The 288,358-nt window shown below is 34.4% G+C and overlaps 12 protein-coding genes and 1 non-coding gene across 15 annotated transcripts in view; 8 read left to right on the plus strand and 5 right to left on the minus strand.

Moving 5' to 3' along the window:
* The first annotated feature begins 16,703 nt into the window (after positions 1-16,703).
* On the plus strand, positions 16,704-19,988 carry LOC123695597. Its single transcript, XM_045641497.1, has 5 exons — positions 16,704-16,950; positions 17,583-17,759; positions 18,787-18,906; positions 19,144-19,290; positions 19,448-19,988. Exons 1-5 carry the CDS (start codon positions 16,903-16,905, stop codon positions 19,892-19,894), a joined length of 939 nt encoding a protein of 312 aa, XP_045497453.1. The 5' UTR covers positions 16,704-16,902; the 3' UTR covers positions 19,895-19,988.
* A 13,696-nt stretch (positions 19,989-33,684) lies between these two features.
* LOC123695465 lies at positions 33,685-61,929 on the plus strand. 2 transcript variants are annotated; one of them, XM_045641322.1, is made up of 4 exons: positions 33,685-33,861; positions 50,086-50,238; positions 60,932-61,043; positions 61,386-61,929. In XM_045641322.1, the coding sequence occupies exons 2-3, from the start codon at positions 50,095-50,097 to the stop codon at positions 61,025-61,027; spliced, it is 240 nt and encodes a 79-aa protein (XP_045497278.1). In that variant the 5' UTR covers positions 33,685-33,861; positions 50,086-50,094; the 3' UTR covers positions 61,028-61,043; positions 61,386-61,929. The 2 variants fall into 2 exon arrangements, with proteins under 2 accessions (XP_045497278.1, XP_045497279.1); XM_045641323.1 differs by lacking the exon at positions 33,685-33,861 and adding an exon at positions 40,694-40,801.
* Positions 61,930-65,680: 3,751 nt separating this feature from the next.
* On the plus strand, positions 65,681-103,704 carry LOC123695298. Its single transcript, XM_045641095.1, has 13 exons — positions 65,681-65,709; positions 68,258-69,222; positions 69,514-69,643; positions 94,786-94,911; positions 95,126-95,465; positions 95,738-95,957; positions 96,819-96,996; positions 97,782-97,909; positions 98,361-98,543; positions 99,628-99,955; positions 100,025-100,156; positions 100,229-101,683; positions 102,113-103,704. Exons 1-13 carry the CDS (start codon positions 65,696-65,698, stop codon positions 102,261-102,263), a joined length of 4,350 nt encoding a protein of 1,449 aa, XP_045497051.1. The 5' UTR covers positions 65,681-65,695; the 3' UTR covers positions 102,264-103,704.
* A 301-nt stretch (positions 103,705-104,005) lies between these two features.
* On the minus strand, positions 104,006-105,205 carry LOC123695299 (inositol monophosphatase 1). Its single transcript, XM_045641097.1, has one exon. The coding sequence runs from the start codon at positions 105,035-105,037 to the stop codon at positions 104,216-104,218; it is 822 nt and encodes a 273-aa protein (XP_045497053.1). The 5' UTR covers positions 105,038-105,205; the 3' UTR covers positions 104,006-104,215.
* Positions 105,206-106,899: 1,694 nt separating this feature from the next.
* LOC123695792 (myosin heavy chain, non-muscle) lies at positions 106,900-168,095 on the minus strand. Its single transcript, XM_045641719.1, has 28 exons — positions 167,564-168,095; positions 131,982-132,138; positions 128,524-128,645; positions 127,190-127,213; positions 126,025-126,117; positions 125,510-125,939; positions 124,083-125,422; positions 123,546-123,716; positions 123,079-123,246; positions 122,385-122,531; positions 121,920-122,048; positions 121,578-121,698; positions 121,011-121,244; positions 120,668-120,838; positions 117,713-117,875; positions 117,186-117,324; positions 116,688-116,819; positions 116,228-116,393; positions 115,615-115,718; positions 114,881-115,009; positions 114,290-114,538; positions 113,875-114,045; positions 113,184-113,438; positions 112,596-112,715; positions 112,132-112,281; positions 111,607-111,789; positions 111,135-111,298; positions 106,900-109,076 (listed from the first exon to the last, which is right to left on the minus strand). Exons 1-28 carry the CDS (start codon positions 167,906-167,908, stop codon positions 108,938-108,940), a joined length of 5,916 nt encoding a protein of 1,971 aa, XP_045497675.1. The 5' UTR covers positions 167,909-168,095; the 3' UTR covers positions 106,900-108,937.
* A 2,351-nt stretch (positions 168,096-170,446) lies between these two features.
* On the plus strand, positions 170,447-176,794 carry LOC123695733 (probable low-specificity L-threonine aldolase 2). The gene is made up of 7 exons (XM_045641643.1): positions 170,447-170,828; positions 172,253-172,327; positions 173,745-173,911; positions 174,397-174,617; positions 175,219-175,355; positions 175,715-175,863; positions 176,536-176,794. Exons 1-7 carry the CDS (start codon positions 170,624-170,626, stop codon positions 176,713-176,715), a joined length of 1,134 nt encoding a protein of 377 aa, XP_045497599.1. The 5' UTR covers positions 170,447-170,623; the 3' UTR covers positions 176,716-176,794.
* A 13,732-nt stretch (positions 176,795-190,526) lies between these two features.
* Positions 190,527-192,683, minus strand: LOC123695538 (beta-1,3-galactosyltransferase brn). The gene has a single exon (XM_045641414.1). The coding sequence runs from the start codon at positions 192,681-192,683 to the stop codon at positions 191,676-191,678; it is 1,008 nt and encodes a 335-aa protein (XP_045497370.1). The 3' UTR covers positions 190,527-191,675.
* Positions 192,567-194,638, minus strand: LOC123695539 (protein C10). The gene is made up of 3 exons (XM_045641416.1): positions 194,159-194,638; positions 193,446-193,585; positions 192,567-192,701 (listed from the first exon to the last, which is right to left on the minus strand). The coding sequence occupies exons 1-2, from the start codon at positions 194,373-194,375 to the stop codon at positions 193,452-193,454; spliced, it is 351 nt and encodes a 116-aa protein (XP_045497372.1). The 5' UTR covers positions 194,376-194,638; the 3' UTR covers positions 192,567-192,701; positions 193,446-193,451.
* An 8,407-nt stretch (positions 194,639-203,045) lies between these two features.
* Positions 203,046-213,104, plus strand: LOC123695605 (transmembrane channel-like protein 5). Its single transcript, XM_045641506.1, has 15 exons — positions 203,046-203,227; positions 204,304-204,436; positions 206,047-206,206; positions 206,460-206,607; positions 207,068-207,310; positions 207,618-207,766; positions 208,160-208,310; positions 208,995-209,233; positions 209,587-209,701; positions 210,086-210,195; positions 210,532-210,724; positions 210,979-211,073; positions 211,542-211,700; positions 212,015-212,148; positions 212,490-213,104. The coding sequence occupies exons 2-15, from the start codon at positions 204,313-204,315 to the stop codon at positions 212,729-212,731; spliced, it is 2,262 nt and encodes a 753-aa protein (XP_045497462.1). The 5' UTR covers positions 203,046-203,227; positions 204,304-204,312; the 3' UTR covers positions 212,732-213,104.
* A 2,491-nt stretch (positions 213,105-215,595) lies between these two features.
* Positions 215,596-273,025, plus strand: LOC123695697 (dynein axonemal heavy chain 3). The gene is made up of 71 exons (XM_045641604.1): positions 215,596-215,773; positions 216,199-216,312; positions 216,613-216,810; positions 217,102-217,243; positions 217,449-217,587; positions 218,069-218,244; positions 218,593-218,796; positions 219,125-219,361; positions 219,764-219,851; positions 220,282-220,489; positions 220,787-221,001; positions 221,354-221,544; positions 221,869-222,053; positions 222,525-222,787; positions 223,012-223,169; positions 226,038-226,230; positions 226,698-226,924; positions 227,455-227,632; positions 228,485-228,747; positions 229,147-229,348; positions 229,830-230,000; positions 230,630-230,777; positions 231,914-232,112; positions 232,490-232,658; positions 233,089-233,282; positions 233,364-233,492; positions 234,064-234,265; positions 234,989-235,141; positions 235,474-235,697; positions 236,543-236,711; positions 236,916-237,021; positions 237,320-237,489; positions 237,809-237,923; positions 238,143-238,357; positions 238,622-238,828; positions 238,978-239,049; positions 239,728-239,871; positions 240,248-240,433; positions 240,741-240,967; positions 241,590-241,770; positions 242,168-242,315; positions 242,617-242,705; positions 242,862-242,975; positions 243,272-243,397; positions 243,826-243,986; positions 244,289-244,432; positions 244,758-244,877; positions 245,447-245,612; positions 251,006-251,258; positions 251,539-251,665; positions 251,882-251,993; positions 252,455-252,568; positions 253,192-253,369; positions 253,851-253,955; positions 254,181-254,342; positions 255,177-255,363; positions 255,636-255,756; positions 256,135-256,302; positions 256,694-256,929; positions 257,180-257,363; positions 261,123-261,259; positions 266,667-266,804; positions 267,166-267,403; positions 267,732-267,939; positions 268,798-269,048; positions 269,493-269,650; positions 269,978-270,137; positions 270,376-270,570; positions 270,938-271,146; positions 271,808-272,018; positions 272,698-273,025. The coding sequence occupies exons 1-71, from the start codon at positions 215,596-215,598 to the stop codon at positions 272,992-272,994; spliced, it is 12,357 nt and encodes a 4,118-aa protein (XP_045497560.1). The 3' UTR covers positions 272,995-273,025.
* Trnal-aag lies at positions 266,288-266,369 on the plus strand. Its single transcript has one exon. It is a non-coding gene; the product is annotated as a tRNA-Leu (tRNA).
* A 1,803-nt stretch (positions 273,026-274,828) lies between the features above and the next one.
* LOC123695717 (GSK3B-interacting protein-like) lies at positions 274,829-280,784 on the minus strand. Of its 2 annotated transcripts, none has more exons than XM_045641626.1 (2): positions 280,741-280,784; positions 274,829-276,298 (listed from the first exon to the last, which is right to left on the minus strand). In XM_045641626.1, exons 1-2 carry the CDS (start codon positions 280,745-280,747, stop codon positions 275,928-275,930), a joined length of 378 nt encoding a protein of 125 aa, XP_045497582.1. In that variant the 5' UTR covers positions 280,748-280,784; the 3' UTR covers positions 274,829-275,927. The 2 variants fall into 2 exon arrangements, with proteins under 2 accessions (XP_045497582.1, XP_045497583.1); XM_045641627.1 differs by having other exon boundaries at positions 280,597-280,781.
* A 2,740-nt stretch (positions 280,785-283,524) lies between these two features.
* LOC123695874 (forkhead box protein K1) overlaps positions 283,525-288,358 on the plus strand; it is a 61,669-nt gene continuing 56,835 nt past the window's right edge. Inside the window, exon 1 of the mRNA XM_045641822.1 lies at positions 283,525-284,335. Within this exon, the coding sequence (XP_045497778.1) occupies positions 283,971-284,335 (365 nt within the window). The 5' untranslated portion in view covers positions 283,525-283,970. The remainder of the gene's footprint in view (positions 284,336-288,358) is intronic.

A 288,358-nucleotide genomic window follows, 5' to 3' on the forward strand; every position in this document is an offset into this window, starting at 1 on the left:
AATAATTCAAAAAGTAATATAAAGATATTGAAGCAGTCTTAAATAATACATCGTTTATTTTGATAAGGGTTAATACCAAGGTACAAATAAAGAGCTTTTTGTAGCGGTGGTATTTTAATTTCTTTTTTTCAATAAAAAAACGCTTATTGTGACATGACTGTAATAGTTAGAGATATGCTGCCGCTGATTTTTTGTAGATAATGGTGTGTTCTAAAAAAATGTAGTATATCATTTTGTTCTATCATCAATAGTTTTCGCAGCGCACGCGATGTAAGGTAGTTTTTTGATATTTTTTTCACACCTTGGATTACGTTATCGTAATTTTAGTAAGGATGCCTATTTTTTTTGAAAATGAAATATAGCCTATGTCACTCAGAAATGATGTAGCTTTCCAACAGTGAAAGAATTTTTCAAATCTGCCAAGTAGTTTCGGAGCCTATTCAATTCATACAAACAAACAAACAAAAAATCAAACCTTTCCTCTTTATAATATTAGTATAGATTATATAAGTATATTAGCGGTTTGCCCCGGCTTCGTCCGTAGTAAATATTATGTAGCATATACCATGCAGAGATAAAGCACATATTCAAAGGTGAAACGAATATCGAAATCGGGCCAGTATAGTTCCTGATATAAGAGCATTCAACAAACAAATTCTACGCCTAATCGACCAGATTTAAGCCTCTTTTTATTCTAATGGTAAATCAATGCCAGTATCATTATAAACCATTCATTTTAAGCATCGACAATTGTATAACCTCACATATTGAACTAAAGAATAAAACATCGAACATCCTCCTTGATAGAAGTCGGTTAAAAAGATAACAATTACAAGATGCATTGATCACAGAATACTCTTATCTCTTCCAAGACTGAAGCAAGAGTTCCAGCCCGGAACATTTCTAAAATTCCAATATTGTTCCAAATAGAAGCTTTATTTCGGAACTAACAGGCAATAAGCAGCCGCATTACAGAGCAACTGAAATTCGGTACGGTGCGCAAAAAAGGTGAATTTAAAAATTCATGTAAAAAATAAGTTAATTTAAAAAATACCTATTATTAATTTTTCTGCAGTTTTGCGACACTTAATTTATAATTTTATGTGCATACTTTGTCCGTACCATATCCTAAAATATGTTATGTCATGTAAACTAACTTAGTATGGATTTAATCAATTTTAATATAAAAAGTATTGCTAAACAATTGAGTATTACAGTATCATTCGTTTTCTCATTTAAATGTGTATAACTAAAACATTGTTAATATACTGCACAATTTTACTAAACTCCTCTAATTAATAATATAATGCAAGTAAATAAATATTGCTTAGAAAGTCTCTGAGCGTAGCTATAATTAAATTGATTAACGAATTCAATAGCCAATAAGCAGCGAGTTATGTAACGGTGAAGTACGGTCAGAAAAATAAAGTACTATCAATATGTGTTTTTCTACCAAACAGATTTTTTATATTTATCATATAAAAAGTACTTTATAGTTAAATCTCAATTATATATTCAAATTCCTTCAACATGCAATACAATAAACAATACCAAATCCATCCACAGTACCGGAATACAATATATTTAATAACGAAAACACGCTCGTACCTATATCACATTCGCTATAAATTTATGCCGCGGCACGTACTGCATTTGCTTGCTGTTACCACGCTGTTACTTCGTGTGTGTGACGTTGTGTCATTGGATTTTTACCCACCTAGACAATAAGGTAACTGTTTGTATGCAGAATATTACTTGTAGATTGGTTCAAAACTTTTACAGTATTTGTTAATGTGTTCAATACAGATTTAACAATAAAATTAATATAAAAAGATAAATCTTCAGTAGCGTGTCAATATAAAATAATGACCATAAACATAATTAGTGTAAAATATTTCTCTCTATCAAGTCTATAAAAGATTCTAGTCATATTTCTTGTCATGTTGTCATCACATTTATTGTGAACAATTAACTGACTAAAAAAAAACTCTTGAAGTAGGATACATGTATATAGAAAAATTGGCGTTTAGTCAACACATAAAATAGTTTATTATGCGATAGCTATGGATATGTATTGTTATTTTTTTGTATTATGAAAATTAATTTAAATCATATCAATATTTTTTTTATGTTTATGTTTTTCTGCGGACTCTACATTACGGACAATTGAACGGCGAATGAATCGTTTCCGAATAGTTTTCAAAATACCGATTCATTGCAGAATCGTTGCGACACTGAAGTAGGGGAACCAATTATTGTGATTAACTGGGACTTTATAAAATATAAATAAATGCCATTAATATAGCTCTGGAGCCATAAAATAGCCATAACCTGTGAAATTATAACGCTTTTTAGTACCCATTTGTCAGAATAAACTGGAATAGGTTGAAATGCTAATAGTGTTTTATAGCTTATGCAATTTTAACTCTACTTCCTATAATAATGCTGTTTATAACCATAAATGACTTTAATTTTCTTTTATATTCCTCTAATACAATAATATTATAGTATTGACTACGATAGCACAACTTTAAAGCTTATTAGATACTAGCTGCGCTTCACGGTTTCACCCGCGTGGCTCCGCTCCTATTGGTCTTAGCGTAATGATATAATATATTCTATTCCCTATACCTATAGCCTTCCTCGATTAATTGGCTATCTAACACATAAAGAATTTTTCAAATGGGACCAGTACCTAGTTCCTGAGGTTAACGCGTTCAAACAAACTCTTCAGCTTTATAATGTTAAAGTAATAGTATAAATAATATATTATGTTTTCATGAACTTTATTTTTATATCTGCCAATAGAAGCTAAGATCTTTATTAAAACCAAAATTAGAGCTAATCGGTTCATTTCTTGTTTAAAGTATCTCGTCACACTTCAGTTTTCAGCTTTCTGTTGAAGCTGCTGGTTACAGGCCGATTTTAAAACTAGTTCAGGATATTTTTTATTATGAATAGACAAACAGGCAAAACACATAGAGACGTATCCACCCTACAATCAACACGGGACTAACGAAAATTCCGAATTATATACGATGAGTCTCAAAATCCCTCCGTCATACGCAGAAACGTTGTTTTTTAATAAAGTGCGTTTAATGAAGTTAATGCTATTATTTCTCTTATATATAGGTTAATTTATCTTATGAAATAAGACTTAATATTAGTTAACGTCCAGATTTTTCATATTAAAGCATTAAAAAATAATTTATAAGACGTTATTATTTCTAGTTCCTAGCAAAATATAATTAGACTGGTTAATTGTAAGGAATTTAATATTGTTATGTAGAAGTTCTTTTGGTGAAGTAAATAAATTATTATTTTAAAAACGCTTCACTTCGCTTTGAAGCACTATAAAAGCTAACGCTTCACTTCGCTTTGAAGCACTATAAAAGCTAACGCTTCACTTCGCTTTGAAGCACTATAAAAGCTTTACTATGCAAACTAAGAATATGGGAATCGAACCCACTATAACCAAACTTTTGGTTGTACTAAAGAACCTTTTAAGATTGTTTCTTTGTAATAATTTAAGCTTTTTATGTAATTATTTTATTGGAATTTAAATATGAACCATATTATATTTACTGTACAATAAAATTACGTCATATTAATGAGTATTCTTATTTCTATATAAGGTCCCAAATTTGCACAAGCGTAAGCGTAAGCTCCTTAATATTGAAACAGTGTATTTATTTTCCTTAGACTTTGATTGTCCCCCAAAAAAAAATTGTCAGAAAGATAATTGGCAAATATTGTAAAATGTACTTATTATTCGAGGCTGTACCTATGACTTGAATATTCAGATATTCAAAATGTTACCTATACCATTATATTTTAAATTAATTTTAGTTATAAGAAATTAAGAAAACTAAAGTCTACTACTAAAGTTTTTTTTTTTTTAACTGTAACGTGGATCCTCCGAAACTACTTATGAAGGCGTAGTTTGAGAAGAGGCCGCAATCTATTTTTTATGGACGTAATTAATAAGAGTTTTTGTCGAAAAGCGTTTGGGTGAGCTAGCAAACATACAATTTAGTAATGTCCAAATAATAAAGAATTCGCATCTTATGAGGTCCCTAATAGACTATTCAGCACTTTTGTATATGTTATTTTATAACCATACAAAAAAGAAATTATATTTTCATATGTTTCCCGCTATTTTATCAGACTGAAAATATGAAACCAGCACTAAATGAACCTTAAACATCATAAAGCAAACAAAACATGTAATATTAGCATAAATAACATAAGCGAAAGGCTAAAACTACGGAGTGTTCAAATTAAGTTCTTTCCCGTGAACATTTACAAAGGTACTTCTACTTTGTGATTCACATTCTCAGAAGTTCCGTGAGTGTAAATTTTCCTTTTGCAATTGTTCATTTCATTCTTTGATCAAATTCAAGTCGTCTTGTTTGTTTTTATAGTTTTATGTTCTGTAGAGTAAGTATCTACTATTTGTGTAGTGCTTATTATCGTAGTACTAAATAGTTACTACCTAATTTATATTGTTTAGAATATTAGAGCCTTGAATTTTATTAAAGACAACCTTCGATTTTTGGTACTTGGGTAATTGAAACTATTAGGTATTATGTGTTAAGTTTTCGGTTAAATATTTAAAAGTCATAGAGGTATTTATTCATGGGAGACAAATCCACAAGCCCAAATATCGTAATCACTACATAGTATAAAACAAAGTCGCTTTCTCTGTCCCTTTGTACGCTTAAATCATTAAAACTACGCACCGAATTTTGATGAGAGAGATTCAAGAGTTGTGTGAATGTTTTAGTATATAATTTATTAGGTTTTAGATAAAGCGGGCGAAGCCGCGGGCGGAAAGCTAGTGTTATATAAATCCTTCCGGACATTTTTCAGTTACAAGTGGTGTGTGGGTATTTCAATAATATGTCATAATTTCGTCAGAAATATTATAAAATAAGTAAATAATATAATGTCTATTGAATCTAATAAAAGGTCCTTAAATCGTTTCTAAACGATGGTCGTTTATGAAAAAGTTATTTAATTTTCATATCGCCCCCGATGGACGAACGTCGCTCGTTAGTGACCGTCAATCTTGAGTTATCAATGTTTGGACAATTTTTTGGGGACTCCTACCATTTGCTTCCGAGTTCTAAATGCTTTTTTTAACATACCTTTAGTAAAGTATTTTTTTAAATGAATAATAACAAAGAAAGAGTAGAAATGTTTGCAGTGGCGGTGTATTCGAGTATTAACTCTACATTTGATTCCTTCTTATTCAATTATTTATTAAACCAAATATTTCGACAAATCGTTAAAGAAATTTTGTAGCTACTGTAGGGTACATACAACTATGTGAAACAAAGCTTTTTAGCTATTTTAAAATGAAACATTACACGGCACACACCCAAACGCGTCAGTCACAAAATTACTTAAACTAACATGAGTTGGTTTTAATTAAAACTTCTGTTTGTGTTGTTACCCTCCCGTGTTCATTTCCTCATCGCTAAATGAGATAAAAATGTTTTGAACAAAGCTGAGTGATTTTATATACGTATATTCCAATATTTTATTCGTTTTATTTCAAGGTTCCAGTAAAAAGTTGACTGAAAAGCACTTTTGCTGGTAGTGGAGATAGAAAATGATTTTACTATCAGGTCCTATACAAAAATTATATTATCTATAACTAGCGGTCCGCCCCGGTTCGGTCAGCTGTTCTAAAGTTATGCGCTTACCAACACATTTTGGGATTCATTTTTATATTCTAGCCTAGATAAAAACAAATGAATTAAAAATTATACTATACTTATTGCTATTCGATTGTAATCTTATATTCAACTAGCTGTGCCCGCGACTTCGTCCGCGTGGAAAATTGACTTTGGATAGTTTTCCCACGATAAAAAGTACCCTATTAGACCAGGGTAGATAATTTTTGAAACAAAAAAAAATCGCAGTAGGATGAAAAGGAGGGGAATATGATAAAAATAAAAGGAAAAATAAATTACGGTCAATCCGAGTTCGGGAAGTGGGAGGGGGGAGCTTTTAAGAGAAAAAATGGTTTCTCGCGATTTCCGACAAAACTACAAGTCCTACGGAAAAAAGTTCAATGGCAAAGTTGTAATAAAAAGATCTACAACCTTTGTATTTACAATTTTTTCACATAACCCCAAAATTTAGGTCAAAAATTAAAAAAAACCTAGTTTTTGGTTTTTTATTAAATTTTTTATTTTAAAATTTGGTGGAAACTTACTTTATTATGTCCCAAATACACTGTAATTTATGACAAAATAACCAGGAAATGCCTGGGGAATTCCCGGAAAACATCCGGGTGAAAATGTCCGGAAAAAGCGTGGAAAATGCCACTTCAAATTTGCGAAGTAATTAAAGCAGAAAACCAAAAAAACCATATTAAATGTATATGGGATATTCATATTTCATACAGTAATGTTTAAGGGTTTAAAGATAATTTTTTTGATATTTCTCGATTAATTTTTAAAAATTTATTACGGCCATTTTACTCATTAGGTTAACTGATAAGTACTTTCGATATCAGTTTAAAGTTTTTTGTTATCTGTTATACTTACGGAAAAATCGCCTGTGCACACTGAACGATTACACCCTGTATATTTTCTCTTGTATCGGCTTTTCGGTAATATTTCAAAAGAAAAAAAATCATCTGTTGTAAGCAACGATACAACAAATATTTTACAGCATATTCAAAAGCAAAATGAGGTCCCAGACTAACGCCATCTAGTTAGGTAAAAGGAAACATTTTTGTATGGTGATAAAATATTATTATGATTTATAATAGAATATATTATTATCTGTGGGTGTGTAAAAAGAAATCCAGCTAGTTTCACACTTATGTTTATAATTAATTTTGCAACATGAAAATATATTAATTACCAAGCAATAATCATACAGATAATAAATACTGAACAAAAGTCAATGTTTATTTCGTACTAACGACATGTAATTAATGAAGAAATGATAACTATCAAAAACTTACCTTTTCTATGATACAATATACATGGCATATTTTTTAAATTATCTTGCTCAAATCTGTTCAAAATTATGATTTATGAGGGTTTTGTTGGAACTTGCAATAATTGTCAAAACTGAGTATTACATTAAAACTTTTATGCAAAAAAATGCACATTACAATTAATAAGATTACAAAATTAACTAACAACAAACAATTTAATTTTATCGAGCTGATTTTTTGCTATAATATAATAATATAATTGCCTAGAAGAAATTATTGCTTAGTAATAGGTGGCCTAATAAACATACTGTATTTTTGTATAAAATCGCAATATAATATTTTATTTTTTGTATAGTTTGATTAAAATTAAAGAGTTAAATAAATAAATAAAAAAAAATTAAATTATCATTTTCCAATAAGTGATTTTAATAAAATCTCATGGATGGCGCTGTTACAAAATTAACATTAGACAACTTCCTTTTTAAAACTATGTTTCTCTTCCCAAGTTACTTAAATAGCATAATTTTTATAGTGTCAATCTGGATATTGTCAAACAACATTTTTATATGCGTCATTTGATTATTAATTTCCAATAGTTAACGTGTAAATTGATTTGATTTTTATAACATTTCATAGATGGCGCTGTTTCAAATTTGTCTTTATACTACTAAATTCATTAAACTGTTTCTCTGCCTAAATTACGTAAATGACATAGTTTTTATTTTGTAAAGCTAGATAATAGCATGGCTTACTCGAAACCAACATTTAAACATGAGTCTTTAGATTGTACGCTGTCGTAGTACACGGAATATGTAAGAAAAATAAAGGTTCACAGCTCCACCCCCGAATGTGATATCATGATAATATGTATAAACTATCCTCACCCGACCTCTTAGGAATATTCATGCAAAATTTGAAGTAAATCTATGCAGTACTTTTCGAGATTAGCTCGGTCAAACATACAGACAAACAGACAAACAGACAAACAGACAAACAGACAAACAGACAAAAATTCTAAAAACTGTATTTTTGGCTTCTATATCGATTATAGATCATGGATTATGTATTCTTTTAAAAAAATATTCAATGTACAGTTTTGACTTTCCTACGATTTTATTATATGTATAGATATAGATGAAAACCTTAAAAATATAAAAAAATTACAAACTACATTTTGATCCAATAAAAAATTTCATAAAGATAAAGTCGTACGTACCTAGTACAAATTAGTATAAACTTAAACAATTTACTCCTCCAAATACAAATGTTTAAAATAAACGCAAATCAATAGTAATTCTTTAGGTTGTCGTGGTGTCGTGTCGGGAGGCAATAAGCGGGAACCGTCAACGACTTTCTGATGGAACCTTCGAGACTTTGACTCAGAACATTAGCACGGTTATGATAAGATTTAAAGAGACCCCAAAGGTTTTTTATTTGGCATCTATTTATTATAGATACTTTTGTGTCAGACTGTGCAAAAATATGGTTTTGTTTTTTTGTTTAACTGTAAACGAATATTACACCTCAATTAAAATTACCTTATACCTATATTAAGAACTGAAATTCGTTTTAAGAATTACCTCAGTTCTTTGTGTTGTAAATAATTACGTATTACGGCATTATCCTAAAAAGTATTTCGCATTTGGGCAAGTACGTTTCTCCTCAGTCACATTGATCGATCTTTTTTCACGAAAAAGTCTGTTGTTATTAGCTTTCAGAAATTCTAACCACCAGCCAAGCACCTCAGTGCAAAACTTTTGGTGAAAAGCGTAATAAATTACCTCAATCTTTACCTTTTTCTAAAACAAAACATCTCGAATCAGCCAAACAAATGCAGACAGAGCAAGACAAACTTGGACGCACGTAGAAAATTGAAAACTGACTTTTCCATTCAATTTGCACAAACATAAATTTCAATATGTACGGTAATATACATTCTACGAATGACACCATAATTCACTACTCTATGTTCAGAGCCACAAAGTTTTAAGGTCGAGTCGCGTTTATGCGGCGACACGGATGCGACGCGATTTTATAATTCACAAGTTTGGCTTGCATTTTACTGTATCAGTTTACCATGTATTTAATTTTAAGCTCATTTAAAATAATAAAGACTGTATCCTCTGACGGAAATTCATAAATAAATAAATAACGCACGATAGCAGTTTTTCATACAAATTCAGACTCTCGAGTTGTTACTTGTTGGTACGGCATTATGTTGTTTATAATTGTATAAAATAGATCCAAATCTGTTTAACGATAAAGGCAATTAAGAAGCAACGAATAGAGTAATCTGTATGTTTGTTCAAACCATTAAAATGTGCTCTATCAAAGCCACATCAATATAAATCAATAAAAAGACCTTTAATGAGATTACTTCATTTTTTGAATTTTCCCAAATATTTACTCATTCTTATTAATTTTCCCATGTACTTAACCTAACTTTAGATAATGTTATGTTGTTTAGGCAGTTACATCTTGAAAGCATGACAAAATAGAAAAACTTCTATCTTATCGTTTATTGTAAAAAGGTCTCTTTAAAATATAGAATATTAAGTCCCGCAAGGTTTCTTCAGCTCGTGAATCAAACGTCGCGGCCCATTGCGTATTCTTGGTTAAAACAACTGTTTTCATACAACTAAATGAAATGTGGTTACTCAAGCTTTTAATAGGATTATTATTTCGGGAATACAATAAATTATCAAATGAATATGCTTGGAAGAAGTTGAGAATTGTTTTCGACTCGGAACTTATTTTCGTAAATCTAAGACTTTAGACTACGTAAAATGGTTTTTTTGTTCAATATTTATTGTATATTGGATGTTAACTTGGATAATTAATACAACTATCAAATAAAATTATTGAATGTATTGATCAATTTCCATTTATAAGGTACTATAGGTTCCCGCCCGCGGCTTCGCCCGCGTAGTCAAAGAAAAACCCGCATAGTTCCCGTTCAATTTCCCGGGATAAAAAGCCTATGTCCTTTCTCGGGTATCACAATATCTCCATACCAAATTTCATGAAAATTGGTTCAGTAGTTTAGGCGTGATTGAGTAACAGACAGACAGAGTTACTTTCGCATTTACAATATTAGTCCATACTAATCCATATTTTAGCTCACTTCTGAAAACTACGTCGAATCTGTTAGCATTATTTCTATCATGAATTCCTTAATTTCTTAGTTATAAACACCCGAATACAAATAATAATAAGTAAAGAAATAACTAATATTACTATATTAATAGTGGAGATACCTGCATTCTGATATAACCGAGTTAATATCGATAATATAACTTGGGAATTTCATTAATTAGTTGATATCAAATTTATAGGTCTACGTATAGCGCAGATACAACCGCTAGACTTGGGTCTTGGGTCTTATTAGCGTTATTAGTAGTTCCTTCCATAACCTAGAAACTTAACACCTAGCAATATAAAGTATCCTATAAAGTAACCTACTATATTATTGGTAGATTTAAAGGCAAGTAGATGTTATAAATTATATGTTATAATTATGTCGGCCGACCTCGTCACCGGTGTAGAGACGAAGTCCAAAAAGATCTGGACATCCTTCAAGTAGAAGACCTCAACACCAGGGCGCTAAGGCGCGAAACCTGGAAACTTTTGGTGTCGGAGGCCACGATCCTCTTTGGGTCGTTGCGCCGTTGAAGTAAGTAAGTAAGATGTTATAAAAGTTATGTGCTATTTCGATTTATTTCTATGGGGCTTTACCTCCTAAATTATTGAAATGATGAACCATTCTGAAAAGTTAATACGATGTATGTAAATGATGTTTGAAAACGTGGTAAGTCAATAAGAATGCTATAAAATTGAGAATTTCATTCCTTTTCCTCAGCCTATGTAGTTAAAGGACTAACCAAATTGCGAGGGTTTTATAGTACCGAGTATAAAGCCTAAAAACCAAGAGCACAATATTCATTTCACGTAATCTTAAAGAACAGATATAAAAATTATTGAGGTCTCCGAGACTAGCTGATACTATTCTTACATTACAATCATTCTTACATTGAAAATGACCTGCAAACCAACTATTGACCTAAAACGCATACAAAAATTGCCAGAAATGTAATCCAGCCCATCGTGCTCGGGAATCAATTTGAAAAACAAAATAGCTTTGGCAACAACCGTGGGTCATGTTGCCAAGCGCGGTCACTGCAGTGCAGAGCTTGCAAGAGATAGCTCTCAGACTTATTTGGGGGTACTAGGGCACTACGGGATGAAATTTAGTTGAGTAATTATGTTTTGTGAAAAGATGCGGGTTCAAGTCCCGCCTCGTGATCGAATTTTTTCTATCTATACTAATATTATAAAGAGGAAAGGTTGGTAATTATGTATGTATGTATGGTCGCATAAACTACTGGACCGATTAGGTTTTATCCAGGAAATCCCACGGGAACGGGAACTATGCGGGTTTTTCTTTGAAAACGCGGGCGAAGCCGCAGGCGGAAAGCTAGGTTCTTTATAAATTTGTAATTATATATTGGTCAGTTTATCGTTGTTAGTGTGCAATTGGTGGTAATAATTATTACTTAAATGAAACTGAAGAGGCAATTCAATGGAAATTGGTGAAAGCTTTAAAATAATGAATACTATATCATTTTATTTTTATTTTTATTTTTTATTTCTTTATTTGTATCAGGCAACATTGCCCATATATTGTTAGTAGTACTTATTCTAGTGTTAGTAAAACTACATATACTTATTTTTAGATTTAAGAGTTACAAGCCATTTTTTCAATAACATGCTTTTGAATAAATTATAGTCAATGCGGGATTCTACGTATAAACTATAAATAATTTAATTTATCTAGTAATTTAGTTTATACGGTTATTAATAAATTTAATTAGTACACGTACTGAATAGTGCATTGAAAACTTATTACAAACCGAAGTGTAAACTGTTAAAACAATAAACAATGGTATTTATCATTCATTCTTCAGTAGGTAGGTACTCTTAATTAATAAGGCTTAATAATAACATAATAACCAGTTTGATCTGAATATTTGCAAGATGTATTTAAATATACTTCCTTCTTTAAAATAAGCCTTTATCAAGTATATCAGCTGTGCTCCGCGGTTTCACCCGCATTGCTCCGCTCCTGCTGGTCTTCGCGTGATGATATAGAGCTTATAGCCTTCTTCGATAAATGGGCTATCTAACACCGAAATAATTTTTCAAATCGGATCAATAGTTCCTGAGATTAGCGCGTTCAAACAAACAAACAAACTCTTCAGCTTTATAATATTAGTATAGATAATGTAGATATTAAATCGCTTTAACTGCTGCAGTGCGCATTGACCCTAAGAGTTTTTGTAGTCGATTTTCGGGTTAACAGCATTCGGATGGATGTTTTGTATGCGGGCGTTTGTTTAGAGATCGCTTTGGTCCTCGGTAATAGATGGATGTGTTCCTAGCCTATATATCTGATTGTAATTGGATTGAAGCGAAGGATCTATTGGTATAGATGTAGTGAGGTTTTGTTAGAGCAATTGTTGATACAAAGAAAATTTTGAACGAAATTGCATATTTGGGTTGAAATGTTATACTGTATTATGTTGGTATTTTTGCTCTACCAGTGGTTTCTTTACTAAAGATAAATCCATGATCCTTTGTGCATACTGTCTGATAGGTGAAACACTACACTAACGATGCGATTGTGTGAATGCAAAACGTTTCTCTAACCCATAGATTTCCCTGATAAAGAATATTATAAGAGCGCATCAAAGAGAGAAATTAACCAGCTTTATGGACTACCTTCAAAGCACTAATTTAAGTAAAGCCCTTTCATTAGTATCCCTCTAAACCGAAAACAGAAAAACTAGTTCAACCCTACTTTTTTAAACTGGTAAACATCCAAATGTCAAGTGATTTTCATTAAAAAAACGTCAGCAACCGCAAGCGATGGCGACAGATTGTCGAGTTCCAGTTTATTATTTATGGCACCGCTTTTCCCGGAGCAGCAGAATTTGAAATATTTACAAAACAGCATAAACTTTTTCATGCGCTTATTTAATATTAATCATTGCGATATGAATGGCTTTGTCTCTTCTTTGTTTTGACGTGGAAATAATAGGTATGAGTTAGTCAGCATTAACATGAGATTTTTGCAAACAACTTTGTGTTTTTCCTACGGGGAAAGGTTTGTATGTATGACATTTATCATGCATGGTTTTCACGCTTAAACTACTGGACCGATTTTGATGAAATTTGGCACAGATAATCTTTAGACCCTGAGAAAGAACATACCTTTTATTGCGAAATATGCACCACGGGCGAAGCCGGGGCGGACCACTAGTGCTTATATAATATCAGTTTGCTTAGGAAAATGTGATAAAATTGGATATGGTAAAAATTATAGTGACTGAAATACAAATGCATATTCTTTTTTCATTCAAAGAGTTTATCCAAATCTGTTGTTGTTCATTATATTTTAAACTGCTATTTATTTCATTTTCACTAATAACTAGTTTCAGGAAAGTGCATTTACAACTGCCAAAGTCAATTTTAAATCGATTTTTCTTTACAAACAAGCTAAGTAATTAGTCTTCTGTGCCAGACGGAACCTTTCTTTTTCTCTCCACCAAGCATCGAATTCCAGACCGCTTGCTTTAAGCTATGTATACTTACTGTTTATATTTAATGTATACTCACTAGTTTTTCCCGTAGCTTCGCCCGCATATTCAAAGGAAAACCCGCATAGTTCCCGTTCATATGTGTTAATACAAGTTACTCTCTATGCGTACGCCCAATTTCATGAAAATCGGTACAGCAGTTTTTGCATGAAGCAATAACAAACAAACATACAAACTTTCGCGTTTATAATATTATAGTAGGACTAGCGATCTGCATCGGCTTCGCACATATAAGTCTAGCACTCAAGGATTACGTACATATCCAATAGTGAATTAATAATCTTTGAATTACATACCTAATTCCAAAGATAAGCGCTTTTAAATAAACAACAGCTTATTACAGGGTTACTTGTAAAACACCAGCAACCTCGCAGGACAAGATAGCTAACATAACATTTGTTCTACGACTTTTGGCATAACGCAATAAATGATTTTAAATGATTTTTTGTACTCTCCTAACAGTTGTAAGTCTATGTTCTATTCGTTATCGAATGGACGACGCGACGCCCCCTCCCCCTCTCCTTCGCTTCTTGTTTACGTAATTTTTTGATGCGCGTAGAGTTTATAATATTCAAACGGAAAATTAAATTAATATTTATTTTTGTATGAAAATAAAATCTAACAAATTATCAAAAGTCGTAGAACCAAATGTTGTTCCTTATGATGTATCCTTCCTATCTTGTCCTGCGAGGTTGCTGGTGTTTTACAAGTAACCCTGTATAATTACTAGCTTACCGCCCGCGGCTTCGCTCGCTTTGTCTAAAACCTAATAAATTATAATATACTAAAACCTTCCTCTTGAATCAATCTACCTATTAAAAAAACCCGCATAAAAATCCGTTGCGTTGTTTTAAAGATTTAAGCATACAAAGGGACGGACATAGGGACAGAGAAAGCGACTTTGCTTTATACTAGGTATGTAGTGATAGTGAAGCAGATATTTATTTAACATACTATAGACTAAGAGTATAGACCTTTACTACGCTACAGATAACGCATATAAGTATTCCGTTAATATCCCATTCAGTTCATACATTTTGACTTGCTTTTATTCATCATTAATACATACGAGAACACAAAAGCTACGTAAAATGGATTTCGGTTTTATAAAAACGAATTTCGCACAATTCATGACGAATTACATATAAAATGGATCAACCCTTTTCGTGTGGTTTAAGGCATGAGATAGCTACGTTTGAATTAAATTTCAAGGAATCGTTAAATATAAAAAACTGCTTGAGGTTTTTATGTACGGTCGATGGTAGGTACCTGTATCGGTATAATTGATCTAAGTATTACAAAGTAAATATAAGATTTGAAATAAACAGGTCGCATAGAAAATTTCACAAATTGACAGAGTACATTTTTATAGAATTCTTAGTCCTATTTATCATGGTATTTCGAATCAAAATCTTGAACTTGTTCGCAGATCTTTTCTTAGATAAAATAAAATAATTAAAAAATAGCTACATTTTATCACTTGTACCAAACGCAAAGTGATCATCCATCAGCCAATCGTTACATACCTACACTCTGTACAGGATAAGCGAAGTAAGTCACTTTGTACAGGTTATGAATTGGCTAGCTGTAACCCGCGACTTCTCTTATAATTTTTGAAGTGAAACTTCTTTATCGTGGTTGGAAAAAAAATTTGTGTAACATTTTTTCGTTACGCGTGACATTTTTCCGTTACGCGCCATCTTTTTCTTATCCCTACCACGCGTGATTCGGCGTATTTCTGTAAAGTTGCATAAATAATAGTAAATTATTTTTTGAAAAATAAGGTCAAAAAGAAGTTTCACTTCTTACGTGTGTACACGCACACATTTTTTTATTATAATATTCATAACATGCAAAGACACATTTTAATAAAAATAAAATATAATAAACACAACTCTATACCACTGCATTTAACATAAGTTTTATGCTTGAAGGGCAAGGCTAGATACAATTTAAACTATTCAACCTTTTCAATCCAGAATGTTTAGTAAAATGTTAAAATACTTATTACATGAAATATTTAATTTGTCTGTTATTTGCTGACAACGCCGATCCGCCATCACATGCTGAAGGTGCAGATTGCGTAAGATGGAGTTCATATTATAAGTACATTGTTTTAAATATCGCTAACTAATCAGTGTTGTTTTTATAACAATGGTTTGTACCTTGCTTAAAACAAATAATACAATTACACAAAAACTACCTAATTAACTTCGTGGGCAAGTTTTGAAATACAAAATTAATAAATACATTGTCCTACCTATTTTAGGGCAGCACTCCATCCTCTATTAACTTCTAGCTAACCACATAAACAATTTTTTTATCATAATTTCCAACAGATATTATTACTAAGTACTACTTCAACCATGAAATATCTCTTAAAATAATATCACCATTTTTCTCGGTGGCTTTTTGCTTCCAGTGATTAACTTGTGCGGATTCACGCCTCATATATCAACGATATTATCTCAAGATCTTGTATGGACCATTGGCTGCGTTGCGGAATTTGATGAACACGAAAAATGTGGGAAATTTCGTTGATTTTTCACGCCTGCGGAAATTACTTCATTTAATTTCCATCAGCGTATTTGCTTTCATTTTTCGTGAGGCGTTAAAAATTTAAGTTATTGCAAAATATGTTCCATTTCCAATGCTATTATTATGATGTACTAGCGGTCCGCCCCGGCTTCGCCAGTGGTACATATTCACGTTTTCTCTACATAAGAACCATCCTCGAACTTCAAGTAATATTATAAAAAAAGAATTAACGAAATCGGTTAAGCCGTTTTCAAGTTATGCGCTTACCAACACATTTTGGGATTCATTTTTATATTATAAGATATCGGATTAACTGGATCGAACAGCTGATATAAGAGGAAAAGACATGAGCTATTATACCTTAATCATTTAATCCTTACTGAACAACGCTATACAGATATTTATCACCAGATTTTTAACTAATTATTATATTTATCATGTAACATGACCAAACAATTATTCCATGCATAAATATTATAATATTTCTTTTGAAAAAAAATAAATAAGTTTTGGAGTTTGATTTTAATCATTGTAAACTACGATGGAACAAGTAAGAGTCATTTAGTTTTATCAAAAATGAATCTAAGGGAACTTTTTATTTCTACATTAATGACTACGGAAGATATTTTTATTTTCATTTTATACTGCGCAATCGAATAAGATAAGAGGTCAAAGATTACCGGCCTTCCAAAATTTACTACTCAAACGTGTTACGAACTTTATCTGGAGCGACCGAATTTGTCCAAAATGTGGCTTAAAATATTATTTCTTTCGATTTTTGTGATTGGCAGTATGGTAAGTGTATATTAAGTTATATATCCTGGGTTCAATAGACGCCTGAATGTAAAATCTCCATTAATTTTACTCCACTTTGAAGAAAAATCACTTCCAAGCCTTTCATCATAATATCACGTAAAATTAATTGTAATATTAGAACCTGCATATTACATGTACAATAATAATAATAGTTTAAAAAAACTAAAAAACACGCTTTTTATAGAAAACCGAACTAAAAAATAGAAAATTTTATCAAATTAGTGTATTGTCATCGGTCCTCAATAAATCTACAAAGTTTGAACGAAATCGCGCCCAAAGAAGTCGGTTACAAACATAAAAACATACAGGTGAAGCTAATATAAAGCGTGTAAAAAAGCTATACCTTCATAAAGCATCGAAATAAATAATAGGACAACAATCTGTTATATTTTCTGTTTTAACCACTTCAACAACTAACATTATGTTATATTTTAATTCTTAAACAGCTTTCTTTTCTAGGAAATGTTCCATCTATGTCACTCCTAACTATCCATTTTATTTTTCTATTCTATGAAAAACAAATATTTATTATTTATTCACTTCAATTACGCTTTCATTATTGTTTTAACCTAATATTGCTCATCAGCACAACTAATTCTCTATAATTTCAGTCTGCCATCGATCTAGGGGGAGTTATATCAGGCAACAGAATGGCTGGTGTACCTCTCGGCAGGTCGTTGGGTAACGGAGAGGTGGACGTGGAAGGTATATGCCGGGAGTCTGGCATGACTTGCCAGAACTGCACCCATGCTATCACGTGTGTCGCTCTGCCAGTGGGATGGCTTAAGGTATTTTCTTGTTAATGCCAAAATGAGTTAATGGAAAAACTCGCGGTTTCACCCGCTTTGTCTAAAACCTAATAAATTATATACTAAAACCTTCTTCTCTATCTGTTAAAAAACATCAAAATCTGTTGCGTAATTATAAAGATCTATACATACAAACACACAGACGGCGGAAAGCGACTCTGTTTTACATAGTGATTGTACAGAGAACACAATGTGATCCTCATAACCGTGTTTTGCTCTCGTATTTCATTTCTTCCTAACAAGAGTTATAATATGTAATTCTTTCAAAGGAAAATCTTCTGAGATATTCAATTTTCTTCTAATCTTGTAGTAAGTTCAGATATGGTATTTCTCTAGAGGCGAGGAAATCTAAGAATAATCTGCTTCTTCCTTTTTAAATCTTATTTATACGTTGGTCTATGCAATGTAAAAATTCATATGACTGAATCATAAAACAACATAAACAACTTATTCCCATATTAATTAATAGTTCATTCAATCCAAAATAGGTCACGTTATGGCATTAGATATGATTGAATGTAAACAATATCTTTATTTGAGTCATAACTTCTAAGTATATAGGTTTGCCAGATACTGTTTAAAGAAACATCTAGAACATTATGTATTAAAACAAGTACGGATGTGATAATCAAATCGATGTACTTACTAAGGATATTTTATTTAAATAAACGCGAATAAATCCTATAAGCGAACTTTTACAAATACGAAAGTATCTGATGATGAATGGATGTTTGCTATTAGTTAGATGGATGAAATTTGGAACAAAGATAGATCATATTAGTGTTATTGTGATCTTTGTTTCTAATTGCATAGACTAACCAATGGTAGAAATCAAATCGCGAGCTGAAGCTACTTTTATTACAATTTACAATACGTTTGTTGAATTGAGAGCCGAGAGATTAGCTATCACCACGATACAACAAAAAGCGTATGTTTTTATATCGTCTCGTGATTTTTTGTATCCTTAAAAAATATTTATAATTCAGTTGTATGCATTAATTTTTAGGTGCCACTACACCAATGCCCTGGAGATCAGACTTGCAACGCTCATTTGAAGAAGTGTAGCTCGGAAGCCGTGCCAGAGTGTGATGTCGTCACACAGAAGTATCAGCATACTTGTGAACAGGTAAGATTATAGAAATGTCTACTGTACCATAATGTAGCTATAGTATAGAAGTGATTTAACTACTGGCAAAACTGAAAAAAAAATGTAAAAAATATTTTTTATTCAATTATTCATTATTTTAAGTTTATTTTTGTGAAAAATATAGACAGTATTCGATTCATCATTCAATTGACGTATAATATCTTGATACACTTCACTAAATAAAGGTTCAGAAGTGATTAAGTTACTTGCTTTTAGGTGGGAATCTTCCCTGACGCATTCGACTGTAGGAAGTTCCACCTCTGTTCTCCACCAGAAGGTTTGCCAGACGGTAGACCAGCAGACCACAGAGTCGCCTTGTGTCCCAGACATTATGCTTACGATCCACAAACTGCACAGTGTTCGGTAAGTTTATTATTCTTTGTATTTCACTCCTGTATGCATATAATTCAGTTTTAAATGTTTTAAAGACAACATCTATGAATTGGATTTAAAAAATGATAGGTACTTATTGTTTTGAAGGTATGATTATTTTGTTTAATGTCAATATATTGTTTTCCAGGTCCTTCTTCCCAACGGTCAATGCACCAGCAAACCCGTCCCACCTTGTTCTAAAGTCGGCCAAGCAGGTTCTCTATCAACCAGCCCTAATCACTATTACGTCTGTCTTTCGAAGCAAGGGTCTCTCACCCCGCAAATCTTCATCTGTCCTCACGGTTGGGTGTTCAATGAAGGCTTCTGTCGTCCTAAACCTGAAAAAGATGAGGCAATCGTCAAATTTGATGACATGATTAAAGACGATGAAACAACTACCGTCGCTGTTGACACAACACAAAAATCAACAATGAGCAGAATGGAAGCGTTCTTTTCTACGGATAAACCGGTCACGTATCCAGCTGATACTTTCTTAGCTGATAAATTCGATTTATCCAATTACGAAACAATTGATGAGACGCCCACTGCGAATGATCTGCCCAATTCGTTTGAAACTGATAGTGATTTTTGGTAAAGTTTCTAATAAATATATTTGTATGGAATTAAGAGTTGTATAGCATTAAAGAGCATTAAATTAGGTTATAAATAAAGTTAAGCATTTATGTTAATTTTGAATTTGTTTTATTGTTTTAACCCGCAAAACATAAATGAAAAGAATAATATTTTATTTACAGATTAGTACTGAAAAATTGATAATTTTAATCTGACAAAAAGATGTTGCTAGCAAATATTAAAAATTAAATATAAAAAAAATCTCCTAAAGAGACAATCCGTTGATAATAAAACCATCCAAATATGACATAAACCTATAACAAAGTCCTTCCATACATTTTACATCCATGACACATCTCTATTCTCTAACAAATTGATATTTTGACTCCAAACGACAACGCCTTTCAAAAGATGCATAGCAACGTTCCACAAAAGGATGCTTGCTATAAGTTAAATGAAAGGTGAGCAGAATCGATAGCTGACTCCAATTGAAAGTGACTTTGACGAATAATTCACTTTTCGTACATCCTTTCTACATTTGTCGGTTCAATGGCGCCCATTTGTATGAACTTCTAAATTGGTTCCCAGCTCTGTTTTGCACCTTTTGATGCATAGTCATCAACCTACAGCAATAACATACTTTTTGACTGTTTTTGAGCGCTTCGAGGGTCTTTCCAGACGAGGTCTATTGGAGCCAAACGATTAGAATTTTTTGAATTCAAAATTCGGCAAAACGATGGATGCAAATATTTTCTTACAGTTTTAAAAAATAAAAAGAATTCCTGAAATACGTTAGTTAATTACTACTTCATTTGTGTGGAAAAATTCATCTTTTTAATGGTTATTACAGGATATTGTGTGATTCATTTTTCAAACTAATTCCTTACTCAAATATTTCTGAACTATCGTTATAGTATTTAGCCGCTGCACCATCACGACTTCAAACCAAAACAGAACCTTTAACCGAGTTAAAAATAGACAAGAACAAAACAATAAGCCGTTGTTATTTAACATTACCGTTATATCCGAATCTCAGTATCTAAATATCACGCTAGCTTGACCTTTACATGTTAAATAGGTGTTAAATATCCCGGCGTTTGTAACGCGGCGTTTTTGTGTTCCAAATCATGTTCGTAATAAAAAACGTAGATATAGAATGTTATTTGAAAGCATGCATGTAAGTAACATTCGATATAGTGGACAGTTGCAAGATGGAAGAGAGAAAATACAAAAAATGAATATTGTAATTTTTTTTATTAATTTACTGTTTCATTAATATTTTTCTTAATTAACTGATGCATCAATTAAATAAGAGTATTGTTGAAGAGAAAAGGTATAGCACTGTACAGACGAAAACTAATTATTAGCTCAATAACTTTTTTTTATTTAACCGTTACCGTTAACGTTAACGTGCTACATTGTGCTCCGTACATTTAATTCAACTATAGTGAATATGTCGAACTCCAAGTTGGAAAAATTAGTCCAGGGTTTGCAAAAATCAATTCTGGAGCTTACTAAAAAAGTGGATTCGCTGGAGGTTATTGTAATTAAACAAAATAACTTGATTCAATCTCAAGTGGATACAATATCAAAATTGTCAAAGCAACGGGCAGCATCTTCAAATACCCCCGAGCTAGAAGATAGCAATGCGCTGCTGTTAGTGAATCGACCAATCCGTGCGGCTCGGCAGCGCGTTCCATTGGTTACCAGCGTCAACGTGAATCGTAAGAAACACGAAGATACGCAACGGAAGGCAGCACCTCGCACGGTTGCGAGTGCGAGTGAGGACGAATGCGTGTCAGCGGATAATAACTCGCTCGCACCTATGTCGAACATTACCACGGGCGATGACGCGACGGGTTCGATGCAACCAGCTGATCACTGGATTCAAGTTAAAAACAAACGTAAGAATGTAATACGCGGAAGCGCGGCGCCCGGTAATTCACTTATTGAGGCTTCAGAACGATGGATATATTATCACTTATACTATGTGAAGGAAGGTACGCTAGCTGATAAAATTACTGAGCATATAAACAACGCTTGTAGCATCGATAACTGTACCGTGGAAGCGTTAAAATCGAGAGGTAACTACGCTTCATTTAAAGTTGGTGTTCTCGCTAAACAATCCCGTTTGTTCATTGATGTTAGCAAATGGCCTGAAGATGTATGCATAAAGCCGTGGCGTAATAATTTTCGTAAGCCAAGCAGTGACTCATAAATATAATAACATAGTGATTATATATCAAAACTGTAGGGGATTACGTAGTAAATCGGCTGAATTTAAAAAATCTGTGTGTGGTGCATCTTGTGATATTTTCGCGGTAACTGAAACTTTTCTAATTAAATCCTTCTACGATTCCGAACTATTTCCATCTAATTTTGTAGTTTTAAGGAAGGATCGTGTGAACGATGTAGGATACGGCGGTGTATTACTGGCTATTCGTAGTGAGTATAAAGTTAAACGTATTTATGATGTAACGGGACTTTCGAACGACAAAGAAATAATATTAGCACTAATCTCATACAAAAACTTTAAATTTCTGTGTATTGTTACGTATATTCCTCCAAGCTATAGTGACGAACAATTTATAAATGTGTTAAATGTCATAGAAAATGTAATCTATAAATATTCGTCATTAGATGTATTACTTTTAGGCGATTTTAATTTATACTCTTTAAGTAATAACTCTAATGAGCACTTTAATAATTTTATATCATTTTGTAAACTTAGTCAACGTAATAACGTGTTAAATAAATCTGGCCGAATGTTGGACTTAGTACTAAGCAGTATGCCCGTACAGAGCGTGTCAGTATCTGGTGATGTCTTACCGTTAGTTCCCATTGACAACCACCATCCCCCGCTAGAAATTACAGTAAAGTGGCGCCGGAGTAATGTGCTAGTTCGCTCTCAGAAGGAATCGCAACCACTTAATTGTTCCGCATTACAATTCGTTCAAAATTGGAACTTCCGTAAAGCTGATATGAACGTGTTATACTCCATGCTTGAAAATATTGATTGGAGCGCTCTTTATCTTATTTCAGACGTGAATAAAGCAGTCGAATATTTTTATACAAAGCTAAGTGAATGTCTAAATTTCTGTGTACCGCTTAAAAATTATAATAAGCCGCTGAGCCGTTATATATATATCCAGTATGGTTTACATCTGACTTAATATCTAATATAAAAAATAAGCACTTCCAACACAAGCAATATAAAATTAGTGGTGATTTGACTAGCTTTGAATTATTTAAATATTACCGAACTTTGGTTAAAAAACAGATAGATGAGGCGTACAAAAACTATACTCATAGGGTTAGTTCTAGTATTCGTAAAAATCCGGCGTATTTTTGGAAATTTGTAAAGGAACTTCGACAAAATAGACACGGTACTGCTGCATATAGTTATAACGGACAATCTCTCATAGGGCAAAATGCTGTTGATTCATTTGCAGATTACTTTAGTTCAGTATTTTTAAAAGACACTCCGAGGTTAAATGCTGAGGAAGCTGGGAAACATTTCCATTCAGAAAGTAATAGTTCTTTACATGTGAGTATAGATGAATTCATATCTAAAGATTTATACAAAGCAGCTAGACGGTTAAAGCCACATTCATCTACCGGTCCAGATGGTGTTCCACCTTTTTTGATAAAGGATTGTATATCTATATTTGTAAAACCGTTGTTGTATTTATTTAATTTGTCTATGCAAAATAATGTCTATCCTACCGCATGGAAAGTTTCTCGCGTCACGCCCGTAGCAAAAGATAGCAATAATTGTGATGTAACAAATCATAGACCAATTGCTGTTCTCTCAACATTTGGAAAATTATTTGAGATGCTGGTAGATAATCGCATCAAAAATCAGATCGGTACTTACTTAAGTGATTGTCAGCATGGGTTTAGGTCTAAGCGGTCAACTGTAACTAATCATTTAAATTTTGTTACTTATGTCAATACATGCCTGGATGAAAACCAGCAGGTAGACGTCGCTTATTTTGATTTCCAAAAAGCTTTCGACAAAATAGATAACGATATCCTTTTAAACAAACTTGCCTCATTCGGGTTCTGTCCTAAACTTTTGCAATTTTTTGCGAATTATTTAAAAGATCGTTTGCAATATGTTCAAATTGGTAATCATAAGTCACATATTTATTCCACTAAATCAGGAATAAGTCAAGGATCGACACTGGGACCGACCCAGTTTTTAATTTTAATTAATGATTTACCGAATGTTGTTAGCAGCGCTCAGTGCTTAATGTTCGCAGATGACCTCAAAATTTATATGGGAGTAAATAATCATACCCAATACCAGGCTTTGCAGCGTGACATTGAGTCTGTTTTGGAATGGGGTGTAGAAAACCGCTTATATTTTAATATTGGTAAATGCAAAATAATGAGCTACTCGAGGTCTCGAACGCCAATCGATTACACATATTATTTAGGTGGACAGTGTCTACAGCGCGTTACAACAATTAAAGATCTAGGAGTTACTTTTTCTTCTCGGTTACAATTTAAGGAGCATATCGTTAATATATGCAATAAGTCTTTTAAAACGCTCGGTTTTATAATTCGAACTGGCAATAATTTTTCTGACATAAAATGTACTATTTCTCTTTACCAGGCATACGTTCGAAGTTGCTTAGAATATAATTGTATTATCTGGGATTCACATGAAAAAAAATATATCCTTATGTTAGAAAAAATCCAAAAGAAGTTTTGTAGATATGTATTTAGACAGATGTATGGATACTATCCATACATGTACCCATCTCTGTATGTGTACGGTATGACAGGCTTTTTCAGTCTGGAATCGAGGCGAAAATACATTTTACTAGTACACGTTTATCAGGTGCTAAATGGTGGTATAGATAACCCATTTAGTCTTGAACGAATTTCTTTTAAAATTCCTCCAAAGTTCATTTATAGTGTAGCGGCTCCTTCTAGGTTGGGACTACGTCGGGGTCGTGATTTCCTTGCCGTCCAGCAAGGTGTAAGAACTGTGTCTGGCCGTAACGCCCCCTTAGTGCGCTCGGTAAAATTGGTAAACGACTTGCTCGCTCTGCTACCCGAGACAGATTTATTTAATACGTCCTTAAATACGTATAAATCGAATGTTTTTAAATTCTTAAGTCGATAATTAATGAAAATTGTAAACTTATCCTATTTTAATATTTTATTTTAAACTAAACATGTAATGCTTTGGGTTTTACACCTGTTAATTACTTGTTGTTATGAAATAAATAAATAAATAACTAATAATTAGTTTATAATATGCTATAGCATATAATACAATTGTTAGCATGTGTTTTTCCCACAATCATTAGTTAATGCCTCGTTTAACCACATTAAATATCATCCTAAACTATACTGTTAAAAATGTCAATTATCGTATGATATCATGCATCACAATTCCTAAAACGGTACTTTTCCCCGTCCGTTGATAACCTGCCTTATTCAAAGTACACGAACATCCGTGACGACACTATCGCACCATCCGAACGGGTCCGAAACATCGACCCCAGGACCTTACGATCTATCGGATCCTATTGTACCTTAAGCCAAGGTAAGGAAATATATATTATATGGCAAATTGTTGCTATACTAAAATCTATGAGGAAAAATTTGGTACTCTAACTTACGTCTATTTATTAATCTGTCTAAAAAAGGATTAAATCTATTTTAGGGACTTAATTGGCACTTGATTAATTCCGTAATCCGCTTTTCTTAGCTTATCCGAATTAAAAAGTTTTGCTTATTTCATTTATTGAAGGCTATATAAAATCAAGCTGCAACATGAGTGGAGCATCAAAGAAAAGTTTCATATAATGGTAAAATATCCTTTTGGGAACATGAAGTTGCGTAGGAATAGTAGGTAGGTACCTATACAGTATACATATTTATTTGCAGTCAGACACTAGAAAAAATTCACTTTTCACTGAACATTTTCATAAGTCCCTCTGGAAGTAACTATCACGATAATATTCGCTATAGATCGTGAAGAAAAATTTTCTTTCATTCCAGATAATGGATTAACATAAGAATGTGCTGATTAAGACCTATCTAGGATCTAGCCAGACACAAATGATGCAGTTTACCTTTGTCTCATAGAAAGGCAAACGTGCAGACGTTTCTTGATGGTCATGCACCATACATCCATACATCTATACCCACGAGGTATCAATATCAATGGGGATTAACATTAATAGTGTCTCCATAGCGTAGTCTACTTACATTCGAAATGTACTTAGGTACATAAAATCTTAAAGAATAAAAGGATGAGTTATTTTATAATTCAATATATATAATAAAATATAATAAAATATATATGTGGGTGGATTTGATAATTATACAAAAACTTATCAAAATGCACAGGTAACACTTTTTTTCCAGCCTCCAAAATATAATGTCCTCTATTAAATCTAATAGATACTTATCACCATTTTACTTCCCCGTCCATAGTCCATTTTGCGAATTTTAATAAATAAAGTATGAATCATAATCTGAATCTTTATAACACTATAAAATAAGACTAAGTTCAATAATTAATTTAAGTAAGACATATGGGCAAATATTCACTTATTGCTCAGCAGTTTATTCAGATTAACATATAAGGTAAAAGCACCTAATACGGAGGTATTTCGCAACATTTGAAAGTAAGTATCAAAAATAAGCATTTGTAAGTCTTTCTAAAGGTGCCAAACCACTTTATCGTTAAAAGTGGAACTTAAATTTTGTATTGCTGTTGAGTCTATGTTTATTTTCATGATATTTCTTATTTTAAAAAAATATTTAAATAGTCAGGTCGATTTTCCCTAATACGGAGGTATGATTTTGGTCAGAGCCTAATACTGCGGTAGGCGGCTCCTAATACGGAGGGTCAGAAATTATATTCATTGAAGTTCCGTACAAATAATATTTGTTAAATAATAGGAATGTGTTAGTAAAGTAAATTGTAAGTTTTTTATTCATTGACCATTGGTTTGATTACGTTGATTCACTTTTAATGTGTTTCATTTATGCTTTTAGTTTTATCGAAAAAAAAACACGCATATCTATTCTTATTTTAAGAATCTACAAAAAAAGACACAACACTTCTTATTTATTTACGCAACCCTAAATCTGGTAATTTTAAGTTATATTATATTAGGGCCGTAATAGGAGATCATATAACCTAATACAGAGTTACCTGGAAATATCTACCACCGTAATAGGAAAACTACTCGTGTTTTTAATAATCCTAATTCTGACCCATCAAAAATTCGATAAACAAGAGAATGTAAATGCTTAATCAAATGATAACAGTTTTTTGGCTCAGATGTGTCAAACTCGAATCAACAGTTATACAAAATAAATGATTTGTGATACATTAAAATACACCTTCCTATTTTTACCCCTTCTAAGAAACAAACATTTTGTACTCAACCGTTTTCATATTTAACTGGATTTCTAATTAAGAACACATACCGCAGAATATGGTTTCTAATTTATCAGATTAATAAATATTTCAACTAATCTTGGAATTAATTCAATAAGTAAATAAAATGAAAGTTATAAACAATTAAACATGCCCAGTATTTTTCCTATTTCGGAGTTATGCCACCGTATTAGGATTAATCTATAAAATCTGTATCGTATTACGGCGGTATTTTATTTCTTATTTTTTGGGTGGAAAATGACTTACAAATATGAAACAAGCTATTTAAATAGTGAGTGTAATAGTAGGAAAATGTAATAAACAATACATACACAAACTTGAACGGTTTATTAATACGAAAAACTTAGTTTATAAATATTAGTGTACTTACTTTTGTTGTTTCGCGTTTGTATGGAAACACCTCTCATGTCGATGCCATTACACAGATTGATTGATCTTGTTGTGTTGTCTATGTGCTATACTTGCAAACGTTAGTTAAGTCATGGAGTAATAAATTTGGAATAAATAGCTTACGTTTTGGTGTACTTAAAATTTATAAAACAGGAATAAAACTCGAAAATAGAAATACCACCGTATTAGGAAGCGATTTTGACTACCGCCGTATTAGGAGCCTTTACCTTATTTTGTATGGAAAGAAACATTGATAAAATGGAAATAACTGCAGAAAGAAAGAAAAATAAATCTTCAAATAAACAATAATACATAAATCAGGTTTAAACGCATATAAAATTGACAATGCACAAAATTGTATGTAAAATACGATCAATTTTTGTTGGTTATTTATCAGAAAACACAGCATTGAATAGTAACAGTGACATTATAAATTTTTATAGCCGTGAGAATAGCATAAAGGTTAGGACCTTTAGACATAACCGCTTAAATGGATTTCATTATAGTACAAAGGTTTCGTGCCTAGGAAATTATGGCTGCGTTGCATCAAATTGTTTATTTGCTGGTTCTAATTTGTATGTTAATTCTGTTTTAGTGGTCATTTAGTAAATTATGAAAATATTAGGACCTAAGTACCTAAATACTACCTAATATTAAGCACAGCTGACAGCAAACACACTGCAAAAAAGGGCGGAAAAAATGTTATGGGAAGAATTCGAACTAGGTTAAAATAAATATTTAAAGTTGCAAGGATAAAAAATATTAAGATAAATGTACTCTCCACTAATTCTCTAATCCTATAGAATATTTAAAATCAGATAATTCTTTACTTTATAATGTGAAAATCTATTTTACAAACTCACAAACACTCAAATCCTACCTCGTTTACATATTATAGTAAATAATGTACAAACAAATAATTCAGCGCCTTTCAAAATAAATTTTAAGGTTTATGTTTATATAAATGTATACAGGTTATCCCTAGAAATGTAACATAAGGCACCAAAATATGTAAATTTTTGGGACGTGAGACCGACATTTGGCCCATTTATACACGAAAAATACAGAAAATATTATACTTTTCAAGCATAATATTATAGAACGTATGCCCTTTTATTGAGAGATAAGAAAGAGCAAATTTTCGCTATTTATAGGTCTGGATATTACAAGGAATTCGCTTTCTTATCAAACTGTTTTCAAGAAGGTAAATTAATAAAAAAATAATGGTAAAAACCTAAGTACCTAAGTATATAATATTCTTGTAACTTCATAATACCTATGTTACATGCAAATTTATATTTACGCATTTTCTGGTTTCTTTCATTTCATTTCTGGTTAACATCGAAAACACTACACAAAAAAAGCAAATTAAGTAATAGTTTCTCAAATTAGTAAAAACTAAAAACATTGTAATCTTTCTTGAAAAGCTAACTATACTATATATCTATTCTATAGTCTATAGTGCAGTGTTTATTGTAGAGCATACAAATAATTTTCGTTACGAACCTTGTTGTAATAAAAATACAAAGTATTTAAAAAAATTTATATGCTCGTTCGAAAGTAATTTTAATACTACATGTGAATTTTATTAAGATTTATGTAAACAAATGAATACTATAATAACATAATATATTTCCAGTATATTATCTGTTAAGATGAACATGTATTAAAAGCTCAATAAACATGTTCATTGATCACATAGATATTGATTTATTGTGAGAATCTCACAGTATTACATGTAACATTAGTTTGAAATGTACTAATAAATCATTTAATGTGAACTATAATTTAATTAATTACTTTTCGTTATAATTATTAATCTATTTTTTTTTAATCTTCTCACATAAAAGTAATCGTGAGGAAACCGACATGTGAATCAAAAGTTCGACGACATGTGACATCCGCCAACCCGCACTTGGCCAGCGTGGTGGATTATGGCCTGTACTCTCATAGGAAGCCCGTGTCCCACTAGTGGGAACGTGTTGGCTGATGATGATGATGATGATAAAAGTAAAACGAATTCGTAAAATATAAAACCTGACTCTATGCTAATATTTTTTAGAGTGAACATTAATAAACTTTGTGAATTTGTTTGTTTATAATTAGTAATTTACGAAAGAATATAAGATCAGTAAGTTGCAGATAGTCCAATAGAATTTACAAAACTGACTGAAAATACTATAATACGTAACCAGAAATATAAAAAAAACACAGAATATTCTAAAATTCCATTAACAGATATCTACTGATCTTTAATAATCAAATATATTAATTATTCACCTCTTTTGAAAGCGTTGGTAATTAGTAAATACAATGTACAAACAAATTTATAATGGCCTGTAGGTAACTCTTCGTATTGGATGGAATCCAAACTGAAATGCACACGATCGAAGATACGTGGAATCTTAACAGGGAAGATTAAAATTCCAAAGAAGTTTAGGTTTAAACTTTGATACTAGAAGATATATGCTCTATCGTTATATGTACTGTTCATGTGTATAGTGGGTTGTCGGTGTGTGTATCTTGAGTGTGTGTGTTAAAAAAATGGTCCTTTCTTTCTCTTTTTCTTTCTTTTCTCATTATAATCCTTGCTTGCATTGTTATTTTCGCCTTTATTTTAATAACGTTATTTGCATAAATCCCTTCATCCCTCCCGCTTTGTTTTTAAGCTACTGCATAGCTTCTATCGCGGGCCTTGAGCGCGGGGACCGAATCGAGAAATTCGGTAACGAAAAAACCTCACGCTCCCCACTCCGACGGGCACGGAGGTGTGGCTTGAAGGCATGCTATGCAATAGCTTTACCACGACAGTCCCCGAGTGCCACACGTCTTTTTTTTATATTTTTCATACCTAAGTTCCCATACATTAACTTTACAGGGCAAGCCGTGTAAAAAAACATGTACCTACCTCTGACATTACACTAGAATTGCATCGAGGAACGTGGGAACTTAGTCTAGACTTAGGTTTTATGGGTAAATAACATGGAGATGGACTTACAAAATAAATTAATAGACAAAATAAATCTTATTTAATTTGGATGCATGTGAATTATCTTTTTGAATATGTATCTAATAAATTTATCTATCTACTTCATCAGCATCTAATATGTAAAGATACTGGATGTAGATAATTTCCTTTAAATTAGTCCGTACCTTACACGCAAAAACGGCAGAAAGGGTATGTATAAAATTTGGCAGAACAATCTGTAAACTTTAATCATTCCAAACCAATGTAATACAATACCCATAGTAATGTCATAGATTATTTAGTTATAAAGCACTACCACACCCCGGACACTCCATACAAAATTATCGTTTTGACAGTCACACTGTAGAGACTGCAAATGTGTGTGTTAACGCTTTATGGTTGGCACATTTGTGACTAGCGTAAAAAAAATTCGCGTTTTTCTGATGAAATACATCCGCAAACAGCACAATATCTAACTATTTTCTACGAAAAACGATAATCACAAATCCAAAATAATAAAATTAATTTAAGTCAATTTGATTAATGTTGTCAATCTTCGTTGCGTATCGTCCCTGTAGAAAAATATGGACCATTTTATGTCTGATCGTGCGGGGTGAGGTAAGTGTTTAATTTTGGCGGGAGGCGGAGAGTGTCCGTTCTGTAGCGTTTAGCTACTATTATTTATTCTGTGGCACTACATTATTTAGTTTCAAATGTAACTAATAAGTCGCAGCAGATTTGTTACAAATGTCAGCTTGTTTCAGCGCGAATCTATGCACTGTTAAACATTTATAGAGCGAATTACATTATTTGATACTTATTATTTATTTATTTATTTTAAGTAATAGACAATAAATTGTGCAAATGTATATAAATTTCATTAAGCTGTACCAGTTTTGTTTCTTATTTGACAAGTCTTAAAAAACATTGCGAGACGTGAGAGCGTCATAATTATTTAAGGGCCGATTTTTCAATGCTTGGATAAAACTTATCCGTCCAATAAAGTATTACACGATAATATTAAAAGTCACGTAAACTGTCAAATACGTACTGTAAATTAGAATACGTTTTATTCGACGAATAAGTTTTATCCAAGCATTGAAAAATCGGCCCTAAATTGTCTTTTTTATTAATAAATACATTTTTCACTAACCAACAGGCATATGGAAAATCATTAGAAAATGGACATGTTAAATAATATTGGTGAACGCTAAAATAATGTAGTGAGTTAAAAAACCCTCATAAGATAATGAATAAATAGCTAATTCGACTGCAGTTATTCGACTTACTTTTGGAACGGAAACTTCCTTTATATTGGAAAGTCCCCATAGATTTGACCGTTACATATGAAAAACCCATGTTTTAAGGTAACTGTACATTTCTCCTCCTAATAATTAGTTTCGTTTGCAATCTACAAAAAGTGTCTATCAAATTTGATCATATCTATAATATGTATAAAAATGAATCGCAAAATGTGTTGGTAAGCGCATAACTCGAGAACGGCTGAACCGATTTCGATAATTCTTTTTTTATTATATTCCTTGAAGTACGAGGATGGTTTTTATGTAGAAAAAACGTAAATATGTACCACGGGCGAAGCCGGGGTAGACCGCTAGTAATATGAATAAAAATGAATCGCAAAATGTGTTGGTAAGCGCATAACTCGAGAACGGCTGAACCGATTTCGATAATTCTTTTTTTATTATATTCCTTGAAGTACGAGGATGGTTTTTATGTAGAGAAAACGTAAACATGTACCACGGGCGAAGCCAGGGCGGACCGCTAGTATAATATGAATTTGAATTAATAATTGTGAATCATCAAAGCTATAAATACACAATCAATATATTATTATTATGTTTTCTATTGCTCATTGATTAGGAACTAAGGATCATCTATAACTTCTATACTAATATTATAAAGAGGAAAGGTTTGTTATTATGTATTTATGTATGTATGTTTTTTACGCATAAACTACTGGACCGATTTCAAAAATTCTTTAACCGTTAGAAAGCTGAAAGCTGCATCTTCACTGAGCAACAAAGGCTATATTGCATTTTCAAAGAAAATTAGAGATCCTTACCAAAAATGCAATAATGTAAAAATTCCTTTATAAAAATTAAGTCATCGCGTGCGCTGCGGAATCTATTCCTTGAAGTACGAGGATGGTTCTTATGAAAAAAAACGTAAACATGTAGGTACCACGGGCGAAGCCGGGGCGGACCGCTAGTTTGATAATAAAGTAAATTGTAGAAGCCAAATACAAAATATGTAGATATCGCGGTGTACCACCAAGCAGTTTTAGGTATATAAAAACATAAACATAAACTCAAACTCAAACTCAAACATTTATTTATTCATTTAGAACACTACAGCTAGACTATTTTAACATTTACCACCGATTCGGAAAGCAGTATCTATCGAGAAGAACCGGCAAGAAACTGCATATTTGCTGTTTTAAAATCATGCCAGTATTACTACACATTCTGTAGCTTTTAAACATTATATTTATTACTTAAATACGATATTCCAATAAACACACTTACACTAATGAACACACCAAATAAAAACAAAAACAACGTATCGATATCATTCGACGAAATAATTACCAAATACCGTTAGCAACGCTCTACATTTTAATGTAATCCTTAACCAGGCTTCAGCCAATTCTGTATCAACTTTTAATTGTACTTTTGGAAAGTAAAAATAAAATCGCGCCGTAACATTAAGTATTCAAAACATTGATGTATTAACTACTGGATTTGCAATTCCAATTTTTATCCACACTTCGATGTAAAACAAGTCTTATTTTTTAGTATCTACGTCTTCCAGTTATGACGTTTTTATTAAAAAAAATATTCAACTGATATTTACCTCACAGCCACACAAGGTCAGCGTACATTTTTGTCCAAAAGTGCATCTAGATATTTATATCAGTGCACGACCATTAAAATTAAGTCGATCGAAAGCATCAACAAATATTACTCCCGCCATAGCCGACAAAGCCAACGCGCACCTCACTACCGGCCATTCATTACAAACATCCAACGCGAATCGCAATGCAGTCGCGGCACTAGCAATTCCAAATTCAAAATTATCAAAACCGCGCGCCCGCGTTTTTCAATTTTGACAACAGCTGTCAATTTGCGCGCGACCAGTTCTTGTGTTTTTTTTTTTCACTATTTAAACAGCCAAGGTGAGTGTTTTTTTTTTAATTATGTACTTATAAAAAGTATTGATTGTGATTACTGCAACCATTCTCTAAAAAAAAATTATAGAAGTAAGTTTTAAATTAATAATACAATTATTCAATGAATTAATTGACGAAATATATTAGTATGTTACATCAATCTTAGACTCTTGAGTGTGCAATAAATCGTAATATATTTACTACTCAATCGTGACATTTACACACATCTTGTCATAAAACCTTTTTCCCATGAAAGGTTTTGAAACTTTCCTTCCAAAGGGTACAATTCCGATTGTTAGTGAAATACAAAGTCGTGTGTTATAAATTACAAGTCCCTTATTTTGTTTAGATTTATGAAGGTTTGGGACGAACATTAAATATACTGATTTATTGTCATAGTTTTATTAGGAACCCGGCGAAAGGATATTAATATTTTCGAATTATTGTTTTCCGATATTTAATACGTGTACAATATTTACCTATTGGGGTTTTTATTGAAACTTTATCTCATATTACTATCACTTGATCACACATATTTATTAATAACTTACTTACATATTTATATACGGATATCTCAAAATGCGGAAACTTTTGAGGTTTTCCAACAAAAAATGAAAATAATGAAATTTTTTATATAAATACCACTAAACGATAAATTGGATAAAATACAAGAAATATAGTTTATAAACCTCATAATCTATTAATAATGTGTAGAAATGTACATAATATCTAAAAAAAAGAAACAATAGCCTGTTATTCAACGAATTCGTTGAGAGCAAGATAATACATATCTCGAGATGACAGCTAAGTACTAGAAAGCTGTGGCCTTTGACCCTAAGTCTAGAAAGTTAACTAACCATAAGAGAGGCTTGAATGTAAGGGGTTTTGTCTTTACATTTTTTTTTTGACACTAGCTTCCGCCCGCGACTCCGTCCGCGCGGAAAAGTTAAGAAAAATTAAGATTTTTTTTTCTACGTATTTTTTTGGGATAAAAAGTATCCTATTTTATGCCCAGGACAATAAGGTATTATTATACCAAGTTTCATCGAAATCAAACCGTTAGTTCTTACGTGATGCCTTCACATACAGACAGACAGACAGACAGACAGACAGACAAAAATTTTTTTTAAACACATATTTGGGTTTGGTATCGATCCAGTAACACCCCCTTTTATTTATTTTTTCAATATTTTCAATGTTCAGAATTGACCCTTCTACAGATTGATTATATCTATGTATATAGATAATGGCTGAAGAGGTTGTGTTTCCATGGAAATCGGGGTTCAATCTTAATATTTTCGCGACCGGAATAGGAGCGACATTCCATATTTTTAGAGAAAACAGTTTACCTTACTTACCTACCTTAAAATTAGAAAAAATAGGACACGTTTTTTGTTATACAAAATTAAACTTAGATGCATCGCACACGCATTATATATTTATATCTACATAGGAGCTAATGATTTATTCACAAGAAAAAACATAATTTATGAATATTATAATTATGTGTATTACCCAGTAGGTATTACCCAATTTTTCTTCACAGCACACGCCAATTTCTGATTGTTATCTATGCACAGATAAAAAAAGAATAAGTAATAAATTGTAAAGTTTGAGTAAAGTTTACGCCAAGAAATGTCAAACCATCTGAACACGTTTCAAGGTTATCTTGTTAAAATTAAAATTGTACTAAAATTGCATTTTCTTACACGATTTTAAAACAGTCGCTAGGCAGCACTTCCGTATGGAAATAAACCGAAGTTATTTTCTATATGTAAATATGTACATAATATTAAGTAAAGGATTAATTTTATTCAAGACCAACTTGCACCGGCCTTCTGAAGTTTATCACGACTACTGTATCCTACTTATTTATCCTCCTCATTAAAAAAAAGTTACATTAAAATGAGTAGAGCAAATTTCGACCACCAGACATACCAATGTCTCGCGTTTTCAATCCACAATATTACGATTAGTAACTTCCAACAAAGTTTCCAAGCCCTTTTTCACACTTTATTCGTTGATTTTTGAAAAAAACACCACGAATTTTAAATACAATTTTCTCTAGATTATTGCTGTGATTAAACCGAAAAATCGTAACAGAAAGTGTTTATTTTTTCTTAAGTTGTGAAAGGATCTACAATGAAAACTGATGTAAAATGCATACACACTGCCAAAGGGCTTTTCGATCTTTTGATCTTTGATCTATCGACTTTCAAAGATGTCGGTCAAAGTGAATTGTATTGGTGATGTGAGGTACTATAAGATAGTTTGTACGTTTCGAATTGTAACTATTGAGTTTCTTGTCGAAGAATCTCGAATCCATGAAAAACCTATTTAACTTAATGCATGAAAAATATAAACGTACGAGTTCAAAGTTTCTGCTCTTGGTTTAACTTGCAAAGCAAAAATTATCCATATACCACGGAAAAATTATCTTATGTACTTATTGAGATTTCAGACTACATTTTAAACATACATATTACATGTATATGCAAAATTTCATCGAAATCCTATCAACAGAAAGAGAAGAATTATGAGTAGGTAGTCATTTCAACACATCATATACCTACCTAGTTCAACTAATTTTATATTATACGTTTGCTTTATCAGAATAAAATTTAAAATTGACTATCCACTACCTAAAAGTGTACATAAATAAAAAAGTTAAAACTTTTGATGGAACCACTGAAACAAGAACCGATAAAATATGCTCCAATTTTCGCGCCCTGACGCAACACCGGTTCGAACCGGTTCCCACCGGTATCGGACCTGTCGTTGACATTCATGATAAATCACTCGCTCATTTTATTATATTTTCGTAAATACCTGAGTGACGTTATGAGTACAAGAATAGTAAAGAAACTACATCGGTTGGTGTTGGACAAAAATTTACCAAAGTCCAAATACCAAACATTATTGAAAGAAAAACAATCACCAAAGAGAACAATTTAATGAGCGCCCTTATCACATAATTACGTGGTTAATAAAAAAGACAGCTATTTTCTAAATTTAGGTAGTTAAAATACAAGCATTCATCTATTAAATATTCATCTATTAATAGAAATCGTCCCACGATATCAGCCAATATATTGATGATAATTTTGGATATAATATTAAATAGTTTCTCTCCCACTCACTTGTCTAGTTGCTATTTTAACTTCAGTATTATAAGAATTTTGTCATTTCTTTCACCAATACAGAAATCTACAAAATTCCATTCCAGACTTAGGCTAGCCCTAATCTTTGCTTAGGGTGCTTTTCCATCAATATATATTATGTGAGGGGTTGATAGCGAGTAATGTGTTTATGAATAACCAATACTATCGCTTAAATCGCTAAACGCTTCAAATTTCAAACTAAATGAAGCGATATAATTGGTTCTTTACAAAGTCATTCCTTACTACATTCGCACATTATTGGTGGAAAAGCATCCTTAGCCTCTACTTTTTACATCTTATCAACCCTGGAGAAGACGGGACAATCCGCTTGTATTGAACAATACTAATAATAAGGCATAAGGTAGTAAGAATACACAAGGCGATAGAATATAGTAACTTTTTATTACTCAAGAATCGACTCCCACTACAGAAGTTGCATTAGCTTACTCACTCAACATGATTCACTAAATGTCCTTCATGACAAAGAAAGTAATAATAATTATTATTACTCATAGCTATACATTGTTAAGTAAATACCATAGCTTTTAGCTTAACAATCGCGGTTCATTAGTAACGACTAACGATGCTAAAATCGTTGAGAGAAAGGTTGGAATACAAATCACTATTCACTGCTTTGTAATTTATTTATTGTTCTAATTATATCATAAACACGCAGGTATATGCAATAAAAATCACTTACTCATAAGTGTTATTTTATTAAATATTATAAATAATACGTTTTTCTTACGCATAATAGGAAACTTATGCAACAATCCTTAAAAAATTTGTTTTCTTAAGAAAAAAATTTCTTCGCTCCTATGTTCCTAATCCATATTCGAACCTCAGAATCTGCAATTTTTTCTCCACTAGACCATAATAGGCAGAACTATAAATAAACTATTGCTAAAACTATACATTTTCCATACAAAAATAATATTTTAGTAAAGTTGACCTTAATAACATAACGTCAAAGGTCTGATTTTCGTTTTAGATAAATCGTTGGAGTGTGGTTTAATTAATAGTGATTTAGGGGCCAATATTCACGACCCTTTTAAGATTTATACCTAAACCTAGAGACCCGTATAAACTCCGCTTGGCATAAAAATAAGCCTATAATCCAAATAATAGGTTAAGTTTTCTTAATAGCGAAAAGTAACAACCGTAATACCTATATAAATTACTGGCGGTAGGTACCTACATGTAGCATTAATTATTTTGCTTTTCCCTACAAGTATTTAAAGAAAATCTCATTTAAACTGAAGTGTATTTATATCCACTTTCTTGTATTGATTTTAATTCAGCCGAGCATTTAACTGTGTAGTGATCGATCTAATAAGATTTATTGGAGCTGGCATTTTAAAAGTGCTTCGAGCTTGTTCAATTAAGATCTAAAAGCAGACATTATTTATAAAGAGAAATGTATTAGGTTTTATTTACTGTGTGTTTTTAAACAGAGTATAATATTTGACCTAGATACTATTAATAAGGGTAGATAAATTTGTATAAATTAAATTATTATAATTTGAAGTATTGCAAAACAAAATGCTACTCAAAATCATCTCTATCTGTAATTTTTGTCATAAATATCTATGGGCATTACAGTTCAGTGATAAATATGTATAATGTTTGTTTGTTTGTTTGAACGCGCTAATCTCGGGAACTACTGGTCCGATTTGAAAAATTCTTTCGGTGTTAGATAGCTCATTTATCGAGAAAGGCTATAGACTATCACGCTACGACCAATAGGAGTGGAGCCACGCGAGTGAAACCGCGCGGAGCAGCTAGTTTCAATATAAAAAGAATACGAATAAAATACTTGTCTCTATCTCTCTTTTAAGAACAGTATCCTTAAGGAAGTATTCCTATTGTACTATTGATAGCGCAGTAACCCAAAAAGCTCTGAAAGAAATCACATTCATTTTATAAAAAACAACCTATCCAAAAGCACAAAGGAGGTCACAACAACAGACATACAGACAAACTATTTGATCACTTCTATTCGGCGGATGTAAGACAGCCTCGGGTCAATGCACTCAAATTACTATGAGGCTAGGAAAATGGCGATTTTCAGTATGTTAGATAACATCAAGCTTGTATTGAGGTAATTGAAAATGTAGTAAGTACTCCCTCAATTGACTGTAAGCGTAGGTTTAATTTGAAGATAACTCGTTTTATAACTGGCATATTTGGTTTTTATAAAGATTATTTTTGAGAATTAATCAAATTAAAGGCTTTTTTTAAACCCCCAAATAATAGGAAACACGTCAGATATGAGAACAAAGTAAGTCAACAAGATTATAATTGGGCAGAAAATTCTGTTAGAAATTACTGTAGAGTGTTAAGTGTGCGTGAATAAAAAAACTTTTAAGAGTAGAGTTTGCCTATTCTTCTCGGTATAAGCAGCATTCGGAATAAAGAAGATGAATAGTTTTTTGTCTGTAGCATTCACTTCCATAACATTCCGAATTCCAGGATCTTACAGAATAGTTTCACTTAGCATTGCATTTGCTTTTACAAAACGAAGAACTTTAGAATTTCTAATGAAAACACCGCTAATCTAATTGTTGACTACATGACATTAATTATTATTTACGAACGGGGGTTTCCCTGACATATAGCGACAAAGCAAATGTTATTGTCACGTCATGTTGTTGATTTACTACTGTTATGTTTTCAGTATCAACCAAGAGTATCAACAAAGTTGCGAATCGTGCGTGACATATTATAATTCCTAATTGATTTGTAAATGCACTCGAACATATAGGTTTTTATTTTTTTTTATATATTCCTGATTTGAGCTTTTGATAATTTACACATTGCCCTGAAATTGCAAAGGTTCACTCTATTCGTCATTCATAAATGAATGATATGCATTCATTTATAAAAAAAATATTGGTCGCCTCCGAGAGCAAAACAAATGACTGCTATCTTGCAATGATTTGTAGACTTCTCTACGATCACCCATCCATCAACTGATCGCGCTTAAGGTTGCTTAACCTACAAATTAAAGCTCGTTTCATAGCCTCAGCCGTCATTAAGAATTAGCACACAAGTTTAATGAAGCATAGTACTTGCAATACGTAAACGGAGACGAGAACAACTTGTACTTGTGGGTGTACTACTTTCTTTAATACTTATTAAAAAGGCACATTCTGATACGGTTTAGTAGATTTGACAAAATAAACAGACTTACATTTTGATATAAAGACCTTACCTGAAAGAAAATTGTATTTCTCTACTTTCCGAAGTTGTTCTTCTTCATAGCTAAATATAAACAAATATTACCTAAGGATTCTTCTTTTACATATTATGAACAATAGCTAGGAAGGCAGAGCCACTACAAAATTAGTATTACTTGTTAGTTACATAAAGCTTCATTTTATTTTTAAGTTTGACTAAAGATTCAGTACATCCCATAATATAAATGCCCATGTTTGTGAAGATAGACACATTACCAATCGAATCAAAACTGAGATATACAAAATTCTGGATTACCCCACCTATTGCCATGCTTTACTGTCCATTATACACAAAATTCCCGTTCCAAAATTCCCCATGACATATACAGTGACAGTAATTACCCCCCTTCCTCCTCCCCCCGTTGCACTACACCCGCGTCCGTTATTTCATAGATTTTGTCAATATGTCGATATATGTATAAAAACATTCATACTACATGCGGTTTTGAGACAGCCTGTGTATTACGTTGGATTGAGGACTGCTACAATTTCTTATTTAATGTTATTTTTGCTGTGAAGTGAACAGTGATTTTAAGGTTTAACTGAGTAAGTGATAATTATTGTAGCCTTTGTGGGGGTTGGATTTTTTTTTTTATAGATTAAAAGAATGAGATATGAGAGCTTTATAGTAGGTTCCGAAAAATAATATTTGTTTTACTTCCTTGTATAGATAACGTTACTCAGATTGATAAAAAATAAAAATAAAATTTCATGGTAAAAACTTTTATCCCCTATTTTAATCTCTTTGAGGGTAGTTTATCAAAATCTTTTTTAGCGGAAGCCCTTATCATGGTAGTAGCTATTTGCATGCCAAATTCTTGTAGGTTATCAGATCAGTTAGTCAGAAGTCAGTCCTAGAGAAGATTAGTGACCTCCTCATCTCATTGCTCTACTACCATCACTACATAGTATAAAACAAAGTCGCTTTCTCTGTCCCTATGTCCCTTTGTATGCTTAAATCTTTAAAACTACACAACGGATTTTGATGCGGTTTTTTTAATGGATAGAGTTATTCAAGAGGAAGGTTTTAGTATATAATTTATTAGGTTTTAGACAAAGCGGGCGACGCCGCGGGCGGTATGCTAGTAGATAATAGAAAAAAAGTTAGACCAAAAGCAAAACCACTATACATAGACAATAGATAACAATCAATAGACAGGTAGCGGGATCGATTCCGACTGACCCAATGATACAGTTAGAAACCGGATTGGTCAGATGCTATTTTAAGATGTTTCATTATTTACATTATATTTAGTAGATTATGTTATTTTAATGTTAGGAATTTTCCAAAAATGGTAATAGGTAGATAGTATATGTTTATTTATTTTAAATAGAAGGTAAAATAATAGCGCAATTAAGTTGGTTTCAGAATATATTATTATAATTTAGGATCATAGAAATCTAAATAACAAGACTTTAGGATATATTTATTTACATAAAATAATAATTTAGTTTAAATTTAACAATTCACAAACATCAATTTTATATGGTCTGATGCGTGCGAAATGTAAAAATGTAATTACATATTTACTGTCAGATTTACATTATTTATATTATCCAAAAAAATGTATAGTTCAGGATACATCGCCCATTTTTGCAAGTGACTACTATCAAGCTGATTTTCCGTTTGTAGCTTTATTTTGATGAGACACCGAATAATTTCGTGTACGAAACTCTCGATTGTGGTAATATTTAATAACAAGGATAAATTTTTTTGATTTGATGGTTCTCAAATATTTATTACGCAATTTATAGGACAATATGTCTGTTGAATTATATAAACATTAACTAAGTGAAAACAAAAAAATCAGCTTGTTAGTAATCATTTATGATGACCTCGTTATCGATACACTTTGGAAAGGGGGACTCTTTGAACAAACCATAGATTTTGTAGGACAAATATTTTTTCGAATAATTTAGGTAATTATCTTGAGATTGAAAAAAAAAAAATTCATTCAGTTAGTAATAAATATTTGAGAACCATCAAATCAAAAATTTTTATCCTTGTTATCTCTGTTAGCTACCACAATCGAGACTTTCGTACACGAAATTATTGGGCGTCTCATCAAAATAAAGCTACAAACGGAAAATTAGCTTGATAGTAGTCACTTGCAAAAATGGGCGATGTATCCTGAACTAGTATGCTTTTTCACTCAAAACTATTTCGCTAAAATGAAATAGGACTTTAAAAGTAAAACGACTTGGGAGTAGAATTTAGTTCATAGAATAATCTAAACTAATATTATAAAGCTGAAGAGTTTGTTTGTTTGTTTGAACGCGCTAATCTCAGGAACTAATGATCCGATTTGAAAAATAATATACCGGTGTTAGATTATAGATAGCATATTTGTCGAGGAAGGCTATAAGCTATATATCATCATGCTAAGATCAACAGGAGCGGAGCCACGCGGGTGAAACCGGGAGGCACAGCTAGTAATAAATAAGTCCTGCTTTTTATCCGGTTTACAAACAATACGGGTTTTTCACTTTTATTTATAGATATATCTTGTTCTAATGATATTCAATATTAATTTTGGGTTTAACCTGCCGGATCTAGATCTACAAATCTAATTTAGTATTTATATATAGACTTATATTAGGACGTCCGGGTTGACTGTTCTTAATAATAATTCTAAAGATACATATCTATGGAATGTCTCATGGTCTTTTGGCCGAGTGGTTAGCCTCTTCGTCTATTCGAATTATTCTAAAATATCTTTGGAAGTATATAAGTTAAAATTAGGTTTGAATATTTTAAATCATTTGCTGAAGTATTGACTTTACTCGCTTTGAAACAAAAATCCATGTGCTAATCCGGATCTATCCCTGTAGCAAATTTCATATAGATTCGCTCAGCTATTTTTGCATGAAAAAGTTACAAACATCCGTTCATCCTCGGAAACTTCACTGTTGTTAGGGTTGAAGTTTTATTATAAGGTACAATAGCCCTAATTTTGTCTGAAATGTTATTTTATTCCATTGTTAAAAGTATCATTATTATTAAAAATTAATAAGCAATTGGAGCAAAATATTTTAGGGTACTAACTACATACTAAGGGCTGATTTTTCAATCGTTGGTTAAAACTTATTCATCGAATAACGTATTAAACTACCATTTCAAAAATGTATACTTTTTGTCCGTATTTTACATTTTACAGGTGACATTTTAAAATGTTCGTGTAATACTATTTATTGGACGGATAAATTTTAACCAAGGATTGAAAAATCGGCCCTAAATCACTATATACTTTCAAGTTAAAAGTGTTATTTATAATTTTAAAATGACTATAATAAATTGGAGCTTTAGGTTACTAAGTCTCTACTTTTACTCTTACATAGTTTACATTATCTTTAAAATTAAATTACATTTAAGAAAAATTCCGATATAAAAACTGCGTCGCGCCAAATAAGGCAATTCGTAAATGTGAGCCGAAAGTGCTTTTATTGCATTAAACTTAATATAATGAAACTCATTACGTATGTAAATTAGTATTCTTATTCTACAATGTTGTTCAATATTTAGCGAAAAAATTCGAAGCATTTTTGCTTCAAAATAAAAAAAACTTTCCGTAACTGAGTGCTTTGAAATATAATTGCAAGATCATTGTGTAAGAATATTCAATATAAATTAAATACATACATAATAGTATTATAATTGTTTTACTACGGCCAGATTTTGGCGCGTATCCGTAGGTACTATTAAGTATTTATATAGCCTTCCTCGATAAATGAGCTAAACACCTAAAGTATTTTTCAAATCGGACCAGTAGTTCCTGAGATTAACGCGTTCAAACAAACAAACAAACTCTTCAGCTTTATAATATTAGTATAGATTTAATCTTTGCTATAACTCTTTCCTGTTCACTTAACCACAGGAAAACATCCACCATGCAATTAATTAACGAAGGTAATTAATTTCTCACACGCAAAATAACCACAAAACTTTTATAAAGACCTTTTACACTTTTATTACTCAAAAAGTGCTCCAAATTATATTTTCGAAGTATTTCAAGGTGTTATTCGCTAATAATAATTGACCATGGTTTTATTCATCCTGCTTGATTAAATTAATATATAGGTACTAATAATAATCTATACTAATACTATAAAACTGAAGAATTTGTTTGTTGAGTTGGTTGATTGAACGCGCTAATCTCTTATCTCAGGACCTCGGGTCCAATTTGAAAAGTTATTTCAGTGTTCGAATAGGCCATTATTGCTAAATTTATTACCTACACAAAAAGAAGCTAGTTGCGGTAAAAACTTTTTAATTCTATAGACTACCATGAAAATTAATTCGTAAATACATACTGTAATAAAAAAAATCCAAACCCAAGTTATGAGGGTTCAAAAAAACGTCGAAGCGCTTCGAGAAAAGGTAGGTAGTGCCCGTGCGCTTCGCTTGTTCGCTTGGCTCGTCTTGGCGGGGGCACTACCGTGCCCCCAGATTAGCGATATATTGTTAGATTCAATGCCTGAAATAGAAAACTAAGTACCTATCTACAATATTTGCTCTTCGCTATAGAGTGAAGACACCAAAATATATGTGACTTAATAGCCATAGTAAAAAAATATAGATAAATCCTTTTAGAATATAAAATTTAATCATTTCTTTGAGAAAATGAAAAGACGATAAATATAATAATATTATGTTCTAGTTTATCATAAAATTGGTATCTTCATAATATTTCATATCGCTACGTTCAATAAGGACTTTCTGAGCTTTTAAAGCTAACGTGATATAAGTTGTTTTATTAAAAATTGTTTCAAAATACATAGTTTTTAATTTTATATTCAATAGTACCCTTTATATGACGCAGTTGGGTAAACTCGTATATATACATATATATATGTATATTATGACATTGTAATTATATTCTTTAAAAAATCGTAAATCATACAAGTTTTATCTATAGATCCTGCTTCTGGCAATAATTTATGAAAACCGGTTGTAATTATAATTAGTTTATTGATGTTTTATTATTATTAATAAAGTAAATATTTAATTTATTGCATTATTTTCAAAATGTTTGCGAGCATTATGATTGATCAACATATACAACCTTCCTAACAGCATTCAACGCGCGGCTTCGCCCGCGTTTTTAAAGAAAAATCCGTTCCCGTAGGATTTCCGGGATAAAACCTATCCTATGTCCTTTCTCGGGTATCAAAATATCTCCATACCAAATTTCATGAAAATTGGTTCAGTAAATTAGGCGTGATTGAGTAACAGACAGACTTAACAGACAGGCTTTATTACACTATGTATTTTCAGTGTTTTATTTCAAGTAAAGTTTTCATAAAATTTTGTCACGAGCCGCCTCTGGTAATGATACGTTGTACTAAAATAAATTATGTAGTAAATAATTATATATATTATCTTTTTAATATTCCGTTCCTTTATTAAATGATTATTGTAGGCTTTTGAAATTTTATACAAAAAATGTCAAAAATCCAGTAAGGCAGTACGGATTGTTATCACAGTACAAACGAAACATTGAGAATAAAAATATAAATAGGTAGCATCCGCACCGTTCGCTTAATTTTCCTGTTTTCATCTCATTTACTTTATCAGTAACGAACATTATTTTCAGGGTAAAATATTCTACCATAACTATTCAATCATCATGATAATCTTTAGTTCTCAGTGGAAAGACATTTAGAAATATAAGGTTTTTGAAGTGAAACTTCTTCATCGGGGTTGGAAAAAATTTAGTGTTACATTTTTCCGTTACGCGTGACATTTTTTCGTTACGTGCCATCTTTTTCTTGTCCCTACCACGCGTGATTCGACGTATTTCTGTAAAGTTGCATATAGTAAATTCTTTTTTGAAAAATAAGTTTCACGTTTTACGTGTGTACACTAGTACACGCACACGTTTTATTATTTATGTTTACGTTAATAGACGGATTTAAAACACATTTTGAAATCATTATTTTATATTTCCAAAACCTTTCTCTACTAGAGTTAGATTAAACGTCTTTTCATTCGTTTCATTAAGCCCATAAAACTAGTTACACTTTGACTAACTTGCAATCATCCGCAAATAATTGTAATATCTATATTCGACACTTCATTAAAAAAAAACACGTTTCTTTTCCAATGAAATGAACACAAGATACTCGTATATAACTTTATATAGATCGCATCAAGTTGACAAACTTAAGTATTAATTTATTTTGGAGCACAAAATACATCAAAACAGGAAGGAGTCAAGTCACAGGCGTAAGCGGTTTATTAATTTTCGCTCTAAATTATTTTTTAGTCTTGAGAAAAAAATCTAAAATACCATAACAATTGTATTTGTTTTAAATCGAGAAAAGTGCAAACTTATACGAATCGTTAGGAGATACCTAAAAAAGATAAAATATAAGAAAACAAGTTCTGTTTTTTATCAGATAACTGTTATACGTTATAGTTTTTTAGGCTTTATACCTATGTATAGGTTAATATTTTTTAAGAAAGACTATGTTAAGACTTAACTTTCACATTTCCAATTTAAATAATTAATCAATATAATGTGCCAACATATTTAATGTCATTCCAATTAAATACTACGAAAACAAATCCAGAATTCCTATCATAATTAGACTGGTTTTTATAGAGTTGAACGACCAAAGTAATCGCATAATTTGTTGGCACGGTACTAATTTATTTTTAACTAATTTACTATTGACTAAGTTCGTATCATGTCATTTGGTTTGTGTAAGAAAGTTATAGTTTAGTAATTACTTGACCAACGTTAAATGTAAACATAAATAAATCTGTGTTCTTAGTTATTTATTGCCAGTTGAATTACAGAAATGAAAAACATAAATGATAGGCTTCAGTGGAAGTAGAGACTTGTATTGAGTAATTTATTATATAGTTGGTGTATCAAATTAAACAAAGAAAAATTATTTGCTAAAATAATCACATTGAATAAGATGTGCAATTCGCTTCTTACGCGCACTTAATTTATACACAATATATATTACTCTAATTCAAAAACATACACATAATATTACGCCTTGTATTATTCATACGAATAATTTAATATTAATAATTAGAGCCCAGTTATTGATAAGATAATAACGAGTTGATACAGCCTCAACGCGGAAGGCGAAGAAATTGAAGTGAATATGATTATTAAAATATATATGCTGTCGATCAAGTGATAAATAGGGGCATTTTGCATAATGATCATGTGTTATTTATATGAAGTTGCTAAACTAAGAGGAAATAAAGAATGATAACTAAATTTATCCCTTTTAATGAGTGTTGGTTCCGTACCATTTCAAATCACAGTTTCTCCACTTGTACCCTAAAACGATGGATTAATTGGGTTAGGTTCGACATAAGACACGCCACTAACCACCGTCCTACAGCCGAAACCCACCAATTAGATAGGCCAAGTTAGAAATTTGATATTACATGTCGACTTGTAACTTACAAAATTGATTGCATATGTCGAGTTCCATAATGGAAATCTCATAGGAACGTACCCTTAACCAAGCTTTATAAAAAGTCCTTATTTAAACTTAATCCATAACATATACACATAATATCAGTACTATGTCGTCTTATTAGACATGCAAATGCTATGCAATCTACGGGCCTGTTATCAATCAATGAATATATTTAATCATATAAGGTACTTCATTTTCCTTGACCGTTTGTTCATTGTTAGCTTTGTCAACAATTTTATTTATTTACTGAACTACCTATACGTAATGTTTTGTAACTAACTTACTTACACCTTATCTTAATCTTATCTGCTTATATATAGTTATCATCTTCGATCAAACTACTTTATTAATTCTGACTATGCCTACTGTAATTTTAAATGCCTACATTTTTTATGAATAGATGAAGATCAATAGCAAAGCCATGCCACCATAAAACTTTACATCAATAGAAACTTAATCAAACCCCACAAAATATAAGTAAGACCCGCGTGAAAAAGCTAGTTAATTAAACAGCCTACATTTAATCATATTTGATAACCGGTTGGATTATCCAACTTTGGTATCCGATGCCTTGGATATTGGAACCTGCTACGGGCGTTTCTTAAAGGAACTGGATATTGCAATATTGGCTGAATTTAATTATTGGTGACGTCATAGATGGGAAACTAGATCAATTACATAGCGTAGATGGAAGATAAAATAAATTAAATATATTGGATGTACTCGATATTTTCGTTACGCCGATACGTTTCTTTAAAAAGATACTTATTAAAATAATGTTAAGGACAACTTTTAATTTTTAACAATAATAATATTATGTAAATGGTGATAATATTATGATTGAAACCAAATATTTATCTTGACTAACAAAATATTGATTTTTAAACTGCACCCAATTTATTTTATAATTTTTTATCACGAATCACGATCACATGAAAAATTAAATTTTACGTTGACCTAGAGACATTTTTCAAACTCGTAATGAATCACAATTAATATAGCAATAATTGTTTATATATACACATTTAGAATTAAAATTACATAATCAATACATAATTACCGAACAAAAAAAATATTAAAAATTAATGCCCGCGACGTCCTATCCCTTGAACCGCACACAAATTTTCATCTCTTATTTCATTTACTGTTAATAACTGTATCTTGTAACTTGCTACACTTTTGGCAGGCCCGCTTTTATAATTGGCTTCTATGGATTTAATAAATAACTACTAACCAGTCGTCGTAAGGTTTGCGAATCAAAATATACCTAAGATCGAAAAAAGATAACAAAAGCTTTAAAAAAATATCGATATATAAAAATTCGAAGATTTTTGTTCCTTACAGACATTTTTTTTTTTTTCATTTTTAATATTTGAAAATTTTGATATCTAAATGAAACACAAAAAGAATCAAGATTCGTATAAAATTATGATGCATACATATACATTATACATATACAAATACAGGCTACAATACTATAAGTAGGTAATTACAAAAATTGCATAATATAAAGAAATTAAGAAATGCAATTTTATGAAGACTGTGTCTGAATTTCCGCGAACGGAAATTCCGACTTATACCTTGACCTTAAAATTCCACAAATCGAAGGCAAATAAAAGCTTTTAAACTGATACTTCTATATTATATTATATTCTTTCTTCATAAACATTTAAAATTGTTTTTACGAAACAATTATTTCTGGGTTTTTTCCTCACACGGAACCCTTTTTCTTTTGCGGTTAACTGTAATACGTAAATATATAAGATAAATAATGTGTTACGCGATATTTTATTTAATAACGATTTTTTAAGTAACTATTCCGGGTTTGAGTCCGGGATAAGTATGGCACTGGGCACACAATTTCCGTGTAATTTGATAATAAATAAATCTTATGTAATTTAAATAAATGAGTTAAACACACAGACGTAGGAATTACTTTAGCTATTTTAAATTAAACAGATATATGTTTGTTTGTAAGTGGGATGTTTTACGTAGAAAACTAAAAATATATTAAAATACTGAGCTAAACATAAACGTCACTGATCCCACTTATTTTTAACAAATGAAACCTGAAACTCCCGAATAAATAACGTTTATTCGTAGACTGAAACTAATGAAGCATTGAACCTCCATTTGCTTTCTTTAAATTGATTTAAAAACTAACAACAACAACAACAATTTCTCCAACTCTTAATTCTCTGTTCAATTCCCGGTCATGGCAAGTTAATTTACTAAAAAAAAAATAATGCAATTCTATTCCTTTTTTAAAAAAAGGAACGTTTCCTTTCAACAAAATTTGCTATTTCCAGTATTTTAAATACATTCCCTCCAAGACACAGAAAAATTCCACCCTGTATAATATTTTCAATCATATTTTCCAGCTATACAGCATGTCCCACAACTGCAAGTCAACATACGCCACCGCGACGACGCGTGACGCTAACAACAACACCCTGTATCATGGTGGACCCACCCCAGGCTTCGGCAGTCGGGGATACAACCCGCCAAACGTCAGCAGCAATGGAAACTATCAGGTAATTATTAAAAGTAAATCTGCATATATTTATCTTATATTATTATACAAAAGGACTAGCTGTGCCCCACGGTTTTACCCGCATTGTTCCGCTTTAATAGCCTGCCCTTTATACTGAAATAATTTTTCAAACGAGACCAGTCTCTGCTAGTTTACTATAGAAGTATACATTAATGATTAACGTGCAAACCTAAACGAAGTTTTACGGTTTTAGGCGTAGGTTTATGTAAGGGAGTTCTTGTACATCTTTATCCTTAGTAGAAAAGTTTTCAAACAATTGACAACATGGCTATCTGTTACATAATATGGAAATTACCTGGTTAAACTTTTCAACCTTTATACTAGAACCCTATGACGCTAGCAGGGATAATTTTATTGGTCGTGTATACATAATATTATGTATCAAAGTTTAGTATACATAATATGTATAAGTACTCATTAAAATGGCAATAGTATAAAGTAATTAACCACTCATTGAGACGATTGAAGTGTAGGCGCGACAATCCATATAAATTGGTCTGGCAATTTCTTTGCGTAGGAGTCACACAGTTACAGTTAAATATTCACATGAATAAATCTATAACAATAATATACCTATCTGATACCGAACTGTGTTTAGGTGCGTAGCCATCAGTTTCTGATAACATAGGATATTTAGGATAGTTTTCATCAAAGTCGATAAATAATTCATATTTAAATATTGCATCTATTTCTTTACCTATTCCATATCTACGACTTCTGAAGTATTTTGGAACACAGTGCAAAAACAGTTACAAAATTTATTACCAACGGTACCCCAAAAGCGACGATTTTTCTTTAATTACCGCTCAATGATCGAGAAGGAACCGGTCCGGTTGATCTCGATTTTGACATAATAGCCGACTGCGACTTCATGTTATAATTACAAAATGTGGAGCGACTCGCAGACGCCAGTGTTAAGGCCATTGTTAACATTGGACTTACAAGTAGAATATCTGCTAAATACTTCTATAGAAAAGCAGAACAAATTAAGACAAGAATATTTCTGAAAAGAAACTGGGCAGGAGACTATTTTCCGTTTAAATCATTAACTAGAATGTTATTGAACGAACAGTTTACGACAGGAAACTCCTTTTCGTTGAACATAACTTAATGTGGTAAGATTGACGATAAAACATATCCAAGAGGTGTGACAGGTATCTGTAAGAAAGTTATTAGAGGAAAACTCTTCTTTGGGAGTAAACAAAATTTAAGAAGGAAAAATATGTTACAGGAATTTTTGGTCATGTCATGCGATAAAGTGGGATGAACAAATGAAGCCCAAAGACACACCAAGCTGTTAAAACAAGGTGTATTTTGTTTTTTTTTACCAATCAAAAATGTATATTTTTAAATTTATGGTAAACAAGCCCTTATTTAAACCGTAAGTTAAATTTTAAAACTCTTCACGCATTAACGTAGATATAAAATCGAATCGAGGCTAACAAAAATCGATCCCTTCCCATTACCATACACAGTCGCCAATTTTGTCTCACATTTCGACACTTTGTTACAATTACGATCCGGTACGGCTGAATCACCTTTTTGAAGCGGAATTTTAATTGCATAATATTAAAGTTTTAGGGTTCTGTAGATGGAAATACCTTTTATAATACTTACATGATTCTATAATCTAAAATATACCCATGGTAACGCTTAGATTTTGAAGTTAATTTAATTAACAATAACAATAGTTCTGTAAATTTAATCCAACTTAATATTTTATATTATATGATTATTATACTATCCATACCAATATCCATACCAGTCGATTTTGCTTAAGCTTGCACTATTTTGGAATTGAATGTCGATAAAAATGACACTAATATTAATTCGATAAAGCTCCATCATAACTTCAACTGTAAGCCTGGAAAATTACTATAACTACCGTTACTAGGTACCTTTTTTTTATATAGTGGGGAAATCTTCCAAAGATACCCACGGCCCCCGGGGAAGGAGCCGTGGGTTATGTCGGATTCTTACCGACTAAAACCCCACTGTGTTCCGTCGAGCCGCTTTAATGATGGGGCCGCGGGTATTGGTGAATTCTTCCGCGACCACCGTTACTAGGTACCTACTTACAACTATATAAAAACGAAACACATACATTGATAACTTGACATAAACGCTTTGAAAGCGATGTTGTTTTGATGATAAAAATAAAAATTCCATGGCTAGGGTTATTAAGTTTTAGAATGCTTACAATATAAACGTCATTTAATTACAGACATTTTTCTAATAACGGTTGATATATAAAAATATTTGCGGTTGAATTGAAAATGTAGAGATTTCTTTGCACCCGTGTGTAAAAATTATACATTAGGGCCAGTTAAATTCAAAACTCAAAATTTTCCTCTTCTACGCTATTAACTAAATAATCAAATGCCCGTGCTCATAATTATCTCTCAAAAAATTAACTACTCTATTCACATGATCTGTAAAAACAAAACAACAACATTTGACGTAATCGAAACTTCCTGAACACCACTAAGTATTTGCACTTACTACTTACCCAGAACATTTTCGTTTCTTTTAAGGTTTACGACAAACCCATTGCAGCCCTAATGAGCTCACTGGCAACCCTGAACGTTTGCCAAGGGTATATGGGCCAATGAATTTTCTTTTATGTCACATGCAAGCGAAATATGTATTGTTTTCTTAAGCACTCTAGGCAATTGGCGCGTAATGGCTTCCTTCCGTGTGTCACAGTAAATCGGTTTTACGGCCCAGTTTTAATGTTTATCGACGCGAAATTGCTTTCGAGTCTATTCTATAATTAGACAGGATTAGGTCTCTGTTTTACATATCTGTAGGAACATTAGAAATATTTATAGTACCTAGGTAATAGATTATCTAATTCCCATTATTGCGATATACAATACATGCACACCTTGGAATTCCTATGTTTATTATTATATAATATTATGAGGGAGATAATATAATTATTAAAGCAGCTTCTATTTACGGCCCTACTTACATAGCATAATATATCCTGCTGAATTGACTATTAAACTCGCTAATATTAACTCAGGCGCATACCTACTTATGTATCTACTATATCTACGGTATTGTTTGTTATACTGGCCGCTGTCACTACAACTTTAAAAAAAATCACAATTTCATATTAAACATAATAACAATGTCTAAATAGCACTACTCTTATCTATCATATTATAATTTATAAATATATACGGCACTAACTCCATCTATCCGTTTTCCCAACCTACACAGATTATACCGGGTGTAATCGTTAAGTGTGCGCAGGCAATTATTCCATAACTCGTTTCATGTAATTTTTTTGGATATTACTCGTTTTATTTTTAAAAAGTTATTATTGTCATTTTACTCATTAGGTATAGTACTTTCAATATCAGTTTAAAGTTTTTTGATATATTATGTAATAGTTACGGAATAATCGTCTGTGCACACTTAACGATTACACCCTGTATAGACCAAGCCTTGGAACAGTACTAAAATTACTTTTTATACCTAAAACAATACGAAGCGAACAATACATAATATATAAGAAGTTGTTATCCTTAAACGAGTACTATTTTGATAATAACACAAATAAGGCTAAAGCTTCCGATAATCTAATAATAACAAAGTATGAAACAAGAATAACACGAGCGACTTCAAAAGCCTCAGCAAATAACTTCCTTTAAAGGGATCCTGTGCCAATTCATCATGGCTAAGGTTTAATCAATATTTATTGCTGTTTTAGATCACTCGTAATTCCTTTTCCCGCTGATGATATCAAATATAATATTGTACAGATATAACTTTCTAAGTATAGAGATTAAATTGGGTTTTTGAGATTAGAAACTTAGATCTTTAAGAAACCGAGTTAATACAGTTTGGAAATCTTGAGTAAATATAAAGATTTTCTAGTGATTTTACGCGAGGAATAAAATTAAAGATTTAAACGGATTTTAACGCGATTTATTCTTATCGTGACCACGCTCGCTGTAAAGTGTGCGAAACGACGGGATGAATGAATGAATGAATGAAAAATACTTTATTGTACACCTTATAGAATACATTTTATAAACTTAAAAATTTATATTATATATATATATATATATATATATATATATATATATATATATATATATATATATATATAAATACCAACTTGGGCACTAAGTTGATCCAGCCCGACTGCCGTGCATTCCTGACTCCACCTTTTCCCCGATATTACTCGACTCCGGTTGCATAGATCTTGCCCGGAGTGGCAAAGGCGCAAATATTTGGGCGATGTTGCCAAACGTATTCATAGAGAAATTGATATGCTCAACATTTTTATTGCTAAGATCTTGAACTGAATCGACTCCGTAACGGCCGAAATTCAGAAACCCATAAACACTTGTTGGCTCCGTTTTATATACCAAATCCAAAGTCGTATGTTGATCAGATCCATTTATATTATCAAAATTACAGCTTTATTTGATCTGACAAAACGAAACTGTATATTAAGTAACGTAGATTAATTTTTCGTAAACACTACAGTATTTGTTGGCTCCGTACACAAACATATTATAGTTAGGTATAATGTTCCATACTTTACTAAATCCGCCTAGACTAGACGAACTCGACTTCCGTAACGGTTCAAATTTTGAAATGCTCAAACACTTCTTGACTCCGTTTTATATACCAAATCATAAGTCGTATGTTGATCTGTTCCATTTATATGCACTTGCATGACATTGACATGGGGATATGAAATTAGGGCTAGCAAAAAAGAGTTTTATGGAAGTTGAAGAAGTCGACCGTAATTCAATTGAAACTTATAGAAAACGTTGTGGAACTAAAAATACGGAACCCTAAAAAGATAGATATTTGGACGAACCTTTCGTCATACAGTGACGGTGATAATTCTCAAGTAGTACGCATCCTACAAATAACAACCTACCTCTTGAATCATCAGTAAATATCAAGATAATTATCATAATATTTATTGACGTGTAGCGTTCGCCTTTGCCCTATTCTGATATCAATCTGATAAAATAATTAAAATGTTAGATTTAGGTCAAACAAATTTCGACTCATATTCCTGCACAAATTATCCATTACGGAGTAAATATGAGTGTACGCAGATCGCCAACACGTTCAACCAGCAGTGGTCTACGCCAACTGATACTCAAATTACTTACAGAAAACGGAAACAACCGCTAGAACAAGATTGCAGATGATATGAAGGATATTCGGTCGGAGTTGAGCCGTATTAGTACATTACTTGAAAAATATGTATGCTTAAAAAAAACATTTTTTTTTAATTAATTGCAGTATCAACATAATAAAAAAAAATTATAATAGACTTAAAGTATGAAACCTACAGAATGTGCAGTCATAGTCGTTTTCTAATATTTACCGGGACAAACGGCTAGGTTGGCAGGTATAAACAGGTATGTCGGTACCAGTTACTTTCACTTGATAGGATGATGAAAAAAAAATATGTCAGCGCTTTTTTATTACAAAATTGTTTTATTATCTCGAAACTGCAATTAATAAAAAATGAAAATAAAAGATTTTTTTATAATTAATAAAAAATATCCTGTCCAGGATTTTCCCAGTCAACCCATTTTTAATACATTTTTTAATACACTAAATTTATTATAAAATTGGTCTCATTCTATTATCAAGCCGTTGCATTTCGACTTATATTCGGATCTTTGACCAGTACTATTTCTCAATTAGAATCCCAGATCAACCAGGGTGAGAGTAAAATAAAATCACTGGAATTAAATCTTCAATCAATAAATCAGACAGCCAATCCATCGGGTTTTACGTCTAAAAATCAACTTCATATAAATGAACACTTAATCAAGGAACTACGGGACAGAAAGAGCCGCGAAAAAAATGTAATTTTTGCTGGTTTCCCAGAATCAACATCTTATAACTCAGAGGAGAGGATATCTAAATACAAATACGAAATTTTAAAAATTATCTCACTAATAAGTTCAGACCTACCGAAGCCAGTAAAAATATATAATTATAAATAACCTTAACTCAAACTGTAGTACAGGTCTTGATGGTATTACTACAACAGCAATTAAATAAATCAAAAAAAATTAAATCATACCTTAAGGCTTAAGCGACTGTTTTAACCAAGCCATAAGTCAAGGACGTTTTCCGGACTCGTTAACGACCGGACGTTTTAAAATAGCGAAGGTAACTCCTATCTATAAGAATGGCTCAAAATTTGAACCTGGTAACTATAGGCCAATATCGGTTTTGCCAGTATTGTCAAAAATATTGGAGAAGATTTTACACACGAGATTAGAAAAATATTTAAACTCATTTAATTTATTTCAGTACATCAATATGGACCTAATTATTAAAATAAAACAGAACATTGACGCAAAAAATATAGTTTTGGGAGTGTTTATTGACCTACAAAAGGCCTTCGATACCGTTTCTCACGAACTTTTAATGAAGAAATTAGCATCCATTAACATTAATTGTAAAGCACTAGATATGCTGAAATCATATTTAAAAAATCGATCAAAAATAGTTAAAATAGATAACCACGATAGCATTCACTTACCAATTACATGTGGCATACCACAAGGTACGATTCTAGGCCCATTGCTTTTTTTAATTTATATTAATAATTTACAAGATTTATGCGGATGACACCTGTCTGTTTTATTGTGGTCCCTCTATACATGACATGATAGCGCAAGCACAAAATGATTTAAATAAATTAAATAAATGGTTTCAATGCAATCTACTAAAAATAAATATATCTAAAACATGTTATATTAAATTCAAAGCTCATAACAAAATTATTCCACCACACGCTCCACTTAAAATTAACGGTGTTGTATTAGAACATAAGACCCACGAGAAATTGCGAATCGACAGTTCTCTAAAATGGAATTATCACATCGACCACCTAAAAAATAAATTATCAGCACTTCTTAGATCTCTGCGTAATATTACTTCTTGCATTCCTCATAAATTACGCCACACCATCTACAACACGTTAGTAAAGCCGCACCTAATAGAAGTATGGGGGAGTGCTTACAAAAATAAATTAGCGCCACTCCAAATTTTACAAAATAAAATCATTAAAACTATCTTTAACTATCCTTTTTTAACTTCTACAAATAAAATCTACGACGACACTAAAATAATGAATTTAAAACAATTATACTTTTATAATACGTGTATGTTCATCCGCAAAGCGCTACATAAAAACATAAATACAAATATCATAATCTCAACATAAAATCGCCACTATCCTAATAGACGAGCTAGCTATCTTGCCTTCCCGAAGATCCGAACAAATTATGTAAGGCGAACGGCAACATACGTTTCTATAACGGGAATAAATGTCTTTAAAGTTTAAACCTTCAAATGGCTAAGGCCGCAAGCGACCAATGGCTGAGCTCGGTGGGCTCTGATTGGCTCATTTGAATCGGATCAACAAGAGCTCAAACGCAAATAAGGTGGATTTGTATAAAAAGCACGTAATTATTATTATTACTGATGGTGACACTTGTGGCTCCGTTCGGATCCACATACGGACGGTGGTGTGGCAATGGATCCACAAATACCAACCGGATCAACAAGTGAAAACGGATCAAATAATTACTAACTATATGGCACGTTTGATCAACATAGTGCCCATGGAGATATCTATATATATATATATATTAGGGTTGTAACGGAACTCCGCCTCCGCCTCCGTTACTGCGGAACTTCCGCAAAGAATATAACCTCCGCCTCCGCATCCGCCTCCGCAAAATTTATGCGGAGTCATATCGGAAGTTCATTTACGATCACAAACAACGCGCAAGGAGCGACGCTAGGCGCGCGGCCGCTCGGCTGCGTGTTTTCAAATGAAGTTTTGAGATTTTGTCACCAATATAAAGTGTGCATTCCAACCTGGCTGATATGTTGAAGAATTGCAGTGATGAACAGGAATCGGAAAATGACAGCATGGATACCAACAGCAACCTCATGATATGGAAAACGAACGAACAGTTATTTAGTGCTGCTGGTTTAATTTACGAACCCTTGAGAAACCGCTTAGAAGGCGAAAATGCCGCAAAGCTTTTGTTCATAAAATATAATTTGCCTCTTGTCAATTTTGATTACTAAGATGAATCATGAACATGTATGTACAATTGTACACATTATCTATACATAGGTATAATAAATCTGTAGAAGGGTCAATTCTGTACATTGAAAATATTGAAAAAATAAATAGCAGGTGGTGTTACTGGATCGATACCAAACCCAAATATGTGATTAAAACAATTTTTGTCTGTCTGTCTGTCCGTCTGTCTATCTGTCTGTATGTTCAGGCATCACGTGAAAACTAACGGTTCGATTTCGATGAAACTTGGTATAATTATACTTTATTATCCTGGGCATAAAATAGGATACTTTTTTTTCCCGGAAAAATACGTAGAAAAAAAAAAATCTTAATTATTCCGCGCGGACGGAGTCGCGGGAGGAAGCTAGTATATAATATAAATAAATGTTGCTGACTCTATTAATCATAAATATTAAATTTATTTATATTTTCCCAACAAATTTCACCTCCGCCTCCGCCTCCGTTAACATCCGCATCCGCGGAGGTGAACCTCTTCACCTCCGCATCCGCCTCCGCCTCCGCTAAGTAGGCCTCCGTTACAACCCTAATATATATATATATATATATATATATATATATATATATATATATATATTATATTAATATAATGAATAAATCGCGTTTAAAATCCGTTAAAATCTTTAATTTCTAAATATAATGATATAAGTAATATCGTCAATGTAATCAATGTGACATGAATAAATAATATGCCTAAGGTATTAAGTGATCAGTACTACAGAACTACTGAATTGTAAATGAAGACCCGATGAGTCTAAATATAATCCAGATTAATCAGGATTAGTGGAACTTTTATTACATCGATTTGTATGAGATATATTAAGATAAGGCTTGTTTAAGTGGTATTTATTTCCTCTGTATATCGATTAATGGAATTATAAGCTATCCTATCCTATCCTACTATGATATTATAAATGCGAAAGTTTGTGAGGATGGATGTTTGTGTAGGTATGTATGTTTGTTAATACTGAACCGATTACAATGAAATTTAGTACACACATAGAGAGTAATTTGGATTAACACATAGGATAGGTTACATACCGGAAATTCCACGGGAACGCAAAATTGCGGGTTTTGCAATGAAAACGCAGGCGAAGCCGCGTGCGGAAACTATACTACGATAAACACTTTATATTTTGTACACTGACTCCTCAATACTTCAATAGTTCCTATCCAGATAATTCACCAATATAGAAATTAAATCAGTTTTTCTCTAATGAGAAAAAATGAAATTAATTCAAAAGGTTCCTTTTAAGTCACTAACTATTTCATAATGAAAATTCTAGATAGCCTGCCATTCATATGGGTCTATTTTACCTATATCCCACTATAATAAATTGTAAGTACAAGGTCACAAGAACTCATTACAGCCAATTAGCAAGGGAGAAGGAACAATAGATGCATTCAGAGAAAGTAGGCTTTACATGACGTCAGATTATTTGCGGTTTGCCGTCCAATTTATACGAGCTTTTATTTCAAATAGGTCGCTATTTTATTCACATTTAATGAGAACTTGCGTGAATGTACTGGAATGGATTTTTTAATATAATATTTTCATTAGATCGAATTGACCTGCTTCTCATAAATGGAATATAATTTTTGTTGTCTTTATTTTTAATATTTCGTGTTAGATTGTAGTCGTGTGTTTGTCTTTTTTATTTCGTTGTTTTCTATATTTGGATCGAAAAGCATGTATGATCAATGTAATAAACTTCATATTAACTATGTTTAATATAATGAGCTGATTAAATATTTAATATTTAATAAAAGCTATTGTGTAGATTCTTGAAAGATTAAATTATGTACAAACTAGATTTCCGCCCGCGGCTTCGCCCGCGTTTGCAAAGGAAAACCCGCATAGTTCCCGTTCCCGTGGGATTTCCGGGATAAAAACTATCCTATGTGTTAATCCAAGTTACCCTCTATATGTGTGCTAAATTTCATTGTAATCGGTTCAGTAGTTTTTACGTGAAAGAGTAACAAACATCCATACATCCATACATCCTTACAAACTTTCGCCTTTATATTATATATTAGATTCCCAGAGGCCTTTGCATGAGAATGTTTCCTCAATCCTCGGAATTCCTAAGGGACTCTAATATTATGATACTTATCTTAGGCGCTTGTAAGATCATTAGTAAGATATAATTAATTTCGGGTCTGACAATAACAATTTGCAAATAATGACACGCACTTCTATTAGGGCTCATACCTAATTAATGTCTATGTTTTCAAGATAATTGGTAACGATATTGACTCCACAGACATTGCTGTAAAAGATCATTTTGTATTGTTCTTGTTTATGAGATAAATAAAGTTCTTTAAACCGAAATAATATGATTGAACAATAACATTTTTCTATAGCACCCTATATATTATACGATATACTTAGTAGCTATACCTACCATCAATTTTAACACGAAATTGGACTTGTATCTCAAGCCGCTGCGTTCTATGATCGGAAAAACAATTCTCATTTCCATACAAATCACACTGTGCCGTGTTCTATCAATCTTGTATCATAGCTAACTTGTAATGCGTACATTTCCAGCAAGTGACGGCGAAAGTGCTTTTCGGCAGCGTGACGGCGATCAATGACCTCAAACGGCAGGAGAAGACCGGGCGGGATGAGCGGCGGAAGCACTAGCGACATCTGACAAAGGGTATGGACAACTGTCACTTTGATGCGACGTAGTTCGACGGGTTTTTGATAGATGGCGCTGATTTCAAAATGTTAAATATTTATAATTAAAAATTTATAATATTATAAAATTTATGTAATATAACATATTGTAAATAATTAATTTCATGTTAATTTATTTTTAATTACATTGAATATTAATGGTTAATGTTATTGGTCAAAAATAAATTAAGAATAAAACAGATAGTAGTTCTGCAATAATTTCATAGATGGTGCTATTATTGATTGTTTAGTTTACAAAGTTTTTGTAGATGGCGCTATTCTTAACACATGGTTTTAATATAAATTGTGTTTTTTTTTTCAGATTATGCACATGTGATACAAAGATACAAATGGAAGCTAAGGATATGATCTCGGAAAAGAGTTTTATTGACAATATAGATTGTTATAATTTACCTAGTTTAAAAATAATAGATATATATTATTTTTAATACATATAACGTTACGCTCCACTACAACGACAACAAAAACAAATAATTATTACTTAGAATTATTTTAAAGTACTTAACGATTTTCCAACGCAATATTATTAAAAAAAAAAATTCTCCAATTCCATTTTTAAAAATCATATAAATTTTATGAGCTCACTCATCTATGTTCAATAAAATACGCAAAAACCTCTGTTTGGGATGTTTTAATGTGAAACTTATTTTTTATACCTATCCTTTACCTAATCAAATTGTTGAAGGGTGACGAATTTATTCTCTTAATTAAATAAAATATATTTACGTTAAAAAGGTAGAGTTATAGATGTATTTTAGAATTATCGTAATGTAACTTGTAAGTCATATAGGTATTAGTTAAGTTTGTCATTTTTGTACTTTTTTAATAAAATTGAAATTATTTTGCTTCATTGTTTCAATTTCCTAATTATCCTACACTAGCTGCTCCCCGCGGTTGTACCCACATTGTACCCGCGTTGCTTCGGTCCTGTTGGTCTTAGCATAGCGTGACGATATAATATAGCCTATAGCCTTCCTCGATTAATAAGCTATCTAACATCGAATTTTTTTTTTCAAATCGGCCTAGTAGTTAAAAAGTCTCCCGGGAGTTACGTCGCTACGTGCGCGCACTTTCCATAGAGTTGATGGGAGAGACAAAATAGTTGCGGAGACAAAAGTTGCTCTTGCTCGCTAGCTCTATCTAATAAAAAAATCTATTCTTAAGAATTCTAGTGACAGACACACAAATCTATTGTGTAACAAACATACATTTTAGATTAGACCATCAGCTGTGGAATATAATATCTACGGAAAGCTAAGACGGAAAGGTTTGAATTATCCAAAAGAAAACAGTCATATCCTCAATGACCTCTTTTATATATCATAGCATATCCTTGATAATTTTACAAAATGGCGCGTTACCAAACAAACTGACATATTATATTCATTGAATGTTATGTAGGTTAATTCGACTTTGATAATGGTGTTATCAAGGTGATATTGCGCGATCTACGTGACTGCACTAGCAAAATACACACGGCCTATGTAATATGACGTAAGGCTTTCTTCAATTATTATCATCAATATTTTAGAGGCAATTAAAGAACCTTACATATTGTACTATTGTAGGCTTTGTAGGTTGCTAATTTGTAAAGGAAATTAGCTAATTTTTCTCAGATAATAAGTATAATACGTACCTATGTTTCATGTTATTTGTGCTGATGTTTATTTTTGATTCGTTAATCTTAAATCATCGTTTATTTAATCACAGAAAAAATTACCAAAAGCTAAAAAAAAAACAAATTACCTATTACCTATCAGTTGCAAATTGAAGAAATACTAGCTTTCCGCGCGCGGCTTCACCCGCGTTTTGAAAGAAAAACTCGCATAGTTCCCGTTCCCGTGGGATTTCCGGGATGAAACCTATCCTATGTGTTAATCCAAGTTACTCTCTATATATGTGTGCTTAATTTCATTGTAATCGGTTCAGCAGTATTTGCATGAAAGAGTAACAAACACACACACACACACATCCTCACATACTTTCGCGTTTATAATATTAGTAGGATAGGATTAAATATAGGTATTCGATATAAGTTGAACCTACAAAACATTTTTAACCGACTTCAAAAAAAGGAGGAGGTTATCAATTCGGCCGGTATGTTTTTTTTTTAATGTATGTACACCGATTACTCCGAGGTTTCTGAACCGATTTACGTGATTCTTTTTTTGTTCGATGCGGGATGGTGTCGAATTGGTCCCATAAAAATTTTATTCGGATAGGCCCAGTAGTTTTTATTTTATGGGCATTTTTGCAAGTGCAAGTTTGAAGTCGGTTGTTTTTGACGCAGTTATCACTTGTTATTTGTTTAGTATTTACAAATTTCAATAAAGGTCATTGTCGTTATAAGCTTATTTGTATAGCCTCATAATTCAGAAAATGTAATGAATTGAACACCTTTATAAGAGGTACACAACCTTTTAATCCTTAAGGGTACAATTTCAAACAAACATTTTACAATCCTATATTTCGATTACTAGGTATATTAGGTATATTCTTGACGAACTATTCAAACGTAATTTTTAAGAAACTTGCAAAATTATTTTTGAGCCTTGTTTAAAATAGATACTTACAGCGATAGAAATGGCGATATTAAAGTCCCATTATTAAGCTAATAATATAAAAGAAAAATACACAAAGCCACGTTTTACGGTTCTTTATTGGATAATATGAAAAGAATAAATTTAATATAGTAGCGGCTTTACAAAGAAGCCAAATAAATTAACGCTGTAAGAATTTTGGGTTCCGCAGATATGTGTGTGAAGTCCCGTGTCCCCGTAGTGGGGTAAGGGGCAGATGCATTATGCATACATCTGTTTCACTGATCGATTTTCTTTAGTTTAGGATAAGTAGGTGATCAGCCTTCTGTGTCCTACCAGACCGAGACATTTTTTTTTTCTTCGTCTCCACCAGGAATCGAACCCAGGACCCCTCGGTTCTACGCTCACGCGTCAACCACTGTACCAAGGAGGCGGTCGAACTTATACATTACATTATATTGTATAGGTAATGTATAATTAGTATAATGCAATAGTAAATCAAAACAAAATGCTAGGAGCTATAATAGGTAGGTAGTTAATAGTTTAAAAAAATAACTATTCAAATATGATAATAAAATTTTAAATGGATAAAAAAGTTTTTGAGTTCAAGGTACGGAAATTTTTAATAGGAATACATCTTTCATCATTTCATACATAGTGTTGACAATAACTACAGAATTTGCGGGTATTTGTATATTTTACGTTATCTAGCGTAGTGAATTATCAATTAATCCATATCATGTCGTATTTCTATTTTTGTAAGTATTCAAATTCAATAGGAATTGTCCTGTACAATGATATACGAATATGGAATGTACAATATATGTATATCAAATATCGTATTATTCTGTAGAAAATAACAAAAAAAGGTAAAGTTCATCAAAAGCTGTTTTATTTTAAAGGTTTGGACAGAAATCTTCTTTATCCATTTAGATTCGAAGCCTTAAAAAATATTATGTTCAGAGCACGAAGGCTAAGGAAGGCTTCCTCGCAAAGAAAAGTGCTCTTTTTGCCCTACAACGACTAAATAACTACGCTCCCTAGGTATGTCACAGTACAGCACATAACAGTCGAATTATGGAACCCCAATCTCATTTGATTCGACAAAAAACCTATTCCAAATAATTAAAAAGCATCACGTCACGCGTGTTATCACGACAATCCGAATGTAATTCGAATCCAGCCTCGATTCGAGTTCCCAACTTCGAGAAGAACAAAATGGAAATAATTGCGATTGTGTTTTTTTCATTATTTTTTCGTCAGAGGTCTTTAACCGGACATCGAATTATGTCCGACGATATCTAATGATTTAGGAGTGTGAGACTGACGCTCACACCGATGTGTAAGTATTGTTGTTTTTACGCAATGACACCGAAAGAAACAGAACTTTTTACCTTTGGCAGGAAGATGTCGCTGATTACCTATGAGTGAGAAGAAAATATTTTTCTTTTATTTTCTAATTTCATACAGTAGACTAAATTAGGTAAATTTGAATCACACTTGAAATAGGTTGCTGGTATATTATGATATCATTATATTATTTAAAAAAAAACAGCTATTACGAATAAAACTTCATTGTATTCCTAAACTATACAAAAACCACATTAAATCAGTAAATTCAATTTGATTCCCATTATAAATAGGCAGATTGTGTCATGACAGAGCATAACAAAAAAATAATCAGCATCCATGTATCGAAAATCGGTGTGCGGTGTAACACACGGCCAAGAGACCATTTCGCTACAAAACAAGCACGCAAACCCGAGATCATCGTTCTCACTGAGGTCTCATAACAGTACTTCTTCCATCCGACATTATGTAACCATTAGTCCTACTTCGTGCCTCTCCCGGTCAACCCGATATCGGGAACATTGATTTAAAAATCGAATAAATAACATCGATGCAATAAATACGAACCAGAAATCGATTTATTTCCACCGGGAACAGTTATTTTTTTAAACCAGTTCGATACGCGATCAGTGACATTCGAGCCAGATTTCAGAACGGCATTTGAAAATTGGTTCTTATTGTGTTCTCCAAGTTCATGTGATGTTATAGTTCGAATTTGAATATGGAACTGTTGAGGTTAGTTATAATATTATCTGTTATTGTCTAGATTGTCAGTTTGACAGCTAATTTGTAATACAAAAGAACAATGATATTTGTAATCAATCTTGAATTTATACACAAAACTGTTGTTATTGTTAACTTTAAAAATAACGAAGAAATTGTTGTTTAAAAATAAGATAATTACTTTTCATAATTAACAAGTTTGTACAAACAAAGTCAACTAAAATTGGCGCCAATTCTGGTTTGACAGCTGATATTAGTCTATGGAATTCAGCTAAACAGCCGTTGAATAAAGGTAATTAATTAAATTACCGGTATCGCGAGATTAAAAACTGGGTCTATAATTTCGTAATAAGCATACCTTTTACGTTTCTTCTATCTATGCTAACTTACAAATAAAGCTATATCTCATTATCCAATACTTTCTTTTTCTTTGCGTCAACATCTAAATAAGGACTTCCTAGGAGAAAACGTTTACGTTGTATGTATTTTAAATAAACAGACATAAAAATATGTATTATTATTTAAAATAATTAATTTAAATCTGTTATAAATGCTGGTAGTAATAATGATAATAAAAAAATATATATTAAAATGTTTTTTTTTCTTTTATTACGTCATTTTCTAAATTTAAAATTCTCGAAACCAATTTTGCAAATATTATCACTTACAAGAGGAACGAGGGCAAGACGAGGGCGATTAAAATACATATATTTTCTTGTGTTTTGATTGAATTTTCAAATAAGTATACCTATTTATATTATAACTTATTAGTAAATTGTACCTATTCTTTTTTAACATGTGTTAGTGCTAACTGTTACTTTGTTTTTCATGATTTGTAAAACTCCATCGTAACTATTTTGTTATTATCTCGTTATTATAATAAGTTCGATATAACGTAAATTAACAAATATAATATGAGTGGTTAATATTAATATTTAATAAACTTTTATTAAATTTTATGGTATTGGATTGTAATTGCAAAATTAGTACTGAAAACGTAGAATCATTTTGTTGGCTTCTATGATATATAAAGGAGCTAGATACGTCAGCCGCTCTCTATTTTGGCAAGAAAAAACTCAGGTAAGTGCCCGAGTTTCACTTAGTCACGCACCATTCAGCGTCGTGGCTGGACGTTCTTTTTGTATTTTAATCGGCAGTTGTTATTACGAAGACATGTATTATGTCTCGTGCGTGAGAGTGAAAGAGAGAACAACTGTATTGGTGATAATGCGTTAGTAAGTAGGTATGTATTAATTACGCTGTTTTTTAGTGCAATGATGTTGGCGTATGCCGCGTCTACTAGTATAATAGGTCATTGGTTGGCTTATGTTTAATACTCTTTCATACTCGGTTATGCCTAAAAAATACTTATCTATATAATATCACAGTATAACAATAATAATATTATATAATGAGGACTAGCTTTTTGCGGAGGCTTCGTTATCTTTAACTTTTTTTGCGATAAATAATACAACACAGTATTTAAATGTTCAAAATTTAAAAAAAATTTAGCCAAAATAGGTACTTACCTTAAGTAATAAAAGATTCACCTTCAAACAATTTTAAGTACACAATATTCTCACAAATCATCTTTATCGTATCGATTTAAAATAGAACCTGCATTACAAGTAAAACAAGCTATTTATTTAATAGCCACAATTTCCTCTCGAAACTCCGAAGAAAGTCCGTGATAGCCGGTGGCTGTAATCATTTGTAATGTTTGTAATACTGGTCTGTATCTAACAATGTTGCTACCTAGTTGATAGGATAGGCTTTTATGAGTATTTAAGATAAATTTAAATATAGTTCAGGATACATCGCCCATTTTTGCAAGTGACTACTATCAAGCTAATTTTCCGTTTGTAGCTTTATTTTGATGAGACACCGAATAATTTCGTGTACGAAAGTCTCGATTGTGGTAGCTAACAGAGATAACAAGGATAAAAATTTTTGATTTGATGGTTCTCAAATATTTATTACTAACTGAATTTTTTTTTTGATTCAATCTCAAGATAATTACCTAAATTATTCGAAAAAATATTTGTCCTACAAAATCTATGGTTGGTTCAAAGAGTCCCCCTTTCCATAGTGTATCGATAACGAGGTCATCATAAATGGTTACTAACAAGCTGATTTTTTTGTTTTCACTTAGTTAATGTTTATATAATTCAAAAGACATATTGCCCTACAAATTGCGTAATAAATATTTGAGAACCATCAAATCAAAAATTTTTATCCTTGTTATCTCTGTTAGCTGCCACAATCGAGAGTTTCATACACGAAATTATTCGGTGTCTCATCAAAATAAAGCTACAAACGGAAAATCAGCTTGATAGTAGTCACTTGCAAAAATGGGCGATGTATCCTGAGCTAATAACCATCTTTATGATACTACTATAATTATTATGTACCTTAGTATATACCTGATACCGCTACACGCGTTAATTACTTGAATTTAATAAAAAAATCGGTTTATATCATAAAACGAGTAAATAATATAGTTAGTAGTTACTTGTACGTTTTCACTGTCCAATTATCTATAAACTCCTTTTTGTTCCAGACGAATTATAATCACAGTGGTTATAGTAAATTTTATAAATGCTGGATTTGCACAAAATAGTGCACCCGTTGAAAACACTACTCATAACTGCCCCTTCACCAGATTTATAGAAGACATATTCAAAATACACAACAAAACAAGCCCTAATACCAACGCAAATGATGAAACAACAAAGCTCTTCCTTGATGTTATCGATAATTTAGAAAATAATGATTCAAATAAACAAATACAAGAAGAACTAGTTAATAGTATTATTGAGTCAATCAAACGGATAAAAGAAAATGTGTCTAAAGACATGGATGATGCTAAATTAAATGAAGCAATTATGCTCAATGAAACTGATAGAAACTACCACTTTGATAATGTTACAAGGACAGTGAGTGGTCTACAAATTCTTAATCAAGTAAGAAGCGGTATTGAAGAAAGAATAGATTCGCAAATTACAGAAAAAGTTAATAATTCGCTAAACAATGATGTACACAATGAAACGAATAAAGTAAGTGGTTCACAGTATGTTGAAATACTTACAATTGAACCAAATAACACAAATGTAGCTAATGCTTCTAACAACAACATTTTGGAAGTTTTAAAACACATTATGCCATTATTCAATTCGTCGTCTAATAAACAATTACATAGTATAACAATAATAGAGAGAAATGAAAACAAGAACCATTCTTTTAGTGAAACGAAAAATACATCTACTGTGGTAGTGAAATACTGTGATAAGGATAATTTAACACAGACTACAGAAGATGTAGAGAAAGTTAAAAATTTAAATGCAACAGTTGATGATGATGATGACTATTATTATTTACAAAATGATGATTATGATCTCGTAACGGAAGCAACTAATACTAATGTATCTTCGGAAGGATTTAAAGATATTCTCGAAGCTGCTGAATATGGGTTACAGAAATCAAATGAACTATACGACGTTTTGGAACCGAAATTGTATTCTATGGGTAAGTGCATTTTTTTTTAATATGAAAGGTTTTTAAAATTAAAGATCTTGGATATAAATTTTCAGATAGACTTTCTGTAAAATTGTTTTTTTATATCTTGAAAATTATTCAAGTTATGGCCTTATGAGTCATATTTACTGGGATCTAATTATTTGTCTTTTTTCAATTCCTATTCCTTCAAATAAAATTCCATTCAAAGATCACCCTGTAAATTCTGTGCCAATTAACTTATACATATTTACTGCTAATTCATCATACTTATTGACTTTTCTTTAACATTATTGTTTATAGGTTTATGGTTAGACGACAAAAGCCCAGCTCGTTATGTAGCTGCCTTCAATGCGCCTTCCGAAGACCTGGCCAAGTTCTCCCGGTACGGCTACGCGTCTGTTTTAGCTGCTGAGAAGCTAAAGGAGTTGAGGTAAGTTATTTTCCCAATAGCAAACATGAATAAGTGATTTCTTTATGTTTTGTTTTTCTTAGCAAAAACTGGCAAAACACGAAGGTCGAATTCCGCTTCATGAATGTTTTTTTTTCTTTACTTTAAAATTTTCAAATGTGAGCTTTATCATTTAAATTTTTAAAACGCTATTCGTACAAAAAAATGACGTGATAGTGATGAGCGTGTACAAAATAAGGTTTAAACCTTATAATTAGGATATTTAATATATAATTAAGGATAATGAATGTTCGTAATGATCGAAGTATGCTAAGAATAGCATACCTATAATGGTAAAAGACATTATGAAGACTCGTCTCCTGGGGGCTGGATTGTTCGTTGAGATTAAAAAAGTACCCATAGGGGATTGGAAATACAATAAAAACAATGCTTAAGAATGCCTTGTGCCTTGCAGTGTTAGGTAAATGTACTGCGTTTGTTTCTCTGATCGCCTTCTTTATGGAATAAAATAATAGGTAAAAACCAGCTTGAGACATTTTTATTTGAACTCGTGGACCCACGAGACATCGCGATAAATATCAAAATACGCTTAAAAACGGTAGATTTTATAAGATAATCGACTCTATAACATTATACACTCACATTAGAATTTAATAGCATATAGTAAAATTCTAAACACCCATCCAATCCTAACCTTACCTAACTTCATCTAACGGGTTGGTCCATCATAAGATTTAATGTCTTCATACATTCCCTTATAATTGATTCACTGGGCACCGGTTATGCCTTATCCGGTATTGCTCATAATCACACATAAAATATTTATTAATTACACTCGAGAAATACTAAGGACATCTTTTTATTGACCTTTGAAGAGTGTTTGCTTTGAAAATCTTAGATCTAATTTATAAGATTATTATAAGCTATACTATGTTTCCGTCCGTGGCTTCGCCCACGTTTTCGAAGAAAAGCCCGCATATTCTCTGTTCCTTTGGGATTTCCGGGATAAAAAGCCTTTGTCTTATACTGGGTCTTTAGCTACCTACATAACATATTTCATTGTAATCGGTTGAGTAGTATTAGCGTTAAAGAGTAACAAACATCCATATCCATCCAAAAATCCTAACAAACTTTCGCATTTATTATATTAGTAGGCTTTTTTTGTTAGCTGCAAATTTTCTAGGATAGATATGAAGTAATCCATTATTTTTAGTTCCCTAAAAAATTAAGATTAATTAGAAATTCCTCATTAAAATTAATAAATTGGCCAGATTATCACGTACCGGAAACTCATATTACCCATTACAGTTTATAAATGACTTTAATAATTTAATAAAATAATCCTCAACGCTACATCCTCTTGACCTTTTGTGATATTTATTAACCTCATTGCATATTTATTGGTAAAACAGTACCATCTGTAAGGTTTCAAGTCTAAAATCAATAAACCGTGTGAACATCCTGAACCTCTCGACCTTCGAAATTAAATGGAAACATCAAGTTTGAAAAACATAGGACCTTAGTTGAGAATATTTTTCAACTATTTGTTTCTGTGATCTGTGATTTGTACATTAAAAAAATGTATTTCAAAAGAGATTTCTTTTTTTTACCTTGCTCCATGCTTGCCTGACAGAGATCACTGCATAGTGATAAGGCCGCCGATTGAGCGCTTTTCTTTTTCTTTTCGTTCATTTATGTAGCATAATTATCCTACTATTATTAGAAACGCGAAAGTTTGTACTTTGTAAGTATGGATGGATGGATGTTAGTTCTTCTTTCACGTAACAACTACTGAGCCGATTACAATCAATTTTGTATGTAGGTAGCTGAAGACCCTTTTTAATGTCACCTAGCTCTTTAATATAATATTCCGAATCACAATAATCTATATATTATCATTTTAACGACATCTTGGTTGTTACTTTTCCCGGTACTATAGTATCCAGGGGCTTAATAATATCTCAAATTTGAATTAAGTTCATTTCCATATTACCTTGCTTTACGATATTTGCTTTAATTAATTAAGATTACGCATTTCAGGGTTTATCTCTTTTCTCAGACCAGTTTATATTTCCCACGCAAACGGGGGCTAAATTCTTATCAAATATAGACTTATTGTTATTTAACTGTAATCGTATTGACGTAATTAAGAACAAAGGGTATAACTCTCCCAGCGGTGACATTGACATCAAAATGGCCGACATTACACTTGTATCAATGGCGATTTTAGTTTAGGCTGAGGAACAACAAGCTTTGGCCGGTTGCAGAGCTTCACCGACCATCAGTGCGTACGTCAGTCGCGCTTGTCATATTATGTATGGAAATACGCGTGCGTATGGTCGGTCTAGCTATGAACGGTTTTATGAATTTCCATACATATGACAAGCGTGACTGACGTACGCACAAGGTACGCACTGATGGTCGGTGAAGCTCTGCAACCGGCCTTTCAAACGTGGTGTTACTGATGAAGATGAATTCGAAGGAAGTATGAATGTGTCGTGCCACAATTAATTTTTGTGAATTTTTTTAAAGTAAGATGAAGGGAAGATGCTGTTTGAGGAATATGATTATTTTCCACAGGACAGTTCTTTGGCATATTGTGATAATATACAACTGTATATATAGACATATTTTGTAAAATTAAATTGTAATACTGAAATGATTTAAAAGAGTTATATAAAATATGGAGTTTCTTGTCAGTTGCCGATTCTTCTCCATAGATACTGCTTTCAGAATCGGTGGTAAATGTTATAAATATATATTGACGTTTCAAAAGTGCTTCTCGAAGAAGTATAATTGAATAAATAAATGTTTGAGTTTGAGTTTATTGCGTCAAGTGTGTCAAGTGAAATGGAGGCAAAACAATATCTTTGCTCTCGATTAGCTGTTTTAATGCTGAATTAAGAGCTCTTCAGCTTTAGGATTAAGCTTGTAAAGTCTCTCTAAAAATTTATAACAATGTATACTCTGAATCATGCGTAGAGCATGAACTTAACGGTGTAGTTTTTCCTCTTTATTTTGCATAAAAAATACCCAACCATACGTTCAACGACGATATTTTAATATGTAGTTTTTTGTAACTGACCTCAAGCGTATAATAAGCGTACCTAGCGATTAGGCTACCGTTTGTACATACTTTCCTCCTACTGTTCTCTATGTGTCTCTGTTTCGTTTGTGTGTGCAATAAAGAATTAAATAAATAAATGGGTACTCGTAGTTGTACTTACGACCCATTTTAACTCAAATAACGTGCTTATCCTTAAAGCGGCGCGTCTTACCCGCTCGTGTGTACCAAGCCTAACACTTGCGAAACTTAACATTGCTGGAACGGACGATGACTACACATAACTTGATGGATAACCGTCCGCATACAAATACTTAGCCTTACTGTTGTGGTAATGAAGAGCTCGTAAATATGACGATACGTGTACCTTAAGGATTTTTAATGGCTACTATTTAACAGGATATCGATTGTTGAATAGATAGCATTTTTCTTATTACAATTATGATACAATTATATACAATCGAATAAGATCTGTCTATTTAGCTAAAATTAAATTTAGTTAGAACTTTAAATGCGTCTTTTATTTAGTCTTCATCTTATGTTTTCAATTTATACCTTTTAGCTGCAGTAGTATAGTCAGTAGACATTAATCTATATATGTCAAAAATCCGTTCAGAAACCTCGGTGAAATCGGTGTACATAAATAAAAAAACGGTTGAATTGAGAACCTCCTCCTTTTTTTGAAATAGGCTAAAAAGGCATATTCCTTTTAATATATAACCATATATCAATACGAACGAAGTTCTTATCAATTGTATACAATTACACATAGATGTCGATTCAGTAGATCATTACCGTAATAACAGCGCTGGCGCCAGTAACTAACCGCTTCCTGCACTTCCACTTTCCACTAGAAAGCTGCGGAAAGTGTACATGTCATTACTGCGTATTTATCATGTTTATTTTACTATAAAGGACACTGCTATTACCATAGGATAGTTTTTACCTCGGTTAACCAGGATGAATCATGAAACTCATAGTAAAATATTATGTCGAGGAAATTTATCAACTATAAATTTACGTATGGTTATTTTATCAATAAATAGTTTAATATCTAGGTAGTTTATGAAATAAAGTTAAAAAATAGCACAAATTAGCCTACCAATTCAATTATAAAATAAATAATACGTGTCCATATAAGCCAGCAATAGAGATTACATATCAAATCTCGATTCATCCGTTTCGTTTTTCTTCACCTCATAATCAATAGAAGAAAATATGGAAGCTGGTTATTACGAGAAAAGCGTTCTCCTTATTAGATAGTTGAAAGCTATAGAAAGCTTAACCCAGTCGACTGGTTGGACGACTAGTTGCCCGATAAGTTGCCCAACTAGTTGCCCGACTGGTTGGTAAACTCGTTTGATTAGAGGTATGTTCTATGCTCATATTGTATTGATTACATTTTTTATTGAGAACCATTTTTTATCGACACATCAATTAGTTTAATTAATAATGCATTTTCCTAGAGCTATAAGACCTTTAGATCTAGGTATTAATAAATGTAATGAAATTGAAGGCATTTTATCCGTTTGTTTTACTCAGGCATATATATTTATACAGGCAGTATATAAATAGGTAATCTTAGAGACATTGTGCGAGAATTCATCTAGATACAATCACCTGTTTCTTGAAATAGTACCTAATAAACCATCTTTGCAAACTTTCACGTTTATAATAGTAGTAATTTATTTGGCTTGTATTACCTACTAGCTTACCGCCCGCGGCTTCGCCCGCTTTGTCTAAACCCTAATAAATTATATACTAAAACCTTCCACTTGAATCACTCTATCTATTAAAAAAAATGTTGTGTGGTTTTATGAAACCACGGTAAAAGTGAAACTTTTTTTCACACTATAGACATTTAACTAAAAATTATCGTATTTGTACGATAATTATCGTACGTATCGTGCGTCACGCGACATGCGCTACACAGACCAAGAAGTCTGAGACGATGTAATAAAAGTTTCACTTTAAAAACCGCATCAAAATCCGTTGCGTAGTTTTAAAGATTTAAGCATACAAAGGGACATAGGGACAGAGAAAGCGACTTTGTTTTATACTACCTATGTAGTGAATATCTAGCGTTCGTTAAAAACCGGTCCAATCATGAATACACAGTACACGTAAAACTAAAATCTTGAAACAATATGGATATCTTTACAAAATAAGAAAATACATTTGAATAAAGCAACACCAATCACATCACTAATATCTACTAATATTCGTTATTTTTTAACGTTACTTCCGTTCTCACTCAATTATATTTATTTTAATAGAAATGAGTCGTACAATTTTTAGACATGTAATTAACCTATACAAATAATTAATAAACATCATTATTTGTAAATCAATTCCACAATATCATTCGTCATTTAGATCAATAAACATGAAAGATCTCCAAAAAGAGTCGGTCATTTGGATAGGTACGTCAAATTTTGGGAGGGATAAAACTTATATACAATATGTTGGCGTCATCGAATATTAAAGTGACTTATTGGGAGTAATTATAATATTATCTACCTTTCAATCTTGTAGCTATATAATGGGAAACTATAAGTATGAAAAACACACGAAGAAATTAAATTCTTAGGAGTTAGGAACCGTCAAATAACTATCCATTTTTGAGCAAGAAAAACTGCATTCATATATTTTAAGAAATTCTGTTTATTCATGGTACATAATATGCATTCTCTTGAGATAGTAATAAAAATTAATTAAGCTATATCTCATATACATATATTCTCTGTCCACACCGTTTCAAATATTTTTTTTAAATCGCAGCTATGACATAAAAAATAAATCTTATACCATAACAAAAATACTAGGAAATCATAACGTAACAGCAAGCGATATCCGGAAAGCGATATAAATATGTGTATAAATAAAGAAAGTGCAGTGAAAGTGGAACCTTGCACTTGAAAGTGAAACCGAAGTTGTTTCCGCTAATGGTGCGGCCACACAGTGCCAGATATATTTATAAGAGTATTTTTTGACCAGAACTGTGAAGAATTATGGAATTGGATTTAAAAGCTGTTTTGTGTTATATCCCTCTAACACCTTTCTATCTAATTATTATTATCTAATACTAAAAATTAAAACTTACGTAACTATCGACGTAATTTACTCTTATAAAGTCAAACTCAAACATTTAATTATCCATCTAGGTTTCGTTTAGAAGCACTTTCGAATCGTCAAGTAGGTACTGGAAAAAATATACCACCAATTCGGAAAGTAATTTGGTTCCACTGAAAATAATCGACAAGAAACTATGTACGTAAATTAATATGAACAATCCCGCATTTTATTAAATACTCGAGCCTTTTCAAACAAGAAGTGATAACATTATCTACAGGAATAACATTAAGCAGACAGAAAATTTTATTTCTTATGTTTAGTTATTTATTAAAGAAATATATTATATTCATCCGAGTCGTGTGTGGACATACCTTAATATTGTACTCATAAATAATATTAAATAACTTGCTTACAAAGAAAAGATAAATTACATTATATTACTTACTATAATAATAATGTTGAATAATTTAACAAATGTCATGTAATTAGATTTTATGCATGTATTTATCATAGTTATGTAATTTTAAATTTCTGAGCTAATCTTATTTTAGAGAAGATAGTTAAAAATTACCTTCTGTAATCCTGGATTAACCTAGACAGATTTTTTCTTAAATTTAACATAACAAACACACAGACTTGCATTGACATTTAACATAATATACTTTCTACGTGCAGTAAATGCTTTGAATTTGAGTTTTAACCAATGTATAATGTCATTTACAGAAATTTTAATACATGCTTAGTAGCAAGAAGGCTAAAAAAATTATATTTATTTTACTTATTTATTTATATAGCTGATAAATCACCTTACTGTGGCCAAAACTACCTGTACCTTACTGTACTACTACTGTGTGTGATTTGTAGGTTAAATAATATATCTAACTACAAAATCAAATTATGAATCAAAGTATATTCATTTAGAAAATCTAATAGATAGAGCCAGATTTTAAAATAAAATTGACATACATCATAACAACAAAATAATTTTCCAATTACGAACTTTCAAATCCGCATGATACCATACAATAAGTATTAAAATAAATAACGATATATCATTTGTATACTAAATAAAAACAGCCTACAATGAGCCAAAACAATAGAATTACCATAAGATTTGCCATCTCAAACATATCTAATGAATACACCTTTTTTCAAATCGGTTAGAGATAGCGCACTCTCGCCATTGTCTGCATAACAATGCAAGATATTTTCTATTGTAATTAATTTAACCCATTGAGAAAATTGTATACAATCTCCTCATATTTTATTATTGTTTTATTGGCGGAACTGTGAGATTTTAGAATTTTTATGAAAATCTTAGGCCTATTCAGATAAAGGAATATCTATTGCTAATTTCTATAATATGTTTATACGAGCCTGTATTCAAATAGATTTAATATTAAAACTTTTACAAAGAAAATAATATAATTTTTATAGGCATCGTAATTCATAACATACCTCTTGTTATCATGGAGCCATACTGTTGATATATTATATAATTTTTAGAAACAGTTCTACAGATTTGATATTATCCTCAACCTACTCCGATTCAAACCTCACACACTCCGTTAATAATCTGATGCACTTCCCAAATCATAAAACCTGTATGGATACAGATCAATACTATCGTAATCAAAGCAATAATCATGTGAACTACACTTTCCCTCGGTTTCACACACATATTCCCACTATTGTTCAGTTACCATTCATTTGCACGCATTTTTGCTGTGACATATTATGTAGAAATCTATAACCTGGAAATCGTTGATCGATATAAGAAATCATGTACAATGTTCTCATAGATTTGGTATTGGGTATTATGTAGTTTTTATTTAATCTAATGCAATACTGCGATTGTTACTTAGTTCAACAATAACTAGTGCATTGGGGGAGGTTTGGGATGTGGATTAATTACGGAATTATATGACATTGCCACCTCAGAGTATCGTTTGTTCATTTTTGTAAGTATGGTGAAGGTATTGTACGATAACATAGAGGTTTAATAATCACAGTATTCATATTTTTAATCAGTAAACGTATTCATGTAAAGGTTAGGTATATTACTTAATCCGTGGTAGAGAGACATGCAAAATTTCAGTAAAATCCCTTCAAACGTTTTTGTGCAAAAAAGCAACGACATTATTTTATAAATTTATCTAACTAATATTATTAATATTTTCCTGGTTTTGAGTTGGTAAATACACAGTAAAAACATGGAGTTCGACTTTGTACACAATCATTTAAATATTAAATTATAATATTATCATTTATAACATCATTATTCAACCCATTCACTATTTTTTAGCATAACCAGCGAAGATTATGGCATCATAATATTACTCATTATATGTGGAGTAATTTATTATTCAATAATGAAAGTAGGTAATGTAAAGTACAGTTTACATCAATCTTGACCACACAGATAGACTAGGATAGAAATAAAAAAAATCTATACATAATAATATGATGACTCCTGGAAGATTTCTATTAAATTTTTAGTGTTGTACATACATGGGCTATTGAAATCGTTTTGTAAATTTATATTTTTCTCAAATGACACGCTAATCTAGGGCAGAAATAGGTGTTATTTTTTAAAACATATACAATATACATATTGCTCTGAGCATTATACATGTTGATTTTTTGTTAGATTTTCTTTGAGCGGTGACTTTATGGGTGACAGTAGCTAACAACCAAAAGATGATTTTACTTTTAAATAAGTTTAGCTTTTATAACAGCTAGCTAGCATCTAGCTTATTCATATTGGCAAAAAGAAGAGGGGTTATTGTAGGTTATTAATCTCAATACAAGTAAAAGCGATATTGCGTCGTAAAGTGAAAATAGTTAATCAATCATAACGATGTCCTCAGCGCATGCGCATCACGTACTGTTATGACATATTGAGTAAGCTCAACTATGCAGTGTTTTGTATAGAGATGTACCTAATGGGACTTTTTGTAGTCTGTGGAAATGGTTTCTGTAATTCGCTTCTTGTAGAATGGAGTACTGTATTTAAAGAGGCTTGTACAGATAAGGATGGGAAAAAATATTTTCGATTGTCTATCGCTTATTATGTATGTGCTAAATGCTTATAATAATGTCGTTCTTTTTATTCTTCGATATTGAATATATTCCGCACGTTTTTCTTCACGGTTTCGAGCAGTGGCGATATTGTCCAAATGAAAAATATATCACGTCCTGCACGCGCGCTCTCTTTATCAAAGGTCCGAGGTCACCACAGCTCCAAATATATGTATAAAATAAAAATATAGTGTATTGAAGTCCTTTTGATCATTTTCATTGTACTTCCAATAAATATTATTTATAACTAATTTCTTTTTTTCAGTCACTAAAAATATAAATTAATGATTTATCGATAAACCCACTGTACCACACTATAAAATAATAGTGAAAGTGTCGTTACGCTAATTACCCACATCCGATTATGCTCACACATCATTTATTTTAATGATTTTTTGATTTAATCTCTTCCTCCTTTGCGCCATATGAGGATGGAAGAACTTATAGATAACGGTTAATCTTTTTTACAGTCTGGTTCTTTTTAATCGACTACGATGAAAATATAGTTTTTAGCCATGTAACATGGCACAATATGCTATTATGAATTCATATATGCGCAAGCTCAAACTCAAACATTTATTTATTCAATTAGACTTCTTTTAAAGAATTTCGAATCGTCATTACATATTTTTAACATTTACCACCGATCTGGAAAGAGTATCTATGGTGTATTACAACTATGTAATATATTTTTTCACTCTGACAGTCTGACTTTACCAATTCCGCTAAATTTGTAACATTTTTGTTTGGTTCTTATGGAGAGAAACACGAAAAAGTTTAATTGAGCAGAGAAACGTCTGCTGCCCAGCTAGAAATAAACAATAGTAAAATTACAATTTTTTACTTTATAACCTCGATTTAACTATACCAATCATCTTATTTAATGAGTAGCGAATACCTGCTGGCTGCTGCATAATTAAAACCAAAAAAAAAACAATTTTTTGCCCTAAATGTACCTATGACATTTTCAGAACATTGCTGACACTAAAATAAGTGAGTCTAAATAAAAATATGCCAATGCTCTCGAATTGAGCATATCTAGAAAGTGGTTTGTTAAATTGGGCATGGATACATTTGGGCATGCACTGTGCACATGCTAAACATGTATATGATCGTTATTTGCCTTTCATTGTAATTATACCAAAATAGGAGGCTATAAGACGCTGCCATTACTCAGCTAAAGAAAGCTTGACTTAGAATGATAATATTTTCTATCTCGTTAGAGACTAGATGCCGATTGCCGAAAAAATAATATATTCTACCATTAGAAAGTCTGTAAGTCTATATTATTTAGTAAAGAAAAAGTGTAGCTTTGTAATGGCAGAATAATTTTTAAATCGATCGAGTACCTAGGGTTTGCATTATGTCGTAGGAAAAATAAAATCTAATTTTTTTCCTATTAAATAAAGATATTAAGACCCGATTTCACCAATATTTTCTAAATCAGAGATTTATTAATCGAGCTTCAAAATAAACATGTATTTTAACATCGTTGTCAACTCTTCAGGTCCCAAGAAGGAAATCTAACAGCCGTTTATCAAATCGACCTTTAACTGAGCGACTCACGAATCATTCATTCGTATTTTAAACCGCCCGAAACAAAATGTCATAGTTGACAATGCCATAGTATCGCACATTAGGGCTATTTGTTCTAGTTGTATAATAACTGTCATGTTTGGTAATTCGACTAAATCGAGATGTTCTGATACAGTACAAAATTTAATAATCATGTAGTAACTTTTACGTTTACTGGTTTATATGTCAAACGATTTGGCCGTTACCATGGTTACAAATGTTTGATGTTATTTGGAGATTGTTTTGTTGTGATTTTTCTTGTGTTATTTTAATTTTATTTTGAGTTGAATAAATACAATAATGTTGAAGAAAAATCGCGGTTCAATTTCACTTGGTAGAAGGTAAACTGGATCTGGTTGAAATTACGAAAAAAAATTCGGAGTCCGAAGGAAAGTGGAGAGATATCTCATACTAGAAGAGCAATTAACAAGAAAAATAAAGACAAAGATAAAAGAAAGCAGTAAATTAATAGTAAATTCTTGTTCGTAATAACCTAGTATCTACTTGTTATAACCAATTTATTGAATGATGTTGATAGGTACAATCTAAGGGTACAATAAAAATGTTTTATAAAAACACAAGTTTTATTTATTTAGGTAACTAACATGAAAAATTACATATTTCTATAACAATGTCACATTTAAATTAAATTAGGATCATCATCATCGTCAGCCCATATACGTTCTCACTGCTGGGACATGGGATTGGTAGTGCTAACTTAAACTTAAACACGGTAAGGGATCAGGTCATTATCCACCACGCTATCTTATGATATGTCGGTTTCCTCACAATGTTTTTCACCACTGAGCCATCACTGCACTGCACTACAATAAGCAGTTGGTCTGTAGGTGAAACTGATTGATTCCTAAAACAGAATTTAAAATTAAGATAAGTAGGTACATTTCATAATCATGAGGAGGCCTGAGCCTTACCTGAGTAGTGGTGAAGTTTACATTTGAAGTACCTATATTGGTATTCAATACTAGATTTGACATGACTCACAGGATTATTATGGTTTAATTGAAAATAATACAGTATGTAGGAAGGAACCTTTTATGCACATAAATATAAATATTACCTCACGAGATAGTTTTACTTACAGATCCGACGGTTATTCGAGTTTATCTTCAATTAATTGCAATACTTCCAAAACCGATTGTTTTGATAAACGAAATCTTGTACTAAAATCAACATCATCATATTCTACGAAACAATGACGACCTCTTTATAAATTCTGGGCCGTCGCGTTCGCACTATATAATCCAAATTATACAAATCATCCAACACATCTTCATTTTCAAAAATAAAATAGTATGCAGAGTCCATCTTGACAGCAAGAAAACATCAAATCATTTTTTCTAATCGCTTGTTAAAAATTTAAAGAGCCTCTATGCCAGAAATTAAATATGATGCCGTGTTAAGGAAACTAAACCTCGATTAGGTCATGGTGGGACACTCTCTTACATTGATGTCCCGTTAAAAGAGTTAACAACGTGTTAAACTAACTAACAGAGCTTGGTGAAACTGGGCCTAAACATCTTATTTTCTTTAAAGCTTGTACTTTCCCTATTTATGTTATTTCTTTATTAATGCTCATCAAACGACAAACGAACATGTTTTGCAAGTTCAAAAACTAGTATTTACGGAAATCCTCTGGGCCTAGCAAGAAGCTTATATCTAATACACTGGAGATTTCGGTATGAACATTGACGTGTAACAAGAAAATATTGCCCAGTTCATGTTTTTTATCACTTTCACACCTAACTTGGTATTGCCACTGTTAATACGAAGTTTTCCCAAGGCTACTATGTATGCTGTAATATTCTGTGCAAAAGGTTAGTTTTTGTACATGAGTTTGTTGATAAATTGCCAACAACGTCATTCAGAAGCATTGTTGGATGAGACAATTATTATTTATGCTAAATAAACTAAGTATCTGAACCAATTATTAAAAAGCGATACTCCCTGATTATGGGTAGTCACCATAATAAAATTGTAGCAACTCTCACTTTGTCAATATGGCATGTGTGTCAAAAAATTGCGTCGCTTCGAATATTTAAGTTAATATTGTTGCTTATTTAATGAATATTTTCCGAATATAAAGAATGCATTGTATTGTGCAAAATTGCAGAAGTGTTTGGACACCAAATTCTGGCATAGAATTTCACAGGCAAGTGTATATTTACGTTATTTACAATATTCCTCAATACTCCTGCATTTACCTGTTTAGAATCATTTCTATGGCAAAAATTGTCTAATTTAGCATCATTTTAGTAAGCAGTCATGTTAAATTTGTTATTTCCCTAATAATTTATCATTTTTCAACAAGTTTTCAATAAACAGATTTAACAAGTAAGGTAACCATGATGACGAAATTTTATGGATAGCGAAGAGAATATATTGTAATAACAATATTATGATGAAAATTTAGAACACCATTTTAAAGATTGTTACTAGTAATGAAACAACACATGACATCGGTATTGCACTCACATGTAGTTATAAGATTGTTCGTTTTTACATTGAAATTTATACTTTTTTAACTTACCTCATATTTTTTTGTTTTACGTATTTCAGCTTTCCAAAAAGTAAAATAAAAAGAAATATATGTGCCCATCAAGGTTACTGAGGATTACGACCCAGAAAAAAATACCTTTTGAAAAATAAACTTTGTAAAGTTAGCTGAAATTTGTGCAAGGCTGCTATAAACAGTTTTTCTTTGATGATTCTGGCTTGAAATTGACCCGTCGAAGCAACGCGTTTAAAAAGAAGATCTGAGTAGCTAACAATTTGGTAAACAGCATCTGATGCAAAACACATCTTTCCTCTATTTACAAAGGATGTTAATGCTATATATCGGTTCATATCCAAGCTTTGTAGCCAAAAGTTATTTATAACTATCATTCTATACCAATTAAAATTGTATGTACCTACCTATAAAGTATGACCATAATATTATAATATAAATACTGTTAAAAATATATGTCGTTATTATTTATAGACCATGATTTTTAGTTTTTTCTATTTTGAAAAATCCTGAATTTACAAACCAGCGTGGTCACTCGACAGAAAGAGACAAATAACATGACTGACGTCATTGAATGTCATAGTTTCTTGTTTCAAGTTAATGGTCATAGTGCAATCTCCAGTGTATTAGAGGATATAAGCTTCTTGGGGCCTAGTAAAAGTTATGGAAAATGTTTTCTACTGTCTCTGTAAATCAATTTCCTGTCATAGACACTTGCTTTCCTGTACTCCGCATACCACAGATAATATAATTCTACTACTAAAGTAATAAGGACTTAATAGGTAAAACTTATAAAGGACACACTCGATAATTCATATTGTATTATTGGGTTTGAAATAACTCTAAACTAAAAATTATATGAAATAAATTATAGTATAAAGAGCTCAAATCTTTAAATAGTTGTTAAAAATCTTATAGTCCACACTAGGTCCTACCATATCTAAAATATATATTAGTACCTATATAATATATTTGACATAGCAACACCTGTGGCAACACCATTTTACAAATTAGTTATTCGTTAAAACGAGCTGTGAAAGCTCGAACGAAAATCTAGACGGAATAAACACTAAAAGAAAAGTACTTAAGATCTCTCTCATCATTGATGTGATGGTAGGGCTGTACAACCTTGATAGATTATTAAGATATTTTAAAAATAAAAATTATTTTTATTTTTATTGTTTTTGTTTATTTCAAAATAACGCACGTGAAAATTGAATGTAGAGTATTTTCGAATTATTATATGTAATACCGAATACGATTCCACACGGTTCATGGGATTTAGCCTACCCGCAAGTAAATATTCTAAATCACTTTAAACTATGACAAAGAAAAAGAAAAAAAACAGTAGATTAATAGATTTGCAAAAACTTGGAAATATATTTGTACTAAATATATTTTCATTTGAATAACTTTTGCTTGTTTGTTTCACATTATATTAAATCAAAAACGATATTACCGTTTTTACATCAAAATCTATTCAGAGAGCAAACATTTATCAACTAATAATTACTTCTTTATGAGGTTTTCCACTATACTAAAGTGAAAGGTTCACATTTCTTAAGACACCTGTGTGAGGAATCATCAAGAAAATATTCTTATTAAAGTATTACAGTAGCGCTAAGAATTTATTTGCAATTTTCCTTTCCCTTGTAAGTCATTAAAACAACGTTTAAAGATTATTGCAATCTTTATAGAAATAAGAAAAGACAGCAGGTATTTAATATTACGTGATATAATATTATGGATACATTTAAATTAGATTTTAGTTCAATTAATATATATGGATGTATCTAAACAAAAAACATCACAATAGGTTCAGCAGTTTTTACTTTCAACGTGCGATAAAAAATTTATAAATTATAGTGTATTGTGTGAAAATAAAACCAATTTATTGAATACGTAAGAACATAATTGAATTTATTATATCTCTTACGTGATTTTTGTGACAAAAAACTTAACTCTAGTGCCTCTGATGGACGTAGTCTTTTTAGATAATGCTTTCCGAATCGGTGGTAAATGTTACAATTAGAAATGACGAATGGAAAGTGCTTCTAAAAGAAGTCGCATTGAATAAATAAATGTTTGAGTTTGAGAGCAAAATAAATTTTCGTTCTTGACAAAATCGACGAAATAAATAATAGAATGGAATCAATAAAGCGAGTTTTTTGTAGTATTTTGTAAAAAAAAAGGGTAAATATATCTGTATTTCTACTAGGTATTCTGACTTTCTTTAGACCATACATCACAAGACATACATATATTAAATATCACTTAGAATTTATATATTTATTCATTCCTACTTATTGCTACCTTTCATAAACCTCTCTAATCGTAAATACAATGAGCAAAACGTTTTAGTCATCACAGAAACTATGGTTTTAGTACTTCTGATGAGTACTTATAATGAAATTATTATTATGTAACTATCATTGATATGTTTATTAGAAGTTTTAATTGTTATTAATGTTTGGTTGAAATTAAGTTTTTTTTCCCTATTTATTTTTTTCTCTGTTACACAGTCGAAAATAGAAATGTTGACGACAACTGCCGATTTATTCATTCACTTTCGCTCGAAACGAATTTTTGAATAATTACATAGCCATCAGCGCCGGGTCAGTGACCTTTAGCGTTTTTTAAACACATATTAGTAAAATAACTACTACCTATTTCATATTATTAGATACTCAGAACAATAATTTATATAATTTAAATAGCGTGTAATGGCGTGTAAATAGATGTAGTGTTAAAAAGAGTTTTTGAATTGATTATTATTCATCTATCTTTACAATGTTTTTTATCAAATTTAATTAACCTATTTGCATATTTTAAACAATTTTTATTTATCGTTACGTTGTTTTTATAACGAACTAGCTTTCCACCCGCAGCTTCGCCCGCGCAGTCAAAGAAAAACCCGTATAGTTCCCGTTCCCGTGGGATTTCCGGTATAAAACTTAGGCTACATTTCTCGGGTATCAAAATATTGTATCTATACCAAATTTCATGCAAATTGGTTCAGTAGTTAAGGCGTGATTGAGTAACAGACAGAGTTACTTTCGCATTTATAATATTAGTATGGATTGTTTATTTACATGTTTTTATGTATTTTACCGTCTGTCTACTCGCAAAATATGCTTATGTAAACTTTTAAATAACTATCTTTTTCATTTAATGATATAAGCATATTTTATTACTGTCTCTTCTTCATTTCGATTCAATAAATAAAAATTCGAAAGTTTATACGTAGGTGGATGCACCTTCGTGAATGTTTATTGCTCCTTCACACAAAAATTATTGCTGATTTGGTTGAAATATTGTATGCAGATTACAATATGACATGAAATAACTTTTTAGCAGGGTAAAAAAGAAGAAAGGAAGTAAGAGTAAAGGTGCTTGCTGAAACTAAATAAGACTTTTTTATGATAGCGCATGTTTTTTTATTGCGTTAGTTAATACGAACTTTACACAGAACTTAAACTAGGTACATAGTAATCTTTGGACTGACTTATTTATTTATTTATTTATAACTCTTTATTGTACAAAGCAATTTAAGACATGTGGTACAGACTAATAAGGTACAACAATTTTGCACAATAGGCGGCCTTATTGCTACACAGCAATCTCTTCCAGGCAACCTGGTACTTATTAATTCATATGTATAATAATAAATGAATCTTAGATTCAAAGTTTAGTTAACGAGCTGCATCATGGTATGTTTTGCGTCATAAGTAACTTGTACTACATTTTTAAGTCCATAACATATAGAATTCGTATACATATGTATATTCTTTAATAATGTAAAACCCAAATATTGAAGTGTTAAAGAACTTTAATTGAACACACGCACATTTGTATATGATAAAAATGCAGAAAGCTAACCCGACGAGCTTTCAAAAGACGAGTTTTCACCACGCGACGGATTTTATATAATCGGCTTTCAAAATATCACCATATTATATGTTTATATGTGTTTATATGAAATAAATCTTTCAATGTATCAATGCCCTTAAGGTCCCTGAATTAAAAATTGCTAATTTTATTCAGAGGTTATTTTTTAACAATGTGATTTAAAATGCTTTGGTTGTGTTTGTTATTTTTAATTTAATTTTAAATTATTATACGGGAAGACAATTAATTTGGTATGCAACATCGAGTTTTTAAATTATATATAAAAATACTTAGTCTTATGCTTATTAATTAACTTAATTTTAAAAATTATACTTATCTACTTAGTTACTTTTATAGAAGACTTCGATATCTAGCACGCACTACTAGATTTTTCCGTTTTGTTTATTTTTATATTTTTCTAAAACACCTATATTCTTGTTTATACTACAATTATTATTAATGGAATAGCTGATTATTTCTAGATAATTCGAGACGAAACTCCCGTGTTCACGCGAACTGAGTTGACTTTCAGTTTTATGTCTAGGAAATGCGTGTGCGCACGCAAACATGCATCTATCAGCTGATTGTTACAAGGTTATTGAACTTTATAACTTCAAATATGTATTACTTATTCAATAATATTTTTTTTACTATAATCTACTATAAAAATAAATATGAAAGGCAAATAAAATACATTTGAAATTTACAAAAGGAGTCTTATAGCTAGGTAGCGTTCTCTACCAGGCAACTCCTAAAGAAACCAATATTATCGCATTTTTATACTTACTCAAAAATCGTACACAATTTGAATATTTACCCCATAAACCTTGTTAATAATATTCCGATTATACAACAAATAATAATATTATAAGGCTGTAAACATATGTATATGTATGTATAGCATATACAACAGATAATTTAATAGGTACTATACTAGTAGTTACTATAGAAAGAGAAATAAGCCCTGTCGGTCATTATGAACAGTTTCTCTCGTATACTTACCTATAATCGGATGTCCGTTCCATAGGATTAAGTGAAAGTTTACCGGAATTTATTCACATACAGTTTGAGCCTCATTAATATCTCCTATTTAGTTACCTCGTCAGTGAGACTCTTTGAAACCTTTGAGACATAGTTAGTTTAATATAATAAGTAATTATTTTTTATAATGATTAATTTGATCATGAAAGTGTTGAACGATGTAGGTACTTTTGCTATTGCAAATTGTTTTTTTGTCGACAAAATTAGAAAGTATTGAATCGTCTAAAAAACAACGCAGTTGCAATTACACTCCGAAGTTATTTACTAGAAATTTCTCCCTATGTGTATTGATTATATCAATTACTAGCTGTGCCACGTGGTTTTACCCGCAGTGCTCCTATTAGTTTTAACGTGATGATGTAATATAATCCTCGATAAATGGGCTTTCTAACACCGAAAGAATTTTTCAAATCGGACCAGTAGTTCCTGATATTAGCGCGTTCAAACAAACAAACTCATCAACTTCATAATATTAGTGTAGACTTTTCAATTATTTAGTAAGGACAAAACCATCAGATTGAACAATACCAAACCATGGCGTCACCGAATTTTCGCGATTACAAAATAAAAAATATTATAATTATTACAGCACTTGGCTATTGCTTACGTAAAACAATAAAATCTATGTTTTATGGTGGATAGTCAGTGACCCGCGGATTTACTTCAGTATTTGTACATAAGGTAGAGTATTATTGCATTGCTATTGTTTTGTAAAACTTCCTCGTAACTAGTTAAATGTGATGGTTAATAATACATAAGTATATGTTTTGTGTAGTTATTATTATTAACTAGCTATTTACCGCAGGGTTTGCTCAGAGATATTAAATAAAGTAGTTTGTGGTAGTTTCATCAGCAATTCGCTTGAAGTTTTATGTCCTACTTCATTCTTACATTCAATAATTTTGAATGGAATTTATTTATTATTTAATATTTTGCTTTAAATACATGTATGTACATTAATTTAAGCACGTTTCGTTTTTAGTTACTCTAATGCTCTCTTTACCAAATCTAAATTTGAGAATCTTCGAAATAACATCAGAGCTCGTACTTATCAAAATATACACTCGGAGCATCAAAATTATAAACTATGTAACCTTTAGAAGAACCGTAACATGAGCTATACCTATTCGATTTGAGGATAGGGCGTGGTTCAAACACTCTTGTCAGTTGCTACTTGCCACCAAAAGTTTTTAATGATAAAATAATGTTTTATTGTATAAATATTACACCAATGAGAACAGTAGGTTTTACTCAGAATATTGTGGAAGTGCTTTGCTTACTTCGTACTTAATCGGAAATCGTATGGAAAAGATTTATAGAAAATAGTAAGAATAATGTTAATTGTCAATACTTTTCGGTTGAAGTGAAATTCTGTACTAGTGAAAGCTTTGAACAAAAACATTTGCAAATTCAAATAAAATTTCAAATAATCGAATCATAGCATTTCACTACATAAAACATTAAACTCGATTAACTTCTATATACGTTGTAAAAAGATAATAAGTACTTATAGTATTATAAGTACTATAATTTGCTTACAAATTAACAACAGCTATACCTTAAATTATACAATACAATATACCTAATACAGAAATAAGTGCATTATTTTATACGGAGTACAATTGTATAAGTTATAATGTTTATATTCTTTATCATATTTTGATATAATAATTAAATAACGATAACAATAATTCAATTATTTATAAAGCTTTTATATCTATCCTATCGTTAATTTTAATTTTGACAGCCCTATGGTGTGATTGAAACCGCAAGAAAATCCAACATTTAATGAGCAAGCCATCTCTTGCAATCCACAGATACAAAATAAACACTGAACCAATAATTTCACAAGTCAAACCTATCTGACTGTGACGGATTTTTTTCGTTTTGTAACCGCATCTATTTAAAAATTGTACGTGATCGACAAAAACAAAACTCAAAACGTAAAAAACAGGAAAATTACATTCGGATACGATTTCTATAGTTTATAATTCTAGCGGTAGATGATATACCTGAAGTTAACAGTATTATTATGTTTAATCTATGATCAACAATGAAATAAGTATCTAGGAATAGATATTAAATGGGAAAACTGTCTTAAGAAAATATCTATAAAACAAATAAATGCATTAAACATTGGTATGTCTACAAAATATATTATGCAACAAACAAAATCTACAATATATTCAATATGTATAACATTTTCAAAGATTCCGCTAATAAAATAAAAAATTATGAATCCCCATTTGTTGACAGAGAGTAAAACTTAATTAACATAAATATTCAATGAAAATGTCACCTCAGAACATCCATTCAAAGCAAATTAATTAGTTCCACAAATTGCAACGGAATTAATAGGCATAAGCTTGATGCTGATATTTGCAACGTTTACGAAATGGTTGTGTGGAAGTGGCAGTATTTTAGTGCTTGTCACATTTCCCGCCAACGCAGTATCGCGCGCGCATCATGGCGTCTTCACGTACGAAAGCGCGCGAAAACTCTATTTACTTTTAACTCTAGTCAATGAAGACTGATCGACTATGACTATGAATTGACTGACTAATATTATGTGACTGTGGTGTTTTTGACTGATTATGACTATTATTTGACCGTTTGACATTGTGACAGTGACTTGACTTGACTGGATTTTGACTGGACCGGATAACGGACTGGATAACTAAGGTCAGTATTTTATTTCATATTCATAACTTATTCTATAAATTTACTAACATTGTTTCTTTAAAAACGCAACTAAAAGCTTTTAAATAATAATCGTAAAATCTTCTAATTTTTAATTGAAAAATCAAGTAAAAAATGTTCCCATAGTCAATCTAGTTTTAACAAAATATTCCTCGAATATGAAGGACTTTAAGTATAAGTACACTAAATACGAACGTACGTATTCTAATTTCGGGTTTAAGTTTATAATAGTTAAATAAGTAATAAAAATAAAAACGAAAAATCGCAACAATGTTCAATTAAATTTTAATACGGACGAAAATCATTTTCTTTTTTTTCCAAGTGAAAATAACAGATCCTTAATCATTTTCAATGAAATTAAACAATGAAGAAAATGTCACTGAAGATTTTGTAAAGATATTCTTTGAGCACAGCAGTTCGTAAGTAATAAACAATTATAAGTTTATCCGAGGGCCATCAAAACTACTAGACCGTTACACAGATAATTTTTAATTTTCCTCTTGACTGACAATTTTCAGGTTTTTTTCGTACAGTTTAAATAAGAATAATCGTACTTATTTTAAATTAATACGCTTTCCTCTTTCGTGATTTATTGTGGTCTCCAATTTTTTTTCTCTTTTAAAAACGTAATTTATGCAATCGATTCTATAATAGTTATTTAGATATAAATAAAATGAACTATCTCTAGTAAAGCCTTAAAGGTTATCAAAACTTTTGAAAATAATTTCACAAAAGATTTTTATATTAAACTTTATTAGTTACGAATATTTTTAACAAGGTTAACATAAATGTTGTATAACTGTTAACATACTTACATAAATTTGAAGCTCAAAGTCAAGTTTACATAACAATAGAATACAAACAAAACAAATGTTTAACAATAACATTATGGTATTGTTGGTCTAAATAATTAATCGTTTTTATTATTTTATGAAATATTTTGTCTGTATGCGTGTTTATTAATTGAGACTTTGAAGTCATGATGTTATGAAAATTAAAATCAGTCTGCAATTGATGGAGATCTCGGTTAACAGTAAGCGTAGAATAAAATATATCCCACCAAAAACATTTTCATGTAAAATGTTGCCAAGACTAGCCCATATGACTCGCACTGTCAAAAATTTATCAGATCTCATGTAGAGCCAAGCTTCTAACACTACACGCCCTAACTCTACAAGGCCTAACTTCACAAACTCTACACCTTAGTCAAAATATGTGGCTTGGCCATTTCGCTACATTTACATCGGCGTAAGTTGAAAAATTAATTCACTGTTCATTACTTTTGTGTTATACAATAGTTCTTGTAGTAACGAACGGCCAAGCCACATTTTTTAACTAAGGTGTAGAGTTTGTGAAGTTAGGCCTTGTAGAGTTAGGGCGTGTAGTGTTAGAAGCTTGGCTCTACATGAGATCTGATAAATTTTTGACAGTGCGAGTCATATGGGCTAGTCTTGGCAACATTTTACATGAAAATGTTTTTGGTGGAATTTCATTTCTTTTTGTAAGTTGTTTGTAACAAAATTTTAAGTCGATTAAATTTTTTTTTTTAACAAGGAGTACCTATACACATATATATCTAGGGGAACCAAGTTTTAGATTATTAGATTAGACCTCTAGCGTCATCTAAATTTAATTTAAAATTACAGGTCTCATACAAACTCCCATCCCCTAGTTTAAGGGGTTGGGGGATGAAAGTTACAAGTTTTATAATTTTTTTGTTGTTTGTGTGCTAATACTAGCTTACATACAAAATTTCAGCTTTCTAGGACATTAGGAAATACCTTAAGAATTTTGATGATCATCAGTGAGTCAGTGACGAAATTAGCGTTTTTTAGATATAAATAAAATCTGAAGTATAAAAGCTAATGTAATTAAAACTTAATATGTTCAATAAGTCTGCTATTGACAATATACCTATCCCGAAAATTTTGTTGATCTAGCATAATCCAAACCCAAGTTATGAGGGTTCAAAAAAACGTCGAAGCGCTTCGAGAAAAGGTAGGTAGTGCCCGTGCGCTTCGCTTGTTCGCTTGGCTCGTCTTGGCGGGGGCACTACCGTGCCCCCAGATACAGGAGAACCAATAAAGTATTAATAAATAAATAAATAATGTAGGTACTCCTTTTTGGAAGTCGGTTAATAAAGAAAGCCACGGTTATTTCCACGTTACACCGCTGTCACCGGCTCCAGCTAAAAAATTTGATAGGATAATAAAGGACTAGATGTCATTCGGAAATTATATAAATTTCTACAGATTAAACAATTAAAGAACTTGCAAAATTAGTGTCCTTACTGTAATAACTATTGTAATAATGTTAGGTATATATCTTAGAGTAAACAATTCGCAAACTTCCTTAAAAATAATCTCATAAAAAAACAAGAAACGCCCACAACAATACATGCGAATTAAAACGTAATCTAATCTCAAAATATATAAACACAACGCAACGTGGTAAGAATCTAATCATGTGCACACACGACTCAACGAAAGTTTCACTTTCACATAGGTCAAACGGGCAGCTATACTGGCTATTGATTATGACGCCGCTAAAACCTGTGTTTGATTTTTAGATAAATTCAGAGAAATTTTGTAGAGGCGTAACTTGTGCTGTAAAATGGTTGAAGAATGTGTATAAATATAAAAAATAAGAAAGTTACACAAATGATGCTGTAGATTTGAAAGTGTATCGATGTCTATAAACATATTTTTGGTCGTATGTTACCATAAAGATTTATCGTGGATATGTAGATCGCATATTTTTAACTAGCTGTTCCCCGCGGTTTCACCCGCATTGCTCCGCTCCTGTTGGTCTTAGCGTGATGACTGATGATGATGCCTTCCTCGATAAATGGGCTATCTAACACCAAAATATTTTTTCAAATCAGACCAGTAGTTCCCGAGATTAGCACGTTCAAACAAACAAACTCTTCAGCTTTATAATATTAGTATAGATTTAAAAATGGTCAAACATAATTATTATATTTGAATTCATATTAATCAACAGATTTCAACACAGCTTTTTGTAAAAAAAGTTTATTTTAATTGTCTGTTTATTCACATTTTTCATAAACACATACAACATTTTTGCAATTCTTTATATTTTTTCCTAATTTATAAGCAAATAAAACTTATTTATACATATACTTAGGTATCTACTAAATAAAAAAATGAACAAATTATATTTAAAATTAACCGAAATCAAACCGAATAGTGATTCAATTTCAAACAAAATTTACTATAAAACCCCTTGATTGCATTTACAAAAAGAATACATAATATTGATAATAATATGTCATGTAAAAGAAATTGAAAGTCATGCGCTTTCTCCATTCAGTATTCACGTCATGTTGCGTAACTCATAATAATATTACAGTTAGCAATAAAACATTGCGTAATTAGAAAAGTTGTAAAAAATCATACTTCTCTATGCTAATTATGAAATGGTTACGTCATGCAAGAGATCTTGCACGTTGCGGCTCTGTTTGATTATTACTCATAGATTTTTAATTACCGAGAAGAACATGAGCCTTTTCTCTCTTCGATATACAAGGTGAAAGGTAAGACATTTGACAAATTTAGACAGGAGCTTCTACTCATGAAACTGAACAACTTTTGTTCTACAACTTTGCTGAATTCGTAGACAAAAATTTGGACTTTGTATGGAAATCTGTCAGCTGATTAGCGAAGTTTCCTTACAAAGTCCAATTTTTTTTACGAATTCAGAAAAGTTGTAGTACAAAAGTTGTTCAGTTTCATGAGTAGAAGCTGTCTAAATTTGTCAAACGTCTAACCTTTCACCTTGTATATAATTATCTATTATAATGCCACTGCCCTAAAACTGCCCAAAAAATGATGCATTGATGCATTTCAAGGACTTTCGCTGATAGGTGTATCTTTTGCCAGCAAGGTCACGTCTTTTGTTAAATCGAGACTGACGCCTTGCTTTCCAAAGATGAAATACATAAAACTGTAAATTTTTTTACGATTAAGAGTCTTCAAATCATTAAAGAAAACTTTCCCTCGTTTTTGTTTTTAATTAATTTTAAGATAATCATAATTTCTACTATCTTTAATCTTTTATAGAAAAGATTCATAAAATTTTTACTTTTCACTTGCCTAAAAGCGAAATAAATTGTAAAAGTAAATATGTAGTTATTTTTAGTGATTGTCACTTGAATATCTAATATAATTGACTGTATAACTTTTCTTATAGTGGAGATGCACTCGAGAGCCGTACAGAGGAGGGAAAGTTTCCCAAAGCGAGTGCGCTGCGGGAGTCACCTTTATTGGATCAGTGCCCTCTACGCGCCCCTCCCAAGTGCCCTCCTGCTTCTAAAAGGTTGGTTTTCTATTTTTATTCTTATATTATTCTCTCTATGCTGGATTTGGACAGCGGGATGCTTTGGTCTTAAATTTTAATTTTAATAAAACCTATCGATACATCTTGAAGAAATCCTAAACAATTGAAAATATGCGAAATAAAGATAAAATCTACATTCTTCTTTCATAATATATTCTTAATTCCATTACAATCAATTATTATAATTTTACAGATACCGCACACACGATGGCACATGCAACAACCTGAACCACCTCCGATGGGGGTCTACCATGACCCCAGTTCAACGCTTCCTCTCCCCAGTCTATTCTGACGGCATTCAAGCTCCCCGCCGTTCCATATTCGGTTCCCTCCTCCCTTCCGCTAGAGAAATCAGCGCGTCAATCCATGAAGACCAAAATGTTGAAAACCCTGGTATCACCCATTTGCTGATGCAGTGGGGACAGTTTTTAGACCACGATATCGTGTCGTCGTCCCAGTCGCGAGGGTTCAATGGATCTGTGCCACGCTGCTGCAAGGATGGTGGAAGGGATTTCATCCCTAAAGAGTTTTTGGTGAGAACATTCATGATTTTAGATGTTACTTTCATAAGTCTGTTTTTGTTCCAATTATCAATTACCTAAACTTATCGTCTACGATTTTTCAAAATTGTGTTTATTTAAGTAAGAAACTAGTTCGTTCATGTGGTATTAACTCGTATTCGATAATGATTACATTTTTACTCGTATTAAACTTTATCGTGTTTGTAAATTTTATATTTAACTACTTTTATTATTGTTAAAACTACTACTAGACACAATCATTAAAAAACTCGGTAATTCCGCAGCATCCGGAATGTATGCCAATCGCAGTACCACTATCAGACCCTTTCTACGGTCCGCGCGGCGTCAGGTGTCTGGACTTCATCAGGTCTTCACCAGCGCCACTAGAAGACTGCAGGATCGGCTGGAGAGAACAAATTAACCAAGTGTCTGCGTATATTGATGGGTCTCCATTGTATGCCAGTTCTGCAAGGCAGTCTGATAAACTTCGCCTGTTTAGGAATGGTAAGTAAAATCATGAAAGCGTTAGTCCTTTAAATTTTAATTGAAGAATTGCTAATAAATAAATAATAATCAAAAATTGGCCCTAGATGTGAAGAACCTTGGGGAACACCCAAAGAAACTACAAAAGTAATTCGTAATAACTAAAAATCTCTACATGAGAAACTGTTACTTTCAACGTTTACACGCCTAATTATATTGCAAACCATAGTAGCATTACTTCAAGAATGTTCTAAATGTTAACCTCTGACAACTTTTTATGTAGTAGGAAAAGATCCACCTTATCAAAAGCTTTACCAAAATCCAAACTAGATAATTGCATATTTTTCTTGGTATATATTATAAATTCACAGAAATCATCAGTGACACTGATTCAGTGTAATTGAGCAGATTTGGTTAAGGTAGACATCCTGCAACGGAAACAGTACTATTCATGTTTTAAGTGAGCCTTTAAATGTTATACATATACAGGGTTACTTGTAAAACACCAGCAACCTCGCAGGACAAGATAGCTAATATCATAAGTAACAACATTTGTTCTACGACTTTTGGCATAACGCAATAAATTATTTTTAAAAGATTTTTTAAGCTTTTATTGTACTCTGCCAACATTTGTAAGTCTATTTATTTTTGTATGAAAATAAAATATAACAAATTATCAAAAGTAGTAGAAAAAATGTTGTTACTTATGATGTTAGCTATCTTGTCCTGCGAGGTTGCTGGTGTTTTACAAGTAACCCTTTAGATCAACGATTCAAAGAAATTAATAATATAGGTATTTTTATGTGGTACGGCTAATATGGCAAATATGTTGCAATCTCGCTTCACACACCATGCTTCACTTAACTAATGACCCAATGACAGGCATGCTCCAATACGGTCGCGTCCAACAGCGCCGGCCCCTCCTCCCCCCGCAGCAGGAGGACGCGCTGTGCCGCGGGGGCGCGCTCTCCCCCTCCTGCTTCCGCTCGGGCGACGCGCGAGTTAACGAGCAGCCCGGCCTTGTGGCTGCGCATATTGTGTGGCTGAGGACGCATAACCGGTAAGTTGATAGGTGTAAATGGTCACTGATTTGAGTCAGGTCAGTCATGACTTAATAGTACCCGGTAACGCACATCATGTGGCTGCAGACGCATAACCGGTATGTAAATAGCTGGAGACTGATGAATGAAGAAATGACTGATATGAGTCAGCTGGTCATGACTTAATAGTAGCCAGTGGTCAGCAATAACGCCAGTAACGCACATCAAAGCGCACATCATATTGTGTCTGCGTACGCGCAACCTGTTAATAATAGGTGCAAATGGTCACTGATGTCAGACCATGTGACGTTATTGACGAATGAAATCACTCACATGGGTCAGTTACTCAGGTGGTCAGTCGTGACTATAAAGTCAGCAGTTATATGAATTGTCAGCTGAAAGTTTGCTATTCTAGAGTTGTATAATCATAACCATATTTGCACGCTCAACTATGAGCGTGCAAATACGAGCAGATAAAGATAATTTGAATCTGTTATTTAGAATATAATTTTCACTCGGAACATGTCTTTTTTAGTCAGCTAGTCCCTTGTTAATTGGTTTTAGTCAGTCATCTCTAGTGGCATGTGATTTGTTGTCAGTAATGACCCAATAATCGTTAATAATATGTACTTTTTGTCTGTAACGACTCACAACTTTTTTGTCGCTAATAATGCTTTGTTGTAAATATCAATGTCATTACAAATCCGCACAATATGTTTATTGTAATTAGTCGCAAATTCTCAATAATATTCATCAACATCTTCTTTGTGTGAAATATTCTTAATTAATATATTATTTATTTCAGAATGGCAACGGAGCTAGCCCATCTGAACCCACACTGGAGCGATGAAAAGATTTATCAAGAAACTCGCAAAATCGTTGGCGCTATGATACAGCATATTACTTACAGGGAGTTCCTGCCTATAGTACTAGGTATATAATTGTTTATACGATTGTTATTGGATTTTTTATATCAGAGCAAGCAAAGATGGGCCACCTGATGTTAAGTGGTTCCACTGTCCATAAACACTAAAAACTGGTGGTGTTACAAGGTGCTTTGCCGCTCTTTTAAGGACAAAGTTAAAGTAAATTAAAATTTTTAAGGCATTTTCATTTTGAAAAATATTATTTTGTCTGCTGCCTAGAAATTTCGTTAGTCACCTTACTCACTATACATTTTCATTTTTTAAGCTATTGCACAGCTTCTATCGCGGGCCTTGAGCGCGGGGACCGAATCGAGAAATTCCGTAACGAAAAAACCTCACGCTCCCCACTCCGACGGGCACGGAGGTGTGGCTTGAAGGCATGCTGTGCAATAGCTTTACCGCGGCAGTCCCCGCGTGCCACACGTCTTTTTTCAATAATTATTCTGTTGTTTCTCCAGGTTCAGAAGTGATGCAGCTATTCGAGCTAGAGCCAGCTCGTACAGGCTACTGGCACGGCTACAGCCCCCGCACGAGCTCCGCACCAGCCAGCGCCTTCGCATCTGCAGCCTTCCGCTTCGGGCACAGCCTCGTGCAGCGCTCGCTCGTGCGGTACGACCGGACCCACCGACCTGTGCCTAACAGTGAGTCTAACTAGTCCTACTAATATTATAAACTAGCTTTCCACCCCCGCGTCAAAGAAAAACCCGTATAATAATTTATTCATTTATTCAAGTAACTAGGACTCAATTTGTTAGTAACAATTAATAACTTAAAAATTATGTTAGTAAGCAGCAGTGGTTTACATACCAGCAGTCGAGCCGACTCGCTATACAGCGCATGATTACATTGGGGCTGTCCCGCACACGGCGCACCAGGGATGTGCATCTCTTTCGCATTGTAGCGTAAAAACAATCTATACGAGCTTCTGCAAACATCCCTGATGCGCTGCAATAACGGGGCAGCCCCATTAACACCCGGAACGCGTTATTATATTGAACACGGAGCGAGCTGTAAGAATGTCGAGTATGACTTGCCCATAGGCTGCACGTGTAGAAAGATGTACAATACGCACGAAATAGGGTTTTTTTAACTTCAATAGAACAACGTGCAAACCTACATAGTTTAGTAGTATAGTTCCCGTTCCCGTGGGATTTCCCTCAGGCCCCGGAATCACAGACACAATAGAAAATCTATATAGAAAATCTATTGTGTCGTGCACCGATCGAGCCGCTCGGGGCTCAATGGGTTTCATAGAAAAACCCGTTCCCGTGGGAATCCTATCCTATGTGTTAATCCAAGTTACCCTCTATCCTCCGCGGGCGGAAAGCTAGTATAGCATAATCTAGAGTGAACAGGTACCTAGAGAAGCGCGCTCCGTCTTAGGGCACATCTCAGCTTACCGTGCGAGATCGTGGCCAAGCAAATAACAATAACAATTTCCCCATACAACAAAAAAAGGAATGTGATTTCAAATAGTGTCCTTATTTGACTGATTGATTGAAGGATTTGTCTTGAAAAAACATACATACAATCGCTAGCGAACCAGCCAGAGCTATCCGATCGATTATCTCTGCTTGGATAGGAATAATAATTTTCAAAATAAAAATACAATAATAATTCTACTAGGGTGATCAACTAGTATTATATAAACATCAAGAATAATACTTGCTTACAATGTCATATTGAAAATTAGCAGTAACTAACAAAGCAATCATCCCATTCCAGATGTAACTCTCCACAACGAGCCCACAAACCCGTCAAACATCTGGAGTATGGGCGCTGTAGACCGGCTTCTTCTAGGAATGATCAACCAACCGATACAGAAACGGGATGAATTCATCACTGAAGAGCTCACAAACCACCTCTTCCAAACTCCCCACTTTGACTTCGGTATGGACTTGGCCGCTATTAATATACAAAGAGGACGCGATCATGGCGTCCCTCCTTATACCACCTGGAGGGAACCTTGTGGCCTCAGTACTATAGATGGATTCGAAGATCTATTACGAGTAATGCCAGCCAGGGTTGTCAGGAAATTAAAAGCTCTGTACAAGTAAGTTTATCATGTTTAAATAATAAAATAGGGACAGAGTGCATATTTTAATAATGTTTAACATTTCAGACACGTCGATGACATAGATCTCTTCACTGGCGGGATGGCAGAACGACCCGTTATTGGTGGTTTAGTTGGACCGACTTTCGCTTGTATTATTGCACAGCAATTCTCTAATTTGCGTAAAGGAGATAGATTCTGGTACGCCATTTTTGAAGAAATTGACTTTGTTATCTGATTAGTCAGTTATATTACATGGGTTCTAATTTTTAGGTACGAAAATGGAGGATTCGACTCATCATTCACACCAGCACAATTACAACAAATTAGACGAATCTCGTTAGCTCAAATCCTTTGCCGCACGCTTGACACGGTAGACAGCGTTCAACCCTTTGTTTTCCTTTCCCCTGACAATCCTGACAATGGAAGAATATCCTGCAATAACGGTCTACTAAACAACTTTGACCTTTCTCCTTGGATAGAAATAAACTCCAGCTCAAATAATGAAGTTAAGAAATCTGAAGAAACACCCACAAAAACCAAGAAAATAAAACCAACAACAACGACAGAAAAACCTACGACCACAACTAAAAGACTCAAACCAAGCCATAGTAATTTAGTGCCTAAAAAGCCAAATGCTGTCTTGACTGAAGAAAAGATTGCAAAGCTTAATTCCAAAATGAATTTGACTGATGACTTAGAAAACGTAACTGAATCTAATTCAAACTTAAACTTATTGGTCATTGACGATAAACTTGACTTTAAAAACAAAAGTAAACGACTAGATGACGGAGACATACAGACTCGACGCAACCCGATAAAACAATACGGTGACTACGATGACGTACATAGCGCACAGTCGGTGGTTGTAAATAACTTACCGCATGCAAGACCACATAACCGACCGTACCTATCTGTGACTGAAAACATTGACAAATATACTTACCTTATTAACTATGTACCAAGACCGACTCAATCTTGGCGACAGACGACTAGACGCAATTATGACAGGGATGTAGTTAAAGTGACATATCAGAATTACGAAGACACATATAGACGACCTAACAGACCATACTACAACAGAGATGACTTAGATAATGACTTTGAATCAAGAAGTGACGAACCTAGAAAACCTGAAATACACTCCTCAGCTAGATCCAACGATGACGTACTTACGACCAGACTGACAGAACGACCATATGATAAAGTGACTGACAAAACTACTAACGTTGACGCAACGACTGAAAACTTATACAAACTACTGACTTTTGGATACTTAGGTTCTTATAAAGGTGACTTGACTGACAGAATAACGAGAAAAGACTCAAAAGACGACAACATAAGCAAGGACTTTTCGACTGACGCAAAAAAAGAAAGCGCTGACACAAACAATGGAAAACTATCGACGTTTTTCCTTTACGAGACTGTGACTAGACCTTTTAACTCCCAACGACTGACTAAAGACGAAGTGACTACGAATACAAAAACAAAATACTTTTACGTTAACAATGTTTTAAAGAAATACCCAGATGACGAACCCAAACATGATGACGCACAGAATACTGACAATCTTCGCAAAAAAGAGGACATAGAAGAGCGATCCGTTCCAGACAAAATGGCAGCTTTAGAAGAGCCAAAGTCTGAAAAACCACGACTTAGGGGTAAAAAACCTGGAAACTCTGCGAAGACACCGTCCGTCACTTTTCAAATAATTCCTAGCGAAAACAGGTAAATTTTTCACCATTTTCTTAATGTACAATCTTACGACCTCGTAATTTATTGCAATCTTCAATTGTGTAATTATTGCAAAGTGACGAAAAACTATTTGCATGTTGATAAGTTATTGTTATCTTGAACAATGAAGTCACACATTTATGTATATTGTATAGCATTATTGGAAGGCTTCCTTATATCAATTCAATATTCAATAGAATTATCACATATTCATTATTGAATTTTAGATTTATAACTTGCTATAGTTGAAGTACATGTCTGTTTGTAATGTTTATAGAGGAGCATTTCAAAGATTGCAATTAATCCTATAAAACAACATTCTTTAATTATTTCCTATGAAAGTACCCATCGGAATTTGCCGTAATTTTTTGTTGTTTATTCAATATCTCTCATATTTTTTCTTAATTATTTATTTTTTTCTAGCCCTTCTCGATGGGCAGTTTACGACGAGAAAGAAGACCTCACAGACACGCCGCCTCCAACCATGCCCTCTATCAAGATAGACCCCCACGCGCTCAGAGAACTGCCTAGACCCATACACTTTACATCAAAACGACGCTTTGGAGGAAAATAATATCATACATTTTAAAATAATTCAATTAATAGACTAAGTACTGAGGATTCTATTGTGGATGTGAAATTTATAGGAAAATTATTGTGTAAATTGTGACGAATGTTGATGTTATTTTGTTATGTCGACTCTAAAATTAACTGACTACTTGCGATATGACTTATGACTGACTTAAAGTAATGACTGGCAACTGATCTGCTGTGACTATATTGACTAAATTATTTGACTAAATAAAGTGTCTTGACTGTGTTGACTAAAATGTTTAAGGAAATAAAATGACGTGACGTATAATTTAATGTTTTTCTCGTCATAAGAAAAAATAATACTTATATTAAAAATAATACTTCCTATATAATTGAGGAAATAACTAATACCTATCCAAACATAAATAACAGCTGAACTTAATAATTCAGACTGTAGAAAGTAAATTATTATCACCATACTAATTTTACGTACGATGCAACTATTCCTCAATAAACCTAACTGACTGACTTCCTTTTGTAAGCACAAGATTTGACTTTTTGACTTCAACTACGAAAAAGAAAACTAAAATACAAAGACTAATGACTGACTTTTACGATCTGAGGTACCGTATTTATAACATTAGTTACTGAGATGAACTCAGTTCACTTATTTACCATGACTATAATACGACTCATGACTAAACTCACGATCTCATACATTTGACTAATTTTTACTAACCTAACATTACGTAACATTTGATGCTAACCAGACTAAAATGACTTATAACTTAATGACTATGACAGTATGACTATGTAACATTTCGTATCAATATTATGATTGACACGATGACCCTATGACCTTTCTTGACGAATTCTCAACTGACCTACCACGGCTTTGATACCCATTAGAAAAAAAGATTACTCGATTTGACATAGGACAGAAACCTAATCACTACTCTTACTTCTACACTCTGAAAATCATTTAATGAAGCAGATTAGAAAAATTATTTGCTAAATATGTAGGTATTATATTGGTAAAATGACAGGACTTTTGACTATACTGACTATTGATTTCAAAGCGACATGTCGAACATAATATTACTGACTATTGACAAATAAACTCGCTGACTTACATTGATGATTGACTATACAGTATACAAAGACCTATTTTTGACTCAATTTATAAAGTTGACCATAATGACGTATAACTAATATTTGACTTGACTCTTATCCTGACTGAGGTATTATATTTACCATTTTGACTGATAGAACCTGTTATTATATTATACTGTGTCTTTAATATTTAAAATAATACTACTACTATTTTAATATGTTAAGTATTTCATAGTGCAAGTACAAAATATCACTATTTTGGAATTTTAAGCTTTTTGAAATATTTCAAATACATTCCAAACAGATAATGCATTTATAGAATAAAAACATTAATCTTAATTTTTCTACATTTGCAATTAATGTTGAATTTGAATTTTAATGTGTACATTCTTATTAGAATGTACACATTAAAATAAATGCAAAAATGAATAGCCTCCACCGACATAAGATATTTTTAACTTAAATTTAAAAATAAAATCCAATTAACTTGCTAACGTTTATTTCAACATCATTTAAAATAATAACACATTCATAATTGAAACTTATTTAATTACAATTTGTAAAATGTTACATTTCAGTGACTCTGAATAAAATTATTTAATAGAAACTGCATTTTTATTTAAACCCTTGCCTTGGTACAAACTTTATGTTTAAGAACTACTAATACACAATAAATACATTTATTTCATATCATAAATATAAAATTTATTATAAAATATTCAAGATACATAACAGAATAGGTGAAATGATATTAGGTAACAAATCAAGTTATTATCAATATATAATTTGTACACACTGGTAATAACATAAAATTAAACACAAATAACAGAACATTCAATTAAAACACAATAATTGAATAAAAAATACATTTTTATATCATTAATCTCTCTCTGGATAGTATTGATTTAGAACCTTGCTCATTTCATGGGCAAGTTCAATAGACGATGCACACAGCACTCTCCTAGAGAGGATGTCAAATGGTCCCCCAGCTGGGTCTATACAGACTCCACCAGCTTCCCGTACAATAATATCTCCTGCAGCAATATCCCACGCATGAATACCAAACTCAAAGTATGCATCGCTACCACCCAAAGCCACATTAACCATGTTCAATGCGGCAGACCCGACTGTCCTCACTCCATGTCCGTTCTCAACCATAAGCTTGAAATTCTCAAACATAACCCTCCGTTTCTCAGGGTCCCGTGAAGTTCCAGCTTCAAAAGACACCAATGCCTTACTCAACTCTTTAGTTTGGGATACATGAATCGGTTTATTGTTCAAAAAGGCACCCTTGCCTTTCTTTGCACTAAATAATAGTTGGAGAATTGGATTGTAGATAATTCCGGCGACGCATTCCTTGTTTATCGCGAGGCCCAAAGAAATACAACTTTGTGGGTATCCATGAATGAAGTTTAACGTGCCGTCTACAGGATCGATAATCCACGTCGGATCATCAGTCAAAATGCATTTAGCTCCGTCAGCGACGGATTCTTCGCCGATAAACTTATGTGATGGAAATTTCTTAGCAAGTCCATCCATTAACGTCTTTTCTACATTTTTGTCCACCTCAGTGACTAAATCGATATCACTAGACTTTTGTTCATATACATTGCAGCCATCTCTGAATTCTGTTATAAGGTTTCCCGCAGTTTTCACTAATTCAAGCGCAGCCTCAAAATATTCATCGATTTCGTCAGACATTGTTATGAGAATAAAATTGTAATTGAAATTTTTATATAAAACAACAACTTGATTTGATGAATACACCTAGGAAAGTTACAAAGTTCAATAAACCGCTAAATTTTCCCAGAACTTGCGAAAATGCGATTCACCGCAAATCGCAATTCGTAACCAACCTAAACAAACGGATACGGGATAGGACACAATGAAAATGACAAATGACAATTATTATGTGACAGGCGCGGGGAGCCAGCTTGCTTACAAAACACGCAGAATTATGCGCATAAAATATTTAAAATTTATGTAAAATAAACATGCTTCACCGTAGGTATATAATATAGTAAACTAAAAGCTGATAATTATTATTCTTAACTTGTATTGACTTAACATAGGGTAAGCTTTACTTTAAAAGGCCGTCATCGTATACTATAATACTCTAAGAGATAATACTAGTTCAGCACAAAGATATCATTAAGCTATTGCATAGCTTCTATCGCGGGCCTCTCGCGCGGGGACCGAATCCAGAAATTTAGTAACGAAAAACCTCACGCTCCCCACTCCGACGGGCGCGGAGGTGTGGCTTGAAGGCATAGCATGCTTAACCGCGGCAGTCCCCGAGTGCCACACGTCTTTTTCATAATGTATGCAGTACCTACCTTCATAGTTTTTATGGGTCAACAATCGCGCTGTTCGTATCTTTTGAGAGATGATCTATCTTTGAGACTAAGTTTGAGACATATAGAGAACTAGCTTTTCGCCCGTGCATTCAAAGAAGAACCAACCCGCATAGTTCCCGTCCCCGTAAGATTAATAAAGCCTATGATGATGCCAGCAGAGAAAATTTAAAATTCTATGTCCTTTCTCAAGTCTCCAGCTATCTCTGTACCAGATTTCATACAAATCGGTTCCGTGGTTGAGACTTGAAAAGACCGATAAACAGTTCTGTGACGTAAATAATTGGAGGGAGTTATTTCTCTGCACGTAGGTAGGTATTTATTCAAATTTTATTTGGCCCTACTGGAAAGTTAAAACTTTTGTTTTTCTTTTCTATTAACGATGCCTTCTAATAATTATTATAATCAATACATAAATCGAGAGGTACTTCGAGACAAGATAGTCAGTATTATTATTATTTATTCTGAACGGAATTCTACCGAAAATCTAGAATGAGGATGTGTGGATTAAGCGATTTAACGTAGTTTTTATCGAAATGGTTTCAATCAGCAAAGCATTGCCACTATTTCTGGCACTAAACACAATATTCCTTAAAACCTGGGTGGAGTTTAATGAGTGTTTTGTAAATCATTAATTATTCAAATAAGGTTATTTTGTGTATAATCAGCTCTCGGGTCTTAAAAAAAAAGTATTGCTTTTGGTGCATTTTATGAATACACCTTAAAATATTGCAGACTAGCTTTGCGCCCGCGTTTTCAAACAAAAACCCGGATAGTTCCCGTTCCCGTGCGGTTCCGGGATAAAACCAATAATCCAATCAGGGTGTTAATCCAAGTTACCCTCTATAATTGTGCTTAATTTCATTGTAATCGGTTCAGTAGTTTTTGCGTGAAAGAGTAACAAACACAAACACACACACATCCTCACAAACTTTCGCATTTATTTCTTTCGATTACAATTTTGACAAGCACATTAATTAAGGACACAATTTAAGTTTTAAAACAACCATTTCAAAAATATGATGCATTGCCTGTCTAATTACATTTTATGGGTGTCATTTTCATATTATTGTGTAATAATTTGTTGGATAGTATTCATTGAAACAATGTGAAACAATTCAAACATGGATTGAAAAATCACTCCTAAATAATAGGTAGTAGGTGTATTCTTATAGTAGAAGGAAGGGAATATAAATAAAACAATCAATATTAAAAATCATGAAAAATTGTTTAATTGGCATACCAACTGATAACTTGTTACAACCTATGGCCAATTTTACAATTATCAATATTGTTAATAATTAAATATAATATTTATGTAAAATATGTTTATGCTTCAATGGTTTACTTACATTTAAATTTATATTATTATTCAGAAAAAAACTTTATAAAAAAAAGAGGAAGTCATTAAAATTAAGACTCGGGGTACAATAACGTATAAAATGCGAAGATACAAGTTGTTTCGTATAAAATAGTGGTTAGAGTCCGTCCGTGACGGTCAGGCGCGTCCACGCGGAGAACCTAAGGCCACGATGTAAACTAAGTCTTATCTAAGTCTAAACAAAGCAAGCGGTCCTAGCGCACACTTGTAAGTGATAATACCACATGTATAAAATGTTCGCCGTTTCCTCGAGCGATGGCGGCTTTTTGGCCGTTACATTTTAAAATTCATCAAGTTTGCATAGACAATATATCAACCGCCATCGGTCGAGGAACTCGCACCATCGACTATACAAATACACGACCGATGATGCCAGCAGAGAAAATTTAAAAACCCGCCGACGACGCGCCAGCGACCGACACTTTGACGGTTATCCCCTAGTAAGTACAAATAAAAAACGATGCGGCCACTCGCTGACGCGTCCGTTGACTCCTTACTACTAGCTTTAAAAATTTTATGGCAACAAAGCGCTCAGTGGAACACTCCACACTTATATACACGAGGAGCCGAACCTCCGTCGGGATACGATCGAATCGAAACGTCAGATGAATAAAAAATATTGTCGCAACACCAGTCTTCACCTCAATTGCGATAAATGCAACACCGAAAAGCATTTGCCACATAATTAATACTTTTACAATCGAATTTTTATTACAAAAAAAAATTAAACGCGATGGCGCCACAAGTGATACATGATTTGCACAGATTATTAAAAAATTGTAAGCGCAGGCCGTTTATTTTAACTCTGTGCTGTTATTTTTAATATTATCTTTCGCAGTACCACCGCGCAATATCACGCATAGAATGATTTACCAATTAACATCGTCCGACCAAGTCGCGACGTGATAACTCGATACTTTAGGAATGTTTCGACACTAATACTGGTATGGGATGAACCAATTTGAACTGACTGAAACGTGTGTTTTCAAAAACCTTACCATTACAAAAATACCAGATTACAAAAAAAAAGATTGATAAACAATTTCATCTATGGCAACCCTGAATTGTCTATACCACAATGTATTGAGGTTTTTAGTGTTAAAAATTGAGCACCAGTCCACGATCAAATCAGTAAGAAATTCATTTTGAGGCGTACAAAATTTCAAATATCACGTATATACAATTGTTATTGCTTGTTACATTAAAATATAAATATATATCGATTATACATTTACTCCCGCTTGTCTCGAACTATTACATTTAATAGTTTACAAGCGACTGAGGTTAGTTAAGGGGCAATTTCAATCGTAAATAACGATTTTCCTCACACTATCGATATAATATTAACATTAAGTTTACAATACAACAAGACGAGCAACTGATTTAAATAAAATAAATAAATTTCACATAATTTTTTTGTCTGCGTTTGTAACACAACGAAGCTAATGTCAAAAGAGGGTCACCTCTTTATTATTCAGAAAAAAACTTTAAATTGTCAAATTTCAATCGGCTTAATTAATTTAATATCAATTTTAAATACAACAATAATAATGGCGTAACGAAACAAGTGAAATATTTCAGAACAATTTTACATGAAAATAATTACGCGACAACTATAAAAGAAACAACCGTTACGCCACTATACCGGAACTACTAAACAATATAATAAAAACGGTTTATCGCAATTAACATTATTTAATATTTCATGCTAAACAAATACAATTTGAAATTTCTCTTAGCGCAACCTTCAAGCTTTGAGAGGACAATTATTGTATAACAACGATCCCCGCTTAAAAATCGCCACCAAAAAAAAGTCGCAGCGCAGTCGTCGGTCAGTCGCAGCGCAGTCGCTCGTCAGTGGGGCGCTCACTCGAGGCTGTTGGCGGTGTCGTTGACGTCGTCGAACGACTCGTCGCCGGACGCGTGTCCGGGCGCCAGCGACGTGCGCTTGACGCGCGACGACGACGACGCGCCCGACAGCCCGATCGCACCGCCGCCTTGCCTTCTGGAACCAGACACGAGCGATTATAGTAAGCGAGTGAATAGCTCGCACATTTGGCCTTTGCCATACTAGACGGAACGCCAATACATGTTATTTCATACAAATTCAAATGCCATACTAGACGGATATTGGTTATTTCATACAAATTCCAAAAACCGATCTTTCGCGTAGTGTTATTTGTAATAATTTATATGAAACAACATGTTGCCGTTTGATCCGCGACAAAATTTCCGTCAAGTTTAGCGAAGGCCTTTGTGGTGCGTGAATAGCGCCCATTACATGGTGGTACACGTTGACAATACATGATAAACAATAAAAATGTATCAGTTTTAGATTATCCGTAAAATCTATTAAACTTTCAATAATATACCTTCTTATTGTAAGTTTTTCGTAATGTAACACAAAACATATTCCCTGAAGTTTTACGAAAATGAACTGCTCAATCAATAAAATAAAATATAAAAATACTTAATACAATCATTATTTCAAATATTCTTTAGTTCGAATAATAATAATTTGGCAAATAAAAGTCTGAACAACTCTTTCAACTACTAATTTGTTTTATAATAACTAATAGAGATAACATTATAAGTTAAAACTAGTGATTAATTCAGAAAAATATGTAAAATTATTTCACATGATAGAAAGTTAAGTTTTTTAATTCAAGTTACATGTCGGAATGTTAATAAACGTGTACTTCTAATATAACACGTTATAAAGATGTGATGATTCTCAAATAAACATAACATAAGCATTTTTCCTTCTACCCTCCAAACTGTTACAAAATTAACACACACATACATAAAAGCGGATCGCTTTCTGTTATTTTTTAAAGCTAAACCTTCATTCGCACTTATTTTACATAATCTGTGTGATGTTTTTGTGATTTATTTATTATAGTTATGTATTATTTATGTTACATACATAAATGAACGAAAACACGATATAATATATGTGTCTCCATTGACGTCCTATAATAAGAATTTCTTATTAAAGATTCATTGAAATTTACACCTTATTTTGTTGCAATAATGTTTAAAGTCCATTGTATAACTTTAGAAAACTCTGCCTAATATTTGAGCAGGCAGAGTTTTGCTTTGGACACTTGTTGGTTGTAAGTCTTGTGGTTTAATGTACGTCAATATGTTTCTTTGTGTATGGGTTACTTGCATGTTAAGAGTATACTGGTTCATTGCTCTGTGTGTTAAAATATACATGAGATTGTGAGTTGTTATTAGGTACATGTACCATGATATCCATGAGTTGACTCGGAACAACAAGATAAAGAATCCAAGATGAATATCTGACTTGAAATTTCATGTAAATGATTGCTTTTGAACTCATTCTTCTTTAGATGAATGTGAACAAAAGGTGCCATAATAGTGGACATATTATACGTTAAATTTACTTCACATTATTACAGACATTTTGATGAGAAAGCAGTGAAAATGATTCAAAACGAACATGAGTTTATTTAGCATAGAACGTTATTAATAATGAACATAACTTTGAATATTTTTTAATAACTTCAAACTGTAATATTAAATAGTTGCAGTGCGAATGTCAGTTTTGCATTCCGTAAAGCCCTGTTACCTCGTCATTTTGTTGTTCGCCCTCTAGTCACTATCGTCCGATACCGTCGGCCTATACAAGTAATATAGATAAGTTATCATTAATAATATTTTGTCTCAATATAAAATAAATTTATATTTCTCCTTATAAAATAAGACTTTGGTATTATTATGTTCATGTATGTAGTATGTAGCTTTTAACGAATTGTAAGAGTGAACCCACCAACTAAATATGAAGTAAGTAAGTAACCTTTGCAAGTCGTAACTTCCCTGGTCCCCCAACCTTGCTTACCCTGTGCCCAAGCACTACCCTATCGCTCGGCTTCTGAAACTTTTTGGCCCAGCGTCTTAGCAGTATGTCGCTCATCAGATATCTCTGGACGAGGCGAGGGACCAAGCGCAAACGCTTTCACGCAGCCGCACCTACTGCTCTCACTCCCTCACACTCGCTCCCACTCAGTCCCACTCACTCCCACTCAGTCCCACTCACCGCAGCTTGTTGCGCAGGTTGGAGCACTCGCGCGCGAGCGTCTCGTGCGTCTCGAGCAGGTCCTCGAGCTCGCGCTGCGCCTTCCGCTTGCCGACCTTCTCCCGCTGGACCTCCTCCTCCGACTCGTCCAGCTGCCGCTTCAGCGCCTTCACGCGGTTGTTCATCTGCACACACAAACACACACATACACACAATTAGTTTAGTAAACAATTACAGATGGCGCACAGGTCACCGACCACAGCCTCTGGTGGCAAGCGACAGCCGGTGGCGACCACTCGTTACAGAAGTGTCCGCAACAAAATATATGAAAAAATATAGTACCAATACCATTTATTCCCTTCCCTTATTGACCAGAAATACCCAGAAAAAGACATTTGTAGCCCAGAAATTCCACAAGAACGGGAACTGGGTGGCATTTTATTTGAGAACGCGGGCGGACATCTTGTTGTTTAATAATGTGAATATTGAATACCTTCTCGATCTGCTCCTTGTACTGGTCGGCATGCCTGCGCTCCTCATCCAGCTGCAGCGCGAGCTCCTTCATCTTCTTGTCGAGCTTGCGCGACGCCTTCTGCTGCGCGAGCCGCTCGCGGGACTCCGCCTCCAGCTGCTCCTCCAGGTTGGCCACCTTCAGCTCCAGCGACGTGATCACGCCCTAAGACACGCACAAACATACATGACATTAAGAAGTTGTTGCTGAGCATGCGTGTCAGAAGTGAAAAATGTAACATGAATTTTTGCGTATGGAATATTTTTTACTGAAACTTAGAAGTACGGTAAAATAAACTTAAAATATTGGTAATGGTTGTCCAAATGTTATAATGTGAGAACATAGTTTATATTTCTAGCTTTTAGCTACAAAAACTAAATTAAGCAATATCAACAGTAACTTTTTTTAAGCAGCTACGCATATAACATATCAACTAAAAACGAAAAATCACGTTTTCATTTTTTTTGTTGTAAAAACAAATATATTCTTTCTCTCTTTCTCTCTTACCTTGGTCTTGGCGCGTCCGGCCGTCTCCAGCTCGGCCAGCTTGGCTTTGAGCTCCTTGTTCTGCCGCTCCAGCACCAGCTTGCCGCTCTCCAGCTTCTGTGTCGCCGCCTTCTCCGTGCCCAGCTCCATTGTGAGCTGTTCGATTTGGTTCTGGAACAAGATAAATAATAACAAAGCTGTTACATATTACGCAAACTTGATTTTGAGACGAGCAAATGTCAGAAACGCAATAATCCTATTTTTCTTCTTTTGAGAGGATAAATTCATTCCTAGTTTCAAATAGAATTTGACTTGCGATCCCATGTCAAATTTATGAATTTAAAAATTTATTTGAAAGTATGATGCTTCTTGCTACACTTTCAAAAACAATTGATTAACAACCTTATATATATACCTACAGAATAGAGTTGAAATTTGCCTATACTAATATTTTTAACAAAGTAATAAGTACTAAGTACACATACCTGTGACTTTCTGAGCCTGTCGTTGAGTATCTCGTTGTTGGACTGCTCCTCATCCAAATCTTCTTCCAACGCCGCTATCCTCGCTTCGAGTCGCTTCTTTTCGTCCACCAGGAGGGTAACCTGAAACATAAACGAAAATATTAGTTGGGTACGAATGCTTTAAGAATTCTAAACGAATGCTTTTTTGAAGCATTTGTCGTAAATTGATGTTTCTTTGATACATATTTTGAAACAATTTTTGAAATTATTTTTCTAACCACGATGTTAATGACGTATTCACCATATACTCCTTTGCCTCCCCATCCATTTATTTGTTTGTGTCAACATGAACCACCACCCTTCTCCTAAATGTGCGCATGTGTGTGCGGATACCGGAGAAGGATCCCCGCGAAGCGGGGCTTCGTCGATTGGCAAACGCTTTTTTTTGTCAACGTTTGGAAAAAGTAAATTCTGTCGTCATCCAATCAACGCGCTATTCGTTCAATAATATAAATGCTCACTGTTACAATCCGCTAACTACTACTTTACTTCACTAAACTTATCGCTAAACCAACGTTCGGCCTAGTCATTCAGCCATCCCCCGCTCACCTTGGCGGCGGCGGCGGTGAGCTCGTCGTCGCGGTCGTCCCGCTCGCACTCGGCGTGCCTGCGCGCCCGCTCGGCCGCCGCCAGCTCCTCCGCGTGCTGCAGCGCCTCCGCCTCCAGCGCCTTGACGCGGCGCTCCGCCTCGCGCGCCGCGCCCGCGGCCTCCTCCCGCCCCGCGCGGGCCTCCTCCGCCTCGCGCACCGCCTCCTTCAGCTGCACCGTCAGCTTCTTCGCTTGTTTCACGGCGTCCTCTTTCACCTGGAGCGCGATACGGTTGAATTAAGTGCACGTTCAACATACAATGTCTAGTACTTTTTAGATAACAAAAAACAAAAAAATTACGCGTCAGAAGTGAAACTTCTTTACAAGATTTAGAAAATACTAAAATGTATATACATATAAATATTATTATATAATGCAGCATAATTAATTATTGAACGATAAAGGTACAAAAAACACAATTAACGGCCATACTAGTAAGAAGTTAAACAATGGATAAATTTCTACCATTTTCTACCATAGCTGTGTCCTGCTCTCGCTCACATGACACGTTAATCATAAAAACAAGACAGGTTATTACAATAACTAATGCATTGCAAAGCGAATGGGTAACATCTTTATAGTAAGACCGTTATAAGCATATAAGAACATTATAAACTGAGAAGTAAAGCCTTGATTTGACTTATTTACTCACTTTGTTGGCCAGATGCAGCGCCTGCTCCGCGTCCTTGAGGTCGCTCTCCAGCTTCTTGCGGTGCGCAAGAGCAGCCGCCCGCTGCTTGCGCTCCTCCTCCAGCTCGGCCTCCACGTCGCGCAGCTGCTTCACGATGCCGCGCCGCTTCTCCTCGCCCTGCTCCTCTTTGGCCTTGCAACACAAAAAAAAATCAATATAATTTGTACTAAAATAGATAAAAAATGTGGATAGTTTCGTAATTTTTATTCATAATACAATACCTCCCAGGTATTACACGATTCGTGGGTCCAAGCGATAGCCACGTAATTCGAATTCACGGGTGTATGTTTTTTAATATAAAAATTTTCTTTGTATTATCGTTCAAAATTACATATCCTCGATCTCCTGCGAGGATGTAACACAAGTCGCAACCCACCTGCAGGTCGCGCTCGAACTGCGCGCGCATGGCCTGCATGTTGACCTCGAGCCGCAGCTTGGCGTCCTCCGTCAGCTGCAGGTCGTCCTCGATCTCCTCGTTCTGCGCGCGCAGCTCGGCCAGCTGCGACTCGAGCGCGCGCTTGGCCTTCTCCAGCTCGTGCACGTTCTTGTCGGCCGTGCCTTGCGTGTTCGCCAGCTCGTCCAGCTCGGACTGCAGCAGCCGCTTGGAGCGTTCGAGCTCTTCGATCTGAAAGTAATGTGCACGTGATTTAATTACAATTTGTTCAATTGCGGGGTCACAAAAACATATCCTCAAATGGATCGACAGTCATTTCTAAACAGCTGTTTCAAAATTCATACGGTATAAACCAAATTTCAATATGTGAAATCCCCGACCCATCACTTTAACAACAATATTAAATTCATCATCACCCCATCATGCCATCTTTCATTCACCAACTTTCCCATCAAAAAATCTACTAATACCGGCCCAAAAAAACAAAAAATAATCTCATCCTTTCGTACTGCTTTGTATTGGTGCCAAAAAAAAGTTTTCTTGTCCTTTCCTCCCTTCATTCAAAGAACCCACCTTCTCGGCGGCATCGTCCAGCTCCCTTGTGAGGCTGAGCACGCGCGTCTCCTTGTCCCGCGCGTCCCGCTCGGCCGCGTCCCGCTCCGCCGCGTACCGCTCCGCCACGCTTCGCTCCTCCGCTACCACCTGGAATAAGACAAAATATTATTAAAATGCACGTATTTCATTAAATCAGTGAGAATTTTCAACGATAATAATATTGTGAATAACGTAAAATTCGTAAGAATTATCCATTATCAAATCAAAGGTATGATTAATTAAAAAATTCATGCAAATCTGCATGCTTCAAAACAGATTCCTAGTAACGCTACTGCCCTGCCTTCATACAAAACTGCTGAATACGCCGTTCGCACGGGAATAGAATGTGGGTGCGATTTCCCTTAGTTAGCATCCAAGCTTACGTCTTTATAATTATTATAATGTATAAATTCATTCTTTGACTCCGGTCTGCATCGTGCAGACATGGGTGTAAAAGTCTCACTTTAGTCATTAAATGTAGTTTCTAAGTAATATCTGAGTTTCTTTTGGGGCCTCCGGCTGCGGGACTTGTAATTCGCTAAAAAATATTAATTCTTATGTATCCACTCTTGTTCAGAGTAATTCAATATTGAGCCCAAAATTAATAAAAACTGGATGGTAAAAATTCCCTGTATACGAAGATTTAAATGAGTATAAAAAGCTATCAATACAATAAATACACTACAAAAATAAAACGGATAATAATTTCTCACCTTATCGAAACTCTTCTGTTTCTTCTCAAGCTCCATGACCTTGGCGCGCTGTGCTTCCAATTCAATGTTCGTGTCTTCCAGCTCTGCTTGTATCTTCTTTTTGCCTGTTTTTAATATTTATATTAGAAATATTATAAAAGGTAAGTGGAATAAGTTCTATAGTTTTTTACACTAATATTTTAATGAGGTAAGTTTGTAAGTTTTCAATGTTGTAGGAGGTAATCTCCAATTTTCCAATTTCTCCAATTTTTTTGAAAAATTGGAGAACCCGGGCAAAGGATCAAGATGTCTGGAAGAAAATACTAGACCAGGCCAAGGCCCACTCGCGGCTGTAGAGCCTCAGATGATGATGATGATGAGGGGGTAATCTAATTTATTTTGCTTTTATTATTGTTCAACTCGGACAAGTAGTCTGATATAGTTGAATCTTTTACAGACGTATTTTAGAATAACTTTATACAATCAAAATGAGAAAAAATTCTAAAGTAAAACTTATGAAAAGCCTGCCAAGGGTATGAAGGTGTGCGTTTGTGTGTGTATGCGTATGAGTGAGCGTGTGCGTATGTGCATGCACGTTTGTATGTATTACTTTTATAAACATATCGGCACTAACTCTTATCCAGCTTGTCGTTCGCCTGCCGCAGCTCATCCAGCTGGCGGTGCAGAGCCTCCGCGTCCTTGGCCAACTTCTTGCGCTGCTCCTCAAGCGCTGCAGCAACTTCTGCTTCTTCTTCCGCCTTCTTTTTGGCATCCGCCACTTGCTGGGTCAGCGCTGTCACCTGTGCAGCAAGATATGGTTGGTGACGTCACAAATTTAAAATGAGTAACAATCATAGCTGCATTGGGCCAGACGAGATGTAACGTATACGTAACGTAGCAAAATAAAGAACAAATAATACAGTGGAAAGCAATTAATTTGCGTCATATTTGAATTTGAATATCTATCATAGAAATTTATCAGCACACATTTTTTAACTCTACTCTGTATATTATAATATTAACATAGATAAAATTTGAGATTAAAATAATTTATCTATGAACCTAACTCAATCATATTATTAATGTTCCCGTACCTGCTTCTCCAAGTTCCTCTTGGCCTCCTCTTCCTCCTCGAGCTGGTCGCGCGCCTGCTCCAACTGTTGCTCAACGTTGCGCAACCGGGTCTGTAGAGCTAGCTTCTGTTTCGTTTCCTCCTCTAGCAATGCCTGTAAAATGTTTCGAGGTTATGACTAAAAACAACACATTTTTAATTCAATGCATTAAAGGCTATTTTGTACATAGTCTTGAACATAGTAAACACAATTTTATGAAAATAAAAATCTCAAATTAATCGAAATACCTTTCGTATCGATGCAAATTTAGTTACTTCTGTATAGATTACTTTCAAATTTTCAACTTTACAAAACAATTTGACATTAAATTTACCAAATAAACGTTTTTAGTTCAGATCGCAAAATGGTAACAACTTTCATCAAATTAAACCGCGTGGAATATATTTCGCTGGATTATCATTTACATTACCAAATATTCAACCTATATGAAGGGTATTAATTATTTAAAAAATTATTTACCTGCGCCTCAGCATGCTGCGCGGTGGCTGTGGCCGCGTGCTTCGCAGCCGCGGAAGCTTTCAGCTCAGCTTGCTCGAGCTGTGCCAACGCTTGTTCCGCCTCGCTTTGCAGCCGCACACACTTTTCTGATACTTCCGACCTGTGCCAAATATTGGTAAGTATAACGTGTGTAGATTGGATAAACACGTTTGAGAATGAGAAAAGTGCCTTAGAGAGCCAAAATTGAAGTAGATCCGGCTCGAAGGACCAAAAGGAATTTTAAAACAATTAAATCTCTGCACATTTTTATCATAAATTGGACCATATTAAATAGGATAGCCGATTTGTTCCGACTAAAACTGAATTTATATCAAATACAGTAATTAAATGAAAATGCTAAACAAATAAAGAACAATTAATTTCGTACTAATTATCTTTTAAAGTTATTTCCGTGCCTCACACATTACAAAACTTTTTCACCAAAAAGCGACACAAAAAAGAGATGATAAGATAAAACAAGAGTCGACAAGAGAATAAATCATATTCACCTAGCCCGCTCGACGTCTTGCAGCTTAGCAGCCAGGTCCTGAAGCTGTGCCTCCGCCTGCTTGCGGCGCCGCTCGCCGTCCGCGCGGGCCGCACTTGCGCTCTTTAGTTCTGTAGCTAGGTCTGCGTTTTCCGCTTCTAGCGTTGCTTTCGCTTTCTCAAGGGCTGTTAAAATAAAATTTAATTAAAATATCAGCAATAAAGTCACAAAAACCAATCGAAATAAAATAGATTGTCAAATAAAAGCGGTCAAACCGCAGCCTAATATTATGTGTAAGTAATAAACAAAAATAAATCAATAAGAATAAACAGAACGTTTAATAAAAAAAAAACACAAGACAATGAGAAAACAGTTAACAGTCAGTCATTACAAAATCTTAGATTATTTCACATGTACTGTGATGAACTCAAAACAGCTTCATTATTTACAGAAATGTATAGTTTTTGTTGTTAAATCTACAACACACAACCGCTTTGATTTCGATTCATACATATCCAATACAAAAACTAACATTTACACTGCATAGCCAAGTCCTGTTTCCTATCGGGAGACGAACCCTTGCACTTGTGCTGCCAATAGTCTCTGGTCGAATTAAACGCATTTCCCTCCTCATGGGGACACAAGTTCTCAATTTCATAATTATCGTCTTTCGACAAACCGAATTTAACATTCTTCTGCCTACGCTCCTTGTTCGCCATGATAAAAAAATAAATAAAAACACATTCAAAATTTACGAAAAAATACACCGCATAAAAGTTTTGTACAATCAAAGTTTGATTTGTCAATTGTGACGTGACAAACGTTCGAAAAAAGAAGTGTATACCGACCAGACATAATAAGTATAGCGTTTTTACTACCAAAAAGATTTTACTATCAAAGAAATCGATTGAATCACAGAACAGTAAGAACATAATAGAAGTGCGATGTGGGCGTGGCCCACGTGTCACTAGTAAGGTAAGATCACCTAACTCGCTCTCAGTTGTGCGCAGAAAAATATTCGAGTCGGTTGTCAGCTGTCAAACCTTATTTCCATATTTATTCATTATTGAGAGCGTGTTGTTCGGTATTAGAGTGGAAAAATGATAGCAGACGAAATAATATCAGCAATCGAGGCATTTCATACCATCGGTAAGTCTTATTTTAATTTATTTTAAATATATTTTACGTTACAACTTCGCTCGTCATAATTTGTCAAAAATTTATAAAAATATTAAGTCAAAATGAACCTTAATCCATAAGAAATAAGTACTAATATAGATTGAACAGCAAACAAGACTTTCTGGAATATTATTGCAATAAACAAACGAATGTTGGATTAGTGATGCATGTGGCGCATATCGACAGTATCGATACTTTAGAAAAGACAAACATTATAAATATTAAATTTTATTCTATTTTTCCTTAGCTTTCATTTGTCCTATTTATTTATAGATTTTCGAAAGAGCCTAATTTAAAAGAGAAATGGATAATAAATGCAACGTGACGAGTTAACTGGATGCCGAACAGCAATAAGCAGTCTAACAAAGGCCACCAATACATCAAACCTACGGCAGTTCCAAGATTTAAAATAATGCATATTTTCTGTTTGTTTTGTAAATATAGATTTATACTATTCTATTCCATTTTTTATTTAAATATAATAATATGAAAAGACGTACTTAGTAGTAATAAACATACTCCAAAATGTGACACATTATCCTATACTCATATAATAGAAAGAAAAAAAAATGCACAAAAATATATTTATTTGTGAATTATCGATAACAAGGCTGACATCCCTTAGAGCATAGCATCAGGTTAATGTCAAGTTAATGTCATTAATTTAGAGTGACACAAATTTCAACCTTATTTCTATGTGTTGAGGTTCAAAGTTATATCTATCGAAAATTAACGCCCTCTGTTGTGGAGTAGCTGAATGTTTTCGAATTTGGAATTTCTGAGCAAAGAGAAACAAAACAGCTAATATACCTAGGGATGTTATACTAAAATAAACCGTAACATAGTTATTTAGGGTACATATTGAAATGCTGAATTTATAACCTTAGTCGGTTTTTACTCAAATTAAGCTGTCCAATCAAAGGCATAGTTTACTTGTAGTGTACTGTATAACTATCGGTTTAAATGTGTGGGTTTGGCGACACTGGTTTTCATACTAATTATGACATTATAGCACTTCTATTATGTTCTTACTGTTCTGTGGATTGAATAATTAAATATCATATTGGTTCGTAAAAATGGGTTTGGGTGAGGACATAAAGAGGCAGGTTTTCCGGTACGGACTTGTCGGTGCGGATCGGTACGGATCGATGCAGGATACTCTACATAAAGAAACAGGTAAATCTGTCTTTATTGACCATCATGGCTTCAAGTTCGTCGGACGACGATTTTCTTCTGGAAAGTGTAGAAAAAGAAGAACGGTTGGTGTATCGAATATTAACAGTAAAAGAAATGAATATGGTACATATAACCATTTATTCCTGAAAGATTTAAGATTTAATAAAGACGACTTTTATGATTATACCAGAATGACACCAGAAACATTCGACTACGTGTTAAATAAAATAGAACATCTCTTATCAGTCACATTTCTGTTACTATAAAACTTATTTTTTTTATCCCACAAAGGTGTCTTTTCGAACACTAAGGCAATGAGAACTTCGTTGTCTATAATATCCATTTTAAACACATCCTACTCCGACAAACGTTCAAACCCGTATGTCCCTGTCCAGGTAGTCAGTTCCGACAAGTTGCAACCTGTTTCTTTATACGTAAACGCATATGATAACATAGAAATATTGTACCTGTGCGAATCGGTACCTACCTGTACTGGTTTGTCTACACCGGAAACCTGTCTCTTTATATCCTCACCCTTTGTCTGGATACTTTTCCGGTTCTTTTTGAAGCTTCGCTTTAGTACCTCAACTTTCGGGCCAATTTATTTGCCAGGGACACTCACCAGCTTTAGTCTTCTTGAGCTGTTCATGCTGTTCGTTGAGCAGCTGCAACTCCTGCGAGTGCTTGTGTCTCTGGTCAGCCAGTGATGCCTCGTGAGATGCCGCTTCTTCTTCCAAGCTTCGCTTCAGTACTGCCACCTCTTGTTCCCGCTTGGAGCGGAGTTCTTGTTGTGCTAAAATGAGAGGCAAGTTATATTAGAGTCTAGGTTCTCAGGTAGATATTTAGATGCTTTTGAAATTTCTGGAAAATATGGATGTTTACTTATTTGTGTAGCATCATTTTTATCGGACTTGCGGCCTCTGCCTCACATGCGGCCTTTTCTACCAACCATCCATATTACTTACCAGCTGTAGTATCAAGCGAGTCGAGCAGTTCGCTCTTCAGCGCCTCCAGCTCCTCATTAAGGTCTCTCCTGAGTTTCTCGGCTTTAGTTCTAGCATTCCTCTCCGCCTCGAGGTCATCATGTGCCTCGGCAAGTGCGGCTTCTGCCTCACGTGCGGCCTTTTGTGCGCTCGCTCGGAGAGCACTTTCTTCGTCAACACGGCTTATCGCGGCGGCTAGTTCTTCTTCGCGTTTCGCTGTAAGAGAGATAATAAATAATAGATGAATATTCAAAAATGTCCATTATTTAATCAAATATTATAAAGCTGAAGAGTTTGTTTGTTTCAACGCACTAATCTCGGGAACCAGTAGGTCCGATTTGAAAAATTCTTTCAGTGTTAGATAGTCCATTTATCGAGGAAGGCTATAGGCTATATATATCATCACGCTAAGACCAACAGCTAGCATTTAATATGATGACTAAAAATAAATTTGTACGGAATATCCAACAAAATTTTATGTTTCATGACTTTAACAGTAATCAACTTGTTAACATAGTTAAAATCTATAAAATACATAAAAGTACTCACCCAAAACAATCTGTATTTCTTCAATCTGCGCCTTCTTCTCGACGAGCTGTTCCTTGACATCTTGTAATTCCGTCTCCATCTTTCGCTTGGCTCTCTCCACCTCTTGCCTCATTTGATGGTCCTGAAAACATTATATGAAATTCATGTCATATCGAATAAAATATGTTAAATTCAGCTAGCTAAGAAGCTCCTTATCCTGGGAAAAATTCAATTAATACCTAAAAAATACCATAATCATCAAAACTGACTTGAGCAAAATATTGAGCAATGAATTTTAAAAACTTCTGTATAAATATTATTGTTTCCATGACATAATAAATCAGATATGAAAATATAATTTACCTTAAGCAATTTCTCTTCCAACTCCGCGATGGCGGACTCTTGTTTCGTCTTGAGTTTGCTCAAATGTTTCGCCTTTTCTTCCTCCTCGGCCAGCGCTTGCGAGAGATCATTTGCGCGCTCTTCGAGTATCTGTAATAACGATATATTATAAAATTTTAAATCAGAAAGAAATAAAAGCAGAAGAAGTTAAATTCTGCAATAGGATAAATAATGATGTGATTTCTAGTTTCAGATAAGTTTAATGACTATTTTTTTAGATTATAATTCAAGATAATCCTTAAATCCCATTAAAAATATTGAATTTATAAAACGTGAGGTTACTGTCTCAAAAAACAACCTTTTTCTTACATTATTTTAGAACTCAACAAACTCAACTTTCACGTATCTATAAACTTTTACTTTTACGAATGTGGGTAGTTGTTTCTTAATTTTTTTCATCTACCCTCATCTAAAACAAATACACACCTTCTTCTCCTTGCTCAACTTCTGATTGGTGTCCTCTGTGAGGGCGAGGTCCTCCTCCAGCTTCTTGAGCTTCGCGTCGCATTGCACACGCTCCAGCTGCAGCTTCTGCCGAGCTGCTTCTTCTTCTTCCAGCTGCTCTTCTAGATCCTGGGAGTGGAAAAGTGAATTATTTAGTTAAAGCTTTCATCACTACATAGTATAAAACAAAGTCGCTTTCTCTGTCCCTATGTCCCTTTGTATGCTTAAATCTTTAAAACTACGCAACGGATTTTGATGTGGTTTTTTTAATAGATAGAGTGATTCAAGAGGAAGGTTTTTGTATATAATTTATTAGGTTTTAGACAAAGCGGGCGGGCACGGGCGGTAAGCTAGTATTTAATAAATTGACATTGAACATGATTAACTATGATAATTTAAGATATTTTTGTAAGAAACGTATAAGAATTTTTTGATTGAGAAGCTTTGATTTCACAAGGCCGATTCAACCAAACACTAGAAGATATTCTAAACTAGCATTTACTTTCATCAACCCATCCAAATGCTGATTTTCTTTTTTCCAGTATATAAGGTTCATTGAGTCGTCTTTTCGAAAATAATCTAATATTTGCAGTGCATATTTTTAATGTTATGCATTTAACGCACAAAATCGTTATTGAACGACCGTCCTATTATCTTTTTACCTATCGCCACAAACCTGTATATTCAGCTGGAGCCGCTTCTTCTCCTGCTGCAGCGCGTTGCTCCGCTCCTCCTCCTCCTCGATGCGCCCCTCCAGGTCGTGCAGCAGCTCCTCCAGCTCCTGCTTACGAGCTGCTGCTCGAGCTCGACTCTCCTCTGCTTCCGCGCACAGCTCTAGTTCCGCCTGGAAGGTACAGGATAATATAATTTAAGGCAAGATGTTTAGACGAGAAAAGAAAAGTAGTTTTCTGTTGCGATATAAATGCAAGAGTAAAAACTAAGTTGTTAGTGCATGGGAAAAACACAGGCTCAAATATGATAAACTATATCATATTTGATACTCAAATATGATGATCAGATAAATTTTTTGACACATAATAATGATAACAGCCATTATACCACTACTATTTGTTTAAATAATAATAGTAACAGTTTAATTAAAAATCAATTTCCATACGACTAAAAACCAAACTAATCTCGTACCTGCAGCTGTTCTGCAAGTTGCGTCTTCTCAGCGCTGGCCTGCTGGTACTTGGCCTCGTACTCCTGGCACCGCTTCATCTGCGAGTCCAGCTTGTCGCGGATCTGACGTAACTCATCCTCCTTCTGGGTCAACTTCTCTTCTTGTTTGGTCACTTCCAGGAGAGGTTTCACCTGGAATACAGAATATTGTATAATTTATGGATTTTCACAGCTTAGGATGTAAAATGGTAATCAATAATACATATTAGTGAAGTAAATATATATTTAAATCTAAAAAAAATATGGCAGAAAATATAATGAAAGGATCAATATTGTATAACTGTAATAACAAACGATTCTATTGAGGAATTATTCACAGTTATAAAACAATGAAATGTTAACAAGAAGATCTATGACAGGTGTTATTCACTTGTGTGTTTATAATAAGGATTCAAATGTTTTCAAAACATATTTTACCGTGAGAAAATCTATATAAAAATAAACCTTTCTTCATATAAACAACAGCTTTCACTTGAATTAAGTAAATTAGGTACTGACCTTAATATACAATCTCCACCACTGCCAATTCCTCAACTTCAGATATGCGGCACAATTCCTCTGAATGATTCGGATAGCATTCAGCTGTTGCAATCTCTTCTGGTAATTTCTTCGCGCCAAATAACCTCTACAGAAAGCTTGGAAGTTCACTATCAAGTCTGTTATCTTGTAGTCCCTTTCTTCTTCAAGGTGAGCAAGCACTCCAGCTCTGAAGAATATCTTCGACTGACCGACGCGGTACAAATTGTGGTCAAGTTCTAAAGCCTCGATCATACGCTCGCACGCCTTCTTGCCATCCATGAAACCCTTTGGAATTATGTTTGGCGTCAATAACTCGTATCGCTGTCTGAACTCTTGGAATGGTATTCTGTTGGGGAAGCCCTGTCTGCAAATCCTGATACCTTCCAACACACCATTGCACCTGAGCTGGTCAAGAACTAATGGCGCTTCGATCTTACCAGCTTTCTTTTCGTGATTCGGAATGATACACCTGACAAAGTTAGGGTTCGTATTGCGGAGGGTGGCCATGAGTTTCGTCAGCTGTTCCTTGTACAGCTGTGAAACTGTTCTGAACATACCCTTCCTCGTTCTAGCACCAAATTGTGTGTCCGTCATCGCCTGTTGCGCCATGCCGACTATTTCTGCGTCCTTCCAGATGTGGCACACGAAAGGATCTTGAGATGACTGCAGAAGCGAGACGACGTTCTCGTTCAATGGATCCATGTTCTTCATCAGCCACTGAGCGGCGGAATAATCTACTTTACCGGCATAATGGATTATAGCAAAGTCAGCTATTCCACGGAAGTCTGTCTTCATGAATTTGGGATGTACTGAATGGGCAGAAACAAGTTTTTCCACGAATGTTTTGTCCGTTGCTTTCGGGAACCAACATTCTTCATCGAGCAAAGCCATAATTCCCATAGGCTTGTCAATTAAGTCGATTGTCGGTTGCAAATCGAGACCGAAGTCAATGAATTTCCATTCGATACCTTCTCTCTGATACTCTTCTTGTTCCAAAATGAACATAGTGTGATTGAAGAGCTGTTGAAGTTTTTCATTTGTGTAATTGATGCACAATTGTTCGAAGGAGTTCAATTCGAATATTTCAAAACCGGCCATATCGAGTATGCCGATGAAGGAAGCACCTTGTCTCTTAGTTCTGTCAAGTGACCTGTTAATTCTATTAACAAGCCATCTGAAAAGCCTTTCGTAGCAGGCTTTACTGATTGCTTCAACTGAAAACTCGACTTGCTCTTTCGTTTGTGCTTTCGTAACGAAATCGCGACCGACTTTGATCCTCGGCTTCAAGAAAGCTTTTGTCATATCCGTGACGGAAAGACCTGGAAAGAAAATGAAAAATGTTTTTGAGAAATGTAAAAAATACGAAAGTGATTTTATATTTATAATCACAGGGAAAAGTTATTTACCAAGCAAGTGTGCGATCTTTTGAGCGACTGTGTTGTCTGGAAGGGTGGCCTGGTCTGAATTTCTTTCTTGCTTAAATTGCATCGAACCGAACAAAAGTACGGCAGACACAATTTTGAATATCGAATTGAAGTCTTCCATGTTCATGCCCATGATGTTCATCGATTTGATCGTCGCCTGGAACTCTGCGGCATCATCAATTCCTGGTACGGGTAAGGCCCCATTTATCAGGAAGAAGTAGCTTTTGGGGTCTTCTAATATATATTCTGCTCTTTGTTGTGGTGTGGCACCAGCTAGGAGCTGGTAGAAGATATGGAATGTTCTCTCGTCCTTCGCTTGTCTTATAGCTCTTGACTTTTCTAATAAATAGGTTTCTATATTGGCACCTGCTATAAAACCTGACGCGTCAAAATTTATTCTTATGAATTTACCCTGAAAGGTGAAAAAAGTAGTGTAAAATAAGAAGATTATTTAAAGATGCAAAAAGAAGAACGTTAGTGCTATTACTATTACTTACAAAACGTGACGAGTTGTCGTTTTTGACTGTTTTGGCGTTACCAAAAGCTTCTAATATGGGGTTGGCTTGCAGCAACTGTTGTTCTAATTCACCCTGGAGATAGGAGATATAAATATTAATGACATATTCATAATAAGAAAAACTCCCATAACTGATACATGTCAGCGCGATATACTTCACAAAAAAGCTTAACTTCTGATTAAGAAAAACAATAAAACTGCAACAAATCGCGCTAACACGACACACACGTTAATAAGCCATAGGACAAAATTAACATATCAAGCTGTTAATAGACCGTACAAAATGAAAGTGACTTCCGTTGTATTTACCTCAAAGGTCGGTCCATTGCTCTGAGCAGCGTGAAAGGTACGATAGACCAAAGGTTAGATGACATGGAAGTTAGCGTTTACTTCACTATTCGGATAATTATAAATGATCTTATGCGGCGCGAAGCTGTTAATAAAATGACGACTGATACTAATGGTGATGTATTGATGTTAGTAATAGCTAATAACATACACGGTTAGTAAAAACGTACTGTCGAGTGTGAAAATATGAATCAAGTATGAGATGTTTTATTTATCTACATTTTAACTATATGACATACGTTTCAGCTACGAATATAAGTACTCTATAAATGTTTCTAGGTTTACGATGATGAGCTTAATAACTATCAAGAACCAGGTATCGTTATTGACGGAAACCATTCAAAACGGAGAGGTTGCGACATAAATCAAATTACTATAAAAAAATTCTACATTATTGAAACTACTGCCAACATATTAATTTTATCACTAGCAAAAATATGATATACAGACTAAATTCGATGTTGTTATAAATTAGAATAAATTATAACGCTACTTTTCTCAGAATCTATCGACTTCTATACACTTTCACGGCCATATCCATATATTATATTAATGACATTATAATCATGCAAATTAAACGGTCATTCATAAATCCGTCGTGCATATTAAAAGCTGGTAAAACAAGCATCTCCGACAACCGTGTAATGGCTACGACTTACAAGCAATAAATTACATATCATACACATAATCATTAAAACCCAACCCAATATCAACTAGACAGTATAGTCCTGCGTCAATCCGCAAAGCTTTCTGAATTGGTGTTCGCTAATTGGTAAGCAAATATCCATCAAACTTACTATAATCAACTGTGGCGTCGGCCCCTGTAGATCGATGGGCAGTCCGCGAAGTGAGTGGAAAAAGAAAAGTATATTACATAGGTGTGCTTGGTTCACGAACCATTATATTGTCGTGTGTGACTCAGTGGTTGTTGGCACTTTGTGAAATATGTTTTCAATATATATTAGGTATTGAATTCTTCGAGACATTTCAAAATCAAAGGCAAGATTCACAAAACGCCAACAATATTAAAGATTAAGATTATTAAAGTTGTTGTGTGTGCTACTGGTTATAATAATCATTCTATAAAAGACCATTTATGTATCTGATGATTGAGCCTACTATATCTAATAATATAATGAAGATTAATAACGTATATCATATATTGACTTATAACTAGTAGCCCACACAAACGTTCGTAGTAATTCACACTGCTATATAAGAGGATAAATGCCACCTCCGTCTCATGCACATGTGCACAATTTGCGGATAAACAATATTCTATAAATAATATACCTCCCAACTAACGTACAAGTAAGAACACTTATATCTTATGATCACAACAATCTTTCTGCTGTTAAATAATCATAAATACGAGTATAGTAAATTAAATATTAAATTATATGTTTACGTGAATAAAGTTCACCTAGCAACTACACAAGCGAAATATTGTCTGCTACAATAATCTATTACACAGTTTACTAAATCGGGAAATTACACGGTCCTTCTACGTGGAACAAATTTAGATTGATAGTAATTTAAATTTAGGCTCAATTCTAACAAAAACCTTTTAGTAAAAACAGATTAATACTATTTTATTACTTTACTGTATCATTTGAATTGCTTTCTTAATGATTTAATTAGCAATGCTGTACTTAAACAAAATATACTTTGTGACCAAGAATACTACCTTGGAACGCTCTATATGATGCTTACAATTTTTACGGATCGGATATGAATATTTATTAGCCAAAGTTTGTAAATTATCTAGCGTGGTAACAAAATGGCGTAATGAGTTTACGATAATAGAACACCATTAGCGTATTACAACGTTGAGGTAATTTCTTACCCGCATACGATAATCAAACCAATAACAATGTATGCGCTTCAACAGAAAGAAACTTATATTAGTGTTCGCAATGTTTGTTAATAAAATATGGTACAAATAACATAGAAGACAGAATCGGTATTAAAAAATCAAATGATAATATATTTGCAAAACAATAGGACAATAACGATGAAAAAACATCAGAACAACGTAAAATTTTAGTCTCTGTCACATAACTGACCACAGATACAACTAAAACATAGATAACATAATATAAACAGTATATAGACCTATGGATGAACTTACCGCTCCCGATCCTTTTGGTTTAGAAGCGGCCACATACGCGAGGTACTGGATGACCTTTTTTGTGTTTTCAGTCTTACCAGCACCTGACTCTCCTGTACATAAGATGGATTGGTCCTCGCGATCTGGAAAAGAGATAAATAACTTATTAAACACAAAAAGCTGATGATGTTAAAACAGTAAGAATATGGCAGGACAGAACCTGTAAAACACCTATTATTTTCTTGAAATTTTTCACACTCATAAATATTACCAAGGCAATAATTGTCATTAAACTTCGTAGAAATTTAATGAGGACATAATTGAAATTCTAAGCATTTTCGAGATAGTGTTTTAAAACAATATTTGTGTCATTGTGTTTATTATTAAACGTACTGTGGAGGACATTTTCCTTGTGCACGTTTTAATTAAAATTTTCCGCGCAAGCTATGTTAATAATGCCCATATTTAGTATAAAATGTCTACAATAACCTTAATTTAGGCTTTCATTCCAAGAATTTTTATAATTTAAATAATTATGAAGTATGTGTGCTATTTTTTGCAAATCTGCTACATATATGATTTTAATCTGTCTTAATCGTCCTATATATCTTGTACAAATTATATATTACTTTTCTATTTTTAAATGTGTTTTTCTTTATAACTGATAGAACTACAAAACAACAACTACCAATTCAGCATATCAAAAACTTCCATCCCATCATACCAGTGTATCAATAAAACATTCATTGAACATGGATTAAATACAAGCAAACGTCAATCAGTACAAATCCTTGAGTGTGGAACGTTGCGTCACTTTTAGCTAGAAGCTATCGAACATACGGTGCCGTGTAAAAAACATTTGTTATTGTAAAAGGGCGCGGTTCGGGTGGACCGCACCCCGTCCCCGTCGCCGGCGCCATTAGAGCGAACAATTAGACAAATGGCCACGGCACTTGCTTATCTGGGCGACAGCTAATGTTGCGCTTGATGTATTGAGTCTGTCGACATGATTGGAGCCTTCAAATTGTTCGGATAAGTCTTGTGTGACAGTCCAAACCTGTATTGGTTTCGACTCCAATATCCATTTGGTTCACAGATCTATATTGTTGACATATTAAACAAAATTTTAAACGATGCAAAATAGTCATAAAAACCATCTCCATATATTCCTATGAGCGCTATAAAAAATCGGCAGATAAACAAACAGATGACTTGATTAGTTTATGATTTCTTTACACAGGCCTATCCTCGAATGAGTAATTACTTCACACCTTTGGACATTCGGTTTGATCGAGCATTCACTACACCAAGGATACAATAATACAAAGATACTTCTGTACGTGTAATTTAATATGACCTGTTCAAAACTAATATTCGAGTTTGAAATTAATCTGATCCCTATCTGCTGGTTCATTACGGTTCAATCTCCAATACACCCACAAAATTCAAGGAACTCTGATCAAACTGCAGGTGCTCTATTAGTTAATACCATTAATGGTATTTGGTAAGAATCATTACGCACATTTGTCATTAGATGCACGATACGATGTAGGAAATAAACATCATCAATTCTAATGAATTTGTATGCTACTCATGAATATTCCGTGCGGCACTATTGAAGACCTTATTTGATAAAGTGGCATTTTGGACAGAGTTCTTTATCCAGCATCATCGATCATTGATTCTCATATATAAAAGAAAGATGTAAATGAAACAAGAAATAACTTATTGTGCGTAATGTTGACTCTATAATTGCATAATCTACAACTGTCCAACATTTCGTAACACAACAGCTGTTTTCAATCATAATGAGAACAATATATTCAATAACAACTGCCATTTATAGTGTTTTATTATGTAACACGAGTGTTATATTTTTTTTAACTTTGATCAAATAAATCGCATTGAATTATTATGCTTTTAATCTAACGACATAGTCAAAAAAATCTTAGACATTTACGTGTGCATTTAATTTCTCTAAATTGTCTCAATTTCAGGATAGGACTTGGAATACTACTAAGTACCTGGTGCATTCAATAAGTACCTAGCCTCATCACCAGGGGGCGCTATTGTTTCAAAATAGGTTTACCACAATGTAGCTCATTCTTTTTTAAGTATTTTTTTTTAATTTTCATTCCAATCCCTTCATTTGTTTTAATTTGACAACCTATGGAAGCGAACGTATCGATCGGTTTTACAAAAATGGAAAAAGAGCAATATATCGTTCGGTGATTTGATTCCTATTTTTGGACGGGAAAGAGCGTATCGAAATCAAAGGCCAATTGGATGCTGTGTACGGTGACTCATCTCCATCGATAGCCACCCTCAAGAATTGGTTCAACGAGTTTGCACGTGGGCGTACGTCGGTTTTTGATGAACCACCTCCAGGTGCACCAAAAACAGCTGCTACGGAGGAAAACATTAAAAAAATCCATGATCTCGTATTGACAAATCGCCGATTGAAGGTTCGGGAGCTAGCTGAGACTGTAGGCATTTCAGAAGGAACAGTCAATCATATTCTTCACGAGGAACTCAGCATGAGAAAGCTGTCGGCGCGATGGGTGCCGCATTTACTCACACCGGAAAACAAGCGCAACAGCGAGCCCACGTCGGAGACGTGTTTGGCGTTGTTTAAGCGGAATCCAGGGGAGTTTTTGCGTCGTTTTGTGACAGTCGATGAAACCTGGATTCACTGGTACACACCAGAGACCAAGGAACAATCAAAACAATGGATCCAGACCGGGGAACGTACTCCAAAGAAGGCGAAAACTGTAAAATCGGCCACAAAAGTTATGGCCACCATTTTCTAGGATTCATAAGGAGTTGTCTACATCGATTACCTCGAGAAGGGTAAACCAATTACAGGGCTTTACTATGCCAATTTATTGGACCGATTCGACGCCGAATTAAAGAAAAAACTACCCCATCTGGCTAAGAAAAAGGTGCTGTTACACCACGACAACGCACTGGTTCACACGTCTGCCGTTGCCATGGCCAAATTGGTCGAATTATGCTACGAATTGCTGCTTCATCCACCGTATTCTCCAGATTTAGCCCCTGGTGACTTCTTTCTGTTTCCTAATCTGAAAAAATCCCTCGCCGGGAATAGATATGGATCAAATGAGGAGTTTATAGCTGCCACGGAGGCCTAATTTACAGAGTTTGAAAAAACATATTTTTCGGACGGGTTAAAAAAGTTGGAGCATCGCTGGACTAAGTATATCGAACTAAAAGGAGACTATGTTGAAAAATAAATTGCTACTTTTCCAAAATTTTCGTATACTTTTTCTAGGCTAAGTATTTATTGAATCGCCCTCGTACATCTCTATACATAAAAATGCATCGCCAAATGTGTTGCTGAGCGTTAAACTCGAGAACAGCGGCAATTTGTTAAAGGGACAATAGGGCAGAACAAAGTCTGCCGGGGCAATTTAATCAAATGTATGACATCGTCAAACCATCAAACTACCCTCACTCACCTTGCAACATGGAACGGTACGCGGTATCCGTGATGGCGAACACATGGGGAGGTACTTCATGCCGCTTGATCCCTTTGTACCTCTCCATTATCTTCTCTGTGTAGATCGGCAGTTTCTTGTACGGGTTCACCACCACGCAGAAGAGCCCCGAGTACGTCTGTGGAACGCGGATAGTGATTAGTATTTTGGAGAAGTATTTTACAATGCAGACACATAGACATTAGCGAAAGATGAATTAAATAAGAATCAATTAGAGGAGGCTTTTACAGCATGTACACAAATAGCTGAGGAATTAAAAGTGAATTATGTTAATAATATGTTTTTGATGTATGAATAGAATAACTTAGGTGTTGTGATTAGTTGTTGTTGAGAACTGGAAGAAATCTATAAAAGCTTCTTTTGTTTTAAATAATTCTATAGTTCAGGATACATCGCCCATTTTTGCAAGTGACTACTATCAAGCTGATTTTCCGTTTGTAGCTTTATTTTGATGAGACACCGAATAATTTCATGTACGAAACTCTCGATTGTGGTAGCTAACAGAGATAACAAGGATAAAATTTTTTGATTTGATGGTTCTCAAATATTTATTACGCAATTTGTAGGACAATATGTCTGTTGAAATATAAACATTAATTAAGTGAAAACAAAAAAATCGGCTTGTTAGTAATCATTTATGATGACCTCGTTATCGATACACTTTGGAAAGGGGGACTCTTTGAACCAACCATAGGTTTTGTAGGACAAATATTTTTTCGAATAATTTAGGTAATTATCTTTAGATTGAACAAAAAAAAATTCAGTTAGTAATAAATATTTGAGAACCATCAAATCAAAAATTTTTATCCTTATTATCTCTGTTAGCTACCACAATCGAGACTTTCGTACACGAAATTATTGGGCGTCTCATCAAAATAAAGCTACAAACGGAAAATTAGCTTGATAGTAGTCACTTTCAAAAATGGGCGATGTATCCTGAACTACTATGGTGTGTAGCACGTTTGCGCATAACAATCTTTATCGATTTTTTCAAGAGAAATACCAAAAAAATAACATGCAAGGAAAATACGGATAATTTTATCGCAATTCTAGTAGGTACTCTGTAAAAATCGCTATAGCATTTCTTATCTCCTTCATCTTGAAATATCAATTACATAACAAGTCCAGACATTCATACCGTTATAAAAAACTAGATACGATTCCAGGTCTATATTCATTATTCATACAAAACATTGCCTTTAGATACTAAGCCGTTATCGGCCACTCAAATAAATGGATAATATCTAGCTTGTAGATATAATAACATTCCTGTCTATATTAAGATATTACCGCATTAATAATAATTGGATGTTTTTTTTCACATTGTCAGATATGTGTGTGTTTGTAACATTAAAATCAGGAGGCGAACCCGTGTCCTTAAGCATAACGTAGCGAAGGACACTGCTTATAATCCCTTACCATGATCGATCTTCATCTATTCTTTAAATAATTTGAAGCAAATGGACATTCAAAGGAACTGTGACCAAACGATCTAAAATAACCATTCATTATACAATACTGTTATCAAGTAATTCCTAGTAAAATTAGTTTCAAACGTAAAATTTGTTAAGGTTATTAAAGGCAACACTGTAACAGCTACGTGAGGACAACAACGTATCCATCATACACGTCACTCGTCAATAATGGCTATGTTAGATAGAACGCGTTCCGCGCGTCAGAACTCTAACCTGATGCTGCGCTATGATACCAAGATGCATTGTGCTACGCGTTATTAGCTTTCTCTCATAAAAAGCGTTTATAGCGCGCGTCAGAAAGTTAACGTAACGTAAGTTTTATCAAATTGACCACGTACATAGTACGCTCTAGAGCGCTCTGTTTGATGCTATATTACCGTGAAGTAAAACACAATTCGGCGACATAGCGCGGCGTCAGGTTAGCGCTCTGTCGCACGCTAATTACGCATTCTATCTAGCAAAGCGTTAATAGCCCCTATCTATCATCGTTGTACCTCTTTCGTTGTACCCATTGATTGGAGACCATCTTAAGTTTCGTTGGAATTAATTGATATCATTCCTGTTATCTGTTGTGAGTTGTGACGAAATTGATTAGAACAATGAGTGCAATGCGTCAATAATGATAATAAATACATTCTTGAGGTAACATTCTAATATTTTTTTTTTTATTTAACATGACTGTGCAAGCAGTGGCTATAAATTATTGATGCTTGTAATTTAACATTTCCTGGACATTTTTTAATTTATCTTAAATTAGAAAAAGAATAACTTGTTTACCGTACTTCATATATCGAAGTAAATAACCACGAAAATATTTCTCATCAATTCGGAGAATAAACTACTGCAGTACAATCTATTATCAATCAGCTTTACAAAACAAATAAAACCACGAAGATCTCCTTAACCCTACATAAAGTACGCTAGATTAAAAAGTAGGTAATTAAATCAGATCGCAAACAGCCAATTAACACAAGTAATACATCACATATAACTAACTAATTGCATTCGTCGTTAAACTGAACATGTCGTAAAACCAAATAAAACATAATATGATGATGATCTTTCAAATGCAGGGGACAAGGGACTACGCATATGCTTGCTATATTGATTTGACCTGACTTCTATTGCCTTGCGCGCTATTAATGCCGCAAGAGTTTTAAATATTCCAAGCTTAAAAAACACGTCCTTGGTATTTTTATTAGTTTCGGGATTGAATTCATGCATTCAGATAGTCTAGTAACCTATGCTAGTATTATACTCAAAGGACTGAATTTCGGAAAACTATAGAAACTAATTTGTGCATGTGTGAAACTTGAAGTTTTGGATACTATTTTTTCTGCCGCTTAGCGACGTAAAATCAGATAACTATATAGATTTACGTATCGGAAATTTTGTGTTCTCGAGAGAATAATAAACTTCCCAAGCATTTCAAGGCAATAATTATTAATATTCATCATGATTTTCCAACATTCCCAATATCAGCAAAGATTTAGCTATCTCCCCGTCAACATCAAAGGGGCCGGCGGCATCTTATCGCGGCGATAACAACACAGCTATTACTCTGAATCAATTTGCGTTCTGACCTAGCACTTGGAGCCCTCCAAGTGCTAGGTCAGACTTTGTGTACACAGTCTGTACTATCTGTTAGAGTATAGGTATAATATTCTATGCTATCTGTTTGTTTACGGTCACTTTGAGACCTTACATCTAGATACGCTAGAGGTGTATAGGTGTTTTTTCTTACGTAATTGGTAGATGAACATCATACGATGCATCTATCTTCTATGCCTCCGCAACAAATGATACCATATTTGTTAGAACGAACGTTGGAGATCATACAAATGCTCTATTACCTACTTTTAATTTTAAATACTGCTTTAATCTGTAAAGTACTTCATTGGAATGTTTACTATGAAGGATACCTAAGAAATTTGTTACCCAAATACGCCAAAAGCGGTACTTTACGGGTATAGGGTTTAGATTGTAATAATCACAATTTATAAAGTCTGGATACTACATCGGTCCATAAGATTATTATACTCTTAATACTCAAGACGTCAAAATTCTATAAATTTTTGAGGAACCTAGTCATTAGATCTAAACTATCCACTTCAACATCTTCATCCAAGCATACAGCCTAAAACTACACATACAATCTTGAACAAAACAACCATGTGGTGCTGAAGTTGCTAGCGACCAGCGACCCAGATACCACGAGGCGACGACCAAATCAGGCGCACGCGCACCAAATACGTCGCACCGAACGCACAACAGCTGTTCGCGTTGCATTGCTCTTTGCTCTTTCATTTATATCTGTCAAGGCGTTGTGGGAAAAAGCCTCGAATCGCCTGGATGTGGTTCGTGACCTAACATTTCGAAAAATATTTTGTTCTTAAAAATGCACTGTTTTCTTCTTCGGTATATTTAAATTTTTTTGCAAGAAAAATCTTTTTCAATACTTAATATTTTCGCATTTTGATAAAGCCAAAAATTTTCATAGAACACAAACATAGGCGATAAAGGTGTTTATTAATACGAATTCCAATGTAATTATGATGTAATTATGGACCTACATAAAAATAAATAATTTAAACATTATTTATTCATATGGCAAAAAAACACGTCACGATTATCACGTCCTATATGAGTCACACCAGAAGAATGCATTGAAATAAAACGATTTTAAATATTTTACGAGCGCATTATTATTATATTTTTCCCGTTCGACGAAACCGCAGTTATCAGTGTGAATCAGAATATTTTCTCTTGGTTTATTTACTTTATTTGGCGCACGTTAACAGTGACAGCTCGCGGAACTTATCTCATAATATGTTTCTTTGTTGTTATGGTCCAAAACTCAAAATCGAGTCTCTGGAAAAATTTTAAAGAAAAGATTATCATATGTATTATATAAATATACTCCACATATTTTATTTCTAGCCATGTTAAATACAACTAAAAATTAGTGGATAGATGCTAGAGCTTACCTATTATTTGGAAAATGACAGCACCTGCTCCTTCTATGTTCTTATTAGAATTCAAACTTTTTACATTCTGCTTATGAATCAAAAGATCTACATCTCTATCTAGCAACTCATTCAGAGACATCAAACATGTCACTGGACTGCAAACGATCGAATTAACTTAAAGGTACAAGTCCGAGACGGGCCGCAGACCGCAAACTGCAACAGCAAACTGCAAGCGACACCACTTGTTTCTATGAACATCTATGAAGTTGATTCTAAGCGCGGCGACACTGCTGCCTGCAGACGCGACGCGCAGCGATTCATAGATTTTCATAGAAACAAGTGTTGTCGCTTGCAGTTTGCTGTTGCAGTTTGCGGTCTGCGGCCCGTCTTGGAATTGTACCTTTAACATAACAAACATATAACCACATAATACGCCATAAAGACAATTTACTATTCTTTAGGGCTCTACAATTGTTTTTAACCGCTTAGAATGTCCCAACCACGCCCTACAAAATACCGATGACTCAAAGAACAACGATCTTTCTTAAAAAAATCACTTAAAACCCGACGAACCGGGTCCGATCACGTATCATCCTTGACATGGATAACATTAAACATATCCTTATATGATACATAGTTATCTATTTACATATTATTAACTTATTCGTAAGTAGTGCAGTATGAATCATAGTTTTATTAAATGCAGTTATAAAAACAACACCGTATCAAGTAAAAAATCAAAATATTTAGTAATTTAATTAAAAAGATATTATCTTTTATAATATCCGTTTATAAGTTTAACATCTGTTTGTATGTCTGTGATATCATAGTTCTTGAACTATTCGTGGTTTTTTTTATCGTACATTTAGATTGTTAAAATGGTATATGATCAGAAGTATTCTCGAATGTGTTCAAAAAATTGTTGAAACATCAGTTATAAAATTAATTAGTTAGTTAAAGAATAAGAAATGGCTTATGTATTTTAATCTCAATATCTTATTATAAAGATTCTCCACTAATTGAAAAGCCACTTTAAGGCTGATGGAAAGAAAACGTACAGTTATGATACTAAGCCCAATTATATAATTAATTTGCAGACAGACAGATAAAGATATACCTAAAACAAACATAATCCAATTATACTTTAACTAATATTATAAACATATCATAAACCCAGTTTATATGTTAGAACAAAAGACGTAAATATATGAACTTTACCTAAAAATGTTGTTGTTGAAAAAAACATTATTTCAAAATCAATCGGGATTCGGGATGTAAATACAATATCAAATCCTCCATATACGAATAGATGAATGACGTGTGTATACTAAACCTAGGAACATAACAATCTATCTTTCCATCGTGCTAGTCTTGCTATCTTGCCCATAGCAATAGCAGAGATTACTGAGCAGTTACGGTAACCTTAACAACCACCTCTCCATCAGCGATAAGCCCATAGATACGTAGTTACTATTTAGTAATCTATGGTAATACGGCCTCTATCAGCACAAACCACAGTGCTACAATAACAAACGTGCCAAAAGCCCAGTCGTATCGGTACTACTCTCGTACTCCGGCACGTACTGGCCTGCGCGCACGCATCGCTTCCGCAGCCCTGACTCAGCGCATCCATCGATGGCATCTTCGATCACAAGGTCGAGGACAATATGTTTGATAATTTATTTGATAGACTAGATGTTGCTGGTTACCTCAGAAAGGTCGATAGATCTCTTTCGATGGTACATATTTGGAAAATTCTGATGAAATTTTCTGACAGTGTTTTTATGATAACAGAAAATGAAAAATCGATAAAATATTGATACGTAGCCATATTTTACGAAATTAACAATAGTACTTTGTATAGCCCTTTAAGTCACAATTCTCAAAAACAATGAAAACATCAAATTGTCTTCTAATTCAATCATCAATTGCCCCAAATACCATCAAACTAGATCTCTCTTTCCAATGACAAATTCCTGTACCTACTATCTCTAGTATAATCTAACTATACTCAAACATTTGCATTTCCCAAAGGTCGTTTACAATGTGTCTGCATAGTGCATATCAAAACGAACAACTCCAACATATACGATAACTTAAAAACAGTACGCTACGTAATCCTTATCGAGTGTTCATGCACCTCTCGTCGCATCGCCCTTATTACTATAGGAATAGAGTTCAAAATGTCGTTCGGTGAGTGAGTCAGAATCTATGTGTAAATGTAAATGTACATTTATAGAACGTTGCGCGAATATCACCATATTTGGTTATTACTTACTCGCAAATGATTTGTGCAACACTTGCGGTTATGGCAGCGCGAGTTCGAGGGATTGCCTATAAAAATGAATGGGGGCAATATGTTCGTTGGGAAAATAAGGGTAGCATATTATTATAATCGTCTGGACCTATGGGTCCATATACCGTATTATTGGTAAAGAATAAAGGTAGATATGGGTACGTATTTATTCTCAAAACACCATCTATTCCCGAAGCAAAACTTTTTCTATGAAATTTGTAAATTCGGAAACTATGAAAATATTTACGCAACATATTCTAATTTCCATCATTTTTCCGAGCAAAATCGGTGTTTTTCAATCAATTCGGAAAGGCACAAATCACAATACCAACCAATGCGCCACCAATCCAATATGATTTATAATCAATTAAAACATTAAATTGTAACCTACATCATTAATACGATATAAATCTCAAAGTGACTTAGCTTATTCAATTAACACAGGTTAGGTGAAGCACAGACGCCCACGCCTACCAAAATTGGCTTCAAACCAGACGCGATGTACCTGTATCGTTATTTACTCTGTGCTTATCCGCTACGAGACCTATAATAGCATTTGTTTCTATTGCCTTAACAGAATCAAGTATTGTTACCAAGCACTTAGTATTTATGTGACCTTGTTATATAAATATATCGAGACTTAGAATAGAAACATGAAGATTTTATAAGTACATGGATAACATTTTTAAATATAAGTTGTTTCTTATTATAATCCAAATATTATTACCACAGCTTAATAAACTTCTAGATTTTCCATAAAAACAGTCTCTCTCGAAGATATTTATAACTGTCCTTCATTTCAATAAATGATTTATTATCTAAATATTTTCATTCCCTTCCCTCTGTTTGAAAAACAACATTTATTATTTGTTTATGCTTTATAAACAAAATTGTTTGACCTTTATTAAAACAACTGCGATTTACAGGGCTTACAATTTAAACAGAGTAAATACTTAGCTTTATTTTTAGTATCATGTCTTCATTGTTTCATTTACCATGGTCAGACAAGAGTATCGTTTTGAAATTTGAAGGCTCGATAATATGGAGTCAACCTATATTTTCGCGATACTCAGCAATAGAAAACGTACAAGCTTTTCGTATCTACTAGGATATATCATAAACGCGATAGTAACATTTCATTCCATTTATTCTGAAAAAAAAAATGCTGAAATTTATAACACCCCGACCTATAACATCACCTATATAGAGCCTATTTTAGAGCGTAACCGTTCCCTAAAAATAAAACCCCGTATACACCTAACTTCGAGCTAAACCATTCGCTAAAAACAACACCGAACAGTACCTAGCTTAGAGCCTAACTCCTAACAATAGCATATCAGTAATCACGTAACGCTGATCTAGCTTCCTAGAACACTGTCAACATTGCACACCCCGCGGGGGCCCCAAGGATTACTCGTTTGATGGCACTGGGCATTAACTCGACACGACTTTAACTTTCGACGACGTGTGTGTGGCTTTGACAGATACTAATTGGAGGCTTTAACTTGGAGACCATACTCATTGTTGTGAAGTTTAGAAAAGTCTTATAAGCTGCAAGATACTTCGATGATGCAAAAAGTGGATCATACTCATCAAAGAAACATTAATTCTTTAATTGCTCGTTTTTGATAAAGGACTAATGCTTGAAACCTACATTTTAAATATTATTTTGTCTCCTTACATTTTTGAATACATCTCACTTTCAATTATTCACAACATGTTAAGGAAATCGGCATTCCAGCCATCGACAACTACTAAGAACTAATAAAAACAACAATTAAATATCAATTCGTAGGTCAATGACCATTGCACAGGACACTTCTATCACATCCGCAGATACCACACCAGACCTGATAAAATGCCCTAATAGCTCTTCCTGATATATGGATAGACATACATACAAATAACAAACGTTTATTTACCATCATATTGTATTCATAGCTTTGGCAATTAGCATTGCTCTTTCATCATACTCGGGAAGAGTATGATGAAAGAGCAATGTACGTCAAATAATTGAATTATAGAGACAAAAATTACAATATACTTGTATAGACATACTATTTAAAAACTTCCATCGTTCGTGCACTTCCGAAACCGCGATATTTTTATAAAATCGTTAGCTCGCTGAATGCAAATAGGATGTTATCGTTAGATCTTTGCAAGAACAAAAGTTCTTTCGCTGCCTCATTAAGAATGCTTTTCCGTCCTTTGACAAACAAATGCTACAAAAAAATTGCGAGGAACTTCTGTAGGTATATGTTATATGTATCATAATTCGAATGTATTTGAAGGCTGTATTAGCACCAAGATTAGCACAAACTAACAGATAATAATCTATAATAGGCATTTCTATTATCTATATCTATTATTAAATTCCTATAAAAGAGTTACATTTAAATAAATGAAGTGTCTGGAAATTGTCGTCTGTAATATGATCAATGATTTTAACGTGATCTAACACCATGAATTGGTATTCATTGATAATGTTACACTTAAAGAGTTTGTTTTGATGGTAGGTATTGATAAATTATTTGGGTCGGACAGGTAATAATAGTTTTAGATTACAATTTTGGACACAAACAGGATATGCAACTGTTATGTATAAAAACTTCTTACTTGAGATGCAATGGAAACTCAAGCGGTCGATAAGCTGTTAATGAAAGAACATCTTTCAAGAAAACACAGGGATAGATCGATGACGTAATCTTCTTCATTATGAGGTACTACCAAGCATCCTGTTTCGTATCAATACGTATTAAGAATTAAGATTTACACTGTACGTATATTAATTAGTAAATATTTTTAACTACAACCATGCGTTAATTTTGATACACCCTGTACCTATATAGAATTGTAAGTTGTTCATGAATACACAACCCACGTAAATCGTACAATTCAATTACTTATATCCCCCTTTTAATAAAAAGTAGGCACACTTCAAGACAACAATAATTCAAATTCAAACCAAAAAGCTGACTATCAAAGTTAGTCAAGAAACCAATCTTTAGTGTCCCGCACCTGCTGCGAGGCCACCTGTCGGAGGGTCGGGAGTTTAAAATTAGGGAGGACTCGCAACTTCGCGCTTGCAACTGCTGTATTGTATTGGAAAACGTTCGTGTGTTAAGTGTATTATTCTAGAGACCAGGGCATTATTGAAAAAATATCAATTAAACTTTCATAATAAAAGTACGAGTAGATCTGTTGGTTTATGAAAAGCCTGTTTTGTTAGGACTTTATTGAAAATGGCTGAACAAAAGTAATAGCGTAGCATTTATGATAGTCTATCAGGATTCAGTGTAACTTTAAAGTCAATAAGTCAGAATTTATAAGAAAACAACAAAAAACAGGTAATTTTAACCAGTATCAACAATGATTAGGTACATTATTTTCTATTAACAAGCGTATGATTTAAATATTATCCAATTCTTGAAGGGTCAATAGTCAATACCACGCAGCATTGGCGTCGTCTACTGAGTCATGTAATGTCAAATATTTTGTCAATTTTTTATCTCGTCGATCATCTATTTGCATTGCGATTAACGCATCGATCATACATTACATATAATTATATTTTTAACACCTGCCCTTTTCTGGGTATGTTAAATTATTATTTGATCAAAGCAAAATGTAGAATCCTGCTATTTATGTGATGAACGGCTTAATTATACACAAACCGATATAAAACAGACTATCCAAGATACTTTTTAGCACTTTCCAATCCAGACAAGTCTTTATTACACAGCCACTGGAGCCATCAAACCATCTACTGTATACATTCGTACTATCATTAATAGTGTGAGCTATTATTATTACGCTGTTAATCACACCGCTTTACTGCACAATTAAACCGGTCGGCATTTGCGAATTATAACACGATCATAAGCGCCGCACTACGCCTTCTTGTGTTAGGTTTAACTAGTGCACATTTAGAATTCAGAATATGGCAAGAAACTCGATTGATTCTTTAAATTGATCCCCGAAATCCTTATGCAGTTAACAGAACATCGATTATTATAATTATGTAGTTAGGAATATTTTCGAAAAAAATTGGAATAGGTAGCGTGTTTAAATTGATGGATTCGATCTCGATCCTTAAACGGTTTATAGGATGGCGATTATCATCAAGGAACTTTAAGTACCTGTACCTACACTTGAAGAGAAATGTTCTCAATCTTTAATTCGATCGTATTACGTATTCTCTGAAACAACTTCTGACAAGCCCAAACCATCGACCTTACCAATTATCGTCCACCATCAAACACCACAAGCTAATCCCTACGTATCCCGCATTAAAAGTCATCCCGTGACCCACAAAGGGCTAGGTTAAAGGTCGAAAGGTCACCGGTCGGCAACAGACCGGAAAATGACGGCGCAGTGTCGCGCCCTATCGACGAGATGTGTAAATTTAATTGTTTATTTCAGTTTGCTGCATTGTGAACATCCTGTTGCTAATTAGTTGTTTTTGGGCGTAGCGTGATTCATTGGAATTGACACTATAAGCTAATTATAATATGTGTTGAATTTGATAAATCCAGTAATTTGTGCTTGATATTGTGGGTGTTTACTACCACGTATTGGGTTCAAACGATTTGCTCTTAACATTTTTTTGCAGTTTTCATTTTGCAATAGACAAGTACTTAGTCTGAATTCGATACACTTTTCTTTATTGTCTGTTAGCTGCTAATAATTTATTTGATGAAGGTTGCCCAGCAAATACCACCTTATGTATCATCTTTTATACTAATAACAATTTGACCAATACTAAACAATACCTCCTCTACACTTATAAGTCACAATTCATTGCTAAATCAGTACTCCCTATTCCTCTACATTTCTATTCCTCTATTCCTCGTACAATTTAACTACGTAAATAACATACGGTGGGTGTCGTTAACCCGCCTATAGCGAATCGAACACTTGGTCACACTAACCATTAGTTACACATTACTTCACAAAACACACAATAACTACTTACTGAGCCCTTTCACGATCATAATATAAGTATGGGTTAAACAATCTCCAATATATTATATGAAACTGCATCGATACATTAATACATATTACACAGGGTAAGAAAAGTGAAAACATCCCTAAAGGGACATAAGATAAAATCATAAATTGAATAATAAGAACCTTGCATTAGCCGTTTTTAATACAAGCGAATGCTTAGGTACTTCGCTAGCTAAAATTTAAGACAAAATATGTAAGTATAAACAGGATGATACTTTGAAAAACTTAACTTGGCGACTATTGACACGACGGGACGGGACAAAATATAGTTTATAATTTTAATACATACATACTTCCTAACATATTACATTTGAACCATACGCCAAAACTTCTTCAACTTGCAAAAGGAAACCCCAAACTAACGTCATACCAGACAACCGGAACCAAAGTCGTCGGCATAAATTTAAAATCCTGTACACTATTCTTATAGTTGAAATTTCCTCATGACTCACAACACATGACGCGCCCCGCGGCACCGCCTGACTCACTCGCATTCCGCAAAAGCCTTTCTCCATGAGACGGACTTATTAAGAAATAACTTATGGTGATGCGCGTCTGCGTCACCACCGCAGGACATCATATAAAAAATACCAATGAGCATTAATTATATACTTATATGCCAGTAGGTACTAACCTACTGGAAAAACCTTTCTTTAACTTTCATAATCTCAAAAATACCGACCGAAACATCATAATTCATAATTATTTGTCTTGCAAATATTTAGCGTCCTACTTTAACAAATCTATTTTCTAACATCGACTACTTGTAGGTTCTTTGATTAGTAAGTTATTTATAAATTATAACCAATATTATGTTCTCTGTTACATCTCAATATCAATAAAAATGTCAATCAACCAACCATTTCTTTTAACTAGCTTATCATCTCAATATGTATTAATCAAACTCCAAAACCTTAAACCTATGAAACCAATAATTAGAATAAATTAATGAATCAGCATACAAGATGAACCATCTGTGAAAGCCGAAGCCTAAAGTGATTCAATACGATACCATTTAGCGTAATGTGCGTAAATTGGATTCGTACAAATAACATGATTCACAATAGACTTACTTTTCTTAAACTGCTGATGAATAAATTAATAGATTGGCACATTTGATTATGATAATAATGATATGAAGGGAAAAGTTTGGTCACAAATAATGGCTTATTAGTCTCCTTGAACAGCTCGAAAAGTTTCATCCTTTTGTACGGCGAAATACGTATAAAGGATTGTCCATCACCTAAGCCCTTGATCAACTTCCATGAAATATAATTATTTTAAGCTAAATAATGTTTTGAATAACTTTGATATGCACAATCGAACAGAACATAATTCGAATTACTTCCACCCAACCATATTAACTACATTTATTTATAAAACTATACGTAATACTATTTAATTAAAATAAGCACACTGCATAGCTTCAGTGTATCTAACTGTATCGCTGACGTCAGCAAAACACTGTTCACACCACAACCAGATACGCAGAAATTCGTATTGAGGTTGCTGAATCATATTATTATTACTTAGTTGCTTAAAATTAATTAATATTTTTCTCTTAGTCCGTTTCATCTTTTACCTCCATTAAATCGTACTAACTAATATAGAAAGAAAGAAAGAAACCATTTATTCCAACACACACAACACACATATAAAATAGCATTATAAATTATAAATAATAGGTAATAGAAAACATAAATATATGTGTGGTTGCGTGCGCTAAAAAAAGGAAGCCAGCTAATAATATCTAACTTAGATTATAGATAAATAATCCTAACTTATTTCTCGTGAATTCTTTTTTGTGACAACAATCTCAGACCCACCCTTCTATCGTCTCGATAAATAGCAAAACAAACAATAAAAATGAGTAACTACATAAATTATTCTAATGTATCTGTCCAGACAAAGGCTTCATATTTTCCAATAACCTTGTCTGCTCCTTTGGAAAGTCTCCAACTGTCTACAAACTAAATAATAGCAAAGAATCAATGTTTTTATTTTCCACTAGCTTTGTCCCGCGATTTCACCCACGTCATCGTACATGAGCATACATATTACATAGCCTTCCTCAATAAAGAACCAGTAGGTTCATGAGCATTAGGGCGTTCAAAAAAACTCTACAGCTTATCATTACAGATAAGTATACACTACAATTTTCTTTTGATATATGCAATTGAGTTTACAGAACTGACCCCACTGAAAACAAAACACCACCATAGACAGATAAAAAATAACAGTAAAGCAAATGTAATACCATAAACGCACACCTTAAAGACCGCCCAGCGCAGAGCTCACTAATGAAAGCTCCGGGGTAAAAAACACAAAAGATAATAAAAAATATATAAAAACATAATATGTATATCGAAAACAAAAAGCCCGTCGACGGGTTTGTTACACAAAATAAGTACAACGACCTCGCACAACAATGCACTGCTCAGCCATAAGTTTTAAATGATAACGCTAATGTATCGTAACTGCCGTACAGGTTTTATGGTGAAAAAAAACATAAGTTTGTCTGCTAGGGGTTTTATAGGATACACTTGGACATTGCTGTCATTTCATTTAGATTAATGTTAACTACTTTATTATTATGGTCCTGATTACCATAAACTATGAATAGACAATTTTTTGTCCTAAGGGATCTTGCAAGAACCAGTAGAAATTCGTGTTTGTATTTTGTTCACAATATAATCTAAATATGTTCACATATACATCTAATATATAAAAATCAATGCCACTTTTCGTTGTAATTCCATAACTCGAGAACGGCTGAACCGATTTCGATAATTCTTTTTTTATTATATTCCTTGAAGTACGAGGATGGTTCTTATGTAGAGAAAACGTTAATATGTACCACGGGCGAAGCCGGGGCGGACCGCTAGTACATTTATAATATTGAACGAATCCCGAATAAGAATAATTTTGTCCCAAGTCAAGAGGTAGCTAATGCGCCTATGAGCTTACACTGCATCTCAATGATATGATGCAGATTGCAGGCCAATATTAGATATTTGCGATTTGATAAATACTTCATAATATACTTAACTTACTATTAATTGATTTATAGGAGTAAAATAATTTCATAAAGCGAATCGTACATAACAAGTAATTAGTTACAGGAATACAAGTGATCTTTTCGTAGAAGTTATATATTAATCATATTATATTATGCTGTAAAAATATGCACTATACTAACGCTAGACTTTATCCAGAGAAATTATTTTAGATATATTTTTTTTTGTTTTTATACATGAGATGATTGGCAATATGCGCCGCCCAAAGCCATCTACAGACTTACAGAGGTAATAAGTTAAAGGTAGAAGGTATTTCAGTAAAAGAAAATTCAGCAACTCGCTTCATAATCTCGAATATTTTATTTATTTTATTTATTTATTTATTCTTTCTTGTACATTAGGTTTAATCTTATTTTATAATATCTTAATGGATTTAAATGTACAAAAGGCGGCCTTATGGCTTTAAGCCATCTCTGCCAGGCAACTATGGCTTTTATTGTTACGCAACCATTTATTATACGTAATAGCACGTTCCAAATAAAAACATATTTTATCTTTACGATTTAAATAGAAATAGAAATACGTCGTCAGCAACGTAATTGTTCAACAAGATTCGATAACGCAAAAAATATCACGAACCTATGAATCAGCTGTAATAATTAATAGTTATTACGACATGATATATGTAAAGCAAGTAAGATGTTTTTACATTCACCCTAAATGCTGAATTGGTTTTTACATATAGGTATTTACCCAGGGGCCTTAGACAAAGTAATAATTACAAAACGATAACGAAGTTAGAAATCGCAAAAATGTATGGGATTGACATACGCCGCGTTAGATCACGTGGTCTATCTAATGTCAATCCCATACATTTTTGCGATTTCTAACTTCGTTATCGTTTTGTAATTGTTACTTTGTCTAAGGCCCCTGTTTTGTATTATTCATAACTAGCTTACCGCCCGCGGCTTCGCCCGCTTTGTCTAAAACCTAATAAATTATATACTAAAACCTTCCTCTTGAATCACTATCTATTAAAAAAAACCGCATCAAAATCCGTTGCGTAGTTTTAAAGATTTAAGCATACAAAGGGACTATGTCACATGGACATAGGGACAGAGAAAGTGACTTTGTTTTATACTATGTAGTGATGGCATAAGATAAACAATATATTTCAATGTAACGTAAATTGTAATGTAATTAATAATTCCCATACAGTAAACAGTCTACGTACGAAGATGTTCACCAAAAACCCTATAGAAATTTGAGCTCAGTACATTGACCTTAATAATTTACACCAAAAATTGTTCGCTCATCTGCGCGTATACCTACTTCGCGAACGATAATTTATCATCCAGCCAAACTTGAGTTTATTGCATGCTGTTTTTAAATATTTCAGCGGTATTCAGCATATTTTGTTCAACAATAAGGTACAATAATTATTATTAACAAATCTGATAAACTTCCTATAAGTTTCCAATTATATGTATAGGCAACAATGTTATTTTAGTTAGGCCTTTTTTATTCTATTTGACCTACACTATTTAGAAGATAGATTACAAGATAATTTCAGTAGTTAACGATAAACTAGAAGAAACATATCCAAAACTTATAAAAGCATCATGCCTATCCAAGCCATCGTGAACTTATGGCCATGATCCATCAACATTTGGGTCATATTATCAATAAGATCAGCATTGATCTCCCATTTGTTTCTGTGCAACAACATGATAAGTTGCAACACATCCGCCTCTAATTACTACGTATGATTATGGGCTTGTGTCGCTTACGATCAGGTAATGCCTTCGTGTTCCTTCCCCTGTCATAAAAACACTACCATTCGAAGGCTGCTTGGTGGATTGGACTCAAGGTTGTGCGAAATCAATTTATCGTACATAACTCATAATATCAGGAATAAATCAATGACTTTACAGAACTCATTAATGTGCTCTAGTTCATAAAGATGTACCTGTACTTATCAGCGCCTAATTTTTAATATTTTCAATATTGTACCTGATTTAATCGAATGATATAAAGACCATTTTAAAAGCTCTCGTCCGTTACCATTAGTCATACACAGCAAACTAATTCGGTATTTCTATTTTTATTACATAAATATGCTAATACGTGAAGCCATTAGGTATAAACGAAAAATGTTCGCGACAGATGGTAACAATTAGGCGAGGCTGTATCGCCAAGTGTGCGAGCGGCCTTCAAGGCGCACTAGTGGAAAACTTGGAAAACTAAAGATACTGTACACAGCTTAGATACATTTTTTAACCTTATTTTCTATTTCTAATTAACGAAAAGAATCATAAGGAAAAATTATGTCCTGAAAATTAAATTAAGTACATATCCACATTAAAGTTTGTGCTAATTTTTTGACTGATTATTATTAGACAGAAAGAGCGATTGTCTACAATCTTCACAACAACAGAGTGATCAGAAATACGCAAGCTCCGTGTTAAGTATGGATGGTATTAACATGGTTTAAAGTGCATTATTGTTTCGTATGATTTCGATACCAAATTGTAATCACTTCATTACTTACTGTATTGAATCTAATATATAATATTATAAAGGCGAAAGTTTGTATGGATGTATGGATGTTTGTTACTCTTTCACGTAAAAACTACTGAACCGATTACAATGAAATTTAGCACACATATAGAGGGTAACTTGGATTAAAACATATGATAGTTTTTATCCCGGAAATCCCACGGGAACGGGAACTATGCGGGTTTTCCTTTGCAAACGCGGGCGAAACCGCGGGCGGAAATCTAGTACTAAATACTTCTAAATTATTGCAACTTTCTAGCCGTAGCATTCCAAATTCCTTTCCCCTATACGGGCTACATCACAATCAGTTGCTCATTGGCTCCACCACTTATGGTGTTAATCAGCAAGTCGCTTCGCAACATTTGTAGCGCGCGTCGATCGCGACGCGTGCGCAAGACCTTGTAACACAAACGAGGCACACAGCGACCGTTATTATGAGTCACACATAATGGTCGATTTCATTGCCTTACGTGTCCTAGCATCTGTACCGATATGGCATTTTTTTATTTGTTACTTCGTGTTACTTTATTTCATGTACTTGCTTTAATTCTGGTTTGATTGCAAGATTTGCAATTCGTTTGGAAATTAACGCGATTTTATTTAATACCTGATACTTGACAATTAATTGAACAACCAGCTTTTGGGTTTGTTTCATTTTTAAACGACTTTTTGTGAGCTTTCATTTTTCACGAAAGTTCTTAATGATGTATCATTTTTAATGATCACGTGTTTCATGATTTTTGTTTCTCGTTTATCTCAAGGATTTATTATCTTATTGCTCTCAAGCAATTAATTAAAATTTGGATGCACTGTAACTTTACACTTAAATATTTGTCATTTACTCGGTACATTTATTATAACTTGTTCTATTTATATTTATCGATACTTTTTTATATGTAATGTTATCTAATTAATTCATAGAACACCCTATCTAAATGCTCCAATTTTGGTATCAATCATAGCACTAATTCGTAATAAACTACACCATTTTACGATATGAGTCAACAAGGATATGTATCAATTATTATTTTGTATTAATTATCGAAAGAAATGCCATTTCCACTCCTATTACGGTTACTAAAGGTTCAATATAAAGTAACAATACAATCAATCAGTCGGGGGATGTCACCGAATATTCCGTTATAGCTAATTGGTAAACAGACGTGTTATTCAATTAACCAGAGATAAGCGGCCGTTGACCTTTGGCCGCTGTGGAATAGGAATTTGATTAAACGTAATGCGCAGTAAGATAAGTAGCGACTGCGCCTTGTACAATGAGAGAGAAATCTCGAGCACCTTCGTCATAACTATACGAAATCTGTATAGTATAAGAAATCCCACTATATTTCGTACCGTCTACACTTTAACCTACATAGATAAACAGAGATATAGAAGAAAATTAAATTAGTGAACGATCAATGGGTCATCCGTCATAAACGTTACATCGTTCATTTAACATCTTCTATGTTGCGGGATGTTGAAAAGGAAAAATATATTTTCTAATTCTTATCAGACAAATAAACAGTTCCTCTTGCGTCTTACTAAGCAAGCAATTGTTAACTCTAATTAGTTAATTGGACATTATTCTGATAAAATTAATAGTCAACGGCGAGGAAATTTTCTCTTTTTCATTTAGGACAATAAGATAAAAGATAGCTTTAACAAAATCCATATCACATAGAATCTCAATTCTCAACATATATCTTCCACACTATCTAATCAACGCAACGCGGCAAAATATAACTCACCAAGCACGAGAGAAAAACATTCAAAATGAAACGTATTGTTTAAAAAAATCGCCACATCCGGCAATCGAGCCATATCGCCGTGCGCGTGCGACGACCTTCGGCACGCGGGGACACCGCGGGGGCGGCGGGGGCGGCAGGGGCGCGGGGGTGACGGGAGCCAGTCGAAAAACCGGTCAAGAGGATTCCGAACCCACCAAAATTTATATCAGCCTGTAACGGGATGGCTGTGAGTTTGTATCGTGCGTGATATCAGAAGCCTCATGATCTCAATGACCAGTATTTGATACCCGCGACACCTCCGCCTAACAGCCTCTGTATCCAATATAGTGGAATGTGTACGTATTTCTTTAAGAAGAGCTTTTGTTATGGCATATAACACTTTGAATCAGAAAGCAGTTGTTAATCGAGTAAGACTTTCAAAATTTTAAAAAGCAGCTTCATCATTGCTAGGTACCACATGAGCTGTTTGACATCTTTTTACCCGACTGCCAAAGAAGGAGGGTAATGTTTTTCGAGTGTATGTAAGTATGTATGTATGTCTTTTCCTTTGTGACCACCTGTAGCCTAAACGGCTTGATGGATTTTGATGTATGAGGTATCGTTAGATTTGTCTTGATTACGGGAGTGTCATAGGATACATTTTATCCTAAAAGTCCCACGGGATAAAGACATAATAATATTTTTTCTAAATTTCCCTTTAAAAAAATATGTATGCGGTATCATTAGATTCATTTCAATCACGGGAGTAATTAATATAGGATTTTTACTCTTTTTTTAGTGTGCAGTCGGGTATTTTGTTTTTTTAATAATTATCAACACTTGTTAACATACGGCTATCGTACTATTTTGACCATAATATTTGATTGATACTTTAAACCTGCATACCGATTTCTAAACACCAACAGTTTTTACAAAGAGTTCTCGAAAAGTTCCAGTTCTTAAAAGCAGTGCCCACTACCCATAATCGAACGAATTGTTTGAATACCAGGCTAAGGTTCTAAGTACTTTTAAGAAATACGTTCTACTACACGTTTGTCCTAAAAATCCGTTGATACAACGTCCTTGAGGCACCTAAAACAACCTTCATCCGAGCTAGGTAACCTAAAACCTTACGATCAAGAACATTAGGTCGATATTACGTTTCCTAGTACCTAAATTGTAGCTATCTGATACAATTGAAGCCTTAAATTAACGACTGAAGATATAAAATCGATTGGTTTGGACGTTTTTATTACATAAGCTGTATCTTGAATATTAATTACCAATTGGGAGTTAGCGTAAATATTTATAGAAGATACGGAGGAGTTTTTAGTTTTCGCTGTATGGTTCGAATATGAGGATCATAAAGTACAATGTTATAAAATAATTTGATTTGAACAAGGCGACCTGTGGTGTTGCAACGCAAAATGGTGACCTTTTGTCCTCTACAAACTCAGAGGAATGACCTCACATAAATTTCTTAACGAAGGACACATCCATAATTACTATAAAGGCAACAGCAATTTTTAATTTTCTTCAATATCTATAATTAAAAAGTTCAAAATTTATCCATCTGAAGACTGAACTACACGTGTACATCTACTCGTTAATTAAAACCGCTGTGCAAAGATCCACAGTACATTTTACAAGCCATTTACAAAGACGTCACCCGACACGATAACGGGACGACATATCGGAGTCGGATCGGAGCCGACACGGCCCGCTATACATTTAATTGACAAACTTCCGGACGTGATTTAGCACTATTGTGGCAAGAAACAATGACTTCATTTATATAAAAGTGGACGGAGAAATAATAGAAAACAAGTTGAAAGTTTGGATTGAACTTTGTTTTTGCCCAATCAAAATAAATTCAATACTAACTATGTAAAAACGGAAAGTTTGTGAGGTATTTTTTGTCTTTGTTGTGTTAAATTAACAGTATTGATCGATAAAACGAAAGTATACAACTAAATGAGTCCTACATTTGCGTACTACGGCCGATACAACTTTCCTTGGAATTTAAACGAGGTATTAATGTAAATAACCTTATCGCGATGTGTTTAATTGTAAATGTGCAAATAAATAAACCGCCAATACATATGTGACTATATGAAAACAACTCATCTACATATTAATCTAGTTATAGGACAAAATTGCCTAATAGCGTTCTTAAAATGTTTTTGTTAAAATTTTATGTAAATAGAACAGTGTCATTATTTTTCTCGCAATCAAAGAAATATGTAATTTTGGCTAGAATTTAACAAATAACTAGGATGATAAACCAACAACTTAAGTAGGGGTATCAGGAATTGTTTTGAAAGTCAATTATCACTTGCCATTAATATACCAAAGATGATTCATATGTCTGTTTCAACATTGCATCAGGATACTTACCTATAAAAAAAAACAATTAATGAATATTGTAATCATTGATTCAAACACCAAACAAGAAATAGTAATATTATGTGAGGTAGTAACCTCTTTAATAGCATTAGATCTAAAGATTCTAATAAAAGTTAAAATTCGGACGAGGCTAGAATAGGTAGATATAGAATAATATTATTCATAGATTGGCCATTTCTCTTTTTTTACCACCCTTTGTTTTTAAAAACCTAGCTCCTGGCGCGATTATTACAAGCTTTGATGCATAAGAATAGATTTCAATCAGTATTCTTAGACGTCCTACAGTTAAACATTATTGGTAAAGAAACTCCGTATTCCTTTACGTTCAATGATTTTTGTACCAAAGAGCAACAACCATTTCCAAAAAATCTTCCTGATACTTAAAATTGCGATACGATTTTGATATATATCGAGTTGGACAAACAGCACATTAAGAGTTAAGATATCATCAGAATTCAGAATATAATATCCAAGGCAAGATATCTATTAATACAATAAATTGATACACTATAATCCTACTTATACTGATCACCGGCAACAATTCCAGTGGTCGTGGTCAGAATGACCTTCATTAGAACCTGAGCAGAGCCGCGGCTACATTACACAACCGCTAAGTGTGAATTGTGGAATAGATTCCATTTATAGGCATTTCCTTTGTTTCATATTTCTTAATATTATCCGTAACCGTTACTGCTTCTACTCTTTTTCTTTATCTTTGAAGGACGTTATCTCTAAACTCTTAAGAAAAAATAGACTTGGAAAGTGATATCCAGGAGACTGATGTCATTGAATTAAAGGAATTCTTTCACAATTTGAAGCTTACATAATTCTAAAGGGCATAGACTAAATAATACATTCTATAGTTATTTTGTTTAACCTTGGCAAAGTTGGAGTGGATCGAATATCGTATTTCTAATCTGTATAGTTTACAATTTATCCAAATTAAAGCTAGCTTTGCTAGTCTTCATAGACAAATGTGTAAGTTCTGGATATAAACTATCTTTGCACCAAATCACATAACATGTTTAGTCGCTTCTGTTAGGAATTCAAACTGTTAAATAAATAGAAGTAGTATAACACACCAACAAGTATAATGGCATATTTCGCAGCATACATCATCACACAGCAGGACATTCAACAAACCGCTGATTATAAACCCATGAGCACAACAGCACAAGTATTTTGGAATATCAATTATTATAATTGGCACAATACACCTACCAATTACAATAGCATTCCTGCCGTAGACAATAGTTACGTGATCGTGTGACATCACAACGTAACACGGTTATCTTGTTCCCATCATTGTGCCATGCACTATCGCTCTTCAATTATTATTATTTCTTTTACTACCTGGTTCAGATCTTTTATATTACCTAATTAGACAGTATAGAAAGTCTTTATTTACAAAATTTAAGTGATTTGTTAAGGTCTATAAGGAATTCATAGAAATTTTCCTCGAAAAATTACTCCAATTTTACAGTCTATGATAAATGTTATGTAAATATTTTCCGAAAGAACTTTCCGAAGACTAACGAGAAATTTGATATCGACTCGCAATAAATTTCTGATAAGTTCTATAACAGTTTGATAAACTAAAAAACGTATAAAATTTTATATACCCAGACTCCAGAGTCGATAAAATCGAACAATCGTTTCAAACATTTTACTTTACTATCAAGCATAGGTATCTCATACCTGATAATTTAAGAATTTCCTTTAACATTTTAATTTCCTTCAGACAACACGAGCCCAATTTTGAAAGAAACAAAATTCTCAAAATTACTATCAGATGAATAAATCGTGCTTTTCCAAATCTACCACCCACAAGACAAAGATAGTTAAGATAATATCGTGGGCAGGGATACTCGCTGCAGAAATTCGAATTAGGTACGAACGAAAAGAGGAGCTGAAATGTGCCAAGTACTCTGCGACGTGACACGTTTCATGTCCAACTTACAACAGAGATAATTTGCGAATTAAAACTTATTTAAAGTACTCGTCAGAGGAAAACATACATAAATATTCCTGAAAACGGGGTGATAAGGAATAAAATACATTTTAACAGGTCACCTAGTAACGTTAAAATTTCTATCATCATCTGAGAATAAAATCTCACCAAACATAGCTCATTTCCCTTGTCCACTAGCACTGCGATAACGTCATCTGTTATACCTTAATGTGGAACTGATAACGTAATGAAACAGCGCATTACCGTCACCTTATCTACATGACGTTATACAATTTCGACGATGTTTATTATTTTAAAATACCTACATATAGTTTTTCTTAGCACTACTATATTTTAATGCCTTTTATAAGGACCATTCCCTCATAATCTTTTCAAATTTTAATAAAAAAGTAATATGTATGGTCGTACTATCTTGCTGTTGCAATCTCAAAATAAATATCACTAGACTAGATAAATCCATCATAATGAATCACACATAATATGTTTTGATTTAGTATAAAGACCACGAATCACGAAGTTATTTCAATAACTAAATTTGATATTAACAAAAGTGGGCAGCACTATAATTAAATTGTTACAGATCATGTTGTCCGATTAACAGAACGATAAAGAGTTTGACATTACTAAAACCTTCCACTCCATTTGTTTATCTATATTAAAACTGCTACTAGAAAAGGAAAGGTTTCATAATATATCTATCAGTAAGAATTATGAATAGCTAATAAACATTCTTGGACATTTGTGCAATCATTATCAGATCAAATTTTAAATAAAATGTAAAGTATTTATTTCTCAAAAATGGAAACAAAGTGGAGTTAACAGTATTTGAAATCAAGTTAACACATTGCTGAAACAGAACAAACAAAAAAAGATTTACAATAATCAAAAATTACAATAACCCAAAAAGATAATCTCATACTTGACCGACACAATATATCAGATCATGAACAAGGAATGCACATTATCAACATGCCCTATTGAATGTTAATTATTTCATAATTAGGGTTTTTCGCACCGAAGTACAGCTACAGTACAGTTACATCAGAACGTGTCCTACCCGACCAGATGGCATTAAATGCGACCCACTTTCCGAAGGCCTCCTCCATCGCTGCCCATTTAAGGCTTTAAGCACTACAAGTTGCGCAAGCGACTATTTATGTGAAATTTATCGTAAAACAGGACAATAATGTTGCTTTTGCGAAAATTTATATTTCATAAATAACACTTAAAAGAATTCCGTCTGCAATCGAATCAGATATCGTACTATCAAATGGCATTGATAACAATTTAACGGAATTGTCTTAATTAGTTGCAGCGTCACTGTAGTTAATTTTGGTGTTTTAATATATGAAACTGGAATAACGAAATCAAAAAAGGCGATCATAACAGTCGTTGATATGCAACCTACATAATTCTTATAAGGACATTGTTTTTATGTTCGTATATAAAAGAATGCCGCGTTTATGATCTGTTTAATTTATAAGATTGACACAGATTTAAGCATATCACTTGGAAGGTCGATATGAAAATTGTATCCAATAAGAGCTTTTTAACCTTTAACCACCAGAAAGCATTGTCTCGAACAGACACGTTACAACATAAATCTTGCTTGGAGAAAACCTTAAAAGCGCCAGCAATTTATCTCGACAAGAAGGTCAGTGCGGGATTTTTAGGTAACAAACAAGTTTCAAGCTGTGTTCCAACCAAAAGTGTTGAAGTCTGAATGCGAACGCTGATTGCGGTTCAAAGCCGTTTACAGTTAATCAATGCTCCTCCATCTGCACCTTGCCGCAATTTTCCATCATTTCATATAACCTTAAAAATCCACGCGAAATCTATGCCATACAATCTTACTTCATAACCCTTGGGCTGAAGCTCGATAATACTCTGCACAGTTTCACACTCCACATTCTATGTTTGGTCAGAGGTACATACAATCAGACATATGGCGTCTAAAACGTTTCCATTTACGGACTGGACATATGGAATCAAGTCGTGCTGTTGCATTGACGAATTCAGTCATACACGGTGTTATAACAACGTTTTTGTGTCGGACAATAGTGTAATATTTGAAAAATTACAAGTCATTCTAAGCAGTATAACATAACAGCAGAAAAGAGATATGAATAGCAGCAAGAAAATAAAAGGTAAATTATTTCGTACGCTTCTTACACGAAAAGAGGCATATCTTAATATTGTGAGACATATAAGCTTAATATCAATACATAATAAACGTCCATTCACGAGTCATATCATTCCACTTTATTGGCCACAAAGAGTCTTTTGTCTCATATTACAAATGTAATAAAACGTTTAATTAACTATGAAAAATATCGCTGAACAAAGACAAGACACTTATTATATCAAGTGCTTTAAGTTTACGCTTATTGCTGCACGGGAATTTGGACCTTGGGGAAATTAGATACGAATTTAAATGTAATGTAAATTGCTAATAATGGGAAGGTCAAGATACGGACGGGTATGTGCTTTGTTCTGCAGTTCACCGCGTTAATGACTTTGAACAGTTATAAAATTATTGTTTGTTTTAGGAAGGAGGACATTCTTGTACCAATGCCTTCAATATTTTCAACCATATTTATAAATTTGAGAGGTACCACTCCTACTAGTTCAATTAACGTAAATGCCGTATTAGCACGTTTATGCTGTTGACACGTGGAGTAAAAGGCAAAGCGAACCCACGGGGATAGTATCCGATGGTATTTAATATAAACACGAACGTCGACGTCTCTCGAGAAATGTTTTATTAGAAATTCATATCGAAGCTTGCAGCGACACAAAGGCGTAATAAATAATAATCTACCTTCAACGTAGAAGAGCACTTTTGTCGCAGTCTAAGCCATCAATGTACAAAATTGAACTCGGTCTTATATTCAATTTGAAATGCAAAACTAATTTAGACTTGGATGTTACTATTCCATGATAGATCATACAAGATTGATGAGATTTATCAGTCAGTAAATTAAATATCGTCCGATTGTTATAGAAAGCTCTTTGAGTATTACTGTGTTTAGTAGGTACTTAATAAAAGATATTGACCGCATTGTCCCAATTTAAGAATATTATTACTAAGAGTAAAAATTATGTCCATTTATCAACAGGCCAGTAAGTTCTTACGAGTTTCAATGTAAATCGCATCAATTTGAATCAGTTCCAAGGATTCGAAGATTGTCTGGAAGGGGAGACATTTGTGAAGAATTGCGATTTTATATATCAAAGAGAAAAGATCCGTACGAATTAAATTGCTTGTGATCCTTTACCTTCAAAAACGTCTGTCTGCGCTACCTTACCCTATGTTGTTTTTTTTTATTATTACAATTACCAATTTAATGAAAAAGTTCTCTATAAGATAGTTGAAGTTGATAAAGAAGGTAACTGATGTCCGAGAGAAATCCAGCGGATGATCAGAAGTTTTGAAAAAAGATTACATAAGAAACCTAAAAAGATATACCATCCGAAAATTCATTCCACATACGATCATACACACTATTCCAATTGTAACTTATTCAAACGGGCCAACCTATCGCATCGCGTAAACGCAATAATCTTTCACGCCACCGCAGCCTCCGTATCCATTCACGTGTAACAGATCGCAGGCTCAGGATAGTCTGAAGCCATTACCTCAGAACGCATTCATAGCATTTATCTCGCGGCCAATTTATTAATATTGACACATTGCTCTCGGTGAACGCGTTGTTAATCATTTATTAACGTCGAGCACAACTATGGAGCGCTGTAATGTGGAGTTACGAAACGTTTGCGCATTTTGTAAGAGTCAGGACTGTTGTGGAAGTTGGCTTTCGAATTCTTTATATTGATTAAGCAAATGGGAAGATAAAAATATCGCAAGATTTATAATTATCAGAACTAGTGTTTACGTAGAATTACTTTACCTATAACTACAGATTCACAACCATCAGCTTATTGTAAGATCTGAACATCAGCCACTATCTGATGTGTATGCATAAAGAATACTGATGTGTGCGTATTATCACCAGGTGGTACAAGTTAAATCATAGATAAGACCACAAACATTGTAGGAAATGGAATAAGCCTTATTTGACACAAATGTTTCGTAATTTTTCTTCGTAATGATAACTAGACTGGAGATTATGTACATTATGTTTAATACATTTCATAATATTTAGGTCTAAATATCGTATTATTTAGTTCTGCTAAACTTTATAAATAGCGAAACGTTATCTATATCAACGAATGAATACGAACATGATGAAAACGAATACAATACTGTAGGAACATCAATAGCAGATCTTCAATGTTACACTGATTCATTACATCATCGAGCTCAAAATAATCGTTTCTGGACTATTCTGTACCAATAAAATTACGCAGGACTTGTGCTACGTATATTGTTTACGTGATTTGTACCTCATTTTCGTTTTATGTCTAGAGAACAGGTAAGAATAAATAACAATGTCTCATCTAACGAAGATTTTTCCAAATGTCTGAAGAAATACAAGAAATTGATGAAATACAATCTTTACAAATTTTTAAATTTATGATCAACAAATTAAAAGCTAAAGCAAATTATCACTTATAATGAAAACCTTATTTATTTTATCCTTTTCTAATTAATAGAAAAATTGAATCATAGACATAAATAAACCCCATTATAATTCACGTGCCAATTCCCAAACCAGTCATATCTAGACCCGCAATCTAAAAACTTCCTGACAAATGCCCACTTAAAGTATTGCATTCTATGCAATCGTCTGAAACTAATTTTATTTCAAGCTACGTCCGTCTCCTGACTCCTCCCTGCATATCCGCAGTGACCGCACTGCGGGAGATGAAATGTTGCATCTCTGCAACGTTACTTATATATTGGCAATTTGTTTTCTGCGTATTTATTTTATTGGTTTTTTTTATGTTATGTAATTAAAAGAAGAATGTTGCGATGAACTGATGAGGTGAACATGCAAAGGTTAATAAGCAGTTTCAATTTCAATTTCGAATATAATCAAATCAAACTTTCAGCCTTATGGATTTTGGGAATCGTCGTGTCTTGTTGTTTTTATAAAAGTTTCATACAAGCAGTTAAATAATATCTAGAATATATTTAATTCTTCGTTCGATTGTGTAACCTATACGAATCGATTTAAGGTAAAGAAATATCTTTGAAACACAATGCAACATTTTCCAATCCTTTACATACGAGATGAGAGAACAAATCCCCTTTCAAATAGGAAAAAATACATTTAAAAGAAACTACGTAAAAGCAATACAGGAGTGCCCTCCAAAAACAATTTCGAGCACATCTTTATATCCCCTCAGTGCTTAACAAGAGGCATACATCAGGATCCGGTGGTGGCGACGGTTCGCTCGCGTCTGAAACTTTCATTTGACCCCGTCTGCACCCCCTCCCCCCGCCGCACCCTCACACCTACCGCGCCCCTTGGGACGCAGACTGAGGGTGCTCCAGCTCATAAACTAGACTCAGCTGTAATTGCTGGCTCGATAATAATGTTTTGATTGAATTCGGAGACAGGATAACCCTTTTACAAGGTAGGTATGAATTTTGTGAAAAAGTTCTATTAAAAGTTTATGTGACATCAAATATATATATACTGTGTGTGTGTAAAAGTGGTGTTGTGAAAATAAATAATTTTTACTAATTTTGTGTTTTTTATTTAAAACACAAATACACCACAAACTAACATTCTGGCCGTAAGCAGCGGGCAGGCATTTGCTAAACTAACTATATCCAGGATTATATAGCACCACTGCATTCTACGACCTTACAGATTATTAATTGTTATTATTATTTATACCGGTAAGGTACATTGCACATTTTTTCACAAAACGAGGAACTAGTAAAAACAAAACCTTTTCGAATAGGTTCTTACAATGCCAAATAAGATTCAACCGCAACTATTTCCCTAAGGAGACCCGGCCCCGTCGCAAAGCCACTTATGTCAAAACTAAACTTTTTAGTAGATCTTACTTACGCCCCTCGAGAGGTTCTCCAGCTCAAAATATTTGAACGGGGTTGAAAGTACCCGAAGGGTTTCGTCCCTTCTGAAAGGATTTATATTTCGAGTCTCGAGCGTATTCAGTAAGGTTTACAATAATACAAAGTATACTAATAGTTTAGCTGGTTTACATATGTTTCTAGGCATTCTTTTGATTATCAAATCCGGAGACGAGATTGACGAGAGAGCAGGATTAAAATTGAAAATAAATTAGTCACAATTAATTGGAAAAAGTAGTCACTTTAAAGATATTATTTTACATCACATACCCCTTTAGTATTATTTAAACAGTTTTGTAAAGCTATACCATAACAGATTTAGCGGGAAATATGATTACGTTAAGGTTCATAGAACGCAAACCGATAGCCTAAACAAACAATTTAATACATAGTTCGAAGGCAACTGCTTAGTATTAATCACGATATAGGTATTTCACTCTAAAACTGTTATATCAACATTTTTCTGAGAATCATATTCCTTTTCCAAAGTTAGTCAGTTATTTTCCCGAAAATTTCTTTTCTTTTCTAAGATATATCACCACAATTTAAATTTAACCCTAGGTCCTCTCTTCTAATCTGATACCTTTTCTCCGCAAATTGTCATAAGACTTACGACTCAAATCCTGCAAATTCATTTCACCAACAACTCAAGCTGTTATCCACTCGGACCATCTGATAAGCGTTATCAGGCGTATGGAGTTTATCGCCCGCTGAACAATCACATAGCCTCATGCTATACGCCGATCTCAATGCCCAAGATAGCCGGTTTATTTATAACGACCCACGCGAACTATTTAGTTGCAATTAATTATTATAATATGAATGGGGCCTGTTCGCGAGTTCGTTGTGTTCGAGTGTCATAACTATGGCTGTTTTGTATTTTATACCACGAAAACCTTTTGGTCCCAAAAGTTTAAATTAACATTTTGGATTCATTTTATACGAAGCAGATCCGTGAGGTGAAATAGAATAAAAGTGGCTTGAGCTCCGTAAATGTAGGCGTTAACTAGTCGTTTTCAAATAAAAATGTTTGATATTATTTGCAAATTAAAAGAGATGAAATGAATGTTTTTCTTAAATTTATTAACGTGATGGCATGCATATCCAAACTTTTTCCGATAGCTTTAGAAGCACTAATTATAGAAGATAGTGGCAGATTTGGCCCTGAAAGCATTACCAAGATTTAGTTACAGCAGTACAACAAAAACTCCATGGAACATGCCATAACCCTGAAAGCTTCCCATCCTGTTGACGTCCATCGCTACCTTGAAAATTAAAACATGCTGATTTAAACATTTACACACTACGTAACGATATAAATGTTCCTAGCTAGTTGAATAGCATTAAAACTGATTTACGAGACGCAGTCACCATCTCGGACGGATATGTGTAATTTTAAACTTTACACTGGTAACGTCGCGTAAACACTTCGGCTCATTCAACTTATCTTATTTGGCGCGTATTTATTGTTTGAACTTAACCCTGATATAGTGATATCGGTTTTTAATGTTGAATTAAAGTTTTGCTACTAATAGAGCATTTTCGTCTAGGTGAATGACCGCACGTACCTACATAGATTATACCTTAAATTTTTCAGAATAGAGATGCATCTAAGCAAAGCGTTGAATGATTCTTAATTTTCCAGGAAACTCGTATCAGAAAACATTTTGTTACGTAGAGATATCTATAACTTTATATTTTTTATTAACGTTTTATCTTACTCTTATCATCGCTATACAAAGTATTGCCTATAATTTTTCATCCATCTACCTCTACACATTCTCTGTAATAACTAGACTAAAAATATGACATTTTCTTTATGACCCAGTCGAGTAAAAAGCGTGTCACACGACTTAGCATCAGCATACTGTTGATATTCGAAACCTATGTATTGTTGCAACTTGCATACTATGTAGCTTGTGTAATACAAATTTTTATACTAATCTAATATATAAAAATCAATGCCACTTTTCGTTGTAATTCCATAACTCGAGAACGGCTGAACCGATTTCGATAATTCTTTTTTTATTATATTCCTTGAAGTACGAGGATGGTTCTTATGTAGAGAAAACGTTAATATGTACCACGGGCGAAGCCGGGGCGGACCGCTAGTCTAATATATAAAAATCAATGCCACTTTTCGTTGTAATTCCATAACTCGAGAACGGCTGAACCGATTTCGATAATTCTTTTTTTATTATATTCCTTGAAGTACGAGGATGGTTCTTATGTAGAGAAAACGTTAACATGTACCACGGGCGAAGCCGGGGCGGACCGCTAGTACAATAGAAAATTTACCAATTATAATATTGAGCTGATTTTTATAATTCATGAATAGGTATGTATGGTAGGATTTACATTTCTTTTCTTTCTATTATAAAGCAGAGTTAATTATCACAATTAACGCGATCCTTTTAAAGCTACGTGAAAATATTCTACGGGCAATAATAACAGCAATTAGTCTTACTTAACAAGACAAAACATCTGATAATGTACTGCGTAAGTACCAGGGCAGCTGAACATCGGTGGAGGTTGAACGCAGCGCATATTCGCGTGGGCCGTCACCCACCCTCCCCCCACCGCCCGGGTCGACGACCGCCGGAGCCGATTCGGCCGACGGCGCGCCTCACCTTGACATTCATCTCGAGCACGCTTTGACCAACGCTTGAATTAACCCGTACAAATCAAAACGGTGCTAATATCTAGCTTTTTGTGGTCGATATGCACCATATTGTTCCAAAAGCGTAGCTTACAGCGGCCAGAACTTATTGAAATATATGCCACCCTGATACTTCAACGGTACAAATGAAGTTACGCAAATAATCCAACAAAGTGCTCAGCTCAATTTGCGTCACAATATCTTATTGAACGAAATAAATTAATCGAATCGGGAGTAATCGTCGTCCATAACGCGTACGCAAGCAGCGCGCCAAAAGGCACCAAAAACGGCACAAAAATAATGTCATTGATTCAGTGGACTGTGGAGCGTCAATAGAGCCGACAATACGATACAATTTTCGAAACACACGATTGTTGTCATTACCGTAATGTGGTGCCATGGAAAACATCGTGAAGCATGGACTATTGTTCCAACATGAGTCACGGCGGAGAATTATGGCTGGCCCGCGACACGGCCCGAGGAAAACGTTGATATATAACGTTGTAAAACGAAGCTTTCTCTAATAACCGTGTAGTGTAGAACATGAAAAAGCATATTTACACAGCTCCCAGACAGAAAACACCATGTAAAGGGAAAGAATACATCATTTTTAAATCAATAATGTATTCTGATAATAAGTTAATTGCAACATACATTGGAGAATCACTTGATTAAAAATTACATTAATTGTAAGAAAATGTACTTAAATGTTATGGAATACATTAACATCTTGAGAGAAATTTGTATTTCAAACAATAAATAATGAGGTAACATCAAGGAAAATTTGTTTGTGCAGCTTGCAGATGCTAATTGGAATGCAATATGTATGACTTCACAGAACAACCAAAACATTTAACAAGATTTTCATCTCAGACATAAGTGGAAATGTAAATTAGTGAATTTATATCATGCTATACTAATTTGAACCTTAACATCATTACAGCAAAGTTTAAAATTCACCTAAGTTATTATCAAAATAGTACACAGTCTGAAAAGAACTGCATATCATATTCATGCAGAATATCTTGCAGATATCACTAATACTTCCTTTGTTCCAAGGGGTACTGTACAGGTTCATTTAAAAACTATATCCATACAGGTCCTCTAAGAAAATTTAACATAAATTAATTTTATTTGATAATGAGTAGGTATAACAAACATGCCAAAGGAAACCTTACAAGTTTAAAATAGTAGTTTATAACATTTTGGTAAAACACAATAAGGGCTTGATTATAATATCATAAATGACAATCACATGAGATCACTGGTAGCTATGGTATAATGTAAATATCGTTTTTATTTAGCCTCTAAGCCACTGTTTATCCAAATAGATAACATATTTATACACAACCTAAGGAAAAGACAAAGAGTAGTGTCTATGACTCAGCTTGTGATAACACTAAAATAATCTATAAGTTTTTAAGGTTGGAATTTTACATGAAGAATTCTTCAATAGGCAAGAAATATATAAAATTATGCTTTACATTATACTCCGAGGGATAAAAACTGGAGGAAACTAATGCCTCAAAAGAAATTATTGACAATACTAAACAGATTAGCATATATTTGCAATTTTTGGTATCTAACTACAATATAATAACTTAAATTCAACTATAACTATACATTTTGTAAAAAACCCGAGAGTAAAATTCTTTGGACAAGGCTAAACATCTATAATGCATAATTCTAATAAAATAATTAAATTTTATAGGCCAGTCCTATAAACCAAACCCACACATCATGCAACAATTAAATTGGAAACATTCAATCCCAAAGAAGGTACTGTTCATATATTAATTTATCTTGTTGTGCAAATGCGATTAATTTTAATGATCATTATAGAACTAAGTTCAATTAGCAACAGACATTAAGCTTGGACTTTTGAAGTAATTAATTTCTATGTCCAATACATTGTATAGCAGTAATTACCCAATGAAACGTTATAAGCAAAGTAATTCTTAATTACTGTTATGTATTAACTATGGAAACCATGTTAAAAGTAATTATTTATTAAAGTGATGAATTTCGGTAAATTAAAGCATTGTCAAAAATTATGACGTCATGAATTACAGCTAAAAGCATATATTTAATTTTCCTTGATTCCTTGACTGTACTTATTTGTATAGTTATTTGTTATGTATTAATTACTTATTCAAAATTTCCAGGTTTGGAATATAAATCTGGATTACTCATAAATCATAATTATAATTGCAACAAAGTAAAATTTCTTGGAAAGATGACTTTTGTGAATTTTTGCAACAAAACTAATTCCTTTTATGGTGTTAAAGTGCATTTTGTAATTTCAATTTTAAGTACACTGTGTTCCATAGACTTTATGAATGTTATTTCTATTAAGGTAGATTTTTATAAAGTTAAATACATATGTGTGAAATAGTAATGGGCAAATTAAATTTTGTCCTTAAATCTATCAAAACTAACATAAAACTGATCATTTTCACACTCCCATAAGAATCATGAGAATTATTTAGTTGCATGCATTTTTAGTCTCGGCAAACATAGTGTAGGACGCCCCATGACACGATGGAGCGATGACTTACGTAGGATAGCAGGAAAAAACTGGCGGCAAGAAACCAACAATAGGACTAAGTGGCGTGCCATGGGTGAGACCTACGTCCAACAGTGGACGAACACAGGTTGAAAGAGAGAGAGAGATGCATTTGTTTTAGATCATTTAGTCACACCGGTCAAGTCTCCAACATAGAAATACCATTAAACCGTCTGTGTCGCTATTAACAAATGTTAAGTGAAAATGACACACCTCACACATATGCAGCATACAATAGGCAGTAAAACCAAAAAAAGTTTGTTTAAGCATGACATCACCTCAAACATAATATGATTCACTTAAAAACACCTGGGACAGCTCAAGGTATTGATATAAAGACCTCCTTATGCTATCAAATGGTAATAACATGCTCATAGATACTGATAATGTATGTTTTATAATAAGGGTAATTTAAACTCAACATTTTAGATATCCTTATGTATTAGTACCTTAATTATACTTTCTAGATAGTGTGGTCTAATTTGAATGATGAAATATACCATTACAGTAGTGTTCAGTTTAAAATTAACCTCAATAGATATCTATTAATTGATGAATGTCCTGTCTTAGTCCTATTACTATGTTATTACAATATTTTGTTATTCATTGTATATCAGTAGGATTTACCATACCTTTAAAGCAAGATAATTATTAATTATTATTATGATTACAATAGTAAGGGAATATGTTAGCTGGATTGTGAATGCTTGTCTAGAAGACCTAAATGATTTTCAAGCTCATTTTTTAAATAAATAACCCACAGAGTGACATCAGAGATAAAAATTTGATTTCATTATAATAGTTATGGGACAATGGGTGGTTATGATGGTTATTACATTATTATTTTAAAGGTCTAATCATACAATTAAATACTTACATAAATGAGGCCAGAATAATATCGATCCTTGATGTTGTGTAGCACTGATGCCTCGTTCAGGCAGGTCAGCTCCGCCATATCCTCCACCTTGTCGAACTTGGGCGGATTCATCTTCTGTATATCATCAATCTGCACCAGCATCCGCTTCCCCGACTCCGCGATCTCGACTTCCACCTCATCTCCGCGCTCGCCTTTGATCCCCGCGGCCACGAACCCCTGGGTCTCATGCGGGACCCACACCAAACGCTTCTGAGTCCACTCCGCCTGTGTCGCCGGATCATTGAAACTGTTCCGATCCACCGACAGGTAGCGGAGTTCTGGGTCGTTTCTATCCATATCCACCATCGCGCCCAATCACGCCGCGCGACCCTTACGATAACCTAACACCGGCACTGTATACCACATTAAACGGTCGCAAAGACCGACACTACACACAACACGTTGTTGAAACCGACCGGCTCTTTAACCGTGTATCGCGGCGGCACGACACGTATAAAATGACGACTGCTACTGACACGAATGACAGCACTACAGCAGCAACGGTTTCGGGTAGGAGGGATGGACCGGTCGACGCCCGAATTCACGTTTTTGGTCGGATATATCGATGTATAAATGGACGGACGTGTCAGTATATCATAATCCAATTATAAAACAAACCCTAAAGATTATCCTTACGCAAAATACAGATGAAAATCACTTTCTATATAAACGAAAGAAACTGAACATCCAAGTCACTCCAGCTATATTTTGACGTCAAACAATTACGTCTGATGTCATTGCAAGATGAAAAAAGTTACAAGTAATATCTCTAACAAGATTGGCCAATTTTTTTCTTCTATCTCAGAATTTGAATATCCACCAATGAAATGCGACAATTTTATTTAGACTGTTACAGAGTTATGTATAGAGTTGGTATAGAGTATAGATGACAAGGTAATCGTGCGTTCAAAAACAATTTATTTTAAATATCATTATTAGTCTTGCCTATAAAAATAACTGTTGTTATTTTTTGTTCTACATAATATTTCATAAAATGTTTCATTTGTTAACAATAAAAATATTAAAGCTTTTTTGTTGCATGTACAAACCTTTTTGGCCTTTGTCAGTGTCAGTGTCAACTGTCATCTGTGTCTATTTTTTTTCTAATGTCATCAGGGTAGCCAACTCGGGCATTTCTCTTGAATTTAGGGAATATACGTAGATAATGTAAGTAACTAGCTGTGTTTATAGAAAATTATACTTTTTTAAGAGTGAAATTTGAAAAGTAAGAAGTTATGTGGGTTAAACGTAATAATATGATGAAAAGATATAAATTGATGCATAAATCAATTCAAGCTTTAATTTATCTCTCACTCTCTGATATAAATTAAACGCTCTCAGTGTTGTTGCTTTTCTTTTATGTTAGAAAGAAGTGCAAGCGAGAGAGAGTGAGAGAAATAAATGTAAGTATATTATTCTTTTTTTTCTAATTGATACAGTGCGACACAAAAGAGATGACAAAAAATGAGGGCGCCACCGTCGCTCATATAGCAACACTGATACTGCGACGCAAGCAATCTTGATACTATAGAATAAAAATCAAAAAAATAAAAAGTAATAAATACCGCGATTTAAAGTTGTTTCATTCATCATCGTGTAAATTTAAGACAAAAATATAATAGTATTTTAAATGACCTACCTAGGTCAAATTTTACTTAAATGTATTTGGAATTAGTTTATAGAAATCGGTCAAGCCATTTAGACTGCAGAGGCGCACATAGAATCAAACATACGAACAAACAAACATACATACATACAGCTCAAACCTAAGGCTCAAGCCTCAAACACATTACGCTCCTTCTGGGTCCGTCAGGTAAAAAAAACAAGGTGATTTGAAAACTACATATTTTTATTTATTTTTTGTAGATATTCTCCTTCATTTTTACTCCCTTGCTCCACTATCCTGCGTACTGTGCTTTCAGAAACCACTATAACAAACGAATTACGATGAATTAAATCAAATAGTACATTTAACATATTTATTTAGTAGCTTAAAACTATTTTTTTTATGTCGGAGGCCAAGACTCACTTTGGATTCCTGCGTCCACTCTAGGTAAGTAGCAAGTAAGGATTCATAGATAGCTGTATGAAAATAGTTATCACTATACTATTTAAGGCTGGTTGGATTGCATATAACTTCTTGACTCAAATTGTGCTGGTCGCACTATAAAAACTAGTTTTTGTTTACATACATATAACCTCAAATTAAATTTCAAAATCGTAATAATCGCCATAGATACGTACATTAAACACTCGTCACTAATGGAATATTCTATTTTACGTAGTACTGAGCAAAAATAAATGGAATCTCACCGGTATAATCTGCTGTACGTCTGTAAACGTTTTCCAAATATTTTTCTCGTTTTTCAGCTTGAAATTATGAGAAACACCGAATGAAAACTTTATATATGGCATCACGGACACCGCTTCGTTTAACCTTTTTCACGATTTCTTCTTTTTTGAGTAAATTTCTTGTTTAAAATAACAATTTTATCTCAACTTCACCAAATAAACAACAAATTTTTATTCAACTTGACAGCTGCATTGATAATTCAGGGTTGCCAGATAATGAAAAAAAAATTAGTTCCAAATTAATTAATTTCATCTCTTTTATGTCGCACTGTACCTATTTTAAATTTATACCGGCGAAAATGAAGTGCAAAATTGGCAACACTGCACTGCACTTGTCAAATTATTGTTAACAATTATTGTTATCAAAAATTATCAACGTTATCAATTTCTGTATAATTACCATAAAACAGTTTAATTTGACAATAAAGTAACCTTTTGACATGTTTATCAACACAATATAATAATAACAAGGTTTATTGCTCTTAGATAATAACAATCCAGATTAACACTTGAAAATATAATTGTATCACACATATAATTTGGTTATCGTCAACAAGTTTTTGTTAATTGTTATATAAGGATAAAAAGTAAGCGAGCAAGTTCAGTTTGATCACGCTTAGCAGTTTAAGCGGTTGTTTCGTTCATACTTTTGAGTAAGAATATTTTATAATGGCATACATAGTTGATTTACGATCAGATACCGTAACTAAGCCATCCAAGTCCATGCGACATGCGATGGTTAACTCTGCTCTTGGAGACGATGTATTTGGAGAAGATCCCACGGTGAACACGCTGGAAAGTAAAATTGCTACCCTTTTGGGTAAACAGGCTGCGCTTTTTGTACCTAGCGGCACTATGGCTAACCTTATTGCCGGTAAGATTTAATTTTTAGCTGCTATTAAACTATAATTATATTGAATATTTCAAGTATCCTACATACCTTTCTGAACTATTGTTAAAATATATAATGCAATTGCCTGCATAGATTATTGTTTCAAATTTATCAGGTTTTTTATTCCTAATCTAAGCGGGCACAAATAAAAAACTAAAAATGATTTAAATATGTACAGCCACTATTAAGTTATTGGTACGCAACCAACTTGGGTTTAAAAGCCTAAGTTACTCCTTGTAACATCAGCTATCTGTCAGTGAAAGTCCCATCAAAATCGGTCCAGCCATTCCAGAGATAAGCTGGAACAAACAGACAGACAAAAATTGTAGAAATACAATTTTGATATAATAAATGTACCATATATACATCTATACGCAATTAATAAAAAGCAATTATTTTAATATTAAAAACAGACACTCAATTTTATTATTGGTATAGATTGCGATGGAGAGTATTAATTAAAATAATTTCCTTAAAAATCTATAAAGGCCAAAGGTCTGTGTTAATTTGCAATTGGAATAAATTAAACATTAATCATTTTAATTACTAGATAAATTAAGGAGATTAATGTCATAATTTTTCCTTATTGCATAGTTAGAAGAATTTTCTCACAATGATTTTTTTGTCTGAAGGCTGATTTATTACATTAAGTATTTATACTGTTTTACTGATAATTTTGATGGTGGATAATCCAAAGCTAAGCTTACCTAACTATAGTTTTGTAAAACCCAATGTCATGAGTGTCGAGTTGCGGAGAAATGCCCGTATATTATTATTAACCCAATGTCATAATATTGAGGCACTGACCCAAAACACTTAGTAATAATTTTACAATATCTTAACAACCAAAAATTTTATGTAGCCTAGGTATTTATGATGGTGGGTTAAATAAATAAATAAATAAAATCTTTATTGGAATTCATACATTATTTTGTCACATTGGAATGAGGTTCAGGCACACTTACTAGGTATATCCTCTATTAAAATCAATCTTTATTTTTATATTCTGAGTATTAAAATGACCTTTTTTACTTATTGAATGAATGAATGAATGAAATGAATGAATGTATGAAAAATTCTTTATTGTACACCATATATGACAATTTAAAACACTTATAAACTTATTTAACAATGTACAGAGGGTGGGGCTTAATTAACAATGTACTTATTTTATTACATTGTAATGTTAAATTTATTTTAAGTTAAGAAAGAGCGGGTCCTCCTGACACAGGTTTTATCTTAAATTTACTTCTACTCCATATTGTGTAAAATTTAGAAAAGGAATTAACTATTAAAAAAGTGTGGTGGTGCAATAAATGGTTATATGAATAAATAATAAACCTGCTCCTGCTAGACCAAGATTTGCTTTTCTATACATGAAACATTCATAAAATATTTTCTTACAGTAATGGTGCACTGTAAAAAGCGCGGCTCAGAGGCGATAGTCGGAAACAAGTCACACATTTATAAATACGAACAAGGTAATTGTGTAAGTAAATTGAATTAATGAGAATGTGTTGTCATCCTGTGTTAGCAATTAGTGAGTGGACATTTAAATATAATATAACTAGGTTTCCGCCCGCGGCTTCTCCCGCGCAGTCAAAGAAAAACCCGCATATTTATTTATTTATTTATTTATCAATTCTTTATTGCACTTAAAGAGAATAACAAAGAAATACAGACACTTAAATATAGCTTAAACTAAGTACAAATGGCGGTCTTATCGCTTTAGAGCGATTTCTTCCAGACAACCTTTGGTACAGTAGAGGAAAAAGTATAAAATAAAATAAATGGGTAGTGCAATAATAAATAATAATAGTAGGGCATACATACACATACATATTTATATTGTTATTTATAATAAATAGTGAAAGGGAAAGAGAAATACAAAATACCGCATAGTTCCCGTTCCCGTGGAATTTCCGGGATTGCGTAATTTTCCCGGGATTAAAAGGACCCTATGTTCTTTCTCGGGTATCAAAATATCTCCATAACAAATTTCATGAAAATTGGTTCAGTAGTTTAGGCGTGATTGAGTAACAGACAGACAGACAGAGTTACTTTCGCATTTATAATATTAGTATGGATATGCTGGTTTGTTTGTGCTGTTTGCTTCCTTTTGAATAATAATTAATTATACCTATACCCATGACCATAAAATTGTAAACAACATTAGATTGAGTAGAATGCAATTTCAGAATTTAACAGTTTCATTTTATTAGATTATAATTGGTGCCTGGAAAAATTATGTGTTAAATTTTAAAAACAATGTTACAGTTCGCAATTTTTTTACAATTTGCAAGCTTACCAGTTCGATTTTATCTCACGGTTTTTAAAATCAGGGGACGTAAAGAATGAAGAATTAAATATACATAATATAATATAGTTATATTTATTTTTATTTCTAATTCTGCCATGTTTTGGTAGCAGAAAATATTGGTTTACATTTAGACACATATATTTATTATTAAATAAATGATAAGACATTGTTTATGTATCTCAGATACTATATACTGACCTGTTTAATATGCCCTAGATTGCAAATTGCAGATATAAACAAATGCATATAAAAAGATATATGAAATAATTGACAATATAAAAAGTATGAGTGGGACTAGCGATGATAAGCAATTTTTTCTTAAAATAACTATTTTTAAACGCAATATTATTCTTGTGATAGCTGCCCTCTGTTTTTGATTTGAATTTTGATTGAACTTGAAAATTAATTTACCATCATTTGAATATAGATTAAATAACTTACACTATTATCAATTACGATTAAAAACTCTCATAAAATCACTCTTAAATATTGGTAAAAATACCGGAGTAAATTTAATTATTTTTACCCTCATTGTAAACAATTACACACATATTTTTTTTAACTTTGTATTTTTTCAGGAGGTGCATCACACATAGCGGGAGTATTGTTAAGCACGATACAAAACAAACCAGATGGTACCTTCGATCTTAAGGAGTTGGAAAGTCGGATACGAGGCAGCGATCTTCATGAACCCATCACCTCTATGGTGGCTATTGAAAACACGCACAATGTTTGTGGAGGGAAGGTGAGTGTGTTTTATAAAAAAAAAAAGACGTGTGGCACTAGGGGACTGCCGCGGTAAAGCTATTGCATGCTATGCCTTCAAGCCACACCTCCGCCCGTCGGAGTGGGGAGCGAGAGGTACGGAATTTCTCGATTCGGTCCCCGCGCTCAAGGCCCGCGATAGAAGCTATGCAATAGCTTAAAATAGTATTCAAATTCTAGTGGAATGTGTCTATTTTTTAAATTCAACCTGTGAAAGTATCAGTGAAAATACGTTACATTCCTGCTGTATATTTGTGTGAGTCTTATATAAACATGCCAAGAGATAAAATTCTATAAATCGTTTCACTTTCTGTCAAACAAGTTTTTACGTTCAAGTTCTACATAGTTATATAATGCACACTTATTGAACTTTTTGAAATTGCAATGAGAAGTTCCTTGAAGAGAAATTCCTACTTTACAAACCCACTCTTATTTGCCATTCATAAACAAATTCTTCTCACTTAGGTACTGCCCCTAGAATGGTTGGATAAAATCTCCGCTCTGTGCCAGAAGCACAGCATCCCACTGCACATGGACGGCGCTCGGTTGATGAACGCGAGCGAAGCGCTGAAGGAAACACCAGCAAGATTGGTGAAAGGCTGTGATTCGATATCAGTCTGCTTTAGTAAGGGATTGGCTGCTCCCGTGGGTTCAGCGCTCGTGGGAGCCTACCACTTTATTGAGCAGTTAGTATTGCTTTTAATATTTATCTTCTCTAGGGTAGTTGGTAGGAAAGTTTTAATTAAGCATTATCTAGGACAGTTAGTATTACCAAACTTATTAGTAATCAGCTGCGCTCCGCAATTTCACTCGCGTGGCTCCGCTCCTGCTGGTCTTAGCGAGATGATAGATAGCCTATAGCCTTCCTTGATGAATGGGCTATCTAACACCGAAAGCATTTTTCAAATCGGACCAGTAGTTCCCGAGATTAGTGCGTTCAAACAAACAAACAAACTCTTCAGATTTGTAAGTATATGTATATTTATGGTATTGCTCTCTTATCAGAAACTTGAAATACGATAAGAATGAAAATCTTAACAAGCAAATGGACAATACGTGTCGAGCTTTTATGCTAACTAAGCAACTCATTCATATTTAAAGAAAACACACAAAGAGTTAATAATGCTCGTCATACTTGAAGTATACCTACCTTTTTTGTTGTATTTTTCATATATTTTTGTATATTTTTTTCTGTTTGTTTTGTGTGATGCTGAATAAATATTCTTTCTTTCTTGAAATAATAAAAAATTTCGCTTTAAATCCCTAAATGAATGGCTATTTCCCCAGAGCTCGCCGCATGCGCAAGATGCTCGGTGGCGGCATGCGGCAGGCCGGCGTGCTGGCTGCCGCTGCCGTAGTGGCGCTCGATGAGACCGTGCCTAGATTGGCGTTTGACCATAAACGGGCGCAAATATTGGCTAAGAGTGAGTGCTTTGATGCAAGAAATAATATGATTTTTCAAGAAATTACTTTTTTAAACATACTTGACAGGGATAATGTTGAAATTTGTCAGGATCTATTTAAGTTTGAATATATTATGTACTTGTATTTCTATAAATCTAAAGCAGGGTAATAATATTATATCGTTGCTCAAAACCTTACCAGATAAAATAATTAGTATGTATTAAAGATTAATTTCAAGAGCAATAGCGGAAAATAGAAGATTTTTTCTTATAATGCCAATGAAATACAACAAAGCTTTTTTGATGTTTTAACATGGTCTACAAAATAAATAAATGTAATTTTTGAATAAATTAACAGTGAATAAAATTATTTATTACAGCGATGCAAGGTCTATTCCTCAAGTCGTTCTCCGTGGACGTGGAAGGTGTTCACACCAACATCGTGATGCTGAAGATAGCCGACAGCAGCCCGCTCACCGCCGACCTGGTGCTGAAGAGGCTTGGCCAAGTCGCCTTGGACGAGACACAGGTGGGATTCCTATGATGAGTGAGTGAGTAAAAGAATGAGTGACCGAAAATTTTGTGAAAGAGTGAGTGACTGAAAGAATGAGTGAGCTATTAAATGGAGGAGCTAATGGAACTATAAATGAATGGGTGAGTGAATGAATGAATAAATTACTAAGTCTTTCTCAGTAGTCGTGGATCTGTTGCTATAGAGGCTCGGCCAAGTCGCCTTGGACGATACACAGATGGGAATGTAATAGTGAGTGAGAGCGCCAGCATGTGAATGAATGAATGAGTCTGTGAATACATGGGCTAGTGATTGAGCTAATTAATGAGTTAGTGAGTGAGTGAATGAACTAATGAATGAGTTAGTGAGTGGTGAATGAACTAATGAATGATTGTTTGAATTAGTTTTCTAAAACTTTCTATGAATGAATAACTAAATGATTGAATGAATTGTGAAAAAGTTGTGGGTGCTCTCTTTCTGTTTTAATTGTTAAGTCATAGTCATAATTCTCTCTCAAAAACCTGTTTTTCTATGTTGCAATACACACCATACAATTTCATATATTTATCGACAGGATAATTTAAATATTAACTTTTAATTTAAGGAATAAATGAAACTCAAAACCATTTGTCTATACCTTTATTTATTTTATACACAATACATATTAAATACAATGAATTAATCCCGCAGGGTGACTGCAAGACCACGAACGACGAGGGTGTCATAGTAAAAGCTGTAGGTTTCGACAGTAAGACGATACGATTCTGTCTCCACGTGGACATCTCTGATGAGGACCTGTGGCTGGCCATCATGAAGATGACCTATGTGTTCAAGGAGCTGGATGCTGCTCATCCTGTTGCTAAATCTTAATGTGACAGTAAAAAAAATGTTTATTATACGCATGTGATGACACATGATGTGTTTAGTGTTACAGAATAAAAACGTATTTTAAAAACTAATATGAAATGATACCAGCCCCCTTAGCCAAGTGGCTTTCTGTTAGCGTAGCGTTCAATAGAATAGACATACATTCGTAGTCTATTCTATTGAACGCTACGCTAACAGAAAGCCACTTGGCTAGGGGGGCTGTTTTGTGTATAATTCCACATTTCTGTATTTTTCACGAACAATATCTATATATGTAGCTGTTACTACGAATGTGGTTATACTTATTAGTTATTACCTACTAGCTTTCCGCCCGCGGCTTCGCCCGCGCAGTCAAAGAAAAACTTCCCGTTCCCGTGGGATTTCCGGGATAAAACCTATCCTCCTTCCCGGGGTAAAAAGTAGCCTATGTCCTTTCTCGGGTATCAAAATATCTCTATACCAAATTTCATGCAAATTGGTTCAGTAGGTAAGGCGTGATTGAGTAACAGACAGACAGACAGAGTTACTTTCGCATTTATAATCTATATAATATATAAAACTCAAAGGTGACTGATATAGTGATCTTTCAACGCACAGCCCAAACCACTGGACGTATTGGGCTGAAATTTGGCATGCAGGTAGATGTCATAACGTAGGCGTCCCCTAAGAAAGGATTTCCCGAAATTCTTGCGGGAACGGGGAAAAACGGGGATGCACGTACAAAGTCGTGGGCGGAAGCTAGTATTATATACAGTATGGATTAATTGTGACCAATAACATGAATTGATTAACGCACAACTGAATATGATAACAATAAACTTAGTTAATTGGGAAGTATTTGATTTTTACATCGCACATGATGTAAAAATCAAATACTTCCCAATTAACTAAGGTTGTAACATTTTTTGTTAGGCTATGACAATAAAAGTAAAAAGCTAGATTGGTTATGAATGTGGCAAATTAAAATGTTTCTAAACAGCCACATTTTAATTCAGTAACAATCATGCCATCTCCCTATGACGTCCAAATCGTGTGTGAGCTGTTAGTGTGCCGTTTTTTGAAGATTGAATGCAACCATCCTACACTTTTTACTTACATCATTGATGTTAGGTACATAAGGCTAGAAGTAAATATCTAGTATTGTATTGTAAAATTACGTAAATCTCGAACACAGAAACCGCAAATATATTTTAGTACAGTTAAATAAAATAACCACATACTCATGTTACCATTTGATATTGATTATAAAAATCTGCTCTCTGTTTTGATATTTACCCATGGTTTTTGTGACTATGTTTTTTTTACTTTATAGAATTCAATATAAATTTTAATACTTTTAGATTAGGTATAATATGTATAATGTTATTTGTACATGTATCATCTAACACCTAATAACCTAGATCAATTTGATTGGATTTCTTTATTGTAATGGGTTCACGGATGGTTAAAAACCAAAATTTTTAGTTTTACTAGAGAATTTAAAAAAATACTATATACTTTATTACCTAACTATATAAAAATTGAACCGTTTGTTTATTTATATACAGTTGTTATGTACGTATTTTTACGTATGATTTACCTAATAGTTATATGAACTTTATATGAAATAACAATTAAATTGCTATTTGTGTATTTTGTGTCTTATTAAATATTTTATACATTACAACTACAGACCTATACTGTACTGAACGAAAATTTAAAAGGCATAAGTTATGTTGTTATGTATTTGCTCAATCCATTTAAACAGACATTTGTTTTTGTTCATTCGGTCAAAACCTTGAAAATTAACTAGGAGTGGTTTTTTTTTTATCAAAGCTGTGATGACCATAAAATGCGTGATCATATTTTTTTGCCATATTTTTACTTATTAAATACATTTGTATATTTTATTTGATTATAATTTGTTAAGAGAAAAATGGTGCCTCATCATTGCCTAAAGTAATGTATATAGGTTATATACTGCAATATAGACTTAAAAATTATATACGTTACTTGTATCAGTATTTCCTAAAAAAATAACAAAATGTATGTAACAACAATAGTAAATAAATGCTATTTTGTGCCACGAAGTTGTGTGTTTAATTATTATACCTAATAATTATAATTTTATAAGCGCTTTACATTTTGGTCTTACTCTTATTAAGATTAAATAACTTATCTTTGTAGAGAATGAATCAAAAAGGGTATAATCATTTGGCAGATGGAAATGAAATTATTTAACAATGTTTTTGAAACTGGTACTCTCTATTTGGTTATATGCGTCAGTGAATTTATTTTACACTTAACTAACTTATCATCACGCTACGGCCAACAGGAGTGGAGCCACGGGGGTGAAACCGCGCAGAGCAGCTAGTAATCTGGGGGCACGGTAGTGCCCCCGCCAAGACTAGCCAAAGAAGAAAGCGAAGCGCACGGGCACTACCTATCTTTTCTCGAAGCGCTTCGACGTTTTTTTGAACCCTCATAACTTGGGTTTGGATTATGCTAGATCAACAAAATTTTCGGGATATATTGTCAATAGCGGACTTATTGAACATATTAAGTTTTAATTACATTAGCTTTTATATTTCAGATTTTATTTATATCTAAAAAACGCTAATTTCGTCACTGACTCACTGATGATCATCAAAATTCTTAAGGTATTTCCTAATGTCCTAGAAAGCTGAAATTTTGTATGTAAGCTAGTATTAGCACACAAACAACAAAAAAATTATAAAACTTGTAACTTTCATCCCCCAACCCCTTAAACTAGGGGATGGGAGTTTGTATGAGACCTGTAATTTTAAATAAAATTTTGATGACGCTAGAGGTCTAATATAATAATCTAAAACTTGGTTCCCCTAGAGATATATATGTATAGGTACTCCTTGTTAAAAAAAATATTTAAAAATTTAATCGACATAATATATCGAGACATATACTTCAGATCAGATCATATAAATATGAATAGAAGTGTTGCGAACGTCTCCTGCCTCTTACGTCCACACAGTAGCTAAAAATAAAAAAAAAATTAAGAATAAGAAAAAATAAGAGAGTGGGCTATAAAAAAAGGCGTCTCTGATGTGCAAGAAATACACCCCAAAAAAAGAAGAAAAAAATATAAAAATTTTTTGTTACAAACAACTTACAAAAAGAAATGAAATCCCACCAAAAACATTTTCATGTAAAATGTTGCCAACCCGAGCCCATATGACTCGCACTGTCAAAAAGTTATCAGATCTAATGTAGAGCCAAGCTTCTAAACACTACATGCCCTAACTCTACAAGGCCTAACTTCACAAACTCTACACCTTAGTCAAAATATGTGGCTGACCGACCACCGACACAGACACCGACACAGACACAGACACCGACACAGACACCGACACAGACACAGACACCGACACAGACACCGACACAGACACAGACACCGACACAGACAGACACAGACACAGACACCGACACCGACACAGACACAGACACATACACAGACACCGACACAGACACAGACACAGACACCGACACCGACACAGACACAGACACAGAAACAGACACAGAAACAGACACAGACACAGACACAGACACCGACACCGACACACATACCGACACAGACACAGACACTGACACAAATACAGACACAGACACAGACACAGACACAGAAACAGACACAGACACAGACACCGACACCGACACAGACACCGACACAGACACCGACACAGACACCGACACAGACACAGACACCGACACAGACACAGACACCGACACAGACACAGACACCGACACAGACATTTGTTAGTAGCGTTCTTGCAAAGGAAAATACCTCTTGGCATGTCTCTGAGGTTTATACTGCGAGCGATCATCGAGCATTATATTGGGAGGTATCGAACGGGCAAGTAAAATCCAGACCGGTGAGGCAAAAATCAAACAGAAACGGCTGGAAGGTCAGTATTTTCGACCCCGAACTCTTCCATGTTACCATGGACGATCGACCAACTCAAGCACGGCATGCGTCGGACAAGGCTCGGGAGATTATCAGGAGAATTACAACTGCTTGTGATGCAACCATGCCTCGAAGACGAACAGGGAACCATCTGCCACCGGTTTACTGGTGGAATGAAAACATTGCCGAGCTAAGGAGGAAATGCATCCGTGCTCGACGACTCTCCCAGAGATGCAGGAAAACACCTCACTTTGAGCAACTCTACAAGAACTATAAGGAAGCTCGCTTAGTGTTAAATAAAGCAATCAAAGAGAGCAAAAGAAACTCTTGGACCAAAATGTTGGAAGAGGTAGAAAGTGATCCCTGGGGTAGACGCTGACACAGACACAGACACCGACACAGACACCGACACCGACACAGACACAGACACAGACACAGACAAAGACACAGACACAGACGCTGACGCTGACACACACACAGACACAGACACAGACACCGACACCAACACCGACACCGACAGAGACACAGACACAGACACCGACACAGACACAGACACCGACACCGACACAGACACAGACACCGACACCGACACCGACACAGACACAGACACCGACACAGACACAGACACAGACACAGACGCTGACACAGACACAAACTCAAACACAGACACAGACACCGACACAGACACAGACACAGACACCGACACCGACACAGACGCTGACACAGACACAGACACAGACTCAGACACAGACACCGACACCGACACCGACACAGACACAGACACAGACACAGACACCGACACCGACACAGACACAGAATCAGACACAGACTCAGACACAGACTCAGACACAGACACAGACACAGACGCTGACACACACACAGACACAGACTCAGACTCAGACACAGACACAGACACGGACACAGACACATTATCAGACACAGACACAGAATCAGACACAGACACAGACACCGACACAGACACAGACACAGACACCGACACAGACACAGACACCGACACAGACGCCGACACAGACACCGACACGGACACAGACACGGACACTGACACTGACACAGACACAGACACAGACACAGAATCAGACACAGACACAGAATCAGACACAGACACAGACACCGACACCGACACAGACACAGACACAGACACCGACACAGAAACAGACACAGACACAGACACTGACACTGACACAGACACCGACACCGACACAGACACCGACACAGACACCGACACAGACACCGACACAGACACCGACACAGACACCGACACAGACACAGACACCGACACAGACACAGACACCGACACAGACACTTGTTAGTAGCGTTCTTGCAAAGGAAAATACCTCTTGGCATGTCTCTGAGGTTTATACTGCGAGCGATCATCGAGCATTATATTGGGAGGTATCGAACGGGCAAGTAAAATCCAGACCGGTGAGGCAAAAATCAAACAGAAACGGCTGGAAGGTCAGTATTTTCGACCCCGAACTCTTCCATGTTACCATGGACGATCGACCAACTCAAGCACGGCATGCGTCGGACAAGGCTCGGGAGATTATCAGGAGAATTACAACTGCTTGTGATGCAACCATGCCTCGAAGACGAACAGGGAACCATCTGCCACCGGTTTACTGGTGGAATGAAAACATTGCCGAGCTAAGGAGGAAATGCATCCGTGCTCGACGACTCTCCCAGAGATGCAGGAAAACACCTCACTTTGAGCAACTCTACAAGAACTATAAGGAAGCTCGCTTAGTGTTAAATAAAGCAATCAAAGAGAGCAAAAGAAACTCTTGGACCAAAATGTTGGAAGAGGTAGAAAGTGATCCCTGGGGTAGACGCTGACACAGACACAGACACCGACACAGACACCGACACCGACACAGACACAGACACAGACACAGACACAGACACAGACACAGACACAGACAAAGACACGGACACAGACACAGACGCTGACGCTGACACACACACAGACACAGACACAGACACCGACACCGACACCAACACCGACACCGACAGAGACACAGACACAGACACCGACACCGACACCGACACAGACACAGACACCGACACCGACACCGACACAGACACAGACCCCGACACCGACACAGACGCTGACACAGACACAGACACAGACTCAGACACAGACACCGACACCGACACCGACACAGACACAGACACAGACACAGACACCGACACCGACACCGACACAGACACAGAATCAGACACAGACTCAGACACCGACACAGACGCTGACACAGACACAGACACAGACTCAGACACAGACACCGACACCGACACCGACACAGACACAGACACAGACACAGACACCGACACCGACACCGACACAGACACAGAATCAGACACAGACTCAGACACAGACTCAGACACAGACACAGACACAGACACAGACGCTGACACACACACAGACACAGACTCAGACACAGACACAGACACGGACACAGACACATAATCAGACACAGACACAGAATCAGACACAGACACAGACACCGACACAGACACCGACACAGACACAGACACCGACACAGACGCCGACACAGACGCCGACACAGACACCGACACAGACACGGACACTGACACTGACACAGACACAGACACAGACACAGACACAGAATCAGACACAGACACAGAATCAGACACAGACACAGACACCGACACCGACACAGACACAGACACAGACACCGACACAGACACAGACACCGACACAGACGCCGACACAGACACCGACACAGACACCGACACAGACACAGACACAGAATCAGACACAGACTCAGACACAGACACAGACACAGACGCTGACGCTGACACACACACAGACACAGACACAGACTCAGACACAGACACCGACACCGACACCAACACCGACACAGACACAGACACCGACACCGACACAGACACAGACACCGACACCGACACACACACAGACACAGACTCAGACACAGACACCGACACCGACACCAACACCGACACCGACACAGACACAGACACCGACACCGACACAGACACAGACACCGACACAGACACAGACACAGACGCTGACACAGACACAAACTCAAACACAGACACAGACACCGACACCGACACCGACACCGACACAGACACAGACACAGACCCCGACACCGACACCGACACAGACGCTGACACAGACACAGACACAGACACCGACACCGACACCGACACAGACACAGACACAGACACAGACACCGACACCGACACAGACACAGAATCAGACACAGACTCAGACACAGACTCAGACACAGACACAGACACAGACGCTGACACACACACAGACACAGACTCAGACTCAGACACAGACACAGACACAGACACGGACACAGACACATAATCAGACACAGACACAGACACAGAATCAGACACAGACACAGACACCGACACAGACACCGACACAGACACCGACACAGACGCCGACACAGACACCGACACAGACACGGACACAGACACGGACACTGACACAGACACAGACACAGACACAGACACAGAATCAGACACAGACACAGAATCAGACACAGACACAGACACCGACACCGACACAGACACAGACACCGACACAGACACAGACACCGACACAGACGCCGACACAGACACCGACACAGACACAGACACCGACACAGACACCGACACAGACACAGACACAGAATCAGACACAGACTCAGACACAGACTCAGACACGGACACAGACACAGACGCTGACGCTGACACACACACAGACACAGACACAGACTCAGACACAGACACCGACACCAACACCGACACAGACACAGACACCGACACCGACACCGACACAGACACAGACACCGACACCGACACACACACAGACACAGACTCAGACACAGACACCGACACCGACACCAACACCGACACCGACACAGACACAGACACCGACACAGACACAGACACAGACACAGACACAGACACAGTCTCAGACACCGACACAGACACAGACGCTGACACAGACACAGACTCAGACACAGACACAGACACAGACACCGACACAGACACAGTTCACACAGACACAGACACAGAATCAGACACAGACTCAGACACAGACACAGACACAGACGCTGACACAGACACCGACACCGACACAGACACAGACGCTGCCACAGACACAGACTCAGACACAGACACCGACACAGAAACAGACACGGACACGGACACGGACACGGACACGTACACGGACACGGACACAGACACCGACACCGACACCGACACAGACACGGACACGGACACGGACACGGACACGGACACGGACACGGGCACGGACACGGACACGGACACGGACACAGACACAGACACAGACACCGACACAGACACAGGCACAGGCACAGACACAGACGCTGACACAGACACAGACACAGACACAGACACAGACACCGACACCGACACCAACACAGACACAGACACCAACACAGACACAGACACAGACACAGACACAGACTCAGACACAGACACAGACACCGACACAGACACAGACACAGACACCGAAACAGACACAGACACAGACGCTGACACAGACACAGACTCAGACACAGACACAGACACCGACACCGACACCGACACAGACACAGAATCAGACACAGACTCAGACACAGACACAGACGCTGACACACACACAGACACAGACTCAGACACAGACACAGACACAGACGCTGACACAGACACAGACACAGACTCAGACACAGACACTGACACCAACACCGACACCGACACAGACACAGACACAGACACCGACACCGACACCGACACAGACACAGACACAGACTCAGACACCGACACCGACACAGACACAGACACAGACACAGACACGGACACTAGGGCATGCAGAACCGAGTCCGGTTCCAAGTTTCTGAAACCCGGTTCCAAATCGAGCTCAGAACCGGGTAGAACCGGGTTACCCGGTTCTTTTATAATACCTCGGAAAAAAAACGAAATTAAACAAAAGTTACTGTAAAAGTACCTGATGGGCCTTTTTAGGGTTCCGTAGCCAAAATGGCAAAAACGGAACCCTTATAGTTTCGTCATGTCCGTCTGTCCGTCTGTCCGTCTGTCCGTCTGTCACAGCCGATTTACTCGGAAACTATAAGTACTACAGTGATGAAATTTGATGGGAATATGTGTTGTATGAACCGCTACAAAAATATGACACTAAATAGTAAAAAAAAGAATTGGAGGTGGGGCCCCCCATACATGTAACTGAGGGATGAAATTTTTTTTTTCGATGTACATACCCGTGTGGGGTATCAATGGAAAGGTCTTTTAAAATGATATAAAGTTTTCTAAAAAACATTTTTCTTAAAGTGAACGGTTTTTGAGATATCAGCTCTCAAAGTCGTAAAAAGTATGTCCCCCCCCTCTATTTTTATAACTACGGGGTATAAAATTCTAAAAAAAATAGAGGTGATGCATGCTAATTAACTCTTTCAACGATTTTTGGTTTGATCAAAGTATCTCTTATAGTTTTTGAGATAGGTTGATTTAACTGTAAATAATAAGTTTATTATATTTGCTGCTACGGAACCCTTTGTGCGCGAGCCCGACTCGCACTTGGCCGGTTTTTATTTTACGCGGCTTGTGTCGGGTTCATACGCACTATGCGGGTAGCCGTCCGGCTGACCGCAAGCACAATTATGTACGTAATATTCATTTCTATGCGCACTGCGATGCGGCTACCCGCAGACCGCTCCGGTTGCTCGGAGAGCTGCGGCCCGAGTGACGGCCAGCCGGACGGTTGCTATACGCACTGTGCGGTTCAGTCTGCGGCTGCCCGCCATTGAGTGAGTGTGTGCACGTGGTTGCAAAATGCTTGCTCTCATCTCGTGTTTGCAAATAAGGATGCACCCAGTACTTCTTTCTTTGCTTTTCTTCTATACGTAACGTGTGTAAATGTAGTAAATAGCTGCAACTTCTTCCATTTCCATCTTTGAAATGGATCGACATGACCGCAAATCGCAACGGTTCTTCAACCGCACTATGCGGGTAGCCGCATTGCGGGTAGCCGTCCGGCTGGCCGCATTCGCAACCGCATCCTGCGGTCAGCCGGACGGCTACCCGCAATGCGGCTACCCGCATAGTGCGTATGAACCCTTATTTTATTAAATTAATAAAGAAACAAAATTTCAATACTTCTCTTTATTTATCAGTCTTATAAAAGTACCTTGTTATCATAATATCACCTATAAACTTAAACCTTATTCATTAACTGTAAACATGGGCGTAGCCACGGTGGGGCAGGGTGGCGCGTTTGCACCACCCAGGCTTTGACCTGGAAGGTACCTAACTAAATCTAAAAATTGAATTATCCAGGTACTAACTACTAAGCTTAATATCCGTAAGAAAATTCACACTCGATTCTCGAAAGTCGACAGTCGACACAGAAAATGAGATCAAAACATTAGTATTATTTACCTCTACAATGACTGATTAACAAATAATTGTCATACGCCCAGCGACCAAACGGCTGAAGATAGGGACACATTTTGGATCTATTTCGTGATGTGGTAGGTGAACAATAAGGTGTTTTGAATAAGAATAATTCGAATAACGAATTACACACGAAAAAAGAAAATAGCTGAGGCTTCTATGTTACATAAGCTGTAAGAAAAATGAGTGTAGTACAGTTAGTTACCCCACTATTTTATCCAATTTCAATTTTGTTTTAAGTTTCACGTTCTAAAGAACGTGTCACGTGAGTTACAACTCAAAAAAATATGGGCCTTAGAAAAAAAAACTTTCAGAAAATATTACACAGAATAAAGTGAGTGTTATAAAAAAGTTTTCAAAGTAAAGAAGATGCCATCGCAAATGCCATCGCAAATGCGTTCGCAAGCGCGATCGCAAGCGCGTTCGCAAGCGCGTTCGCAAGCGCGTTCGCAGGCGCGTTCGCAGGCGCGTTCGCAGGCGCGTTCGCAGGCGCGTTCGCAGGCGCGTTCGCAGGCGCGTTCGCAGGTGCGTTCGCAGGCGCGTTCGCAGGCGCGTTCGCAGGCGCGTTCGCAGGCGCGTTCGCAGGCGCGTTCGCAGGCGCGTTCGCAAGCGCGTTCGCAAGCGCGTTCGCGCAGGCGCGTTCGCGCAGGCGCGTTCGCAGGCGCGTTCGCAGGCGCGTTCCCAGGCGCGTTCGCAGGCGCGTTCGCAGGCGCGTGACACCAACACCGACACCGACACAGACACAGACACAGACACCGACACAGACACAGACTCAGACACAGACACCGACACAGACACAGACACCGACACCGACACCGACACAGACACAGACACAAACACAGACTCAGACACAGACACCGATACAGACACAGACACAGACACAGACTCAGACACCGACACCGACACAGACACAGACTCAGACACAGACACAGACACAGACACCGACACAGACGCTGACACAGACACAGACTCAGACACAGACACCGACACCGACACAGACACAGACACAGACACCGACACAGACACAGACACAGACACAGATACCGACACCGACACCGACACCAACACAGACACAGACACCAACACAGACACAGACTCAGACACAGACACAGACACCGACACAGACACAGACACCGATACAGACACAGACACAGACGCTGACACAGACACAGACACAGACACAGACACCGATACAGACACAGACACAGACACAGACGCTGACACAGACACAACTTGGTTCCCCTAGATATATATATGTATAGGTACTCCTTGTTAAAAAAAAATTAAAACTTTAATCGACATACTTATAAAATTTTGTTACAAACAACTTACAAAAAGAAATGAAATCCCACCAAAAACATTTTCATGTAAAATGTTGCCAAGACGAGCCCATATGACTCGCACTGTCAAAAAGTTATCAGATCTCATGTAGAGCGAAGCTTCTAACACTACACGCCCTAACTCTACAAGGCCTAACTTCACAAACTCTACACCTTAATCAAAATATGTGGCTTGGCCGTTCGTTACTACAAGAACTATTGTATAACACAAAAGTAATGCACAGTGAATTAATTTTTCACCTTACGCCGATGTGAATGTAGCGAAATGGCCAAGCCACATATTTTGACTAAGGTGTAGAGTTTGTGAAGTTAGGCCTTGTAGAGTTAGGGCGTGTAGTGTTAAAGCTTCGCTCTACATGAGATCTGATAACTTTTTGACAGTGCGAGTCATATGGGCTCGTCTTGGCAACATTTTACATGAAAATGTTTTTGGTGGGATACATATTTTCTGTCCTAATGCAAAACAAACATAAGTTTTACAATAGACCTATCCGATATCAGTACCTATCCGATAGAAATTTCAGCTTTATAACTCAACGTGATTTTGAGACAAACAGACGGACACGGACAAGAAAGTGATCATTTAAGGGTTCCGTTTTTTCGTTCCTTTAGAGGTTCGGAACCCTAAGAATATTGTCATTGACTTACTTGCTCTGTGGTCATTGATTAAAAGTTAAAAAAATAAAACACTGAAAAATAGAAATATTGTTTTATTGCCATCAACAAGTTAATATCGAAATCAGATCTCTAAGTATTATAACATTTTCTACGAAAAATAATAGTATTATTCAAGGTCAAAATTTTATAAGGCGATTTCTATGAAGCGTGATGAAACCCTAAAATATAGATAGGGAGGCGAAGAGGGGAATTTTCTGCAATACTCGAGCGTGGCAGTTTAAGATATGAGAGATACCTTAGACCTAATAGAACAACCTTGTTCACTATTTAGCTCTTTAAGTAGTGACGCGCGCCCAGGATAGACGATCAGATTAGTAAAAAAAAATCGATAGTCTGAAATACTCGAGCGCGTCAGATTAAGATATTGGGGGTTGATTTTAGTGTTTTAAGACTAAATTTAACTAATCTGACGATAAGTCCTTGACGCCGCCAAGTTATAGGGTCGCGAACTTGTAAAAAAAAAACGTTAATCCGGCATTCTCGAGCGCGATTGTTTTTATTTTTATTTTGAAGAATATAATCTAAAACTAACTAAAAATACAAAATCTGCCGGTTTCCGCGTGACCGGAAGTCTGGAGGAGCCATTTCGTCTTCCGAAAAACGCGTTGCAGTATATAAGTCGCGAACGATACATTTTACAAAAAAAAAAGTTTGAATAAACAGAAAAGGTAATTTTATTTTACACAAAAAAGGTCTCTTTACATTTTTGTCCAAAGTTAAAACTTTTTGACTTGAAGCATCATAAAAACTCAAACTCCCGGTTTTTTGAGTATATCTCGAAAACTGAGGGTGTTAAGAAAAATTGATATGAAATAACGATGATTAAAAAAAAGAAACTCTCAAACCTTTTTCGGTCAGATTAAGAGAACCCACCAACATTTTTGTCAGATTAAGAAAATATGCTTTCAGGAGACCGAGATAAACCTCCCCTATGAAAATCTGACGCGCTCGAGTATTTCAAAAGGACTTTTTTTTTCTGCATTTTCAAAAATTCATCGTAACTTATCGTCACGCCGAAATCGTCAGTTTTTTTAAGGGGAGCTTCCTTGGGGCCTACTTAACACCCCTTCCGAAAATCTGACGCGCTCGAGTAAATTTTTTTTTTGTGCATTTTTGACGAATTAATATGCCTAGCCCCACCACGCAAACCGGCAGATTAGTATACCGTTGTTATCAGAGGCACTTGGGGCATACGTAGTATGAATATCTGACGCGCTCGAGAATGCCCAAGTAACTATTTTTTTTTACATTTTTGTAAATCCGTACACGCCAAACCCACCGCTAAAATGGTTTTTACCATAGAAGCTTTTCTTTTCGAAATTATTTTATCTATCGATTTTGATAAGTCTCGACGGTGCCGTTTAATTACGCTATTTAGCTACCTCGCCTCCCTATCTAATAGAAACTATGAACATTACAAAAAATACACATAGGTATTTAATAATAATATATACCAAAATACGAAGTAGGTAAACTATTTGTCCCATTTTTTTTATTTGAAGTGATAACTTCAGGAGTAAATTGATATACATTATACCTAGCATAAAATAATATTGTATATAGGATGTCTCACCGTCGATCTACTAAGCTGAAAGGGACTTTTAGCATATTAAAAAGAAAGAAGTATGTTATCTTCGAATAAAGGTACATCGCGCCGTCTTGTCTGTATGTATGTACGCTTAGCCATGCCGCTCGGTTCCTACTCGTTTACCGGTCTCGTGAGGGCCGCGCCGTTGTTTTGAGCAGGTGTGTGAGGTGTCTGTTTATACAAAAATTTAAAATATCAATGTGACAAGTGGCAACCCTGCGCCTCGTCAGTTGGAAGTTTGTCTACTTCTCTCTTTTTACTATGCTTTTAGCTTACACTGATTTCGTAAAATTAACGTAGAGGGACACATTGTATATAAAAAGCAATGACATGATTACAGTTAATATTTTATAAATAAAATAATACCAATATCTAATCAATATGAAATTATCATAAGCAAAATGAGATTGATTATTGAAAATTAAATCAGTAAATTGGTTTTCCAATGATTGGCGTGGACTAGAGTAGCCATTATACAAATTAAAATAAGATTGATTTAAAAAAATCATTTATATGATAGGTATTCAATTCAATACACATTCACTAAGCAAAAAGTTGCAGATTATGCTTATACCATAAAAACCTTATACCATAAATATCTATGATTTTTTCTAATGAGTAATGTGCAACATGTTTATTACTCTACTTCTACTTATTCAAGTATATAAGAATGTTTGTGTAAATATTACGTAATGAAATACAGATTATGCTTACATAACACATACTTTCAGTACTAACACATAATATGCAAAATTTGCAGTTTGTAGTTAAAAATTTATATAGTCGTCAACATTAATTTGATGCAATTACTTATAAATGCCAGTATATACACGTTTTTTCAATGTACATGCTGATATAAAAACTATACATTTACAGAAATAAGGCAAATAAGTTTTTCACTTTGTTGTGACAATATTTTCTGTATAAAATATAATCTCTAACTTAGTAGATACTAAAAAAAATATTAATTCTCCTCATTCCAAACTCTAATCAGTTCCTCTTTATCATCATATCCATGAGACGCTATCACATCCTTGTATCCAACTTTAGTATACTTCTTTTTATAAAAGTGAAAATTTGGACAGTGCGTTGGTTCAATACCGACTTTCTTGGCCACTATTCCGAGATATATATCATCGAAACGGAAATGTTTTACAAATAAACTTGCTACATATAACATCTTCATAGATTTATTGGATAGAACAAACGCCCCTGCGGTAACATACGGCGGCCACTTGTCCCACGGATATTCTTCTAAAGACACCCTCCATTTACTCGAACGAAATCGCTGTGGAATGGATTTGAAGACGTAACCAGCGAATAACACTCTCTCTTTCTCACTTTTCACGCTGTCTTCTTCACTATCAACGTAACTCAACAAATTTTTCACAGAAATGTACATGTCATCATCTGTAAATAGATAGTAATCAGCTATTGGACAATGCTCGTACAACCAGCGGAATGACATCATAGTTTTTATTGTATTATTAAAATATGTATCTAGAAAATCGATTTGTATTATGTCTTTGTATTGCGCCATTTCTTCATCTATTTTTATTTGAGTTTCCGACTTTGGTTCTTTATCTATGCCTAGGAAAAATAAAGTTTGGACTGTCTTTCCAGGCACTACGTTTTCTTTAGCGAATGTCTGTCGTATCGCCGATCGTTGGTCAAAATGGCCCATCGCTGATTTAACTATAATGAATAAATCCAATTGTTTCATTGTAGAACATTTTCCTGAATTAGTCAAGAACCTATAAGGATAATAGTTTATCGGTGTGACACTGGGCTTTTTTCCTGATAGTATATCATTCACAATTGGTCGAATGTCAATATTTAAAGGATAATCGAAGTTATTTTCGAAACTCTTGGAAAACACATAGTCACTGACACCAAAGAAATAGTAAATGTACAATAACACACATACACTAACACAATATTGATAAATGTTTTTTCTTCTCATTTTGAACATTGTAGTTTGCTTCAGGTTCTGGAAAAAATAAAATTTCAACTGAATCAATGTTGAATCTATATATTATATAAAACTCAAAGGTGACTGATATAGTGATCTATCAACGCACAGCCCAAACCACTGGACGAATCGGGCTGAAATTTGGCATGCAGGTAGACGTTAAGACGGAGGTGTCCCCTAAGAAAGGATTTTGATCAATTCTACCCCCAAGGTTATAATATAGGGGATGAAAATTTGTATCATGTTTATTAATCTTATCCACGCAAGCAAAGCTGCGGGCAACAGCTAGTATTATAATAAATTTATAACATTTAAACAGATAAATAAAGGTTCAGGTTCTGGCTTTGTTTCCTGGTGAGGTTTAAAAACAAAAAAATGTCTCGGTTCCGGCAGGACACAGAAATATTGTACCTATGTAGTATGTACTATGAAGTAATTTGTGATAGGCTGATGACCGGCTAAGTGAACTTGGCACCTGACTTTACAAAAAATCACAATTTATGTGTTCATTTACATCGTCTCAGTTTTCAAATATTATTAATTAATAATTAATAATATTAAATAGTTTCGAACCTAAGTTTTTAACGGATTTTAAACACAGAGACTCCCCGTGGCCATGCTTGCTGCAAAGTGTGCTAAGCATTAGAATAATAATATAATTAATAAATCGCATTTAAAATCTGTTAAAATCTTTAATTTATAAATGTACAATACTAGCGTAAAATCAAACACAGTAAAATAGAATTATTAAATAATACTTACATAACCTTATAGAGAGGTATCAACGGTAGAGCTTATAGACACCGGTGGAAGATAATGATTCCGAATCATGCTGTGCAGGCGAGCTATTTCACTGTCCATACTCTCCAATTCCCGGATCATTTGTGTGAACTGTACTATACCTGAAAAAAACATTATCATAATTAGAACTACTGGTCCGATTTGAAAAAATTTTTTGGTTTGATAGCCCATTTATCGAGGAAGGCTATAGGCTATATATCATCACGCTAAGACAAGCGAAGCAATGTGAGTAAAACCGCAGGGCGTAGCTAGTTCAAAAATAAAATGTTTTAAAACATATGCATTAAATACAAGGTCTGAATTCCATTGACTGTAACTACAATTCTATACTATCTAACAAATATCTATGTGATATAAATAAATGCATGAATGCTTTTAAAAGTCTACAATAATAAATACCACAATAACAGGCAGTCTTATCATTGCTATAGTAATTCCTAGCATACAGCAATAAAAAAAACAATGTGTTTTGTAATAGTATATTGCTTTTAGCCAATGTACAATACAAACTCTAATTTTATTCTCTAGGTATCACAAAAAAAGGAATCATATTTAAAGCCAATTGCTTACAGGAATAGGTAAATAATAGCACTATAATGTAATAACTCTAGTAGTTTCAAAGTAATTGATACTATATATTACAATAATTGCTATATTTATATTACCAAGCTTACCTTCTCGAGTACAAACAAATCCATGTCGTTTAATTGTTTCTATTTCAATCTGAACAACCATTGGAAAAACCAGTTGCATCATTTTCAACATTTCATTACCGGCGGCTTCCTTAGCCTCGTCTAATTTGGAGGCATAGTCGGGCGATTCCAATGTATTTATCACCTCATTTAGTATGGTTCTCATCTGTTCTACAGATATGCTTTGTGGCGATGCCATCGTTAGCGTCCTTCATGTAATATTTTTTTCACTAAGTTAAAATATAAAACAAAGAAACTACAATTTGCAAGTTCAATAATTGTTATAAAAACAATAATGTACTATCTGAAACATGAATTAAAAATATAGATATTGTTCAATTTACAACTTTGTCTTTAAAAGGCATCAGATTTGAAACTTATTTATTCCAATAGCCAAGCAACTTTTAAAAAGGAAATAATAATAATCGTATTTATATGCCCAAAAAAGTTGACATCACAGAGTGAGATCACAGATTAAGTATTAGTCACAGAGCAAGTATGGATAGACATGTCTGTTGACCACAGTTGACAGTTCAACAGATAAAATAATGAGATTAATTTACATAGATTATCCAATATGTACATGCCCTTGGTACATGCCAATAACAAAAAAAGAACGTGTTTACGCGTCCGAAGTAAAACTTCTTTATTCCAAAATCGTCGCCTTTAAATTTACTCTATTAATGCGCCTAAAGAAGTTTCACTTCAACAACCGCTTTTTCTTAAATCCATACGGACGTATTAAGTAAATAGTTAAAATAAAATAAAAATAACATTTATTTGCCTAAAACATGGTGTGACTTGAAATAGTTGTTCATCATGTTTAGCTTTGTTTAAAGCATGCAAATAAATGCTTAAAATGAAATTAATTATGTAACATTAGATATTAAATCTACATCCCGATACAATAGATTGAAATATCATTCTACGGTTTTTAAAACTTTTTAAATCTATACTAAGCTTAAATATTATACATACGATATAAAAATTAACATTTAGTCAAAAATTTTTGACGTGACAACGTCTTATAATTCGATAGCCGGCTGCACGCACAAAAAAACATGACTCATGCGGCGTTACCTGAGGCGTTCCATGTAGGCTTGAAGTGCAAGCGAGAGCGCGGAACGAGCGACGAAGAAGCACAATAGGCCGTTGTCACGTTCAACTATCGTCAGTAAACCGACTTTACAGACAACCAATTTTTTATCACAATAAGCAAACTGTATACAGCTCGTTAAAAATGGCAAATTTAAATTAATTATTGTTGGCGTAGTAGTAGTTGTTGGTTGGTGTAGTCAGTTCATTGATAGATAGGGAGGCGAAGAGGGGAATTTTCTGCAATACTCGAGCGTGGCAGTTTAAGATATGAGAGATACCTTAGACCTAATAGAACAACCTTGTTAACTATTTAGCTCTTTAAGTAGTGACGCGCGCCCAGGATAGACGATCAGATTAGTAAAAAAAAATCGATAGTCTGAAATACTCGAGCGCGTCAGATTAAGATATTGGGGGTTGATTTTAGTGTTTTAAGACTAAATTTAACTAATCTGACGATAAGTCCTTGACGCCGCCAAGTTATAGGGTCGCGAACTTGTAAAAAAAAAACGTTAATCCGGCATTCTCGAGCGCGATTGTTTTTATTTTTATTTTGAAGAATATAATCTAAAACTTACTAAAAATACAAAATCTGCCGGTTTCCGCGTGACCGGAAGTCTGGAGGAGCCATTTCGTCTTCCGAAAAACGCGTTGCAGTATATAAGTCGCGAACGATACATTTTACAAAAAAAAAAGTTTGAATAAACAAAAAAGGTAATTTTATTTTACACAAAAAAGGTCTCTTTACATTTTTGTCCAAAGTTAAAACTTTTTGACTTGAAGCATCATAAAAACTCAAACTCCCGGTTTTTTGAGTATATCTCGAAAACTGTGGGTGTTAAGAAAAATTGATATGAAATAACGATGATTAAAAAAAAGAAACTCTCAAACCTTTTTCGGTCAGATTAAGAGAACCCACCAACATTTTTGTCAGATTAAGAAAATATGCTTTCAGGAGACCGAGATAAACCTCCCCTATGAAAATCTGACGCGCTCGAGTATTTCAAAAGGACTTTTTTTTTCTGCATTTTCAAAAATTTATCGTAACTTATCGTCACGCCGAAATCGTCAGTTTTTTTAAGGGGAGCTTCCTTGGGGCCTACTTAACACCCCTTCCGAAAATCTGACGCGCTCGAGTAAATTTTTTTTTTGTGCATTTTTGACGAATTAATATGCCTAGCCCCACCACGCAAACCGGCAGATTAGTATACCGTTGTTATCAGAGGCACTTGGGGCATACGTAGTATGAATATCTGACGCGCTCGAGAATGCCCAAGTAACTATTTTTTTTTACATTTTTGAAAATCCGTACACGCCAAACCCACCGCTAAAATGGTTTTTACCATAGAAGCTTTTCTTTTCGAAATCATTTTATCTATCGATTTTGATAAGTCTCGACGGCGCCGTTTAATTACGCCATTTAGCTACCTCGCCTCCCTATCTATGAAGTTTCAATGAACTGACTACACCACAGACTACCCATTGAGCTATTATTACTACTTACTGCAGAGAACACAACACGAACGAAATCTGTGCTGCAAGCGCGGCGGCGCGCGCGGGGCGGCTAGTAACTAGTAAGTAGATTAAGCGATGTCATCGACTCACCGCCATAGAGGCGACACTTTGTAAATATTCTGCCTATTACTTATCAATTAAAAACAATCAATGTAACAAAAAATATAATTAATCTTATAAAGTAATTACTAAAACTTATCAATTAAAAAAATCACGCGTGGTAGGGATAAGAAAAAGATGGCGCGTAATTGAAAAATGTCACGCGTAACGAAAAAATGTTACACTAAATTTTTTCCAACCCCGATTAAGAAGTTTCACTTCAAAAACTATCAATGTAACAAAGAAAAAATGATACGTAGGTAATTAATTTTCATCTTTCATGATTTAACCTTTTTTCATAATATCCACAGACAGTACTTTCTTTTCCAAATGTGCAAAATTATTATTTTCCACTTGTACAAAATTGTGTTCCACAAAATGTACGTCTCTTACAATGCCATTTCTTAAATTTTTACTCTTTTGACAAATTACGCAAAATGGCGCCCGCCAAAAATTTTGCTCAAACCAAGTTTTAAAAAGTTATTCCTTTGCACTTTGCTGAATTACTTGAATTATTAGTGCAATATCGTAACACACTCGAGGGTATATTTGACGAGTTTCATGTTGTTACTAGCTGTTGCCCGCGACTTCGTCCGCGATTACGTCGTTTTTCGTCATTCGTCGTTTAAAAAAAAAATACATGACACTTTATTTTTGAATGTTCTTAATTATTGTCTCTTATAAAATTTAACTACATTAAAATTGAACACTGATAAGAAAATCTTAAAATCTAAAGACAACATGAATGAATGTGATTTAAATTCTACATTACTTAGTATTTCAAATAATAATCTAAATTAAATGTAGATTAACAGTTTGAGCGCACCATTATAGAATATGTACCTAAGTATTAAATTACGTCAGTATACATAGTAACTTTACTAAAAACACGATGACTTTCTTTCGCGCTCGGTACCACAAACTAAGCATGTTTGTGGTACGTGGCCCGCGTCACTTGACCCCCCGCGAGTTCCTCTCCGTTGCTATGCGAAAATACATTCGTTGCTCTACTGTAGGAAAAATTGTAATACTGTGGCCTGGGCGTTATAACACGTCCAGGGAGTTCCTGAGTGCCGATATCACCATCTTGAGGAAAAGCTTCTAATGTCGATTTAAAACTGCATACATACGAATTAACCTGTTCTAAAATAATTGTGAAATGAGTTCAGTTTTAAATTTGAGAAATATTGATTTCTTGTATTCCACTATTCGTTGTCAGTAGTCGAATACAAAATATATTTAAACAAACTTAGGTTGGCCTTCAGGCAAAAGGGATCCTATCAAATGGTAAACTTGACCTTGTATCTTAAAAGTAAGCATGAAAGGACCTTCTGATAATTATTGAGCACCAAAGGATCATTTGAAACGCACTACTATAAGAGCGAATATTGTCTAATAACAGTTTAGATTGCACAGTATGTTCCTCTAAAAGTAGTGATTTTAAAGGTTCCGGTGTATCTTCAAACGAAAGCCGTCTCCTTACTCCACTTTAAAGCATGTAAAGCATGCAAAGAACATACTACGTTAATATCGCCTATACAGAAGATGATCTGTAATAAATTGTGAGGTTATAAGCAAACCCACTTTTATATTTGTCGGACCACACCACCGAATTCGTAGATTGTTTACCTCTAAGTCATCAAGACTATGACGAAATCGTCTGCAGTAAGACGGGCCTCTCGCTATTCGTCCGTTTTCAGAGACTGAATAATTTCAATTCTTAATCTTTCATTAAACAAATATTAATCGTTCTTGTCTCAAATAATTGTAATATTCGCGTCCCTACTCTAGTCATTGCTTATGCTCATGTTCATCTTCAAGAGATCGAATAATATTATGATACACCCTATCATTTGTCAAACGGTCTTCATATTGAGTAAAGTTTCAGATTCTCGAGATAAAATATGACTGTCGTGATCAGTAGTGAGACGTAATTCCCTCTCAGTGAGGGTTTCGGTCTAACGGGATAATAGGGGAAACCGGGTTTGTTTGTCTCACGGGTTGGTTGTCACAGCGGTCTTAACACAAAACTGAACTATCGAATAAGTCTGTTGAAAAGCGTGGCAAAAGCGATACAGTGACAACGCTGTCCCCACTTCGCGTCAGACCGCCCTGATCTGCCGTGAGGGCCTTTTTTTTTAGTGGGGAAATCTTGCATAGATACCCACGGCCTCCGGGGAAGAGGCCGTGGGTTATGTCGGATTCCTACCGACCAAAACCCCACTGTGTTCCGTCGAGCCGCATCAACGACAGGGCCACGGGTATGTGTAGAATTCATCCGTGACTGCCGTGAGGGCCTCACAAGTGTTTATAGTTTTCGCACAGATTTTTAATGATATGAGGACCGAATATGGTCCTCATAACATCACCATCAGAAAAAAGGAAATATTTTTAATTGTGAAAAAATATTAATATGATTAACACTATTTTAACATAAAATATTATAAGTCTGTGAGTGTGTAAAAAAAAGACGGGTTGCACTCCGGGAGTGCCGGCAGATAGCCGGCAGAAGTGAAAACTTGATTATTAACGTTCAGCATGTTTGATATTTTGGAATGGTAGGTATCTGTCTTACGCATGGAATATAAGGGCTAAAAAAACTAACATCCGTCTTACGCTTTTTCGATGGTCACGTGTCCTGACGCGAGTTTAAGATTTTATACCCAACGCCGCTAAAAAAGTTTTCACTTCAATAAATCCAGCTAATAACACATCAAACTTATGTTTATAATTAAGTATACGACATGAAAATATATTAATTACCAAGCAATAATAATACAGATAAATACTGAACATAAGTATAATAGTTAGTATTAGTTAAAATAAATTTTGACTGTTAGTCAAAGTTTATTTTTACTAACAACATGTAAATGAAGAAGAAATAATAATTACCAACGAACTAACCTTTTCTATAATACTTAACGCGGCACATTTTTCAAATTATCTTGCTCAACTCTGCTCAAAAATTTGAGGGTTTTGTTGGAACTTTAATGTGTCAAAACTATGATATATCTAAACTACGATACTACTTGAAATAACTTGCATGCGGAAATGCTCATTACAATTGTGAATCTAAAGAATAACTAACAACATACTATTCAATTTTATTGAGCTGATGAATATCTTTTGCCTGGAAGAGATCACCGTCTCCTAATAAATATACTGTGTTTTCTTATAAAATCTTTACATAATTTATTTTATTTAGTAGTTTAGTTTTTGTTATTTTTATGTAAAAATGAGCTTGAGCAATGAGCTTATACATATTTGGCAAAAGTATACATAAATTTTTTATAATTTCAGGACCGCAACTTAAATGGGGCGCTCGGAAAATATGCCTATGGGTTATAGAGAAATGATACACAACAAAGTTATGTTGGATCCATTTTATTTATAAATAATGAAAATGATATATTTATAAAATATAAAACATATTAGTTATGTAAAATGATTAAAAATAAATACGATTCAAAGAAAACATCTTTTTCAGTGTGAAAATGCTCTTAGCAATCCTGGATGATGAACTGTATATCATGTACTCTGATCCCAGTACGGTCGGTACCTCGATAGCCATAACGATAAATATTATAATCAGATAACCGCAAAGTCAAAATAAAAACATTACTTGTACAGTTGTGAGTGCAAAATTTACGTTTCATTTGGCAATAACATTTTTTCGGTACTAAAACGTAGTAGTTTGATATGTGGCTGGCTGCCCCTCCTCTCCTTCCTGAAAAATATCCTCCAAAATTTCCCGAGATACTTCCAATGATTGAACCATTATGATTAACACTATTATTGATATTGATCAATGATTGAACCATTGGACGTTGGACATTAACTTCAGTCAAAAATTAACGAAGCGGATGATTACTAATTTCCACTTAATCCTCGCTGCCACTATCTTTATCATCAAATCATCAATTTTCAAGTGGTGTAGTAAAAATATTTGCAGAAATCGTCTTCCAAAGGCGATATAATTTTATGAGCATTGAATCTGTAAATAAAAAAATCAAAAGTTAACTGTAAATCTATAAAAAAAGCTACTTACAAATAAAATTTTATCAAAAACTACTGTTCCCAATGCACCTCAAAATCTTGTAAAAGTCATATATAAAAGAATTCATCAATTCATCATTTTATTATTTCATTCAAAAAGTGTAATAATATAATACCAACAAAACACATGAATTGCTATCATTATAAAAAAATAAATACCTGTATGTAACAACTTACCTTTAGTGGGAACGCATGACGGTGAAAATTCACAAAACACTAAGATTGCATTTGATATTTTTGGTTTTATGGCATTCAATAGTCAAAAGTCGATTTCTCTGTCCCTATGTCCCTTTGTATGCTTAAATCTTTAAAACTACGCAACGGATTTTGATGCGGTTTTTTAAATAGATAGACTAATTCAAGAGCAAGGTTTTAGTATATAATTTATTAGGTTTTAGACAAAGCGGGCGAAGCCGCGGGCGGTAAGCTAGTAAATTTATAAAACACGAAGATTTTTAAAATTGTAACTAATGAACACAATCGATATTAGATTAATTACTGTAGATAATGGTGTCTAGTTTTACTTAAAATAATAAACATCTACCCTCACTTTAAAAAAATGTAGTATATTTATTATTTACACGAAATATACCTTATAGGGAAGGGAAGATATGGGTTAAAGAGTTAAATAAATAACATGATTATATTTAAATTATTAATTTTCAACAGTGTATTCAGTAGTGTTAACATGTAAATTGATTTGATTTTTACGAAATCTCATAGATGGCGCTGTTACAAAATTAACATTATACAACTTACATTCTTTAAACTATGTTTCTCTTCCCAAGTTACTTAAATGGCATAATTTTTATAGTTTCAATCTAGATATTGTCAAACAACATTTATATATGCGTCATTTAATTATTAATTTCCAATAGTTAATGTGTGTTTGATTTTTATAACATTGGCTATAGATGGCGCTGTTTCAAATTTGTCTTTATACTGCTAAGATTCATTTAACTGTTTCTCTGCCAAAATTACATAAATGACGTAGTTTTTATAGTGTAAAGGTAGATAATAGCATGGCTTACTCAAAAACAACATTTAAACATGAGTCTTTAGATTGTACGCTGTCGTAGTACACGGAATATGTAAGAAAAATAAAGGTTCACAGCTCCTCCCCCGTAGGTGATAGCTTGATAATATGTAGCCTATAGCCTCACCCGACCTGTTAGTAATATTCATGCAAAATTTGAAGTCAATCTATGCAGTACTTTTCGAGATTAGCCCAGACAAACATACAGACAAACAGACAAACAGACAAACAGACAAACAGACAAACAGACAAAAATTCTAAAAACTATGTTTTTGGCTTCTATATCGATTATAGATCACGGCCCAAGTATTCTTTTAAAAAAATATTCAATGTACAGTTTTGACTTTCCTACGATTTTATTATATGTATAGATGCTAACCAAACAAGACAAGAACGTGACGATCGCGCTAAAGCGACTGAGTGCAATGTGGCCGGTTGACCTCTGTTGAGCGGAACATAAGTGATGTAGGCGGTTTCTCCTCTATACGTAGTAATAGTATCTCAATGATTTTAGTTGGGTTTTTTAAAACATTTTTTTATATACTTCTTACTTTTTAGCTACGAAATTTTTCTCCCATATATAAAATGTTGTAAACTATCCTTAAACTATCGGATAAAAAAAGAGGTACCTAATAGAGGTAAGAGAGTATAACCAATTTTTTTTAAAGTATCGTTTCACCACAGAATACATAATAGTAGCTAAACGCTAGGTTTCATCCACATTTAAAATAGGCAATAGGAAGTTATAATAATATAGGATAGGAATAATCTGTGGGAATAATTAATATTTAATAATTCAAGCTTCAAAGGCATTTCAAGAAAGATTTCAGAAAAATCAGTCACTTCTCCGCATATATACATTAATAATAATATATTAATATATTATTTGTTAATTATTGTTTATATATTTTATTATGTTAATGTAATGTTTTTATTTATTTATTTATTATTTGTTATATTATATTTTCCGTATTTTCCCCACCTGTCTCGAACATTAAGGGAGTTTGACTTGAACGAAGCTATAAATTATAATACTGTCAAAATAAAATATACCAAATGTCATGTGAAATGACAACATAAACATTTGTTGAATTTTGTTTAAAAACAAATCATATTTAAATAAATTATCTCAAGATTGCTGATTAATTTATATCTATTTAGTTATATCGAAATGATATCTTATCATAGCTAATTGGTGCTTACTCGTAGAGAGAACTCAATAAGAAACACATAGGCAATTCTTGGAAAAGGTATGTATGATTTATATAAATTAGTTATTTGCTATTAGTTATAGCCTATGTTAATAATTAATAAAATGTTTAAAAGTGCACTTCCTTGGTTCCATGCATATGATTTTTTTATTTAAGATGAAGATCATGAAAATACCTTTTTGTCCTAAATTTTAAATTAATCCAACCATATAATTTTTAATGAATTAAATCATCTTATAATAAAATATTAGCTGACTATCATCTCCATTTTGATTTATTTGAGTATATACGACGACTTTTTTATACTATGTAGTGATATGTAATTATATACCTACATTATTTTCAAATTTCAAATTATATTTATTTGCAAGAATGTAGTTACAAATATAGGTGTTGTTATTATAATTTCATAGTGCTTATACATTCTACCCATTATTTGGGTGTGCAAATATTTAAATGGAAATAAATTAATTTGCACTAATTCTTTGTGTCACAAATTCTTAATCATCACTAATTCTTCAATGTCATTGAAATTCAAATTCAAAATTCAACATTTATTTACAGGAATGTAGTTACAAAAAGGTGTTGGTATTACAATGTTAAGGCGGTAATACATTCTACCCACTATCTGGGTGTGTAAATATTTAAATGGAAAAAAGTTAAATTACACTACACCAACACTACACAAATTCTTCGCGTCACTATTGTTAAACGTCACTAATTCTTCCTTGTCACAGATTCCGCAATGTAATAAGTTCTTGAATATCATAAAATTGTTTCTCCATTAAACATTTCGCCAGTCTCTTCTTAAATATATTTACTGGGAGATCCTTAAAGTTATCCGGTAATAGTCATAAATATCACACTATTTTTTGCTTGATTTATTCTACATGTTGGAAGTGGAGTTTATTTTGATACCTCGTTAACATATGCAAATTTACTTCTCCTTTCTTTTTAAAATATTCTGGGTGGTATTTAACTTGTGCAAATTAAGTAATTTAGATTCCGCAATGTAATAAATTCTCTCTTTTACATAGAATAACATAGCATGCTATAATATTTTAATTTTTAACCTTAAAATGTTTGAAAACATAATAGCAAATTTATGATTGCAGATTTTTAACATGGAAGATGAAATAGAAGATATAGAATTGCGGCCAGCTAGTGTTCGTCGCAATGTCACCATCAGGAACAATGTGGCGAGGCAGGTGGCTATCAACTTCATGCCGTCACGCCAAGCACCCTATAGTAAGTCTCGAAGTTACTCTTAAAGGGGTGACAGACGTACGAGTAAGTACGCGAACTTGTGGCTCGACGACCTTTTTCGCTCGTGTGTCACCCCAAGTACGCGTACTTAAAAACCGTCGAGTAAGTTCGTTGACGATCCAACATGTTTGAAATTTTACTCGAAGCCCGCCTTGGCTCGCACGTCTGTCACCGCCGCGAGCCGAGTAAGTACGCGAACTTTAAAACCGCGACTTTAAAGTTCGTACGTCTATCAGCCCTTTTAGAGCTAGCGCGCAAGAGCAACTTTTGTCTCCACAACTATTTTGTCTCTCCCATCAGCTCTATGGGGCGTTGCGTCCATACGTGCGCGCACTATCTTACTAGCCCATGGGTGGAGAGACAAAAAAGTTGCGGAGACAAAAGTTGCTCTTGCGCGCTAGCTCTAAGAGCTCTAAGAAGGTTTGCAGGTTTAATCAAACTAATAATTCTGTGGCATGTTGTATCTATATGAAATAAACTGCTGAATGAAACACTGAGCAGATTTTGATGATACTTGGCAGTGATGTAGCTTATGTATCAGAATAAATAAACTATAACTTAAGAAATACTTGCTTTTGCGTGCGGATTTGTCTGCTGGTAAAACCGCGTGGCACATCTAGTACATATAAAAGTAGTAAGTCTTACCTGTATTCAATTCCATTAATTTATTTTCATAACAATAATTAGATAATAACTAACTGGAATAAATTGATGTAACAGAATATCTTTTACATTCCTTATTCCGCTATTTAATATTGCACAGAAATAGATGGTGTAATCATATGTGAAAATTAACGGATATAAACGCGATTTATTCATTATTGACAGTTTCAAATAATTTAACTATAATATTGGCGCAAAATTAAACCCATAAAAGTACTATATAATGGGTTTAAAAAAAAGTACTATATAATTTTATTGTATTAAAAAAATTGTCGTATGTGCAATTAGCGAGTAAACGTGAATATTTATTATACTTCTCAAATGATTGCAATTGTAGGTACTTCTCTAAATTTTTGAATTGTAATATTTTAAAGAAACAATGTATTTTAACGTAAAACACGTCAATAGTGTACAGATGATAAACGAGATTTCATTTCAAACAACTAAAAGTACTTCGAATTTATGATAACAAGCTCTAATTAACTTAAGGGTCTCATGAATCACTTTCCTCATTCACTGTTTTACGTTTGAACATTTTAGATGTTTGTCTGTTGTGAAAATGAATGTTGAAGATATCATTGAAGTTGAAAATTTAGGTATTTTTTATTTATATCGTACTGACTACTACATAATATATCAATAATAAAAATTACAAACGTGAAAATTTAAAATATAACGCATTTCTTCAGTGTCTTCTTCATGGAATCTACTCCTTAGAATTACGAGGAAGATAGTTCGATTTAATCTTATTTAAAAGCATTTTGAAGATAGGTACTAAACTTTAATTTTGATATCTTTAAATCTTGCCAAAGAAGTTTCACTTCTCACACGTGTGCTCGGCACACACGCTCTTTTTCACATATTATGCTGCATACATATAAATGTATTCCTTATATTTAATAACATTTACCAAATATTATTTTTTTCAGACACACTACGTATTCGGCGCGTGAACAGTGAAAACAATGCTCTCTTGGACGCCGTCTCGGATACCCCAGATCCTGATAAGCAAGTGGACATCATTGTGCGGGAGATGGAACAGCATATACATCTTATGGAGGATAATCCGGTTTCTGAAGAATTGAGAAGGTAGTTTTATACATAATGCTATTTAAGTTTACTTTTGCTTTACAGATTGATGTGTGATTGATAATCTAGAAAATTGTAGATTTTTTGTCATTTTATTTTTTCATTTTGAGCTTTCGTTTTTTCACACTCTTAAAAAAAAAGTAAAAATTGTGCAATTAAAAAAAAATATTTGTTTGTCTCTATCTAGTCAGTTTTAAACACAATATTTCTGAATGAATATCATCCTCCAGATAAATTTATTTTTTCATTTCAGAGAGGCCCTCCGAGATTTACCACAAGGTCTAACAATGAAGAGAAGCGTGCGTGCAAAACTGTCGGCGTCCGTCAGTTTGCGGTCCAAAAGGCGTCCCATTTCTGTGTTCAAGAGATTTAAATATAGGCTCAGTTTTACTTGGAAACGGGTAAGAGAAGCATACCTAATATATTAAAAATAATACATTTTTAATGTGTCTACATACAAAAAAAAGACGTGTGGCACTCGGGGACTGCAGCGGTAAAGCTATTGCATGCTATGCCTTCAAGCCACACCTCCGCCCGTCGGAATGTGTAGCGTGAGGTTTTTTCGTTACGGAATTTCCCGATTCGGTCCCCGCGCTCAAGGCCCGCGATAGAAGCTATGCAATAGCTTAAAACTTCATTCCTTAGATTTGTTTGTTTGGGACCTGTATAACCATTAACCATGTATCATATGCTTCCGTGACTATTCGATTATAAGCTACTAAAATAGATTTTTAGACACATTGATTCAATAACGGCACTGAGATTATTAATAGGGCCATTTAAACAAGATATCTTGCTATGTTTTAAACCTATAACAATCGATAACCTCTTAATTACACATTCCTACATATTTCTTTACAGTTACGCGAAAGTTTCCGCGACCTAATCTTCTCCATAGAGCTCTGGTATGAGCCCATACGCAATATAGAAGGCCACCTGGGTTCTGCAGTGGGTTCCTACTTCCACTTACTCCGCTGGCTTTTTGGCCTGGATCTGGTGCTCAGTGTGTTCCTGGTCTCCTTCGTGGTAGTGCCTCAGGTGCTGCATGATGGGGGTAGGAATGTGACGGGAGGTTGGGGGTTTTTGGACTTTATTAGTGGGAAGGTAAGTGTCATTATTGTATGGCAAATTTTTTGTAATGTCTTAGATTGTTCATTTGGGTTTGAGACGATTGGAATGGAATTGATGTGTGTTTTTGGTGTATTTTTGTGTGGTAGTATTTTAGGAAAGATTTAATTCCTGCTGTTGTACCAATTTAAGTTTTAAGATCTATCAATGGTCACTAATTTACATTTTCAGAAAAGGATAATGTCAGCTTAAATTACCTCTCAATGACATAATAAACGAAGTATATCGTTAAGAGAAAAATTGACAAAAAATATTTTTTAATTTTTTTTTGTCAATATTCTAGGGTGCTCTAGAAGATTCCCCGCTATTCTACGGCCACTACCACGACGGTGTGATCACCACGTCCGTACCGCTTAGCTACAACATGCCATTCGCCTACTTCTTCACCATGCTCTGCTTGTATCTCATGTTCTTTGGGGTGCTTTGTTATAGGTATGTTTATATTAAAATGTAAAATATTATGACAAACAAAAAAAAAGAGCGTCTGTGCCCAGCACACACGCTCTTGTCGTGTCAGAAGTGAAACTTCTTTTGCAAGATTCAAAGATACCAAAATCGTCGCCTTACTCCATGACGTGGCGGTATTGCCATGATGCGATCAATTTTACTCTCGTACTTAACTGAATTTAGAATATTGTAACATAGAAATAAGACAATTAAATTGGTCCCCAAAGTACTGGACCGATTTGAAAAATTATTTCAAGCGCGGAACGTCACATGATTAGTGTCTCACATAGGCTATACTTTATTTTATTTTTATCGTTTACCCGGGATAAGTAGCTATCAAAGTCAAAAATTAATAGAAAAAATGACCAAAAAATCCAGAACAGCGTACTCCTACCGCCGCAACTTCATCGGCACGGGCGGCGGGCTGCCGCACGTGTTCGCCAGCAAGATATTCTGCGGCTGGGACTGCGGGATCGTCTCTCCGGCGGCTGCTGCACTCACTGCGGCCAGTATTTATAATGAACTTAAGGTATATCCTCCTTAATTTATATTAACTAGCTTTCCGCCCGCGGCTTCGCCTACTTTGTCTAAAACCTAATAAATTATATACTAAAACCTTGCTCTTGAATCACTCTGTTTAAAAAAACGTATGATAAATTTTTAAGCATAATATATACAAAGGGACAGAGAAAGCGACTTTGTTTTATACTATGTAGTTATAACTTATAACACTTTAATGTAATTATATATTTAATGAATTTATAATTAACTAGAGGTCCGCCCCGGCTTCGCCCGTGGTACATATTTCGCAATAAAAGGTAGCCTATGTTCTTTCTCAGGGTCTAAAGATTGTCTGTGCCAAATTTCATCAAAATCGGTCCAGTGTTTTTTGCGTAAAAACCATACATACATACACACATGCATACAAACCTTTCCTCTTTATAATATTAGTATAGATTTAAGGTGAATTTTCCCTTTCTGTAAATTGTGAAAGCTTATAGTAGAGTCATGGTCAATTGGTAACGACGGCATAAAAAAATATATTAATGCACAATTTCTTAACTTTTTCAATAACGATTATATATTTTTTGTAATAATGACCGGATCGAGTAATTTTAAGATTTAATTTTACCAAAAAAAGCCCGTCTATAATATTTGTATTGATATTTAAAAAAAGCATGACTTTACTTTAAAAAAAAACTGTTCTCTCCAGGAATTGCTCAGTGAACAGAACAAAGTGCGGCACAAGTTATCGTTTTGCACCAAACTACTGCAACAGTCACTTAACGCGCTAGTGTGGTGCGTAGTGTTAGCTGCAATTGGTGGGATGCAGTATGGGATCTGGGGCCTGATGGGATTGAAGCTACTGACCCCGTACTGGGAGGTCTGCGTGTCGCTGGTTATAACCACTGCGCTGGCGGTGTGTCCCCTGCTGTTTAACTTTATTGTTAGGTGGGTAGTTTGATTTTTTTTTACTTTTTTGATTAAGTATAAAATTACTTATTTCAATGTATTTTTTGTTATATATAATATCTATTTTCATGATAGAGATATTATTTGATAAGTACATAGCCTATTACTGAACATGAAAAAAATAAAGCGATGGAATTGAAAATTGAAAGTTGATGTATTCTAATAAACTGTATTGAAAATGTTAACACTTATTTATATGCATAAATCGTTTTATAAATTATTTACTGTCGAAAAGTGACACTTTCACAAACATAAAAGAGCACTAAAGATTAACGGACACTTAACACAAAGAAAAGAACTTTTGCATTAATTCAGTCTTGTTTCTTACGCAGGTTAGAATTCTACGCACCGCGAACGGGCACGTACGTTACGTTGGCACGCACTTGGCTACTAGATATAACGACACTAGCGCTAGTGTTCGTGTACTGGGCTAAAAGTGGTGAAGAGGTGGGTAGTTTGTGTTTTTGTTGTTTGAATTGTTTCGGTAGAGATTTGAAAACGTTGTGACTTGTACCATACAACTGTTAGTTTTGTTAATATTCACGAATTTAGTGAAAACAAATTTGTTATTATTTTGAACAAAGTCTAATTATTTAATCGATATTTGAAAAAAGTTACATAAATTTATTCTTAGGTCTTGATTAAAGTCGAAGTTTAGTAAAATCCAGCAGTTAGGATATAAACAGATGCGTCGAACGACATTTGTTAATAAACTGCATCAAATTGTCCTTGTCTTTTGAAAAATATGCCAATATTGTCTTTACCATCGTATTCTTTAAAAATTAATAATATTTTCTTACCCTCATAATATCAATTAATTAAAATTTCTAGTGTTGGGAAACATCGTTGGGCCAAGCCGCATACCGACTCGTGTTATTAGACGCTCCGGTCTCTTTGTTGTTGTTGCCCGCTGTTGAGTTCATCAGGATGTTGTTGTTTAAGTGAGTATAATTAAGATAAATAGGTTGCCTGGTAGATATAGCTTGTAAGTGACAAGGCCGCCTATTTAACGAATTAAGTAAACTTTCTTTTGTGCGTATTAAATTGTATTGTATTATACTTTGTATTTACTTGGGGGTAGACGGAAAATTATAAGTGATTTTTGTTCTTCGACGAAGGATTAACAATAAATAGAAAAGATTTGAAGATTTTCTCAAACTTTTAAAATCAAATTATAATAAAATAATCAAATAATAAAATAAAAAATCAATTATCTTATTTACCCTTAACATCTGATAAAAATAATTAGGCTAAGAAAAGAATTTTTCTACTTGCAGATTCAATATAACGGAAACCGGTCCAGAGTTCAACATTGCATACAATTCATTGACTCTCATATACAACCAGGCGTTATTATGGCTTGGCATGCTATTCTCGCCTCTATTGGTAGTAGCCGTAACGATCAAATTCCTATTGCTGTTTTATGTGAAGAGGGTGTGCGCTTTGCGAGCGTGCTTACCGGCAAGGAAGGTAATGTGACCTTTATTGTATGGGGAATAGAGTTGAATTTCGTTTGATATCGAAAATTGGTCTTTATGATTTCTGAATTCAACTTTATAAGGATTTAATAAAAAAAAATAATTTGTTATATTGAACTTGTCTCTGACTAATCGAGATCTAAACGTGATTCGCTATAGTAAATATATCAACTGAATTGAATTGAATTTATTATTTCCTTTTTTAAAAATTTTATTGTTTGAGATTTCGACAATTTTTTTTCGTAGGTATGGCGCGCGGCACAGACGCAAACGGCTCTATACCTTTTGGTAACTCTGTCGCTCTTCACAACAATATTTGGTATTGGTGTTTTGTTCCTTGGGTGAGTAGTAATAATAATTTATTAACAACGGCTATAGGAAAAAAATGTGTGCGTGTCCTAGTGTATACACGTAAGAAGTGAAACTTCTTTATGACCTTATTTTAAAAAATAATTTACTATATGCAACTTTACAGAAATACGTCGAATCACACGTGGTAGGTATAAGAAAAAGATGGCGCGTAACGGAAAAATGTCACCAAATTTTTTTCCAATTTCGATAAAAAAGTTTCACTTCAAAAATGTTTGTTGACTTGACATTTTGACACTAAGCTGTAGTGTTATGTGTCATAAATATAACCGACCAATGTGTATATTTATCATTATTCCCGCCATTTTAAGATCCGAACACATTTGAACACATGTTACCGTTAGAATTGTTACATTTTCTTGATTGACAATGATAATATTTTTAGCTTGAAAGTAAAATCATGATTATATGTTCTTGAAATTGCATTTTACATGTTCCAGCACTTCCTCCCACTCTTGTGGTCCGTTCCAGCAGTACTCCACAGTATTATCATTAGTTGGTGAAGGTCTACTCGGTCTATCGGAAAGACCAGCCCTGGCCCGGGTGCTAGCCTTCATCGTGAGACCTGGAGTTATCGGGTTCCTGTTTGTGGCTCTCTGGTAAGTAAGCTTTTTAGTCAGAATAGTCATATGAGTCAGAATGTATAAAATAAAGGTACAGGTATTAATAACAGATATAATATAAATAAAAGAGCGTGTGTGCCGAGCATACGTGTCAGAATTGAAACTTCTTTGCCAAAATTCAAAGATACAAAATTCGTCGCTATACTCCGTGACGTGATTGCCATGACTATACAGTATGCATACAGACATTTGTGTTGATTAAGTTTTTATCATGGGTAGCTACTCAACATGTACTAAGTGTATAGACAAGATGTGAAGCGCTGATATTCAGCACTTGTACTGTTTCGCAGCGTGTGCGTGTACTACATGCGCGCGCGGTCGCTGGCGCAGCGCTCGATGGGCGAGCTGCTGCGCCGCATGCTGGTGCTGCAGGCCAAGGACAAGGACTTCCTGCTCAGCGCCATCGCCAAGGTCTCCAACGGAGGTCAGTGCTGACTCTCAGTGTGCTGATAACATGCGCTTTGTCAGTCAAAACTATGTTTTTTTTTGGATTGTTATTTGTGTCTTTTCTATTTTCTCTTTCAAGTGTTTTCACGTAAAATATTATTTCTGTCGTTAAAATGTGATTTCAAGTTAAAATTTGCCCCCTTTTTGAACACATTTTACAACACCTTACTTCTAAATTTCGAGTAAGTAGAGTATCATAATATAATAATTAATTTCCTCTAGTAATCTCATTTAGGTATTGCTCCAAAAATCATAAATAAAAAATTCTGTCGGGTTAATTCGTAATTATGTTTAAACAAATATGTCTTATCTCCACAGAATGGTATTACAGCCCCAAAGTGGAGGAAAACGCAGATAGTCACACTTGGCGCTACTTACACGAAGTGCGCAAACCGTCCAACGCGGGATACCACCTTGATCTCGACAGATCGAAAACCAGACCCACATCAGACAGACCAAAGTCTGACAGACCGAAGTCAGACGGTGATACAGACAGCTCGTTCAGTTGGCAAGGCTCGAGCAATTACCTGAACGATCTGGAAGCTAGGAAGATGATTTGACAGGTATTTTGTGGTTTTTAAACGTTGTATGTTTTAACATTTTTGAGGGTAGTCTGTTGTTTGAATGTGCAATTATACAGTTATACGTTTATCTCGTGAGTTAGTACATTTGGAGATAAGGCCGATAGGCTCCAATTTAAGTAATAATTTTAGAGTTGTAAAAATATGAATTACTACGAAACTTTTTGAGGGTAGTATGTAGCCATTAACCTTAAAAATTTACTAGAACTTATCTTGTATTCTATCTAAATTTGACAATTAATGGTTACCCAACAGTTTAATGGTGGTAATTTGTCGGAAATTATTAAAGTTGAAGAATAATTGCCAATACAATTTCGATTTCGTGTTTATCTAGCCGTAATCGACAGCAACTACAAGTGATAACTGCGTTAAAAACAACCGACTTCAAACTTGCAAAATTTACAAATACCTACAGACAAAAATGCTCATAAAATAAAAACTACTGGGCCTATCCGAATAAAATTTTTATGGGACCAATTCGACACCATCCCGCATCGAACAAAAAAAGAATCACGTAAATCGGTTCAGAAACCTCGGAGTAATCGGTGTACATACATAAAAAAAAAAAAAAAATATACCGGCCGAATTGATAACCTCCTCCTTTTTTTTGAAGTCGGTTAAAAAGTCGATGAGCTAGAAATGAAAAATTTACAAAGAAAAATAGATGAAATAGAGGGGAGGGGTATTTTTTAAATAATGTAATATATTCTTGAGACTTGCTCATCTAACTGGCCAAAATAAGAAGCGAGATTAAATCCTGCCTCATCAAAAAGGACCAAGATTTATCTATCCTTTCTTAAAATATAATTAACCAATGAACATACTATATTGTGTTTATTTTTATGTATATTCTACATTATTTCTATTTTAATATTTAATCTATACATGAGAAATAAGGGTGTATACAGAATGTATTCTATGACGGTTGTTGCAAAGATGTGATATGAAAGGTGCCAAATACGGAGAGAGATATATAACATGATGAAAGGACTTTGTCTTCAATTATTTTATATTCTTTATTGTATTTAAGATGTATTTATATGTATTTGAATGTAGTACATATCGAACTATGAACTATTATGGGATACACGTTTGAAGATCAATTATTTGTCTTTGCGGGTAGTTGATGAAATCATTCAATCGTGTTGTGAATTATTATACTATACTTGAAACTATTATGATCAAAATATACTAACGTAGTTAAGTCTGATGAATATATCCCTAAACAAATGAATTTTAATTTGTAATGAAACAGTAAATAAAATTAACAGCCCTCAGTCGCTCATTAAACTGATACGTTTTTAGTTAAAAATCTTGATCTGATATTTTTGGTTTCACGGCATTCAAAATTTATAAAGAATAGAAAAAAATCTGGATCTATCTTTTCTATGCGATATCCTCTATACTCATAAAAAAGAATGAAATTTTTTATTTTGTATACTATAATATCCAATATAATATATTAAATGTTTTGTACATAATATTATTAATATACTATACTGTATGTGTGTTATTGTAAAATAAGTATTATTGTAAATAGATACGAGAAAAGCAATTTTTCTCGTATCTATTTGTATTAAAAACTGCCATTTTGGTCTTCCAAAACAAAGCATAATGAGATCCTGTTGTATAACCAGTATTATTTTATATTTTTGTGTATTATAAATTAAGAAATATATCAAATTACTATGAATTTATGTCAATTATGAGCATAATACTAAATGCATTTTCCTCAATATTGGTGTATTTATGACAATAATATTTTTATACAATAAATGAATGATTGAATATTATTTGTTTTATTTATCCCTTTGTATTTATCTATTTTAGTATTATAATAAAGAAGTATTCCTGTAATAATCCCATCAATAAAAGCTCAGAAGCCGGTTTCTGATAATGTCCCAGATAGCCTATCTAAAATTTTTTGATGCACATAATCATACCGTGTTTGTTATTTTAACTGACAAAAGCCAAACGGAACATAATAATATTATCCAGTGGATGTGAAACCGGCGATACGTTTTCGATGTAAATAATGCCTGAGCAGCGGATGAAATTGGGATAGTCACGATTTGCATTCAAATTATACACTTAAAACTAATCGAACGAAAAATTATCTAAATATATTTTACCTAATCACCCGAGCAATTTTTTTTGTATACATTTACAACATGAGTGAAAAAATGGTACATGCAAGTGCTTAATTAATCGTAATTATTTACTACATTATCTGAAAGAAGCTTGCTCTACAATTTCACACAATGGCTGGTATGAGATATTATTATTTTATTATTTTCCACCTTGACAATATGTGTCAACCGCAAGTGTTATCAGTCATAATGTTATCGTAGTTGCTATGGTAACCAGATTAGTTTATTTTGGAGTTTCGACGTGGAGTCCAAATTAAATATTGTATGTAAAAAAATGTTCTAATCAAAGTAAAAGAGTTATTTAAGGTGAGTTATTTGAAGTGCGTAATTGAGCATTTACTTAGTCATTGAAAAATAAAAACACGCGAAATTATGCCGAAGTCCTTACCTATTAATTTAGATCATTTTACTATTCAGTGAATTTTGGATCACCTAAATATTGTATTAATGAAAAATATTTTTTCTTTACGTATCATCTTAATTTTTCACCAAATAAACCTTTTCTTAAGATCTTCAAATATTTTAAGATCCAAATCATTCATATTGGCCCATCCGATATCGAGTTTTAGACAGACAAGCGGATACAATGTAGATACAAACTACTAAGATTATTTATTATGATTACGTCACTTTTCCTCCCAAAAAAGATACCCAAGTCTTTTTCCATGCTGTAGAACTTCTAATTAATAAACAATGGCGAGCGGTGACCGCAAGCGACCGCCCCCGGCAGGCCCCAAATGCCCCTCTCGGTTCGTCCCCGGGCCGCCGCGGAAACAGCCCAACTTGCCCTGGATGCCCCGGGCAGGATACAGCCACGAGCTGGACAGGGACAGTGAACTATTGCGGTCAGCGAAGAATTATTATCCTGAAGGTACACTCTATTAAAATGAGTATTTCTAGTATAAAAATTATTTAATTATTTAACTATGAATAGTGAATACACATTCCATAATATTACAATCTTGTTGGGCTTATTTGTACATATTGGTTTCGTATACGGATGTAATTAGAATGTCGAATAGCTTGATACAGGTTAACATGTTATGTCATCTTCTTTGCCATGCCACGCCACGCAACGCTATCCCACGCCACGCCACGCTATCCCACGCCACGCCAAGCTTCCCCACGCAATGCCACGCCACGCAACGCTATCCCACGCTATGCCACGCCACGCCACACCACACTACACACATTTTGAATCCGATTTATTCGTTGTTAGATGGTCTAATGAAGTACAAGAACAATAGAATAAATGAACACTTTTAGGTGTATGTGTATATGAATGTAATGCTACAGGTGATAGTGAAGGCGGTTGCAGCGAGTTCCCGCCGCTGATGATGCGCAAGTCGTGGACGCGTGGCGTGCCGTACCGGGACAGCTTCGACCACGCCAAACCTGCTGACTCTATTGGTCAGTTGTTTTATCGTCTAATACGTACTGCAACATACTTCTGGAGTCATTTAACTTTGAAAATTAAAATATTTTTTTTGGTTGCTAAATAATTTTTTTACATGAAATATTTGAACAGATAGCGTGTTAATAATATTACGGCGTTATGCATTGTTACTTTTGTGCACTTACAAAAGTTCATATCAATGCCTTGCCTTATTAATTTTGAATATTCCATTATTTCTTGTCATTATTATATTTCATTTTCTTGCAAAATGCATTCCAACAACTATCCGTGATGATTTTATTACCTTCCATCAGGTAACTGCTACACTAGGGCGACGAAAACTATGAGAACAATAAACATGCCCCCAAAGCGTCGTCCGCCCCCGCAACTGTATGGGCCATTGGGACCAAACGGGGAACTACAGTTTCCACCTTTAAAGTCCTGGGCGGAAAGGGAGAAGGAAAAACTTGATGCTATAAAAAAGGAAAAGGAGAAACATAAGTTGCAAAAAGGTGATTATAAAAGATCAGTGAAATTGCTTAAAAAATATGGAAATGTTGTTGTTCCACTCATGTTTTTTTTTTTAATGTGAAAAAATATAATGAATGTTTTTGCAAGTATTGAAAGGTTTTGGGAAAATGCATTCTTTACTTGTACAATGTACATTCATTCCTTTCTGCCAAATAAAGAATTTTTTCGACAGATTAATTTAATTATTAATTTTTTCGTCAGTCTTTTTACATACTTGGTTATTACTATGCAAATAAAATATTAAATCCGTTTAAATATCCTTCAATATATAGGTTTGGTGCTACTTGAAGATCTGGTTTCTGGCGCATACGATAGACGTAAAGCGGCAGAGGCAGAAGCGAAGAGAAAGAGAATCGAGAAGAGAAAGCGAGAGAAGGAAGCGGCGGAAATTGCTGCTAAGGAAGCATTGAAAAAGTATTTGTTGAATGTTTTATAATTTACACATCTACACATTTCTATAAATGTTTTTACTTTGTTTGTTTGTAATGGATATTCTCAAACACGTGGTATGTCCTTATTATTCTTATTAATTACAATCACCATAAAATTTCCTTGGTGTTTTTTCCATATATTAAATAGGCACAATTTTCTGTAGTATTTTTCATATTTAAATTTACAGGCACTTAGCAAAACTAGAGTTTGAGTTGCCAAGAGACCCAGATGACCAAAAGTGCGAGTTGATCAGGATCACTGAAGAAGAGCACTATAGATATATTCATCCCAAGGAACTTGAAAGGATCAATTATTATTTAACTACGGTAATTAATATTCATGATGAATATATTTATTTTTAATTCGTATCTAGAATTTGTGATGGGGCAATCTGGTGGAGTGGAAATTAATTGAATTGATATCAATTGTTTTAAGCTTCTGTTTGTCTTTTACCTTACCTGACCGTGTGTTTGGTAACACAATTTACTAACTAAACATTTAAACAGATAAATAAAAAATACACCGTATCGCTTTAATATGAAATGTAACGTATTCTTTGTTATAAATTTTTAAAGAAATAAAATAAATATAATATTAGAATTAATTTTTAATTAAGCTATTGCATAGCTTCTATCGCGGGCCTTGAGCGCGGGGACCGAATCTAGAAATTGCGTAACGAAAAACCTCACGCTCCCCACTCCGACGGGTGGAGGTGTGGCTTGAAGGCATAGCATGCAATAGCTTTACCGCGGCAGTCCCCGAGTGCCACACGTCTTTTTTTGAATGCCAATGTATCGTTGATTCCAGTCTCTAACCGGACCCCACATCCCAGAGTTTCCAGAACACCTATATAAGCGGGCTAAAACCCGCGTGGATAAACAAACTGCGGCCATAAAGCGGCGCCTGCTCAGCCTCACGTACAGCGCCTGCGTGAGGCAGAGTGCGAATGAGATAAGGGACTTCTTTGAGATGGCTATGAAGAGGTGAAAAACTAATTTTCTCTTTGACACACACACAGCACATACAATTAAGGTTACTAATAAATAAAAGCGTGTCAAAGAGCGTGTGTGCCGAACACACGTGTCAGAAGTGAAACTTCTTTGGTAAGATTCAAAGATACAAAAAACGTCGCATTACTCCATGACGTGACGGTATTGCAATGACGCGACCTTGACGCGCATAAAGAAGTTTCACTTCAAACACATAATAAATTCGTTGAATAGTTTGTTCTATTTTTGTATATCATTCTTCATGTTATCGATATATCGATAATTTTCTTAATTTCTTCATGGAAGTCGTTTATAAAAAAAAAATGTTTTAAATATTTTCAGATGTCTCCTAAGCTACATCCTCGAAGACGTAGCGGAGCGGCAACGCCTCCACATCTCCTTCCTGCCCACTCTATGGCCGGCGCTAGTTGTACGAGCTCCAGTCCCGTGGCATACGACCGCAGTACGAGCGAGACAGGCGATGGGCTACCGGTACTATGAGGGGAACCCCGTGCTGGTGGAGCTGCGGAGAATCTGGTTCGAGAGGTAAGTGGGGCAACGTCGCACACATCGCAGTAGCGGCCGGTGCGGGAAGAGCGGCAACACCGCCCGGCTTGTACTAGCCAGTTCTAGCAGTGCGCGTCGGTGCCGTGGAAGAGCGGCAACATCGCATGATATCATGTTAAAATACAGACTGAGATAACATTTGAATTAAAACAATATTTTGGCTCTTGTTAAATAAATGCATGAGACAAGAAATTAAATCTTTAACAATTTTGAAATATTAAAAATTCCAACATATTTTACCTAATATTATTTACCCTATACATATCGAAATCAATTTCCACAGAATAACAATCATAAACTTTCCCAGATACCAAAACATATACATCTGCGACATGAATAAAATGCAAGAGGATCTGCCCTTCCCCCAATACCCGAGCGAATTCACAGAACGGCTCAACAAATTGTGTGCTCAAACCAGAGCAGAGCTAGTTGATAACTGGTTGATAGATGTCGCCGATACGATGATTAAGATGCGGCATCATTGGGCTGGATATGTGGCCAAGAGAAAGAAGGCCTCTACCTTCCAAGTGGAAGAGTTTTTTGGGTAAGTTTGTTATTAAACTTTAATTGGCTTTGAAAGATTTGGGTTGGAAACTAGAAGCGTTAAAATTCTAAGTGGGAACAAAAAATTGGTTCCTTGTCTGTAAAGTCGGTTTACTGACGATAGTTGAACGTGACAACGTCCGATTGTGCTTCTTTGTCGCTCGTTCCGCGCTCTCGCTCGCACTTCAAGCCTTACATGGAACGCCTCAGATGAGTCAGAGCGAGGTAACGCCGCATGAGTCATGTTTTTTCGTGCGTGCAGCCGGCTTTATCGAATTATAAGACGTTGTCACGTCAAAAGTTGAAATGCGAAATAACATAAGTTGGACATTCAGCTTGTCTGTCTTCTTATTTTTTATGTACACAGATTTTTACGATATTAATTTTTTGAATTATATTCCAGTTGCATCCATGGGTTGATGTCAAAACAAGTTCGAGATCTGGTGGAGAGAAGTATCTTTCATTTCGCGGAATATTTCTCATATTATTGGGTAAGTATTCATTAGACTGTAGGATTTCTGCTTTTGAATCGTCATAATGCATAGAAATTCAAATTCAAATTTGAATTAGAATGTCTATGTCTAGATTAACTACCATTTCGGAATATCATCCTGATTTTTATGAAGAGCCATTTTAGCAGGATGATCATATTTTAGTGTATACCATCGACGAGATTATGAATTATGAATTATTATAATGCATAGATTAACCACGGGTTCAGAAAGTTTAATATCATTTTTCAACCAACTTCAAAAAAAGGATTTTTTTTCAAATAATAAAAAAAAAAATTAAAAGATATTTTTCGACTCCTGACATTTTGAAGGCGGATTAATTCTTTGTTATAAAATATTCATTCAAAAATATCATTATTTTTAACTATTTTAAGCAATAAGTATACCTACTACCCTCCTATCCACCCAGGAGGGCAACAAATACTCTGGCGAGTACAAAGACTACACATACATAAAGCGGCCATTACTCCGCATTAAAGTGATCGGTCGCGCAGGATCCACGCAGCTAGCCTTCGAGCCTTCGTTAGATCACATGCGGGCGCTTATTGTTAAATGGATACATACGATAATCAATGTTAATATGCAATTGCCGAGCGTGGATAGTATTATGTATCCAGGTGGGTTATCTCCTGACAACTTTTTTGGCGTCATTTTATAATTTTCCAATTTTGTGTAGACGTAATGACAGCATTATACAGATGTTTAAATGTTTCATTTCCCTTCACCAGTCACCTATTCCCACTTATGTTACCACGTAGAATTCCTTAGTTTTTGACTACTGCAACAAAAATAAGAAATAAACATATAATTAAGATCGTACTTAAAAAATTGCCATACTTTAATAAAACTATTTGACACATAATATAATAAAGTAGGATTTTGATACGTTCCTTCGTTAATATTTCAAATCACAGGTTCGGCCCGCCCCAAACCTTACCTTATGTCAGTATACCCGGATGAACCCTACATGGCGGAAGTAGTGAACCAATGCACTCGATACTTTTCGCTCAATAGACCTGGACCAATCAGCTTCCTTAGCCGTTATGAAGAGTATTACTATTTGTTGGATGGTACTGCTCATGAGGATCTGCTGAAGTTTTTTGCTCTAGATCCTCCGCCGTATTTGAAGGTAAGACAATCCTACTAAGAATAGGAACGTTATGTGGCAAATGTCACCGATCTTATCTCATCTAAGTGGCATCGCATAGATTGATTGTTTTCTACTTATAGAGTTAATAGTGAGAAAGTAGATATAGTTGCAGGAAAGTTTATCGAACGTAAGGTAAGTAATCGTTTTAAATAATGTCACGTATTCTATTCTACATGGTGGAACTAGTCAACCAGTGATTTACAAAGAATTTATATTTAAAATTTTCTCCTGTTTTCGGTAATGTAAATTATGTAAAAAAATTTTTATAGCAAAAATTTCAAACTTGTTCTTCAACATACCTTTAACTACTAAATGTATACAAAATTTCCAGGACTTCTCAGCCCAAATCCGTCAATACGAAGTCCTCCGCGATGAGATCCTCTTCCTCCGCCGGGACATTCCTCTCAACATGGTGATGCTGGACTGTGGACCGATCAATGACGTCATCTGGGATGTGGTGAATGGGCTTCGGCAGTATATCGTGGACCACTTTATATTGTTGAACAGGAAGTGGAATCGATCGTGAGTGGAAATAAATTGCATGGATCATTATATAAAGAATTTGTTGTGTTATCGATGCATTTAGCAGTGAATAGGAGTATGTCGTTATCACAGACTGCTTTGTCAATTCTTTGAAGCAAAAAGATGTCTGATGGTATTAAGAGATTTTTTTGTGTATTCCCGTTTCAGCAGAACATCTAAATTCTACTGTATTATATTAGCAGAGAAGAAAAAACTTGCACTTTTATATGAACATAATTTTTTGAACGATGCGAAAACACTCAGCACTTTTTTACACAACCCAGATATCGGTTTCCTATACAGAAACTAACACATCTTTCACAGGATATGCAACGTGTACGAAGAAATGGCGGCACGTGCGTCCGAAAGTCCCGAAACCACAGCACAACTAGTTGAACTGCTGGCTTACATTCTCGAGTGTAGAGATTGCTCCCTCTTTGAGTTGAGAGAGAAATCGCGCACTACAGCAGAATATGTGCTTTTTCTTATGGAGCATGCGCATTTGTCGTGTGAGTTTGCTTTGTTTTGTACCTAATAATTTTTTAGACATGGCAGGGTGTAATTTTTCGTGTCTTTTAACTATTGGGAATACAGTAATAATAAGTTTTAGCAAGTTTTTAATCGCAAAGGATATTCTTGTTGGTGTTTTTAATTGTTAATTTTGATTCGAATGTTTTTTAGAGACAATTTAGATTGTGCGCAATTTTTATTAACTTCCGCGTTTTGTATTAGTACATAATATAACCCATTGAGCCCCAAGCGGCCCGATCGGTCCACGATACAATAGATTTTCTATTGTGTCTGTGGTTCCGAGGCCTGAGTTAATAATCGATTTTAATTACAGCATAATCGTAGCACGGTTATCAGGAATGTTAATAAATTTTAATACAAATGTGTTATTTTCTATTCTGCCGCAATGTAATTCACAAATAGATTCTAACAAATACACTCAAATACTCTACTATATTATCAATTCATAGTCGAAGACATAAACCTGAACACGCGCGTGTTTCTCTGGCCGCTCGACATGGAGGACACGATAGACCTGACGCTGAAGACGCTCAACACCAAGAAGACGATGGCGGAGGACAAGCTGAGGAGCAGGAAGGCGATCTTCGAGGAGAAGCTGAAGCGGCACGAGAAGGAGCTGGAGCTGTTCCGCCGGTTCGACCCGCCGCTGCTCAACCTGGACCTGCTGCGGGAGGTCGTGGCCAAGGTGGACGAGATCAACAATAACTTGATGGTGAGTTGCGATTGTCATGTGTTTTTAAATGAGGGACTCAACGCAACACGTGTAGTGACACTTGTAATTGACACATGTGACACGAACCCACACTGACAAACACTAACAAACTATTGACACTTACGTGTTACATAGCGAAAGACGCGGGTTCGAATCTTACCTATGATCGAATTTTCTCTTCTTTAATAATTTCTTTTTTTTACCCCTATTATATGTTTGGTTAGGACGACAAACACGAAGCGGAGGACATAATCAGCGAGGAGACGCTGTTAGACCAGGAGGTGTCGGTATACTTCAGCCTGCAGACCATGCTCGCCGGGATAGAGCCCTTCCACAAGCTGTGGCATACTGCCTTCGACTTTTACGATGGTTATGAGAAATGGTGCGTGTTATTCTGCTGTTAAAGTTATTTGTACAATAATTATAATTAACTAGCTGCTCCGCGCGGTTTCACCCCCGTGGCTCCCGTCCCGTTGGTAATAACTCGATAAATGAGCTATCTAACACCGAAAGAATTTTTTAAATCGGACCAGTAGTTCCTGAGATTAGCGCGTTCAAACAAACAAACAAACAAACAAACTCTTCAGCTTTATAATATTAGTAATTAATATGTGGCTTTTAAATGAATTGAAATTTTTATTTGACACTTGTGGTTCAATTTAGGTAACATAAAATAACTTATTAGTATTTTAGGCTTAATTGTAATTTATATAAGGTGTTATTTTATAGTAGCAACCTTATAAAAAGAAAAAAAAATCCACTTGTGGTCACAAAGTTTTATAGAATTTATTTCACGTTTGCACAATTCGCCAATAAATTTGCTTAAGACACATTAGCAACGTTTTTGCGTATTTATACATCCTGCTATACTAGATAAACGTAGAACTTAAGAGGCTTTTGTTTGCTTTGTTTTTTGCAACGTTTTTGCGTATTTATACATCCTGCTATACTAGATAAACGTAGAACTTAAGAGGTATTACGTTTGTATGGAAAAATTGTCGTCCGCCGGGACGACAATTTTTCCATACAAACGTAATACCAAAATAATTTTCAGTTTGAGCATATTTCCACTTTATTGTGCTGTTATTCGGAATAAGACAGTATTTATCTAGGTTCCCATATTATTTTTATTGCAAAATACTTAAATACAACGAATTGTAAACGATTTGTATTTCTAACATTTTTAAAGTATAAATGATATGTTTTCTACTCATCCATTCTGTAATAAAAACGGCAATATTCTTAATGTAATGTAATTCGAAACATGGTTTACATTGTTAAGTTACACAATATGCAAAAAAAATTGGAAAAGCATTGAGTTTTCATTCATCGTTTTTGGTATTACGGCACACGTTCAAATTAATCACAAATTTTCATCGGTCGTCGTGCTGTCGCATCAAGCACAATATACAGATACATACAGTAAACTTCATAGTATAGAAAAAAGTTTGTATGTGTTGGTAATATTTTCGATGTGTGAAAACCACGTCACCACTTTGTCAAGCACAAGCCTGTCAAACTATTTTCTTTTTCATCCTAAAACAAAAAGGTGGAGGTTCTATGCTCGTATAATAATAATTTTAATTTATTTTTGCATATTTTGTGTTTTTTAGTTTAATTTAATTTATCGTTTTAAATATAATTAAGTAGGTATACCTTATTATTTTAATTTAAACCTTTTAAAACTTTTTATTTTAAACCAGAATTAACAAGTATTGTTAATTCTGGTTTAAAATAATTACTTTAATAATTATTTTAATTAAAATAATTTGCGCCTGTAATCACTACATATATTAGCAACATAATAAATTTTCTAGTGTATCAATTTTTTTTTCTACGAATTTATTTAGGTAGCTCAGTCGGCCGCGAAAATCCCAATATTTTAAATATTTTTTTAAAAATCGTGTTTTTAAAATAAAACTATGGGTGTTCTACTCGTGTAAAGAGAAGCTCCTTTAGATATTTCCGATAAAAAAGGGTCAAAGGATGTCACTTTTTTGCGCCTAAAAGTAAAAACATATAGTTCATTGTGCGTGCGTATTTTTTGCCAATTGTATTGTAATATTTCTGACTAGCTTCCACCCGCGTCTCCGTCCGCGCGGATGTCGGTCTTCGCGTGGATGGTTTATTTCTCCATTTTGAGTTACTCTGACAATGACATCTTATAAAAAAAAGAATCCACTGCGGGTAACGCAACGTGTGTTCGCGGTTCTACAAACACAACAACGTCTATGGATAAAACTGAAAAATTAAGATTATTTTTTTCCACGTGTTATTCCAGGATAAAAAGTATCTAAAAGTATATATTGTATGCCCAGGATAATAAAGTATAATTATTATGCCAAGTTTCATCGAAATCGAACTGTTAGTTTTCACGTGATGTCAGCATACAGACAGACAGACAGACGGACAGACAAAAATTTTTTTAATCACATATTTGGGTTTGGTATCGATCCAGTAACACCCCCTGCTATTTACTTTTTCGATATTTTCAATGTACAGAATTGACCCTTCTACAGATTTTTTTATTATATATATGTATAGGGTAGATATAGATTATATTTGCGAAAAAAATGTACCCTGATTTTTACAGCTACATTTTTTTTCTACAAAGCCTAGATGTTGAGATATTATTGAAGACTAGATTTTCGCCCGCGTTTACAAAGGAAAACCCGCATAGTTCCCGTTCCCGTGGGATTTTCGGGATAAAAATCCTATGTGTTAATCTAAGTTACCCTCTATATGTGTGCTAAATTTCATTGTAATCGGTTCAGTAGTTTTTACGTGAAAGAGTAACAAACATCCATACATCCATACAAACTTTCGCATTTATAATATTACTAGTAGGATATAAGTGTTGTAGAGAAATTTCCTTAAAACGCTTTGCTATTCTGCACATACACTTACGATTGCCCAAAGTTTGCTGCAAAAATAAAGTAAATAAGAAACATTATATTCCTAAATAAAAAGAAATGCGTTTGTCAATATGAATGAATGGTACACTCACACAACTACACACTATTCACACAAATTCACGCGCGGCTTCGGCGGGAATTGTGCAACAGAGACAACAATATTCGAGCGTATTTTGCCTTCACTTCGAATTGCAATTGGCAGCGGCCTCCGCCGGACTCTTAATATTACATTTGAATTAATCTTTCCAAACAATTGGATATTTTTTTAGTCGGTTATCCTATTACACATGTTTTTCTGTCTTATTTATTCTTCTTATTCGTTCATCCATGTTCAGGTACCACGGTCCATTCCTCGGCTTGGACGCAGAGCAGATCTCGGAGGACGTGGAGGCGTGGTGGAAGCTGCTGTACAAGCTGGGCAAGCAGCTGTTCGAGTTCCCAGGTGCCAAGCGTATAGCAGATATGGTGCGAAACAAGCTGGAGAAGTTCAAGGTGCTGGTGCCCGTGCTGTGCGCTATTTGTAATAAGGTGAGGTGTTATTTTTTTTTTTAATGATCTATCGTTGTTTGAGTATGTTATACTTCAAAATTATTTTGTAAATTATTATTATTTGGTAAACGTTTGTTGACAGACAGTGCATCAACAATATTGTTCAGGATAATTTTTATATAAATTATCAACTCTGCAACACACAGTGCTGCCAGCAATTAATTGACAGCAATTCTCCAACGTGTTGCTTCATTTTTTTATTTTAATGTTTCGTTTGTTGATTATTGTTATAAAAAATTGTTGTTTCTTTCCGGCACAATTCCGATGAAGATGCAAATGTAGCATCTAATTGTAGAATCTAGCTACTAATATTATTATTATAATGAGATGATTGGCTGATAGAAAGTTAAAATAAAGATTTAAAAAATCCAACTTCTATTTAAAAAAATATGTCATAATTGCTTAATTGCGTCCGGCAAATACATATACCTCCTAAAATTACACAGGGCATGCGCGAGCGCCACTGGGCCAAAATCAGCGAACTTGTTGGTGCCGAAGTATCACATGAACCCGGTGCATCACTAGCTGATATGGTAGAACAAGGAGTGCATGTGTACGCAGCTCAGTTGGAAGAGATAGAGCAATATGCCGCTAAGGAATATGGGCTGGAGAAAGCACTAGCCAAGATGAAGGAAGAGTGGCTTGGTGTGAAGTTCGAGGTGGTTCCGTATAGGTAAGTGTTTTTTTTAGTGTAAAAGTGACTTGTAACAATATGCTGTGTAGTACCTAAAGGGTTGATGGTGATATAGTTCGGGTGGAACACATAAACTAGCATCTTAAGTTTACAACCACAAAATTTGGATTTACACCTTCGTGATATCGCATATAGTGTATAATTGTAATGCGTAATTAAACACTTATTCCGAGGGCAAAAATTTCTTGTTGCCATAGATAAAATAACTTTCAGTACTTGTTATATAAATACTATTTGGCTTATTTGGCATCATGCTTCACAGACTACACACTTTAATGTGTATTTTGTATACCATGTAAGTACTGTTTTCTAATTATAACTGTAATTTAATACCATATCAGTTTGGTATGTGCCATTAATGCCTCAGCCCCCGGAATCACAGATACAATAGAAAATCTATTGTGATTTGTGTCGTGGTCTCATTGGGCCGCTCGGTGGTCAATGGGTTAAATAAACCTTTCTTTTTCTTACTTACTAGTGTTTTTAAAAATTGGCCTCTATATCACCAGGGACACAGGCGTGGGCATCCTCACCGGGTTGGACGACATCCAACAACAGTTGGACGACCACATCCTGAAGGCGCAGACGATGCGCGGCTCGCCCTACGTGCGCGCGTTCGAGCGGGACATGGCCGCCTGGGAGGACAAGCTCATCGCCATGCAGGACATACTCGACCAGTGGCTGCAGGTGGACATACATATTGCATTGTCTTAAACTTTAGCTCTAACTATACCACCGATCAACCGAAGACGTGTGTCACTCGGGGACTGCCGCGGTAAAGCTATTGCATTATATCCCTTCAAGCCACACCTCCGCCCGTCGGAGTGGGGAGCGTGAGGTTTTTTCGTTACGGAATTTCTCGATTCGGTCCCCGCGCTCAAGGCCCGCGATAGAAGCTATGCAATAGCTTAATAATTTTTCTACTACTTCACCCCCCTCAACCCTCCTTTACGGCTCCATCTAAAATTTCACCATGTCAGCTAGCGAAGCACAAGATAAAGTCACTTCTAAATAAATATCTTACTACAAGAAAAATGCTCATTTTATATCATTCTGTTAGGTTGACTTATCGGCTTCCTTTTATCATCACAAATAACGTAAATTACGATTTTTGAAGTGAAATTTCTTTAGGTGCGTCATGAGTAAAATTTCAAGGTCGCGTCATGACAAAACCGTCACGTCATAGAGTAAGGCGACGTTTTTGCATCTTTGAATCATCTTTGAACCTTGTCAAAGAAGTTTCACTTCTGACACGTGTCCTCGGTACAAACGTTTTTTTATGTTTAATGTATTAAAGATGAAAAATATAATTCATGACAAGTAATTATTTATTGCATTTATTGTGTTTACAAGTTATTTATTGGAGATTATGATAATTTTTAAATAAAAGATCAAAAAAATAGTCAGTAAAAACTAAAAAGTATTTCTTATTATGTTTCTACATGACTACATCCTACAATACATTATTTTTTATATGTAAGAACAAACACATAATTAATGACGTTTCATATACTTCTAAATTATAAAATAACTTGTCAGTGCCAAGCGACATGGATGTATCTCGAACCGATCTTCTCCTCGGAAGACATAATGCGTCAAATGCCAACCGAAGCGCGTAACTTCCGTGACGTGGACAAAGAATGGCGCACCATCATGGGGGCAACTCAGAAGGATCCCATGGTGCTGACAGCTACCGACTTCCCGGGGCTGCTGAAGAAGCTGAGATATAATAATGCCCTGTTGGATGATATACAGCGGGGACTCAATGATTATCTCGAGAAGAAACGGCTGTTCTTCCCCAGGTTTGTTTTTGAATAAAATAAGAGTAGAGTTAAAAAGAGTAAACACTTTTTCTTATTAATTTTAACTTTTACAAGTGTTCGAATAGCTTTTATTTAAACTATCATCGATTGAGAAGGTCGTTTTTAGCATTGGAAATCTGTAAGAAAATCGAAAAATCTTGATAAAATAAACGCAAGTAAATTCAATCATATCTTCTTCATTATTCGACATCTTTTATTTTGTTGAATATTTTGCAAAGAATTTTGAAAATTCGTCTAATTTGCCATATATTTTTAAAACTCTTTTTATATTATATCAACCACCAATCAAGATATTATTATGATTTTTTTTTTAATGTATAGTCTTAGTTACTTTAGTTCTATTAATTCCCAAGCTCTTCAATGTATTCTTTCAAATAGATTCTTCTTCCTATCAAACGATGAACTGCTCGAGATACTCTCGGAGACGAAAGACCCGATGCGTGTACAGCCACATCTCAAGAAATGCTTCGAGGGGATCTACACGTTGGACTTTAATGCTAATAAGGAAATAATTGGCATGGCGTCCTCTGAAGGGGAAATTGTGAAGCTGTCCTCGAGTATTCAACCGGCTGATGCTAAGGTAAGAAAAAAATGGAGTTAATTATTATAAAGATCTTCTTGTAAAATTTGAATGTATAAAATTTAAATAATTGTGATGCTTGAAGGAATTCTGTTTCAAAGAGATCTAAAAACATTCACGTCTTCACGAATAGATAGATCTATCAATTCATTGAAATTTGGAATACTTTTGGTGTCCCTTTGTGTAGAAAAGTTTTGTTATTTAAATTAATTATCTAATTCAGTTTATTTTGCACATTTTTAGATTTTGTTGTAATAGGTTTAATATGGCTTATAATTTTGAAATGAGACTTCTTTAGGCACGTTGAGAGTAAAATTTCAAGGTCGCGTCATGGCAATACCTTCAATTCATGGAATAAGGCGAAGATTTTGTTATCTTTGAATCTTGCCAAAGAAGTTTCACTTATGCTCGGCACACACCCTCTTTTAGTATTGTTTCTTTAATTTTTGTTCAAACAACTTTCACGGTTTATTAATACCAGGGCATGGTGGAGCGCTGGCTGCAGCAGCTGGAGCACCAGATGATGGTGAGCCTGCGGGACGTGGCCTCTGAGGCCATCACAGCTTATACCCTTACAGAGAGGACTGAGTGGGTGCTGTGTTGGCCCGGACAGATCGTGCAGGCGGGCTCCTGTGTACAGTATACCACTGAGGTAGTAAAACATCTAGGTTTTATCGAAAAAGCATCGAAATTATTTTTAAAACTAGACTGACGTTTGCGTATTAAGATACTTATTTATTTCTTTTTTCAAAGTTTGTAGAAAAAATATTCAATCATGTCAATTAAAACTTTCTTTCGTGGTATTAATATTTGAGGTAGTAAATTAGATGGATGTTTTGGAAAAAGTATTGATGTTTGTATCCACTTGACTAATAATCGCTTATTAAGGGCTCGCCAAAACATGTCCCATTGACGTTGAACAAAACATTCGTTCAAATTAATACCTTATTTCGTGGCAATTATGTTTAAAATCTATTGTATTGTTCATTAGAAAATCTGCCTAAATCACGCGTAGGCAGAGTTTCGCTTCGGACAAATTTTAAGTAGCTTGTGATTTTGTTGTTTATTTTTAGTTTCTTAAAAATTAATACAGTTCAATTGGCGCCATTATTCTTTATAATTTTAATATTATATTGAGATTCATCTAACCTTTATAATTGCTTCATATGAAGTTATATTCCATTTCTTTGTAAAAATGTTAGCAACACAAAATAGAGTTTTGAGTTACGTGTGTGCAATTTGTTTATGTTTGGGCATTGATAATTTGACCCTTATTACCAGGCAATAGAGGCGATAAACACCACAAGTTTGCCCGAGCTGATCGCGCACAGCACGCAGCAGATCACGGGGCTGGTGTACCTGGTGCAGGGCGAGCTGGAGCCCGGCAACCGCATCACTGTGGAGGCGCTCATCGTGCTCGACGTGCACGGTGGGTGCTCTGCCATGTGGACCTTATTGTGAGGCAATAGAGACGAGTTTGGCTCAGCAGATCGCGGGGCTGGTGTACCTGGTGCAGGGCGAGCTGGAGCCCGGCAACCGCATCACTGTGGAGGCGCTCATCGTGCTCGACGTGCACGGTGGGTGCTCTGCCATGTGGACCTTATTGTGAGGCAATAGAGACGAGTTTGGCTCAGCAGATCGCGGGGCTGGTGTACCTGGTGCAGGGCGAGCTGGAGCCCGGCAACCGCATCACTGTGGAGGCGCTCATCGTGCTCGACGTGCACGGTGGGTGCTCTGCCATGTGGACCTTATTGTGAGGCAATAGAGACGAGTTTGGCTCAGCAGATCGCGGGGCTGGTGTACCTGGTGCAGGGCGAGCTGGAGCCCGGCAACCGCATCACTGTGGAGGCGCTCATCGTGCTCGACGTGCACGGTGGGTGCTCTGCCATGTGGACCTTATTGTGAGGCAATAGAGACGAGTTTGGCTCAGCAGATCGCGGGGCTGGTGTACCTGGTGCAGGGCGAGCTGGAGCCCGGCAACCGCATCACTGTGGAGGCGCTCATCGTGCTCGACGTGCACGGTGGGTGCTCTGCCATGTGGACCTTATTGTGAGGCAATAGAGATGAGTTTGGCACGGCAGAATGCGCACATCACGCAATAGATTGTGCCAGACGTGCACGGTATAGAATTAGCTTGTCTTTTTTAGCTTAAGTTCCATCTATATGCCAGGTTCTTAGGCAGTTGTAGGTGGTTCAATTCTTGGTGTTTTTGGTGAGCTTCTCGTATATTCACTGCAGCCGTTAAGGTTGTAAATATAATACAATATGTTTTACAAGTTTGAGTAATTGTCAGTCAATGTGCTATGAATATTTATTTTGTAAAATGTTAAAAGAATTCCGTTTAACTCATAATATTAGCACTTATACACTTCATTTAGATCACTGAATTGAAATGCAACATTGCAAAAAATAGAATTGCTTGATATATCTTAAAGAACACGAAAATATATCTTTTTGTGCATACAAGTGTGATGCACACAAAGACTTTAAACAGTAATATAAACTAATTTATCTAGCAACAAAACAAAACTCGGACAATTATTTTAACCATCTATCTCTTACCAGGTCGGTCCATCCTAGAAGAGATGGAAGAGAAGCAAGTCCGTGACATAACAGATTTCAACTGGATTTCACAACTCCGTTACTACTGGCGCGGTGATCGGATGACTTGCTCCATGATTACCACGGACGTGGAGTACGGGTTCGAGTACCTGGGCAATACCGGGCGGCTGGTGGCTACGCCGCTCACTGATAGGTGTTATAGGTAATGTATGTAAAATAATAATAAGATTTCATCTTTTTCCGATGCTGGAAAATCTTTTCGCCGCGCTTGAAATGTGTCGGCACTTTGTATATTTTCTTTAACAGCTGGTAAACCACCAACAATAGTATTGTGGGTGTATAAACACCGACAGGCTACCCCTAAGTTTATTCAGTCATAAAAAGTCCAATATTATTTCCATCTCATCAAGCATTTTATTTGAATATTTTATACAACACAGGTTCAAACATATTTCCAATCAAAGTTCTAATAAATCTTATTATGATAATAAAACCTTTTACAATTCTATTGAATTGTAAAAGGTTTTATTATCAAGTACCACATTTTCCCTGATGTATAAATCCGATACCAATTTGCAGGACACTAATGAGTGCCCTAAAACTGAACCTGGGCGGTGCCCCCGAGGGTCCAGCGGGGACGGGCAAGACGGAGACCACGAAGGACCTGGCCAAGGCCGTCGCCAAGAAGTGCGTGGTCTTCAATTGCTCGGATGGACTGGATTATAAGGCGCTGGGGAAGTTCTTTAAGGTGAAATTTTATCTATAATACCATTTTAATAAAGTTACTCGTTAAAATAACTGATATCGTAAGCCACATAAGCCACATAAGCTTTTGAGTTAAAAATAAATCAAGTCTATATCTATATTACACAGATAATACAATAATATTCTTTTTTTACACTTTGAAAATTAAGTAAAGAGCATTCAGGTCAGCCTTGTGTAAATCTCATAATTGTGACGGATATAAATGATTTCTTGTATTTTTTAACAGACTTTATCTTGTTTTATTTTACGCGATAATAAATCGCCTTTAAAATTCGTAAAAGGATTTAATTTCTAAATGATTTATTTTGTACTTCCATTACCATTTGTGCTACGCTGATAAACTACGGTTTTGACAACTTGAAATAAAGAAGTTACAACTTACCGCATAACAACGAATAATCTAAAATTGACAGGGACTAGCACAATCTGGCGCCTGGGCGTGTTTCGATGAATTCAACCGCATCGAACTAGAAGTCCTATCAGTTGTGGCTCAGCAGATCCTGTCCATCCAACTGGCAATTCTACGCAGGGACAAGCGGTTCATCTTTGAGGGCACGGAGATTAGTTTGAATCCGACATGCTCAGTCTTTATTACTATGAATCCTGGGTAATTTGATTATATTGTATGCAATTTTTCATTTCAATAATTTGTTTTTCGCTTCATAAAGAAATTAATAACTTATTACAGGTACGCGGGACGAACGGAATTGCCAGACAATCTAAAAGTGCTATTCCGCACGGTCGCCATGATGGTACCCGACTACGCCATGATCGGCGAGATCACGCTCTACTCAAATGGATTCGTTAATGCTGGCCCGTGAGTTTTATTATAACATATTATACCTATACTAAAAAAATGTGTGCGTGTACTTATGTACACACGGAAGAAGTGAAACTTCTTCTTTATGACCTTATTTTTCATAAAATATTTACTATATGCAACTTTACAGAAATACGTTGAATCACGCGTGGTAGGGATAAGAAAATGATGGCGCGTAACGGAAAAATGTCACGCGTAACAAAATGTTACACTAAATTTTTTTCCAACCCCGATAAAGAAGTTTCACTTCAAAAAGTCCTCAGATGTATTTATCTTTCTGTCTGTTTACGATAATCTCAAAAGCTATTCAATCAATTTTCATTTTCATCTATGGAAAAATTGCTTCTCTGGCAATCTCCAGGAAGATTTTACTAAATAATTATCTGAGTATAAGCATATATTTTTTGATTATAATGTTGTATTAGAATCATTCGTTAGAAGATCCGCTAAAAGTCATTTGAAAGCTTTGTTCATAGCGGTTTCGCTTGCTATTAACAGTTCTTTTCGTATCAAAACTTTGTCAATAATTCAACAAGACTTAAGAAACACTTTTCCCACCACTTTCCAGTCTAGCCCGCAAGATAGTGCAAGCGTACAAGCTCTGTTCGGAGCAACTGTCCTCCCAGAACCACTACGACTACGGCATGCGAGCGGTCAAGTCGGTGCTACTCGCCTCTGGGGCGCTCAAGAAGAACTATCCCGATAAAGATGAGGCACAGTTGGTGTTGAGGGCCATTATTGATGTCAATATGCCCAAGTTTTTGTCGCAGGTTAGGTGATATGACGAGGGATAGTGTGTTCTCTAGCTACGTTGCATTTATTGCAAATTATAATCCAAAATTTTTTATTTATGTGTCTCGATATGTGTCTTATAGATCATCATCATCATCATCATCATCATCAGCCCATATACGTTCCCACTGCTGGGACACGGGCCTCCTATGAGGGTACAGGCCATAATCCACCACGCTGGCCAAGTGCGGGTTGGCGGATGACACATGTCGTCGAACTTTTTAATTCTTCGACATGTCGGTTTCCTCACGATGTTTTCCTTCACCGTTCGAGCAGTGGTGATGTTACAACATGCGCAGATAAATTGAAAAATCAATTTATTTCCTGCGCGCTCGCCTGGTCTCGAACCACGGACTTATCGATTCGAGGTCCGAGGTCTCACCACTGAGCCACCACTGCTCTACTGAGCCACCACTGCTCTGTCTTATAGATATTTAAAAAAAATATTTTAATGCTTTCAAATTTTGCATGAAATACATGAACAAAAGTCAATATAAACGGCGATCGCTCGATAAGGTGCCGACAAAATAAAGCTGTGTATAGTTATTTAGTAATTAATATTGTACCACTATGTAAATAATGTGCGCTCTACAATATTTCTAGCCGTCAAATAACTCAGTTTACATATTTATTTTATTTTATTTATTTATTTTATGACCACGCCCGCCGTAAAATGTTCTATATACTTTACAATCTCTCAGGACGTACCCCTCTTCACCGGGATATACTCGGATCTATTCCCGGGCGTGGAGATCCCTCAACCAGACCGAGCAGAGTTACTCAAGTGCATCAACAAAGAACTGGACAAGAGAAACCTGCAGCCCACTGAGTGGTATCTGGAGAAGATAATACAGGTAGGAGTTGAATCTCTACATTTCCCCACAAAAAAGGGCGTTGAATTTGTAGATTTTCCCCACTAGAAAATGGCTTGAATCTGTGTGATTTTACGTTAATTATGATGGTAGTGAAATTGTGCAATTCATAATATATTTTTATCATTTTCTTATATTTTCCGAGTCGTAACGAGGAAAGGGGATATTCGAAAAGAAAACCTCAAAATTTATTAAATCCAGTTATGGATGGTCAAGTTTTTAGTTAGTACTTAGAACACATTAAAATATGTACATTCAACTGCGTTATTTTGAATGTATCCCATGCTATGGTATACAATCATTTAACGTTGCAGATATACGAAATGATGCTAGTCCGTCACGGGTTCATGATAGTGGGTCCCCCCATGGGTGGCAAGACACAAGCGTACCAGAGCCTCGCGGAATCTCTCCGGGCGTTACAATTGATGAAGCCTCCGCCAAGGCATAAGGAGTTTGGTGCTATATATCGGATTATTAACCCGAAAGCGATCACTATGGGACAGCTGTATGGCTGCTTTGATCCGGCTAGTCATGAGTGGTTAGTATCTAATGCGCAGTGGTATATAGTTGACTAGGTCTCCGCCCGCGGCTTCGCCCGCGCAGTCAAGAAAAACCCGCATAGTTTCCGTTACCAAACCAAATTTCATGAAAATTGGTTCAGTTGTTTAGGCGTGATTGAGTAACAGACAGACAGACAGAATTACTTTCGCATTTATAATATCTGTCATGTCATTTATATGTCTGCTACTGCTACTCAAATTACATTTATTTGCAAGAATTTAGACTTTACAAAAAAGGTGTTATTACAATATTAAGGCGGTAATACATTCTACCCAATATCTGGGTGTGCAAATATTTAAATGGAAATAAATTAAATTACACATCTCTGGGCTGGAGCCCCGTTTTACCAACTCCTTCCGCTTGATCGCATACAACGTAGAGCAGTTAGAATGATAGGCGACCCAAAACTTAGCGATCGGCTTGACCCTCTTGCTTTGCGAAGGGACATTGCCTCACTGTGTGTCTTCTATCTTATATAAGTTCTTGAATTTCATAAAATTGCTGTTAAAATACTGTTAAAATGCTGGTAAAATACTGTTTCTGCAATTACAATACCTACTGCTACTTAAACTAGTTCTGCTTCTGCTGCTGTTGCTACAACTGTTATTGTTGTAAATACACCTGTTACTATTACTGCAACTGCTACATCTCCTTCTACTACTAATTCTACTTCAACTGCCATTTCTTTTACTACTTCTACCACTTTTACTACGTTCTACTACACAGTTGCACAAATTTTTTACTCGCTTACTCTTTTACGTTATGTCCGTTTTTTAACGTCGTTCTTTCTAATATTATGTTCAATTAAATATCAACTCACAGGTCGGACGGTGTGCTAGCGATAGCGTTCCGCGAATACGCAATGTCCATAACGAGAGATCGTAAATGGATACTCTTCGACGGGCCCGTGGACGCGGTGTGGATAGAGAACATGAACACAGTGCTAGATGATAACAAGAAGCTGTGCCTGATGAGCGGAGAGATTATACAGGTGATGGTGATGGTGGTGATGATTTGTAATCACCACCAACCAGGTGATGGCTTTTAGTGTCATAGACATATACTACCAGACTAATAGTTGACAGCAAAAATGCTTACCGTTATAGACGTGTAGTGTCGTTACGGATATTTTTTGCAATATACAGGATATATTATTTATGAATAAAAAAAGTTAATTCAAAAATTTGCCTTACAGATGACAAACAAAATGAATTTAATATTTGAACCTGCGGATTTGGAGTTCGCGTCACCTGCTACAGTGTCGCGATGTGGTATGATCTACATGGAGCCTGAACAGTTGGGTTTGTATCTAAATTAATCACATATTATTTTTTCTATAATTTCTTAATTTCGTCAACATCGACAAAATGTACAGGTAAAAACAAAAGACGAAAGATTTGCTGAACTCTTTTGGTGAACTTACAGGCTTGTAAATTGCATTCTGTGTTACTTGCCAATCACGATGAACTGAACCACCTGAACATTTATACAATTCTCTCTATCACACTTTACTATAACCGTTTTTGTTTTAAATCGTATCAGGCATTTTTTTTTTTACAAAACTCCATCAATCCATAATCAACATAGAGTCCATTCCAGGTTGGCGTGCGTTTCTCCAATCGTACAACACGCATCTCAGCAAGAAGCTGATCCCGGAACAGTTTGAACTGATCCAGGAGTTAATTGACTGGCTAGTGCCGGCCATGTTTGAGTTCATGCAGGCCAAGTGCACGCACTTTGTTCAAGTCGGCGAGATTCACCAGTTTTATGTGAGATTTGTGGATTTATAACCCGTTTTCTTTTAATATCTATTGATTGGATTTGTCTTACTTTATCAATAGGTGCTTTTGTTGGTGATTCCAGAGTGACTACATAAATTTATCTGTAAATTTTGTGCCTTATAGTCTTTTTAAATATACTTGCGTGTTATTTAACGATATAATAGTAGAAATAGCTGCTTCTTTTAAACAAGGGTTTACCATTTCAGTTGATATTAATAATCAATGAATCTCTAATTACCCGATAAACATAATAACATCTTCGCGTTTTTACTACGTAATAACTTTCATGTTTTATTTACTATCCCAGTCGTTCACCCGCCTGTTCACGTGTTTACTGGAGGGCGAGACGCAGTTCAGCACGATGTGGCTGCAGTGTACTTTTGTGTTTGCGCTTCTCTGGGGCATCGCACCGTCTATTAATGGTAATTGGTCTTTGTAGAATGATTATTATTAATGATGTGATGGTATAATTAAGATTTATGATATGTTGGGTTTTTGAGTGTTTTATAATAGCTTAATAATTACAATGAAAATTTTTATAGATGAGCAAAATAGGTAAGAAGAAGAAAGTGCGAAAGGAATATGAATGTGAATTTTATTTTTTCCAATCTTCTTTATATCTTAGCTATAAAAAATTGCAGGTGAAAGTAGAAAAGCGTTCGATACGTTCTTCCGCAAACTCCTAGACGGTAGTAATGCGGCGTACCCCAAGCCAAAATCGTTTAAGTTGACGAAGAACCAGCTGTTCCAGGACAAGGATACGGTGTTTGATTATGTGTATGATAAGAGAAACAACGGCACTTGGATACCCTGGGTCGAGCTGGAGAAGGAGGCGCCACTGCCGCCAACTGCTAAGGTATAATAATGAAGGAAATAGGGTTGGAATAATTGCTGTATAGAATTTTGATTTCTTATGATGAATGACGTGTTCTACATATAATTTTAATTTGAATTTGAATTTGAATACAGGTGTAAAAGAGACTATTATGGGCAAAACTATTTTTCGCTATTTTATGAAAATTAAATAATCTCTCAAATTTTTAGGCAAAACTTACAACAATAGAGTTCCTATTGACAGTAGGAAAATAATTTTTCTGTTCCGTATACCCTATAATTTCAGGTGAACGACCTCATAATCCTTACCAACGAGAACGCGTGTCTCCGCTTCTTCGTGTCCAAGATGGTGAAGTCCAAGATACCAATCCTGCTGGTTGGTCCCACAGGAACCGGCAAGTCGTCGCTAGTGCTCAACTTCCTCCTGTCACTGCCCAAGGAGAAATACATCACTAATACCATTAATTTCTCGGCTAGGACTACCGCGAATCAGGTCAGTATTTCTAGCCTAATTTTTATTTTTACTTCTGGGAACGGGAATATCATAAAAGTACAATTTTAAAATTTAACTATTTTTGACAAATTTTTTTCAGACGCAAGTACAATTTTAAAATTTAACTATTTTTGACAAATTTTTTTCAGACGCAAGATATAATAATGTCAAAAGTTGACAGAAGAAGGAAAGGAGTATTTGGTCCGTCTATGGGTAAAAAGGTATGTACTCAGCTCAATATTTGAAAAAGAAAATGACTATGATTTGCTGATATAATATCATCAGATATTAGTAACATAAGATGTTGTTAAGCGCCCCCGCAATGTAGATAAGGATTAGTTACATTTTAATTTACAGGATATCTCACATGTGGTATACTATGCAAAATGTTGATTAAAGATTTCATACGCTTATTACGAAAAAAAATCTCATAAAATTTACGACGCATTTTTTGCCTATTAGATGACTTTATAAAACTGTGTATGCACCCAAAGTACGACGGGTAGTTAGCCGCGGAACTTTGCCACGCGTGTTTAACAATTTCTTTATAAGGTCGATAGATGGTTCTAGACGTGCGCGTGGCGCAATGCGCATTTGGTCTATTTTATTATTTAGATAATTTTATGACCTGTAAAGATCAAGATAATTTTATAACTTACTGATTTCTCGAGCAATTTTTTTTCCACCTCATATTTTGAACAATTTTACCAATTTGTCGCAGGATAGGAATTTATCTACGTTTGAATGTCTAGATTGATCGGTCTATTATTATCACTGTCCTATTAATTCAGTTTATTTCAACTTTTTGTTTATTTGTTTTGTTCTTACTCTACTTCTACACCTAATTTCTGCTTGTTTTATGTTATTTTTTATTCTCTGGATTATTTTATTTCTTTCAGTGTGTGCTATTCGTGGACGACCTGAGCATGCCGCAGAAGGAGCAGTGGGGCGCGCAGCCGCCGCTGGAGCTGCTGCGGCAGTGGATCGACCACGGACACTGGTACGACCTCAAGGAGATGGCGCGCCAGGAGCTGGTGGACGTGGTGCGTGATATATCAGTACACCCTATAAGGTGTACTATAGTAGCACTTGTGGTTATATAGGGTGCTCTGAGGAAGTACCAAGTACCTACCAGCCAGCGAAATTTCTGTTAAATTATTAGCCCCACTGTTGAACATGCAGGATGACATATTTTTGAGGGTCTTAATACATAATGTGAAAGTGAAATTCCTTTAAAAATAGGTCCAACGATTTAGGAGATTTAGGAGAAATATATAAAAGTAGACATCTGTTTCGTTAAAGGTTGTTTTGTAAGATCCATTAACTTGTATCAGAAATAAGCACCAACAAACAGACATTCCGTCCATCCTTCTATAACTTTCAATTACTCAACTAATAAGTTCTATACAATAATTCTAGCTGTTCGTCTCAGCGATGTTACCTCCAGGTGGTGGCTCCAACCTGATCTCGTCACGACTGACGCGTCACACCGTGCTCATCACACTCGACTCGTTTGAAGATAACACTTTGAACAAGATATTCGGTACGATCATGGATTGGCATTTTGCTAAGGGATTCAGTGATACACTGGCTAGACAGAGCAAGGTAAGTGATGTACAATATCATTATTGCAATAATTATTACTTTACTTTAAGTAATTTATAAAAAAAAAATCCTACTGACTATTTGTATGTTTGTGCTTCTCTTCAATAGTTTCTAATTGGTGGGTAGATTTAATTTTGTAAATTTTTGGCATTACATTTGATGATGTAAATATGCATACATCAATGAACTTTTAAGATTTGACTAATTGCTTTAACTGCAAGGAATTAAAAATTCATTGCGATATAACTTGGCAATCTTGTGTATTTTTGATTCTACTACTGTTCTAAAAATGTATTCCTTACCACAGAGCGTAGTCAGCGCGACAATGGAGGTCTACAAATCAGTCACACTTCAATTCCTCCCAACGCCCAGCAAGTGCCACTACCTGTTCAATTTACGCGACTTTTCTCGCGTCATCAAGGGCGTGCTGCTCGTGCCCGCCTCGCACATGCGCGACGTGAACAAGCTCGTGCTGCTGTGGATACACGAGACCTACCGCGTGTTCTATGATCGGCTGGTGGACGATGCTGATAGGTATGATGGTTGAGACACTCAACACAGTACATGCAACACGCTGTAACACACCACAATGTGCCGCAACACGCGACAACACGCCGCGACATGTCGTGCACACACGACAACGTGCGTAACATACCGTAACCCACCGTAAAACGAACAATAACATGCGGTATGACGCCGCAACACGCAGGAATACACGTTAACACGTGGTATGACGCCACAACACGCCGTAACATCACACAACACGCCGCAACACGTCACAACACGTAGTAACACGGCACAACACGCCGTAACACGTCACAACACGCTGTAACACGTTATAACACGCAACAACACGCAGCAATGGAATCTGTAATTTATTATTGTTATACTAACACAACATATTTCACCCTTATTATCTAACCCATAAGGCTCAAATTATTCGACGTGGTCTACAACGCACACGTGTTATGACAATGCAACACGCCTTAACACGCCACAACACGTCATAACACGCCGTAACACGCCACGACACGCCATAACACGTCACAACACGCAGCTGCGTGGTAACACCACCTGCGTGTTGTGACGTGCTATTACCAAAACAATATCTGTTAACTAACACCATGTATTTCACCCTTATTATGTAACACGCAAGGCTCAAACTATTCGACTTGGTGTACAAAGCGGTGTACGCGAACTACCGCGTGCACATGGACCAAGTGCTGACGGAGCTGGGCTACGTGCCCGACGGCGAGAAATGCTCGAACAAACATGCGGCGAATATATTCTTTGGCAACTATATGGAGCCGGACGCTGATCCCAAGATTTATGATCAGGTTTGTGCCATAAATATTTCTACATTATTTTATGTGAGCAGTGTTTTTGACCAATTAAATTTAGTTCAGAATATATTTGCGATAGAAAGAGGGTGGGTTTGTTTTATAAAGTTGATTGAATCGTTGAATGGTTATTAAGATGTGTTTTTAACTGACATCAAAAAAGGAGGCTGTTCTTAATTTGGCCAGTATATTTATTTTAAATTAATTTAGTTTGGATGAAGTTCAACTTTTTGAAATTGAGAAAGTCCATCCATAAACGTGTACATAAGTAAATTTTGAATTGAATTTTAAAAAATTCGTTTATTTTGTACTCAATACAAGATATGTTCGATTCTCTCTAATAGCTAGATTCTAGAATATATACTGGCTGAATATACAAAATGTATGTCCCAAGGTAATGGACCTGGATGACATGTCGGTAAAGATGGAGTACTATCTAGAAGAGTACAACGTGGTGTCGTCGTCTCCTATGTCGTTGGTCATGTTCCGATACGCGCTGGATCATATCTCGAGATGTACGCGTGTGCTGTTGCAGGATAATGGTAATTATAGTATTCCTAAATTGATTAGTTACTTTTGTCGAGGTTTTTAGATTATCTTGTGAAACGATTACACTGTTTACTAGACTTTTGTGAAGTAATCTAATGTACAATTTATAATTGCACCTAGTGCACTACCACGCGTATAAAATAATATCTTTTAATGGTAGCACTAAATATGCAATGATTAAGTTTATTGTAATAACCCCGTATGTTTATATAAAAAAATCGAATTGAGGTATATGGTCATTGCGCCAAATAGGGATCTGAAAGAAATAAATTATGATAAAAAAAAATTCTACAGGTAACTTGTTATTGGTCGGTGTGGGAGGCAGTGGCAGAAGTAGTGCAGTGAAGTTAGCAGCAAGTATTTTAGAAATGAATGTCATACAGGTACTCATACATAGAAACGTTTTATGCCATCTTTATAGAATCCTTCCAAGCTGTTAATTGTTATTTTATCTTTTAAAACTCAAATTTTTATTAAACATATAGTGTAGGTTAGGAACAAAATTTAAGAAGAATTCACTTATTAAAATGTTCATACAGATCGAGATATCCCGCGTGTACGGACAGAATGAGTGGCGGGATGATCTACGGAAGATGTTGATGAAGGCCGGCATTATTGGGAAACCGCTTGTATTCCTATTTGCTGATAATCAAGTGAGTATATAATAATTATATGAAAAATATTAGCGTTAAGGCACAAGTAAACCCACTAAAATAACTTCTGGAGAAAAATTTAATTTAAATGAATATAATGCTGTTGGTTTGTAACTTGCAAAGCAAAGTTTCGAGGTATTTTCTCGAAAATTAGATTTTTGCAAGGACCAATCTGAATTCAGCATCTTAATTCATAAACTCAATTAAGATTGTGAATTCAGAGAGGAATTCTGTCTATTTGAGGCCAGCCTAACGTTTATTTTCACTTCAAATATAAGTAAAGTAATTTTTCCCAGATAATGTACGAAGGAATGGTGGAAGATATCAACATGTTGCTCAATACTGGTGATATTCCTAATTTGTACGGAATGGACGAAAAAGTGGAGATATTGGACAAGATGCAAGCGGCGGTCAGAGAGAGTGTAAGTGCACTATAATATTTAGCTGACTTCAAATAACGATGGATTTTCTATTATTAATAGATCTTTTAACCTAATGAAATGAGAACGGGAATCTTAACAACTTAAAAACTTAAAAATGTAGTCGTAGTAAAAAAATCCCAAGTTAATTGGGTGATTCAACGGGGTGATTCTAACTATTTCCAGACACAAAAATCATATTATAAGCACTCCATTACGAGACGATAAAAAGACAAACAAATAACCTTTCGCATTTCTTATATTATTAATTCAAAGACTCGTTTAATAGCATATTTTAAGGATAATCTATATTTTTAAGCATAATCTGGGGCCCTACTATGGACCTCTTGTTTCAAGACAGTTTACGCCCTGAATTGAACTGACGGGCGAATTCATATTATGTATTTATTAAGACTAATTAATTTCACCAGGGTAAGAAGATAGAAACCACCCCGCTAGCAATGTTCGGTTTCTACGTGGAGCGTGTGAAAGCGAACCTGCGGATCGTGCTAGCTATGTCACCGATTGGGGATTCGTTCAGGAATCGCTTGAGGATGTTCCCGTCGCTCATTAATTGTGCTACTATTGATTGGTTTGTGCTTTAAATCATTACACGTTTTTTAAAATATCGTTTAGGTTATGTGTAACAAGTTATTTTACATAGTTCAAAATGTACGACGAACGTGGTGAAATTTTATGGGAATAATTTTATTAATGGTAACTTCTAATAAATCTTTTTTTTTGCAAGAACGCAGTGGCGTGAACCTTTTCTTACTCCTTTAAACTACCAAATGTGGTAGAGCTGTTAAATGGTTCTTACAGTATCTATAACTACATAGTTTTACCTATGTATGGAATGTTTGAACAAAAATTTAATACGTTTTAAAAACCCAGGTTCACATCATGGCCGCCAGAGGCACTGGAACGCGTGGCGTCCATGTTCATAGCGAAGATGGAGAACGTCGGCGACGAGCTGCGCGACGCGTGCGTAGTGATGTGCCAGCTGTTCCACACTAGTGTTGTGACGCTCAGCGATAGGTGCGTGTCACTAGTGTCGATAGTGTCGATAGTGTTTACAACAACTTTACTTTTTACCTTCTAGAAAATAACAAGCTACATGCTTGCGTATAAACATTTGTAAAAAGTAGGAATTTTTGTACATATCAGTGCATTTTCTGAGTAATTAATAAAGTACATCAGCCTATAAAATGCAATACCATACAATTGGCAAGGAATTTCATATTTCAAGTGCAAAAATAAAAATAACATATACTGCCCTTTGGTTTTACGCTTAAAAATAAAGAGACACTAATAAACTCTATGTCTGAATACTAACTAACCATGCATACATATTATTTTATAGGTTTTATGCAGATCAAAAGCGCAAAGTGTACGTCACACCGACGAGCTACTTGGAGCTTATCAAAGCATTCATGAGCTTATACGCTTTGAAAGTTGACCAGATTACTAAAGCTAGGATACGGTAAGATTTTAGCACCATGCTTTATATTAAACTCAAAGGTGAATAATGTTTTATTAATTACTATTTTACGCCCAGGATAATAAGGTATAATTATACCAAGTTTCATCGAAATCGAACCGTTAGTTTTCACGTGATGCCTTCACATACAGACAGACAAAAATTTTTTTAATCACATATTTGGGTTTGGTATCGATCCAGTAACACCCCCTGGTATTTATTTTTTCAATATTTTCAATGTACAGAATTGACCCTTCTACAGATTTATTATATGTATAGATAATATAACAGCTTCACCAAGCACCTGTAGCAATGTGTCAACGATTTACTTTGATCGAATTTTGTCTTTAACATCTGAACTTTCAAATAAAATAAAAAATCATGTTAATTCGTTAAAATATATTTTTTTATATTGCGACATAGGTTGTAAAAAAATAGAAAAAACGTGTTTTTATTGATTTTATGAATTATCTGATGAACTACGCAACAAAAAATTGTTGCAAATCTTACCGATATTTTAGGTTTATGAAATAATGCTAACTATATTTTTCCTTCATCATCTATTCCCGCAGCTACGAGACAGGTCTGGAACAGCTGGAGTTCGCAGCGGGCCAGGTGGCGGTGATGCAGCAGAACCTCATCGACCTGCAGCCGCTGCTCGTCGAGACATCGGATAAGACTGAGAAGCTCATGATTAAGATCGAACAGGATACTGTGGTGGTGGAGAAGCAGAAAGAGGTGAAATAATTGTTTGTTTTTTTATGAGATTTTGATTTTTATGAACTTCAATTGTGAATAGCAGTATTTCATTTAGGTATAGTTACGAAAGGTACATTCATTTTTATTGCTGCATTTCTGGTTGATAAAGCATCTGTTTAATATTTATAAGCGGTTTAAACTTCACATTATATGGCTGACCCGTGCCTTTGTTTTATCTACCTTAAAACTTGTCCATAAAAAAATAAAAAAAATAAATAAAAAAGAGTTTATTTCTCACATTGGTTACATTAAATAAGTACACATTTCGATTACATATAAATAAGTGTGAGACTGGTGCCTAAACTAGGTAACAAAAATTACCTGTATTTTAGGTCACCAGGCCCCCACTCCTCACTTCTTTGGATCACATTTTATTTATACTTGTTGAGAGAAAAAACGCTAGAAATAAGAAAAACTACAAAGAATATATAAACCACTATCATACCTAAGCTCAGTTGTAACCACCAGTCCAGAAAGCAAGAGTTTTGTATATATTAAAAATATATAATTATCATTGTTTATTTAGGCAAAATTAATAATAAAATTCCCATTACACTTGCACTTAGCCCTACGACCAACGACGGGTCTTGGGATCGAATGACTGGATATATAAAGCCAGTCATTCACTAAGTCTAATAGAAATAAATAAAAAAAAAAAAATACTTAATTTTAATGTATTTTACTTTCATTACTTAAGTATTACGTCCTAAAAGTTAGCAATACCTCTGTATCCTCGTAATTCAAAGTAAGAAGCCATTCTTTCAAAACTAATTTTAGTTTATTTTTTGTGAGTGGATAAATGGATATTATTTGGGAAATTTTGTTGTACAGCCTTGGACCCATTACATAAGAGTGCCTACCCGCGATACAGGTTCTGCACGATTCTTGTTTAACTATTTTATTATTCCTACGTATAGTTGATAAGAGATGTTTATCATATTTTAAGTGTGCATGTGTACGAAGTATCATATTTAAGATATAAAGTTTTCGCACCGACAGAACTTTACAGTCAGCGTATAGTTTTGAAGTTGGGTATCTAAAATGTTTTTTAGTCATAATCTTCAGAATCATTCTCTGGGCTCTTTCAAGCTGTAAAATAGTTGTTTTAGGAGCTCCACCCCACACTGCAATACCGTAAGATAAGATCGATTGAGCTAAAGCATTATAAACAATAGTTAGGATTCGATTATCAGCAGAATTTTTTAATAACTTAAAGACATAAATTAACTTACGGACACGAGCAGTCATATATTGAATGTGGACATGCCAAGAGAGGTTTTCATCAATATGAATTCCTAAATATTTTATAGTTCTCGCCCTTTCGAGATGAGGACAATTACAAGTACTACTATCACAGTATGATCCGTTACAAGTATGAATTTTAATTGTGAATGAGGGATCAATGTGTCGAAAGCCAGCTGACGAGGCCGAGAAGAGCATGAAATGAGTCTTGCTAATATTTAGTGTAAGAAGATTATTAGAAAGCCAGGCCATAACAACAGACAGAGCTTTTTCCGCATTCTCTCTCGTTTCATCCCAAGTATGTCCTTCAATTATTAAAGCAGTGTCATCTGCGTAAGTAAAAATTTTGCAATGAGGTATGTTAAGCATACACAATTGATTTATGTAAACCAAGAACAAGGTGGGTCCAAGCACACTTCCCTGAGGAACTCCGTAAGACAAATTGATTTCGTCACTTATATAATCGCCAACCTTCACTCGCTGACTTCTTTCAATTAAGTAATTTCTGAATAAATCAAGCTCTACTCCTCTAATGCCCATTTCTTCGAGCTTGTTCACAAGCTTGGGTACAGAGACAGTATCAAAAGCTTTTTTTAGATCTAAAAATATACCAATACACTTATCTTTTCTATCTAGTGTTCTTGAAACTTCTTCAGTTAATCTCATAACAGCATCTTCTGATGATATGCCTTTACGAAAGCCATATTGGTTGTCTGATATTATTTTATAGTTCTCTAGGTAAGTCATTAGACGCTTGTTCAGCGTTTTTTCAAGAACCTTAGACAGACTAGTAAGTACAGAAATAGGTCTATAGTTATTGATACTGCCTCTGTCACCACCCTTGTGTACTGGAGTTATAATAGCTTGTTTGAAAACTCTAGGAAAAATACCCGTGGAGTAGCAAAGATTGTAAAGTTTAGATATTATCGGTGCAAGTGTTGGTAATGCAAGTTTCAGTATTCTACAAGAGATTCCATCGACACCTACGGCACAATCATTTCGCAGATCATTTATAGTATTAATAATTTCAGTATCATCAACATCTACGAGACCAAATGAATTTAACATCGATGTTTTCGGTAGCACACTTAAGGGGAAACATATATTTGCGTTAGTAGAAAGAATATTATTCGCCAGGGAATTTCCAATATTTGAAAAGAAATCGTTTATATGATTAACAGAAACTGAAGGTATTTCACAAAGATATAGCAAATCCGTACTTGATGAAGGTTTGGTCGCGGCATGTGTGATGTTTTTTATTACTTCCCACGTCGCTTTAGGATTACCATTGACTTTTTCGAATTGATTGCGTTCGTATTGATGTTTTAATTTTTTCAGTAATTTTGTACAAAAATTTCGGTAGCGTTTATATGTCAGTAGAAGTGTATCGTTATTTGGGTCCTTTTTACATTTTTTATGCAGCTTATCTCGATTTCGTATGCACTTTAAGAGGCCAGGGGTGAGCCACGGTTTAAGGTTACGCTTTTTTTTTGGAATAATTTTAGTCGAGGTGTGTTTATTTATTATATTTGAAATACGAGACACAATATTTTCAGCAACAAAATTCGGGTCATTAGAAGCAAAAATATCAGAAAAATTTGTTTCAGTTATGTCTTTAACTATACTATCAAAATCAATGCGACGAATCAATGATGTATTATTCGATTTTTGCAAAGAAGCATGTAAAATTAACAATGTAGAATAATGATCAGTTAAAGTACTCTGAATGATTAGTGTTTTAAATAAATATCGTGACTTCAGAATGACATGATCGTAGCATGTACGACCATGCGTGGGTAAATAATGTGTAGATAGCAGCCCATGGCCTGCAAGCATATTCAGATAATCATTGCTGAAGCTAGTGTCACTTTGCGGTATAATATTAATATTAATATCTCCTACTAAAGCAACCGTACTAAATTGCGACAGTTCTGACAGAACATTATTTAATCCTGATATAAAATTATCCACATTTTTAAAAGAAGGTGGTCGATACACACCTATTATGGCAAAATTATTCCCGAGTTTGCAGATTAACCCACTACTTTCAATAAAAACCGGAAAGCATATGGTATGTGTAATATTACTTTGAATGTAAATAATAACCCCATCGTTTTGGTTATGATTATCTTTTGAACAATAATTTAAAAAGCCATCAATTTTAGGAATATTAGATGTTTTACTCAACCAGCATTCAGTCAATACTATGATATCAATGTTTACTCTAATAAGAGATAGCAATGCCAATAATCCGTCAAAATTTTTATTCACACTTCTTATATTGATGTGAAATATTTTTATTGATTTACCATTTCGAGGTACATGTGAAAAACATTCGTTTGGAAGACAAGTATAGGATCTATCTTCACCTAAGTTGTCCAACTCTGTTTCGATATTCCTTAAACTGTCCATTTTATTTTAATATTTAACAATTTAAAGCAAAAACAATTTGAACTAACTAATATATCAGACATAAAAAACGCCGCGGCCGCACAAATGTACTTAACTTTTATACATAAAATGTAACAAGTTATTTTAACACAACAATATAGTTTGTAATAATTTTTATAATTAATAAATGTTTGTGAGGGTAGTGGGAAAATATTATTCAACTTATTGATAGTTAGGCTTGTGGTACAATGAGTTACTGAGTAATTTATGCTATAAAAATTAAATGACTTACATAATACAATTAGTATAATAAATGAAAAAGATGTATGATTACTATCTAGTCAATCTTTTTGGAGTGTAAGAAGATCAGTCTCACGTTTTATCTCCATACGTTGAGTGCCCTCAGATTTTCTGACATAGATTTTCCCATTTAATGTCCATACAAATTTATACCCACCAGCTTTAGCTTTTTCGCGTGCTAGGGCAAATAATTTTCTATTCTTACTGGTCAAGCTCTCAGATATATAAATTGGTGCTGTTGGGCCCGGTAAACCAAGTGTTGCCGTTGATAATTTATTGGCTGAGTTAGTTTTGTTATAATTCTTCATGTTGTTTATGATCCTATTTTTTGTGATTGTCGACGATAACTCCAAGAAGATAGTAGAACTCCCTGTCTTTGATTTATAGCGATAAATATCTTTGATCTCAGTGGGTTGTAAATTTACATTAAGAATATTGCAGGTTTTTTGGACTAATTCACAAAGATCCTGTTGTGTCACCTCCTTTACTTGCTGCGATGTACTTTGTAATGGAATGTTACGAAACTCAATAACTGTGGACTTAAGCTTTTTTTCCAAGTCTTCAATTTTGTTTTCCAGTGAATTAATGTAATTATTATTGTCTTTGCATCGACTTTCAAGACCCGTTATTTTATTTAAAATGTCCTCATATTGAGTAGAAATAAATTGCATTGACTTTTCAAGCTCAGAAGTGGTTTCTTGTATTTTTGTATTTTGTAGTTTTAGTATTGCCATATCTGTGCTCAATGTTTTGAGGGTCTGATCTTGTTCCTTCTTCCAACTATGTAGCAACGTAAGAAGTTCTTCCTTCAGTGTCCCGCAGTCAGAAGTAAACTTTTCTCCACTACGAGGTCGTTTAGTTCTTCGGCCCACGTAACTAACAGGATTATCAGGATCCAAGTTGACAATGTCGTTTTCTGAAGATACTTGTTGGACACCCGGAGGAGTTCTTAATAAATTTGACATTTTTTTTTTTTTTTTTTTTGTGATGTTCACAGTTTTCGTGGTAGTAAAAATACGATGTTACCAAGAAATGCGGTAAGACACGCTAGGATGTGACACAAATATATCTGTTCCAATCACTCCGTCTTTATCGCGCTCACTACTGCACTGCCTATGATTTATACGCGCCTGGTACTGCGTGGTACTACTTTATCGCAGCGAGTTATTGAATTTTAAATACGGATTAAATTTAACACGAGACACGTCCGATCACTTCGAAGGTCCGGAGCGGAAGGGACATACATGTTGTATTCTTATTTCCTGAAGAGCTTCTTTTAGATCAAAATTTGATTGCAACTTTGAGAATACACTTTTCCTTTTATAATTTCTAATACTTATTTTATCTAATTTCTAATGGTCACATTATCTGATCACATCTCTATAGCTTACCAAATTCGCAACCCTATAGCTGTATGCTTACCCAATTCCCAACACCAGATAGTAGGTGCGGACGAAGCGCTAGCCAACGAAGCGGCTGCAGCGGCTCAAGCGATCAAGGACGACTGTGAGTCGGACCTCGCTGAAGCGGTGCCAGCGCTGCAAGCGGCGTTAGATGCGCTGAATACTCTCAAACCAGCAGATATCACACTGGTGAAGTCGATGAAGAACCCCCCAGCTGGGGTGAAGCTGGTGATGGAAGCGGTGTGCGTGATGAAGGGCATTAAGGGGGATAGGAAGATGGATCCTAATGGTGGGTTGTATTGAGCAAAACACTCAAATCGTATAAAAATAAAAATGTCCTAAAATATTTATAAAATACGCGTAGGCAGAGATTTGCTTCGGACAATTTTTAGCGTTGTTTATTTTACATCACTGGCAAATGAATTAATGTTCTGATAGAACTTTTAATTGGTTTATAAAAACGGTTCATATTACCATTTTAATTTGCTAAAGCTAAAGTGATTTTGCTATTTGATTAAAATTTATATTAAAGTTTAAGATACAATTCTTGAAAATATCTTGCGTTCTAGGTAAACCGTTTGAAGATTTCTGGGGACCATCGCAAAAGATGTTGGGAGACATGAAATTCCTAGAGAGCTTGAAAAACTATGATAAAGACAACATTCCACCTGCGATTATGAAGAAAATAAGGGACAAGTCAGTATTGTTAACTCTTTGTAATCTCATGGTTTAATTTTTACTTTTTGTTAATCTTTGGTTATGTGTAAATGTAATTTTGCATTCTGTATGTCAAACTGGCTAAATAAACTAACGATATCATTTTTCTGCATTTACGTAGTTTATCACAATTTATAATAAAGAAACTAAACATCAGTAATGTCATGTGTATTTATGAAAAATTTCGCATGCCAGATACATCCCGGACCGTGAATTTGACCCAGCAGTGATCGCGAAAGTGTCGTCCGCGTGCGAGGGGCTCTGCAAGTGGGTGCGAGCTATGGACGTGTACGATCGAGTCATTAAGGTGATATACACTTTATTGTTATGCATTAGGGTATATTTTTAAAGTGAAACTTTTATCATTTTTTGTTTGTCTGCTATTTTTCAAATTCACTGGTAATAAAAAAATACACTACACAAGTGCTACTTTAAAAAAATAAGTCTGAAATACACTGGTACATATTTATGTAATATTTGATGAAATTCAAAATTTAAGGACACCTTGTTTTATAAAATTTATTTTTTTCCAAAATTTTTTGTCGTTACAATATTATCCTCTTTTTTCAGTGTAAATTTGAAAAAAGCTGAAAATTAAATAAATTTATTTATAATACGTATAATATAAACACGTAAATTTGAAAAGAAAAAAGCCTCCTATCTTCTCCTCCTTCTTATTTCTAGTCGATCTATTACAATCAAACAGACCATCATATCTTTATCAATTTTGAAAATTCACTAATCTTCACATACGTATGTACTTTACAGGTAGTAGCACCAAAGAAAGCGGCGCTAGCTGAAGCTGAATCAGAGCTGCAGATGCAGATGAATACTCTTAACGAGAAGAGAGCACAGCTGCAGGGCGTGCTCGATAAGTTGCAGGTCTGTATACGTATACCATAGTCGTATTGTTAGTTTACTAGTGTCTTTTAGTATTTTGTTCAATTTTATCCTTTATTAGTAAGATCAGACAGATTGTCCAGAAACTTTGAAGTGAAAACTTCTTTAGCGGCGTTGGGTATAAAATCTTAAACTCGCGTCAGGACACATGGCCTGATCGAAAAAGCGTAAGACGGATTTTTTTTAGCCCTGATATGCGTGAGACGGATACCATTCCAAAATATGAAACATGCTGAACGTTAATAATCAAGTTTTCACTTCCGCCGGCACTCCCGGAGTGCAACCCGTCTTTTTTTATCTGTTCATTCTGCTAATAATTGTTAAAATTGTTACTTAATTTCCGGATGTATTGCAATATCTTCCTGTTGTATGTATCTACTATTCTGGTCCAGACATTTGAAATCGGAGGTTATTTCTAGGCATATTTTTGTTAGGTCTTGGTAGACTGTAGGTCATTTAATGATGTACCTATTATTTCTATCAGTTATTACTTTTTCTTATTTGCCTTCTACGGACTACACATCAATAATTTGACTCAAAGCATAACGCAATTTACAAAATGGGCTCTATTTATAAAAGAATTAAACTAAAATTTCACCATCCAGGCGTTAAACGACGAGTTTGCAGAAATGACGCGCAAAAAGAAAGGTCTAGAAGATGAAATAGACCTCTGTTCCACGAAACTGTCTAGAGCTGAACAGCTGATCGGCGGTCTGGGGGGAGAGAAGGCCAGATGGACAGATTTAGCGCTGCAGCTGCAGAACCTGCTGGATAATATTATAGGTTAGTTTTTTTTTAATATAGGGCTACAGGGTGATTTTCCTATGGCAAAGAGATTTTTCACCGGGGAAAAAAATTGTCCTAATCAATCTTTACCCTTCTAATTAACTAGATACATAAACACCATACCAAGAAATCGGTACGATACAACGTAGAAGTAAACATATTAGTAAGTGAAGTAAAAATATTAGTAAGTGTTCCAGATATATTATTTTTGAAGATTCTAATAAGTGAAGTCCCATGTCCCCTAGTGGGGTAAGGGGCAGATGCATTATGCATACATCTGTTTCACTGATCGATTTTCTTTAGGGACAAGTAGGTGATCAGCCTTCTGTGTCCTGCCAGACCGAGACATTTTTTTTTCTTCGTCTCCACCGGGAATCGAACCCAAGACCCCTCGGCTCTACGCTCACGCGTCAACCACTGTACCAAGGAGGCGGTCAGAAGATTCTAATGAACTAAATTAATTCTTGTTTTACTGCAGGTGATGTGCTGTTGTCGGCTGGATTTATTGCATATTTGGGGCCCTACACGGTGAATTACAGGAGGGAGATTGTGCAGATGTGGAATCAGCGGACAATAGATTTAAGTTAGTTTCATTTAGCTCGTGAATATTTTAAAATAGTAACTAAAGAATATAAAATGCGAATGCCGTTGCATCATTTATGTTTCTTTATTTCCCACATAATACGTATACTATTATTTTTCATGAAATATCAATTTAAAACATTTTCCTAGTTCGATACTGCTACTTATTCCCTCACAGATATCGAAACGTTTCTGTCAACTGTTTTGCTATGCCATTTTCTTGCAGATATCCCTTGCTCAGAGACATTCACAATAATATCCACCCTCGGGGAACCAGTTGTGATTCGTGCGTGGAATATTGCCGGTTTGCCTGTGGACGCCTTTTCCATTGAAAATGGCATTATCGTGGAGAAATCTAGACGGTGGCCGCTTATGATTGACCCGCAGGGTAATGTGGCTACTTATATATTACGAACGGTTGGATAGATAGGTAATTGTTATTTTTCGAAAGCTGTGAAAAAAAGGATTAAGTTAATTTCACAATATTTTAGCATAAATTTCTGATACAACAACAACACAACGCTATAAATATTAGTTCAGGATACATCGCCCATTTTTGCAAGTGACTACTATCAAGCTAATTTTCCGTTTGTAGCTTTATTTTGATGAGACGCCCAATAATTTCGTGTACGAAAGTCTCGATTGTGGTAGCTAACAGAGATAACAAGGATAAAAATTTTTGATTTGATGGTTCTCAAATATTTATTACTAACTGATTTTTTTTTGTTCAATCTCAAGATAATTACCTAAATTATTCGAAAAAATATTTGTCCTACAAAATCTATGGTTGATTCAAAGAGTCCCCCTTTCCAAAGTGTATCGATAACGAGGTCATCATAAATGATTACTAACAAGCTGATTTTTTTGTTTTCACTTAATTAATGTTTATATAATTCAACAGACATATTGTCCTACAAATTGCGTAATAAATATTTGAGAACCATCAAATCAAAAAATTTTATCCTTGTTATCTCTGTTAGCTTCCACAATCGAGAGTTTCGTACACGAAATTATTCGGTGTCTCATCGAAATAAAGTTACAAACGGAAAATCAGCTTGATAGTAGTCACTTGCAAAAATGGGCGATGTATCCTGAACTATATAATTTATAATAATAAGGAAAGTAATTCTTAGATCCAATCGCAAGATACATACTTTTTAGTACCAAAAGTAAACGTAATCTTCTGCTGCCTTGGTAACTTCTCTTTACTTCGCTCCCACAGAACAAGCGAACAAATGGGTGAAAAACATGGAGCGCGATAACCAATTAAAAGTGATAAAGCTGACGGACCCGAACTACGTGCGCGTGCTCGAGAACGCAATACAACTGGGCTTGCCCGTCATCCTGGAGAACATCCGGGAACACCTGGACGCTGTGCTCGAGCCCGTGCTGCTCAGGAATATCTTCAGGTAATACTTACAACTAAACAGCAAGTTAATCAAGGGCACAGAATACATAATAGTAGCTAAACGCTACAGAACGGACACTCTCCGCCTCCCGCCAAAATTAAACACTTACCTGACACGATCACGCTATAGATGGCCCGCATTTTTTCGTAAGGACGATACGCAACGAAGATTGACAGCATTAATCAAATTGACTTAAAGTAATTTTGAAAAATTGTCCCTCTGAAATTAATTTATTTTTGATCTCAAATATTTTCTTTTGGACTGTCGTACAGGTCGGGAGGTATCGACTGTTTGAAACTGGGTGACAACATACTGGAATACAGTCACAGTTTTCGATTCTACATTACTACTAGATTGAGCAATCCTCACTACTTACCCGAGATCGCTGTTAAGGTACGTTCAAAATAAGTAAAAGTAACATTTCTATGTTAATATTTAATGATATTTCATTTTTGAAAACGAAATCTGTTTAATTAAAAAAAAAATCTGCAAACTTTGTTTACAGGAGGGTTCTTTGAGCAAGAACATTATTATTCGCTTTGAAATACGCAAAGTGGCCAACAACTCTTTAACATGTTTATTTAACTTAAAGGAACCTAAGCACTAACTTTTAAATAAGATTTTCTCTCCAGAAAAAAAAATAAACCTTTTTTCTTTTTTTTATGAAGAATAAAGTACCGCTTGACCACGATCTCCATATCGAACTCTTAGCGTTTTCCGTGGACCTTTTAAATCTTGTCTTTTCTATTTTATGTTCTGTTTTCTCACCAGGTGACGCTCCTAAACTTCATGATAACCCCGCAAGGTCTCCAAGACCAGCTTCTTGGCATAGTAGTAGCGCAGGACAGACCCGAGCTCGAGCTGAAGAAGAACCAGCTCATCGTGGAAGGGGCTAATAATAAGAGGACCTTGAAGGAGATTGAGGATAAGATATTGGAGGTTTGCTTTGTTGGCTTCAGGGGTATTTGGGTATTGATTGTCGAATATAGATTTTGACCAGTTGTTTATATGTAGATATGTCAATAAACAACTGGTCAAAATCGTGTTTAAAAAAATGTCCTATGCAAAGCCCTGCTTACGCGTTTATCAGGTAGACTTTTATAATGAGTCTCAATAGACTTTAAACATTATTGCCACGAAATAAAGTCTCAATTGCAATGAATGTTTCATTTATATGCCATTTGGACATTTTTGATGGTCTTTCAATAGGCAATTGTGACTAGTTTGTAAACTATCTCACTCAATTTATTTATATCGTTTAAATTTTAATTTGGACACAGTTTTCTTAGTTATTAACTTTATAACAATAATAATTATATTATACTTCTAGGTGTTATCATCCGCCGGCAACATTCTAGAAGACGAATCGGCCAATCAGATCCTCTCCTCTTCCAAAACTCTATCCATAGAGATAGAAGCGAAACAAGCATCTGCTGCTATCACAGAGAAGGAGATAGACGAAGCCCGTCTTCTTTACGTGCCGGTGTCGAAGCATAGCTCTGTGCTGTTCTTCTGTATATCTGATTTGTCCAATATTGATCCTATGTACCAGTATTCGCTCAATTGGTGAGTTGTATTGTATGAGAAGTTTGAATGTGAAGTTTTTTTATAAATTGTATTAACATAAATTAATTCTGATTAAAAAAATCAAATCTCTTACCTGACTTATAAAAGAGAAACACAACATCCTTGAATACAAATAAATCACAATAATGTGACAAAACAAGCACACACAGAGCGACCCACATATAAAACAATTAGAAGGAACCCGATGCTATATTAATTAACGAATATAAACTATAATTATGTTGTACAGGTTCATAAACCTATACAACCAAGCGATACTGAACTCCCCACAAAGCGACATACTGGACGAGCGTCTCGAAGGACTCAACGCGTTCTTCACACGCAGCATCTATGAGAATGTGTGCAGGAGTCTGTTTGAAAAGGATAAGTTGATATTTTCGCTGGTGCTGACTTTGGGCATCTTAAGGGCCAGGGTAAGTTGTTTTTGGTGAAGAATACATAAATATTATGTAGTAATGTAAGTCCAGGCCTTTTAGTTCCTTGACGATATATAAATAGCTACGCCAGTAGCAACCGGAAGGAAGTTAGCGCGGAAAGTTTTTTTTTTATTATTATTAATATCTCAAAAAATTGCTCCTTAAATGCTCCATCAGAATCAGTAATTGCTCCACTTCTATAATTATTAGTTTATTTATAATTAATTTTAAAAAAAATCCAAATACTGAAAACTTGATTTCCCTATAGAATGAAAAATATTCACTTTTCATAAAAAAAATTTTTCCAAAAAAATTGCTCCCGATTTGCTCTATCAATTAGAAAAAAAAATTATTTAATTTTGATAATTTTTACAATAATTAACTGAAAAACTATGTTTGCATAGTAAACTACTGCGCTGTGACGTCATCAATTATTGTCGTTGCGACGCATAAGGGCCATATTTACATGTATCAGCACTGCAGCGATATGTATAGACCTTAATGTTTATGTTTTCTTATTTATATTATTCACTAGATTTCCGCCCGCGGCTTCGCCCGCGTTTTCATAGGAAAACCCGCATAGTTCCCGTTCCCGTGGGATTACCGGGATAAAACCTATCCTATGTGTTAATCCAAGTTACGGTCTATATGTGTGCTAAATTTCATTGTAATCGGTTCAGTAGTATTTGCGTGAATGAGTAACAAACACACACACATCCTCACAAACTTTCGCATTTATTATATTACTAGCGGTCCGCTTCGGCTTCGCCCGTGGTACATATTTCGCAATAAAAGGTAGCCTATGTTCTTTCTCAGGGTCTAAAGATTGTCTGTGCCAAATTTCATCAAAATCGGTATAGTAGTTTATGCGTGAAAACCATACATACATACATACAAACCTTTCCTCTTTATAATATTAGTATAGAAGTATAGATTAGTAGGATGGTATTACTTAAAAGGTTATTAATTATTATCATGTAATTATTTGGTTCTGATCACAGATCACAGAAACTAAAGGGTTCTGATGATAAGAATAACAAGAAATAATTATAATTTTTGTTTTATTGAGTCTTCAAGTTAGGATTGCAGGTTCGTATGATAATAATTTTTGTATACCATCGTATATATTACATATAACATAATATGGAGACATTTCATCACGTCCACAACAATATCAAGGTTAGTAATAAATATTTCTACTATCAATTATCATCAAAGTATTAAATCGGTAATAAGTATTTTTATAATTGAATTTGAATTTCTGTTTACTATAAGAAAAATTAATAGGCACTTTTTATTTTAGGGTGTGAAGGGATTCAGTCAAGGAGTTTTAAATTATTGAAGAGTGGTAATTATTTAGAAGTAGGGTTCGCGAAAAAATTGAGCCCTACTTTTATATAATCACCTGAAAATTTTTCACTAGAGTATAAATAATAAAATATGTGCTAATTATAAAGAATTTTATTTTTGACAAAAGGTTTTACATACAAGACATAACTGCGTTAAAAACAACCGACTTCAAACTTGCACTTGCAACATTTACAAATACAGACAAAAATGCTCATAAAATAAAATACTGGGCCTATCCTAATAAAATTTTTATGGGACCAATTCGACACCATCCCGCATCGAACAAAAAAAGAATCACGTAAATGATTTATTAAATAATTCACAAAACACGAAGCTTGAATTTGATATTTTTGGCTTTATAAATATAAATTTATAAATATAAAGAATATAAACATTCGATCACGAAATTATGCGGGTTCGAGTCCCGCCTCGTGATCGAATTTTTTCTATTCTTTATAAATTTATAAAACACGAAGATTTTAAAAATGTAACCAATGAACACAATCAATATTAGATTAATTGTAATGGTGTATAAAAAGTATTATGTCCTATGGAATTCTACTATGGGGCAGGGCAGCAGATATAGAAACTATATTTATCTTACAGAAAAGAGCCATTCGCTCTATATATTATAATTTACGTGCTCGGGACTCGCTAAGAGATCTCTTTAAGAATACTGGTATCCTTACTGTACCATCACAGTATATATTTAATAATATTTTGCATGTACACAAAAACGCCGAGAGTAGGAGATAAACACTGTTATGGCACAAGGAACAGAAATAAAATTGAAATGCCATTTTACCGGTTAGCCAAAGTTAAAAATTCATTTATGGGTCTAGGTACGTCTAGGTCTATACGCTTTTACAACAGAATTCCACATTGTATTAAAGAGTTTGGTAGTGCTAAATTCAGGTAAAACTCATGTAAAAAATATATTAGTTCAGAGAGCCTATTATAGCAGATGAAAATGATATATTATGAAGTTAGATATAAGTTACAGATTATGTAATATTGACATGATTTTAAAAGAGCAACTATTTAATATGATTAATTACCTTAAAATGACATTAATAATGCTGGGAATAATAATATTATTATTTAATACTTAGTACTTCCCATAAGTTGCTATTAATTATACTCTAAGAATGTCTAGGCGCCATATTTTAATTATTGAGTTTTCATCTAGCAAAATTTCAAGGAACAGATATTATTATGTACCTATTTAAATCATTCTTATTATAGGTATTTTTATAAACATTTCCCTACCCATCCCTAAACTCGTACGTTTATTCGTATTATTAAAACTTCAAGTAATTATCAATTAATTTGTGTTTCAGTCGTTTGTTTCATCTTTCGGTGTCAAGTTGCTATCGTTTGCGTTAGCGGGAACTACCTATGCGGGTTTTCCTTTGAAAACGCGGGCGAAGCCGCGGGCGGAAATCTAGTGAATAATATAAATAAGAAAACATAAACATTAAGGTCTATACATATCGCTGCAGTGCTGATACATGTAATTATGGCCCTTATGCGTCGCAACGACAATAATTGATGACGTCACAGCGCAGTAGTTTACTATGCAAACATAGTTTTTCAGTTAATTATTGTAAAAATTATCAAAATTAAATAATTTTTTTTTCTAATTGATAGAGCAAATCGGGAGCAATTTTTTTGGAAAAATTTTTTTTATGAAAAGTGAATATTTTTCATTCTATAGGGAAATCAAGTTTTCAGTATTTGGATTTTTTTAAAAATTAATTATAAATAAACTAATAATTATAGAAGTGGAGCAATTACTGATTCTGATGGAGCATTTAAGGAGCAATTTTTTTGCAAAAAAATTTTTTATGAAAAAAGAATATTTTTCATTCTATAGGGAAATCAAGTTTTCAGTATTTGGATTTTTTTAAAAATTAATTATAAATAAACTAGTAATTATAGAAGTGGAGCAATTACTGATTCTGATGGAGCATTTAAGGAGCAATTTTTTGAGATATTAATAATTAAAAAAAAAAAACTTTCCGCGCTAACTTCCTTCCGGTCCAGTAGCATCGGTCTGTTTAAAACAAATATTCATTTACAAATTTCTACTAGCTACCAAAAATTACCAGATTTGATTTAAAACAAAAATGTTATGGAATATATTATATTAATATATTCCATAACATTTTTGTTAATATATGTAATATATTAATGAAATTGAAGTAAAATTGAAGAAAAATTTGTAATTGGAAAGAAAAAAATTGTATTCTTGAATGCTTTGGAAAACAAAAAGTCCCTCGTTGGAATAAAAAAAAATGTTTCACAATGTTTGACTTATTAGCTTGTTGTTTATAGAACGAGTTGGTAGTCTTTTTTTTCAGTTGCTATTTGTACCGTGACTGATTTTTTTATGTAATATTTCAGGGTGAAATAGATGATGATCTAGTGTCGTTCCTGCTAACTGGTGGTGTTGCGCTGGAGAACCCGCACGAGAACCCCGCGCCCGCCTGGCTCTCCGACAAGGCGTGGTCGGAGATCGTGCGCTGCTCTAACCTCAACGGGTGGGTTTGCTCTATGTAGAGTACAAGTTGTAGAGTATAAAGTGTAGAGCACTACGTGTAGATCGTGTCATATAGAAAAAAACGTGTAAAAGAAAACATGTAAACAAAACAAAACAAGATAACTATAGTAGAGCCATTTTAATAGGCAACATTTGACAGTTCAACATAATTCAACAACGTAACCTAGTAACGACGACATAGGATAACATGATACATATTTCGTTTTGTTAGAACTGCACATTTGCTTTATTTTTTTCAATTACGATTACATATTTATAATAATAATGACCGATACAAGTAATTTTAAGATTTCATTTTACTGATAAACCATCCTAAACATAATAAACAATTTCTGAATTGAAGAACTGACGTCGCTACAATTTTGTGTCAATAAACCTTTTTTCTTGTTAAATACTAGAGAAGTTACTCTAAAAATCGAAATCTGACATCTAGAATCGAATGCATTGATTACTTGTGAACAAAAATTATCATAAATTAATAAATTCGATTGACAAATGTTTCAAATTCGTATCGATTAATACACTTTAATCGATGTTTTTAAGCAGGTTACCTCTCTTCGAAGATAAAATTGATAGACGTCAAATGTTGCCTATTAAATTGGCTCGACTATAATCAACCTCTATAAACATCCATTAAATATCTTTTATGTAGTTTATTTATTTATTTATTTATTTATTTATGTACAGGTACCTTACAGCTAATCTTACACTAGATATAACATTAACATTTCAATACGCCAATTAAAAGGTACACCAATAACAATCATAATACTGTGAGTGAGCAAAGTAAAGAAAGATAATAATATTAACGATTACAAACCCTATATTATATCTATAATTATAGCTAAATAAAAAGGTAACAATTGGTAACAATATATGAGTACAAGTGTGAGTGAAAGTGTGTGTGTGTGAGTGTGTGCGTGTTGTTTGTTATTTTCTTTACAATTTTTGGTCAATAAGCTGCAGTATTACTTTTTTAAACTTAGAGCGAGATAATTGAAAGGGATCTGCAAAGGAGAATTTATTATTATAATTATTCGGAATTCTCAGAAAGGGTGAATGTTTGAGATAATTGGTAGAGGTTGCTGGCACACTAAAGAGAGGCGTATGACGAGTACGTTGTGATGGCACACGATATTGTAAGTATTCTAAAGCAACAGGAAAATCAAAGTTATTATTGACAATATCATACAATAACATAAGGTCGATTACGTCTCTACGATCCTCCAAGGTATTGATTTTATAGTAAGAGCAAGCTTGTGAATAGGTTAAATCATATTGTTTATTTTTATATTTCATTCTATTCACAAATAATTTTTGAAGCTTTTCCAATTTAGTTATATGACATTTATAACTTGGACGCCAAATGACGCTGGCGAACTCTAGAATACTACGTACATACGCGTAGTACAAAACTTTCAAACATGCCGAATCATCAAAGGGTTCCGCCTGCCTCAAAACAAATCCTAAATTTTTATAGGCTTTTTGAGATATTAATTCAATGTGCATGCGGTAACTAAGCTTGTCATCGAGGATCACACCTAGGTCCCTTACTGACGTAACGGATGGAATAATTTCGTTGCTAATTTTATAGTCAAAACATATAATTTTATTGGCCTTATTTCGAGAAAAAGTTATTTTTTGGCATTTATTTGTGTTAACTGATATTTTGTTTAATTTATAATAATTGGTAAGCCTATTAAGATCGTCCTGAAGCAAGAGGCAGTCCTGAGGGGTTGAGATTTTTCTAAAAATTTTCTTGTCATCTGCATAAAGCAGAAAATTTGAATTTTTAAAACAAGTATCGATATCAAATAAATAAATATTGTACAATAAGGGACCGAGGTGCGAGCCTTGGGGGACTCCGGAAGTAACATCAACAAAGTCAGATCTATAGCCTCCCAAGATAACAGACTGACTACGATTTCGAATGTACGACTCTAACCACCTAAGGAGATTCCCTCTGATGCCAACCGCGTATAGCTTGCGAATTAATATATTATAACTGACTCTATCGAACGCCTTCTCAAAATCCGTATAAAGCACGTCCACCTGCACACCTTCATTCATGCTACGATTCACAAATTGTGTTAACTCTAATAAATTCGTTGTGACATTACGTGACTTAACAAAACCATGTTGGTTGGAAGGGATGCAATTAATCGTTGAGCTATATAGGTGTTTATGTACAATTTTTTCTAACATTTTCGCAAATATGTTAAGTAAAGATATACCTCTATAATTCGTTATTTCATTTTTAGATTCTTTTTTGTGTATAGGTATGATTATAGCTTCCTTCCAGCATTTAGGAAAGACTCCTTCGTTTAAAGAACGCTGGAAGAGTAAACGTAAGGGTATAATTAAACTAGACTGACATTTTTTAACAAAAAATGCAGGTATTCCATCAGACCCGGCACCCTTCTGACCATCAAGCTCTCTAAATAATGCTTTTATTTCCTTGTCAGTAATCAAGATAGAACATATACAGTCGGCCAGGTTTGACTCAACAATAGGATTCACAAGATCAGAAGAAACGTCTGATCGAAAAACAGATTGAAAGAAATCGCTAAATGCCGAGCACATATCTTTTCCCGAAGTTAACATATGTCCACGATAAGACATACAACATGGATAGCTAGAATTCATACGTTTGTTATTGATATAAGTCCAAAATTCCTTAGGAGAAGATTTAATAGAATTTTGACATCGTAAGAGATAATTTGAGTGTGCTTCTACTTTTAATTCTTTTACTCTAGCTCTGAGTAGTGAAAAGGTTGAATAATCGATAGGATTCTTGTATTTTTTCCATTTAGAGTGAAATTTAAATTTTTCTTTTATGATATTTATCAAAGCCGGAGTGTACCATTTAGGATAACGCCGACGCGAAGAAATACGAACTGAAGGCACATATCTATCTATTAATGAGCTTATAATAGCATAAAAACTACTGGTAGCATCATCAACTGAGCCAGAATTTAAAATTTCATCCCAGTTAAATTTCCTTAATTCTAAGTTGATAGCATCGTAATCCGCTTTAAAAAACTTTTTTATTCTACCAAACTGCGGTCGTAGCTGCTTATTATTGATGTCGTAAATTGTAATGAATAGTGGACTATGAAATCTATCCATGTTGATTAAGAAGTTAGAGGTAATGTCCTGACAGTTAATACTTAAATTAGAAAAAACTAGATCTAAAATATTTCCACAAAAGTTTGGTGTATGGTTAAACTGACCCATACCCATTAAATTAGTTAGATTTAAAAAACCCAAAGTGGCTTCTAAAAGATCTGGATTGCAATAATTGTTAATGCTATAGTTAAATTTATCCACCCAAGAAATAAAGGGTAAATTAAAATCACCAATAACTAAATAATTATTATTGGGGTAATTGTCATAAATTGAAAGCAACGTAGAACTGAGAGATCTTAAGAGATTAGGCAGATCTGACGAAGGAGGCAGGTAAGCGGCAATAATGTGAAGATCCACCTTACCCTCAAACATCTCACCCGACATTGAGAGCCATAAACTTTCTACATTACCACACTGAACATTTTGAGTGATGAGAGCATTGTAATTTTTTTTAATGCAGATCAATACGCCACCGCCTTTCCTATTGTGTTTTCTATCGCATCTAAAAACCTCGTAGCGGGAATCGCAAATTTCCGAGTCTAAAATACCGTCACATAACCAACTTTCTGTGATAATAATTAAATCATAATTGTTCAACAAAATGTTTCTGTGCAACTCCGGTAATTTAGTACGTAAACCGCGAGCGTTTTGATAATAAATAATTATATCCTTATTTCTGGAAGCCATTGAAATATAATGAAATAAACAAAATAATAAACGATCCTAATAAATGCAACAATAAGAATAACAATATGATAAATTAAAACTTTAATTACAATAGAAACAAATAACTCGGTAATGCGAAACATATTGATTACTAATACGGCTTTTATTATACTATACGAATTAAAACTAATCAAATATTCGCGACAAAGAAATGCAAGATCGTTACAAAAAATATCAAAATTCTCGCGGGCAGTTCTAAAAAATGTCGTCAAGGTCAATGTCCATTGCGCACGAACAGAGTAAATCAGGGGAGAGGAACCTTTTAAAGATCGTAAGTAAACATGGTTATGCAAAATTATGTAGTTACGAATAATTGATAATTGATCGAACAACACTTTAATATTAAGAACTTGAGTAAAATTAGGTCGATAAGATAAATATGAATGAGATTTATGATTAGTTTTTAAGTGTAAATATAAGTTTGGATTTGTATAAATCTGTGAATATGTGTAATATGGGGTAAGTTTTAACTTGTAAATTGTAAACAATAACAAATAGAAAATTTCTACAATTTTGTATATAAAATTATTTAGAAATCTACTAGATAAATAAATGTAATTATATGTATGATTAAATTTTATGTGTAAATAAGAGAGTGGGTTTGTGTTAAGTTGTGAATATGTGTTATATAGGGTAAGTTTTAAAATGAGAATTTTAAACATAAACAAACAGAAATTTTCTACAATTTGGAATCTAAAAAATTTTTTAAATCCTCTTCGGAAGATATAACTTTGGCTGGAGTCTTCTCGTTTGCGCGTATGTATATGGTACAGTTTTTAATCCATACGAACTTGATATTCCTCTCCTTGGCACGTTTCTTACATGTATTTAATAAAATTTTATTTGCCACGGTGAGGTGTTCGTTTAGTTGTTTAATATTTTTGTTAAAATTTCGTATCATATTCATATATCATTAAGAATAGTAAGTAATTGATTTTTAATAATGAAAAAATATTTGTCAAGTGGTCTGGTAATCTGGTAGTAATAAACGATTATAATTAGACCAGTATTGAGTAGGTACAATTTTATTATACGCAAGATATTGCGTAATTGAAGATAAATATTGGATAGTCGTAATATAAAAAAAATAGGTCTATGAATAGATTAAATATGTCATGTCATCTTGTTGATAATTTGGCGCAGCTCACATGTGGGTAGCGTGGCCGAGCGGTCTAAGGCGCTGGTTTAAGGCACCAGTCTCTTCGGAGGCGTGGGTTCGAATCCCACCGCTGCCATATAATCTTTTTTTAATTTTTTTTTAACAATAAATTGTTTATTACATTTTGTGTATGGATCTCATTAGTGCAGGATTTGATGATTTTGATTTGTAAAAATTTTATGATAATGGTGTTTTTATTACGATTTCTAAGAAGTGCTATCTCGAAGCATTAAATTAAAGTACATTTAGAACAGTTTACTATTTTATAAACAGAGTATACGTAAATACATTTGTTACCATTTGAGACATATTACAATTATTCTAATATTCTAATAATTCGTTAAAACTTAAAAAATGTGCTTATTATTTATAGGTTGCGCGGTTTCAAAGAGAGCTTTGAAGCCAATATATCAAGTTGGAAAGAGTTCTACGATCTGTCGGCGCCGCATGAAGCCGCTTTTCCGCACCCGTATGAAGAGATACGCGGCATTCCTAAGCTCATTATATTAAGGTTTGTATATTTTTTAATGACAATTAAATATTTAGCATTTACTTTATTGCATGTGGACGTGTCAGAAATGGGAATTTAGTGTAAATTTTTCCGTTTTCTCGTGAAGTCTTGTCAGATGTCAGAGCTTTATTCTTCAGTTAATTTATTCTTTAAAAAGGGGGTTGTATTCTTTAGAATTAAATTTTATAATTACAATATCACAAAAATAAATATAATAAATATATAAAAATAATGAGATTAAACAAGTAATAACTAGAAATATGTTTTGTTTTAGTAGTAGATAGTTCATAACTGGGATTCCACATACACACATACAGTATATATAATATATATAGATTTTATATACGACTCTTATTTCCAGATGCATCCGACCAGACAAGTTGATCCCTCTAGTCCAACAATACGTAGTGGAGGAAATGGGTCGGCCATACATCGAACCGCCCCCCTTCGACCTAGAGAAGTCATACAACGACAGCAACTGCTGCTCCCCGCTGATCTTCATCCTGTCTCCAGGGTCTGACCCCATGTCGGGGCTGGTCAAGTTCTCCATGGAGAGGAAGGTGGTCAGCTTCGAGACGATTTCGCTGGGGCAGGGACAGGTAATTTAGGGGCAATTTTGGGGTAATTAGGGGCACTGTACTCGCAATCATGCTCAAAAATTGGCCGAAACAAAACTCTGCCTACGCGTCTATTAGGCAGAGTTTTCTTGACTTTGAACATTACTGCCACAAAATAATGTGTTAATTTTAAATGAATATTTCATTGTTTGTTTGTATTTCTTTTATATCATAACACAGTGTTTTTTTTTGGTCATTTTTGTGTTTAGAGTCAGTTAGGAGGCAAAAGAGTTGGTAGCTACTGTTTATCGTGATAAAAGATTGGATTGAACGAAGCCGGTGGTGAAAAGCTTATATTAATATTGTTCAGGGTCCAATAGCAGCGAACATGATTAGCCAAGCGATCGTGACGGGCGGCTGGGTGGTGCTGCAGAACTGCCACGTGATGGACTCGTGGATGGGCGAGCTGGAGAGGATCTGTGCTGAAGTTATTGTGCCGCAGACAACACACAAGGAGTTCCGGTGTTGGCTGACGTCATATCCCAGTCGAGCCTTTCCGGTCACTGTGCTACAGAATGGTGAGAGTTATATTTACTACTAGTTGTGCTCCACGGTTTTACCTGCATTGCTTCGCTCCTGTTGGTCTTAGCGTGATCATATATCGCCTATAGCCTTCCTCGATAAATGGGCTATCTAACACCGAAAGAATTCTTCATATCAGACCAGTAGCTCCTGAGATTAGCGCGTTCAAACAAACAAACAAACTTTATAATAATTATATAGATATATGAGGGAGAGAAAGCTTATTAGACAGAAGTAGAGTGATAGATAAATATGGTAAGGTAGAGATAACAAGAGATGCTGGAGAGGATCATCGTGCCGGCGTTGGCTGACCGTCATAGCACTAAGCCAAGCCTTTCCGGTTACTGTGCTTCAGAATGGTGAGTTTAGGAGAGTAAATGACAGACATAGTGTGGAAAAAGCGTAATTTATTTGAATTTATTTATGTAATGAATTGCAGTTTGTTTAAGTTTATATATTTTAAAATCATCTACGTAAATTTTAACATTACATTTTTGTCTGTTAGGTAGAACATTCACAAATAAAATAAAAAAACAAAGGTCCCAAATAAGATCCTTGGGGAACTCCCGCTGAAATCGAATTTTTCCTAGAAATTTATCCTCGAATCTTAACAAGTTGAGTACGATTTTGGAGATATTACGTATTCCATTGATATATTGACCTGTGGATCCCTATTGCAGATAAATTTCTAAGCGAAATTGCATGATCCAATAAATCAAATGCCTTGCTAAAATCTGTGTATAAAAGTATTGCCTTTATGGAAAATTATATAGATGGAACGATTTGGAATAACATAGATTACATTTCGCGCGTACTTCACAGAGTAAGTATAACATTTTTCACCAAATGTTCAGGCGTGAAGATGACGAACGAAGCGCCAAAGGGGCTGAAGAACAACATCTACCGCTCGTACATCTCGGACCCGATCTGCGACGCGGAGTTCTACATCTCGTGCCCGCGCACGGAGCAATGGCGGCGGCTGCTGTACGCGCTGTGCTTCTTCCACGCGCTCGTGCAGGAGCGCCGCGCCTTCGGCCCGCTCGGCTGGAACATACAGTACGAGTTCAACGAGAGCGACCTGCGCATCTGCATCATGCAGCTGCAGGTGTGTGTGTGTTACTCATAAAACAGTTTCATCATCGTCACCAGCCCATATACATTGCCAATGCTGAGGCACGAGCCTCTTATGAGGGGACAGGCCATAATCCACCACGCTGGCCAAGTGCGGGTTGGCGGATGACACATATCGTCGAACTATTGATTCTTCGACATGTCGGTTTCTTTACGATGTTTTCCTTCACCGTAAATTGAAAAATTTTTTTTCTGCGCGCTCGCCTGGTCTCGAACCTCGGACTTATCGATTCCAAGTCCGAGATCTCGGTAAAAGAGTGTAGTTTCAGATAATAACTGAAGTCCTTATACATGTGCGCGATTTTTCATATCTTGATCATCTAACAATCCATTTTTTTTTGTTTCCATTACATTTAATACATGCAAACCTACTTGAACACCAAATAATAAGTGCCACTATAAAGCAACCCATCCACAGATGTTTCTCACGGAGTACGCAGAGACCCCGCTAGAGGCGCTCAACTACCTGGCGGGCGAGTGCAACTACGGCGGTCGCGTTACAGATGACAAGGACAGAAGACTCATTATGTCGCTGCTCTCAACTTTTTATAATGCGGAAGTCACTGGTGATCCGGAGTAAGTTATACATTCGTTAGGAAAGTAGAGACAGACAGAGGATAATTTCTAGCACACACATTTTTACAAAATTGAGTTCAAACACATTTATACTTTGCTTTTATTTAAATCACAGTATGTATAAGGCAAAATAATCCTAAGTTCAGTTAATATGCGAACTTCATTCTTGCCTATTTTTCTGTGTAATAAATGCAATTTAAATGCTTGCCATACAACTTGAAAATTATCCCTATACCTTTGTCCTTTACATAAAGATCTACTCTAGCAATTGATCTACTTGCCACTCGAAAACCACCCTTACTCCCACTTCAATAAGACTCATTCCAGCTACTCGTTCTCCCCGAGCGGCGACTACCGCATGCCGGCGAGTATGGAGTACAACAGTGTACTCGAGCACATCAGAGCGCTGCCGATGATCGCTAAACCAGAAGTGTTTGGGTTGCACGAGAATGCGGATATCACTAAGGATAATAAGGAGACGGCTGCGGTAAGTTATTTTGTGTTTTTAAGTGAATCTTCTTTAGGTACGTTGTGAGAAAATTTCCAATACCGTCACATCACGTCACGGTCACATCACGGAGTAAGTCGACAGTTTTGTTATATTTGCGTCTTGCCAAAGAAGTTTCACTATTGACACGTGTGTTCGGCACATACATTAACCAAGCCAACCGGTCAGTCAAATTGTTGTTGGTTGTCTTTGTGCTACTTTTTGTTGTTGTTTTCAGCTTCTCTTCGGCTGCCTGCTCACCCAGACCTCCATAACCTCGAGCGGTGGTGGTGGTGAGGGTGGTGAGGGTGGTGGTGTGGTGGAGCTGACGCGCGACATGCGAGCCCGCCTGCCGCCGCCCTACGACGTGCCGGCCGTCGCCGCGAGATACCCCGTGCAGTACTATAACAGCATGAACACCGTGCTCAAACAGGTGCTAAACGATCTGGCTCGAAGGATCATTACTGTCAGCCTATATTCATTTCCGCTACAGAAAACAAAAATTCCTTTACAATTTTTTTTAGGTCCATTTTAGTTTATCCACCATAAAGACCAAGTGCAGAATCGAAAATACGTTGAATTGTACTTTTTTTTCTTGCAGTATTTTTTTCACTGGTTTCAGAACCACATTAGTTTTTAATAGTTATAAGTTAATACATATGTATTTCAAATTGATATACAACTAATAAACTGTTACTTGTACATCCGGCTCGAAGGAGCACTTTCTTCCCTTAATCAATCACCTCTCTTTTTAAGCACTTAGTTTCACTAGAAATTCATAAAACCAATTCGTCTTCCAGGAGCTAATCCGCTACAACCGTCTAGTAAACGTAGTGGCTCGTACCCTTCAAGGCGTGTACTTAGCAGCCCAGGGTCTGGCCATCATGAGCGCGGAGCTGGAGGAGTGCAACAACGCCTTCGTGAAGGGCATCGTGCCTGGAGCTTGGATGTCCAAGTCTTATCCGTCTATGAAACCATTGGGATCGTATGTTGCGGATTTGTTGGCAAGGTGGGTATTTAAACAAAAAAAGTAACAGAGAAAGCATTTATTTCAACACGCTCAAAAATAACATTATAAAAAAATGTGTGCGTGTCCTAGTGTACACACGTAAGAAGTGAAACTTCTTTATGACCTTATTTTTAAAAATAATTTACTATATGCAACTTTACAGAAATACGTCAAATCACGCGTGGTAGGGATAAGAACAAGATGGCGCGTAACGAAAAAATGTTACAATAATTTTTTTTCCAACCCCGATAAAGAAGTTTCACTTCAATAATAAAAACATTAATTAATTTGTCGTAGCGTGCGCAAAAATAGGATGCCACTCAGGACTGTACTCTTGGTAATAAGCTTATTTCCAGCTTTCTGTCCGCATGGTCAAAGGTGATATCCATAGGATTGAGATGGTACGCCGCGGTTAATATATGCTCTTAACTTTGCCACTGTGTCGAGTCACAAAAATTATATAATAAATTCGCTCCGTTTCCACCTGAAAGAAAGACAAATAATAAACAAATAGAGACACTTTCACTAAATTATGCCACTAGTATCTATTTTTATGTTTAAATGTTTCAAGAGAAGGAGTATTTCACAAGCTTTTGGCCAGACAAAATGTCCAATATAATAAGGACGAAAGTTTGCCATTTAATAAACTTCTTTTTCACAGACTAAAGTTTCTCCAAGACTGGATAGACGAAGGTCCTCCAGTGGTCTTCTGGATATCCGGGTTCTACTTCACGCAGTCGTTCCTCACGGGCGTGCTGCAGAACTACTCGAGACACAACAGAATACCGATAGACCAGGTGCACTTTGAGTTCACCATCACCAGCATGGAGGCGGAGTGTGAAGAGGAGCCGACATTTGGGGTTTATTGTAAGGTTGGTAGTTTTTGGTCTTAATGTGGGGAAAGATTGTAATTTTGTTGACAATGTGTTCTAGGGTTCATTGTTTGGTAAAAAATAATAATAATCTATGTTGTGTCGTAATCAGCTAACTATATATATTTTATTGAAAATCGATGCCATAAAAAAGAATAATGCAGAAAAAATAGAGTACCTATTCATTGTAAAAAAAATAAAATAATGCAAGACATACTGGAATACCTATTAATTATAAAAACTTACATTTTTTTTTAAATATGCAGATCATCTCAGTTAATTAATTATTAAACATTTGCATGGTAATAATAATTAGGCATACGGTATAACCATTATTTTTAATAATTACAAGCAAACATATCAAATGGACAAAAAGGATCAGGAACACAGTATGTTTGTATGGGTAAGTTTGGTAGTGTGTGTGTGTGTGTATGTGTGTGTTTGCTTCTATTGCTTTGTTTTATTCAGATTTTTTGTTCGAGTTGAAATAAAATTGATTTTTTTTGTAAACTTATTTTCAGCCATATAGTGTGTGTTTTTATGGAACGCACTTATCTGTGTAACTATTAGTCTATAGTCTATTTCTTTATGATCAGAGGACCAAAAAAAAAAATCCATGACAGACCAATAATATAAAATAAAAAGGTGAATGCTCTAACATGTGATTTTATGTTCACAGGGTCTCTTCCTAGAAGGTGCAAGATGGAATCGCGAGACGATGCAGCTAGACGAGTCTTACCCGAAAATATTATTTGACACAATACCCATTATTTGGTTCCAACCAGCCTTAATTGTTGACTTTAACCCCCCTCCCTCCTACTTCTGCCCTATATACAAGACAAGTGAACGAAAGGGGGTGCTCGCTACAACAGGACATTCCAGTAATTTTGTTATGTATATCACGCTAAGGTCGGATATACCACAGAAGCATTGGATCAATAGAGGCGTCGCTAGTTTGACGCAATTGGATGATTAATTAGGTTTTTAATTGTAATTCCTGTGATATGTTGCTAGGCTAATAAATGTTTTATGTGATTTTTGTGTTTTTATTTATAATACACTCCTCCTATTTAACATAATATAATATAGTATAGTATTCAGATATAAAGGGACCATGAAGCCCTAAATTTACTCGAATTTTTAAATATTATATCAGGCGAGGTATAAAAATCTGATAACTGACGATTTGCTAATCAAAGGTCTAAACATGTAGGTTATACAGTTATTTTCGTACACTTTAGCCAGTCACGATAAGACGGATTGCCTCTCTGAATTCTTAATATTAATTCGGAATCTGAATTAAGTAAGGACATAAATGCATACAGTCTCGCTTTATCCTATACATAGTCAGATTTTTTTTTCTGACAGTCTGACGAGAATTCTTAATTTTTCTGCTAGCTTTTCATACATTTCTATACAATACAACGATGAACAAACGGAAATTATTTCTTTACACAGGAATTAAATGGAATGAATGGTGAAATGAATGGTCTTGTGCTGCTGAATTGGTAGCGGAAGCGAGTTTTTTAACCTAATTTTATTAGCTTAACTTGTAACCATTGCAAGCAAGTAATATAGCTTGTAACTGATGCCTAAACTCTAGATTTGGACCCATTTTAAACGGATACATTTAACTAATCCATACTTTGTACACTTATCAAGGATCGTTGTCAAGTTTTTTTTAACTTAGATATTAATTGATACTGTACTGTCTGTTTGAACTTTGAACTGTCTGATTCTGAATTAAATAATAATGACTGCATCCCGCGGTTTCATCCGCGTAAATAATTTTTTTCTTTTAATCCTTACGTTCCTGTACCTTCGTATCAGTATAAAAAAAGAACCGTCCAGTGAATGTCGGACTCGCGCACCGAGGGCTCTGAAGTCTGAACAAAGATATTATTTTTTTATCAACTATGTTGTAACTTTAAAATGTTTGTTTTAAGCAATTATCTATAACCTTATATCTTCCCTTGTTTTTAAGCAAATTCCCGTAAGTACTTTCAAGTCACTGTGTTCATGGGAAGTACCCTGTAGGAGCCTGTAGGTTTTTATTCCCTATTTGCATAGAATACTAACTAGTAGCTCTATTTTGCAAGGGAAAGTTGCGAGTTTCAGAATATGCGGCTAAAATAATTGCTATTAATAGTCCGGAGTTTTTGATGTGAACATAAGTTTTTGCATGTAGACGTTCATGAGTAAAGGTTCATAAGTAACAACTCACAAGTTAAAAATTATTATAATAGAAAAAATGAAATGTCATAAAAAAATCACGTTTTTTGAATTTATATACCTACTCCAATTATATTAATAATAGGTATAGATGTGTGCAGTGTGAGGCACGCTGACATTACTAATCAGATACTGAATTAAGAATACGAATTCTGTCGATTTGGATATGTGTAGGCGTCGTCCACCATCCAACGTGTCGCATCACTGCCGGCACAACTGCCGGCTACTATTCTTCGAAAGTGGCGTGAGGACACAAGCGACAGACAGCGACTCTACTTTTATTTATCAAGATATTTACTTTATTTAGCAAAATATCTGCTGACTTCTGGCTAATTTATTTATGTATTTTGACGATTCAGGAGTCTAGTTTAATAAATGTTTGAGTTTATCACTTCGATACTTTGATAGAATTTTTTTTAATCTTATATTTATTTATTACTAGCATTATCCCGCGGCTTTGCTCGCAGAGGCTAAATACTACTAGTAGATAATTCGTATTTATAATACTAGCATTTAATATCATCATCAATGACATGCATAACGCCACTTATAAGATAGCAATTGAAATAAAACAACACTTACTGAATAATAATATGCTTTACTATCAAAACACGTGATATAAAGTGTACATAATTATTGTAACTACTCAGTCTGCTCTTAAGACTAGTGGATAGATATTGCACTAGAAGTGATACAATACATACATACATAATTTACAACCGCACGTTTCATCGTAAGTAGAGCAAGGAAATAGTTGAAATATAATAGCTTGAGATTTTTGGTACTACTTTATGCTTTTGAAGATGTTTTATTAGTTTTACACAGTCTGTTGCTCGTTTTTTAACAACGTAGAATATAAGCGGGTACATGCGGGTAATGTCACTTTGACAAGTTTAGTAGTCTTATAATAAACGCACCAAAATAAACTTATATTTTTTTATTATATTCCTTCTTGTATATTGTATACATGTCCAAATAATTGCAGTATCTTATAAGCTCGTCTAACATATTTGGATTATCATAAAACTGTATTTAATTACCCTTTTTCCCTAATTCAATATGAATTAGAATGTACTTTTAGATTATTTTTAACACAAGGAGTCATAACTTAAAATCTTACATTATAGTAACTATTATAGTGATTGAATAAGTGTAATATTTTGAAGATTTTTTTTCTATATTTACACATAGGATACTTTCTTGATAAGAATAAGATTTTACATAAACATAGGATGTATAGGTAGGTACTAATTTACAACTTCAAATAAAATTTGTACGAAATCCCTCACCACAACAATACTATTACTATTAGAGCCAGTCTATTTTAACATTTATTTGAACTAACATATACAATCTAATCTACTGTTTTTATGGAAGAAAGTTTGTGGTGAGTCCTATAAAATTTTATTGATACATGGACCAAACGGCGTGTCCAAGCATAGCAATGTGTGCACTCTTTTTCTTCCACTTTTGGAAATCACCAAAAACGACTCTTCTATTTTGTATCAGATACAATTTGTTCATCAATCTTTATCCAAACGAGATAACATAATCTTATTTTTAAATGTATTCTCTAATCTGTTCATATAAGCTCACGTACATCAACACCTAAATATATGAAATAATCGACGAGAAATCCAATTGAGTCCTAAAAATATAGAGTGAGCTGTAGGCCGTTCAACCTTCCGCCTTTCCTTCTTTCTTTGCTAAGTCAAGGAGCTTGTTCATGAGTTCACCACCAAACGATTCCCTGTACTTTTGGCTAATGCTGTTCAGCAGAGCGTACGGTGTTTCGTAATTCATATTTTCTATTGTGGATAAGCTGGTGTCGTCGTACATTCGACCGACCACCCTGAACCCGGCTGCGGACATTTCGATACAGTAATTAAGGTCTTCTAAAGTGGTAATGTTAATGAAGATGCGTTGGTTGGTGTTCTTGAGCGCGGAGGAGATGGCGGCGGCTTTCACGTGTTCTTTAATGTCGTTGATGGCGGCTTGCGCTTCCATCGGCCACGTTTCTTTGTCTAGCACTTGTTCTGACATCTTTTCTGAAACATGAAAGGGTTATTTTCAATTGGCATTGAGTTCAGATTAAAGCAAAAATACTATAGATCAAGAGCCCACGCCAGCCAGACTTTCCTTTCTTTAGGAAAGTTGAAAGTTTCTCTGTATATGTCTCCGATACAGATAAGAACGACTAGCGATTAGCAAGTCTGGGTTGTGGTTACTTTGGCAGGAAACAGGTAGTAAAGGTGTATAAAATTGTACCTAACTTTCATTATAGTTTAAAAGCTAAATTTTATATATGTTACTTGGAGACGTATAAAAAGATGTTAACTCAAGAGCCGGACAGTTTTTATGGGGACTTATGTTGATGGAATTTCACGTATCTCGATGACACAATAACAAAATCATCGAGATACGTGAAATTCCATCGACATAAGTCCCCGTAAAAGATAAGTAATAACTTTATTACTTATATTATACTATTATTTTTTAGTCATTAATTATAGTAAACTAATGTTTTTAGTGGGTTATTTCATATTTGATACACTTTTAGGTAGTACGTTAATTTGATGATATGTTAGTTATTTTTTAAATGTGTCTGGCAAGATGTAAGAACCATGAAAACTGTCCGGCTCTTGAGTTAACATGTTTTTATACGTCTCCAAGTAACATATATAAAATTTAGCTTTTAAACTATAGTGAAAGTTAGGTACAATTTTATACACCTTTACTACCTGTTTCCTGCCAAAGTAACCACAACCCAGACTTGCTAATCGCTAGTCGTTCTTATCTGTATCGGAGACATATACAGAGAAACTTTCAACTTTCCTAAAGAAAGGAAAGTCTGGCCGGCGTGGGCTCTTAGATTACTAGGTTATGTTGAATATAGTTGTAAATTACAATATCATATAATCAAATAAAAATGGACAACAGGATAAGTTTTGTGAGTAAGTTGGCAATGTGTGTGATGGTGTTTGTGTTTGTTGTGTTATAATATGATAATTTATTCATCAAGTCGAAAAACAATAGGTCTTTGTAATGCAAGGATATTGATTTTAATTCTATAATTATTTCAATTCAATGAACTTAGTTTTAGTCACAAGCATACTAAGTACAGTACCATAAAATAAACTCGGAATTTCGATTTTTGATTCACAATGTAAACTTGAACCGAATGAAAGGTCGGATAGTAATATCAATATATAGGCATAGATAATAATATCATTGAGTAATATCTACTAACGAAAAAGGGTGTGGCGTAATCAACGGATATAACGGTAACGGCACGTAGAAGACATGGCGGTTCAGAAAAATATTTTTTTTTTGTATCCTAAATAAATGTCACCTGGTTTTCGAGAATATCGAATATAAAAAAATACACGCAGTACCGAAAAGGTAAAACGGGACCCTATTACGAGGACTTAGTTGTCTGTCTGTCTGTCTATCTCCTGTATCTCGTAAACCGTGATAGCTAGGAAGCTGAAATTTTCACAAATGATGTATTTCCGTTGCCGCTATTACAACAAATTCTAAAAATTAAATAATATTTATTTAGCGGGGTCCCCATAGTACGGAACCCTTCGTGCGTGAGTCCAACTCGCACTTGGCCGGTTTTTTTTCGTAGTATTCTTGGATAGATTCGCTATCGAATATAAGACCATAGCAAAACAATAATTTTAAGATGCACAGTCTCTTATAAACAAACATGCAACTCGAATTTTATTTTAATTTTTAGTGTTCTTATTTTGTGTGTTTTTTGCGAAAAACATGAATTTTTAATTATTACTCATCTATAATACCTTCAAGCTGTAAAATAATCAAATGTCAACGCAATCACCATATACAGCCGTAAATGCTTAAAAAAATTTCAAAGAAAATTCTAAACCTACAGGGACTTCCCGTGAAGTGTGAACTCAGAATCTTGAATTCGCGGCGTGCACACGAGCGTGAATTCACTACACTAATGTTAAGCCGAGTCATGAGATCTGGTACAATGTAACGTCATACCAAAGATATAGGAATACTTGCGAAAAACATAAATTTTAATAAGATTATTTATTTAAAAAAAAATTTTTTTTTTAATGTTTAACTTACAACCCTTTTACTCATGAATGCTTACATGTATTAAATTGATATTCATATGAAAAACTTAGACCTTTAAGCTGTAATAAAATCTTCTATATCAATGCAATCAGACGAAATAGCAATTAAAGCTGCATATTCTGAAACTCGCAACTACATGCAATTTGCAAGGGAATCAAAACCTATGAAGTACTTTCAGTGCAGACAGTCTTGAAATTTGGTTAAAAGTCTTGGTCAAGGTCTTATAGTACAGATAAAGGAAAAATTGCTAAAAATATAAATTTTCAATTTACAACATACCTAATAAAAAATAGGTTTGTTCTGAGCCCTCCGTGCGCGAGTTCGACTCACACTTGGCCGGTTTTTTTTAAGTATTTGTTGTTAAAGCATCAACAGAATACCTAAACTATAACTGTTACTGTAACACTGTATATTTTAACCAAATACTAAATGAAATAATATTGAAGCTTTATTTTTTTTTATTACAAATTTTTTTATACACACTACATAGATCCCAAACTTTATCGGTTGTTCCTTTGTATATTTCTTCATCTAAGTTTTTTTTAATAGATAGAGTGATTCAAGAGGAAGGTTTTAGTATATAATTTATTAGGTTTTAGACAAAGCGGGCGAAGCCGTGGGCGGTAAGCTAGTTCTAAATATTTTAATGACTAGTTACAGTTAAAATTGCTCACACTACTCAATATTGACATGATTTTAAAAGAGCAACTATGGAGCTTCTTTCGTTTCTTCTCCATAAATACTACTTTCAGAATCAAAGGTAAAAAATGTTATGACAATTCTCATAATCAATATTGTATAATTTAAAGGTGAAATAAGGATTTATTTTATTTTATTTATTTTTTTTAATTCAAAAGTGCTTCTAGAAGAAGTCTAATTGAATAAATAATTTTTTGAGTTAAGGAACTACCTAATTGTACTTGCCATTCAATAAAACAAAACATTAAAAAAACCCTGTGAATAATTATTGTGTACTAATCATGTATATTGTGAAACGGGTCCATATTTTTTTTGTATATATGTTACAGGAAATGTATGTAATCCGTCATTGTATACAATTCCTAGGAAATGTATACAATTCCTAAAATCGTACGGAAATGTGTGAAATAAATTATTTTATACACATTTCCTAGGAAATCTATACATTTCCTAAATAGCTATCGGAAATGTAAAACATTTAAGATATTGATATGTCGCAGGCAAGGGTTGGACTAAAGCAAAGGGGGCGCAGGACTTAAAAAAATTTTGATGGAGTTGGTGTCATTATAACACCTATTTATTATTGTTTTATCGTAAAGATTACGCTTATATAAGCATGTTTTATAGGAACAACTTTTCTCTAAAATCAAAAATAGCCGAGATATTCGCCCTCAAAGTTAGGTTAGGTTTAGGTTAGGTTAGGTTAGGTTTGTTAAAAAAACGACGAAGATCGAACGATCGAAGATAATAATATGAACATAATATTATTACAATTTTACGGTATGACTGTTACCCGATTGTATCAATAAGAGCTATAATAAAAAAATAACGTGTTTTATTACAGAAAGCATTTACTTTACACATTTCCTAATACGATATAGGAATTGTATACAATTCCTAGGAAGATTATACATTTCCTAGGATATGCATGCATTAAATAGTTTTTTAAACAATATTTTATACATTTCCTAAATGGTATCGGAATTGTATACATTTCCTAGGAATTGTATACAATTCCTTCATTTCATACATTTCCGGTAACATATATAAGGACATGCCATAAATCTACAGTTACTCAAGGATGTGAAGTAATTTCAATGGTTACTAAAACAATACTAAAAACGAATTTAGCTTTGCATCTTCACCTGTATAGTTCATTACTGCTCTGCTTCTATGATAAATGGACTTATAATCCAACACAGAAAGTATTTTTTTTTTAATTGTGACCAGTAAATCTTTGAATAATACAGTTATAACCAAATAAAAAATAATAATGTTGCAGTTTTATAATATTCAGTATAGATTCTTTCACCAATAGAAGAGTGGTTTATTACTCAGACAGATTTTATTTTTTTGGTAAAGAATATGTTAAAACCTAAGAGGACCAGAGTCAGCTAGTTAGCAGTAAGTATAAACTTTATTTATTTACTTGTATTTTGATTAGATGATAAAAATTAAAGAATGGCTTGAGCAGTGTTTATAAAGCGAATGTAATTTATGGATTTATATCGATAAATTATTATTAATATATTATTACCTGCTTAACCCAGGGGTTACCGTAAGATGAAATTTTCACTGTTGTTTATGTTATTGTTTAAATACACGCTCGCTATCTCTGTATAGCACAATAGGCTTGATAATCTTAATCTAAATATGTAAATAAATGATTAAATAAACAAACCGGACATCTTCAATGAAATAAATTTCGTTGACGGATGTACATTGTACTGGTGACATTGACAATCGCATAATGACAGTTGACAATTCGAATTTTAATTTTAACTACCTATTGAATTGTTACAACGGAAGCAAGGGAATTAATTTTTTAAAATCGGAATATATTTAATATTCCGATTCACATTCGAATATTAACTTTCTTCTTAATCTAGCACAGCGATAAATATAAATACATATTATTAATAAATTCTGTAGAAATAATAAAAGGTGAACTTGTCAAATTAAAAGCAAGTACAGGTATAATATGTCGATATAAAAGTTAAAGAAAAAAAAATAACACGAACGATAAATAATTAGTGATGATTAAACTCAAAATCCGGTATATAATGATTTTAAGAATTTTTTTTCCTAATGTTAAAAGCGAATGATACAGATTACCTTCAGATTACATTTTTAAGCTATTGCATAGCTTCTATCGCGGGCCTTGAGCGCGGGGACCGAAGCCAGAAATTCCGTAACGAAAACACCTCACGCTCCCCACTCCGACGGGCGCGGAGATGTGGCTTGAAGGCATAGCATGCAATAGCTTTACGCCTTTACCGCGGCCGGCAGTCCCCGCGTGCCACACTTTTTTTATATTTTTTTATCATTGGTCTGCCCCAGCGGAACCAGTGCAAACTTAGCACCCCATCTATGGAATTTTGGGTCGAAAATGACCTTGATCGTTAGGTCCCCGTTAGGTCCTTTAAGGTCCCACAATTTTTTCGTTAGGTCCCCTTTTTTTTTTAAATAATTTTTTAAATTTTAGGTATAAAAAAAGTGCACTTTAGCACCCCATCCATAGAATTTTGGGTCAAAAATGACCTTAATCGATAGGTCTCCGTTAGGTCCTATAAGGTCCCACAATTTTTTCGTTAGGTCCCCTTTAGATTTTTTTTTAATAATTTTTTTTTAATTTTAAGTATAAAAAAGTTACACTTTAGCACCCCATCCATAGCAAAATTGGCGAATTTTATCAAAATCGTATTCTTTACCGTTAGGTCCGTAGAGGCCCATCATTGAAATTGTTAAATTATTTATGTTATTAAAATCTATATAATATATAAAAGAAAGTCGTGTTAGTTACTCCACTTATAACTCAAGAACGGCTGAACCGATTTAGCTGAAAATTGGCAGGGAGGTATTTTAGAGCCAGGAGAAGGATATAGGATACTAAATACGTACCACGGGCGAAGCCGGGGCGGACCACTAGTTATAAAATAATTGAAACCTGCGCATGCGCCTTAGAGCATTAAGGCATGCGCACATCATACATAAACAGTGCGAAATTTAAATTGGTATCGTTTCATTTATTAAATTAAATCAATAAATAAATCTATACTAGTCACGTCTGGTTCGAAAGATGAAACTGGCTTTAAGCCGCGAATAAAGAATAAGAATCACTATCATTATCTCTGACATCATTAACTCTTCCATTTCTGCAGTTATTCCATCTTCTTTTTTTTAGTACTGCTCTTCAACATGAATAACATGGTTCGGTCATAGAATAAATTTCGTCGAGATACTGATTTTGTGTCTTTAAACATTTTGAACGGACAGATCGTTCAATTTTATATTGTTGCTTGAATAGTTTTTAACTGGATTACTGGTATCATTCATGCAAAATAATAATTATAATATTAAACAAATCATACCTACTTATTATAATGTGCAATGCAATCAAGATAAAAAGCATCAAAATATCATGTCACACTTAACAATGCATTGAGATATACATCAACAACTCAGGTTTTAATGACAGTTAACTGGCAAGTGTTGCCATTAAATTTTCGAAATAAAAAGCCAGTTTCATCTTTCGAACCAGACGTGACTAGTATAGATTTATTTATTGATTTAATTTAATAAATGAAACGATACCAATTTAAATTTCGCACTGTTTATGTATGATGTGCGCATGCCTTAATGCTCTAAGGCGCATGCGCAGGTTTCAATTATTTTATAACTAGTGGTCCGCCCCGGCTTCGCCCGTGGTACGTATTTAGTATCCTATATCCTTCTCCTGGCTCTAAAATACCTCCCTGCCAATTTTCAGCTAAATCGGTTCAGCCGTTCTTGAGTTATAAGTGGAGTAACTAACACGACTTTCTTTTATATATTATATAGATATAGATTTTAATAACATAAATAATTTAACAATTTCAATGATGGGCCTCTACGGACCTAACGGTAAAGAATACGATTTTGATAAAATTCGCCAATTTTGCTATGGATTGGGTGCTAAAGTGTAACTTTTTTATACTTAAAATTAAAAAAAAATTATTAAAAAAAAAACTAAAGGGGACCTAACGAAAAAATTGTGGGACCTTATAGGACCTAACGGAGACCTATCGATTAAGGTCATTTTTGACCCAAAATTCTATGGATCTCACTTTTTTTATACCTAAAATTTAAAAAAATATTTAAAAAAAAACTAAAGGGGACCTAACGAAAAAATTGTGGGACCTTAAAGGACCTAACGGGGACCTAACGATCAAGGTCATTTTCGACCCAAAATTCCATAGATGGGGTGCTAAGTTTGCACTGGTCCCAGCGGATCCAGTACCAGGGACAATTATTGTTAAACAAAACCTTATCATATTTATTTTGTTCTAATATTAAATAAAATGAGACTATTTGGACTGGAAATTGATTTAAATATATTTAAAACATTTCATATTTACGAATGTAAACATACAAGTTTACGTGCAACGGAACGCCAAAAAATCGCTTGTTTATTGGGAATAGATGGCGCTCTAAACTTGTAAACTGCGTATGGCGAATTGACGTTTTTGGTTATTTTTGTTCTAGCCTCGTGTTTACTTTAGTGTCTAATTTCGGTCATATTGCAAAAATTTAGTTGTGCAATAAACGAATCGATAATATTTCGGTGTAGGACTATTCCGCGATACAGACTACAGTGTAATATCGATCCATGCTTCCGGACTAGATATATGTATACAGTTTTATCACGTGGTGGTGTGATTTATATAATTCTTGTTTACCGCACAACTGGAAACTTTGCGCATGTGCGTCCCTTCAGTAACCTCAAATAGTAGACAGAACACGGATTCGGCAGGTTCCGGATATCCGGGTCGCGGTACGGCAGTTTCGGGTCTGTGAATTCTGTGATGTGCTATCGCGGCGAGGGTTCGCGCTCCGCGTGTGGACGTTGGTGATATAGGACGCACGCCTGACATGGCTCAGACTCAGATATCGCGGAGCTCCGAGAGTGATGCATGGGCGCTCCTCTCGCTCAAGTCGGCGCCGCCTTCGCCGTCGAAGGTGCAGTGGGCGCAGGAGCCGGCTCCGATAGCGATCGCCCGTCTCGATGGTCGCGACTTCGAGTACCTCATACGCCAGAAGAAAGTGGTTATCGGCCGGAACTCGAGCCGGGGGCAGGTCGATGTGAACATGGGACATTCGAGTTTTATATCTCGCCGTCACTTGGAACTGTTTTACGACCACCCCGAGTTCTACTTGACGTGTAACAGCAAGAATGGCGTGCTCGTGGACGGGGTGTTCCAACGCAAGGGAGCGGCCGCGATGTTGCTGCCAAAAAGGTCAGTACACTTTAGATAAGCCAGAGGTCGCGATTACGCATTATTTATTAGCATTGTTTGTAAACAATGTGTTTTTGTTTATGTACCCACCTGACGTTTTTTTTTCATTATGTTTACACAAGTGCATTTGTTTAACTAATTGTCAAATGTATGGTTAACCTAATATTCAATTCATTGCCATATGTAGTGTTTGCATTTTATCAGTTATTTTTGTAGCAGAGGTGATATTAATTGAAAGAATGTTTTAATTTTCTTATCTATCTCAGAAATTATTTGTCTATAATAATAATAACAAACAATTATATAAGTAAAGAATATTATTTATTTTAATCTAAGACTTTTTATCAATGTCATCAATTGAATGCATGATAAACAAACAATTTAATCATGGTTTTTGTTGTTGCGCTGCATGCTTGCTTATAAATCTGCCTGCGATCGTTAAAAGATTTTTTTTTAATTCTTACAAGGAACTGGTGCAGTTATATTGCATTCATGATCTATTTTACTTTAGACCATCATTTCCTTATCTATAATCATATGAGTATTCCAATATTCTCATTTGTAATGAATAATTTTATAAAATGTTCAATCGCTATTGCGACAATTAAAGTTAAGAAGTAATAAGAAAGAAAGAAGGAAAATTTGTTTTTATATCAACTTACGTCATAAATATACATTTGGTACAAGCGATACATTTCAATCAATGTATTATGTAAAAATGTTTCATCCTAGGCCATTTTATAGCTATTCTATGAATTGATTTGTTATCTAGGTCAGACAAGTGAAACACAATTAGATTACATTGTTGATAGAATCTACATAATGTACCTTTAAATAAATAAACGTTTATTGTCAACATAACACAAATACACCAGAGCATGAGATTTAAATTTATCATCAAAATATGTATTCATATAATGTGGGAAGGTACTGGGCATTTTCATGTTGACAAAAGGGACCAACTCAGTATTCGTCACGAATGATAATAAAACCATTTGTGCCACTGATTTTGACTTTACTATAGAACTACCTTCGCTGTTATACAATTTTGAAGGTTTTTAATCTCCGCTTAAAGGTTTTGAATAGTATAGATTTTAAATAACAATATTAGATAGTATTTTAAGGTTAATTACATTTACTAGTAAAACAGGTGGAATTGAAAAAGTATTCCTGAATAATATTTATAAGATAGTATTAAAAAAAACATTGCTTTTGATTTATGCTCATAAATAGTTCAAAATAGTGAGTGGCCGGGTGGCTTGGTTGGTAGTGGCCCTGCCTTCCAAGCCAGCGGTTGTGGGTTCGATCCCCACCCGGGGCAAATATTTGTGTGATGAACTTAGGTGTTTGCTGTGTCTGGGTGTTAATTATCTATATACCTAAGTGTTTATTTAAAAATATAGTTTATCACAATCTGATTTACATAACATAAGCGAAAGATTAGTATGGGATCAGAACGTGGCGTGTGTGAAAATTGGCACGAAATTATTATTTATTTATTTAATAATGCAAATGCAACCAAGTTATGTTTACAATTTAGGATAAACAACAGAAAATAACATAATAGTTAGTATGATTAGATTTACTCTGCAGTTTCATTTGATTTATAAAGATATCAAAATAATCTGCTAATAAAATAAACAATTATAACATCAATAATCATAGTTTTAATTGAGTAAAAGTCTTATAATTTCTGTGCTAAATGTTGATAAGAAATGCTGTATGTTTTGAGTTTGGATGAATGATGTAATATCCATGCAATAGTGTGAGTTGCTTCGATATAGTTCTGTGGCTTGTAATATAGCATAGATGTGTGTGTTGTATTAGTAGTAACACATATATTGATTGTGATGACTTGCAGTTTTTTTTCCAAATCATTATATCTTTGCCGATATTGATTTGTATTTATTATTATTGATTTCTTTTATGACATGATTTTGGTTTTCTTATGTTTTAGTTTAACTTTATTTCATTTAGTTCATAACATAATAGTGCATGAATTAAGCATGCATTTTAAATAGAATATGGAATGGAAGTAACTAAGCTGTCTAATATGTAACTTATAGTACACTTTTTCAGCAACACACCTAATCTAAATGTAACATTAACACAATTTACCTGAAAATATACCTTATATGAATAATTGTCTAAATCTGATAGTGTTATCATTCTGGGTCATTCAACTATTAGTCTAGCCATTCTCAATACAAGGTTACATAAAACGAGGGTTTTAATGAAAAAACACTCTTATTTACATTAAGATATAGTCTATTTTTGGATACCAAAGATGTTTGTGGGAAAATATGATGCGACAATGCGTCGCCTTCGTGTTTGCATGGTTTGGGATATGGAAGACTGGAAGTGGTTTCTGTTAGTTGATAGGATTTTAAGGAAGATGCTTTGTATTTGCCTGTTGTCATATGCGGAGCAAGCAATGATAGAGGCATTTAAAACTTATGGCGTTATATATGGTAGTTTCAAACGTTTGATCTTATCTGTCGGATTCCACCTTGTGATTTATGGCATTTGTATTGAGTAGCTTATATAATTCGTGTATAGTATAAAATGCCCCTATTTGTTTTTTGGTCTATTTAATACACTCATTTCTAATGTATTATATCCAATGGGAGAAGCTGCTGAACAAATAAGATACATTATAGCTGTGACGTTTCATGTTGCTAATGTTAGATGTGTCGTGTGTGAGGTCTATGTATCATGTTCGAGATAATTTTTTTTTGTTCGAGATAAAAATGCAAGATTTTTGGTGTTTTGGAAATGCAGCTGGTGATTCACCCATTCATATTAATTCCTGGGGAATCTGAGTGACTAAAGTGATGACGTAATTATTTAATTATTTGTGAAAAAATGCGTACCTATGTTCTGCTATTTCCCACATGATTCGTATCGTGTATCCAAATTCTTCGTCTGTACTCACTTCACCTCTGTAAAACATTGTTTTATACTCGGTGATTAGTCAATGATTATTGTTATTAAAATAAAAAGTGTACATTGTGCATAACAGAATAACAGAACAAGATTCGCGTCATCATTTACAATGTTTAACTACGACCTTCAATCGATATTATAGAAAACACTAACGATAGATCGTATGGAACATTTTTCACAGTCGAATCTAGGTCATTTGTATTTACTTGTAGACGTACCCATATACCTACGTTTCAATGAGATCTCATCAATTGAGCCGTGACAGTCGCCATTCGCCTGGTATCAGCCATGTATCGTGTGCTGTAGTTTATCGTTGACATGTAAACAATCGACTCACGATATTTTTACCGGCGTGCCGTCGTCATCGCCGCGTGTGAACCGGTTGTTAACGTTGCGCTAGGCGTGATTGATTTTAGAGTTATCTTTGATTTGTGTGAATTGCTCTGTTTGTTACTTATGGATCAACGGAAGGGGTTAGGTTATAGGTACCTAATGATTTTTAATCTGTTCCGGCATAACTTCTGAACTGTGCAACTTGGGAATTGTAGCAAGCGTCTAGGTCATTCACTTATCAAATTTTTTTTGTGCCTTTGTTTTTACAATATTATGCGCCATACCACTCGATAAACAATTTTTTATAATATTTATCAGTCTCATTTGACATTTCGTTGTTTAATTTTCCGTAAACGGTACCGTTCTGTTGTTTTCAATAACTTAATTGGCATCTACGCAATAATATCGCCAGTATTAGATATAAAGTGTACATATCGATTGCACATTTTCCTCATGCGCGATTTGTCACCATTCTGTACAAAGTACAAGCGACACAAGAACGACGCTGCTATGTTTACATCGGCTGCACTCGGCTGTGGTTCCCACGTGCTAATATTTAGGAGGATGTCCGGTGCAACGAGACGCTGCAGCAAATGTGTCATTGGAAGAAGGGAAGAGTTATGTTGATGAGAGGAAAGAAAATAGAAAGACCAAAAATAATTCAAATTCAATAATAACTATATTACTATACCAAATTTACAAAACAGTAGTATACCTTGCTTATCATTTCTGTTTATTTAGATT

This window comes from Colias croceus, chromosome 11, assembly GCF_905220415.1.
Source record: "Colias croceus chromosome 11, ilColCroc2.1".
Classification (NCBI taxonomy): Eukaryota; Metazoa; Arthropoda; class Insecta; order Lepidoptera; family Pieridae; genus Colias; species Colias croceus.

Bases quoted from the DNA above. Each gene is read 5' to 3' on its own strand.
- LOC123695605 (XM_045641506.1), top strand. From the start codon at position 204,313: ATGGAAGATGAAATAGAAGATATAGAATTGCGGCCAGCTAGTGTTCGT. The intron at 204,437-206,046 runs GTAAGTCTCGAA...TATTTTTTTCAG, and splicing joins GTCACGCCAAGCACCCTATA to ACACACTACGTATTCGGCGC. The intron at 211,701-212,014 runs GTAAGTAAGCTT...ACTGTTTCGCAG, and splicing joins TTCCTGTTTGTGGCTCTCTG to CGTGTGCGTGTACTACATGC.
- LOC123695298 (XM_045641095.1), top strand. The intron at 98,544-99,627 runs GTGAGTCTAACT...ATCCCATTCCAG, and splicing joins CCACCGACCTGTGCCTAACA to ATGTAACTCTCCACAACGAG. The intron at 100,157-100,228 runs GTACGCCATTTT...TCTAATTTTTAG, and splicing joins CGTAAAGGAGATAGATTCTG to GTACGAAAATGGAGGATTCG.
- LOC123695697 (XM_045641604.1), top strand. From the start codon at position 215,596: ATGGCGAGCGGTGACCGCAAGCGACCGCCCCCGGCAGGCCCCAAATGC. The intron at 219,362-219,763 runs GTAAGTTTGTTA...ATTATATTCCAG, and splicing joins CAAGTGGAAGAGTTTTTTGG to TTGCATCCATGGGTTGATGT. The intron at 272,019-272,697 runs GTTGGTAGTTTT...TTATGTTCACAG, and splicing joins CATTTGGGGTTTATTGTAAG to GGTCTCTTCCTAGAAGGTGC.
- LOC123695539 (XM_045641416.1), bottom strand. From the start codon at position 194,375: ATGGCATCGCCACAAAGCATATCTGTAGAACAGATGAGAACCATACTA. The intron at 193,586-194,158 runs GTAAGCTTGGTA...TGTTTTTTTCAG, and splicing joins ATTTGTTTGTACTCGAGAAG to GTATAGTACAGTTCACACAA.
- LOC123695733 (XM_045641643.1), top strand. From the start codon at position 170,624: ATGGCATACATAGTTGATTTACGATCAGATACCGTAACTAAGCCATCC. The intron at 170,829-172,252 runs GTAAGATTTAAT...ATTTTCTTACAG, and splicing joins TATGGCTAACCTTATTGCCG to TAATGGTGCACTGTAAAAAG. The intron at 174,618-175,218 runs GTTAGTATTGCT...CTATTTCCCCAG, and splicing joins GCCTACCACTTTATTGAGCA to AGCTCGCCGCATGCGCAAGA.
- LOC123695597 (XM_045641497.1), top strand. From the start codon at position 16,903: ATGTGGCTTAAAATATTATTTCTTTCGATTTTTGTGATTGGCAGTATG. The intron at 16,951-17,582 runs GTAAGTGTATAT...CTATAATTTCAG, and splicing joins TTTTTGTGATTGGCAGTATG to TCTGCCATCGATCTAGGGGG. The intron at 17,760-18,786 runs GTATTTTCTTGT...ATTAATTTTTAG, and splicing joins TGCCAGTGGGATGGCTTAAG to GTGCCACTACACCAATGCCC.
- LOC123695299 (XM_045641097.1), bottom strand. From the start codon at position 105,037: ATGTCTGACGAAATCGATGAATATTTTGAGGCTGCGCTTGAATTAGTG.
- LOC123695538 (XM_045641414.1), bottom strand. From the start codon at position 192,683: ATGTTCAAAATGAGAAGAAAAAACATTTATCAATATTGTGTTAGTGTA.
- LOC123695792 (XM_045641719.1), bottom strand. From the start codon at position 167,908: ATGGTGGATATGGATAGAAACGACCCAGAACTCCGCTACCTGTCGGTG. The intron at 120,839-121,010 runs GTAAGTAATATG...CTCTCATTTTAG, and splicing joins CTCGCTTGATACTACAGCTG to CACAACAAGAACTCCGCTCC. The intron at 116,820-117,185 runs GTAAATAATTTT...AACATTTTACAG, and splicing joins CGCAGCATGCTGAGGCGCAG to GCATTGCTAGAGGAGGAAAC.
- LOC123695465 (XM_045641322.1), top strand. From the start codon at position 50,095: ATGTCCCACAACTGCAAGTCAACATACGCCACCGCGACGACGCGTGAC. The intron at 50,239-60,931 runs GTAATTATTAAA...GTACATTTCCAG, and splicing joins GCAGCAATGGAAACTATCAG to CAAGTGACGGCGAAAGTGCT.